We start from the raw sequence: 287,640 nt of genomic DNA on the forward strand, positions 1-287,640 counted from the left end.
GACGTTATTGAGCCTTGTTAGGTTTTCATCAGAGGAAGAAAGCCAGTGATGAGAGTTCTCAGGAAGAAGGCTTAGTGGCGAAGGGTAACCAAGAGCGTGGAAGAAACAACATAAGGAATAGATCAAATCGCAGTAAATCTCGGTCCAAATCCAGAAAAAAGAAAGGCATAACGTGCTACAAGTGTGGAAAACAATATCACATAAAGCAGAATTGTTCTGAGAGAAAGAAGGATAAAGATGATGACAGATCTGAGGGGTCCTCTAAGTCTGCAAATATAGTAAAAGAAAACACAGATAGCAGTGATGGTGATATACTTTCAGTTTCGTCCAGTTCAGATCTTCTCGCAGATTTTTGGATTCTGGATTCAGCATGTTCCTATCACATAACGCCCTATAAAGATTGGTTTGACACCTACAGGTTAGTTAATCCTGGTTCTGTTTTGATGGGTAATGATGCATCTTGCAAATTCATTGGAATAGAAAATATCATAATTACAATGTTTAATGGTGTGGTTAGAACGTTGTGTGATGTTAGACATATTCCAGATTTGAGAAAGACTCTAATTTCATTAGGTATCTTAGACTCTAACAGATTTTGTTACAAGTCTCAAGGTGAAATAATGAAGGTTAGTAGAGGTGCTATGATAGTGATGAAGGGACAGAAAGTAGCAGAAAACATCTACAGGTTGATAGGGACTACTATTGTAGGTGGAGTTGCTGCTGCAGAGTCTGAGTCTTATAATACAGTCTTGTGGCATATACGTTTGGGTCATATGAGTGAACATAGTATGCTGGAACTCATAAAAAAAATCTTCCGAAGGGTGTTAAAACTTGCAAACTGGATTTCTACAAGTATTGTGTTCTTGAAAAACAGAATAGGGTTCAAGTCAGGACTGCCACACACAAGACAGAGGGTATTCTTGACTATGTTCATACAGATGTTTGGGGACCAGTCAGAATAGCATCATGGGGTGGACATACATATTTCGTAACTTTCATTGATAATTTTTTTAGAAAGATTTAGGTGTACTTAATGCAGCACAAGTCAAAAATGTTTGTCAAATTTAAGTTGTGGAAAGCTAAAGTAGAAAACCAGACAGGGAGAAAGATCAAATGCCTCAGATCAGATAATGGGACTGAGTATACAGACTCAAAGTTCATGAAGTTTTGTGAGCAGCATGGGATTAAGAGATACTTCACAGTACGCAAGACACCTCAGCAGAACGGTATAGCAGAAAGGATAAATAGGACTATAGCAGAAAGAGCACGGTGTCTCAGGTTAAATGCAGGGCTTGCAAAGAACTTCTGGGCAGAGACAGTAAATATGGCATGCTTCTTGATTAACAGGTCATCTAAAGCAGCACTAGATGGTAAAGTTGCAGAAGAGGTATGGACAGGTAATGAGGTAGACTACTCAGGTTTGAGAGTGTTTGGATATCCAGCCTACATACACATTCTGAGAGAGGAGAGGTCAAAGCTGGACCCGAAGTCTAGACAGTGTATCTTTCTAAGGTATCAGAAAGAGGTCAAAGGGTACAAGCTTTGGAATCCGAAGGCAAACAAGGTGGTGATCAGCAGAGATGTAGTTTTTGATGAGAAAGTCATATTGAAAAGTACTTAAGAAGAAGAGAAGCAGGTGCCAGAAAATTGCAGCAGCAATAAGCAAGTGGTGCAGGTGGAGTTAGAGAGTTCTGTCGGAGAGAATAATGTTCAGTGTACAGAGACTTCTACCTCAACCAATCAAGAGCAACATAATTTAGCCACAGACACATCCAAGTGTACTATCAAACCACCAACTAGGTATGGTTTCGAAGATTTGGTTTTCTATGCATTAATCACTAGTAGTGGAGATCCTACTACTTTTCAGGAGGCAGTTCACAGTCAGGAGAAGAGTAGATGGATGGGTGCTATGATGGAGGAGATGAAATCTTTGAATAAAAATCAGACATGAGAGTTGGTGGAGCTTCCGGAGGGAAAAAGAGCGATAGGATGTAAGTGGGTGTTCAAGAAAAAGGAAGTAGTATCAGAAAAAGAAGAAAAAAAGTTCAAGGCACGTCTGGTAGCAAAGGGATACTCACAGAGAGCTGGGATTGACTATGATAAGATTTTTTCTTCAGTGGTCAGACACACTTCCATCAGGGTAGTGTTGGCATTGGTAGCACATTACGGCATGGAGTTAAAGCAGATGGATGTAAAGATAGTTTTTCTTCATGGTGAGTTGGAGGAGCAGATTTACATGCAGCAGCCAGAAGAATTTTTTGAACCTGGACAGGAGCACTTAGTCTATAAATTGAGAAAGTCACTTTATGGGCTGAAGCAGTCTTTGGGGCAGTGATACAAGCGTTTTGACTCCTATATGATTCGGATTGGCTACAAGAGATATGAGTATGACTGTTGTGTTTATATGAAAAGCCTTGATGATGGTTTCTTTATTTTTCTGTTACTTTATGTGGATGATAAGCTGATTGCTGCAAAGAGTATGAATAAAGTCAACAAGTTGAAGACTTTGTTGAGTAGAGAGTTTGACATGAAAGATCTGGGTGCGGCCAAGAAGATTCTTGAGATGGAGATTCGCAGGGATAGAGATTCCAAAAATTTGTGGTTATCTCAGGGTACTTATATACAGAAGGTGTTGGAGATGTTCAACATGGATAATGCAAAGCCAGTGAGCACACCTTTAGCGAATCATTTCAGATTGTTTACCTCACAATATCCAAAGACAGAGAAAAAAATTGAAGACATGTTAAAGGTTCCATATGCTAGTGCAGTGGGATGTCTGATGTACGCTATGGTTTGTACTAGGCCGAATTTGGCGCATGCAGTTAGCGTAGTTAGCTAGTTTATGGCTAATCTAGGGAGACAACATTAGAATGCAGTCAAGTAAATTTTTAGATACTTGAGGGGTACTACAGACCATGGAATCATGTTTGTCAGATAGCAGGATGATCCTTCAGTCGTGGGGTATGTTGATACAGATTATGCAAGAGACTTGGATGACAGGAGGTCGACTACAAGCTATGTATTCACTCTTACAGGAGGGCCTATCAGCTGGAGGTCCATGGTTCAGTCTCTAGTTGCACTATCTACGACTGAGTCAGAGTATATGATAGTGGCTGAGGCTGCCAAGGAAGCATTGTGGTTGACGGGATTAGTCAAGAAGCTGGGTGTTCAGCAAAGTGGAGTTCAGTTGCATTGTGATAGTCAAAGTGTGATTTTTTTGGCGAAGAACCAGGTATATTATGCGAAAACCAAACACATAGATGTGAGGTATCACAAGATTAGAGAGTTGGTTTCTTCCGGTGACATATTGCTTAAGAAATTTCACACTTCTGAAAATACAGCAAACATGTTGACAAAATTCATTACTGCAGACAAGTTTAAGCATTGCTTGGACTTGGTTAACATCCCTAGGTGCTAGAGAGGAGGTGTTCCAACCTATCAGTGTCGGGTGGTGTCCCAGGTTATTTTTCTCCTAAGGGGTGAATATTCGCCAAGGTGGAGATTGTTATAATAAGTGGCTCATATTAAGTGGTATTCTTATTTTGGTGGTACACTAATATTCTAACGGAGTGGAGCGAAGCGACGGAATATGTTTATCTTTTGGATAAATATGTAGTATTTTATTCTACTAGGGATGCTGATAGGAGTTGGGACTCTGGGGCTAAGGTTTAACTATAAATATTTTGTAACCCTTGTTATTTAAGAGATAGTAAAAGTTACAGCTGTTTCGCTCTTGTGGACGTAGGCATATTGCCGAACCACGTAAATTTCTGTGTTCTCTTCCTCTTTCTCTCCCTCTCTCAATTTTGTGCATTATTATGTCCGTCGTTTGGATCATGTGTTTTGCGCAACAGCTTCAAAGGTCTAAGACTATTTAGAGAGGGTTTTTTTTTTGTTAGTGAGACTAAAGCACTACCAGCTGCTGCATCAAGACAAGTGTGAGCTAGCTAAATGTCTAAAATTTTTCTTCACAATCCACATAAACTTTGCAGAGTTAACAGGGACTAACCTAGAAATTTTTTTTTAAGGCTAACTATTTTATAGATTATAGAGAGCTTGTTCGAATGGTACCATCTTTTACTGCCATCGAGACTTTGCTTAAATAGTTTGTGACCTAAATGGACACACTTATAATAGATATAGAAGTAGTCAAATATATTTTGATTGATAATGATAAAAAAATTATGGACGCAAATTGAAAGGGCAAAAGTCTTTCTCAATAATATTAATTAAACTATAAATATTGAAGAGTCTTGATACATTGCAAAATTGACATTATATATAATTCAGGCGAGACATGAGTATTTGAGAGAGAGAGAGAGAGAGAGAGAATAAACCTGAAAGGGAATGAGGCTACTAGCATCTTATAGCATGATAAATCTTTCAAGAACTATAGGTAAAATAGCTTTCTCCGACCGTAATTTGCTGACACTAGAAGAAGCATCAGCAATTGAGTCACCGCGCCAAAATTTGCCGACGCTTTTTAGTAGCGTCGTCAGGAATTAAACTAAGACGACACTTATAAGCGTCATCGGAAGCCAAGGTTAATGAAAGTAGAAATGTCGTATCAAATGCCTAAAGGAAAGAAGGACGATAGAAAGAGATCAAATTTTTTCATCTCTCCAATTTAGCTAGAAGATCAGCCAAGATTAAGATAACACTTATAAGCATCATCGGAAACCCAAAGCCAAGATTAAGACGATGCTTATAAGAATCATTGGAAGCTAAAAGCTAAGATTAAGACAACGCTTATAAGTGTCGTCGGAATTGAAAATTAAAATAACGCATATAAACATCGTCAAAAGCCAAGATTAAGACTACGTACGCTTATAAACGCCATCGGAAGCCAATATTAAACTCACCCCATCACCCGACCCAGCATCCCTAGCATCCCGATTTCAGCCTCCATTCTTCTCCGGCAGCCGAATCGATCGACCAACCCGCCGAGCTCCGCCTTCGTCCGTCCGTGCAGGTCTCCTTCTCCTCCCCCCCTCTCCGGCGCCTCCTTCACCTTTGCCAACTTCCTTCTCCTTCTCCTCCTCCTCTTTGCCAATACTCACCGCCAATCCATGGTGTTCCTTGAAGATCCAGCCGACCACCCTCCTCTCTGATCGACTGCCTCCTTCGTTGCGGATCTCAGCTGGCCTTCCTCCATGCTAGTAAGTTTCTATGTCTAGAATATTTTTCTTTTGAGTTGTTATTTAGATTTTAGCCTAGAATTTTAGAAAACCTAGGAATCTCTTAAATTTTGTTGTGAATATTTTCCTCGTATTTATTCATACATAAAGCATATTCTTTTTATCGTAATCTTCTTCAAATGAACACTTTTATTTTGAAATTTTGTTACTATTGGTTTGACATCTTGACCAAGGATACGAGTTATGGCAGCACGATAATGGAAATGGTAGCTCCATGCGGCACCAAGTGTGTCCCATAGTAGTTTAAACATTGAATACTTATTAAAATCAAACAAGTGCAATAGACAAAAGAGCATGCAGTAGAATTCCACATGTAAAAATTATGAACATCACATGCCAGTTCAAAGAGATTTGTGATTGATATGTTTAATAGACATATGTGAAATTCATATGGTAGATAAAAATTTGTGATCCATATGGTTAATGAAAATTATATAAATCTGATATAAAGTTTTGGCAGTTATATTTCATACAAGGAAGATGTGCATGAAAATCCCAATAAGAATTTGTGTGTATTAAACTATTATTATATTTATTGCACCTCAGACTGTAATGATCTAGGAATCTATCTAAAAAGACTAACTAGATAGTATTATTTAGGTTCTTTAGCTCTGTATAAGTACGAAGATCTATTCTGTGCATAGTCAATGTGGTACTAAATACACACCTATATGGATCAATGTTTACTTCTTCTTTTTAGGACCTGACATCTTCACCAGGCTAAAGCTGCAAATCTATTTAAATCCAATCACAAGTGCCAAAAGTTCAATCACAAATTTTACGATTAGCCCTTGATCAATCTAAATAGATATTTACTGTGGTATCCTCTAATTCACATGGGTTATGCTCTGGATTCGTTTTGATACTATTTGTAACAACCAAGGACATTAACTAATAAAGCTAGCTGAAAGATATTGTTTTAGTTTCTTAACATCGTAAAAGTACCAATATCTATTTAGTATGTAGCTAATGTGGAACTCAATACACACCAATATATGCAGATCCTAAGACAACGCAACTTTTTGAGTTAACTCTTTCTGCAAAGGACAGAGAAAAGAAATGGTTTTCCATGTTTTGTTTTTTTTTTCATTTTGACCGAGAATTTATAGAGACTGGTTTAGCTCATTGATATAATAAATGCTTGCTTCTAAAATCACGGTGGTACCCATGCAGTAAATCTTAGGAAGAATAAAAGAGGATGATAATAATGAGCACTTGACATAAATGTGCTGTAAGGAATTTTTATTCGCACGGCACGTATTACAGTAAATGATTGAATCAGAGAACAATTGCGATACTGGTAATAGCATATTTAAGTATTCAGACGCTGTGGGAGTTGTGGCAAAGCATAATAAACCCCTTGAAAAAGAATACTTTCATATTGAGAGGTCATAAGAACCAATTTAGTAGCATATTTGGATACAATGTGAATTTTTTATAGAATTGGTTCTAAATAACGTTTTGTAGCCACCCAGGCTGCCGATCTTAAAATTTTAAGGACCTTCCTCATCAAATTGATCACACCCAATACGCCATTTTGATGACAACATTTGAAGGGCCCTATAAAACTTCAATGTTCTTTATATATATATATATATAAGAAGCCGTTCAGAAAAAGTAGATCTCGTATTGAAGATCCCTGCATACATTACCTAATGGTCCACCAACCAATTAGTCAGGGATGGAACCAATGTTTTCTTTGCTTGTCTTCCATTTTAAATCACAGGGTTTGCTTCACGCATAGCTTAGACGCTCCGGGGGCCAAAGCCTTTGGCATTATTATGAAAGAAGCATTGATTCTGTCATTCGTTGAGCTGAAACCAACTTTTGACATGCACAAACTACGAAGCCATGGTTCAAGCAGAGTTTATTCCAGGGTAGGCATAGCATTGACCGGCCCATTCCATTATTACAACTCATGAGCTAGCACAAAAGTAGCTTATTTGCTCTGCATATTGGGAGGTTCAACTCAGTTCCATCACCATGGAAACGGAGCAAAGATGCTCCTCTAGGGAAGTTCCACTTCTAGGAGAGTACAAAGATGTCGAGTTCCTAAACCAAGTTCAAATACTTCAGATGAAACAGCTAGCACATGGTTACAGCCTTCAACGCCTAATTACAACATGACAACTGAGGAAGGAATAGTGCAAGTGAGAATTAAACCCAAACTCACGCAGGAGAAGCATCCCAGAGAGTACTACTACTGCTGCTACTTGCAACCTCGAGTTGCATAAACCTTTATTCAGCCGAGGCCAGCTCAGTCCTCCTTCTCAGCAACAGCATATGCAGTCTCGGCGATGGCCGCTTCGGCCTCCAGCACCTCCCTCTCGGTCTTCTTCCCCTTCTTGGACTTGTAGTACACGTCCATGAAGGTGCCCAGCGCCTTGTACTTCTTGCGGCACTGGTCGTAGAGGCTTCGATCAAACATCCTCCAGAAGTTCTGTTCGGTGAGCTCAGAGACTGAGTACTGAGGCTGGAAGCCATGGTTCCGGATCAACCACTCCTCGAGTCGTCCGACAGCTTCAGCGCCATCGAATACCTCACCCCTGAGGACAGGGCCGGGGGCATAGTACACTCCGACATCGGCAAACATCTGGGCATAGCTGGTGTCACCCTGCTTCTGGTTCTGCTCAAAGCCCGGCTCAGGATACACCATGGTCTTGACAGGAAGCTTGAAGAGGCGGTGTGGGCAGAGCCAGATTGGATACACCTGAAATAAAATGAAATTAATTAAGGAGGTTCATCTCCATTTCATGGTGAAGCTTGGCTTCCTCATGGTTATGAGTCGATCATGCAGACATGGGAATTTACCTCCATTTCATGGTGCAGAAACTCCAGTGCATCAGCAACCTTATGCATAGGAAGCAGCATATCCTGGATCACATGCATGTCATGGTAGTACTTTCTAATAGCCTCCCCCTGGGTGATCTTCAGCAAAGAGATCTTGGGAGGCATCATCCACCCCATCAACCACCTGAACCACCACTGGTCCCCGAATGGCAGGATCAGCTTCATCTCCCAGAACAAAGGTCTGGTGTGCCGGTGGTAGTACTCCCTCGTTGGAATGTACTCCACAAACTCCCCCCTCTTCAGCGCAGCCTCGGCATGCTGGTAGAACCACGGCTTGAACCACCATCCTACCCTATTTATAACATTACCTCTTCTCTCTGCTTCTCCTTTGGAAGCATACCTCCCTGTCATGAACACACCCTCCGTTGGCGTAAAGATCAGCGACTCGACGAAGTCCGGGATTTTCTTGGGGTCTCCATCTCTTGGCGCAAATGAATCGGCAAAGGCCTGTGCCATTTCCCTCAAGTTCCCTCTCACCGGCTTGTACGTGAGCCTCATGTACTCCTTGATTGGTATGAGCTTAATCTCAGCTGAAACTAGAAGTCCAAGCGTTCCTTGTGACCAGGGGATTGCATAGAAGAGGTCCGAGTGCTCGTTGTCCTTGGTAGCCCTGACGACACGCCCATCAGCAAGAACAACCTCGAGAGAGACTAGAGTGTCAGAAAAGAGGCCATAGATATGGGAGCTTCCTTCGATGCCATAGCCATTGATCAGACCTCCTATCGTGAGGTCGTTGAGCTCCGAAACGACAGGGAGAGCAAGATTCATGGGGACTGTGACCCGGCTAAGATGCCCCATCGTAACGAGAGGCTCCACCTTCACCACCATTCTCTCTCTGTCGATCTCGAGAATGTTGTTGAACGCCGATAGATCGACCTCAAAGTGACGAGCTCGCTTATAGTCCACATGGCGCATGCCGACGACGATGTATGGCTTTCGAGCCGTGCACACCAGGCCATCCTTCAATGGATTCCTCTGCTTGAGGCGCTTCACCACCTTCTTGATGTTCTCCTCGTGTTCCTTCTGGCGAAGCTTGTAAGGCTTCTTCTCAGCTCTGAGCTCGCTGAGGTATATCGAGAAGTAGATGATGCAAGAGATGGGGAGGACTACAAAGACGATGATGATCCATCGGAATTGGACGAAGTAATCCACCCAAATCTTTTGCCTTTTTGGACGCACAGGCACTTGGAGATTGGACATGGTCAAGAACCGGATGCTGAGATTACAAGAAAGAAATTAAAGACTGTAAGCACAAGTAATCATTCCAATACCACGTTATTTGATCATACTGAGGATTTCACATCATTTAGAAATGGACAGAAAAACTTTAATATAACAACTTGAAACTTATGATATAAAGCCAAAAAATATTATTTGAGCTCACGACTCTGTATAAGTACTCAAATTTAATCAGTGCCGCCGGATCGATATAAAGACTAAATGCATGCCCGCATAAGATCTCACACAGGATGTTCATGCCCAAGTCAATGCATTTCTTTATTATTAACATCTAAAACTTGTCGATAAGAGCAAGCATTTCCTGCTTTCCTAGCTCATGCCATTTCTTTTGGCAAGCCATCAAATTAATAATAAAGAAACATCTAGCATTGGTACACAATGCTTACTGTGTCTTTAAATGTTTCACGCAAAAATAAGGGGGAAAAATTCCAAAAATTTGAACCTCTCCTAAATTCAATCCAGTCAGCATGTCTTAACTGTTTTCCTACAATACTATATGACTGTATGAACACATTTATCAAAATATTATTAGCTTGCGAGAAAATTATATCTTGCATCAAATGGATCATGTCAGCGGTGCATCATAGAAATAATCCATATTCTGAGAACAGATCAAAAAATAAAATAGTACAATGGGAGATCCAGCCTGCTCCCTGGCAAGTTCCAAGGTTCATAGCCGAACAGTTCTTTAGGCAAAAAACGAAACAAAAAAAATCTATCACTGTAACAAATATTGCTGGTCCCATAATAATTATCGAAAGCCGCAAAGAAGAAAGGTCTGGTTCTGGAGTGTTTTAGGTTACTTATCTTTAATCATTCTTACCTGGGGCACCATCGATCAACATTTTTTTTTTTTTTTGGTTTTCTTCAGAATAGGTAGTGCTTCACCACTTATCATACATATTTTAACCTGCCATCTTTAACTCGGAAGAGATGTGAAACAACCATCTGAATTACCACTCGTTGGCTCCGCATTGTTCAAGTTGTGGAGTCTTAAAATAGGAAAGCTGCAAGCTATCCAGCATCCACAGTTATAGAACGCCACCCAGCTACATCCCTCAGTCAGCAAATTAGACCAACACATAAATTCGAAGAAATGCTTATATATACTCTCAAGCGTGAAAAAGCTTAAACCAGCATGCAGCACTGTGATAAACAACAAGGAAAGGCTGCCAAATTAATGGCTCTTGCAAAGACAGCAAACTTCCATGAAAGCAAAAGCTACACTCTATAACCTAGAATAGTTGTAAAGAAACAAAAAGCACCACAAAACTTGGACCCGAGAACAGGAGAGTCGAAGTCTAATCAGAAAACCACTAGGACTCAAAACTGCTACGCCATCAAACTAAAAGTACGCAGGAAAAGTTGGAGCTAAGCTTATTATGACATCGAAAAGAGAAACAAAGGAACAAATGGCTCTGCAGAGATTTTTACCTCTTAACAGACTCAATGGAGTCCGAGGGAAGGAACTTGGCTCGGCCTTCTTTGCCCCGGACAGAGGGTGGAGCAGAGCTGAGAGAATTGCCTTGCCATGGGATTTAAAGCCAAACCCTCTGAAAGCCTGGGCGGTAACGTTAACCGCCCTGACCATCACGTGACGTTGCATGTTATTAACTTATTCTAATCCCTGGGGAAAACGTGACAGCTCTCGAGAGTCGTAAAGATACTGGCCTCGGAATGCGGAAAATTTTGTCTTTGCCTGGGGGTAGGTGTGGTTGCTTGCATGGTTTAAAACAATTCTCTTCATCATATTCTAATTACAATAACTATCGTAAAAATTTCAGAGGTGTCTCATAGTATTTATTAATGATAAAAGAAACTTAACTCTACGATAGAAAGATTTTTTAGGTTTATATTAATCTTGAAAGATATATAAATAATTATTATTATCTGACAAGCTATTTTGTTTGTTATGATTGTCCATTGGAAGTAAACCATCTTATTTTACAATGAGTTTTTTTAATACCATCCAAACAACTCTATTATGATATTTTTGTTTTAAAATTTATAAATATTAATCATTTTTTTTGATGTTTTGCATAATTCATTCAAAAAAGTTGTAGGTAATTCTCGCTTTTTTTAATATTTATTAGAATTATTATTGATTGATTTGTGATTGATTATGCAAAACTTAGTCGACCTCAAAAAAAATTGATTGTACCTAATTTCGTCGGTTTTACCGGATGGATTGATTGGTGATTGATTGTGCCAAATTTAGTAAGCTTTATCAAATTTTGTCAGTCTTCTAATACTATATAAAAGCTGCTACTATACATTATAAAGACAAACAGAAATATAATTCTCCTATCTTATTCTTCTTCCTTTCAACCATATTTGTACTACTCAACTACTTTTTAATTTAATTCTTGCAACAAATGATGAGGTTATGTTTATATTATTGATTATCAAGATGAATGCCAATTATTAGGATAATTATTGTTTTAATTCCTGACAATTATTGTTCAGACAATTTTATCCTTGATTTCATACTTCTAACATATAAAACTTACTGCGACATTATTGGCTCCGCTCCAATGCGACCACAAGAAACGACTTCTGGCGGGGAAAATCGTGGGGGACAGGCGGGATCCGCTGCGCGCCATCTTTCGAATCAGCGCTGTTCGATCACGGCCGTCGGATCTCGATCGCGAGTTCCGGGGCGGTGTCAGGATCCCGGCCAATTAGGAGCACCGGGATTTTCCGCTGTTTGATGATGTTTGGACGGCCGAGATATGACAGTACGAGCACGTGCCGTCGATGTTTTAAAAATGGATCCGCGGTGGACCAACTCGTGGTGCCCAAAGCTGCCGTAATTTCCCTACCAACCTCCGCCGCGGAATTTTTTTATTTATTTCCCTCAACTTGTGCAGGCTGTGTGCTGGACTTGGGCTCGGGACCAGAGCCGTTATAATTTTTTTCACAGCAGAAAAAGTTGGTGACCGAATGGCCAGTGTAATCAGATTCTTTATATTTGTTTTTGGCCGGATCTTGCTGGTAGCTGGATTTTTTTTTTTTTGCTTTTCCAACAAATTATCATTTTTTTAAAAAATATATTTATTATATTTATATTCAATAATTTTTAAAATCTACACCTAGATTCAGTTAAGATAATGAGATAAAAGAAGATAAAAATATTTTTTTATATTTTTGAATGACATTATATCACTTAAAATTATTATAATTATTTTTAAATTTTTTTCTTATATAGTATTTAAATTTTATTTAATACAATAATTAGATTAATATTTTATTAAGTTCTAGAATAAAATATTAGATAAAAATAGATTTTAAGAAGATAAGTTTAGGATTTTAAAAAGATAAGAATACTCAAAAGGCATAAAAAAAGAATTTTGCTAAAATCACTTTGCATGCTGAGTAACTTCTTGAGTGATATTTTTTGAGCTATTACAGCATTTTTATTTTTCTAATTTAATGTATGCTTCTCTTGTCTTAATTCCTGACCAATTATTGCGCTGCGGAGGAAAGTTGAGGTCTCCATCGCTTGTGAAATTTGAAGTAAGAGCCGCACATGTGATGCCTTCGCTGTACCTAAGAAGAGGCTGATTTGATGAAAAAATATGATCCCATTTGTTATGGTTTGATTGTTGGCGATCGTGTCAATGTCTGTTTATTTGAGTTAATAACTTGTCTTGATAATTTAATAGATTATCTTGAGAAATTGGGTTGGTGGACAAGCTCAAATCTATGGTAGCATAATTTTGGAGATGATATTTTAAGCTAGTCAGCTATTAATTTTCTTCAATCCGGTAAAAAAAAATTATGAAATGTATTAATGAGAAGAAAAAATGGATACAGCTATCCATAGGAGATGTGCCATGCCTCAACTTCCCCACTTATTTAAGGCATGCATGGGAGAACATCTCATTAAAGATGAGCAAGAGGGGATGAGAGAGATGGATGCAAAGTATAGAAACAAAGCAAGCAGCAAATGATTTTGATTTGGAATGAGCAGCAACAAGTTCACAATTAAGATTGGTCCAATTCGAGCCTTCCCATTAATATTGAGATAAACCTCTTGTTAACCATAATGCTCTGGTTGCCAAGCTAATAAAGTTTTTCTTTTTATCCTCCGAGCTTGCGTGGGGGTTCGACCCCAAGTGGAGGCAGGCCCGGCTCAAGACCGCCAACAAGCTCCCCAGAATTTCCGAGAAAGAGCAGAGAATCCTCGATGCTATTTACGGCCTCGAGGAAAATATTCTTTTGAATGACCTCGTGAGCGAGGATGCTTTGGTCAATGTCGGCTTGAGCTTGGCGCGCCCCCAGGGTAAGGGTGGTTGTCGTTTTTTGTCTCGTTCGTTTTATTCCTCCTCCTCTTCTCTCGTCTCCTCTTCTCCGACATCTGGGCTTTTCTTTTTTGTCTTTTCAGACGTCCCAAAGATGGTGACCAGCAACGCGACTCTCTATGCCCGATTCAGGAAGAGGGCAATCGAGGCTGGTGGGGCCCCACCCGAGCTTAGAAAGAAAGCCAGATCTTCGGCGGGCGCGGCCGCCGAAGCGGGTGCTCCCAAGGCCGGATCCTCCAGACCTACTCGGAAGGAGGTCCCGAGCACCGAACACGGGGGCTCGAGCTCTGCGGGAACTTCTGCGGCCCTTGCTTATCCAGCTTGCTGAGTTACGCCCCGTTCGATGCGACGTTCCCAGCGGAATTCAAACGGGATGTCGTTCATCGTATGAACGTGCCTCGAATCGTAAAATTGCATCCATGCAATATCCTAACTAAATATTTTTGCAACTTCATAACCTTTCAAGCTTATTTTTCAGAATAAACATCCTTCTCTGAATTAATCAAAGTATAATCTGATAATTTCAACTTCACATGCACCATGGAAAGTACCAATCCTAAAATACTTTTGTTGTTATTCATCAGTTGGTTGTCCAAATTTCATTTCATGCAACACTATGCTCCCGCAAAAGTGCGCATATTATTCATTTGTCGCGATATATTTTGTGGAGTCTTAATTCATGAGTAATATACAAATATGTTACCAAAGAGAGATTTTTCGTAGCTATCTTAGATTGTTCGTACATCTTGCCACCGGATATACCGAATCCTACTTCGCTTTTGAAGAATTCGAGGCAACCGAACAAAACAATTGGACGACCAACTATGGCGGATTCGATTAACAACTTCTCTAAATTTATTTCATATTTAATTTCTGGTGACCCAAGAGAATGCTTATATTCCAGAGTTGCATGGATGTTCTATAAAGCATTCTATGAAACTATTTTTTCGGATGAAATCTAAGTTCCGTTCCAACCGTGCTACCAACTTGGTGGCTTATATGATACTATTTGGATATGTAATCTCTCTTGGGCTTTTATCTTTATTTTTTTTATTTTTTTTATTTAAATCGTTCAGAAAAACCGACGCTGGACGCAATCTATTGCGTTAGATACGCCATGAAAGCGAAGGCCCAGGAAATTAGATACTTTTATGTTCTCCAAAATTAAAAGCCATTAAATACATCCCACACATGGATGGTACGGTAACCGAATCGACGACGTGGTCGACAGATCTGGCACTGCAATTTTTTTATGTCGTCGGCCCCGTCGTTACTTGAACGCGCCTGCCATTTGTGTCCCCCCCAAAATTCGAAGCCATTAAATGCGTCCCGCCTATAAATGGCAACAGCAGCCAAATCCATCACGGGGTCGACGGATCTGGCACTGCAATTCTTTATACGTTCTCAGCCCCGTCGTTGCTTGCATGCCCCAGCGACTTGATGGGAGGGAGCAAAGCCCTCATGCTTCACACGCCTCACGCCTCTTCCGTATCACAGTCTTTTTTTTTCAACTTACTAAAATATGCCGACATAATTTTTTAGGCTAAGTATGTTTATAGAAAAATTAATAGGATTATAGATTGGATGCTCTCTCTATTTATATAGAAAAACAAACAAATACCTTCACCGGTCAGAAATTTTTGATACTTTAAATGGGGACGCGAGCCTTCGCTCAGGCGGGCCAGGAGGTGGTGGTCACTTGATACACGTTTCGGCTCTCCAGTGCTCTCGCTAGCTAGTGGGTACAATTTCCAAGCATCCTGCATGTGTGGCTGCCCCCCTGAATTATTGGGGGCATGCTATTAACTAAAGATTGTGACGTCAATGTGAAAAATTCAAGGAACAAGCTAGAATCTCAATTTTCTTACGATTATTTTAAGTAACGGCTTGTGTTGAATGCGGCGTTAGATCTTATAAATCTTATGTCTTGTCGGCCATCTCACGCTGGCCGGCTGCATTGAATTATGAGCGAATAAAAAGATAATGATGGGGCAAAATGGGCCGTCCTGATCACGACAAGAGATCATTCCACTCCAGCCGAGCAGACCTCAATGCCGAGCAGACCAGACCTCGATCCTGCTAAGAGCCAGCCCAATCTCGGACTTTGCTAAAGGCTAAGTCGACTTCGGCCGGATCTTTCTGCTAATATAACCTGCAGCAGCCTCTTCTGATGCTTATAATGACGTCCTGGGCCCAAGTTCGGAGCATCCTGCTGTGTCGGCTGCGAGATAAAGAGCTTTTTTGACCACAGGACTATACGACGACGTGCCTCGACTAAGCTCGGAGCGCCTTTATATTCGCCGACGCACCCTAGCCGAGTTCGGGGCGCCTTTATACTCGCCGACACGCCCCAACCCGAGTTCGGGGCGCCCTTATACTCGACAACGCGTCCCGACTGAGCTCGGGGCGCCCTTGATATTCGACAACGCGCCCTAGCCAAGTTCGGGGCACCCTATCCAACAACGTGCCCCGACCCTCGAGCTCGAGGCACCCTACCGAGCAAACCTCGAAATTAGAGAGGCTAGGCCGACCTAAGCACCCACCAAGCCGACCTCGCCGAACATATGATGCGACCTCTCATCGAGCTCGACTTCGCCCATGACCACATCCACGTACGTGCCCACGCCCGCATACATAGCCGTACATTATAACTTCATCATGCCATGCTTTGCTTGCGGGCCAACAACAACCAAGGACGACGCCATGCTGCTCCAGCCATATCATGCCACACCTATCAATGCCTTACCGTTCACAAGAACGGCCTACGCTGTGCACCTCAAGCAAGCTCTAGCTGCGCGTCATCTGGCTAAAAGTCATCTCCTTCCATGATGAGGACAGGCCATACCTCCGCCACCTGGGCACCTCTACGGGGACTATAAATAACCCCATCAGGTAATGCCTAAAAGACTTTTGGACCAACTAAGATCCACTCTACCTTGAGCATCGGAGGACCCTTACTAAAATTACCGGTGAGGCTTTGTGCAGGTACGCCGCCGCACAAGAGGTGGCCTTCCTTTCCCCGCTTCGACCGGCAGCTCTCCTAATTCCCTCGGCATAGTCACCCTCGGGCCAAATTTGAATTACAACATTTGGCGCTAGAGGAAGGGCCTGAGTCGTGATTATGAGGTTAAAGAGTTACGAAGCTCCAAATGCACCGAGCAGCCGAATACCAACACCTGGCAACTCGCTTCAAAGTCCACCCCTTGCAGCACCTGCACCGGCGGACCAGATTTCTTAGGTCCAGCCAGAGCAGTTTGATCTGCTTCCTCAGCAGGTTCAAACACTAATTGCAGCCGTCCAAGGCCTGCAGCGAGGCGAAGTCCAATCTGCACCCCCTCTTCGCGGACGTGAGTCCATCGGACGCCATTGCGACGTCGTTCTCCTGCCAAGCAGTGCACGATGGATGACGAAAGGGAACCTCGCCACTATCGAAGCTCCCATCGAGCTCGATGCCCAAGCCAGGAGGGCTTGTCGCGCGGCCATTGCCCTGAAAGCCTGCGCCGAAGCCCAATGCCCCAATCATGGGAGCAACTATCAGAGGAGGGGTTCGCCCTGTGCCGAGCCGCCTGTAGCGTCGACCAAGAGCTGGAGAGGCCCTGTTGACCACAGGCAACGACACCTCCGCCTAAGCTCAACAGAAAAGTCGAGCAGTTGGAACGACAGATCCAATTGCTTCGAGACCAAGCTCCAAAGCGTGACGCCGACATCGACTTCACAACTAAGTCTCCATTTTCTCGACGGGTCGCTGATGAGCCGATCCCCCAGAGCTTCAAGATGCCGTAAATAGAGACATATGATGGCTCGTCCGATCCCCTCGATCATCTGGAGAGCTACATGGCCCTCATGATGCCCTACTTTACAGGGCCTTTTCAGCAACTCTCCGCAAGGCAGCTCGTTTCTAGTTCTCTAAGTTAAAGCCCAACTCGATCCTTTCCTTCGAGCAGCTGGGCAGGCAGCTTGCCACTCACTTTGCTGCTAGCCAGCGTTAGCGCCGGACCTCAGACTTCCTCTTTGCCATCAAGCAGAAGGAGGGAGAATCCCTGAAAGACTACATCGATCGCTTTACCTTGGCCACATAGGAGGTTCGCGATCTCGACCAGTCCATCACCATGTTGGCGTTAAAGACTGGAGCTCGATCCTACAAGTTCCTCTTCTCTATCGAGAAGAGCTTCCCCGCCGACTTTACAGAAATGTTGGCCCAAGCTCGAAAGTATGCCAAGACTGAGGAAGCCATGGCCTCTCGGGCCGAATAACCTGCTAAGATGCAGAAGAAGCGCCATGAGGAGCGCTCCCGATCCCCCCAGCGCGAGAAAAATCCTTCTCGGCCTAGGAGCCCGATTCACCCGAGGTCTCCTCTCCGAAAGCTCGGTAAATATACTCTCCTTCAGAAGTTTGGAAAGTACACTCCCGTCACATCCACCCGAGTTGAGATTCTCATGAAGATCAAGGGTCGGGGCTACCTCTGGCCCCGCCAAGGATGCGACCGTCAGTGCCGCGGAAGCGCTCGAACAAATACTGTCGCTTCCACAAAGATTACAGCCATGATACGAAGGACTGCTACCAGCTTCGTGATGAGATTGAGGCGCTCATCCGTTGGGGTCGGCTGAGTCAGTTTATCCAAGGTCAATCTGAAAGGAGGGCACCCGAGGAACAGGATCCCGAGCCACCCGAGGAGCAAAACAACAACGGACCTATTGCGGGCATTATGCATACCATTAGAGAAGGGCAACCAAAGACACCTGAGGTGTCGAGCCGGAGAGGGGGAGCTTCTTCAAAGCGTTTGCGCACTGCGGAATCATCTCTTTTTCTGATGAAAATCTGAAGGTGTTGAGACCCCCCATGATAACGCTATAGTTATTTCCCTCACCAAACTTTAATGTAAAAAGAGTTTTGGTGGATAATGAAAGTTCTGCAGACGTCTTGTTTTATGATGCTTTCCAAAGGATGAGAATGACTGTAGAGCAACTTGAAAGAATGAGTACTCTCTTGGTTGGGTTCACAGGATATTTTGTACCCGTCAAAGAGGTCATCAGCCTGCCAGTCACGGCCAGGAGCGCGCTCCGAGAAAACACTGTGAAGCTAAACTTCCTCGTGCTCAGGGTCGCCTCGGCCTACAATGCCATCGTCGGCCGGCCGGGGCTAAACGCCCTCCGAGCTGTGGTGTGTACCTATCACCTGCTCATATAGTTCCCCACAAGTCGAAGAGTCGGCGAAGTTCGAGGAGATCAGGCAGCGGCCAAGCAATGCTATACATGGTAATTTTGCTATCTGCGCATTTGATCATTTATGGTAGCTCGGCTATTTGAGCACTTGACCCAGGTGTTATTTTGAAGCATAAGATGTAGGAGCTTCGAGATGCCACCTTCATAACAACTATTGTTTGATCTTTGTAATTAATTATATTTGGTTCTCTCATTTTTAAGAATGCTGTAACATACGTAGCCAATTTTTTTATTGGCAGGATTTTTTGTTCTTTTCTAATATAAATGCTCACAAACATGTGAAATTATTTTTGATTAGATATTCTATCATTTTTCTGTTGGTCTTCTTATGCATACATGACATATAATGTTTTCCAGGTGAAAGATAATTTCAGGAATGATCCAAGATACAAAGCTGTGAAGCATTAATGAGTATCTATATGAATTGAAAGCTGCTGAAGATGAAGCCGAACTATCTGCAAGGGCTAAGAGGGATGAGCAGGTCGATCGAATTTCTACTCAAGTTTGAAATGATGCATCTTAATCTATTTTTTGTTTAGTTGATAGATGTGGTAGATAAGCTTGTATTTTAAGCATGCATGCATTAGCCCATGGGATTATCTCTCATTTATATGCTATTATGCATCTTTCCAGGAGAAATTAAAGGAGAGAGAACGGGAGATGCGAAAAAGAAAAGAAAGAGGAGCAAGAAATGGAGAGAGTTAGATTGAAAGTTCGCAGGAAAGAGGCAATAGTTTTTTATCAAGCTTTGCTTGTTGAAAGAATATAAGATTCCAAGGTGGTTAGCTATCCTTAAAAATCACTTACCACATTGTTCTTGTGTTACAGCATTGCTGCCAATTTATTGCTAATTATCGTTGCAATTACCAAAAAACTAATTCCCTAAGGATAGCATTGCAGTACTGTTACAGCACTTGCTCTAGTAAATTTTCTATATATGGCTGTAATGCAGTTGCGGTTCAATTATTACCTAATGCAGTAAACTCTCCACCTGGTCTGTCTCATGTAAACAACAATATCTGAGGATTTATTAGTTAAAGTAATCAAACCATGAAATGTTGGCTTTTATTTAATAATATCCTGGCCCTCGCTTTAATATAACTGACTTTTATTCTCAACCATATTGATCCTTTAGGTTCTGATCTTGTACTAGTACTGAGATTATGCTACCCAGTTTAACCATATCAAGATTTGTTTCAGTACATTTTTTTTAGGTTACTATTCCCCGCATTAAATCTCAAGCGTGGCCTTACTTCCAACCAAGCGGTTCCGAATTCGAAACGCATGGGCGTTGATTAAATTGTGGAGACTGGATGCTCCCTGCTCGGACACGGGGTCTAAAAAGGCGTATCGCTCTGTTGGTAGCCTCGGTAGTGCCAAGTGTGACGTACTCACACGTGGTATTCGTGTCGGAGCCCAGAGGGATAACCGAGCCGGGCCCACAGGTGGGAAGGGTATGAATAAAATTGGCCGGGGTGCCCAACACACGGTCATTTCTGTCCACATCGAACATTCTCCTGACGGGATGGAGGCTCAGTGGGGGCTGCTATGCGGGGGTGGGCTTGCCCCTTCCTCCCCCTTCTCTTTTTTCAAAGCAAAAAAAAAAATGAGGGGCAAAATGGATATATAAAATGTTAACCGACTCAGACGGTTTACAATAATAAAAAAAATTACGTTCTCTCTTGCTCTCTATCAACTGCATGAAAAAGAGTCTTAGAGAGGGGGGGGGGGGGGGGGGGGGGTGCAAAAGAGAGAATGGGAGAGAGAGTGTTAAAATCTAAAGAAGATTGTAATGGAAAAGAGGAGAAAGAGAGAAAGAGTAGAGACCAAGATATAATGTGGTTCGGCTGTAGTAAGCCTACGTCCACAGTAGAAATCCCTCACACCATTTATTTTATTCTTATCAGGGCTATAGCTCTCCTCTCTCTTATAGGCAAAAGTAGGAGAAGAGGGAGAAGGAACGGCTCCCATAAATCAAGAAAACAATTCCTATTCTGTTGCCAAAGTAAAAGGAAAAACAACCGCATTGATTACAATCACCAAAATCACTAGATACCAAATAGGTAAATCACCAAAAATAGATCCATGCGTCACGCATCCGCCCAATCAGGGATATCGTCCAATACCCCCCCCCCCCCCCCCTCTCAAGTTGGAGCAGGTTGTTGGACAGGAAAAAATATGTCAGACATGCCCAACTTGCAGATGATATTTAAGAATCTGTCGTGGCCAAGCGCTTTAGTAAATACATCCGCCAATTGACTTTTAGTAGGCAAATATGATAGTTTGATGAGACCAGCGTGGAGCTTTTCACGGACAAAATGACAGTCCAATTCGATGTGTTTCGTTCTTTCGTGGAAAACTGGGTTGGAAGCGATTTGCAATGCAGATTGATTATCACAATGAATAGTGATAGGCTCATGATGAGGAATCCGAAGATCTGTGAGGAGGGACTTAAGCCAAGTCAGCTCACAGCAAAGAAGAGCCATAGAGCGGTATTCAGCTTCACAGGAGGATCTGGCAATTGTTGTTTGTTTCTTTGTTTTCCATGAAAGTGGTGAGGAACCAAGCATGGTAATATAGCCACTAGTAGATCGCCTAGTCATTGGACAACTAGCCCAATCAGAGTCACAATAGCCAGTGATATGAAGAGAGTCAGTAGATGGAAATAAAATACCCTTGCCAGGAGATTCTTTGAGATATCGAAGAAGCCGGAGAGCAGCACTGTAGTGTGGTTGAAGTGGACGATGCATAAACTGACTGAGTATGTGAACTGAATAAGTAATGTCAGGTCGAGTAATTATCAGGTAGATGAGTCGGCCAACAAGACGACGATAAAGAGATGGATCTGATATAGGCGTGCCATCAGTGTCGGAAAGCTTCAAGTTCTGCTCCATGGAAAAGTCGATGGGACGAGTGCCAAGCATGCCGACATCATCTAATAGGTCAAGTATATATTTTCGCTGATTGAGAAATATGCTTTTGGCGGAGCGGGCAACTTCAATGCCGAGAAAATATTTTAGAGTGCCCAAGTCTTTCATGTGAAAGCGAGTGTTGAGAAATTGCTTCAGAAGAGTAATGGCTTGCGCATCGTCACCGGTGACAACAATATCGTCCACATAAACCAAAACATGGACACAACCATTCTTAGAAAATTTGCTGAAAAGAGAATAGTCAGCTTTGGAATGAAGAAAACCAAAAGCAGATAATGCAGTGCTTTAAGCCATAGAGCGATTTGTTTAACTTGCAAACCAAAGTGGGATGAATGGTGGAGAGACCAAGCAGTAGTTGCATGTAGACTTCTTCCTCTAAATCGCCATGAAGGAAGGCATTGTGCACATCCAATTGGTATAGCGGCCAGTGCTTAATGGAAGCAAGGGCTAAAAGACAGCGAATAGTGGTGAGTTTGGCAACAGGTGCGAACGTTTCATGATAGTCCAGACCCTCCAATTGAGTATAACCTTTAGCAACAAGTCGCGCTTTATAGCGTTCGACAGAACCATCTGGCTTATATTTGGTCTTGTAAACCCATTTGCATCCGATGGCATGCTTGCCAGGAGGAAGGATGGTTAAACGCCAAGTGTTATTGTCAGCCAATGCTTTAAGTTCAATATCCATGGCAGCCCACCAATGTGAGTGTTTATTGGCCTGAGTGAAGGTAGTAGGTGTGATAGAGGATGTGAGAGCAGTCACAAATGCTCGGTGAGGAGGTGAGAGTCGGGAATAAGAGAGACAATGAGAAAGTGGGCGAGCAGTAGAGGAAGAGGAGGAGTTGGGTTTCCCAACAATGGTTATTCGAAATCCTGGAGGTAAACAGGGGTTTTGGATAGGCGAGTAGACTAGCGAGTTAGGAGAGAGGGAGGTGCTGTGGTTTCATCCTGGGATGGGATGGATGTGGGTTCAGCGAGAGGGAAAGAATTGTCTTGAGTTGTAATAGGGTCTGGAATAGAATCAGTAATGGTGGGTGTTGAAGGCACTGGCGAATCAGAAACATCAGGAATGGGACGTGGCATGATAGAGGAATGCTCAGGTACAAGAGTCTGAAAAGGAAAAATGTGTTCATGAAAAACCACATCACGATTGACATATATGCTTTTTGACTCTAAGTCATGAATACAGTATCCCTTTTGCCTGAGAGGATAACCAATAAAGATGCCAGGCCGGGATCGAGTATCAAACTTATGAGAGATTTGGGAATTTCGACTATAACAGAGACACCCGAAGACACGCAAATGACTGTAGGAGGGGGGCGAGCCAAAAAGAATCTCATAGGGGCTTTTCTAGATAATAGAGGAGTAGGGATTTTGTTTATCAGATATGTGGCAGTAAGGACGCAATCGCCCCAGAAAGAAAGAGGTAGATGGGCTTGAAAACGAAGTGCCCGTGCCACCTCAAGTACGTGGCGATGCTTGCGTTCTACAACACCATTTTGGTGGCTAGTGTGAACACAAGTGCGTTGGTGGCCAAGCCCATATTCCTTAAAAAATTGTTGAAGGTCATTGGCGAGAAATTCCTGGCCATTACCAGTGCGAAGGGTTTGAACACAAGTATGAAATTGTGTTTTGACAAAGGAAAGAAAGTGGCGGAGAAGAGATTGAGTTTCAGATTTATGACGCATTAAAAATACCCATGTAGCACGAGAAAAATCATCAACAATGGTTAAAAAATAATGTGCACCTGAGAGGAAAGCGGTTTGATAACCGCCCCAAATATCACAATGAAGTAAACTAAAAACATGAGTAGTAGAAATAGAACTAGAAGGAAAAGGTAATCTAGTTTGTTTGGCTAAAGGACAAATGTCGCAAATACAATTCTTAGAAAAAGAAATATCAGAAATAGATTTAGACAAAAGCCGTAGACGTTGAAGAGAAGGGTGTCCGAGACGCCAGTGCCAATGGTCGAAGGTGCTGGGCGGTGTGGGAGAAGCAAGATGTGCAAGTGGTAAATCCAGGATATAAAGTCCTCCATGTAGTCTACCCACTCCAATCGTTCTCTTCGATTAAAGGTCCTGAATATGACAATGATCAGGATGAAAAATTGCAAGGCAAGGAAAAGTACGTGTGAGATGAGAAATAGAAAGTAAATTTAGATTAAAGGAAGGGATATAAAGAACATCATCTAGGCGAAGCCCATTAGGCAAAATAGCAGTTCATGTAAAAGAGATATTTGCAGTCTGACCATTTGGTAAAGTGACAGGAGCAATGGTAGATTGTGGTGTTAGCATGACAAAGGAGGACTTGGAGCAAGCCATGTGGTGTGTAGCCTCTGTATCAATAATCCAATATGAAGAAATTGAAGCAGAGAGAAAAGACAAGAGATATTATCAGAAACATTGGCTGATGGGTTAGATGAAGTAGTAGGAGCCATGGTAGAGAGAAGGGCCATCAACTGCTGATATTGATCTAGAGTGAAGGGCTCCCCATAAGCGTGGCCTTTAGTGGTAGTGTCCAAAGAAGTAGAAGCTTGCTGGCTGCGCTGATTGGAAGGAGACGATTTGTTCCTCCCTTGCTGTCGATGCTTATTATTTTTATTGGAAAATCCATGGAGAAGAAAACATCGATCAATCGTATGATTGGTCCTCTTGCAATGATCACAATACAAGGTACATTTTTATGAAATAGGAGGACGACTAACAGAAAGTGCAGCAGCATCAGTAGAAGAAGTAACCAAATGCAAATTGCGGTGCCGTTCCTCCTGAAGTAACAGGGAATATGCACGGCTAACAGTGGAAAGAGGATCCATCAAGAGGATCTGACTACATATGGCATTGTAGCTTTCATTTAAGCCCATAAGAAATTGCATCACCATTTCTTGTTGTTGAATAGCTGTGAGTTCCTTTGAGGAACCGCAGGTGCAAGATGGAATAGTGCTATAGGAATATAGTTCATCCCATAATGCATTTAGGCCAGTAAAATAAGTAGCGATGGGAGAAGTACCTTGTTGATGAGCAGTGATAGCCCGAGAGAGTTGGAATATACGAGGAGCATTTTGTTAGGAGAAACGGTCCTTGAGTTCACTCCATACCTCGCCGGCTTTCTCAGCATACATCACGCTATTGGCGATGTCATGATGCACCGAATTCAAGATCCAGGAGTATACCATTCGGTTGCATTGCTCCCACTGTGAGGCTTTAGCATCGGATGAATCAGGCTTCCTGATGGTTCCATCGACGAAACCAAATTTGTTTTTGGCCATGAGGGCCATGCGCATGGCCCGGCACCAGGTAGCATAGTTGTCTCCGGTGAGACTCTGAGTGACGAGAGATATACCAGGATTGTCAGAAGGATAGAGAACATGTTGCCCAGATAGACAACCCAAGAGGGGGGGTGAATTGGGTTTTAAAATAATTATTGCAATTAAAAGACTTTGTGAGTAACTAATTAAAACTTTTGCGAGTGGATTAATTAGTTGCTATATGCAGTGGATGAAGGGAAAGGAAGAGACAATGAAACAATCACAAACACAAGCAATTTTATAGTGGTTCGGAGCTAACCCTTGCTCCTACGTCCACTCCCCAAGCCTCACTTGGGAGTTCACTATAATTTCTCGGATTACAGCCGGTTGTTTTACAAGTTCACAACCCAACTTGTTGTTTTACGAGATCACAACGAACTCGGTCGGTTTTCACAGGCTCACCGACTAGAACCACCCGATTGTTTTTCCGGGATCACAATCAAACCCTTACACCGTTGGTTTTAACCTTGGCTCACCAACAAACCTTAACACTCTTGATTCAATCCCCTGATTGAATCAAGTAAGTAACAAATAGTTTGGCACAAACAAAAAGGAAGCTTCTCAAAAGCGTATTTAAACAATTTAAGCAAGGAAGAGTAAGAAGCCCTCAAACTGATTTTGGAGATGGAGGAAGGGGCTTTTCAAACTCTTTGACTCCTCTTAAATTTGATGTAGACTTGCTGTCAGGAGGAGAGCCTTGAATGTGAGGAAGACAGTTGGAGAGTCGACTTCAATGCACTTCTTCCTTCTTTTTCGTGTAATCACTCTAGAGAGCTTTTGGTTGGTGGAAATCCCTTTAACTTTGAATGGAGTCTCTCTTTCTTACTCTATTACTGTTCACTCAGGCTATTTAAGCCATTCCCAAAGAAAAATAGCCGTTAGACACAGATTCAAGGCCGTTCTGCACATTCTGCAACTCCTGACAAAATGCCCGTTGGGATCGGAGTCGACTCGCTCGATCAGAAGTCGACTCGAGTGTTGCTGGAGTCGACTCATGCTTTACTGGAGACGACTCGGCCACTGTTCAAAATTTGAAATCGAGTGCCGTCCCGTTCTGGAGTCAACTCGGCTGAACCTGGAGTCGACTCGCCAATTGTCCGGAGATGACTTTCCCTTCTGGAGACGACTCGATCTTCAGGGCTTCAAAACTCATCCTCTCGATTTTACTTCCTCGAGTCGACTCGGCTTTCCTTGGAGTCGACTCGGCTCTCAGAGCCGGAAAGACAGGTCTTCTGTCTTTGAACTTGAACTGTCTCGGAGTCGACTCGGACTTTGCGGGAGTCGACTCGGCTCTCAGACACGAAATACCGATCTTCTGTCTTTGGAGTTGAACTGCCTCGGAGTCGACTCGGATTTTGCGGGAGTCGACTCGGCTCTCAGACACCGAAGTATCGGTCTTCTGTCTTTGGAGTTGAACTGTCTTGGAGTCGACTCGGACTTTGCGGGAGTCGACTCGGCTCTCAGACATCGAAGTTGGCTCTCTGACTTTTAGCCTTGCATTTCTCTGAGAGTCGACTCTTGCTTTCCTAGGAGTCGACCTGCCAACCGTCGGAGTCGACTCGAGTTCTTCGGGAGTCGACTCGGCTCTCAGAGTCCAAAATGGCTTCTCTGTCTTTCTGTCTGTTACTCCATGGAGTCAACTCGTACTATGCTGGAGTCGACTCGGCAAGCATCGGAGTCGACTCGAATTCTTCAGGAGTCGACTCGTTGACAGGTTCTGAGATGAATCTTTCTGTCCGGCTGTCTGTTCTCAGTCGGAGTCGACTCGTAATGTGCAGGAGTCGACTCGAGCTTGTGCCAGTGCTTCTGATACACTTGGAGTCGACTCGTAATCTTCCGGAGTCGACTCGAGATTCAGACTTTGGTTTAAATTGATTTCTATACTTAGCCAAAGTGTATTGAACCAAAGCTAGAGACACTTAAACATAAATTTACAAATATTTGACTGAAACACTAGATTGAATTCATTAGTATAACATAAGATATACTCAAATGCTTTGAGCTCATCAAAATCAAATAGGGTTATAATCAATCACTCCACAATCTCCCCCTTTTTGATGATGACAAAACATTGAGTATTTGTAAAGTGAATTGCTCAACCAAAAAGGAGATTTATCGTAAAGTTTTAAAATGAATTCAAGTGTCTAGTCATTTAATTTATCCAAAACTGAAAGGTGTGAAACAGTAAATTCTGAAGTTAAAGCTCCCCCTTTCATTTGAAATTATATAAGCCTTCATGTCATGCAATCAATTATTTGGCTTATATATATTTAATGAATCTGCTTTCTTAATATTTCAGATTCTCCCCCTCAACACATGCATTCAATTTTGTTTAGATTCTCTGAATTTTCTTTTAGTGTATTAAAGCTTTTGAGCTTATATTTTTGGTTTTAGAGAGAAAATCTGCTAATTTGTTCTTGAGTATGATTCAACTAATCTCCGAATATCCCTTGAATAGATTCTGGAGATTACTCCTTTAGGAGCCCCAACAGAGAGATAATGAGCCTCGAGGTATCGAATTCACTTAGAACAAATTACCTTGTGCTTTAAAAATTTTCTTTTTATTGATTTCCTTTACATTTCAATTCAATATATTTTCTCCCCCTTTTTGTCATCATAGCAAAAAGGCAGAAAGCACAGTAAGATGCAAAAACTCAAGAATGCATAATTTTTGAAGAGAATTTCTACTCATTGTATTTATCCAAAATTGAGCACAAGTGTGATTACATATCAAGTGAGTCCTCAAGGGACTGTACATCACAAAGTAAAAAAAAAGATACTAGGGTTTCTTTGTGGTGGAGGATGTGGCTCCCTTGCTCAGTCTAGTGTGTTGGATGACCATGCTTAACCCCTCATTGATGTTCTCCAGTTGTTCGAGTATCTCCGAGGTGGTTCTAGACTGAATCCTCGATATGTTGTTCACACTTTCTTGGAGGGTGTCGAGTTTGAAGATCAGTGCATTGGCTAGTCTCTCAGCACCCTGACTCTGGTTGCCTAGTTCCTTTTTGATGCTATCTCGCATCTCCCTTGTGTCGTCCTTGACGTCACTTATGTTCCAGTATTGACCTTGAACTAGGCTTCGGATGTTGAATATTTCCTCCCTCAGATTTGCAACCATCTCTGTCACAGCTGCTAAGGAGGGTACTAGCTGGGTGGAGGGAGCACTCTGAGGACCTCGGAGCTCCCTCAGTAGGTCGTCCCGTAGCTCCCTCACGATCTCCTGCCGCAACTCCCGGAGCTGCTCAGAAGATATCCGGACCTCCAGTAGCTGAGAAGGTGGTGCAGTGGAGGGTCCGGCTGAAGTAGATGGTGCTGAAGTGGAGGGATAGGTGGGAAAATCTGAGTCATGATCAGGGCTGGGGAAGTGTCGAGTAGGAAGGTGTGGAAGTGGATGGTCTCCGTACCCAGACTCCCTCGACTCTATGGAACCCCATCCTATGGAGAGTCCCCTCACCCATTCGGTCAGTGTGACGCAGTGAGCGAGAGGGTTCTCCCTCAGGAATAGGAACCCCTAACTCCCTAAAGATGAGGGTGAATAGCATACCATACGGGAGACTCAATCTAGGCTTATCTAATGGTTCACAGATGTATCTATAGATGAGTTTTGGGAAGTTGATTGGAGTATCTTGAAGTATGTAGAACATCAGGGCTAGGTCCCTCTCAGACACAAAATCAAAACGGCCTGTCTTGGGGAAGAGGGTCCTAGATATGATACTTAAGAGGAGCCGCATTTCAGCTGATAGCTGATTTGCAGACACCTCTTATAGGGGGGACTGAGGTGGACTCTCTAGTATGGCCGTAAGGGCCTCAGTCCTATCCGCAGGGTGAGAGGGAGACACCCCTACTTGGGAAAGATGGAGAACTTGAGCAATGAAGTCCTCCGAAATAAATATAGGGACACCCGCTACAGTTCCCTGAATACCATCATTACCCCTAGCTACAGTACCGTAAAATTCCCTAACTAACCCTGGGTGAGTAGGGAGATCTAGGGAACAAAACCTTTCTAACCCTTGAGCCCTTAACCGATGCCCTAGGGTAAAGCCTTCCCGGTGCACGGACGCGAGGGAATCGGCCTCGGCGGGGAAGGAACCGGAGGTTGTGGCCTCACGGGTTCGTTCCGTGCCTTGGACCGTCGCTCGGCCCCGCTTGAGGAGATGGGTCTCTTTCGGCTTGGGACAACAGCTTTTCAAGGCATCCTAGACCTAAGGAGGGGGAAAGGACACGAGGGACGGAGGGAAACTCGACGGAAATGGCCTAACAAGGGTCGGAGACGACTCTAGGATTTTTGAACAGTGACGCCGGTGAATAGAAGTGTCGATTGAACGTTTCGATTAGGGTTAAAACATCGGATTCCCGACCTCGAGTCGACTCCAGTAAGTCGCGAGTCGACTCGACCTCGAGTCGACTCCAAAGTATGCGCAAGTCGACTCCCCCCATGATGCCATCGACCTCGAGTCGACTCCGAAATATGCGCGAGTCGACTCCCCCATGAGCCGACTCTAAAATGTATCCGAGTCGACTCGAACTCTGGCACGCACCCAAAAATCATGTTATTTTCGTGCCACTAGAGATAGTTATAGACTTATCCATGATTTAGGAGCTGAATTGATGATCATAGATAAGAAGTCCTATGTTTACCTTAGACTAATCCTCAAAATCTATGAATTAGAGGAGAGTGTCACGAGAATGGATCAATCACTCCTAACCCTCTTCTAAGTATGCAAAATCGATCCTCACATAGGGATTTTGTGAAGATATCAGCAAGTTGATCATCAGTACACACAAATTGAAGTGTCACATCACCATTCAGTACATGATCTCTTATGAAGTGATGTCTTATCTCAATATGTTTAGTTTTTGAGTGCTGAATTGGATTCTTAGTTAGATTAATGGCACTTGTATTATCACAGTTAATGGGAATTTTATCTTGTTTAATGCCATAATCTTCAAGTTGTTGTTTAATCCACAAGATTTGAGCACAACAACTCCCGGCAGCAACATATTCGGCTTCAGCTGTAGATAATGCAACCGAGTTTTGTTTCTTGCTAAACCAAGAGATTAAATTTTCTCCTAAGAATTGATATGATCCGCTGGTGCTTTTTCTATCATGTTTACAACCAGCGAAATCTGAATCAGTGTACCCAATTAAATTTATGCTTGAATCTTTAGAGTACCATAGACCTATGGTTTTTGTTCCTATTAGGTATTTAAAGATTCTCTTAACAGCTATTAAATGTGATTTCTTAGGATTAGATTGATATCTAGCACACATGCATACACTAAACATGATATCAGGTCTACTTGCAGTAAGATATAATAAAGATCCTATCATACCTCTATACATCTTTTGATCTGCTGACTTACCTGATTCATCTTTATCAAGTTTGCATGACGTACCCATGGATGTGCTGATTAGCTTGTTTCCTTCCATATCAAACTTCTTGAGCATCTCTTTGATGTATTTCGCTTGACAGATGAAGATGCCCTCCTTAGATTGTTTGATTTGTAGCCCGAGGAAATAGTTCAGCTCTTCCATCATGCTCCTTTCAAATTCACTCTGCATCAAGTCAGCAAATTCTTCGCAGAGGCGATTGTTAGTAGCACCGAAAATAATATCATCAACATAAATCTGCACTACTAACATTTCTTTATTTTTCTTCTTTAAAAACAATGTTGTATCTACATTTCCTCTAGAGAACTCATGGTCTAGTAGAAATTTGCTAAGTCTTTCATACCAAGCTCTAGGAGCTTGCTTTAGACCATAAAGTGCTTTATTTAGTTTGTAAACATGATTGGGGTATTGATGATTTTCAAAACCAGGAGGTTGTTCTACATACACCTCCTCATTAATATACCCATTCAAAAATGCACTTTTTACATCCATTTGAAATAATTTGAAGTCTTTAGAGCATGCAAATGCTAGTCACAATCTAATTGCCTCAAGTCTAGCTACGGGAGCAAAGGTTTTATCAAAGTCTATACCTTCTTCTTGATTATAGCCCTTTGCTACTAGTCTAGCCTTGTTCCTAATCACAATTTCATTTTCATCAAGTTTATTTTTATATATCCATTTGGTACCTATTATTGAATATTCAGAGGGTCGTTCAACTAGGTTCCATACCTTGTTTCTAGTAAATTGGTTTAGTTCTTCTTGCATTGCATTTATCCAATTTACATCCTTTTCAGCTTCTTCTATGTGTTTAGGTTCAAAGTGTGAAACAAATGCTAGATGATTATTTAAGTTCCTAAGAGATGCTCTAGTCCTAACAGGTTGAGATGGATCATCTAAAATTAATTCCTTAGGATGTCCATGAGCATACCTCCAAGCCTTAGTCAGCCCATGATCCACAATTGCCTCTTGGCTTGTTGATGCATTTCCAATTAGTTTTTGTTCATCTTCTTGTAATGTCATCTCATCAATCTTTTCTTCAAGAATTTCTGCATCATCATCAGGAACAATTCTCTTGCTAGAAGAGATATCACTAGTATCATCAAAAACAACATGTATAGACTCTTCAATAACAAGATTTCTTTTCTTAAATACTCTATATGCTTTACTTGATGTAGAATATCCCAAAAAGATACCTTCATCAGATTTAGAATCAAATTTACCTAAGTTATCCTTTCCATTATTATGAATGAAACACCTACATCCAAAAACATGAAAATAGTTTACTTTGGGCTTTCTATTTTTCCAAAGTTCATAAGGTGTTTTCTTTATAATAGGTCTCAATAAAACTCTATTTAATATATGACATGATGTATTAATAGCTTCTCCCCAAAAATACTTAGGGAGGTTACTTTCATATAGCATGGTTCTAGCCATTTCCTCTAGGGTTCTATTCTTCCTTTCTACAACTCCATTTTGTTGTGGTGTCCTAGGTGCAGAAAAATTATGAGTTATCCCCTTTTTACTACAAAATTCATCAAATAGATGATTTTCAAATTCCGTTCCATGGTCATTTCTAATAGCTATGACTGAAGCATCTATAGCATTAGTTACTTCCTTATGAAATTTCTTAAATACTGAAAATGCTTGATCTTTATGAGCTAAAAACATGACCCAAGTATATTTAGAAAAATCATCTACAATAACAAAACCATATTTGTTTCCACCTAGACTTGTGGTTCTAGTTGGTCCAAATAGATCCATGTGTAGTAGTTCAAGAGGTCTAGAGGTAGAGACACAATTTATGGATTTAAAGGAGTTCCTTGATTGTTTGCCATATTGACAAGCTTCACAGATTTTATTTTTCTCAAATTTTAGTTTTGGCAAACCTATTACAGAATCTCTTTTAACTAACTTAGATATTGTATCCATACTTGCATGTCCTAATTTACGGTGCCATAACCAACTTGCATCATTCTCCTTAGTATCACTAGCAACTAAGCAAGGACTGTTTTTAGCAAGATCATCTAGATCTACTACATAGACATTTCTACGTCTTATTCCTTTGAATACTAAGCTATTATCAATTGAGTTGGTTATGATGCATAAGGATTGTGTAAACAAAACATCAAAACCCTTATCATATAATTGACTTATGCTAAGTAAATTATGTTTAAGACCATCTACTAATCGTACATTATCAACAAAGGTTGAGGAGGTGATTTGTACTTTACCTATACCAACGATGTGACCTTGGTTATTGTCTCCAAATGTCACTGCACCTCCCTTCTTAGGCTCAAGGGTGAAGAATTGGTCTTTGTCACTCGTCATGTGTTTTGAGCAGCCACTATCCAAGTACCAATAGTTTTTGTCGACCTTGGCTGCAAGACACTCCTACACAAGGAAATCATATAATTTTAGGTACCCAAGTTTTCTTGGGTCCTTCGTGGTTAGTAATGTTAGTTCCTTTTGGAACCCAAACCCTTTTAATTTTTTCTTTAGCTTTTCCTTTTCTATGATCACATACATTAGCTTTATGTCCTATTGTTCCACAGCAAAAATAGGTTATTTTTTTAGTTTTGCTTTCCCCTGCTTTTACAAAGAAATTACTAAGGAGCTTTTGCTTATTTTTAGGTTTATACCCTAAACCAGCTCTATTGAACACAGCTTGTTGACTATTAAGTATCATTTCCAATTTTTCAGAACTATATGTAAACTTTTCTACAAAAGGTTTGTACTTTTCAAGTTCTAGTGCCAACTTTTGTTTTTCTGTTTTTAGTGCATTTAAGTCTTTTGTGAAATTATCTCTAATAGTTTGTTTATCCTTTTTAAGTTCAGAAATTTCCTTGGTTAGTTTTTCGTTATCTTTAATTAAGGTATTAGTTTTTTGAATTAACATTTGCTTGCTTGTTTTAAGTTCTAAATTTTCTTTAATGATAAAATCCTTATCCTTAAATAATTTATCGTATTTATGGAGGTGAGATTGATTGGTTAGTTTTAGCTCTTTATTCTTAAGATTTATTGTCTTATATTCATCCATTAATTCATTAAACGCATCATACAATTCATCAAAGGTAAAATCTAAATGCGTTTGAGATGTTACCTCATTCTCGTTTGCCATAAAACATAGGTTGGCCTTTTCTTCTTGTTCCTCATCCGATGATGATGATGATGAATCGAAGTCCGATAGGGTGGAGACGAGGACTTTCTTTTTCTTGTACTTGCTGGCCTTCTTGAGCAAAGGACAGTCCGCTCTGAAGTGTCCCGGCTTCTTACATTCGTAGCATCTGATTCCCTCATTTTCCCTTTTCTTACCTTTATCCTTGTAATAGGAACTTGAGGGACCTCTCCTTTGATGAAAGGACTTCTTTCGGTTGATGAATTTTCTGAACTTACGCACGAGAAGAGCCTCATCATCATCTCCTTCATGATCTTTTTCTTCACTGCTGCTACTGCAAGATAAATCCTTGTTAGAAGAAGTAGATTTGAGAGCTATTACCTTTTTCTTATGAGAGGATTCTTCTTCGCTGTGTTGTTTCATTGTGAGCTCGTGCGTCATTAGGGATCCAAGAAGCTCCTCAAGTGGAAGCTTGTTCAAGTCCTTGGCTTCTTGGATTGCCATCACCTTGGCCTCCCATGACCTTGGCAAACAACGAAGAATCTTCCTGACAAGGTCACTGTTAGTATAATTTTTGCCAAGGCTTTTTAGGCCATTGACAATGTCAGTAAATCTAGTAAACATGCAAGTGATAGTTTCATTGGAATCCATCTTAAATAATTCATACTTATGAACTAATATATTTATTTTAGATTCTTTTACTTGATTTGTGCCCTCGTGGGTCACTTCAAGTCTATCCCAAATCTCTTTTGCAGAATTGCAAGTAGAGACTCTATTGAATTCATTTCGGTCTAAAGCACAATAAAGCACATTCATTGCTTTGGCATTTAGTTGTGCCTTCCTTATATCATTGTCATCCCAATCCTTTTCAAGTTTGGGTATAGTAACACCCTCTACAAAAATTGATGGGATGTATGGTCCATTAAGTATGGTGGTCCACATCTCATAGTCTTGTGCTTGGATAAATATTCTCATCCTAGCCTTCCAATACGAGTAATCGGATCCATTGAAGAATGGAGGTCTATGAGTGGACTGGCCCTCAATATGAGAAGATCCAAATGGGGTTGTTTATTTTGATCTTTTACTCTTTTGGTAAAAGAGTTCCGGCTCTGATACCACTTGTTGCCTAGATAGACAACCCAAGAGGGGGGGTGAATTGGGTTTTAAAATAATTATTGCAATTAAAAGACTTTGTGAGTAACTAATTAAAACTTTTGCGAGTGGATTAATTAGTTGCTATATGCAGTGGATGAAGGGAAAGGAAGAGACAATGAAACAATCACAAACACAAGCAATTTTATAGTGGTTCGGAGCTAACCCTTGCTCCTACGTCCACTCCCCAAGCCTCACTTGGGAGTTCACTATAATCCCTCGGATTACAGCCGGTTGTTTTACAAGTTCACAACCCAACTTGTTGTTTTACGAGATCACAACGAACTCGGTCGGTTTTCACAGGCTCACCGACTAGAACCACCCGATTGTTTTTCCGGGATCACAATCAAACCCTTACACCGTTGGTTTTAACCTTGGCTCACCAACAAACCTTAACACCCTTGATTCAATCCCCTGATTGAATCAAGTAAGTAACAAATAGTTTGACACAAACAAAAAGGAAGCTTCTCAAAAGCGTATTTAAACAATTTAAGCAAGGAAGAGTAAGAAGCCCTCAAACTGATTTTGGAGATGGAGGAAGGGGCTTTTCAAACTCTTTGACTCCTCTTGAATTTGATGTAGACTTGCTGTCAGGAGGAGAGCCTTGAATGTGAGGAAGACAGTTGGAGAGTGACTTCAATGCACTTCTTCCTTCTTTTTCGTGTAATCACTCTAAAGAGCTTTTGGTTGGTGGAAATCCCTTTAGCTTTGAATGGAGTCTCTCTTTCTTACTCTATTACTGTTCACTCAAGCTATTTAAGCCATTTCCAAAGAAAAATAGCCGTTAGACACAGATTCAAGGCCGTTCTGCACATTCTGCAACTCCTGACAAAATGCCCGTTGGGATCGGAGTCGACTCGCTCGATCAGGAGTCGACTCGAGTGTTGCTGGAGTCGACTCATGCTTTACTGGAGACGACTCGGCCACTGTTCAAAATTTGAAATCGAGTGTCGTTCCGTTCTGGAGTCGACTCGGCTGAACCTGGAGTCGACTCGCCAATTGTCCGGAGATGACTTTTCCTTCTGGAGACGACTCGATCTTCAGGGCTTCAAAACTCATCCTCTCGATTTTACTTCCTCGAGTCGACTCGGCTTTCCTTGGAGTCGACTCGGCTCTCAGAGCCGGAAAGACAGGTCTTCTGTCTTTGAACTTGAACTGTCTCGGAGTCGACTCGGACTTTGCGGGAGTCGACTCGGCTCTCAGACACGAAATATCGATCTTCTGTCTTTGGAGTTAAACTGCCTCGGAGTTGACTCGGACTTTGCGGGAGTCGACTCGGCTCTCAGACACCGAAGTATCGGTCTTCTATCTTTGGAGTTGAACTGCCTTGGAGTCGACTCGGACTTTGCGGAAGTCGACTCGGCTCTCAGACATCGAAGTTGGCTCTCTGACTTTTAGCCTTGCATTTCTCTGGGAGTCGACTCTTGCTTCCCTAGGAGTCGACCTGCCAACCGTCGGAGTCGACTCGAGTTCTTCGGGAGTCGACTCGGCTCTCAGAGTCCAAAATGGCTTCTCTGTCTTTCTGTCTGTTACTCTATGGAGTCGACTCGCTCTATGCTGTAGTCGACTCGGCAAGCATCGGAGTCGACTCGAATTCTTCAGGAGTCGACTCGTTGACAGGTTCTGAGATGAATCTTTCTGTCCGGCTGTCTGTTCTCAGTCGAAGTCGACTCGTAATGTGCAGGAGTCGACTGGAGCTTGTGCCAGTGCTTCTGATACGCTTGGAGTCGACTCGTAATCTTCCGTAGTCGACTCGAGATTCAGACTTTGGTTCAAATTGATTTCTATACTTAGCCAAAGTGTATTGAACCAAAGCTAGAGACACTTAAACATAAATTCACAAATATTTGACTGAAACACTAGATTGAATTCATTAGTATAACATAAGATATACTCAAATGCTTTGAGCTCATCAAAATCAAATAGAGTTATAATCAATCACTCCACAGAACATAAGTCGAATCAGAATTCGTGGTGACACCGCTAGAAACCGAGTTGATGTTGCTGTTGAAATCCGCCATGATACTAGATGGGTGTGATATCAATGCTCTGATATCATGTTAAAATCTAAAGAAGATTGTAATGGAAAAGAGGAGGAAGAGAGAAAGAGTAGAGACCAAGATATAATGTGGTTCGGCTGTAGTAAGCCTACATCCACAGTAGAAATCCCTCACACCATTTATTTTATTCTTATCAGGGCTATAGCTCTCCTCCCTCTTATAGGCAAAAGTAGGAGAAGAGGGAGAAGGAATGGTTCCCATAAATCAAGAAAACAGTTCCTATTCTATTGTCAAAGTAAAAGGAAAAACAATCTCATTGCTTACAATCACCAAAATCACTAGACACCAAATAGATAAATCACCAAAAATAGATCCATGCGTCACGCGTCCGCCCAATCAGGGATATCGTCCAAGAGAGAGAGAGAGAGAGAGAGAGAGAGAGAGAGAGCAAGAAAGAGGGGTGTGGTAGAGGATTTTCATCCATGATCTCATGTTGTTTGATAAGTCCTTAATCCGGAATCTAGTTCGCTAAAAAAGTCTCAAATTGTCGAGAACTAACACATACTTCACTACCATTAAACCATAACCATGAGGCATAACAAGTTATCAACCAGATGGAAGGAGAAATATAAACCATTCATTTCAAAAATATGGACGGCTTAGGGAAAAAAGAATATATGCAAGCAAAAGTCTATTATACTATAGGCCAAGGTCCGTCGTACAGGTATTGGTCGGCCTGTACCGATCTTATACCGGTCCTGTTGAATAGCCGAGTTTTGGGATTCCACATACCGACCCGTACTGACCACGTACCGTCTCATACCGGTTTCGTACTGGTCCCTTACCGGTTCTCCAACAATAAGCTCTCGGTACCGGATTTCATGCTGATCCGGTACCGGTTCAGAGCAATACTAGTACATACCGGCCGGTACGGCTGACCTTGCTATAGACTAAGGTCTATCTTAGCAAATATTACTACATATGGATTTGAGATCCTCCATCCGGTAAAAACGGCATTTAATATGATATTGCTAACATTCTACTACTATTTCTTGGTATACGTTTTGAGATTTGTCAATAATTTATAATATAATTTGTTCAAATTTTGTTTTTGTATTTGACTAGTTTTTCTATTTTCATGTTTTGAATTGATCATTGTTGATGGACTTTTCTTTGTATATGGTTATATCACGTGTTTTTGCCTAATCCATACATATGAATTTTCAATCATTGAAATTTTCTTTGTTTTTAATGGTCTGACAAGTGTGCCGGTCGCTCACCAGTCCTAGTTCTCAAAAGAAAAGTTTTTGTTTGATGGCCTATTCTACTTGCCATGGGTCATCATAGTACTTTATCATGTTCATAGTGTATTTTTAAGGTCTTATGACTATAAGGTGCTTACATTTGTGAAAGGTACTGTAATTAGTATTTTCATTTTTTGCCAATGGAAACTTCTTAGTTTGAGCAAGTTGTACTCTGTCACAGTGTTGTTGGATTAGCTATTTTGGAGAATGTCAGTTCAAGATGTGCAATAAACTAATTTTCTGGTTATAATTCCAATTGCTAATATTGCTTTGCAAGCTTGAGATCATCAGATGAAGCATAGTGGCTTGTAAATAAAAGGTTGCATCTTATTTGCTGAACTATGCTTAAAAGAAATTCATATTTCAAGTTTTAATTTGTCAGTTAATACAGAAAGCCATTGGTGTTCTTGCTTATTATGTTTAAAATCTGAAGTACTTATCCATGGATCATTTGTGTGTGAATTTTTAAATGGTCTACTTCTCGGACGACATAGGTTCTTTTGAATTTCTTGTTTGTAGTAGTATGGAGAAACAGCTCTCACACTGCCCTGTATCATGTCCAGCGTTGCGCACGACTTCAGGTCGCTGCTATCTGAAGTTATAACTGTGGAAGCAGCTGCCCAAACAAAAGATGATGGAAAAACGATTCTGAACTTGTGGTCAGAAGCAAAACGTCTTCTAAAGCCTGATCCAAGGTACTCCAAAATGCCAAGTAAAGACCGAGAGTCTCTCTGGCGCCGATATGTGGAAGACATGATTCGAAAGCAGAAACCAGCATCTGATCCAAAGGAGGAGCCAGATGCAGATGATGGATACAGAAACTCCTCTGAATTTTCGAGGAGGTCACTGAGGAGGTCTCATGGATGGAGTTAGCTTTTTGCACAAATTATGTTAAACTCTTTTCCATTTTTCTTTTTTTAAAACTTTTTAAGACCTTACATTAGCTTTTTTGCAACATTCCCCCTTGCAAATTAGTTCTGACATAATCTTTGTAATGTCTTTGCAACATCAGTCATATTGCTCATTGCGCAAAGTATCATTCGCGAATAAGTTGGTTTTGAATATGAGCCTTCAATTTACTGCGAGCTGTCTTCTGTCATTAATTTTAGTTATAGCTGTGATCTGAACTCATGGTGGCCCTTGCTTCCTGATCCTTCTGATTGAAATGCTGCTTTATGCATTGCAACTGTCAAACCTAGCTGATGATCTTCTGGTCTTAGTGGCTGCAGAGTTTTGGCTACAGATCTTGGGAAGTGGTGAGAATTTAAAACAGGATGTTAACTGTCATTGCTAGCAGGGGGTGCCAATAAGGTCGTTGGGGTTTTTTGACCTAGGTTAGCGTCCGGTTTTTACCTGGATGTCGGTTAGAATTTTTCTTGCGCCTGTTCTTTAAACAAAATAAGAAAAAAAATCAGTTGTAAGTAAAAATTTAGTTGTATTTGCCATTATGGCCAGTTTTTAATATTTAAAAAGTTTAAAATTATATTTCTTTCTTTTAAATTTTTAAAATATTTGGTCTAGTTAATTGTCTTAAAAATATAGTATAAACTGGCAATACTGGCTGCAGTGTAGGTGGTGGCGACAACAATGGTGGTGGGTATCTTGGTGTTGCTGATGGTGTTTGCAAGGAAGAAGAGATAGGGCAAGACTTTGAGATGGAGCTGGCAAGACTCATCCAGGTTGACAGCATAGAATTATCAATCTTTTTCAGTGATTTAATATATCTAGGGGGCTTAGTTATAGGAGACAGCATTAGCTTTGGATTTGCTAAAACTTTGGTTCTTGCATTGCATAAATTCAGTTGTCAACTATCATCATGCCCTTTTGTGGAACCTGACCAATAAGACTACCCTGAATTGCCATTCTGAGGCAGTGTTTTACAAGTGTTACAAGTTTCCACAGTTGCTTCGTATCTCAAGCTCTATTGTTGCAATAATGATTGAATATTAGCAGTAAACTTTCTGCAACTTCAGTTGACTTCAAACAAGGCCATATTTTCCTTTTAATTTAGTCTCCATTTTAGTTAAACCGGGATGCCTTTCGTAGTAGCAGGTTTTTGGGAAAGAGCATCGAAGAGCAATAGAAATGATATACTTAATCAGGAGAAATTCTAATGTAAGTGAAAATGGACCTGGTGTTCGACTGCAATTGATTCCTGAGAAACAGATTTTCTGTGGTGATGAATGTTGTAGATAGAAATAAATCAGATGGGTGATGTTCACTACAAGATCATGCATTTAGCTAATGCCTGTCAGAACTTCAAGCACTTCATAAGCTACATGCCTTGTGCTGCATCTTTTGCCAGGCAAAATTCGAGAGTTTATATCATACTGAATAAGACTAGTATGACCTTTGCATGCCAAAAGTTGTCAGTAGTTCAAGGAATGGCAGGAAAAAATCTGGTACTTAACCACAGCCATCAACATTGCTTGCTGTGTGATTGCCTGATTCAGTACTCCAAACCTACAGATTAGTTGCATACAGAGAGTTCGTACAGCCCAAGGATCAAGCCTAGCGCGTTTACACTTGATTTAAGCTCGATCGAGCTTAGAATCAAGACAACAGAAGCCACTCGAGAATGACTTGATTTAATTGCCAGTCCCGGAATGGAGCCTAGAATTTGATTAGTTGATAGCAGGCTAGTTCCAAAACCTAGCTGGTCTTTCTTGAGCAAAATAATAAGGCTCCACATCAATCAAGAGATGCAATGGAGTAGCACTTGCATCCGCTACACTTTCTGAAGTATTAGTATACTCATAAAGCTTTCCTTCTCAAATTTTCAATGTATAATTATATTGTGATGAACTCGCTTAATCTCTATCTTTGGCTAAGGTTCGTTTCAACAACTTGAAAGCAAATCCTGCTCACGTTACAACAAGGATGATTGGTAGGGACAATGCAATTGCGAGACATGGAATCCATGGATTATATTGGTTGTTCAAAATCGGCATACACGAAGTACTTGGCTTGTTCAAGGTGATGACACAATAGTTCTCACTCAGCCTAGGAGCTAGAGCGCTTTTCTGGGAATTATGTACAATTAGATCCGTATGGAAGGACCTTGAGGCTCTTAGAATGAATTGATCATCTTGTTTGCTAGTAGAATTTGATAATTAATACCAAGTGTTCAAGCCATGAAATATCAAGAACTCTTACTACCCTCTTTGTGTTTGTCTCATGTCCAACGGATAGATCCAAGACTCTACATGGCATGATCTAACCCAACCAAATCCAATATGGGGCAGGGCAAAATGGTTTGTATCACGTCTTAACTCTAATTATAAATTTTTGTCCATAGACGACAGATGGGTACATAGAATGAGATCCAATATACTTTAAGACTAGTTTGATTCGAAAAAAAATATGAGCAATAAAAAAAAAATTATATTTAGTAAGAGATTTTTAAAGAATAAAGATGGTTGTGAACCACCATTGTATCAAAAAATAAAAAATAGAGATAGAAAGTAGTTTGTTTTTGGAACTCAGATTTTTATAGTTCATAAAAAAGAAAAATCTATATACAACATAGAAAAGTCTGATTTTCATCTTGGGATAATTTTTAAATATACCCTTAAGATTTTTAAATAAAATATTAATATATATTTTACATATCTTTTTAATAAAATAAATAATCAACCAAATATAAGTTATTTTAAAATATGTCTTTTTTTTTTCAATTAAATATGTAAAAACTATTTTTCAGACTTCATGTAAGCAGTTTTGTTAAAAAAATATTTCATGAAAAAAATCATTAACGAACCAGACAAGTCCTCTGTATCAGTGATTTTTCTCCGTCCAGGAATTTTTCTAAGAACTATACTGACCATCCATTGTAAAATGGAAGGCCAGGATGGCTCGATAGATGACCAAGCAATCACTGCTGTCCATGAAATAGCTCGCAGGACAAGTACCGTGGTTTTCTGATCGTTTGCTTCCATCCACCGCCGGGGGGAGAGGGAGAGAGAGAGGGAGAGGGAGTAGTGGGTGGATTGTTCCAATGGCGGAAGCTCCGTCCGGCCTCCGGATCCTTCTCCACCAGCACGTCAAAGAGCGCGCCCCTGTTCACGTCTCCAGCCACGCCGACCGAGACCGAGTTCTGGTAAGTATTTCAGTCTCCCTTTCTCCCTCTTCGTTCTTCCTCTCTCGTTCCGTTTGAACGGTTCTCCCTTTCGGTGCTATCACAGGAGAAGGTAAATCGTAGCTTTTGGTTCTTCCAGCCCTAGCAATAGTCTTGGCCGGATCCTAGGTTTCGAGATAAGAGTAGGGGTCCCTGTGGGCTCGTGAAGAAAAAGGAGAGGTTTTGATGATAGGATAATGAGTAAAACAGAGACAAAGTGGTAAAAAAAGGAGTGCTCTTAAAAAAAGTTGGAGCCCCAATCGTTTGTAATTTCAGGGGTTTGTAAGATGGAAAGGAGATTTCTTGCATGAGGTACCGATAGGCGAACGATTTCTGAGGAGAAAAGTTGATAAAATTAGGCCCTGGCTACCTTAAGTACCACCGTGGGAAGATTTGGACTTACAGGTGGTAAAATTAACTTAAAGTAGCCTATGATGCGCTTCTGGGGACCTAATTTCTTGTTTAGGTGATTTGGAAGGCAAGGTGAACTCGAAGTACATTGGATTTTCTTGACTTTATTAGGGAAAGTTAGTTTCATTGTTCTATCCATTAACAAAATACATGTTGTTTTACTTTAAGACCACATCCCAATGACGAAGACTGTGATGATCTTTTTGTAGATTAAGTGTGATGCTCACTTCCTTAGGGCCATCAGCAAGAATTTCATGGTGTTCTTCTTTTATGCGCCGGGGGAGAATTGACCCAAAACATTTTGGTTGAACCATGTGGTATGAGCAACCTGATCTGGAAGCAGGACCAGGTAATGGTGGAAACATAACGTTTTGTGGGGGATTTTCCGATAACTATAATGAGAAAGACTAAATTATCTTGAAACAATGATAATTTTTTGAAAGAGTAAGAATTTAGTGGGAAGGGTATGAAATGAGAACATGAAGCTGACCAGCAGACTTATCAATGTGAGAAGGAATTGGAGGAACAAATTAGATAGTGGTTCAATTATGAAGTAAGGCCACAAACAGAATACTCTCTTTTTTTTTAAAAAAAAAGGAAAAAAGAAAGACCTCATACTTACCCTTCCTATACAACAAAAAATTCTATTTTCTCAATCAAGCAAACTGGGATTTCCACCACATCACTTGTTTGCCCAATTTGCATCACCATTTGGTCTCCCAAGGGCATCTTTAAGATAAAATTTTTCCTCAATGTAATGGAAATTTGGAGTTGAACTTGTAGCGGAGGCTTAAGGCTCACTCCAGGGAACTTATGAAGAGTCTAAGATTATTATCGTTGATTGGCTAGGTGTTTGGAGGGCATGGCATCCTAAATTCCTAGCACCTACATGAACTCTATATGGAATGGTCAAGGGAGTGCTTTAAATTTAAATGTGAGAAAAAAAACCTAGCTTGTCCCACCATTCCAAAAAACTTGCAAAAAGCTTAAATGGGTGAAAAGTTTAAAGGGGGGCCAATAGCTCAGAGAAGTATATCTAATGAGTGATCATATTTTGGAGAACAGTGTGTCATCACTATAACGAGCTAGAGACAAGAGAGAGCATTATCTTGAACATAAATAAGGTGGAGTTTATATGGAGGTAAGATTCTACAACTATAGGGTCAGGGAGAGGTTAGTGATTCCAAGTTTTATCTTGTAGTAGTGAATGGAAGAGAAAAAATTATTTGAAAAAAATTTAAGGTGGATAGAAGGGAGTTTTGGACTAGGATGTTACAAGAAAGAAAATTGACTTCTAAGGATCGATATGCTGTGAATCATGGGAAGCCTAAGTTTAGAAAGTCTTGGATTGTTGAGGACGTAGAGATGAGATTGAAAAAATGTTCACTGATTAAGAAGTGAGACTGCTGGTAGTACAAATCAAAAAATTGAGGGCATTGATCTGAATAGTTTTCATTTTTCACCTGTTAGGATTTTGACAAATTTTAATTAACAAACACAATGAAAATTTATTTAGTACTTTTAATTTTTAAGATAACGTAATTATTATGCCATATTTTAGCTTTTTGAGTAAAATAAACTTACATAATGAAGGTTTGTAGTGATTGATCCCTTTTTGCTAGTGGCTGATTAAGAAGTGAGACTGCTGGTAAAATTGAGGGCATTGGTCTGAATGGTTTTCGTTTTTCACTTGCTAGGATTTCTAACAAATTATCATTTAACTAACACAATGGAAATTTATTTATTACTTTTAATTTTTAAGATAAGGTAATTATGATGTGATATTTTAGCTTTTTGAGTAAAAGAGACTTATGTGATGAGGATTTCTAGTGATTGATCCTTTTTTGGTAGTGACTAGCTTGGATGATGCGTCATTGTCATTCCATGTTGAAGAAAGAGTAAGTGTAGAAATGGAGGATTGTCAATGATGTCAAGTGGATTATTGGTTGAAAGGATGAAGTTAGGATAGGTGTTCTTCTGTTATGGAATCAAAATGTCTGCATAGAGAAGAAGATGAACTTACAATAGTTCTAATGGCTTGTAATGCATACAGCCATGCACAATGGCTACAGAAAGATGACTTGGTATGCAAAATTAATTTCAAAAATGCTACAACAATGTCAACACAAATATTTAATGATATTTAATTTGAAGAATCTGAATTTGAGAAAGGTGATTCGATTGGGCCAGAATTTGAGTTTATGAATGGCATGCAGTGTGCAAGCAGCAGCACACACAAGTCTATGCATAAGTAACTATTTAAAGTTAGTCAGCAAATGGAAATAAGTTGCTTCCACTTCCATGATGATGCATATGGTTACTTGTATATTATGATCTAGGGCAAGATACTAACTTTGAAGTTATGCATCTTATGCAAAATGATGCGCTTCATCATTTAATTCAATTGATGCTTATGTAGATCTTCTATGAAGTTTGAATTATTGAACCTGATGCCATTGGAACCTTGATCTTTATTTACTAATCCAGAAAAAAATTTCTTAAACTTAACCTAATTTTTTTTATTCCAGGAAGTATTTAGAAATGTTATATTGAAGACCGAGCCCCCAGAAAATTTTGCTCTCCAGGCTGTGCAAGAAGCTATAAAACCTCAGGTAGCTATTACTTGATAACAAGATTTTTACTTACAAAATCAGGCTGAGTACTTTAAAATATCTTTCATATTTTTGTATGCTTGTAAGCATGAACTCATGCATGCATGTATGCATACACTTCTAGATTATCTTTAAATCTCAGATGTAATTTTTTTTTTTTTTTGTTGACACCCATAGGTAACCCATTTGGTATTTGCTTTGCTAAAATGCTTTATATATATATTTACTTCTAAGCTGCACCATCAGCTGTAAACACCAGGACAGGAAAATCTTATTATCACTGAATTAAACTAAAAATGAGGCTTAGAAGTAAAAATTTAGATAAGAAGGTTCCTAAAAGATATCATCATTAGAATTCATATTGCTTAGCTATATTCTGCAGCATATCTTGTGATGATTGGTACCCCTTTTTGATAATATAATAAAATCCAATATGCAAATGTTTTTAATAAGAATTTATCAGATATTATCGAAATCTTAAATAAAAATTGAATTCAAATATATTGAAATGTACTTATTAAATGATGTAATCTGCTAAGTTCTTATAGATATGTCTACATTGGTTTTGTTTTATTTCTTATTCCATTTGCAACCAATTCAACTTGGATTCATACAACTTGAGACTATTTGTTTCATGGTTTTAAATACAAGTGGGATGGTGGAGTGTCTCGCCATCCTAAATGTCGGGATGGGACGAGTCAGGAAATAGACCAATACGGGATGAGGCATCCACCGTCCTAAGCATTGGAATGCTGGGCATCCTGTTTCATGAAAAAATCAAGACGATTCCATTCCTCGATATTTAAAACCTGGATTTGTCTATTAACCTTTAATCATAAGTAAAGTTGTGGTTTTCCTAAAAAAATTATTATGTATGGCTGCAATATAAATATTATATTGTATTGCTTATTATTATTTTCCATATCATAATATGTGAAAAATGATAATAAAAGCCATTAATAATTCAATGTTCTTTAGAAGAAATATTAAGTAGTATTGTAATAAGTTGTGAAAAATTGCATTTGAGTTTTGGAGAAAAATTAGATAATCTACACAAAGAAGCATATAATACAAAGTATAATAAGTTTCTGTTGATTTTTTGTTAATGAACTTGTTTCTTTCTTATATATTTTTCTATTCTCCATGTTTTCTTTTTAATATTGTTCTAAAATACGCAGGTTGTGGTCAAAATAACACAACACATTTAATGTAGATTTACAGATGGTTACATAGTTGTGGTCAAAGTTTTCTTTTGGTTTTTTAAGAAAAAGCCCTTAGAACCTATTTTTCTGTTGACGCACCTAGGTGACATGAGCAAGTTGTTCAAGGAGAATAGAGGGAAAAACATAAAAAGGTCCGGCCACATGATAACCTCTTAGCTCCCTTTTGTTGTTACATTTGCTTTGCAAATGGATTTGTCTGCAATGCGTAAGTAATTTGATGAGGGAAAAGGGGAAGAGGGTGGGAGGGGGAGAAAGACTCATGAACTTGTTAGAAAAAATGCTTATTATTTTATTGTTATTTTTCTTTTTATTTTTATTATTTCGAATCTACTTTATTTTGAACTGTTGAACTAGTCCAGGAAGACAACTTTGTGGACCTTTTCTCTCCTGTAAGTGAAAATAGTGGCTCTCATTATTGGGAAAATTCCATTTATTTTGTTATAGGTTCCCATAAAACTTAGTTACATCAAGGATGGCATGTAGATAAATAATCACTTTGTCTATTTCATTTCTAAGACTTCATCATTTTCAACTTGTCCTTTCCTACTTTCGGTATTTGACACCTTGTCCAGTTTCGAGCAAGGTCCACAACACCGATACCGGGAAGTGTATCAGTATATTACTTGTTTGATACAGTATTGAATGTATTCTATACTGAGACAAGCTTTCGATACTTTTTTCTCACTCCTTGTCATCATGCTGCCCAAAATCGGGTGTTACGCTTTGTTACTGGGCAGTTTGGGGTGGTTCTACTTAGTTCAGACCGGTATGGACTGGTTCAAGTTATATCGAGCCGAATCTTGGTAACATACCGATACATTATCGGGGATAATTGGTACAATAGACCTTGGTTTCGAGTGTTGTTGAAGTAGGTCAATCTTATTTTTTCCATTATGTTCCACTTGGTAATTAGAAGAGATTGATTCATTTGCTTGCCATGCAATACTAGCAGCATGAGCAAACATGGTTTTTAAAATTTGACTGGACCTATTGGTTAAACCAATTGGATTGTCAATTGGCTAGGCTTTTGGTTTGAATAGACTGCTTAGATGATTGTTTGAAAATTTGGATGATTTTTTTTTAACAATTTGAATTGCCATTTAAGTTGGCAATTTGTCTGTATTGTTTCAAGTTTGAATGATCCCACCGTTTCTCGGTCTTCCTCCGCAATTCCACTATTCCTCTCCAACTCCGTGGTATCTGTCAGTGATTCTGACTGTGAACAACAAACGTCAAAAGATGCCTCCTAAACCAAATCTCTCTCTCTCTCTCTCTCTCTCTCTCTCTCTCTCTCTCTCTCTCGCTTCCCTCCTTCACCATTCTTACTCCAAGTTCCATCATTGACCTAGAGCTCTGGTAGAGAAAGGTGAGATCACTTCTCTCTTCCCCTTTCTACCTCCACTTCCATCGCAATCCGCTTTCAACGAAGAATTAGCATTTTTTACTTACTGGTCAATTGGAATCACCTCCTATTTTTCCATGACAGTGTTTGACAGACTTTAGAGTAGTCTGATAGAGAAGTTAGCACTAGGCTCACTTGGTTCCTTTGATCCTTCTATTGATAGTGGATCCTAGGACATTAGAGCAGAGCAATCCATATGCTATGCATCAACATTCTATCCCCACTATTAAAATTAGCTTTTTTTTTTTTGAATACTATTTGCTTACTATATACGCTTCATCCGAAGTTAATGATTCTAATTATTTTGTTTTTTGTTTTTTAACTATTCTTTGAAAGTGATTGAAGAAGTTGGTGAAGTTTTCAAAGTTCTAAATATTAGATATTATATATTAAATTTATAATTCTAATTTAATTTATAGATATTTATAGCATCATGATGATGTCATGGTTTGATTCCCATTGACCCAATGGTTGAATTGCTGGTGCATAAGCTGATTATTTTTCCAGTTCGATCGATAATCCAGATTTTACAACATTGTTTGCAAGGAGGGATTGGTGTATCTTTGAAGATATTTTGCAATGCTATGCTCCTAAGGGGACAAGTTCTCCTAGGATGCTGTCCGATGGGTTTAGACCCGGCCTCCTCAAAATGCTTCTTTCTTTTTCTTTATTTTTTTGAAATTGATTTCCTTTTAAATTTCTCAATTTGTTGTTGCAGCATAGAAATTTGCCTTCACTTTGTAACGGCTCTTTCTGTTTTCTTCCATTCACAATGAAAAATCTTGGGCATAGGAACATATGCGATCATGATTGCAGCAAATTGTCAGCCTTCAACTGCAAGGCCATAGAGGAGGAGGGGGGGATGTCAGACACTATTTAGAAAATAAAATCCCATCTTGCAAAATTGAGAGATTATAGGGGAAAGAGAAACAATAATGTGTCCTTTTGTTTCACAATATATGGGAGGATAAACTCTAATGCTGTTTTCTCATTTATAAACTCTAATTGAAAAATAATGACAAAAGATAGAAGGAAATTTTTTAATATCCAAGCTTTATGTTATAAATGTGCATCTATATATGTATTGCAACCTGTAAATACGTGAGTACATAGCATGTACAGGTTACAGACCAATTATATACATGGACATATGTATCTTTGTTTATATATTTGTATGTGTCCATCCATTATGTTGCATAATTTATTCAATGTTCTTGTGCCATATAATTTTTCTCTGGTTGCAGTTCCCATGTTACAACATTTGAATCCTTTATTGACTGATCATTTGGTAATTTATTAACTAACTTTTTCTATTTAACATCCTCAACAGAGACAAACTGTATTGGTCCAAGATGAGAATCAATCTCTGGAAAATGCTCTTCGAGCATTACTTCAAGAACTAGTGGTGAGCTGCTATATAATGTGCTCGGTTATTATTTTTATGCTTTATCCATCAGTCACTGCTTCATTATATTGGAAGAGGATGCAATTATGTTTTTGTTACTGTTCATGTTTCTTTGTAAAATATGGGACTTTTCTTAGAAAAAGTACCTGTCTTTGCTCCTAGCAAGTTGTTCACTATGATCAGAAAATTTTTTCACTGTATTCTTAATTTACATTTTGCAGTTAATGGTAGATAATATGCTCTTGGCGACTCAATTTTAGATGCTAATATTGCATTACATTTTGTATGCTTAGTCAGCTGCAGTTCAATCAGGTGAGAGGACGATGCAATATGGACAATCAATTGATGACGGAGAAAATATTCGTGGGCAAATACCACGCCTTCTTGGTGTGTAGATGTCAATTCAGTTGCTAAAATTTTGTTTCTTCTTGGAAAACTCTTCTTGGTCCATGTTACGGGGCTTTAAATATGCACACACACATTGGATGCTTTAAACATGCACATGAACATTTCCATGTGATCTTTCCTTTTTGTTGGTTGGTTAGACATTGTGCTGTATCTTTGTGAAAGAGGGCATGTTGAAGGTGGTATGATATTCCAACTATTAGAAGATTTAACAGAAATGTCAACCATGAAAGACTGCAAAGAAGTTTTTGCATATATTGAGAGCAAGCAAGATATCTTGGGGAAGGTGTGTAGAAGTTGAATGTTGGAGAGCTACTGTAGTTTTTTGTGGCTTGGTTATCCTTTTGTGATAAATAATTTTGTACAGTTCTTTCGGTTCATGGCTATTGTACTATTGAATATTCTGGTTGGATTGCTTGCAGCAAGAGCTCTTTGGGCGAGGAAAGCTTGTCATGCTGAGGACATGCAATCAGCTTCTTCGAAGACTTTCAAAGGTTTAGTACACAGTAACTGATTTCGTTTTTATAGAGCTAAATATATAATTTAGGATTTCATGTAGTTAGTATCTAATCAGCAACTGTAGTAGATGAAAGGGTTGAAAATTATTCAGATAATCCTAGTCTAACCTGAATTATTTGTTGCATTCTTTGTATGCAATGAAAAAAAATGATATCTTCTATATCTAAGTTTTTTTCCCAGCTCGTTGAGCCCTAAATGTTTGAAGAGTATTTACTATTAATTGAATAAATAGAGAATAAAACGTAAAGTTGTGTGTCCTTTATAATTTCCTTTTACCAATGGTTTCATTTAAAGTTTTTTTGTATGTGTTGGAAATAAACAATATGTTTTTGGGCCAAGAGAGATTATGTGGAGAGGTGTGTTGCAATGAGGCGAGGTTAAACAGAGGAGCATGCTTACTAAATGCTAATTGCATTGAGTTTACATGTTAATGCCACAGAAGTTAATTTAGCATTAAAAAAATGTCGGTTCGTCCTTGATTTCATGGATGAATATAAAACGACACACGCTCATATATATTTATTTATTGCACCGTTGTTTTTACTAAGGCAATTGTCCCTGAAGATAGGACCCAAGTTGCCATCCCTCCAATCTTTGTTATAAAAACTTTATCTCTGGTAAATTTGGTTATTTTAAGACCTCCATCCAACTTTGGACTTCATTATGGCATCTCCCATACTATCATCTCCTACCTTGTCCATTACAACATTGCCACCGTAAAATCACAGTGTGCTTGCATTTCGTTTTCCCCTTCACTCCTTTAAAAACTTATCCCACTTCAACAATCTCCATATGAGGTGCTCCATATCTTTGTAAGCTTGGAGAACAAGACTCTGACAAGGAGTCACTTGGTCTAGAAACTAGATTTAGGTGCCTAACAAGCCCCTAGTTTACCTTGACATGTGAGGATATCCTCAAGCTAGGGAGGCATGGCCTGCTAAATGCCATAAATCTAGACTACAAATTAACAGAAAGTCCTATCTTTTGATGCTTGGATATTGAGGAAAAAAGCTATTAAACAAGTTGCAGCTAGCTCTACATAAACTTTGCCATCAAGAAATCTTTATCAACCTAATACCAGGGAAGTGAGAGCAAATCCTTCCTTTTGTGGGAAAAATAAAGTATTTCTAGTCAACATTCTTTTAAGATTCTATGTGGGTTGTTAAGGTAGTATAATTCATCATGGACCATTTTTCAGCACCAAAAGATCATAGCGTGTGTAATAGGTTATGCCTTTACCAACCTTTCTTGTTACCACTGCAATTGGGTTAAGCAGTGGCTTAGTCACTTATAGAAAATGCTCAAACTTTGATGAATATCAAATTAGGATTTATTTCATGGTTTGGACTTATTCTTTACTGTCAAAATTTCTACTCATTATTAACTCTTAAGTTTGTCATTTGGGCTTGGTAGCCAAAATCTTCTACCCAGGCTGATGGAAAGTTTAGGAGCTCTTTAGAATCCCATTCTTTCATTCACTTCCTAGGAACTTCTTAACCCCAATTCTTTTCAGAGATTTGCTTCCTTGATCTATTATCTTGTGTCATTTAGCTAACTAAGGTCTTCGCTTGAACTGGCCATGGACAGCATGTAACCAGTTACGGTCATCTATCATGTAATAACTTAAAAACAAAATAAAGTTGTAATTGTTTGACAAATTATGAATCTGGAAGTTAAGAGTCCGAACTAGGGTGCTAATCTCATTTGAAGGAACTCTCGATATTATTAGGAACTCCAGTGGGTCTATGTGTGTGCCTATGTAAGTAAATAAGTCAATACATAAATAGACTTGCATAAAAGATTTAACTAATTGTTAGCGGCAAATATAATAGATAGGTTCTCTTATATATGTTAAACAGCAGGCTTCTACATATGCATGATAGTTCACACTTTTACACTGCTTAATTTCAAAATTAGGGAAACGAAAATTTTATAAAGGCACAATTTAAGTAATGATATAGGACAATTTAGAAAAAGAGATTGTGAGAAAGGGAGAACCCATCCATCATGAGAAACTACAGGCGTATACTTGTGGGATATAGAAGTTCAAAAGTAAAAGAGAAAAACTGTCAAGACATCAGACTAAAGGTGGCCACACTTTGTCTTCCTCCAATACCCCTTCGTGAACAATGAACAGAAGATGACCATATAGGGTAGGGATCCCTTTAAACCAACATCCTCTTGTTCTCTTTCTTTGTCCACTTCAGCTTTTTTGGAGGGCCAAAAGCTCTTTTGGATGATTTTAAGATGTTTGGTAAAATTTTTGAAACAGTTTTCTAGCTCCTCTAAAAGCTAAAAAAAGGTATACTAAGGAAAAGCTCCAATTTAGAACTTTTGGACAAAAGTTTTGCTTGAGACATGTTGAGGAGTTATTTTTTTACTCACCTGATAGACCTCAATTTGGGTCTCGATAATAATTTTTTTTAAAAAATGATTTAAAATATTTTTTATTGCCATAATCATGCAATTAAGGATTTTGAGTTTAATGTTATAATGATGAAAAGGATCTTCTTTGTTTTGGGTTTAGCCTTACATTGGTTTCTTTTTATTGCTGCTCTGATATTCTTTGTTACTTGGTAATCACCTATGACCAAGGAATGTGGAACCGTCCCGAACCGGATGGTTCGGCCCATTCCGAACCGTACCGGTGGCCTACTGGTATGGTTCCGGCTTTGAAACCGGTTTGCTACCGGAGCCGGAGAAGACGAAGAGAAAGAGAGAGCGAGCGGGGGAGGGAGGGGGAAGAAGCGGCTGCGGACGCCTGAGGGTTTCTCTTCGTCTTCTTCGGCTCCGGCTGGTTTCTCTCGGTACGGGCCCGGTATCGGTTCGGCAATCCTTGCCTATAACAAATAATTATATTAGTTATTATATTATTTAGATTAAAATTTAGAACTAATTTATAAATTAACAATACTTTATAACAATAATTTTTGATAGTATAATATAATACTACTATATTATAGTAATATTATACTAAAATGCTATTGTAATATTATATTGACATAATATAAATACATTATTACATTATAATGATATTAATGTTATACTATAATAGTAATATAAAATATTATTATATGCTATAGTAAATATAAAATTTATATTTATTATATTATTTAGATTAAAATATCAATATAAATAGTTTATATATTAAGAGTAAATAGTTAGACAATTAAAAGCACTGCAATGTCCTTTATTGTTATTTCTTGATACTAAAGGTACTTTCAAAATAGATGTTAAAGTTCCACAGCACTTGAGAAATCTAGTTATCAAACAACAAAGAGCTTTTTATTGAAAGCTCTATTAGCAAAAGCTCTATCATCGAAAGCTCTACCACCTACAACAATGCCAAGCAGGGCCTAAATCCGTCTTCCTTTAAAAAGTGATCTTAAAAGAGGGAGGGGGTCATGGAATAGGCCTTGTATTCGGTCATGCTATATGTAAAGGGGTTAGGATTTATGATGGAGATGCTTCAGTGATGTTATTTACCTATCAAGTTTATGTACCTAACATTTTTGACTTTTTACAAAGCATATCTTGAATAACAATGGTGAAAGGATTTGTGGATATTTGATTGTTTCAAAGTCTCTAAGATCGTAGGCAAACCAATATGTTGGACTGGCCCAGTCGGCCCAATGACTTGGCCTAAGAAGAACTGGTTTTGGGCTGAGAATTTCAACCTTGATGCTTGATCCCAGCCTAATTTTGGAAGAGCTTAAATTATTCCAGGCCAGGCCTAGCCTGAGGTATTGCATTGAAACAAATGGTAGCCAAGGTTGTGAAGGCAGTTAAGTAGTTTTTCGTTGATAGGGATCTTAATTGCCTAGGCAGACTGCCTAGGGATTTAAGCAATCCTTTAAATGGGCAAAGAGATAGCATAACAATTCTAAAGATAAGATAACTAATCTCTTGTTTTCCCCAAATGATACATATAAATAACCAAATACACCATTATAGCATGAGGGGACTTAAGATAAATCCAAACCGTGGCATGATTTCATCAGATTTGATCCAGCCAAGTCAAATATAAGAGTCATAAGTTACAAGAAAAGCAAATTGTTAAAGTTAACTTTGAAAAGCACAAAAACCAAAAGTTCATAACTCATAATTGAAATCCCATATTTGGATTCTAAAAAATAGAGATTGCAAGAGGGGGAGGGGGGAGAATAGTGAATGAAAAGAAAAAACAGAGGAAAAGAACTGATGGTAGACAAAACATTTGGAGGAGGAGGAGGAGAAGAGAAGAGGAAGAAGAGAAGCAAAAGGAAGGATCTTTCAAATGAGAAGGGGAAGAAGAAGATGAATAACATCAGAAGAGAAAAGGAAGAAAAAAAGAAAAAAGAGTATGAAAAACAAAAGCAGAAATTTGGGGCCCTTTGGCAGTTGGCAACCTTCTGGAGGGCTGTTGGCAGTAGAGTGACTGTTGGAGACCTCCATGAGGGCATCTAGCTGGTGGTGCATAGGTGGATGGGCTGATGGTGGAGGGCAAATCACTTGCCCTAGCTTCGAGTGATGAGGGAGGCTCCGGGTCGGGAGAGATGGTGTAAGGAATGAGATAAGTGAAAACATCTTTTTAAGTTATGCTATTTGAGTATTTTCGCTTCTTACTTAAAAAGTACAATGAGTTTACTTCAGTCATAGTAGTAGAAGTAAAATAAAGTGAGAAATACTCAATAAGAAAAGAACTATATATGTCTTTTAGTATAAGAGTGCCTAGTCAGGCAGTCTAGGCCTAAATGCCAGGCAGTATGCCTAGGCACCTAGGCAGCATTTTTGACAATGTTGTAGGGGCCTGGTGTGGGCATAGCCTAGCCTGAAATAATAACCAAAGATGGACCAGGCTTAGGCCTGGGAAATTTTGGCTTAGTTCAGGTTGTGTAGGTTCGGTCCTAAGCTTTCAAGTCTAAGTTTTCCTTGGGTTAGGGTAAAGCTAACTGGCGTTACAAGCTAAGATTGGATCCTTTTTAAGTTCCTTATAAAGCTTGTGCACAGTTGACAAGCACAAATTTTAGTTTAGAGTAATTGTTTTGGATCTTGCAGTCTCTTGATAAGAATGATTCCTGATGGAAGACCTACTATGATAGTACGGCACCTATCTCCAACTATTGCTGTCCTAGAATTGGATACATGTGATGCACATGATAGAGAGCATAAATGGCATCGCTTAATCTGGGACAGAGTGCATATTATAGATTGTGATGACTAAACAAATTTGGTTAGAAAGTTAAAAATGAAATTCTCAAAAATTCCATAGTTCACAGTTATGATCTTGTATAGAAATAAGTTTAATCAGATCTGTGGTTTAACACCCCCCCCCCCTTCCTTCCTTTTTTTCTTTACTTTGGATATTACCATTGTTCCTAATTATAGTTACCATGATAACAGGACTTCTAATGGCTGTGGTATTCGTGGATGGGTAGCAGTAGTTGATCAAAACAGGAGAGTGTGGAATGATTTTGGGGGAAAGTCTAACCGTAATGGTAGAGAAATTTAAGACAGAATTTAGGGGAAAAAGCTGTGCGGCCCAAGTGAAATATGAGAAAATAGATACATGAGAACTGATGGAGTCCTATCATACCATATTAAAAAAAAAAAATCTAGTCTGGCTCCAGGAGGGAGACCACTTGCTGATAAAAGTTTGGCTGCTAGAGAGCTTGTGCTATACATAGTAGTGATAGCAAATATAACAAAATAAAAAATATAAGCAAGAAAGTAGAGAGGTATCTTATATGCAATGCATGAGAGAGAACAGAATGAGGCTTCAGAAAATCTTTTTAAAGAAATTTGCTGTTGCATGGAGTCTTTTAGAAGCACTTGGATTGTTTTTTTCCTTATATATATTTTTCAGTGATTTGGTGGGGCCAGGATACTTACAGGCAGGAGGTATGGTGGGAAAATTATTGTTCTGGGACCCTGAAGCTGTGCATCTTCTTGCCTTGGCTGGTCCCTTGAATCCAGCCTGTAGGTTTTCCCACTATATATAGTAAGAAGTAAGATAAGTAGTTCAGAGGCATGGAGGAAGATATTTCCCACCTCCTAATGCTGTCTCTTGTTTTCTCATGACTGTGTTGGTTGAGCTTAAGGAAATCTGAAGTTGGGTTTTTGTTATTCTTTTGCTATTAGGTCAAAAGATATACAAGACTAGGGGGGACAAAGAGGAAGAGGGGGAAAGCGACCAAACTTCTTTCACTCTTTGTACTAAAGGATCAGTAGATAATTTGGATGTGGCATTCTTAGAATTTCAAAAGCTTAAAATTGAGCACAGGCTATGTTTATAATTGTTAACTGGTCATTACAGCAGGTGACCCTTAGCTGTCTACTGCACTACCTTTTTGATAGTTATAAATAAAAGCATCTAAATAACCTGATGGTAACACAATTGGCTTGTTAGGATTACCTGTATCTCATTTGTAAATGAATGTTTGAGGTCAGTAATTGATTGCTATTATTGCAAGAATATGTTTTGAATTACATATATTTGCAAGTGTCTTCAAACTACATTATCAAAAGATATATGATAAAGATGTAGTATACATTGATGAATAGGATATGTGATATTTTTCTATTGGATATAATGTTGTCTTCTTTCTGAGCAACTCTGCTCCATCTTTACTTTTTGTAGCTGTGATTTGTCATTGAATGCTTTAGATTGTTATATTCAGATAGGCTTCCTATGAGGCCAATTTATCTTCTATTCTTAATGAAATAGTTACAAATGACACACACACACACACACTCTTTTTGTTTAATTAAAACTTCCAATTTTATGATAATCATACTCTATATAGGACTCATCACTACTGCTCCATTGTAACATTGTCAACTTTCCAGGCAAATGATGTGGTATTTTGTGGACGTATTCTTATGTTTCTTGCCCATTTTTTCCCATTATCAGAGCGCTCAGGTATCTATGTATCTCCTCTTCCTTTGTCTCTCCTGTTGATGATTATCTTTTGTCAGTCACACCATTTCTTTTATAATCTTCTTTTACAGCTGTTAATATTAAGGGAGTCTTCAACACATCAAATGAAACGAAGTATGAAAAAGATGCTCCTGTCGGTATGTAAAATCAAGCAATTTGTGGTTTTTGGAGTTTGTTTTGCTGCATCTTGTTTTCTTACTTAAAGTAATTATTTTCTTTTTGGAATTTCTATTTCAATATGATGTTGTTTTAAATGCCCCAGGGGTTGCAGTTGATTTTAACTTCTACAAGACCTTTTGGAGTTTACAGGTTAGATTATCCTACATTAGTCTGTCAAGGATCATAGCTTCTGCTACTTTCCAGGAGTTATTAGCATGTTGCCTTTCGTAATGATTTTCTTGCTGGACATTCAGAGTTAGTACCAGTTCTCTGAACTAGATAATTGGAGAATGCAAACATAAGATCACATATGAATGATCACAACATTACCTGATCAAAATAAATTTTCTGGATATTATAGAGAAAATCATTTTGGGAAAAGATGTTGTATCATTGTAAATGCTACATAATTTTTGTTATGAAAGATTGAGAAAGTTATACATATTTTGGATCTCAGATCTGATCTGCTGTCAGAGATAATGATGACTCTTCTAGGGTGGATTTTGGTCCTTACATGATATGATCGACTTGCTAGAAGGACCTTGTGCCATCCTGCCTGTTGTGCCTATTAAAATTGATGAAACCTCGTATGAAAATTATAGGATATAATCATGTAAATAAAGTTTTTAGACTGTTGAACTGGATAAATGGTGTCAAATCCTTGAATTTTTACTATGGAATAACCAATATTTTTATGATCCTTACAAATTCAAAGATATAATGACAAGTTACAACTGCATGGAATACTGAAATTTGTCACCATACAATTGCGTAGTGCAGCTTGGACTACCTCTGATGACATGCCCCGATGGTAGACAGCTTATAATTTCTGCAGAGGGTGGACAGGTTCTCTGCAGTGTGCTTCATAGATAATGAATCTGGCAGAGATTGGCAAAGAAGGAAACATGGTATAGACCAGAACATATATTTTATATCAGAGGAACCACCTAATATATTTAACTAAAAAGTGGATAACAGTATATACAATAATTAATGTGTCACTCATTTATCAATTTATGCACTTCATGTCCCTACTCTACTACCCATTTTAGTGGAGGGGCGCGCTAGATACTATCATTATTGCCGGGACAATTAGACATCCAACCCATAATCGTGACGATCCAATTGCAAGAGCGGAGCTCTACCAACAGAGCCATATCCCCCTAAGCCAAGTTGGTTTCGGCTTTTGGACTTTTGCCATCTGGACTACTTCACTTGTTCTCCCGCTACCTTGTTGTCAAGTTTAGGCTGCTCCCATTTCGCTCTCCACTGCTATGGAAATTGCTTTCGCTTTCTTTTCCTCTGGCTACTAAGATGTTTCAGTTCACCATAATGTGTCTTGTCTGCTCATGGATTCAGCTGCAATTCGAAAGGTTAACCTATTCAAAAATGTGGGAAATCCTTTCAAAATCCTGTGGAAAATCTCATACATTCAGAAACTATAGCAAATAACTTTAATGTTATTTTTTTGTTCACTCTGTTTACACATACTAGTTGAACATATGGCAAGTTACATTAAATTCAAGTATTAAACTCATCTCAGGTCTGTGCTTATAAGAACTTTTGTGATTTTTGTGAATTTATTTATTTTTTCTTTTGGTCAGGAGCATTTTAGTAATCCAGCTTCCACAACACTTGCCCCATCCAAATGGCAAAAGTTTGCATCTAACTTAAGGGTATATATTTTTTTTGTGTTTTACTAAATTATATTAGATGTCCTTTGAGTTATCTCATGCCATTCTGCAATGGAGCTTCTTTTTCTGAATCACTTTAAACTTCTTACAATTCATTGTTTACTGAGTTCATATTTGTTTAGGTTGTATTAGATACATTTGAAGCTCAGCCTTTGGGTGATGACAATGGAAATGTGAATAATCTTGAACAAGAGGAAGCTACATTCAGCATTAAGTACTTGACAAGCAGTAAATTAATGGGGTTAGAGGTAAATATGGTTAAAAGAGTATGTTTATTGATCTTATGAATTACATTTGTTATTTAGATGTCTTAAGATAATTCCATTTGATATATTTACTTGTACAGTTGAAAGATCCTAGCTTTCGCCGCCATATCCTTCTTCAATGCCTTATATTGTTTGACTATCTAAAGGTATGCTACTTGTTTGCGTATATCTTACAAATATTTATATATGTGAGCATTTTTTCATATGGGCATTACATTCATTTGGAAACTATTTAAAATCTATGTTACCCAGACCCTTAGCTAAAGTACCAGCATTTGTTGCTTAGAAATGGGTATAAATATGGTACTTGTCTATGAATTTGCAATAAGAAATTTTTAAAGATTAGAAGGATTCAGTGCTTCGATGTACACCCTTATGTGACGCTCGTATTGAAGTCTCAACATAGTTGAAATGTGTAATTGGGTTAGAACAATTGGGTTTCGCATCCAACTTTATATTTTGTTTCAAACCTAATTTATCCTAAATAGTTCTGTCATTAAAGAACAAGCCCACCATTAGTCTCACATGATTCTTATAGTGTGAGGTCGTGCATGGGTGTCTTAGTTCCACATCAGGTGTGCTTTGGGGATGTCTTAGGTATTTAAGCAAGGCCAAGAACCTCAATTGATAATCTTTTGGCAAGCCCTTTTTAAGTGAGATTCTAGATTCTTACAAATAGCATTAGAGCTGACCTAGCTCATGGCCACGGGTTCTCTTGGGGTTGACCATGAGCTGATCGTGGTGTTTGTAATTGGACTCTTTCCCTGACAAGGATGCTAGGGCTTAAAAAGAAGTGTGTTTGAGGACTACACAATGTGTATTTAGTTCCATATTTGGTGTGTATTGGAAAGGTCTTGGATACTTCAGCAGGGTAAAGGACCTTAGTCTTGACGTTCTGGCTAGCCCTTTTTGGGTGAGGTTCTAGATTATTACATGAAGCATGGTTTTTTTTGGGTACATCACGAAGCATGGTTTTTAATGAACTGAATACAAAGTTCACAGATAAAGCATGCCTAAAATTTCATCCATGAGAAACCTTTACATTCTTAAAGTACTCCTTTCCTACTCTTAAACTCATCCTCTTTGCCTAAAATAACTAGGATCAAGATTTGCCGAACTGGTACGGTGACCCACACTAGATGGCTACCGGTATGATACGGTATGAGTTTGTATCATGCCGTGCCAGAACGTATTGAAACAGGGAGAGGGAGTTGGAGGGGGAGAACGAGAGGAGAGGTGGGAGAGGAAGAAGAAGATGAAGGGAGGAAAGGGAGAGGAAGGGAGAGAGTGGAAAGGGGGAGGCAAAGCCACCATGGCACAGTCGCCGTCAGCGGAGGCACATGGGGGTCAATGAGAGAGGGAGGGAAAGAGGAAGAGGAAGAGAGGGAGCGAGAGGGGCCCATCCCAGCCATCGACCCTATGGCTTGGTATAGGAGTGGGGGAGGGGGCGAGAGAGAGAGGGAGGAGGAAGAGAGGTGGAAGGTAAGTCGACAACCAGTAAGTCGGAAAGGTTCGGCCACTGCTTAACCTCTACAAGCAAAGAGAGCAGTAGGGTCCAGCAAGGGAACCAAGATCTCAATGGTGGTAGAGAGATGAGAGATGAGTGTCGAAGAGGGAGATAGAAAGAGAGGGAGAGGGGAAGGAAGTCTTACTGTGACCCTCGCAACCGAAGAGAGTGGGTGAGAGAAGAGGCGTCTCGAACCTTCTGGGATCGATTGAGTCTTTTATAGCCCAAACATACCCGCACAGCCGAACTGGCCTGAGTCAGCGTTGGTTCGGTTTGATATGGATTAACCACTTGGTTCAAGTCTATTTGGCATTCCTTGGCCACGATTAGGGTCCGAAGGGTAAGAATAACCAGAATTAGGATACAATAGTGAGCTTCTCTATGGGTCTACAAATTAACAGAATAACATTTTAACACTATGTCCTAGAAATGCCACCTTTGACTGTCTCTTTTTCTTCTATAAAATATAGTCAGTTCATTGAAAACAAATTTATTGGATAAACATGCATATAGTATAATGAGGTAGTGTCTGATGAATAGCCTAAACTTGTACTCCAGCTGATTGGTAGTGAGGTTAGAGTTATGGTTGGATCTTGTCTCCTTGTTGAATTTGTTTTATTGTTTCTTGTTTGGTTCAAATGTTAGTATTACATGGACCTAAAGCCCAGCCATTTAAACTGTGTCTATGTATTGCAAATTCATCTGAAAATCACTTTTTGGTATCTTAATTATCTCCAGTAACCAGCTCTACTGTTGTCATATTGTATCTAATGTTCCTCATTTTATGACACATCCTCGTTGATGTAACAATCTTAGCTAGGCATATCTTTTTCTTATAAAATCTGGTCACTGCCTCTTTTATTTGCATGTGTGTATGTATTAGGCCACAATTTTCTTGAAGTTCCTTCTTTACTTTGAGCTATTAATTCAAAGGGTACTTGCTCCTTAGGCTACAAAGTAATGCTCAGAGATCTTATATTCTTCTTTCTAGATGCTATACACCTTTGAGCTGTTTTTAACCAACAATATACTGTTTTATCTGAAGTTGATATGCAAGAGTCAACTATCCAATATCCTAAAGGAATTATATATTTATATAAAGCATGGTTGTCACATCATGATGCTGTAATTTTATCTATCTTTAACTTGATTGCTCTTTAGGATATAACCAGCATTAATGAGATGGTATAAGTTTTGTTAAATATTCTTTTAGTTTATGTTTGAGTTCAGATATTATTGTCTTAATCAGTGCAATGATGTGTTGACAGTTTTTGTTTCCTGTAGGCACCTGGGAAGAATGACAAAGATGGGCCCCTAGAAAGCATGGTAAGTACCTGCATAACTTGAAGTGTTTGGATTTTCATTTTATTTTGTAAATAAGATATCATAAATTTGAATCTCCATGTTTTCTTACCTTCAGAAGGCTTCACATCTTTCCTATCAACGTATCTCCCTTCTTTTGTATTTGTCCATTTGTGTCGTCTTGTCTGTTCCATTTCTAAAATGTATATACCTATGCGTCCCGTTTAGAGTATCTTACTGAAACATGGATGCGCATTCCAAATGGGTGCTTGAATGTGATATTGTATGCATTGTTGTTTCACTCATAAGATTAACATGTTTGATTGTTCAACCCATGTACTACAGACAATGTGTAATGTACTTTTTGTGATCATACACATTTTACACTATACTTTGTGGCTTAGTAAATTTTATAGTAATCCTTGTACTGGACTTTGCATCATGGAGTTCCTTGTAATTTGACTTTTACACATTTACCTGCGTATCTAAGTACATATAAAGCAAAATATATGCTTCAAGATCATATTTCAGATAAAACTTGATCCGCCTCTTCTTGTGTTATCCTTTAACTGTATTTTATTACAAATGTTAGCTTATTTCTTACTGATCCAGAAAGAAGAAATTAAAACTTGTGAAGAGCGTGTCAAGAAACTTCTAGAGATTATTCCACCAAAAGGGAAGGAGTTTCTTGAAAGCATAGAACATATATTGGAGCGGGAGAAGAATTGGGTGAGCATTATGTCTTTAACTTATTTTATTTTCCATCTGTTATAAAATGATTGCTTTCTTTTGAGAGGTGAGTTGTTCTTGACTTGGATCTTTTTATTGAAGGTTTGGTGGAAACGAGATGGTTGTCCAGCATTTGAAAAACAAGCAATTGAGAAAAAGATAGGTCAAGATGGAACGAAAAAACGGTACATATGTTTTTAGTTATTATGATTTTCTATCATGCACAAGAAAAGTTTCTAGGTTTATCCATGAATGTAAATGATGCTTTATATTTGGTTGTTTTGTTTGTCACTTTAAAGATCATCTCATCTAATTTTCTGTATTTCTTTTTCTTGTAATTATCTTTGGGATAATATTGCTCAGCTTAACTACAATAGAATTCTAGAGCTACATAGTGGATTCCAAAGGAGTATTAGATACTATCTCAAAGATTTTCCTTGAAAGATCTAATTTTTCCCCCAGTTAAATATCATTTGCAATTTTTTCCTTATTTATTTTTTTTCGAATTTTATCTATCTATTGATCATTGTCATCATCATATTATTATATCATTATTGGTACATGATTATTATTTGAATTTAAATATGCAAAATCCTGTCAGCATGATCTTCAAAAAATTTCCCATGAGATCCCACATTGCTTCCATCAAGCCAGTTAGTCATATAGTCTGCCTTCTTCTATGAAGGGTTTTTTTTGCGTAATCCTTATTATCTTCCATATTTGTGTATTAATTCCTGTGAAAGCAATCATAGAGAGGTCTCCTGGGTTTACTTAACTAGATCGAACGGTATATTCCATGCTTATTCCTCTGCTGGTGTTGTTTTTCTAACTACACCTGGTTTTTGGATGAGTTTGCCCTTAGCCCTTAACCAATTAATGCCTTCACCCCTCCACCCTAGCTGCCTCCCTCTAATCCTGCTGGTGACCTGTCCAAGCAATGGCCCTCCTTCTCTCAAGGTAGTACTCTGACAGCCCTTCCCCCCTGTCTCCACCTTCCCTTTTCTCCTCTTTCCCTCTCCTTCCCTTCTCCAAACCTCTCATTCCCTCCTTTCCCATCGCTGGAGCCTGTTCCCATCAAGCCTAAAGCCTTCTCCTCTACCATCAGCAAAGATGGTGGCGCCGGCGAAGACAACTAGGAGACGAGGAAAATCGTGGCAAAGGCGGCGGCAAAGACCTTGTGGGGTAGTCGCAAGGAGCAACAAGAAACCCTCTCCTCTACCCTCAGCAGAGAATGAGTAGAGACAGTGGTGGAGTAAATGGCAGGGGTGGTGAAGACCTAGGGTTAGAGTTTAGTGTGGGAGAGAGTGGAGAACAACACACTTTAAAAACCCTTGGCACTTAGGAACAGTCAGGTGCCTCTACCCTCTTCACTTCAGCCCTCTCCAAGGGCTTTTTCACCATTTTCCCAACCCTAGTGACCCTTAACCAACATTTCGTTAACACAAGTAGAAGGATTGGTATGCATAAATGGAGCAGTTTATAGGGATTAATTTGTAAATGCAGAGTTCATTGGGATTAATATGCAAATGTGGAAGATTGCAGGGATGTATATGTAGAAAGCCCTCTTTGCTTAACACTTGAGTGTTAATGATACTTCTCCCCAACAAAGCAATGCAGGTGTGTCCGTTTATATCATCTTTGTTGGACAAACACAGGATGTCCAAGAGTCCAAAATATATCATCTATGTTTGACAAACACAAGATGTCGGCTTTTCTTTCAATCCATTTTATTGATACTTTAAATGTTAGATGGATCCCCAAACTGGAGAACAGCTTCATAGAGAACGGAGAAGTGCAATTATTTCATTCATCTACGGTAGGAAAGGATCGTAACCCAAGGTTGTGTAGGATCCTTATAACTTGATCAATGGTGCTTAAAACTGCTAGTCTACTGCTGTCACTATGCTCTACAAATGTTTGAGTTGAATTCTATCACTATCTGATGTTATTCATATGGATGTGTATTTTAATTTTCAGGCTTGCTATTATACAAGTGATTTTATTTGCTCCATTTTTTATGATTGAAGGTCTCTGTGAAAACTAAATATTCGCAAAAGATCAATTATTTAATAGCATACATATGGTCATCCCTGACATACTCTCACCCTGGACTGGACCCTCCTCGCTTACCTACATGGTATTGTACATGCTTATATCTCAGCCATCCATGATGTCTTTTGACCCAATATTAATATTTTTTAATCTCTTGTGCACCATTGGTATCCTCAAGCATCCTTGCTTTGGTAGGAGGACTCTCATGTACCTCTTTGTTGTACCACATTTGATCTTCCATGAAGCAGCGTATTTCCATCAAACATCTGATTGATGCATAGATGGTATTTGATTGACCTTTGGACAAAATTCTTTATATATATATGTGATCTGAAATAATGACTCTCATCCTTGAAAATTTTGGTTTTAGTAAATACATCCATATGGGTTTGCTAATTTCTCCTGACACATCATATTTGCATTTTTGTAGCAAAATAAGCACCAAAAAATACTTAAGAGAAGTTCACACAGGGGCAAAGACACCTTACAACTCTTTTTCATTGATAAACTATTATAAATTGCAGTATTGCTAGTAGTATGAAATGTTAATGAACCCAAAATGCAGGTCAAAAGTCAGAATAACTACTCGTAAGGTTATTTAAAGTTGTTCTGCTGCTATATGTCTTTCGAATACAGAAGTTGTTACATCTCAGACTGATTCATATCATCTATTTTCATATGTAGTAAGCCAAGGTGGAGACTAGGAAACAAGGAATTATCTCAATTATGGAAATGGGCAGATCAAAATCCTGTATGTAATACTTTTCATGTGATATTTGATTTAGCAATATCACCTTACCAACAGCAGTTTAGTTTATAAAAGATATTTGAGCAATATGTTGTTTTTCTAACTCTTTTCTAATTCTTATGATAGATAACGGAACCCGGTTGCTGGAATGCACAATTAGCAATTTCTGTATATTTGCATGTGAAGTGGACTTGTTCATTTTACATAGATAATCATCACTGGAAAAATCTATATGGATTCGATTAATTTTCTTTAAGTAGAATTATTTTACTTTTGTTTCTAGTTCTGCAAAATGCAATATTGCCATGCATGAGCCTAAAAGGATTGATGTCATGTTGAGAACAGGTTGGAAGTTAGGTTAATGTAAGCTGTGTTTATTTAATTTTTGCTACTGCTATGATGATGACTAGGAGGTTCATAAAGGCAACATGTGGGGACCTGCGCATATGTTTAGTCCTATTAGTTGTGTGTTAGGGAGGTCTCAGGTATTTAAACAGGCCCACGGAACCAAAATAATAACTTCTAGCTAGCATTTTCAGGAAAGTATTTGTGTCACTACATATAGTATTGGAGTGGGCTCTGCCCACGGCCTATGTAGACTAGGAGACACTACAGTGCGGGCCTTGTTAGGGATGACCATGATCTATCATGGTGTTTCTATTTTTGATTGGACCCTTCCCTAGTGGGAATGCTTGGGCTTATTAAATAGAGGGCAAGTGTGAGGACTCATGTGGGCGTGTTTAATCTCACATCATTGTGTGTTGGGGAGGTTTTAGGTACCTAAACAACACCAAGGAACCCAAATAATAACTTTTGGTTATCTTTTTTTGGCGAGGTTTTGGATCGTTACACAACAAGGTTACGACTGTCAATTAGGGATGGGAAACTACCAAAGCTAGTTAAATCATTCAATATTAAATGTCGTTGCTATGACCATTAAGCCTTGTCCCATGTATACAAGATTGGCGTTTAAGGACCAATGGAGAACATTCTATGACTCTTTGATCTAATATCAACCCTTTTAAATGGTGCTGATTCATTTCAAAGAAAATGCTGGATGAGAAGCGCTACTGAAGCTTAGAAGGCCTTTAAAGGTGACGGAGTTATTTATTTCACAATTTAGAAGCTTCTTGTTTATGTCCTATAATGCTCTGATAGTTAAGAAAGAATCTATATGTTGGGATATTTGTTAAGGGGTCGGATATTCAAAATATTAGAGTACAATGAGCTTCAAATCTAATTATCTTGAAGTATTAAATTGTGTGATCCTAAAGAAGAAAACTCAGGCATGGTTAGAACTACTCTATGGCAGAGAATTTTTGTTTTCCAGTTTTCCCTCCTAGTCTTCAACTTAGATTTCTCTAGTGAATAAAATATATTACTCGGCAATAAATATGTGGTGCTTCCATTAGAAAGTAGTTCATCTTATATTTGAAAGCATATATGATAGGTTGCTAGCTAGTCAATGCACGTAAACCATCTTGGTAGATACGTTCAGTAGGGAAAGATTAGGATATGTATGGGGATTGTTGAATATGATGTGGAGTAAGTATTAAAGTCCTGGTCCCATTTTGGTCCTAGGTTAATATGGCATCAGGATGGGTAGGGATGAACTGAAAGAGCATTAACAATGAGAAGAACCTGAACCGAGAAAATGAAAGAATGTCTCAAAACAAGGCTGTCCCAAGATTTGGGACACGACCATCCTGGTTGATACCGACCAGGAGGTCGAGATGTCCTGAGTACTGTTCTCTTGTTGAAATAGTATGCTTATGTCAAGACGCACTGGGACGTGAATCCTTACCGTGAGAGTAGATATATGGACATTTGAATGTATACAAGGAAAGTTGATTTCTAAGTTATAGTATTAGATGTGGGATTATGAAGAAATTGGAAAAAGTACTTCTAAACCAACTTGACACTTATGATAACTGAATCTATAAGGCAACCTAGGGAAAGAATGAATTATGATTTCAAGTGCTGACACATGTTGGTCCATGTCTGCTTTTCGATCCTTTTCAATATATTTTTGGTTTTGGCATGGACAACATGATGAAGTTAGGGTTCTGGTTCTTGTAGCATAATTTATATCATGACAATTCAAGCTCTTATCCAATTACTTGGTGCTCCAATGGAGCATAGTGGAATACCAACTATCAGATGATCCAACTTTGTTTGTTTATTGTGTTTGTATTTGTTTAATATTCGATTACTCATGGTCCTTAGGTTACTTTGCCCTTGAGTAACTTGGATTATTTGGCTGTAAAGCCTCAAGTTAGTTGGGTCCCATGTTACTTGATTTTCTAATGTATTTAGTTACCTGCTCCTTAAGTTGGGGTTGGCTATATTTACATTGGGAAAGATAGACTTGAGTTGTATTGTGATTTGAACTTAGTATTGACTATTGAGTAAAAGTTGGTTATCTTCCTCATCTCCTCTCCTGCCTTCATTTGCTCTCTCCCATCTCTATTTTTTGTGTCTCTTCTTCCCTTTCTTCATCTAATCCTCTCTTTTGGTCCGCTGAAATCTGAACTATATCCTGAAATTATATTGTAGGTCAATAACAACCCTTATACTCTAATCCTAAAACCCTTATAAAGCTGGGGAACCTAAACATCTTCCCTCTTTCCATCAATACACAAAATTGTTCATTTATGACCTGTGTTCTCCGATAGGACAGCAAGCACGAAAAGGGAGAAAAACTCTTTCACTTCCTAATTTGTTAGGTCCATCAGCGCACGAGCAAGCCATCCCCAACTGATATTGCATCATCACACGTGATTCAGCACAAGGAACAACACATGTTGTCATATGCATTGGCTGGCGTACCGTTCCAGTGGGACTTATTGTCTTTTCAACAAATATTCAAACAGATGTAGAGTAATTGCTGCTTATGAAAGGGTATGCCAGCCATTCATGTCGAAAAGATAGAGCAGGACATTCTTCATGTCTTTTGTTAGTCTCATGTAAGAGAGAGAGATCTTATGAAAGGGTTTGGACCTTGTAGAAGAGGTTATTGACTAATGAAAGAGACTAATGAGGGAAACTTTCACGGTAGGGGAACATTCATACTAATTGCAGGATGTCACTTTCCATGTAATTTGGACAGATATTTTGACTGAAGAAAAAACAACTGTTCCCTAGTTTATTTGAAAGTTCTGCTTAACGAATTGAGAACCAGTTAATGAGAGGTCATTTGCCGGATGACTTCTGTTGGCTTAAGAGGGAAAGGCATTCAATGAAGCAGTGAGGATCACCTGAAGCAGTGCCTGACTTTTTGGAAGGTTGAAGCCTTGAAGGTATTGATCATTTGTCATTAAATTGACATCAGGGAAAGTCACTCGATAGGTGAAAATAGGGAGGCCCTGTTTGGTTGTGGGGAAAAAAATGAGGGGTCCTATTCTTGGGTACCCCTCCAAGATTCCTTTATTCACTGAGTAACTCAAGATTATGTTTGGTTACTGCAGGTGCTGTTCCTTGTGTAATGATAGCCAGAATAGTCCAAAATGTTGTTTGGTTGCAGGACTGGAATAAAGGAAATAAGAGAATAAAGTAGAAGAGGCAGAATAGAAAACGGCTGATTGGTAGAGCAATAAGTAAAGAGGAGGGGATAAAGTGAATTGTCTCCTGGTGAAAGAATTGTTTACTGAAAAAGGTTATCCATTGATGTTCATTTTGATTTTAATAAGGCAAACTTCTCTTTCATTTTCCAGTAAACTTGCATGAAATATTGCATTTTGTAAATAAGAAATAATTATATTTATGGACCATTGGATGCTAGTCTCACCTTGGCTTGAGTAAGATCCTGGCTCAGCCACTGATTTTCTGTAATTTAGTTGTTGTACTTTCATCTATTTTTGTCTGTTGTTCATGTAGTACATTGCTTCTCTTGATAGGGCTTGCTAATCACTAAGGTGTGACCTTACAAGTATGTGATCCTTTTACAGTACTCTTATCTAATTTTCATGGCAAACGCAGAATGCTCTGACAGATCCTCAGCGTGTTCATATGCCTTCAGTCGCCAAGTACTGGAAACCCCTTGCAGATGACGTAAGTACCTCAGCAACGTCTTTTTGGAAGATACTGATATGATTAGTGTTTATGGATTAGTTCATTTACTTTCGCTTCCTTGTAAACAATTATTCATGAACTAAATTAAGAGGCACATAAATGTCTCTTGTTTTGAGTTGTTCTTTCTTTAGTTGTCTTTGCATAATTTAATCAAGTTTTACCCTGCTTCAATACTGCAGATGGATGATTCTGCTGGAATTGAAGCCGAATTTCATCATAAAAATAATCGTGTAAGTTTTGCTTGGGAGCTTGCTTAGGGACCACTAGCAGAATTGACACGGGGATATTACTATGTGATGCTTATTTATCCTTCTACATTTTAATGGTGGATTAATAATGGATTAATTCTAATGAATCAATTCATTAGTTAGATTGAACAGTATTTATTTTAATTCCTCAAAGGAAAATCTTAGTATGCTTTTGGATGTGGTATCCATGACTTGCAAAGGAAGACCTTCAATAAATCATCATTTTTTTTTGTTGCTTTTAATGTGCAGGTTTACTGCTGGAAAGGCCTTCGTTTTTCAGCTAGACAAGATCTGGAAGGATTTTCTAGAGTATGTCTCTCTCTTTTTTGTGGTGGGCTCCAGATTCCTAGTAGGGGGCAACATTAGTTTATTTGTTGCTATCAACTCAAATTGCAAATGCATGTCATTAATGCAGTTCACTGATCATGGAATTGAAGGAGTTGTGCCTCCAGAACTTCTACCTCCAGATGTTCGTTCCAAGTTTCATGCTAAACCTAGTGAGAAGACAAAACGAGCTAAAAAGGAGGAAGTAAAAGTTGCTGCAGCACAGTCTGAAGACAACCAGGTAGTTCAGGGCAAATATCATCCTCTGATTATTCTCTTGATGCTGATATCTTAAATATTTTTCTTCCTATATAGAACAATATGTGCTAAAATTGATTCTGTACTTCAGCAGTTTGCATGATTAAGGTACTGAAGTGGTTTCCTTTCATCTTTATGTAAATTTGGAATGACTCAACTCAGCCTCTGATTTTGTTTAAATTTCCTAGCTTCCTGAGAATTGTACACTTGTGTCTATTTTCATACCTGAAATGCCAAAGCTTCTGGAATAAATAAATTCAGCCTCTGATTTGTTCTTGTATTTTGAGCATGCTACTCATTTATCCACTTTATACTTGGAGATGCTGAAGGAAATGTATATTGTTTTATCACTTCAGTGATATTGTTTTGTTGGAGGAAATTGTAGTATTATTTACGTTTCTTGTTTTCTTGTTGTGTCTGGCAAGGTTGCAATGCCAGTAGCGGAGACTGATGGTGGCGGTAATGGGACTGAGCTAGAAGATGGGGTGGCTCCTATGGATTCTGACGCTGCAGCTGTAGAAGAAAGTCAGAAGCAGAGTCCTGAGATGGACTCTGGCCATGAGGCTGGGCAGTCTGAAGCTGAAACAGAAGCTGAAGCTGAAAACAGAAGTGATATCAAAGTGGAGGCTGTAACTGGGGCGGTGAGAGAAGTAGATCCAGATACAGATCCCAATCCACTGAGCAAAGATTCACATGGTGGGGATAGAGAAAACCCGTAACTCACTGCTTTCAATGCAAAACCAAAATCATCATTGGCATCTTTAGGAAAATGGGCGGTGAAGTTGAAAACAAGGCTGCTATGTAGCTCCATTCTGCTGGGAGTCTCTGTCCGAGATATATTATGTTGTGATTTTGGTGCAAAAAGCACTAATATCTCATAGCCAGTGCACTCACTCAAAGCACAAATGGGAAGAACATAAGGTTATGTTTTTTACTAGTAAGTTGAAAGCTAAAGAAAGCAGAGGTTAGTAGGCGTGTTCTTCTTCTCCATTGCTCATTATCAAAACTCGCCTGTAGACCACCACACTTAAAACTGCAACAATACCACCACTCTGAAGACTAACAACAATGTCCGGATTCTCAGAACTGAGGACTATACTGATAAGCCATTTGATGTCAAATCCGACTTGTATAATTTCCTTTTCACCTTTTTCTTCTGTATTTTGGATGCAAGTTGCTTGAATAATCTTCCCCCTCAGCCTATGTGTCGTGTAGACCTTTGTTTGACATTAATGCTTTAGATGAATGCGAAGAAACTGAAGTATTTTTCGATGGTTGCTAAGCAACACAGTTTATCGATCAGGGCACAAGTGCTTGATGTACCAACTTATTTTGGCTAAAAGGCCTGCGCCAGCTTTGTGGAAGCTGTATTGGCTATGATACTGTAGATTATCTTTCATGGTCTAGATGTCTGTGCGAGGTAACTACGCAGACAGCAAGTAACTAGAAGACACCTATATTTGTTGGTGAAGATTACATGGTTTTAGATATTGTTGAAGGATTATTACGAACTGGCTGTTCGACCCTCTTTACAAACTATAGTTGCTACAACAGAGAGTAGTTGCAAGAAATAATAAACATGGTTGGGGAAAAAAAAAGAAAAATTCTCATAGCTGATAAGAAGAAAGAGCATGCGTAAACTTTCTTAAGATGCACAGAAATTATAGTTGCTACGAGAGAGAGAGAGAGAGAGAGAGAGAGAGAGAGAGAGAGAGAGCAGGCACGAAGCATCAATGGGAACTGGGAAGCAAAAATTCTTGTTATTGGGGGATCAAGCAACCGAAGCTTGAGTTTTTGTAGTCGAACTGAACTTAGCCAGTTTGTTTAATTTTTTACCCATAGTTGAGCTGCTCAGAAACAGCTTGTTCAATTGATCTAGCAAGAACTCTCTTTCAAGGGTTCCATTTATTCACTAAGATAATTATTTCAGCTGTTTCTTAATTGAATAGTTAAAATATATTTTATTATATATAAATCACTTTAAGTTATAATAACTAAAGATAAAAATATTTTACATTTAAAATAATTAAAGTAATATATTAATATATATAAATTATGTATCTTGGACTGTTTGCTAATCGGCCAAGCAGAACTTTGAGCTAAATTTCAAGTTGAATGAGCTAGCTCATGAACAGCTTGCTTGACGGTACTAGATGGTTCAAGTTGGAGACTGCTTCAGCTTACTTGGAAGTTTGTTGCACGAAAATGCAGTGAATAAATTTCAGTGATTCTGATGGATGAGAGTGAAAACTATGAATTCGATGAATGTACCTCCATGATCTGTTAGGTGACACCAAGCAACATTCAATGACTTCTAATAGCAACGACTTGGATCACTTCAGATTGATCGCAAATTCGTAACTACCAATAGCTGGGAGTAAGATTGTGCTTACCTAATCAGTCCATATGAACCATTAGAAGACCAGGACAAGTCCATCCAAACAGTAACTGTAGTTAGTTTTAACACCAAGTCCAAATGAACAAAAAGTAAAATCTTTTAATTGGTTTTTTGCAGTGTGACACAATCATAAGTTTCACGTGCATGATCACATTCCTGTTATTTCAAAAAAAAAAAAATAGCACTATGGAAGTTCCAGGCCTGAACGTTAAGCTGCAGGAGAGATGAAGAAAATAAACCGAGCCATGAGGTTCCTCGGTTCATTACATACCTGAAGGAGGCTCCATTGCTCATGCAGTAACAGCTGCATCGTGATCTGAGCTACGAACTCAGATGTGCCTGTACAGAGTTACACTTTTGTTATTAGAAGGATTGGCATGTGTTTCAGTGCAAGCAGTCATTCAACTATGTTAGACAGAAGCTTAAATATAATAACTAGAATTAAACTCCTTGATGATAATATATGGCAGTCAGATATATCAATTGTCATTGCTAAAAAAAACTGATGTGCTATGCTTGTTGGAAAAATTATATCATCGAGTGAGCGAGCCTTTATAGTAACATTAATGACAACTGCAAAACAATGCTGCCTGGATTTATAAGAGTTTTTGCAACTCGATTGCTGTTTGGCATGTCCTCCTCCATTGCAGAAGAGAAGATGTAACCATTATGATTTTTCAAGACACAACATAAACTGTTGAGGCAAAATGGGCAAGAAACACAGTCTACTGAAAGAAAAGCATATTGTTGGATAAGAATCTTAAGCATGTGAGAGTTCTGTCTCATTACCTAATTTTTTGAATATGACGAGGATCATCAATCAGCAAAACTTTAGAGCTGTTATGTCCGTGCCTAATAACCCTACGAGACCACCATCCCACATTTCCTCCTGTAAAAACATTTCCTTCTCTCAAGTCCCAGGAATGTGACATGAGCATGGGCAACCCTCATAGCAACTAATTCACCTTGGATTTGTAGATCCCACTTCACACAAAAAGTCATACAGAAAAGGGAATCATAACACATTATGGTTTAGTGGCCTGATAACTAATGAATGAAAAGTAAAAATTAAATATCATTATGAGAAATTAGTTATAATGGTAAAGATAATTACATAATAGAAAAAGGATTGCATAAGTTACTTTCTGAATACTAAATCACAAAATTAAGTTTTATAAAGATAAAAAAGCATAGGTGCGACAGCTAAGTGCCAGTGAAAAAGAGAAGTTCATAAGGAACTCCATAAGCACATGATAATCAACTTTTTCTAAATCATCTTACAAGAAAGAATGTATACAAAATCACCTTCTTTTCATACATGTAAAATTCAATCAAGCATTGCGACCTTCTCATGCAGATATAGACAGGTTCTAGGAGCCAATTGGCAATATATCTCATCTGATGATGACAAAAAATTGGTAGCATGCATCTGAGAGTCGATTTTCAAATGATCAAAGAGATGTAGAGTTTGTTTCTAGACAGAAAATGTGGAGTCATGTTTATCTAAGACAGAAATAAAGGTACAAATGCTTACTGATGATAGAACAGAACAAATACATAAAAGAGAAAATCTTTGAAGTCACCTTAACTGCAACTCCATTAGAAGCATCATAACTCCATCGGAAGCATCATAACAATCAGAGGTAAGCTTTATTGTATTTTCTAATCCAAATTCCAGAAACTACTAATGGATGTTATAAACTGCACCATTCAAATTATTTGTCTCAGTTAGGCATGAAGTTGGAAGTGACAGAAAACTTGCATCCTGACTTTATTTTTTTAATGTTAAATTGCATTCTTAAAGTTTATTAAGAAAGGTAAAAGTGTGTCAAGAGTAGCCACTGTTCATATCAATTGAAAGCTCACAACTCAGGATATGAATTAGAAGACAATGAGATTGTTCCTTTAGTTTGTTTATTTATTCCTTGGTAGATTCAACAAACCTGCATTATTCAGGAGACAACATCATCTTTTGGCTAATTGTATCTAAATATGACCAATGGGAGTAGTCTGACCAATGGAAACCTATCCTCTCATAGAGGGGAGGAAGCTTTCTTATGGTCGATGAAGCTTGTAGGAAGAATTCAGATATCACTCATAGGATGCTCAACTCCCCTATTCTGATAAAGGCAAGATCCAATCCTAGGCATGTACTACGACTACTAGCAGACTTTACCAACAATCTAGTTAGCATATTTGGATACAACAAACTAGCAATACCCAGCTCAACAAAAGAAGAATTAAAATATTGAAAAGTAAACCTAACAAGAACAAAAAAATGCGAATACCTCTGCTCTTTATTCTTCCAACAATGAGGTTACTACTGGTAGCATGTTAAAGAGGTTACACCAATATTGAGCTTTGTCTCAGCAATAGATATTCATAATAGACCAATATTCACCAGGGCCAAAGGTTCAAAGTCACCAATAGAAATGGAAGTAGAACAACCAAAGAGGTATTCTAAAATACATTGCTTTTTCATTTTTCATTTTTTTAGAAAAAATAACCTCAAACTCAATGCATTAGATTCAAAAACCTATTAACGAATCTTGTTGAATTAATTCCATTAAGTCTTTTAGAAAACCTTAATTCCACATCATAACCTTTCTTTATGCTAAGATTTCGTACCCTAACTTCAAGAAAGCCCCTATCTCCATACAAAACCACCTTGTTTTCATACATATAAATCCAATGGGCATAATTACAAAAACGTTTTTTGTTGATTTTGTATATATTCTTTGTTGTGTTGACAAGATCATTCCTCTATTTAGATTATTTATTCCATGGTGGATGCAACATCTTTGGGCTGATTGTATCAAACAATGTATAATAGGAGTAGTTCGATCAATGGAAAACTTTTCTCCTATTGAAGGAGGTTTTCTTCTTCTTCTTTTTTTTGCTAAGGTGGGTGGATCATACCTGACGAGTATGGATACACCCAATAAAATCGAAAAACAAAATACCTCGGAAGTTTTCTTTTGGTTGATGAAGCTTGTAGGCATATTTGGGATACAAATTGGGGATAACCCTCCTTGTAGGATGCCCCTAAATTCCTTACTCTGATGAAGGCAAGATTCAATCCTAGGCCTATACTACAACTATCAGTGGACTTCACCGACAATCTAGTTACAATCTTTGGATAGAACAAACTAGCAATGTCCAGCTCAATCAAAGAAGAATTAAAAAAATAAAAAGTAAAGCTAATAAGAACAAGAAACTGCTACTTCTCAGTTCTTTACCGAGCCAATGATGAGATTACAACTAATATGATTTAAAGTTGTACCAATATTGGTTTTCATCACACTAAACCAATATCTACCAATGGGTCAAAGGTTCGAAGTCAACAACAGAAATGGAAGTAGAACAACTGAAGCGATATTCTAAAACCTCACTTTTTATTTTCTATTTTTGAAAAATAATAATCTCGAACTCATTACGGTGGAATCAAAACCTATTAAGGAGTCTTTTTGAATTAATTACATCAAGTTTTATGGAAACCTTAATTCCATACCACAAACTTTTTTATGGTAAACTTCCATATCACAACTTCAAGTGGGGCGCTATCCTGAACCCTCCTCCACCTTCCTCCCCCTTCCCCGAAAAACCCAAGAAAAAAAAGCCCCTCCATGCTTTGAAAGCCATTTTATTGACTAGTTGGCTTCCTGATACTTATGACTGACTTATGAACAAAAATCTCTTGTAATATTCTTTTAGAATTCATGGTAGAAGCTTGCATCTCCAATTATAAGACCAAAGCACTAGATATTCATGATATTGCACTAGTGAAAGCCAATTCCAACCAAAGTTCAATTGTATGGTTGATCGAAACTCAAAGGATGAGGTTTTCTGAAATCCTTAGTTTTGTTATTTTTATTTTGGTAGATATAACTTTGGGCTCATTGCCTCTTGGAATCAAAACCTATTAAGGAATATTGATGAATTAATCCTACTAGGTATTTAGAAAACCTTAGTTCCATACAATAACTTCAGAAAAACCCCCATCCTATACAAATCACCTTGTTTTCATGCATGTATAATTCAATCAAACATAATTACAAGTCATCTTTTGTTGATTTTCTAAATATTCTTTTGCTGCGTTGCAAAACTACAAGATTGTTTCTTTATTTTAATTACTTATTCCATAGTGGATGCAACAAACTCACGTTATTCAATGGACAATATCATCTTTTGGCCAGTTGTATTTATAATTGTTTAATGGGTGTAATTGGATCAATGGAAAGCTATTCTCCTATACAGGGATGGGAGCTTTCTTGTTGGTTGATGAAGCTTGTAGGCAAATTTGGGAAACGAATTAAGGATAGCCCTCCATGTAGGGATGTTCGTAAGTTCCCTTTTCTGATAAAGGCAAGATTCAATCCTATGCTTGTACTACAAATACAACAGACTTTACCAACAATCAAGTTAGCATCTTTGGATAAAAGAAACTAGTGACACCCAGCTCAACCAAAGAAGAATCAAAAATTGAAAAGTAAAGCTAATAAGGACAAGAAATTGCTACTTCTCAGTTCTATTGTGCCAACAATGAGATTAGTGTAAGTAGCATGTTTTAAGGAAGTTATGTTGATTTCGGGCTTTGTCTTAGCAGGTCGGTATTCATGATAAACCAATGTCTACAGATGGGTGAAGGATTTGAAGCACCAACAGAAGCAGAAATAGAACTAAAAGGGTATTCTAAAATACCTCTTTTTTTATTTTTTGGTAAACAAAGCCTCAGTCTCACTGCATCGAAATGAAGACTTGTAAAGGAATTTTGTTGAATTAATTCAACTAAGTCTTTTAGGAAACCCTACTTCCACACTGTAACCTTCTTTTGTAAGATTGCTTACTATAACTTCATGAAAGCCCCTATTCCCAACCCTCCTCCATCCCCACCCTTCCAAAACCTGAAAGAAATGCCCCTACAAAGCTTTGAAAACTAGTTTAGTAGCTAGCTGACTTCTTGATAGATGTGATTGACTTATGAACAAAAACTCCCTTGTAGTATTCTTTTACAATTAATGGTGGAAGCTTGCATCTCCAAAAGTAAAAATTTAAGTAACATCATGAGAAATTAGTTATAAGGTTAAAGAAAGTTATCTAGTGAAACGAAGGATTCCATGCCATGCCATAAGTAAGTTTTATAAAGATGAAAGAGCATGGGTGAGATAGCTAATTGCCAGTGAAAAGAAGAGTTCACAAGGAACTCCATTTTTTCCACATTCATCTTGCAAGAAAGAATATATACAAAATCATCTTGTTTTTTATCAGGCATTATGACATTCCCATGCAAATTTAGTGAGGCTCAAAGAGCCAATGTGCAATAACTCACTTGTATGATGACATGAAAATTGGTAGGATGAATCTGGGAGTAATTTTTTAAATGATCAAAGAGATATCAACTTTTCTGGACAGAAATGTGGAGTCATGTTAGCTGTATACCAACTCATTGTAAGCTTACAGCCCACTTCATGAAATTTTAACATCATGTTTATTCAGACAGACATAAAGGAACAAAGGTTCACAAATGATAGAATAGAACAAATACAAAAACGAGAAAATATTTACCATGACTGTAATTCCGTTAGAAGCATCATAACTCCATCAGAAGCATCATAACAATCAGAATTTGCTTTATTCTAGTTTCTAACCCAAATTCCAGAAACTACTGATGATGCCATAAATTGGCGTTCACCATTTAAATTATTTGAATCAGTTAAGCATCAAGACATAAAGGAACAAAGGTTCACAAATGATAGAATAGAACAAATACAAAAACGAGAAAATATTTACCTTGACTGTAATTCCATTAGAAGCATCATAACAATCAGAAATTTGCTTTATTCTAGTTTCTAACCCAAATTCCAGAAACTACTGATGATGCCGTAAATTGGCGTTCACCATTTAAATTATTTGTATCAGTTAAGCATCAAGCTGAAAATGACAGATAAAATGCATTGAATTCTACTAATGTTTGCAGTCTTAGAGTTTATTAAGGACAACAAAAAATGCATCAAGGTTTGTTATGGTCATATTAATTGAAAGCTAACAACTCAGCATATATTATTTCCAAATCCTATTTTGAGCACAAAAGTCAATCAATTGGTGGTGAGTCATATATATGCACAGCTCATAGTTAATTTGAACAAAGGACAATAAAGATTGTATGAAGAAAAGAAGAGGGTTGTCTAAAAAGCTATGGTTACTCTAACACAACATTCATAATTCACTTAGTGAAAAGTCATATTCATGTCTCATGTTAGAAAGACAAAAGAAAGTTCCTTTTATGTTCTGTTAGTCACTGAATTTCAAAGATATCTACATAAGTGAACATAATAGAAACCACAGGCTACACCATCAGTGACAGCTCATTCTTATTATTGTTCAAATAATATCATAATTGAATTATCAATAGCTTTTGAACCATTTTCAAATCTTTCGCTGCTTTCCTAGTTAAGTTTCAGTTTTGTAAAAATGGCTGAAGTTTCAAAGTGATAAACTTCATGAATGATTTACCTTAACTTAAAAATCATGGAGTGTCAGCTTTTCTAAGTTCTATTCTATTCCACCCTTTCTTCAAACTGTGTATGTTATATATTACTTTGGTGTCTTTTTGATTTAAATGTCAGTTTCCAGAATTTTTCGAAGTTACAAAATTGTCTTTGCCATTTTAATCCCACATATTAATGAGTTGATTATCTCCAAAAGAATTTGCACTGCTTCATGCCATCACCAATGGAACTTGGTGCTGCTGGTTGCTCATTACCTGATAGCTTCAGCTTTTGGGATCAAGTTTTTAGTTAACACAATCAACATCAAGAACACCACTCCTCACATCTAATTGACTAACACTTTTATTCTTGGTTACTATCATTATTACGTAAATCTAATTGTTTTTTATATCTATTACTTATGGGGAAAAGGTATGCAATTAGATAATTCTTATAATTTTCTTCTTTTTTTGTAGAAGATGTTAGCAAGTCTACTAGTGATGGTTCTTTGTTCGCCTCGCGGTTATACTAAAGACCTGGGATTTAACCCCACCTTCTTTAGGATTGTCTGGGAATAATATTGAGAGAGGGCTACCCATCATGTAGCCATTTAAAATATAGAGAAAAAAATAGCTTAGGTGTGGGTTATGGTATGTAACATGGGTACTTTCTTTCTTTATATTCTTTTTCGAAATTCTGATGCCTTTAAAATTTCTCGGTAAGAAGAGAAGGAACCAATGCCCAACATCTTCTCCCAACCCCTATTTAGGAACTTCAATAGGGGAGGTAGCGCACAGAGATTTTCTTTTTGTTTGGTATGGTTGAGCAGTGATACAGATTTTTTTATTTTTCCTGCTTTTCCTTTCCTTGAGAATACCATCATTTCAAAGAGGGGAGATGGGGAAAGAGAGAGCGAGATGGAGGGAGGAAGAGGCCGGAGAGGAGAGGAGGAGAGGCAGGGAGGGGGGGGGGAGAGGGAGAGAGAGAGAGAGAGGGAGGGCAGAGGGAGGGAGGGAGGGAGGGAGGGAGAGCCTTCCTATCTTCAGTATATTCCTTCATAAATTCTATAGGAACTTACTAAACACTTGGCTAAGAGCTTTTCCTTTTTCTAAGAATCATATAGCCTCAGAAATGTGCAATATATCAGATAAAATCTGCTGTCACTTAATCGACTTTATTTCATGTTTATGATCAGAAGATGTGGTCCAAACAGATTAGGTACAATTTAGATATCAAAGATGGTGGACAAGGCTACAATTCTGCCAAAAACAGAACAAACTAACATCATAAGCAGACTAAATAGGCTAAAACTACACATGAAACATTAATAAAAGTCAGAGCATGTAAAGAAAAATTCCAAGAGAGGCAATGGAATTATTCTATTTAACAGAAGCTTGGAATCAAACAAGAAATTTTAGGCCTTCTAAATGGGTGCATACCATGATGTATTGCTATTGTTAGCTGGATGTACAGAACAGAGGCTATATCTATTAGCCAATCATCCTCCACTAGAGGCTACATGTTTCATACATTCAGATAAGAGCCAGAAATTCAATCAATTTCCATGATCTTCACACCATGTTTTCCCTTTCGTATTGCAGATAATCTACTCCTGCGCACACGGAAGCTAGCAAACTTGATGCTCCCTTCTTTTCTCTTCTTCAGCTGATTAGGACTTCTGCACCCTGGAAAAGATTGACATTGGTTGACTTCAACATTTTTGGCTTTCTCACATCTGAAGTTTCTGCAAGGTTTATGAAAGAGATGACCAACTCCACAGAGATAGCCAAAGTAGTGACGAGGATCAATGTAATAGAAGGATGAAGAAACAATCCCAGTAACAACTGATGGCTGGATGATCTTCAGAAACTCCTCTATCTCAGTGAAGCATGAATGTTCAGAATATGGAACAGAATAGGCATATTGATGAAGCTTTCTTGGAGGTTGTATCTGATTTGTCTCAATCTGTATCCTACTGGTAGCACTCCCTTTGCCTTCATAGCAATTTTCAAGTGATGTTCCAAAAGTATCATCTACTTTGGGGGGTTTCAACCCCCATGGAAGACCAGAGGGCATAATTCCAATGGTGGGATGTATTGTGTTCAATGCCTCAAGCGTCTCAAAGGTGAGACTGTATCGAGGAACAGCACGCACCCTTGTAAGACGGGTCTTTGTTGTAAAAATGTTATCAAACCCGAGAAGGTGCATGATTTGCAAACGCTCAGGCCAGACCCAAATCTTGAGGAGGGGAAATCGTATAAAATGAAGGTATCAGTTGCTCGCAAGTATAAATGAAAAGTAATGCAAGTCATATGGAATGCAAACTAATAAGCATGGACTGGAAGCAGGTATTTCAATTTCTAATATTCATGTTATTGTTACGAGAAGAAAATGAAAAGGCAGTCATTGTCTTATGAATTTTATGTTATACAGATTGACGAAATTTCGGGTAAAGTAAGAATATCTAACTAGAGGAACTTTGTCAAACCTTCTTGATTACAATGAAGGGAAGCACCAAATTTCATGTAAACAAATGAAACACGCAAGAACATAAAAGGAAGCAGCAAACCTTTGTACTTAGAGCTTGTGATATATGCAGCAACAGGGCTTCCTTCCCAAGTGTGTCAATGCCAATGACAATTTCATGGTTAGGATGCTGAGTAATGATATCGACTACCTGCCAATTTGACATCCCAAACAAACTCTAAATTTTTTATAACTCAAGTTTATTATAAAACAAACCATGATTACTCAAGAAATGAAAAACAAGGTTAAGCATGAAGGGCAAGTGAGCATCACGCAACAATTAACAAAGAAAACAGAAAGAACATGAAGAACTGAACAAAAAGAAGGAGCTTGATGTGATTGGAAAGCCTCTTGTGCCAATGATATTTTCATCCAACTTTTCATCTGTACAAAAACACATCCCTCTTTGCCTCAAGATGCTCTTCCACCACAAGAATCAAATGTACGTGATATTGAGCTTCTCCTACAAGCATCAATGGGCCAAGTAGGGCCCAGGCCTGGATTCAGCCCAGGGTTAAAATGTAAGGCCCAAACCTGGCCTGGCCCCAACATGCCCTGAGGATGCAAGGCCCAAGCTTAACCAAGTCCCTGTAAATCTTTAGGCAGGGATGGGCTCTAGTCAGGCTCTATACATTGTTTACTTGATATGTTAGCCTGTGCCTGATTTTGCTGATCAGGACATCAGCTGCTAACACTCGCCCAGTCCATTAACAGCCCTAGCCTCACTCAGATTGTGTGCATTCATACTGTTTTTTAGTATCGATCGCTAAGGTCAGCATAAAACATATTCTTTCATTTCCAGGTTACTACAGATCGAATGTCAACCATCTCCTATTTAAGAGAAAAGCCAGAGCAGAAGGATAGGGGGAAAAAAGAGTTTCTTCTGACTTAAAAAAAAAAAAAAAAAAAAGAAGAAGATTGCAATTGAGTGCCCATTGAACTCATTTGGTCGGCAATAAGAGAGGCGTATGAAATGAATAAAAATAGTATTAGAATACAATCCATTTATGGTGACAATAGGGACTCCTCCATTTTAATTAACCATTAATAAGGCTTACCTTACGTCTCTACTTTCTGCACTTGTTACAGAAGCATTAAATGTTAATAAGAAGAACCTCCTTTATGGATGTTACTTGCAAAAAGTATAACACTAGATGATGTCTGTATGAAAGAGGATATGTTAAACTGGAAATAGAGAATCTCAAGAAAATGAAGGTTTAATAGTACATGGAGCGCAGCTTTAGTACGAACATAGTTGGAATTGAGGTTTCAATAAGCCTAAAGAAAGAAAAAAGATTACCCAAACATAGCATTTACACTATCATGATTGCATGATTCAGGTGCGCAAAATGACGAAGAGATAAATAAGTTGTCATTTATCAAATATGTAGGAGTAGGTTAAGGTAGATGATGAAGAGATGTGCCTCTGTGGTAGCTCTTTAGGTGCTGCATACCACTGAAAGAATAGAAAGTCTGAAAGAAATTTATATATGAATAATAATATTCATGGAGAGAAGAGGACTCATGAGCATAAGATGAATGCTATAGTGATCGAATGTTGAGCCGGATCATAGTATCTGGAATCTTCTGCCCAGGGTTCCATACTCGCTTTGGTATATTCTAGAACAATCAAAAAAAAATTATGGAGCTACAAGTGATAGCATGCAACAAGGTTATGAGGAGACATAATAGTGGATAATGCGAGAGATCACAATTGAGATAATATAACAATGTAAAACATAGGCTAGAGATAACGACATTGAGGACAGAGTATTAGTTGAAGAGCGTAAAAAGATGATAGAAAAGCCAAAGAAACTCGAAGGTGATTTTCTTCTTTTAAGGACTCAAACTTGATATAGGAAGAAATGGTAAATTAGAATTCTTAAAATTCATACTTAATTGCTACGATACAGGGCTCGTTTTCAGTTTGTCTTCTTCTAAAAAGAAAATTGTAATTAATGAAATGAAATCGCATTATCAAATAATTCGAGCAGTAAAGGAAGCAAAACAGCTTAGCAGCTTTTTACGTACTAAATATTGATTCATAACAAAATAGACTATGCTGAATCAAGAGAGAATTGATTTTATTACCAATATCACTTAGTTCATACTCTGAGAACCGAGTACAGCACGATGAACATTAAGAAAAAAATAAAGCAAATGCGAACCTGCTGGGTTGCAACTTCACGCGGAGGAAATGAGAATGAAGGATGGCAATAGGTATTGTCCAAGTAAAGATTGCCCACTTTATCTCCTCGGAGAGCATCAAGGAGTGTTTTCTTCGCCAGCTTAGCCCTTTCTGATTTCAGTTCCCACCGAAAGTCTCCCGTGTACAAAACGCATCCAAACTCCCCACGGAACAAATACATCACAGCACCTGCCCAAAACCCAATATTCCAGGGTAATCAACTTTTAGGTGGGGAACCATTTTTACTCCCAAGAAGATTATGAATCGATACGACATGAGGGGGAACCATTTTTACTCCCAAGAAGCTGCTTTACACTCAAAAAAAAAAAAAAAAAATCCGTTCTGCGGTAAATTGTAATCAACACGGATTATGAAGCATTCCTTCAAAAAATCTCAAATTGTTATAAGATCAATAAAGAAACACTGAAAATAAGGAACAGAGAGCCATCGAACAGTGTACCAGGACAGTGGTGAGCATCGATTGGTGTGACGAGGATCTGGACCTCAGATCCATGGGTCGCGGAGGCGAGAGAGAGGGGATGGGTGCGTCCCACCTCCAGAACCCTCAGCAAGGAGAGATCGAAGCCAGGAAATTTGGAGGGAAAGAGCCGGGCGGATATGGGGGAGCAGAAGAGGGGACCGCGAGACCACCGGGGGGAGAGGCCCACGGTGTGGTCGGCATGGAGGTGGGTGAGGAAGTAGGCCTGGTTCTTCTCGCTCCACCGATCGATCGAGATCAAACCCTTCTCCATTTCTCTTTCTCTCTCTCTCTCTCTCTGTCTCTATCTTCTCTTCTTGCCCTAGACTGGAGCTGCGACGTCGGCGGGAACGGCGGGGAAGAGAGGGATTTTCAAATTGAATTAACCCCGACTTTGGAGCCGCTGGAGGGTTGACTGCCGAAGGGGGCGGGTCAGCGGGAATCTAAATCCGTGGGGTTTTTTTCTTTTTTTTGGCCTTTTATTGTTTTTTCTTCTTGGTCGGACCTATTCAAGCCATTGGAGTCTAATCCAATCTGGTTCAATTTTCTGAACCTTCAGCAATAAAGGGTCCCGAGAATCTCTGGACCCTTCTACGGCTAATTGAAGGAAGAACATCATTAAGTGGCTTTTGACTCCCAAGTATCCGAAAGTGCTTAAATTTTATCAAATATATCAAGTTGCAGTGTAGGAATTCTAGGGGAGTCATGAACCCAGCATCATAAATACCCTACTTGGATACTGAAATCTGAATCAATGGAAGTATTATATCTTTGACTACTTGTTTGTGCGTTCTTTTTTTGCGTGGTGGATGTCACTTACACTTAGGTGGTTTCGAAAGGACCTTAATGAATGTTAAGGAATATTAATTGTGATTTGATGAATTTTGGTGGGTTATCGGAGTGGATCTTTCAGAGGCTTGCACGGGATCTTTAGGAGTTATCGGAGATGCAACTAGATCTACTTACATATTTGTTAATTCCTTTCTACTTATTATCTTCTAATTAGTCTTCATACTTGTATATCTCGAGTCCAACCCTAGCCCAACCCAAAAATATGAGGCTTGGGCAGGTTTAGAAACGGCCCATGTTAGGGTTAGGATGGAAATCATAAGTCAACTCAAATTTGTATTGAATTCGGGCTAATATTGGGCAACCCAACCCAAGTTGAACTCGAAGCCATATAAACATAATATACATATATTAGATGCACATTTATTTTATAAAAGCTCACTAGTATTTGTTTAACCATCCAAAAGTAGGATTCATATTATATCCACATGTTGTCACTGCTAGTTTATTTTGTTTTATTTTTAGATATGATTTATATAGCATGCGAGCATTTATAAGTGACTCTATTAAATTAATCCAACTAGCTCAACTCAACTCAACTTGATCCAACTCGAACCAACTCAATTTTGAACTCAAGGCCAAAAACTTGAGCTAGAGTTGGGTTTGGCTTAAGGAGCTTTGGTTAGGTTAGGTTCCAAGCATCCGTCTCAAGGTCTCAGGTTGGACCTCCAACTCAGCCCAACTTGTCTAATTTCATCCCCTAATTTTGAAGCCTCTAGTACTTCTTTAATTAGCATCTAGTTTAATTTAAAATTAATTTTTGATTTCTACTTCCGCTCCCTCCCTGCTTAATGGTATTAGAGCAAGTTTCCTTCATGCTTAGGTTAGGATTCTTAATATTGCACAGTTTGTTTCCCAATAATTTTAGAATATCCGTTCTTGATTGGTTTCAGAGGAAGAGATTCTCCATAATTTCATATTGATTTCAGAAAATAATTTCTTTTAACATTTTATTTATTTTTGAAATCCAACCTGCTCTAGATTTCTTAATAGTTACAAGATTTTGTTTGCTTCTTTTTCTTTTGCATTTTTTTTTTTTGGCTTGATGAGTTGTGAGTGCATTAGGATTCCCCTTGCATTCTCGGGGTGGATAAAGAGAGCCTTTATCATAATGATCTGCACTTTAGCCTGTCCTTTTCTTACAGGCATCCCACAACCCATAATAGTAACTAACCTTGTTACCCAAGATCATAGTATGCTTTGTCCTGGGATATCTGGAGTTTGGCAGGAGGATGTGTCGCTTTTGGGGCAAAGCATATCTACCGGAAGATGAATGGAGCAGCAGATTAGATGGCTTCTTTTGTGGTCGATCACTTCGATGGATTTCTTTAGACTGGTGAGGCGCAGAAGTCATAGACATTTTGAGGTTTGTTGTTTTTTGATTTTCTTAAATGTATCACATCAGATTAGTGTAAAATGCCTTTTTTAGCCAAAAAAAAAAAATCGTTAATGTCATGTTCCATTGCAATGTGATCCTTCTATCCATCTCCGTTGAGTGGTTGTTTAGGATATTGCATCATTTGATCATCAAGTGATTGCCTCCATCACCTCTATTACATCTTGAGGTAGAATTACACACTCTATTAGCTATAATTAGGATCATAAACAATCACAAAAGAGTAGCGTACTTGGATCCATTGAATAATCTGATCAATCAAACTTGTTTCTCCCTCTTGACCCCTGCGTTAATAACACCTATGATGGAGATGGGTTTCTGTGTTTTTTTTAAATAGGCAGAGGGAGAGACCATAAGTTTTTCCTTTCATGGAGAATAAGAGAGTTATAACTTTTCTGAAAGTGGTTACTATAACTATCTAGTAACCACCCACGATTGGCCACGTGGGTCAAAATCCAACAACTCCTCCCCTCCTCCGTCTCCATCTCCTCTTTGATGTCAAATCCAAACATTGTTGCTGTCGGCCTAGACGATATTCCATCACCTAGCCATCTTACTACCACCCTAAACGAAGCCCCTCTTCCTTCTCCAACTGCCTCTAGTTACCCTATGTCGATTAGGGGTTTACCTTCTTCAAACTTTGCCTTCCTTTCTGACCAGATGAAAGCTGATGATGTCCTTGCTAATGTTCCAGTGGAGATCTTTTCTGTTTCCAGCTACCTACAAGCCAAAACATCAACGAATTAAGTCTGTCAGAGTGAATGATGGGAAAAAGCTCAGGACCACAACCCAATGGTGAGTAAATTTAGCATTGAGAGGCCCAAAAGTTCGGAAAATTTGTGGCTTTCTCCTGGAGCTTGAAGGCCTGAAATAGGAGATTCTTCAAAATGTAAAGCCATATCCAACACCAGATGCAAAGGCTATCTCCATCAACTTCCCTGCTGCTGTGAATCTGGAGGTTGCCACTTGGAATCTCCCTTGCCAATGTTCTGCTATCATTCAGTGTTTGGCTGGTATCTGTTGTCTGAATCTAAACTTTAATGGCTCGTATTAAGTTGTCTCATACTCTTTTACTACTGTTTTTGGACATATATTGATTTGCTTCATTTGGTTGGCTTAGATGATGGTGGCATGTCATAAGGTGTTTGAACGTGTGTTTCTTTTAAAATGCTAATCCTATCTCAAAACATCAAAGCACTTGGTTAGCAAGCTAAGGGCTCTGAAGGATCTTATCAAATCTTCTAAAAATGATGTTGTAGCTAATTAGGAGCAAAGTTTATTGTCTCGGTACTAGATCCTGTACCGATACTATGTTAGCACAGTGTCGGTACAGTACGATTCGGAGTTTTTTTGCATACCGAATGTCGGTACGCCATCTGTACCAGATACCGGTACCGAACTTGTACGGTATGATACTCTACATATCTTCTGGTTTGGACCAGTATGGCGTACCTTGATCAGAACTCCTATATAGATGGGATGTTGTAGCTATTGGCTAAAAAATAATTTTATCAAAAGCTATCATGCCGAAATCCTGCCCAACCATATTCTAATGATTTGGAAGCGTGGAGGGCTCAGATCAACTCGCTCGGTCCATGGTGGTGGAAGACGTAACACCAATTGCCATAGAGAGTTGCAGATTTGCACACAAAGAGAAGAGAAAGACCCGTTGGGGTAGGTTTGGCTAGGCCTCATCCGATGCTTAAGTCAGGCAGTGCTTTAGAGTAACAGCACAAAATAGTAAGAGAATAAAAAGTATCAGAGCAGAGTGATCTTTCTGGACCGTTAGGCCTTGAGTGTCTGACCTAGAGTTCTCGGCATTGGAGCTTGGCCTGGAGTGCTCGGCATTGAAGCGCGGCGCGAGAGCTCGGCATGGCTCCAGTCAGCGAATACACTTCCTGGTCTCAAGGATGTACGGACTGGGAACTCAGTCTGAGAGCTTGGCATGGCTCTGGTCGGCATTCGCGTGTCCTAGTCTTCGAGGATTTACATCTTGGTCTCTGAGGATGCACGGATTGGGAGCTAGGCATGGTCCTAGTCAGTGAACATGTGTCCTAGTTTCCAAGGATGCACGAATTACAAGCGCGAACTGGGAGCTCGGCATGGCTCTAGTCGGAAGTCGTGCATTCTGATCTCCAAGGATGCACGAACTAGGAGTGGAGACTAGAAGATCGGCATGGCTCTAGTCGGCGGTCGCATGTCCCGATCTGAGACTTACTGACAATTTACTATAGCTTGACTTCATTTCGTCTAGAGCTCGAGACTCTTGATCTCCGATGATGCGTGGACTGGGAGCTTGTCCTGAGAGCTCAGCATGGCTCTGGTCAAAGGTCATGCGTCCCGATCTTCAAGGACTCGCATTCTGATGTCCAAGGATGCACAGACTGGGAGCTCAGCCCAGGAGCTCAACATTGCTCTATTTTGCAGTCGTGTCTTCCAATCTCCTGCAACTCGCATCCTGATCTCCAACGATGCGCAGATCAAGAGCGCGGACTGAGAGCTCATCCTGGGAGCTTGGCATGGTTCTAGTCGGAGGTCGTGCATCCTCATCTCAAGGAACTTGCGTCCTGTCTTCAAGGATGTGTGGCCTAGGAGCTCAGACTAGGAGCTCAGCATGGCTTTGGTCAGAGATCGTGCGTCCTGATCTCCAAAGACCCGCATCCCAGTCTCCGAGGATGCGCAGACTAGGAGCTCGGCCCGGGAGCTCAACATGGCTCTACTCGGAGATTGCGCGTCCCAGTCTCCAAGGACTCACATCATGGTCTCCAAAGATACACGGACTGGAAGCACAGACTAGGAGCTCATCCCGGGAGCTCAACATGGCTCTAGTCGGAGGTCGTGCATCCTAGTCTCCAGGAACTGACATCTGGTCTCCAAGGATGCATGAACTGAGAGCATAAACTAGGAGCTCGACATGGGTTTAGTCGGCGGTCACACATCCTAATCTTATGAAACTTGCGTCCTGATCTCCGAGGATGCACGGACTGGGAGTGCAGACTAGGAGCTCAGCATGGTTCTAGTCGGTGGTTGCACGTCTCGATCTCGTGGGACTCGCATCCTGATATCCGAGGATGCGCTGACTGGGAGCTCAGCATGGCTCTAGTTGGAGGTCGCATGTTCCGGTCTCTAGGGACTCACGTCCTGATCTCTAAGGTTGTGCGAAATGAAAAAATAGACTAGGAGCTCGGCATGGCTCTGGTTAGCGGTTGCACATCCCGGTCTCCAGGGACTCGCATCCTAGTCTTCAAGCAGGTCTTGTACGCATGGCTCTTAAATTTCGGTTGGCATGGAAGGGCAGCCTCCAAGAACTCGCATCTTGATCTCTGAGGATGCGGGCCCTGTACGCCCGATGCTCGAATCTCGGCTGGCACAGAAGGGTAGCCTCCAAGGACTCACATCTTGGTCTCCAAAGATGCGAGTCTTGAATACACGATGCTCGAATCTCAGCTAGCACGAAAACTGGCCTCCATGGACTCGCATCTTGGTCTCCAAAGATGTGGGTCCTGTATGTATAGCACACGAATCTCGGCTGGCATAAAATGGTGGCCTCCATGTTCTCGCATCTTGGTCTCCAAAGATGTGGGTCCTGTATGCATGGCGCTCGAATCTCGGCTGGCACGAAAGGATAGCCTCTATGGACTCACATCCCAGTCTCTGAAGATGTAGATCCTATATGCATGGTGCTCAGATCTCAGCTGGCACGGAAGGGTTGCCTCCATGGACTCGCATTCTAGTATCTAAGGATGCGGGTCCTGTATACATGTTGCTTGGATCTTGACTGGCTTGAAAAAGTGGCCTCTAGGGATGCACATCTCAGTCTACAGGGACGCGCATCCCATCTGGAAAGGAGATAGTGTGGATAAATGGTTATGGAAGAGGAGTTGGGCACAAAAATTACAAGAGCTTCTTGCCGTGAGAGCTTAAGAGCATCTCCTTAGAAACTTCTCGCAGTTTGTGCTTGGAAGCCTCTGGCTGCTCCATTTGGAATCTTTTGGCCTTCTTTATAAAGAGGAATAAGTATGGATCCATTATGATTTGGAGGCAAAATCTGTTATAACTTTTTTCCTTGTTTGGATTTAAATCTTTTATAATCTCCTTCCTAATTTGGACTCCATCAACAATTCAAATTTTTGAAATTCAAATATTTTTTAAATGCCCACCACGAGTCGACCCGTGATGGACGGGCTAGATTTCGGCCTCACCAGCTATGTTTTGAGGTCAAAAGCTATTTCAGAGCAAAGCAATTTTTTACTGTATGAGTGTTTGACCATTCTGGCCCTAAAGCTGTTTCGATGTTGTAGAAGAGATTCGCATTGTGTTTCGTTGTCAAGATTTTTTTACTTAATCGTGTTTAAAGATTTGAAACTTAGAAAGGAATGGCACTTTTACTGCTACGAAGGGTCCTACCTAAAGAGCCCTCAAAAAAGCATTTAAGCATGAAATTATTGTAGCTGGAAATTTGGTGCTGGATCCCTGACTTATAGGAGAACATCTTAATGCAACCTGTAGTTTATCTTCCAATCGATGAGATTAGGATGCCTTCTCAGATTCCATCCTCTCTCTCCTTTACTGAACTACTCTTAAAAGGGTCGATCCTTAACTTGGAGCAACAAACAACTCGATCCTCCTTTGCTAAACTAGAGTACTTTTCTTTCTTTTTTTATTTTTTTTTTATATATGTTAGTGTTGAGAGTTATATCATTCTACAGTAAATACATACTGACCTATCTTACTGCACAAAGAAAACTCTGTGAACAAGTGATGATTCCGAAACCACCTGTCCCCATGACGGGCGACAAAAGAAGCAATGCCATTAGTGAGCTGATCGATCAATCTTAACATGATCTTTAATACTCTGAAAACGATTTAGTATGTTATGAAACATTGAAAATAGTGTAAAATTCTAGGACTCGTCAGGAACTGAAGACTGAGCATAACATAGTAAAACCCCACGATCAGCATATTTGATCTCCTCATGACAAAAGAGCAAGATTAGATAATAAAAGCTTACTTCGCAAATACAGTGACTGAATTGTATAAGTCAAGTACTTTTAACATGTAAATCTGCACCTAAAGTGAGACCGAACTCTTAAATCATGCATCATTTACAGAAAAATAAATTGCTAGGCAATGGAATACCCTGTTGCTCCCTGATTATAACAATAGCTTTAGCTGAATCAGGCGAATCAAAAAAGAAGCAAGGGGATTATTTGGTCCCTTGATCAGAGGTAACATATAGCAAAATTTCCTTGTTGCATGCAATGTTACATACAGCAAAAGCACCTTCCAGAAAAATAATTACCTAAGTTAACATATATTAGAATTCAATCAATTTCCTTCCTAGTGAAAGAGAATTTTCCGTTAAATTAATCTGTGATGCGCTTGTGTTTTGCTTCAATCAAAATCAACAAATGAAAAGGCAATGCCAAAACATCGACACCTCCAGACCCATAAAATGCTTCAGACACTTTGTCAGCAGACACTGTATCATGCATGATCCCTGCAAAAGTTAGACAAATTTGAAAAAAAAAAAAGTTTAGAAGTTGAGGAGCTAGAAGAAAAGAAGAGGAGAAACAATGGGTAACAGGAAGGCCACACGTAGCCGACATGAGCATTTGCTGATAAAAGATACAAAAAGTTATATTGAACTTTAGCAGTACATGATTCTTAACTCTAATCTGAATGATCAGAAATTCTTCCAACTACATACTAACTGCAGCGTAATTTAATGATAGCTAAGAAGTATATTATAGGTCACTTAAACGTAGGAATCCAGTTGCTGGTTCTATTGGTTTAATTATTTATTTTGCATAGCCTTCTAATGCACGTAAAATTGTAACATGGTTCTCTTTAAGGAACTTGTATTAGACCTCATACTCATTCCATTTAATTTAGGCAATCATATGAAGCATTAACAGTTTATAACACTTTTACATGTTTGAACATTAATACAAGGAAACTTTTATATGACTCATCCATCCAGGTCTGTCTGACTGAAGTTTGTAATATCTAAGACTTCCTCACTTCACGGTGATTCCTGGTTATTAGCCATAAAAATTTAAGAAAGTAATGTCATGCCTAAGAGAGTCTCCTCTTATCTCCTTTTTCTCATCTTCCAATCCCGGCGAATTTCCAAATCAATAAACACTTGCATCCTAAGCTTCTTTTTTTTTTTTTTGCTACACAAAAAAAGTATCGAAACCATAACTTGTTTCTGTCAACCTGCAAAAAGCATTAATAACACAAAGAGAAGGACAATTCCTGATAAAAGTTGATGAATGGAAAATGTCAATAAACTTTTTATAAGAAAGTAACCACAGATCCTAGAGCTCTCCGACCTTAACTTTCAACTAAGTTACTTAAGATGATATCATTTTAGACTTGTCATCAATAACAAGTTAAGCCTAATGTGACATGTCACTAGCAGATTTTAATTGCTGACATGTTACTTCACCCATAATTCTGAAATCCATCTTTGTTGGACATTGTGAGACAGAAGAGAATATGGTTTTTTATAGCATTAAGAACAGCCACCCTCAATAGATTGTATCCTAATACTTCTACCTAGGATAACATATCTGCTTTGATAACCTAGCGGAAACTTAATCTCACACTTGCTTCCTAAGCACTTCCTCATTTTGAGTATCTGCTTCCCCCAACCCGCTGCTGCATCATACCAAGTTGCTTAGAAGGCCTTGATTTTGGCAACTAAATATGCGGTATAGCAATAAGGCACTTTTGTGGAAGCCTTGGTGTCAGCAAATTGGGCCAAGCCAACTCAAAACAAGGTCCCAAAACACTGATTCTATACTTCAACCCAAGGTTTTTAAGTATTGAATCGTACAGACTGCTATTGAGCGTATGATATGAACCTAGAATAGTACCAATACAATGCAGGGGCTCAATCCAGTTCCATGATGGCACATGGTACAGGTGTTATGCCAACTCCAACACTATACCGCATGTCAACTAGGGGCATACCATACAGTACCTGTATGGCCCTATAGGTACCACTATAGAGGATGATACCAAGATTCGGGGCCTTGCTTCAGCATAGGTCTGAGCTCAGGTAATTGTTCAAATCTAACGTCAAGGCCAAAAAAGCTCTTTCTACTTTCTACTTTTATCCACTTGAAACCCAAGTCCAACCTTACCTCCCCCCACCCTCCCCCCTCCAAACACAGAAAAACAAAAAAAAGGGGCTGACCCCAACTCCCCTCCCTACACTTGATTGCCATATCCATCCCTCTTTTCTCGTCATCCGTAACCCTAGTGTGTAATCATTCGTGCCCTAAACCCAAGAATCCAAACCCTAGGATCACCATAATCCTAACCTTGTCCTAACTGTTTGTGATTTACTTTATCCTCATTTACCAAGCATTCCGATTTAGCACCACATGTGATTTTAGAAGCCACTAGTTAGCTAATAAAGAACCATGAGGTTAGAGGCTTGGAGCTCTAGTTTAAAAAGGCAAAAGAATGTGGGAGTGGGAAGAGATTCAGGTGACTTGTTCCTTCATCTATATCCCATGTCATCAAAGATCATGAATTCCAGCTCCAAGATGATTTACCTTATCATAGAAAGAATAAAATCCTTGCTCCTATCATGACTTTTCAATAGAGACTCGCTGACGAAGCCTTCTTACACAAACAAGGTCTTCAAGCATAAAAGCCTTTTTAAACTTTTTCATATCCATTATCACAACTTTCATTAGTGTCACCTTCATCTTCCCCCTACTCTTACTACACTCTCCAGCAGAGACTGTAAGTATCCTCTATTACTAGATCCTCCAAATCTTCAATAAAAATGTTGATACCATATTAATCAATTTTCCATCAATTTTTGCTAAATTGATACAACTCCTATGGCTCCTCTATTATAATCATTTCTCACTCTTCTAATTTTACCACACAACCATTGCAACATTCTCATTCTACTATTTTCGACATGTTTTCTTGGATCCTCTTTATGGCCTGACATTCTGAACCCTACAACTTTATAACTTAATACCATTATATAAATTTCTCCCTTAAGTTGCCAAGGTATGCATCTATCAGATAATACCACAAAAGCAACTCTCCACTTGATCCAACCAGTCTTTCATTTTATTATATATGTCCTCATCTATTTCACCACTAATTTGTATAATAGATTCTAGATAACAAAAATGATCACTCTAAAGTACCTCCTATCCATCAATCTGTTATAGAGCCTCAATGTTCAATTGAATTCCTATTTTTACTTAAACTGCACTCCACCAACATTTGTCCTTTTGATTTTTAAGCCCTTACCTACAAAGACTTCCTTCCATGAATCCAATTTATGTTTAATCTTTTTCATTAATCGACTATATCATCAATAAATCATAATGCATCTTCCTGAGTATTAGAAGCAACTACATGTATGATTGATTAAAAAATATAAATTTATTGTTCCATAGCCTAAGACCAAGGACTGAAAACACAACACTACTACTACACTCGTAGCTGCTCAAGCATACATGTTCTTATAAACTCAATGTACCATTTATGAATACTTTTCCTTCTTAAAGCCTATCAATTTGTTTTTATTGGTACCCTTACCATAAGCTTTCCCAAAGTCAATAAAGAACACATGCAGTATCATAAAGTGATATAGTAATATTATAGATGCAATATCGTAAGTTTGGATATGAGAAATTAAGGAAAATGACAATGAAAATAGGGACAGCGATTTGTTTATTGAGCACATTCCACACTAGCTGAGCTAGGGAGAGGCTGCGGCACAGTAGCACCCCTAAAATATAGGATTTGAATGGAATATGTACAACATTACAAACAAATATGCTATATTTTTGTCTAGTCTGCTGTTATAAAAGTTTTAGCTATCCTTTAATATTCTTCAACGCCGCCTATACTTGTAGCCTCCCAAACCTGCTATTTGCAAACCTGCTATTTTACACAAAATATACTTTGATCTGATAGGCTCTAACCCAGCTACCTCTAATCCTCTAGACTTCTGCAATACATTTCAATACTTGTCTTTAAAAATCTATGCCTGCACCATTTATCCAAGTCCAACTTTAAGGGCCATGCTTGCCTATCCCTCCAAAATAAAAACTCAATTTTTAAAGTTAATATCGGAATAGAAGATGAAAAGTATAATCATGTTAAGAAATAGTTAAACCAAAAATGTTGCATAATCATAGTTTCAAAGAAAAAATACTAGGCTGAATCTCTTCTGACTTCAATTTGGAATATCATTTTCAACTTTGATTTAGCTATTAAAGCAATCACATAAAGCTACCACCAAGTTGATACAAATGATACCAACAACCATATGCAGGTTGTGGTATTGAATATTCTGAAATACAAAAAGCATAGTTTCCCGACTGTTGTGAAGGTCAGATGTCAATGAAAACATGTACCAATCTGCAGGTAAAAGAAGCAAACTTAACCCATGATATTATAATTCTAGACAAGCATGTGTTTGAATAATTTCATTGTTAAGTATAGTAAGATTCCAACAGGCTATTGAAAATATTTGATTACTATCTCTTAATTTACAACAAAGCAATTATCCAATGATCAGTCAATTTAATATATAATATTCTGAAGCTCATTGTCCAATCAAATAAATTAAATGGGAGATTATCATTAAAATGATCTCATGTTCCAATCAATGGATTGGTCATGTAAGGCAACTAGTGTGCTTGCTGTAAAAGATGCAGCCAGGTAGTGGAACAAGATTATATTACATGCTAAAAGAATTAAAGTAGAAGGCACATTTTGCTTGGATGATATAAGTGCACAAGAAATTGCTGGATTTTCTATCTGAGGGGGAACATGAATTTGATCTCATGAGCGAAGGGTTCAGCCTTGAAGCTGACATTTCCTACTGTAACAAAATGAATACTAGTTATAGACACAAACTTGATATGAATACAAAACCAAATCTAACTTAAAACATATAACTCACATCATAGCATTGAATTGCAAAGAAACCTAGTAAAAGGACGGAATATGTACCATCACTGAACACCACTCCACCGAGCCCAATCCACAAATTGCATGCCACCATAAATGTTGTTGGCAAAACGCACACCAACTGTGAAAGCCATTGCTACAGGTGGAATGCGTTTGGCTACAGGTGATGCCTCAACCACACATTCCAAGCCATTAACGATCTGGTAACGAGTGTTGGAAGAAACCGCGAGAAACACACCTGAATTTCAGATGTTTACTAGTTAGACTAAAAAAGTTTGTTGCGAGAAACAGTAATTCATAGTAGGTACAAAGTTTACAAGTATATTTATCATAGATACTGCACTGCTATTGGATATGTTTAAACAGAATGGCATGAATGAACAAAATTCAGCAACAGTTGCACATGTGCATGATCCTGTAACATACGTCACCACAAATGCGACATATCAGTAAACACATTTAGTTGAACAACAACACTGATTATCATTTCTGATGGCATTATCATTGGGGAAAAAATTTAATCAAAAGACCATCAATAAATGTGTATTGTCACTTGATTAAACCTAAATGAACTTCCTCTGATGTAATAACAATCACTCCGAGCTTTGGCATTATTAAGTCATGCATGATGATCTGTTATCTGGGTGGCACACTTTTTTTCTTTTTTTACTCTCTTTTTTATTGTAAGTGCTTGATTAGTGGACAAGTATAAGATCAGATCAATTGGAAAGACAGGTCAGCGAAATACTGTCACAATAAAATAACAAACTAAACCCCATCAAAAACACTCCTAGCTAGGTCATTAGCCAAATAACTAACCCCAATGAGCATGTTTAATAACAATATAAAAGTATAAGGAGCAAATGCTGGTAAAACAAATTATGCAAGATGCCAGACTTCACTGCCAGCTCTAGCCCTTGAGAATTGAGAGAAAACTATGGCATAACCACTAGTAACCCTAATTTAGTACTTTTTTACCCTCCGAGACTATCAAAATTCTAGTTCATTAATCATAAGCAAGCTGGATTCCTAATTTTTTCTTTAATCCCTTGCTTTTATCCCCTTTTACCCACTTTTTACAGATATATCATGCCGCAAACAACTGAGCATGTGTCGACTGGCCATCCTTTAATCTCCTATACTGCTTCCTGTTCCTATTGCTCTGTTTTCAATAGCCTACTCCAGGATTTACATTGAAGTGATTTAGGAGCCAGCTGGTACCTAAAGAACAAATGGGTGGAGAAGCCAAGGTTTATGGAAAGAGAGGACTGGAGGATCATGGCAATGCTAAAGAGAGGAGGAGGGCCTCCTGAGCAAGGTACAGTAAATTGATATGGGAAGGAAGAGAGACAGCAAGAGAGAAGACCCAATGGCAAACTGTGGATCAAACAGATGGGTCCCATACAAAAGAAAGAGATCAAATGAAACTGGTACTGCATTGTTTTTTCACAAAGTGACTATAATAACAAAATTCCTTTAAAATCCTAACATTGGCTACCAAGATTTATTCCATCTAATATCAAATTAAACTACAGATCAAAGTATGAACTAATGAAGTTAGGGAATGTTTTGAATGTTTTATGATTAACTTAATCGGATATTAACATGATATATTCATGTTGAATTCCTACTTATAATTTATTTTAAAAAAAATTACAACAGGTTAACAGAAACCTGCCAAAACAAGATGATTCAAACAGAAATGGCAAATATATGAGGCAACTCCAAAAATTATAGTCGAATAAAGATAACAAAAATTTAAAAGAAAAAAAAAAGTTGAGTAAACATTCCGAATAGTTCTAGGCATACCCCAAAGAGCTGCACTTTTCACAAGTGGTGGAACAGGTATATCTTCTTCTGATTTTTTTACGCTCCTGGACATAATACAAAAGTTCAGTGATGAATATAAATAGATCAAAATGAATGGTGAAATGGCTGAAAAGACAGTAATGAGATAAATGCGGAACATTCAAATACTGTATATATAAAATGCAAACAATAGACAAAATAAATGTCTTACAATTAATGGTACCATTCTTATTATATGCAGTCATATCGCATATTTGTTGAAAAGGCAGTCCACTTAGCATCATACGGCCACATATGCAGCCTGCTTAGCACTGTTCAATGCATATGTGGCCTGCTTAGCATTATGGGCCACATATGCTGCTCACTCTTACATAGGCCTGTGCGGATGGAGCAGGCTCAAGCTCATGGTTAGGTTGGATGTGGGTTTTGGGGTGTACAGATATGGGTATTAGTAATATTAATATATTAGCTACAGTATAACTATCACTATTACATCTTAAATGCTAAGCTCTAAATGCTAGCTGTTATTGTTATTTATATTACATTATTCATTTAAAAATTATTACTAGCACTTTTGCTTATATTGTACTTAATAAATTATTTTATGTTTAAATAGTTTAAAAACATCAACTGCATATGCACCTACATACGGGATCAGCCCACATACAACAAATGTGCTATGCGGTCCCTTGATTGCCCACATACAGCTTCCACCTTTTAAAACAATAAGTACATAACATCCACAGCATTCAATGACCTAGGGAAAAAGAAATAAGCAAAAAGCTCCTATAGGACTTTGTTTCAAGAATCAATCTCCATAAATGCAGGCTAAAGAAAATTTATCAAGGATAGAAACTACGTTAAATATACAACAAATCTAGCAGTTGTTTACTTGCAAAAGCAAATTATTTATTATTCAATGCTCCATTCAGCATCATGAGACACAAAAATCTCAGAAATTAATATGATAAATTACCAAGTCCAAAATGTGAATGAAAGATTTGTCTTTATGCTAAGAGTAAAACAGAATCCTTGAGAAGGTGGAGGTCAAGTAACAAGTCGTAGTAGACATGCTGGTCAAGACTTTCCTAGAGGATATGGAAATAAAAAGTAACTCATAGTGATTTACTTAATCACAGATTAAAATATGATGAGATCTCTATGGGAGGTCAACTTAGGCTCCATCTTATAAAGGTTAACAACAAGCACTATGAGCTCTGGTTTAAGCTTCTAATGCTCATTTTCCCAAAAGATAGATCATAGAAGTGACCTTTCACTCAATATTTGAAAAACATCCAATTCTCCATCAACATCAAATGCTCTTCTCATTTAGGTAATTGATGCTTCATCTCCCATAGGTCAATCCATTAGATTATTCACTCAAATGCATCATCATATAAGAAGTGAACATCACTCCCTTCCTCATTTAAGTAATTCCCATTCAGGTGCATCAGTGACTTTAGCAACTGGATCCTCTAACATGGTTGGTAGTAGTGGGAACATTCTTCTTTGATATTTATTTGTCTACTAAGATATGCATGCACAAACTACTCACATTCACCAAGGATTAGTTGAGAAGATTAGGAAGGACGGTTTTATCATGACTAGGAGGGACATGTTTTGTTGATTATTCATCAAGAACTGCACATAAATGTCTTTTTCCTTTAATACATCCTTGTCTTCTAGTGCAAACAAGGATGGTTAATAACTATACGGTTTAAGGTCTTAAAAAGTGGCTCGGTATGCTGATGATTAGGCTACCACGAAGTGCATATGTAGTATGCATATGAATACATGAGCATGTATGCAGTTGGTATAAAGTAAAGTAAGGTTCATGAAAAATATATAAAAACATAGAAAATTCAAAATAAATGAGTATATATCAAAAATAATAAAAAATCAAAGTATACACTTTCATGCTTATTCAAGAACCTCTTAGTATATAGTTGATTGTATAGAAAAGAGAGGTGACTTTAGGGCAAGGTTCGCCGAACCGGTACCGGGGCTCATACCCACCGGCAGCTAGTTACAATACGGATCCATAACATACCATACCAGAGTGTACCGAAATAAGAAGAGGGCGAGGGAGAGAGAAAAAGAGAGGAAGGAAAAGAAAGAGAGAGAGATAAGCCAAGAAGCTTCAACTGTGGATGGGGAGCTTCAAGAACTCTAAATCTGATGATGGATCGCGCACGAGAGAGAGAGAGAGGAGGAAAGAGGGAGAGGGAACAAGAGAGAGGACAAGAAGCTTCGATCGTCCACAGAGAGCTTCAAGAGCCCCAGATCCAGTGATGGACTGAGAAAGAAAGAGCTAGAAGAGAGGGAGAGGGAGAGAGACTCACATGTCATCATCGTCGTTGGCAGATGGCTTTGAACGAGATTAGGAAATGAATCATGCTGGTAGTTGATCGGCTCGGTTTGGTTCGATACGCCCTAAACCGATCGGTTCGGCAGGATTCGACCATCTTTGCTCTAGGTCTACGGTATTATGCAAGGTTAGCAGTACCAGAACCGGCACTCATGCTGGTAGACTAGCAGTATGGTATGGTACCGTGTCATCCCATCCTAGTGCGTATCGACAAAGAAAAACCAAAGGGGGAGAGGAAGAAGAGAGGAAAATAGAGAGGAAAAGATGAAGGGAGAGAGAGAAAGGGAGGAGGGAGAGAGAGAAATGTCGGGAGAGGGGGAGGGAGGGGGCTTGGAAGCCCTCATCTCCTCCTCCAGTCGCCCACACATCGGTTGAGCCTTGTTTCGTTCAAAGCAGGGCTTGGCCCTTTTTTATTTTTGTTCACTTCTTTAAGTGAAGTCGGCACATTGAATGACCGGAGGAGGAAAGGAGAGCTTCCAAGCCCCCTCTCTCTCCCTCTCCCTCTCCCTCCCTCTCTCTCCCTCTCTTTTCCTCTCTTTCCTTCTCCCTCAACCCCCTCCATCGTCGGTACTTGTTTTGCTTGTTGGAACCATCTCGGTCCGCCACTAGTATAACTCAGCATGCCCCGAACCATATCGGGATGGTTCCACCATCCATGGTATTATGTGATTGAAGAAAACCTTGACAACTTAAGGAAACTTTGTAGAACCATAATATTGTAATGTTTGTAAAGCTTAGAATGTTGGACAATAAAAAGGGTTAAGGAGAAAAGTTGTATCAAAAATGAAAATGTTAAGATAGATGTGTTGAATTTGTGACTCCATAACCTTAACCCTCTATTATTATTAGTTGATTGAAACTTCCTAAAGTTTTTAATCTCCCCTATCCATTAAACGAATTTAGATTCTAGTAGTCAACCCATGACTGCCAAATTCATCATTTCATTTACTTTATTCTTATTTCTAGAAGATTGTAACAAAACTTGAAGGATTAGAAGTGCTAATAGAGTTGGGAATCTACATGCCTCCATTAGCAATTTCTTTTTCCCTTTATTCAGCTTTATATCATCGGCCTCTCTGAAATTTACAAGGCATTAACTTATTGGCCATGTCTTTGCCCTTCAACCTCATAATTTTGTTTCTTTATAGCGTCATAAGTAGGGTTGGAATTGGATCAAACCGGGCCATGCCCCTACCCGAGCCTGGCCCTAATTTTTTTGAGGCTTCGAGCTAGGCTTAGATCCGAATTTTTTTTTTCAAAACACAAGCCCGAGCCTGACGCGAGCCTAGGTCTGAGCCCAGTCCGAAACCCAACTAGGGCGACCCTCATAGGTGGCTCTAGGGGATCGGATTCCCAGCTCGAAGGGGCATGCGGAGGAGAACCCTCCTTTGCGGTTTGTTGTGGCTCTCTTCCTGAGAGTCGCCATTTATTTTCATCTCTGGGCCATCAATGACGAGTCTTCTGCCGACAATTGGAAAGTCCTAAGGTTTCTTCTTGTCCTATGTTCTCCATCTCTCTTTCTCTCCCGCTCACTTTTTCTTATCCTCTCTTCTCCATCTCTCTTCTTGCTTCATCGACCATGATGCTGCCTACCGCACCATTGGCTCCCTTGTTGATGCCAATATTTTTGAGGCTTCGAGTTGGGCTTAGATCCGAATTTGTTTTTCAAAATACAAGCTCGAGCCTAACCCGATCCCAGGCCTGAGCCCGGCCCAAAACCCAACTAGGGCTACCATCATAGGTGGCTCTAGGGGATCAGATTCTCAGCTCGAAGGGGCATGTGGAGGAGAACCCTCCTCTGGGATTTGTTGTGGCTCTCTTCTTGGGAGTCGCCATTTATTTCCATCTCTAGGCCATCGATGATGAGTCCTCTACCAACAACTAGAAAGTCCCAAGGTTTCTTCTTTATCCTCTCTTCTCCATCTCTCTTTCTTTCTCTCTCTCCCATCTTTCTCGTCCTCTCTTCTCCATCTCTCTTCTTGCTTCATCGACCATGCTACTGCCTACCGCACCATTGGCTGCCTTGCTGACACCATCGCCGATTGTAACCACTCCCTTGTCTTCGACCCCACATCCATCTGGTCGTCCGTCTCGCGCTAACCTCCTCAAGGCCATCTGGGCTCTCCCAGATTGCCTCTGGGACCTCGACTAGCTCCTATACAACTCCATTGTCCAACACCACATGCTCCTAGGCCCCCGTGGAGGCCCCACAATGATGTCCACTATTATGCTGCTTGGAAGAAGCAGTGAGCAAAGGAGGCGGTGGTTGATCAAGGCTCTTCGAGAATCCTTGCTAATTGGATTAGAGATCGGGCAATCAGGACTCTTTGAGAGAAGTAGAGCCTAGCAAACCTAGCAAGCACGACCTTAGTTAAACCATTGCTCATTTGGACTGAAGCCAGTGAACCAAATTGAGAAATTGACCTTGAGCTAGATACCGGGCTGAATCCATGACTGACACCAGGATTTGCTTTAGGCCTGGTCTGCGCTCGGGCTCGGGCCAGGTCCAGGCTGGGCCAAATGTCTACCTGAGCCCGACCCAAAATATCTACGGATTTTAATTTGAAGCCCAAACTGAACCAAGTTGACTTGAACCTAGCCCATAGCCTATCCTGATAAGCCTTGGGCAGGCCAAAGTCCACTTAGCCCTAGTCATAAGTGATGCACCTAACCATCCCTTCTCCTTTAGTAGCACATAATCCTCAACCTCTTTTAACCTTGTTCATTTAGAAATTTGAGGTGTTCACCCTTGCCTTCTATCGCAAAACAATTTTATTATCTCTGTAGTATGCAGTATTAATCACTCTCTCACTTAGCTTCAGTAATTCTATAAAGTGTGTCACTAACTTCATGCCCTAGAGGATTTCACAATTATGGTTCATTTCCCTATTTAGAAGATTAAATGGAACTATATTTTCATAGGATATACATGATATTTTCATTTCATGGAAACTTTATCTTAGCTACATTCTCACATGATTGCCTAAAATATTATTGCTAAAAGAAGGTCGCACATTACAATACCAATGCACTCACAATCTCTGCTTCTATGTATCACTATCTCAAAGTTGAAGCAACTTTTCACTCAAACGCTTCCTAAGGAGTAAACTTCCATTCGTCCCTATTTCTAGAAAAAGTATTTCATGTTTTTCATTCCCATTCCCAAAAGAATGAATACTATGATTCACATCTCAAGCAGTAATCAACTACACTCTCTTGTTTTAGCATGGGTGTACATCCCATATGAGGCTCTACTTTCTAAGTCTCTCATTTAGATAGTTTGGCACTTTCTCATGCCTATCCTTTATTCTTCTTCCTAGAGAATAACCTAAACTTTTTCTCAATCAGATATGCTGTGTATTTTCAAATATAAATTGCAGCAGAAGGTTTAGTTTCATTTTAGCCCTTGATCTAAAAATAAAATTTAGCAATATCTGAAAACGATTTAACCCTCCCTTAGGAGGACTATTTTCATTTTTTCATTGCTTGAGATTTTTTTATTTCATATATGTTCATTAGCCTTTTAGCCTTGAGCTCAACTTCCTTTTTTACCCTCAAAGACTTAGACCTTTCTTCTTCTTCATTCACCCTCTTGAAAAAACAACTACTTTCCTAGCTCTACGGTGCCCTTGCCCATTATGCCCTCTAAGCAACATTATTTTCATCATCTCCAAGCATGCCCTAAGTTCCCAAATACTTCTGCTGCAAAAAGCAACAAATATAATGAGCACCTTCTTTTACATGTATTATTTGTGGACTGTCCTGCTATTAGAGGGTGAAGAATGGCTTTCCTAACAATAATCACTTTAAGAAAGTGCATGGGCAACCAGCTCCCACATATTACATGATGTATGCACCTATATAGTCCACCTATAAGCACATATAGCCACTCATGCGTGATCTTGAATTGGAAAGTTTTGCCAAGAATTTTCAAGACTGCCCGCTCAACTAACTATCACAAATCCGCTGTCCTTATTTGACACTCATCAGGCAGCAAGGGCACCCTCCTAATGACTGGATTTTTTTCATTATTATGTAAATAAATATATTTCCTCTTCCATCTCATGTAGTTCACTCCTTTATATCTCTTATAGAAAGAGAGAGTTGAACCATTAAAAAGAAAGGCAGAATGTGAAGAAGCAGGTGAAAACATGATGCCTGAAAGAGAGTGCCAAGGAATTTGCACTATAATAACTGTTCTTTTTTTCAGATATGTATCCATGAAATGGGTGGAGATAGGACAGAAAAAGGGGGAAGACATGCAGAGAGCAGACCCCTCTCCAACCAATTTGTGTTATTATAGTAAGCATGTAACATTTTAAGCAACATCTTAAGAAAATTTTAAAGTAAAACCTCATATGATATGTAAAAGTTGAATCAGAAGTAGATGGAATTAGATAAGAAGCTCAATAGCACATAACAAGAACAATTTAAAATAATACAAACCAAAGTATCTGCAGCATTCCCCAATCAGACTATGAATGCATAGATTCAAGAAAGAATTGTGATGAAGTGAAAATTCATAATTCCCATGATTGCGGCCAATCAAACAGTGCAATGTACATGAACGCAGGCAGTCTTATTAAAGAAAGTCAACCTAGATGCTTCATGCTAGATGAAATTAAGGATGAAAACCAATTATAAGTTTTATTGTGTTGAGCATTAAATGTTCCAAATATTGACAATTTGGTTTCATTCAAATTCTATGATGCCAATTCCTATAAAATCTATTTCACCAAAAGACCCCCAATAATGATCACATATAGAAATAGTTGTATGATCATGTATTTGTTTTGAGAAGTATATCTACATAAAATATCAAATGTCAAGTATTCTGGATGAGCAGAAATATTTGGCATCCAACAGAGTGTTGCATAACATCTCAGACATTTATCACATGGCATTATATTTTCCTTTGCCATCAGCAATTTAGCTACTGAAGCATGAACTAGAGAGGAGAATATAATTTCATGTTTACATGCATGCACTTATATGGAAGTTTCTTGTGAAATCACCATAATAGATCAAGGCAAGTCCAACAATAGCATGATAGTAGACACTCAACATACAAGGACATAGGCCAAGAATGCATATAAACTTGTTCAAAATGGAGATGGACCACAAATTCTCAATATCCATTGGATCACAATATCATAACTCACTGAAGCAACACAAAAGTGCAAATACGAAAAGCAAGAACATCCAATGCTCCCACATTGAGAATGATGTGAAAAGCACCACTAGCATATCTCCTCTAAAAGGTACCTTGTTCAAATGCATCATAAAATCATGACATATATATATATATATATACTAAGATTGAAGATTATACCTTTTGGCAGTCATTATCAAATTAGCAATGCCTTGGCCCACGATGCCACATATAAATCCAACCGAACCATATAATACTCCCTGCATCCGTAACATGCATAAATGGTGTCAGTGTAATATGAACATAGCATCAGAAACTCTTAGAGGATTATTGGAAGGCCAAAAACTAAATTATGTTCATGAGATAAATCATAAGTAAAAGACATCAGCAGATTATCAACAGGTGTGAAAAGATAAAATTTCACGGATGATGACAATGTGCTCTAAGATACCTTATAGAAGTATGCTCCAATCCTTTGTTGAATTGTAAATTTGCAGCCTGGCCTTTCAGCTTCAAAAACGCTGCATCAAGAATTCCAAGAAACTTTAGAAAAAAAAATGTCATCTCAAAGATTAGCTAAGAAGAAATAGGAAAGAACAGCCCCAACATAGTGTGAGATGCATGATTGTATGCCTACTAATTAAGTAATTGTCCATGTATATAAGCCATATAGGGCAATGATTCAAATCATAATCCCTGGGTTTGATCCTATGCACAAAATTGACTGAGAAGATTTTTTCAAGAAATGATCCCATCATTGCCCAACAAAGGAATAACATAACCAACTGAACTGAATACAATAATTCCTGGGTGCAATCGTATGCCAAAAGTGATTGACAAGTATATTTGAAAATGTGAGGTCAAGAGAAATGGATAATCAACTGAACTGAATAAAGAAAACAATTCATAACAAAGACAAGTCCTCGTGGAACTTAAACATACTCACAAGTCAACAGTTCACATAACAGCAAGTTATTATTAATACAATAATCACCATTACAGCTCGAAATTCACATGGAAATTACTTTTAAAAGATGGTTCACGATGATGAAGCTGATGTTATCTTTCTTTTACAAAATAGGTCCACTACATGCATTCAGCAAACACAAATCCTGATAGATGATTAAATGTTAGTTGTTGAAGTGTCAATCAATGCAGAAAGACCTCTCATTAGGAATGGTGGGAAAATTCTCATGTTAACTGGGGAATACATAGCTAAGAGTGCTTTTTTCATTAATCATTATCTATTAATAATATTATGCATAATGCTCTTTGCGAAACTTTTAAGGGCGTTACCATGACTGGTCCTCAGATCATTGAATTAATCATTAAGAAATGATTTATGTCAGATTACAAAAAAAAAAAAAAAATCGATACTGCAAGTTTCACAAACCAGAATGCACTAAACCATGCAACTAACACTACTAAAAATCTAAAGAATGCACTAAACCAGATCAGAAAAAACCTCGAACCTCTATTTTGTCAAAGAGAACAATTGAAGATACTGCTCATTTTTTTTCATATGGATCCTATTTAACATCTTTTAAGCTGCTCACCTGCTAGGCAGAGCTCCACAAGCACGTGTCAAGCTTCCAAAGATACCAGTCGGCGCCGATGGCTGCCTGATACGTGCATATGGTGCTAACAAACCCACTAAAGCAATGTCCACAACTACCCCAACCAAAAGGTCTGCAGCATATAACTCAAATTCTGCCCAAAAGTCTTTCCCCCTCTTTTTAATTTCAGCAAATGTTGCACAACAAGAATCGATAACAATCTGCATTAAACCATAAGTCAATTAAAACAAAAAAAAAAATCCAAAATCTGATCCCAAGAATATTCAAAGCAACCAAAATCACCAGACCTCTGTTCCAACTTTAAAAAGAAATGACGGGTCAGCGAGCATTCGATCCCGAAATATCGAGCAACACCTCATCAAAGCACCCAGTGGCCAAGGCGCCGCCTTTTTAAAGTAAAAAACACAAAAGGCGTGAACATTTTGGAAAATTTAAGATTTTGCGCACAATTCGAAAGTGATACCTGTAGGTCTAAGTATCTGAAGAGAAAATCTCTTCGGATCCCCATGGTTTTCGCCGCCTCCAACATGTCAGAAGGCAGGTTCGCTCCACGGGCCTCCAACTCTTGGATCACCTCCTCAAACTTCAACAACGGCCCGAACTCAGCCTCCTCTCTATCATCTTCGCCATCATCTCCTTCGCGGTCACCATTACCACCACTACCGCCTCCGCCTCCGCAGCCGCCGCCGCCGCCGCCGCCGCCGACTCCACTCCCATGATCGAGCTCTGCATGGCAACTCCATTTGCCATTCCTGGCGAAGAGTCTGCTGTTGTTCACGAGACAAGAGACTGGGAAAAGGGTTCCTTTGGAGGACGAAGCGAATCCGAATTTGTGATTGGAACGCGATCCGAAACCCCTGATTTCGAAGAAGAGAGCGTTTCGGGCGAGACCGGCGGAGTCGATCGAGGAGAGGCCGGCGGGGTTTTGGGGGAGGAAGAACGGATCGCAGGCTCTGAAGGTGGCGCAGGAGAAGGCCATTGTCGGGCTGAGACGAAAGTTATTTTACCATAGAAAACGATCCGTATGAGTTGGCGGTTTCACTGGTGCATCCGAACAAAACCCTAGTTTTTTTTTTTTTTTGATAATTCAAGTAAAATGATAAGTAGGAATTTTCTGACAGGCCCTCTCATAGATGATAAGTCCTCGGACTTATCAAAAACTTATGATAATAGAATCTACTTCAATTTTGAGATGCGTAAATCATGAACCATTAAATAGATTCTTAATTTATAAAGTCCATCATGTATTTTGCTATACTAGACTAATAGATATTGTTCACTTGTATAACTTGCACAACGATTTGATGCCGCAGACTACCAAATATAAATTTTAGTTTTTAGGCTTTTTTTTTAATATAAATCATGTTTAATAGTTTGGACGGTGTATCATTTTGTTTGCTCAACCACTCGTATAAAATCATTATATAATTTATTTCATAAAAGTGTTAGGTAAATGCCACACTAGTGATATGTATGGATGGCAAAAATAATCTTAGCACTTCTTATTTCTTTGATTTGTAATAAAATATTTCATAATATTTTCAAATTAGTGTTTTTTTTTAATAACCAAGAAGTGTTTATCCGTTAAATTAAATATATTTGAAGAGACAATCTATATAATATGATTGCAAATAATCCCAAGGTGGATAATGAGAAGTATTGCCTTAATATCTATGAGAAAGGGAAAAACTATACTTTTAATAAATGATTATTATTAATTGACAATAAAATTAGGATTGCCTAAAGGCCTATTTGGCATTGCTCTTGTTTTTGTTTTTGTTTCAAAAAATAGGAAGAAAATGAACTAGAACAAAAACATTTATGATGATACACTTTTGTTTAGAAATTCTTTATGAAATATTTATCGCTTTTGGTCGCAAAGATTTATTGCTTTTAAAAATGAATGAAATGAAAAAAAAAAATAGTAGTAAGTTTTGTGCAAATATTATCTCTGATATCAATCTTCATGTAGTATTTTACTAATTTATAAAAAAATAAAAATATAAAAACAACAACAATACCAAACAGTCCTTAAGTTAACTCTTAACGAAAATATAGATCGACTATATCTCTTCAAGTCTGAACCAGTAAAAGCAAGCAACCAAACAAATAATAGTTAGCCAAAATTGTTTTGGCTTTAGTAGTTTCAAAAAGACAAGGGACATGACTTGATTCCTTGAAGTTTGTCCTCATCCAATACTTCAAAAATATACATGTACAAGCATGTGTCTCCCAAGTCAAGTTGGGTATTTGTCATATCAGATTTCCCTTGATATAGAATCAAGTTGTGCAAGTGCAATGTACAATAATTTTTTGCATAAGATATCCAGCATAATGTCCAATATAACAAACTTAAAAGGCCAATACTCAAAGCCTTGCAAATAAAATCAATTTGGGCATATGTCATGTTTGAGATTCGACCATACCTTTAACTTACCTTGTAAACATATAATGGCTCCTTTTGAAAGATTATACCTTTAGTCATGCTACTTTATTTTTCTGATAGTCCACTTCTTTTAGATTTTTCAAAGCAAATTGTTTACTAAACTTTATTATCAGGCACATATGATGCATGTGGGAGAGGACAAGGATTATTGTGATCCCTCATAATTGGCTGCAATTCAATATTTGGAGAGCATGGATAAAAATTTTAATCCCCTCCCTTTTTCTAGTTAAGTATATTGAACTTTCCACTTTTCTCTCTCACACAAGCCTTTACAAAAAACACATTAATAAATTTTATAAAATAAAAATAAGTTAAATGCATATGACCCATAACATTATGATAGTAGATAAATGTGCCAACTACCTTGAAGACTAGCTGCTACCAATTGACGAAGTGACTATATATTTACCATTGGCAAGACAAATTCATAGAGTATTCGACATAAGAAGCAATGTAATTTCAGAGGATTTTATGGGGAGGATCATTTTTATTGCTAGTTCAATAATCCACAAAGCTATCATATGAAAATATAATTCTTAAATTTCAACGGATGCAAATCATGCACAATATATAATGCATGAGAAATTCACATTGGCAAAGTCACCTTCATTTGTGTAATTTATGGTTATAAATAGGTCTTGAGCCAACTCTCACTACAAGAATCAGCAAAAGCTCCAAAGATGTGGGCAGCCTGATGGGCAATGCAAGGCCCGGTGTAGTTATTTTGCCAAATCAAACAACAATCGATTGTGGTGGCATTAAATTAAACTGCATTCATCCATTTTCGAATGCAGGGGGAGTCTTGTTTGAGTTTTTTTTTAAAATTTTCTAATCCTTTTGGTATGAGTTACTGCTTATTGACATTTAATATTGAGTTAACCAAAGAGAAATGTAGGACCAAAACTTTATAATGACATTACAATCAAAACTCAAGATACCGTCCTCAATTTTTATTTTTCTTCTGTATTTAACATGAATAGTACTTGTAGCAATTTACTTCATGTACCTCCCCTTTTGGAGGCATTTAAGTATATAATTTGATTTTGAAAAACAAAAACAAAAAAAAAATTAAGGAGTCAACTTCTCCACTCTACTCTTGTATGGACACTTCTCTCAGCCCATAATAACATGTCTATACAATGTCCAAAATAAGGTCCTCCAGCTAAAGGTTGGTATTAGTCAAAAAAAAAAATTACAATAACCCATACGAGCTCTTATATGACAAAAATATATTGGTTGTAATCTGCTAGTCCTATGTAACTCTTAAGGCAGATAATATGCAACATGCTAGATCATTTTAATCGCCCTAAAATTCACAAAATATGAGACAAAGTAGCTACACTCCTAGAGCATAGGCTTGACTTTTAGAAGACAATAGAAAGTTAGTTGCATCACTAAAATGCTAGCTTCATGATAAGAGAATAAGATAAATTTAGTTTTGATAATTCCAACTTAACATTACAAGAAAGAAATGTATGGTCATATTGATTCCTATAGTATGCGTGAATCCTCCTTGGATTGCCTGTTGGTCACTTTCAGATTTGTGCAGATGGATGAAAGATGGAGTTCGGATTGCTTTGTGATATGTGCAGCAGGCGATTCAATGGTCGATTCATATGAAGGAAGGTGTATCTTTCTTTCTCAAATGATTATACACTAACTTTGGATTTTAAAGAAAAGTTTTGATATTTGCACATATGGTTCAATCATGAAGGAAATCCAATTCTCGTTGCCTTAAAATATAAATAAGATGCCAAATTATCATGAAAAATAAGCGAATGATCGTACTTTGATGACACATTTTCTTCAAACACAATCACACGCTACAAATTAACAACATATATATAACTATGGTTCGTCATCTTGGTATCAGACTTATATTAATACCATCTTGATACAGTATTGGTACATCCAGTATAAAATCAGTTCAACATATTAAAGTATGGTTAGATACCTGTTCCGGCCAGTATAGTATGTATCCTACATACGAAACCAATTCTAATTATATCATCCATTTGCACCTAGCAACAAGGCCATGACCAAGCCCGAACTAAGTAGAAGCATATGGAACACAGGCAACTCCATGAGGCAGAGTGGCCTAACAAAATTAACACAGAAGGCTAGACTAGATTTGGTCAGAACTGGAACATATGGCACCAAAACATCAATCGACAACAGATAAAATTCAATTTACAAAAAAAAATGACAAAAAAAATTCTTACACAGATTGACATCTATGCCCCTGTTGTTTCTCGAGACTTCCCGATAAGCACCTGAGGATCTGGTTCGGCACGTTCTCCGAGGACACGATAACGACAGGGATCTCCTTCAGCTGGGACGATTTCTGTCAGGCAAACTTGTAATTATCGGCAATACTAAGCCCAACAGTTTATTTTTTAAAATTAATTATTGAATTATTTATTTACCTTGACTTTTTTCAGGAGCTCGCACCCTGTGATCTCCGGCATCCAGTAATCCGTGTATTATCATATTCACGTCCGGCTCCTGCGCCAAAATTTCCACCCAAAAAGCTTTTTTATTCCTAAAAAAACCCTAGTCTTATTCACGCTTACCTGACAAGAATAAAAACTTTAATCCAATTTAAATTTAATATAAATGGGCATACCAAGCCCAAGCTCTCTTCCCGCTATCCACAGTCGTCACTGCCAATTAAAAATAAATAAATAAATAAAAACCCGCTCATATTTTTCATGTTCAAAAGAAATTAAGAGGGAGAAAAGGAAGAAAAACAAAAACCTCTGTATTTAGAACTCCGGAGGACATTGGTGATGACGGCGCAATCGATGGTTCTATCATCGACGGCGAGCACGTGCTGCTCCGGCAGCCGCTGCGCTCCTTTCTTTTCTTTTTTTTCTAGCTAAGACGGGTGGATCATATCACATGAGTACGGATGCACCCAATAAAATCAAAAAACAAAATACTTTGGAGTGCCAGGAGTAACTTCACATCTCCAGCTCACAGAATACTATCCGAGTGACTGGCTATATAAGCAGCCACCCAGTTCGCGGCCCCATTAGCTTCACGGAAGACATGCTTGGCTTGAAAAACTCCTCCATCCCTCACTATTGCCCAAATATCTCGGAGCAAAGGGTGGACGCAATCGTTGCCCCTTGGACCCCCTCGAATCTAGTTAATAACCGTGGCCGAGTCCCCCTCCATGACGATGGAACTGGACCGTAAAATACTCCAGGCGTGACAAAGGCCTGCCCAAGCGGCCCTCAGCAATGCATCCGAAACCGATATGTCGAAGAATTAACTGCCCCCTGCAGCTACGACTCTGGTAGACGGTTCCCAAATAATAAAATTCGCACCGCCCCTCGTACCTCCGACTAAGATAGACCCATCGAAGTTGATCTTGAGAAAACTCGGGGGTGGGGGCTTACAAGTGAAAAACATCGTACGAGATGCTGCCGAAGCAGAATGAAAATCCCAGATATCCTGAGCTGTCAAGGGCCCTTCGACGGGTAAGATATGACTGATCTCCGCGGGTGCGCTACTTTGTCGGTGCCCTTACCCCCTCTCTTCAACGCCATTAAAACCACTTCCCCTCTTATTCTCTCATAAACACATGCACTCCTTCTCTACCCAGGAGTGGCACAATAAATTTGGAGGCCTAAGACAAACTCACTAATAATAATAATAATAAATATATTTAAAAATTATTTAGGGGCCCCCATGCATTTATAGTTAAGAGTTTTGTAAGGATCTTAATGCATTTATAGCTAAGAGTTTTTAGGCTTGGGAGCTTCAATGCATTTCTAGCTAAAATCTTTTGGAGGTCTCAATACATTTATAGCTAAGAGTATTTAGAAGGGGCCTTAGGCGGCCTCCTAAGTCGCCTAAGGGTTGAGCTGTCTCGACCACCACCGCACCAGAAGGAGGGGAGACACGGTGACGGGATCTTCGAATCCTAGCGCGTCTTCGGAAGATTTGGAGGGGGAGTGCTGACAAAATCCGGTCGTCGATTGGGATCCGGATCACGATCGGGTGCCGGTGGTGGATACGCTTCCGATATTGTTCGGGGTCGCGCCCGAATCAGTACCGCCGCCGGATTTCTCCCCACGGTTTTCCCTCCATGGATATCTCAAAAGTGCGGCGGATCTCCCGAGCCACGGGATCCGGCCGGTAACGATTAACGAATATACCCTCCTCTCCTTCCCTCTCCCTCGTTTGAAGGGAAGGAGAGAGTCGACGACGTCTACGTTGCGAGCGGACGTCCGACATTGCGTCATGTTTATATTCTTTGGGAGAATCTACGTAGCAGATAGTAGAAGGGGTTGTTTTTATTTGGTGCCCAGAAAATCGGGATCCGGATGGCGACGGAGAATATATTTGGTGCTCTTAATTTCCAACCCTCCCATGCTTTCCCCCTGTCGAAGCTACCAGATTCTTTCTCGACATGTCACCCATCCTAAATCAGGATAATAAGGTAAGTGCACCAAGAGTACACAAATCTCAGCCCTAAATAAACTTTTGGTGGAGATAGCGAAAGGACTGAAGGAGTGCAAAACTAACTACTTCCACTAAGCAAATGTTTTGTTGCATCCTATCTTAAAAGTGGAAATTGAATAGCCAAAGCAGAACGATACTCTTTCTACTACCGTCCTATGACTCAACAAAAATAAAAATAAAAAAATACATGGAGTGTTATCATTGTACTTCTCTTCTCTTTCTTGTCAAATCGTACTTCCTCTTTGCCCGTTCGTGAGCACTTCCTCCTCCTCCTCCTTAAGTCTCTTCCTCCTCTAAATTCTCATGAAATGCATGGTCATATTGGTTGCTATAGTATGTGTGAAGCCTCCTTGGATCGTCCGTTGGTCACCTTCAGATCTATGTAGATGAATGAATGATGGAGTTCGAATTTGTATGAGGGAACATGTATCTTTCTTTCTCAAACGATTATACACTAACTTTGGATTTTAAAGAAAAGTTTTGATCCATTCTATATATTTGCACACATAGTTCAATCATGAAGGAAATCCAATTCTTGTTGCTTTAAAATATAAATAAGATACCAAATTATCATAAAAAATAAGTGAATGGTCGTACTTTGATAATACATTTTCTTCAAACACAATCGCACGCCATAAATTAACAACATATATAGCTAAAGTTCGTCATTTCGGTATCAGACTCATATTAGTACCATCTTGATAAAGTATTAATACATCCAGTATAAGACCAGTTCAACATATCAAAGTACAGTTAGATACTAGTTCCGGCCAGTACAGTATGTATCCTACATACGAAACCAATTCTAATTATATCATCCATTTACACCTAGCAACAAGGCCATAACCAAGCCTGAACTAAGTAGATGCACATGGACCACCTGCAACTCCATCAGGCAGAGTGGCCTAACAAAATTAACACAGAAGGCTAGACTAGTTTTGGTCAGAGCTGGAACATATGGCACCAAAACATCAATCGACAACAGATGAAATTCAATTTACAAAAAAAAATGACAAAAAAAATTCATACACAGATTAACATCTATGCCCCTGTTATATTTCCATTTCACTGGAGCAACGTTTCATGCGACTGTATTTCTTCTACTAATTTGGGGTATCCTTACTATAATTGAGTCAATCCGGTTTAACATTTATCTTCAGCAAATAACATATAACAAAGATATAACCAGTTAAATCAAATGTCAACCAAAAAAGGTCCATCTAGGACTAGGTTAGAGGGATAATGGCTTCCTGCTGACCCTCTTCGTGTTGGCTCTTTGTGACTGAAAATTCACATGAATTTATTGGCGATACAAGCTTTCTGATAGGCAAAGTCCACGTCAAAAATTCCCTTCTCTTTTCTTTTCCTCTGATCTTCTAGTGTTCTAGAGAGAGAGTGCTTAGAGTAATCCATATGCATGAATAAAGAACTTAGGATATTATTCTGCAGTCATGCTTTGAACCGAAAGTGTTTGTCAAAGTAGGTGTTCTGACCTGAAAACTGAGCAAGTCGTCAAAAGAATCCTTCTGTTGGGCCATGTCACTCCTAACCAACCCTTTCTTTTTTACAGCAAACTGTCTTACAACTGGAGTTTGTTTCAAAAATCTAGTAAAAATCAGAATGTTTGTTTATCAGAGGAGCTTGAATTTCTTAAGCCATTACCTCAACAAGACCTGTAGCTTTTGCAAGCATAAAAATTTACTTTAATAAATAACCAAGGTGAAATCCTATAAACTCCACCATTATCACCTCCTAGGTGATGGTCTGCTTCAAACTAGGCAAATATGATTCATCTTTGCCATGATGAGTAAATTCACTAACACGATTAATTTATAATAGATAAAATGAGAGTGAATCCTCTAGTCTATTTTTCATTACAAGTGTAAAACTAATTCATTAGTACTTTCTCCTCTAAGAGTGCAGATCAATGGTGTTGAGCTTAACTCAGTTGGGCCAAGGTCTATAGTGCAGAGTCAAATAACTTTGTAAACACTGACCAAGCTCAATGTAGACAAATTATGACCAATGCCGCCTCAATGAGCGCCAAATATCCCCAGCTACTGGACATGCAACTATAAAAAATCCTGACATGGGGACACAACAAACAGAAAGAGAATGAGGACATATATAATTAACACTATGTTGTTCACACTACGCCCACATTCTCAGCATGCTTTCAGCAATTAACATGGCCATCTACAATCAAGGAAAGCAAAATTACTTAGGCGTTTGACAAACACAAAAATAATTATGAAAACTGGCACCTTATATTTGCTAAATGGCAAGAGCAAAACCCCAAATCCAGACATTTACTAAGTTGCGTTGAAGTATCCACCAGTGCATATATTTTAAATCGATACTTATAGTCAAACAGACAATAATTTTACCATGTTCACTAAATATACCTTACCTCTTCTTCTTCTCTGTCTCCTATGGTGAACTGTTTTCTACGGCGGAGCCGTACCGGTAAGTCACCGGTACAGCTCGGAACGGGCGGAGCCATCCGGTTCGGGACAATTCCGCATTCCTTGGTTTGAATAGGCTTAACATGATTAAAATCAATGACGCAAAGACTCTGGTACGGGACTGTCCTGGTTTTACCATGGAGCAGGACATGTTGTGTCCTGATACTCGTGATGGTGGATATCCCACTCCCCCTCCCTACACTCAGGATAGCGGGACGCCCCGCCATCCCACCAAGATTTACATCCTTGCTACAAGCAAGACCACTTAAATATACTAATTAAATTTATAAAGTAGATACAAATTTTATATACATAAAAGCATTATATTTAGTGCAGATTCGGTTTTGCGGATCACAAAAGGCTGTTGGCCTTGATTGATAGCAAGCCGAGAAACTTCAGCCTGGGTCCAGCCTAACACAATGGATATCCTAACCTTGTAACCTAGGAAACATATAGTGCAGATTGGGAAGGGCACTGTAGACGGACCTCAGCCTAAGCTATAATCTTAGTCCCCTGACTCCCAAATTTTGGCCCTGTTTCAATGCGAACTTATAACATATGCTGGGTATTAGATTGGGATAACAAGTTCCAAATAAAAAATTCCAATCTTAGTCACTTTTTCAAAAGCTCTCAGAAATCCTCCATTTAGAGAAAAGAAAGAATGAAAAATGAAGGCATGATATAATGCCATTCCCTAAAATAACAACCATGCCCTACAAAATGAAGCCAGAATTTTGTGGGACGCCAAATTAAAATGTTACTGTGTTATAAGAGCCATTATAACAGTTATAATGGCATGCAACTTATAACACTGATTATAGTAGCACTGTTAATATTTTCTATCTAAATATATTTCGTACATATTTATATTTATGAATATAAAAACTATATCAGAATTTTGAAACAATAGCAGCGTCAAGAAAACGATACTCATTAATGTTGCATGATGTTGTCAAGAATTTATCGCAGCTACACTTTATCTTCTATCATGCACGAGCAACAAAGTTGAGGTCCCACCAGACAGTCATACAATCCATTGCAATAAAAGCATGAATTTAGGTGGCAAGGTAAAAACTAAAACATGGGCAAATCCCATCCACCAAAATTATCTAAACTATGAAAATAAGAAAGTACATACTATAACTGCACACTTCCTCAATCTAGCTCTCCCAATCTTCAACAATACTTTACTATAAGTTTATAGTCAGCATAGCAAGACCAAAAGCCTACGAAGTTTGGTTAACAATAACAATGATGTCTATGGAGTTCTAAGTTCCATTACACATGCCCAAGGGACCTTCAACTTTTTCCTCCTGACATGGTGTACCCATGAAAACCTAAAAAGTTTGAAGAAAAATTAATTAAGAATTCCATTAACAAAACCATGCATAGCAAATATGAAGTATTTTTCTTGAAAATGCACCAGTAAAAGCTTGTCGACCTCATAGGCTTCTCACCAGAGGTGATGTTAGCCTTTAATTCATTTAGTATGCAGAAAAACTGCTTACAAGTCAATCAAATGAACTTCCATTCAATACCAAAGAAACAATAGATAATCAAAAACCTTGGCAAAGACTTGCACAAAAAAGGTTCTCATGTTAGTACAGTGCTTCATTTTCTTAAATTCACAACAAATGTATTGCTTGGAGCACCATTGGTCATTAGCATCATTAAGACTATTCATAAATGAAATACGAGTCTATGCATATGCCAGATGTTTTCATAACCCCAACAACCATATTCAGAATTTTTTCCTCTAATTCAACAGGATTCTGCAATCATCTTCTGCTGCTAATGGATGAAAAATCAAAACCCATAACAAAGTCCTTCGGGGTTCAAATTTTGTACATAAAAAAGACGAGAAATAAGAAAGGGGTATGGAATTACCATAAGAAAATATTTTTTTTGCATCCAGTACAGAGTTAGCGGTCTTCATATTATTAAGGCACATCTCCCCTCAGCCTTTAAAAAAATGGCATTTAATTGGCTTTATGACACAACCCTAACAAGCCAAAGACTTTATCAATCCAACATGATGCCTAAGACACTTTCAACATAAATATAATACAAATAGACATCCCAGTCTGAGTAACATTGACTTTTCTAATCAAGATATTCAAAGCTATCTCCTAACCAAGTAATGATTCAACCATCTAATTTAAGAAGTTTTGAACAAGCTAAGCTTGTAAATAACCTTCAAAAGTTTTCCAATATTGTCTAATATCATGCTAATGAACAAGTTTATGTCCATTGTTGAATATCCATGATCATATAGTAGAAACCGACATCAATCCCTTAGGCAGTCAAACCATTAGGTCTTGGCATCCTTTGACCATAATGATTAATGTTGACATTGGATGAAGCAACAAACAAACCTGTAAGTATCACTGGAACTGAAGTTTCTTATGAGACCTTTAACCCATCAGATTGAATTCACCAGAAGTTTCTTCTACCAGGCTAGATGATTACCTTTTTCACAGTCACAAACAACAAAATCCTCTAAACAACAAAGTCCATATCTTCTTTTATGAAGATCAAACTTGGTACCTTGTTCTTTATGCCTCTCTGCAACAATTTCAAGACGAGCCTCCATGGTGTCGATCCACTTTCTTTGATGCAATTTCAGGAGAAACAATTATAATAATTGAATCTCATGTTTATTTTCCATTTAGAGAAAGGAGTAAGCAAGGATGAGGAGAGATAGAGAGATGTGCAATCAATCATCCGAAAACTTTTGGTTCAAAATTTATCCTCAAGTCATAACATTGTGAACTTACCACAGCCCTGTACAAAAGGGGCACCTAAAAAAGCTAGCTACTAAAATCCTAACATACATTTAGTAGATAAATTTCCAATTAAACAAAATGTTGATTTTCCTAGCAAACCAAATACCTAATTCTAAAGGAAGATACTTCAAGAATCTTCATATTCCCAGCTTTAATATGAACATAAAAATACATAACAAACTAGAACATTTTATCATCACCCAAGCCTTTTCCCATCAAATATGGGCTGGCCATAAAACATGACTTACAGTTGAGAGTCTTGAGACGGCTCAGTAGAGTGAACAGATTTTAAAACTAGCGATCAACCTGTTATGATCCCTCTACAAATTGGTGCCAAAAATTTCTGGTCAAGGCAAATCTAGGCAAGAAAGGATAACCATGAGATATATATGGCCCTTGGTAGCAAAAAAGTTCTACCAATGATGACATAACCACTTCAGAAGCCTGCATCCAAATAACTTGAGCAACTGCTCCTGCTTCCAGCAACTAAGCAGTGGCCAGTTGGGGCTTGGTAGGTAGGAAGATCCACCTTATTGGTCACAATTTTAAGGAACAAATAAGCCAAAGGACCAGTCAATATCAACACTTACATGCCCTGTTTCTAGAACTCTGCATGTAGCATATGCTCTATTTACAAATGAAAGACCAATTAACTCATTGTCCCAAGCATGATTTCAACTACATTGAGAAGCCCCTAACAGAACTCGAGAGAGTAACATCAGATCAACAACCAAATCAACAAAATCAACTGCTAAGGACATTGTTATTAATGTCTTCTCTCTAGTTTACTAAAAGATATACCTATGCTTTGGGGGATAGGGATACATATGTCCTTGAGTACATCCCCCAACCATGGTTCGCCGTATCGGCCTGAACTGAGATTCGGTTAGGGTACACGGTATGGGTAGCATAAAAAAAAACTCTGTACCATACCGACATAGTATTAGTGTGGCATCAGTATAGGATCCGGTAATGAGACGGCGCAACAAAGACCCTGTGAACTCATTATAGACTGGAAAAATCTGCCCTCTTTTAGTCCATATTGATAATAATCATTTATAAACATGTATCATATTACTATTGTAATACAATCATCAAAAGGAGAGAATGCCTAAACATTAACCAAGTAAAAGCCAAAAATCAAAGTCAAGAATCTCAAGAACAAAGCCAACCAAATTCCACAATCCTAAACCTATCAATATCCAAGGAATAAAAGTGTCCCGCAAATCACAATCACAACGAATTAAACACTAAGCTCCATGTCATACGCATTAAGAATGCAACATTTCAAGTCAAACCTCAAAGAGGAGAGCCACTTGACATCACATAAGTTAACACAAACCACGAGACTATGCAAATTTATGTATCATATATATAAGCACCCCCGTCACTATTCATGGAAACCCTAATCTTAATTTCCCTCATACCCTTCTTTAGCCGGGGCCTGCTCGGTGGCAGGGATCTTGACATACCCGCCCTTCTTGGGGCCCTCATCGACCTCGTCCTCCTCCTCGGAGTACACATCGGCGCCGCAGATCTCGTAGCGGTTGGTGACGAGGGACCAGATGAGGTACATGGTGGCAGCGGTGAGGGCGCCGCAACCGACCCCGAAGAGGAGGCCGACGACGACCACAAGGATGTCCTTGGCGCGCTCCTGGAGAGAGCTGAAACCGAAGGCGGTGGCGACGGGCTCCGCGGGGACGACGGCGGCCCGGCGGGGGAGCCCGGGGCGGCGGATCTGGGCAGGGCGGATGTAGAGATCGCCGAAGGAGGAGGTGGTGTGGAGGGGACGGAAGGGGGTGATGATGCGGTAGACGGCGAAGAAGCCGGTGGGGTGGGTCTTGGCGGGATCGCCGACGAGGGAGTCGCCGGAGGAGGACGCAGAGGACGAGGAAAAGGAGTAAGAGATAAGGAGGGTGTTGCAGGGGTGGAAGTGGACGCCGGGCCTCGCAGTGGCGGCGGCGGAGAGGAGGGAGAGGACGGCGAGGAGGAGGGCAGCAGCGGAGGCGGCCATGGCTAGACGGGGGAGCGCTGGAAGGGAAGGGATGATGATATCTAAGGTAAATGGAGACCACCGGTGGTGACGGTGTTTAAATAGCGGGGACGAGTTTGTCTCGCGTTTTCCACGATTAGTCCAGCGTTCCGCTCGACGTGTTTTATCGGGCTGGGCGTGCGAAAGTGGGATTCACCTTCCGACGGAGTTCGGATCGCTTTGAGAGCCGTGCGGTGGGTAATCGAACGTGGATTAGCGTAGGACTCGATCCTTGTTTCTACGCGTACTTTTCTAATTTAGGCCGGCAAATTGGTCCGTCAATCCGTGGATTAACCCGGTCTTGACCAAATTTAACTCGGATCCTCTCAAGTTTTTAGACGCATGCGAATCTAGGCCTGAAATATTATCTGTTTGAAAACATGGGTTTGACATCTCAGTTTTCAGTGCTGAGTTGCGAGCTGCTTGAGCTGGTCTTGGTTATACATGACGAGAGTTACGGACTAGCTCGATTATATTGGAAGATAACTCGGCCACAGTGATTCGTTGGATCCAAGGAGGTCCCAGCGGTGGTGGAGCGGTCACCCCCTGCCTCGAGACATCTGGGCGATGGTAAGGGATGGAATGGCTTCTAAGGCCAAACATGTATTCAAAAAGACCAACGGGCCGCGGACTGGGCAGCTACTTATGTGGCTAGTCACTCTAATGGCACCCTATGGACTGTGGAGGGAGAGTTGCTTTGGGCCCTCCGTGATATGTTATTTTCTGATTTTGTTGGGTGTATCCGTACTCGTATTGTATGACATACCCGCTTTAGCAAAAAAAAAAAAAAAAAAAAGCACATGGGTTGGGCCTAGATGATAATTTTTCCCTCAGCCAATGTAGCCTTATCTGGCTCCAAAATGGGTCAAACATTGGATAACAACTCGGTAAAAAACCCATAGCTTTGAAATCTCTAATCCCTCTTTTAGTCCATCACCTCCATTAGTATCATAAGTTGGATATCAAAGTTTTTTGTTATTTTATTTTTATAGGTTGAAGCTCAAGTATGGTTGAAGCACATATGTTGTGACAATACAAGTGGTACATTCCATGTTGGGACTCTTTTTAGGGTTGGGATGCATGTTAACATTAGTTTCCCTTGGAGGTCACTAAAAGTTGAATACTAGTGGCTTGGTCCCAGCTGGGCCTTTATTCTAATAAAAGTAGGAAGAAAGAAAGAAAGGTTTTCTTCAAGAGATAGAATAGTGTACTTTTGTTTTTGAACTACACTTAAACCTAGATCCCTGAGCAGACTTGAATACCATAGGGTTGGATATTGGGTCTTGTTTGATATAGCCTGGCTCAAATGATTCAATAGCTATATTTTTTTTCCCTCCATGGATCCAAGTTTAAATTGTCCGTTGAAAGCAAATGCTTGACGTGGTCTAAATTTTTTTCATTGCTCGGCGTTTCCAAAAATTCATCTGGACGATTGTAGCCTTGTACTCTTTACTTTCTTTTGATTTGGCAGGTTGTACTCACGTTAGAGCTACATAAATAAATAAATAAATATGTACGCAACCACGTGGCAGTGCTGGAATAAAGTATGAATAAAATAGGTCCTCTTGCTAAATAGGGGTCATGAACCAAGTATGTGAACAGGGTACTCACAGGAGCCTTGACACCCTCTTGATTTTTTTTGGGAAAACAGTCCAAGCAGCCAAGGATCTGCTGTTTACACCATATCTCGATCATGCACCATGTAGCGCACAAAGAACCGTTGGTGGATAGTGGTAGCGAAAACTAGCTGATGAATAATATTTGTAAGGGAGGACGGTAAGTTCTGGATGCCAAAAGAAACTAAGGAAAGAATAACACCAAAGTCGAAAGGGATTCAGAAAAGGTATCAGTCGAAAAAAAAGTTTTTCTAGAAAGTGAACTGAACATGGTTATTGCTAGTAAAGCTAAAGTTCCATGAAATTAATTAGATGCTTGAGCTTCAGGATCGGTTGCACTTCATTGGGTCATGAGCGGATGCGGATAGGTAATGAAGAATTGAAGGGACATTTTCAAATTTAAACTTAAAATTGGTATATGCCATGATGAGTGGAATAGAGACCATAAGCGATCAGGGCGTGCACCGGATAGGATTTTAGGCACTTCCATGCAGTTATTGCTAAAAGGAATGAAGAGTATAAAGAGAGAAATTTTAAAGAAAGAACTAACTTTTTGGCTGGACATGAATATGGATGAATCTTTTTTTAGTACTCTCTTCTTCATTATTTTTTATATTATTAGTAGTTTATCAATACTTTAGGTAGCATTCTAGTAATTAAAAGTCTTTGAAGGTTCAAGATATTTGAGCCTAGCACCTTCTCTCAATTTTGGCGATAAAGCTAGTGGCATACCCGTGCAACTACCAAACCCTGTCGTAGGCTTGTTATCCTCTTTCCATCCTGTCTCAGCAAAAAAGAACGAAACAACAGCCCAACGTGAACACGACGCCTCATAAGCCAATTGAGGAGGGCATTGGCTGGGATAGGCTGAAAAGCCATCTAAGGTAAATCGACCATTTCAAGTTTGGGATTGATCATATGACTTATGGAATTTCTTTATCGACCTAGCAAAAAAATCATGATATGGGATGAGACTTAACATTTATCAAAATGCACATAGTGGAGGACAATTAGCACTAGTTACTGGAGCTGTTTGTTTGGGATGTTAGTTTGTCAACCTTCTCAGTTAGATTTGCTAACGAGCAGTGAATGGGCGAGAGGTCAGTTAGCCTTACTTGAAGATCAGAGACCTAGTTTATCTAAAGGTAGGCTGAGTGTTGTAAGTCGCAATTGTATTCGATTTTCTGGGCATCTTTCTAGAAGAGATGAGTTTGTCCACTAGGATCTCGACAATACTTTATACTACTCTATTGGCCTTGTGCATCTTGGCCGAAACTTGGAGAGAAGATATGGAGCCAAGAGAAGTAATTTTGGCCAAGCAAGCTCATAATATGGCCTTGCTATTGGCCAAATATTGAAAGATTGAATGACCATCGATACTCTATAGAAAGAGATCAAGTCGAAATGATAAGACCAGGTACAGGAAAAAATAATAATTAATACCTCATTACTGGCAGCCAAGGAGTTGGAGGGTGATGCTTTAGAAGATAAGTCGGGTTTGGATTGACAAGAGACCCAAATTCTATTTGAGTTTGGAGTAACCCGATTACTGTATCAGTGGTAAGAACAAGGGTTTGCTCCAATGGTTGAGGAAAACTCCTAGGGAGTTTTGGAATGAAGTCGGCAAGGAGATGATTGAGATGGTCTAATAAAGGGTGAGTGAGCTCAGTTTGTTGAGTTTAATCTTCTAAGGATTTGTCCTGTGGCGAGTCAGCAACACTAGTAATGCCTTTATTTTGGAGCTCACTTCATCCTACTTCTCGGTCATATTAAGGAAAAGAATGTGGACTTGAATTTTTAGGCCATTGCTTTCTCCTCTTCAGACTGGGGATTTCGATTTTTATTGGTGTTGACTGAATCAAGAAAGTCTTCAATGAAGTTGTCTGAAGTAGAGCTGTCTGAAGTAGAGCTGTTACAAAAAGCTGTTTGCCGTTTGGTAACTACATTTTTAAAGTGTTGTGGTACTTTAACATGTGTTTGGTAAACAAACTGAGAAAGTACTTTTGTATGACAAATTTACCATAAAGGACATTGCATAGTATTATACAACAAAGCATAATAAAACATAACATATATTAATACATAATATACGATATAATATAATATTACTATAATGTAAAATAATATTATTATAATATAGTAATATGACATTGCATAGCATAGCATAATAGTAATATAATTATTAGAGTAAATTAATTTTTCATAATATAACATAATATTAAATTATTTAACATAACATATTAATGTATTATGGTATAATGTAATATATATTATATTTATAGTATAATACAATAATAAAGGTATAAAATATTATGATTACTAGTATAAATTAATTTTTCATAATATGACATAATATTAAATTATTTAACATAACATATTAATGTATTATAATATAATGTAATATAATATTATATTTATAGTATAATATAACAATAAATATATAAAATATTATAATTATTAGTATAAATAAATTTTTTACCCTTTTAATGACCATTTATCTCTTTAACAAATTATCTCTTTACTTAACTATTTGTAATGATGACAAATTCACGGTACCTATCAATATCATAAAAATCAGATTATTTGCCACTCACTCATTATTTTATTTATTTATTTATTTATACATTCATTCATATATATATATATATATTTATGTATTTATTTATTTTATTTATTATTTTATTCATTGAAATATATTTATTTATTATCTCATTTATTTATTCATTCGTCATTCATTTATATAAATACTTTATTTATTTATTCATTCTTTTTTTTCTTTTTTTTCTTTTTTTTCTTTTTTTTCTTCCCAAACTTTCCTTTTCTTCTCCTCTTCTTCTCTTCTCCCGACTTCTTCTCCCTTTCCCCTCTTCTCCTGCGAGGCAAGGAGGCAATCGGTGCTCGGAAGGGGGCCGGCCCGAGGCCAGCAGCGCCTGCGGCGGTCGGCCCTCTCCTTCCTGCGGAGGAGACACATGCCGGGAGAAGCCGGCCGAGGCCGGCCGCGTCGCGGGACGTCCGCAGCCGAGCCTGCGGCCGCTCCCCTCCTCCCATCCCAGCCCCTTTGCCAGGCCACCGCTGGCGACGACCCCAAGTCCGACCGCAATCCCCTTCGTCCCCTCCTCCTCCATCTATCCGTCTACCCGGGAGGCATCCTCCACCTACAGATCGACAAGGACCACTTCGCCCCCCGCCGTCGATTCTAGATCCCTGATGTTCTCCTCCCCGACCTCGACAACCACCGCCTCTGGCTCCCCCGTCTCTCCTCTCCCGCAGCCGAATCCACCTCCTCCTTCTACCGGGCCGACGGCTTCGGGGGCAGCGGCGGGGGAGAGGGAGAAGAGGGGGAGGGCGTCGAGGGCGGCGGCGGGGGAGAGGGAGAGGAGGGATTACTTTGGCATTGAAGAGGGGGAGGGAGGGGGATGGGTGGAAGAGGATGAGGCTTGGGGATGGAGTTATTTGAGAGGAAAAAAAAAATTAGTTGGGGATATTTTGGTCAAAAAAACTGCTTTCCGACAAAGCTGAAAACAACATTTTCGGAAAGCTCCAAATTGGAGCTTTCTCCAAAAAGCTGTTTTCAGCTTTCTGGAAAAGCTGAAACAGTTTTTCGGAAATTTTACCAAACACAATTTTTTATCTAAAAGTACTTTTGGAGGGCCAGAAAGTGCTTTTTGGCCCTCCAAGAGCTCCCCCAAACAGGATCTTAGGACCAGAAGAGAGATCTCCACCCATTGAGTTATGAGCCAACATTAATCCGAGCTAAGATAGTGCTTGCTTTTCGAAGTGACTTTTGATGATATAAGCATTCCACCAATCCATAAATTCTCTGGTCATGATAGATTAAAGTTATATTCCAAGCATAGTTGCTCGTAGAGGAAGTCAACCAAAGAAACCAGATACAGTTCGGAAACGGGGAGTCGATCAAAGAACGAGGTATTTAAAGAATAAAAAGCTTATGGTATTCTGAGAGCCCCCATCCCCTGGTTTCCTCAAAATGAACTTTAACGACAGTATTTCAGAGGACGGAAGTAGATATGGTGTGGGTTTTGTGATCAGAGACTAGGAGCTCAGGTTGATTGCGGCAGGAGGACGGCGCATGTTTGATGAGTTCATCCTAACGGCGTAGCTGCGCGCGGCGGGGAGGATCTCGTATATGCTAGAGTATATTTGGGGGCTCAGCAGATATTTTTGGAGGGTGATTCTGCCACAGTGATTGAGTAGATCAAGAGCGAACGTGCCATGCCAGATCTACACCCACTAGTCGGGAATGTTTGCCATCTTCAGGACAATCTTGATTTTTTTTGAGTCGCACATTTATTTCAGGAGGTGAACAGTGTGACTAACTGAGTCGCCTTCTCAGTAGCTTATCATTCCGGGGCTTTTCTATGGGATGGCACTGGCCCTATCTCTCAGGGCCTCAATCGTGTTTTGTATTCTGATTTATCATGGTGTATTTATATCTATATGTAGTGAGACGCTGGTTTACCAAAATAAAAAATAAAAAGGCAGACATGGAATGTTTTTGACAAGACTAAGCTGGTGAGCAAAGAAGTTAGGGGAATTTTGCTCAACTGAACACTTATTGCTGATTGACTTCTCTATAACCGATCCCACATGAAGATCCCTAGGGACTAAGAAGTCCCTCCAGAGGATCCCTATGGCCTTGGCCTCTTTTAGGGCTCGTTTGGTTCGCGGGAAGCATTTTCCTTCCTAGGAATATGATTCCTGGGAAACAAATTCCTAGGAAGAGGATGCCTAGGAAAGTACTTTTGGCATGTTTGGTTGACCATGGGAAAGTGACAAATTTCCAAGATGCTTATGTTTGGTTGGCCATCCACTTTCCTAGGAAAGTTATATATAATTCCTATTATGCCCTTAATAAAAATTAGGTTTTTAATGCCTCTTTAATGCTTCTTTAATGCTGAAGTTACTTTTTGGGAAAAAGTAAAAATGGAGTGATTCCCGCCTCATGGGAAAGTAACTTTCCCATGTTTCTCATGGGAAAGACTTTCCCATGAAATATGGGAATCACATTCCCATGGGAATACAACTTTCCCTTCTCTCTCCTTTGAAAACTCCAACCAAACAAGAGGCATCTCATTACTTTTCCGTTGACCACACTTTCCCCCCTTCTTTTCCCGCGAACCAAACGAGCCCTTAGGGACATGTCAGCCACTAGGAAAATTAAAAAGCAGGCTTTGGCAAACGGAGAAAAGAAAACTAGAGAGTTATGACCCTACGGCTGAGCTTTGATAAAACTTTCTTAAAATAATTTACAGAAGCGAGGAAAGACCGATAGCCATAACCTTAGTATATTAGTCAGAGATGGTTGGATCTCTAGAAAATAAGCATAAAGCCACAACTAGAGAATCCACAGAGCATCCGCATCTCCAACTTCTTGAAGTGATCTCCCTGAGACTTTAATAAAGATAAGCTGGTATCAGAGGATCTAGAGCTATCGGTCAATCCTCAATCAAGGCTACAACCAACCTAAGATGGTCGAGCACAGAATTTATTTGTAGACCTAGATCTAATATGGCATGCTAGTTTCTTGGTTTAACGATGCAGAATACTTGAAATTGTGATCTAGTAAGTACCACAATCTTAGGACAAAGAGAGCTCAATAATTTGACATTTTAAATCAAGTGAAACAATAGGGTAAATGCAAGGTCACCCTATGGTTAGGGTTGCTTTTAAGATGTTAAAATCAAAAGAGTTTTTTGCGTGCATGTCCTTCTAAATATTGAAATTCGCATGAATATACTTCCAAATTGATATTTACATGTATACCCTTATAAAATACTTGTTTTGCGTGTATACCCTCCATTTTTCTTTTATATGCCCATCCTATTTAACGCCATTAAGAAATTAGCAGTTTAAAATTAAAAATAACTTAAATATCCTTAATAGTAGATATACGAAAAGAAATATTTACAGGGCATTCATGCAAATTTTAATATTTAGAAGGGCATTTATGCAAAAATATAAGAATTTTTTTGCACGTATACCCTCCTAAATATATGAAATTGCATGAATACCCTTCAAAATTGCTATTTTCATATATGCCTTTATAAACGTTTTTTTTTTTGCATGTTTACCCATTAATAGTATTTTCGTCATTTTAATTTTAAATTGCGAACTTCTTAACAACGTTAGATAGCATGGGTATGCATACAAAATAAGTATTTGATGAGGATATATATATAAATATAATTTTAGAATGGTATTCACGTAATTTTAATATTTAGGAGGATATGTACGTAAAAAATCCAAATTAAAAATTTTGGCGACATATTTGAATATAAAGAAACCAAATAGCACAAATCACAATCCTCCACCCGGTCCGCCCGGACTAAATTCTTTTCACCCGGTCCACGATCCACCGAACCGTGGCGCTTGAACCCAGGCTCCCTGGCGCCATTGACCCATCGGGCGAGAACACTCCATCAACCTAATTAGACGGACATGATTGCTTCAAGAATCCTATAAGTTTTTCCCGGCGGCCCTCCAATTTCTACGCGTCGGTTGTTAGGGTTTTCGGGGTGGGTCGGGGAGAGACGGTGGGAGGCGCTCGAAAGAAGCTCCACGAAAACGGTCGGTCTCCTTTCTCCTCGAATCTGTACTTTGAAATTTATGGTTCTTAATGTTTGATTACATCTTCTTGGATTCCTAGGGATTAAATTCCTGTGATAGGTTTATTGGCTATGTTCCTGTTCAGAGGAATCATTTCAAGGACTGAGTAGCTTACTTGTTGTGACTCGTTTGTGATTTGGTTACCTTGGAATGTGATCATTGTCAAACCTATCAGCTTTCTACTTCGATAAAATCTCTTTTGGACAGATTTGTCTCTATATTATACTCATTGGGATAAGGGATAAGTTAGTAGCTGCTCTTTTTTTTTTTGTGCTTGGCCTTGTAGATTTCCCCCCCTTTTTTGGAGTACATTTTGATTATTTGTAATGTTTATTAGGGAATCGAAATGCAGATTGTGTGATATCAACTTTAGAAAAACTAACGTATGAATTTTTGCATCAAGAGATGCTGGAAGACAAGTTTATGAAATCATTAGAGGTATAATCTTTATTAAGAAGAAAAAAGCAGCGTAAAAGAAAAATTTTCTTTGACAGTGCTAATTTCAATGGCGGCTCTAACTTTAATTGCGGGTTTTATAAATTTCCTATTATAGCATTCAACGGGAAAGTATGCAATGTTATGCGTCCACTTGAACAGGAAAACTGTGTCTTGAAAGATCAGTTATAGGGGTGCAGGTCGGCCTCTTTTATATATTTTCTTAGGCTATGGGCTTTATATGCTTTATCAGTCAAGTTAAACTAATAATTTGTTACTCAAGTTGTGTGAGATCCTTTTTTTCCGGAATTGCCTTTTGGTGGAAGAAAGGTATATTAAAGTTATTTGCTGTTAAGTATTTTGTCCTTACAAGCACCATATATTTCCTTTTTTCCCTTATTACTAGCATGCAAATTCATGGTTTGATGAGTCTGGTGGGATACAGTAACTAAGATAAATCTTTCCTTTGTAGTGTTTCTGTGGTCTTTATAAACAACAGATCTTGCATGTATATTGGTGCTGCATGGAATTTAAATTCTAGTAAGAAATGATGGATGAGGAAAGAGGAAATGAATTGAAAAGCTCTTGGCCTTTCTTTTAGAAAGCCATGAAAGATTGAGGTAGCCTGTGAAGGGGAACGTTTTGTGCAAGGGAAGAGAAGTAGGCAATGGGAACTGAAATTTACAAGTTTTATAAAAAGGGTCATATTTATGTGTATGAATTCATGACAGCAATGCTAATGTTTTATGCATCATCAGGAGTAGCATCAGGCTGGTTTTAATGTGCGCACCCCCATCTCCTCCATCAATCAACTTGTAAGAATTGTGTACTTTCTGTCCATCAATCAAGTTGGGTCCAAGTCTAGATGGTGAGAACCACTAGGTCTGTGGTTTGTGTACGTATCAGCTTTAGGTTTGGTTATCATTCTCAAGCAAGGTTCGCTGTACCGGTACCGGTAGGCATACTAGTCGCCTACCAGACCGGTACGGTTCCGGTTCGTACCGGAACCGGCCGATACGAATAGGCCAGCTCTTTCCTGCCGGAGCCGGAGAAAAAGAAGAGAACGAGAGAGAGCGCGGGGAAGAGGAGGGAGGAGACCTGTGGCTGCCATCGGAGAGCTGTGAAGGGGTGGCGGAGGCCCCGGGGGGGACCTGTGGGGGCGCGGCCGCGGCTTTTTAAATTTGGGGATTTTAAGTGAAGTCGGCAATCGGGTGCCGACTTCACTTAAAAATCTCCGAATTAAAAAATTTGAGAATTTTTAAGTGAAGTCGACAACAGATTTGCCGACTTCACTTAAAATCTTCAAATTTAAAAAGCCGCAGCCGCGGCCTCGGCCTCGGCCCCCGCGGGTTTCCCCGCCCCTCTTGCGGGCTCCGCCCCTGCGGCCTTCGTTGCCTCTCTACGGCTCTCCGATGGCGGCCACAGATCTTCTCCCTCTCTTCCCCGCGCTCTCTCTCCTTCTATTCGTCTTCTTCGTCTCCGGCACAGAACCAGTCCGTACCAGTTTTTATTGCTCCGGCGTACCGGTTACAGGCCGGACTGGTCCGAACCGGCCGGTTCGTCAGACCCTGGTCCCAAGCTGGTCCACCTGCGAAAAACTAAATGGAAATAATATGAAAATAGCGACATTGGCCAAATGATCAAGAGATTAGGGATTTGGTGAGGCCTTTAATCTGTGTAACATTTAGAAAACAAAACATTAGACAGATCTTATAATCATGGTTCATATCAGGTTCAGGGTTGGCTATTGGTCCCCAGCAGGTCCACTTGTGAAAAACTAATGTGAAAATGGGAATGAAATAGTAATATCATACGACAATCAAGGGATCTGAGATTTTGCAATGACTAACTTATCTAACTATTTAGAAAAACAATTCATAAGAGTTAATTTATAATAATTAACAATTACACTTTTAAGAAAATTAACTGTGTAAGAATCTTTTGGGTCATGTATATCTTTACTAGGCCCAGACCAAGATCTAATATCTTTGGTTTGTCTATATCCATCCCCATTCCTCACCCAAAAGTCTATGGATTTGGAATTTGTCCATGAAAGGCCATGGTAGGGTCTACTTTGAGTCTGCCATCTAAGTGACAATCATGTGCATCATGTTTTGGACTTATGAAGGGGAATTAAGGCACATGAGAATTTTATTGGAAGATGATAGTCTAGTAATGAAATAGTAAGATTGGTTGTTTTCATTTGATGCACAGTTAACTTGCATCTAGTGTTGACTTTACCTAACTAGTATCGTTTATAAGCAAACTTTCAAACACATATTTGCGTTTGTAAGATAATTAGTAGTTTATATTTTTGGTTTAGGAAAATTAGATGGATTACCACAGTGTGTTTCTTGTTTGCAGCATTTAGTGGAGCTGTTTTGGGATTCATCTGAGGCAGCCATATCCTTGCTAATCTTACTAATGGAATTTAGCTGTGATTGGTTTGAATGAAGATTCATAGTTAGCTCCATGATTCTTGATTTTGATGCCTTGACCACTCTCTGAACTAAATTTTACCATTTCAGCTTATGCCTATGTAGATTATTTTGGAGTTATCCAGATAATAGTAGCATTTGCTTTATCGAGAACCTTATCAAGTAATTTGATTGGAAATTTTGTCTTTTTTCTTAGTTAATCCTAATGAAGATTAATTCAAGGGAGAAGAATGTGATACATCTATCGAATAGGAAAATCTTCACATAAATTGTTGGTCTAAATCAAGGTTCGCTACCTTGGTAGCAGACCCGTAGTAGTACCATCCTATTACGGTGTTAGTATGTGGTACAATATGAGATAGAGAGACGTACCGAGTGTCGGTACGGTAAAAGACTGTGTACCAGTATGGTATGGTATGTTCGGTACGGTATGGTACGTTCGGTACGGTATGGTATCGATCAGTACAGCAAATGTTAGTCTAGATGATGTTCTTCATGATCCATGGACCATTGTGAACATTTCAACAACAAGATAACTGAAGGGACTATTAAAGGATTCAGTTAAAGCATGCTTAGACAACATGGGTCATCCAACATTGTTCTAAAAGTAATAGAATGGTCTAGATGATGGAACGGGAATTAGGAATAAAGCATTAGTGGTTGCACAATCAAGAAAAAAAATTGCAATTAGATGAATGGAAAAGTTATAATCATTTCTTTGTCCCAATACATGAGATATTTTCTTAAGCAGGTTTAATTTTTGGTCCCTCTTTAACCTATACAAGAAAAGGGACATGCTCAATTACATTGTGTTATTGTCTGATATAGCCATGGATGCGATCTATTATTGATCTTAGGTTTTCAATCATTTATATTTTGATTAAGAACATAAATTGGATTATAGGTAATTTTTGATTCTACGCGAATTGAAGGAATATAGAACTCATTGATATTAGCAATGGAGAAATAAAACAAACAAACGGTTACCTGTAATCCTTTGATTGGTGAAATAGGTGCCTATGAGTTTGATAGGTCTATTCTGTATTTTGGGCAAATTAAAAAAAAAGGTATTTAACTTGACACAATTTTGCATCAGAATATTGGATGTCATGGTAGCAAATGAGATTAAGTCTTGAGTTTTTTTTTTTTGGTTTTTTATCTTTCATAATTAAGATCACTGAAACATGGGTCATCTTGTAAATAGAACTGACTTCCCCCTTTGATGTCTTAGACATGAACAAGGCTGCCTTATGGGAACTGCTACATGTAGTGCAGTACTGGTAGAGTTTGAAAAATCAGATCCTGCTTCCATTTTGATCTAGACTGAGATTAAAACATTTTCATAGTTTTAGTGGGTCTGTCTGAAAATGATAAAGATACAAAAAATAATAATATATTAAGTAAGGATGCTAGAAAAATATAAACTTGAGATATATAGACATTGTCAATACTTATGAGCATAGTAATTTGTTTGGTGGATACATACGATATCACTTGATTTGGTTTAACATTTTATCAAATTTAAAAGAGGAAGAGATTAAATAAGCGAATAATAGTACATTTTTTGAAAAATTGAAGTATAGAGCATTTTATAGTGTAATTTAATTGTCTGATTATCATTTAGACATGCAAAAGTGTGATCATCTTGGATATCCGAGTAACAAAGCTAAGGTGTATTGAAAGCTGACCAACCTAGTTGGTAAGTACGAACTAGAAAGATAACAAAACCAATATTGTCAATAGCAGGTAAAATATTTATTACCAAACATTTATTTTTAAAAAAAATATTATAATGGTAATATTATATGAGCAATGCTTTGTATTAAGAGTTTACCAACCTAGTTGGTAATAGTGGGACCAGGGTTTGCTGTGCCGGTACCGAGCACCATCGGTTGCTCGACGGCATGAGTCAGTAGGGACCTGTGCCATGCTGGGCCGGGTCTGTACTGACACAGGAGACCGTTGGAGAGAGAAAAAGAGAGAGCGAGTATGGAAGGGAGGCCGACGGAGGGTGGCGGAGGCCGGCGCTGGTGCAGGTCGTAGAGGGTGGCGGAAGCCGCTGCTGGTGCATGTGGCAGAGGCCGCGGTAGGGGAACAGAATAGGGGTTTGGTTGTGGCCTCCGCCACCTGCACTAGCGCCGGCCTCCGCACCTACACCAGCGTCGGCTTCTGCCGGCCTCCTCCCTCTCCCGCTTGCTCTCTCTTTTCTTCTCTTTCTTTCTTCTCGTCTGGAGATGGCGTCTCGGTTTCTTTGCCGAAACCGTTCCGGTCCGCTACCGGTACGGCTCGGGACGCCTCGAACTAGGCAGTTTCGGACAGTTCTGCCGACCTTGAGCAGGACATTTTTTTTCTTTTTTTAAATATATGCTTTTAAAAAATCATGGTAATATTATATGAGTAGTGCTTTGTAATGAGAGTTGACCAAACTAGTTGGTAATAATGGAGTAGCTATTCGTGCATACATGCTTGTATGTGCTGACTGATTGGCACTTACCTCATAATGGGACATAAGGGGTCACTGCAGTGGGAGATACATGCTAGGTGCATGGTAGATTTTGCATAAGCACACATTTCCACTTTTTTTATTGACTTGATTTCAACATTTTGTTAACTTACCCTCTATCTTGTTTTGTGGGATAACTTAGATTAGTTTTGGTTGTTTCATGTGTAGGGTTATCCCCACATATGGATTTAATATATAATATTAACAATTTACTTCCCTTTTTCTGGTGCTTTCCATGAATTCGTGAAAGCTTTCCTGAATCTTCTCTCTGTACCTTCTTTACTTTTGTTTCATCTGGCTTTTGTGCATTAAAGAAACGAGAAAGGAAAAGAGAATCACATTGCTTGGAGGACGAAGAATGGTTGGTCGGTTGTCTGTTTGTACATTGTTAATGCTTGGAGAAGAATTTTGTATACTGATATGGTTCTTATGATGTTGAAGTGCATATAATTTGTTGCACGAAAACTTGTGGAACAAGTCCTCCGGGCTCCGGCAGAAGGTTTTGAGTTGTATGCTTGCTTTTTTTTTTGCATTAAATTTATTGAAGCAATTGGTGAATCAAATGGAACCTTCACCTTTAAGATGACAATATCCTTAATTGAAATGAATAGAAAAGGAAATACAAAGGCAACCTGCAAATTGCTGAGTTTGTGCTGTTGGTTATTTTTAAGGTTTACTTGTTTTTTTTTTCCTTATATATTCTGTAATGGCGCTGGAAGGCTCTTCTTCAGAATGAATGTTTTAGTTATCCGGTTCCTGCATGAACCATATAAATCAGGGAAATTATTGTACTCGCCATTAACCTAAAGTTGTATGGGTGCATGACTGCACAGTTTAACTTGTTACCTATTGTTCTGGTAGGTTTCTGAATACTAGCTCTCATATCTCCTAGTTGTGTGTGTTATGTTTCTGACATGTTAATGATTGAATGCAGTTGAGATTCTGAAGCTTATCTGCACATTACAAGATGGCCCCACCTGCTAAAGGTATGCTATATATGTCATATTTTTAGTTGTATAATGGTTGATACTGTAATGAATCGATACAGCAATTTTTTTTTTTTTTTTTTGGTACAAGAGAGCAAATTTAAGTTTAGTATCACATTATCTTGATTCAATAAATGCAGTGTGTGAGTGAACATATTTGCAACATATTAATTAGCAATTGCAGGTCATCTTGTTGTTTAAATAATTATTCTTTATTGGTATTAGTGGACATGTTTAGCACAGTCAAGTCTTTTACTTCTTTATTTAGTTGGTTAGGCAAAATGGCAAGCAAGGTCCACCGTACCGGATCCGGTAGGCGTACCGGTTGCCTACCGGACCGGTACGGGCCGGTTCGTACCGTGCTCCGGGCGGTATGAACCGGGAAGCTCTTCCCCGCCGGAACCGGGGAAGAAGAAGAGCACCAGAGAGAGCGCGGGGAAGAGAGGGAGAAAGCCCACCTCCGGCCGCCATCGGAGAGCCGCGGAGGGGCGTCGGAGGCCGGTGGGGGGCGGCGGAGGCCGGCGGGGGGCGGCGGAGGCCGGCGGGGGGCGGCGAAGCCCGCGGGGGCGCTGCGGAGGCCGCGGCCGCAGCCGCGTCCACTGTTTCGAAAGAAACAGGGGACGCGGCCGCGTTTTTAATTTGGGGATTTTAAGTGAAGTCGGCACATCGGTTGCCGACTTCACTTAAAAATCCCCAAATTAAAAAATTTGGGGATTTTTAAGTGAAGTCGGCAACCGATTTGCCGACTTCACTTAAAATCCCTAAATTAAAAAACGCGGCCGCGTCCCTGTTTCTTTCGAAACAGTGACGCGGCCGCGGCCGCGGCCTCCGCAGCGCCCCCGCGGGCTCCCCCGTCCCCCGCCCGGCTCCGCCGCCCCCCACCGGCCTCCGACGCCCCTCCGCGGCTCTCCGATGGCGGCCGAAGGTGGACTCCCTCCCTCTCTTCGCCGCGCTCCCTCTTTTTCTCCTCGTCTTCTTCGTCTCCGGCGAGGAACCGGTTCGTACCGGTTTCCACGGCTCCGCCGTACCGGTAGCTGGCCGGACCGGTTTGTACCGGCCCGTACCTGCCAGTACGAGCCGGTTCGGCATACGCTGATGGCAAGTCTTAATAAATGAAAAATCAAGGTTTGTCGTCTTGATACTTGACCCCATACCAGTGCCATGCTAGCACAGTATTGGTGCGGTACGGTACGGAATTTTTTGGCATACCGAGTATCGGTACGCCATCCATACTAGGTACCAGTACTGAACCGGTACGGCATACTATGTGAGAAATTTTGGTGGGAAATTAAAAACATTCTACTCTTTATATACAACGGGAAAGCCACGAAGTTCAATGCATGTGCTATACTCCGAAGCCTCCCTCTGAGCACCTTTTAAGAGAAGGCTGCGAGTCCAGCACATGCTGGACTTCAAAAGCTCCAATGTCCCAAAAGAAAAACAAAAATTGGTGTTAGGGTGCAGACGTGCATGGGCATCGCACATGCTGGGGCTCTGATATGTGTATACGAGTCCAGTAACTGCAGTTAGGGGGTAAAGGGAGGACTTTGCACTTGATACAAATTTCACTGGTCCTCATTGCTAAATGATGTTCTAGAAACCGCCGCCTATGAACGAGTCCTTCCAAATGTATGGTCCTAGTGTTACAATACAATGGGATGATTTGGGACAACTTGATACAGTGGCTAAATTGACTTTTCATATCATTCTATTCTTATTGAAAACCACCACTAGATTGAATTGGGTTGAATCAACTGATGTAAGCATGTTTATTGAGTTGGCATGTCATAATCATTCGCTAATTATTCAGCCATGCTGCATGTTTTACATTAGCAAACATGGGGAAAAGCATGTGACGTATTGTGAATATTTCTTTTTCCTAGATGTCCACCAAAAGGTTGTATTTTTTTTTTATACTCCATCCTTTTTAAAAGCAACATGTTTCTTGATTTTCAATTCTGTGTAATCATATACAAGCAGCCACCTCCAAGAAGCCTGATGGCAAAGCTCAGGCGTTGAAGGTTGCCAAGGCTGTGAAGTCAGGAGCGTCATCCCTGAAAAAGAAGACCAGGAAGATCCGCACATCTGTAACTTTTCACCGGCCCAAGACCCTCAAGAAAGAGAGAAATCCCAAATATCCTAGGATCAGTGCTCCACCAAGAAACAAGCTCGACCACTACCAAATTCTCAAATATCCCTTGACTACCGAATCTGCCATGAAGAAGATTGAAGATAACAACACACTCGTATTCATAGTTGATATTCGAGCCGACAAGAAGAAGATCAAAGCAGCTGTGAAGAAGATGTACGACATTCAGGCAAAGAAAGTGAATACTCTGATCAGGTTGGTATCCATTTGGTATTCCTAATGCAACTTCTATAATATGCTATCCAGGTTCCGTTTGTACTTGAGCCCTGATGTGTTTCTGAATCTTGTTTTTTCTGATGTTTTTACAGGCCTGACGGCACCAAAAAGGCATATGTGAGATTGACCCCAGATTATGATGCTCTTGATGTTGCAAACAAAATCGGTATAATTTAGACTTGTAGTAGTCAGCAATCCGATCCTCTGCTTGCTGGAATCTTGTTTGTGTTGGTGCTTCAGGTCCTAGACCCTCGTATGATTTTCTTGGCTTAGTATTCTGTTGGCATGAAAGCTAGAACAAAAACAAACTCCACGGGAGAGGCTATTAGAAATTATGTTTCATGCTTGCTTTCTTAACTGTACTTTTCAGACTCATTTGTGGATTATGGTGGTAGGGGAGGCTCCACATTAGGTAAATGTACTGCAGGTATCCTGACTTCGGGGTTGCTGCAACATATTAAACAACAAAGCATGCATTTTTTTGTTTTACGAAATGGTGCCTTTTCTCATTCTATGTCATCTTTCTCGTTGGCTTTTGCCACCGACCCAATCTCTTAAAGAATCTAGCTGGATGGGTTTTGACATTCTTTTGACCATTGGATGGGATTTGAACTTCAAGGGGAGCTTTTTAAAGAGTAAAGCAGATCCTGGTTCTTTAAGATGACGACTCACTCCTTTTCATTTGCTAGGAAGCAGCTGAACATTTTCTTGTTGGGAAACTGGTGAATGTTTTGCAAAGCATATTAATCGGAGATTATTGCAGAATCTATGAGTGCACCACATCATGCTTCTCTCAAGGCACAACATGTAGCGTCCTATGTTCCTGCAGTCAATGCTTTGGTTTTATGCTGGTCATCTGGTAATCTGGATCAGCTTGATGGTGCCACAGACTTTTTGAGTAGGCATCAGCAATGGAGTGGGTGATGAAGTGGAACATTAAGGCTTTCGTTTGTGTGAGGGCATCAGTCTATTTCAGATGTCAACGGCCGGTGCTTTTTGCCTAAATTTTATTTTTTGTTATTCTTTGCTTTCAGAACTTGAACAACAGCTGGACTGTCGAGCTGAGTTAATGGTGCGTAACATCATCAGGCTGGGAGGTCAATTTGCTTTAGAAACTAATGCGTGGCTGATAGCTTCAGACTGTTATGAATTGCTTTCCGAAAGAGCTTGATTTGGATGTGGTTGCCTGTGGTTGCCTGGGCTTTTTGGTTTCCTGAGTCCATGCCTGAATGTGACAGGTCTAAAGAGGTCCACCATGAATTTCCCTTCACCAGTTCTGGGCAGTTCTTTATTTAGCCCAGTCAATTCAGGTTGGTAGTAGAATGATGATATCATGACTACAACTTTGTGGAAAGCAACCCTGAAACTATTGTGATGTTTCTTTCTGAAGGAGAAATGTTTGATGGTTCTCTTCCACAAAGTTTGTTAATGCAGGGAGGCTCTCGGGAATATATATCTCGGTCTGTCTCATGAGCACTGTGTTATGTGTTGGGCATATATTTGGAGTTTGGCCGTTAGGTGGATCCAAAACTACCTAGAGAGTATTTGGTGTGTGGGGTGATAACTCCAAAATCAAGACTAATATGAGTGAAAGTGACGATATCATTATGTTTGGTTGCACTATAGTGATCTTATATGGCGCTGGCGATCGGAAATCTGCCCGAGGTCGAGTATCCAAGCATCTCAGATAAAAATGCTCCCCACTCAAGTGAAGAAAATTGATATATCAATATGTCACTAATATATTATATCAAAATTATATATGTTTTACTATATTGATATTTATATATATATTATATTATAATAGTTTATTAAATCATATTAGTATCCTATTATGATTCAATTATTTTTTATTATAATAAAAATATATTATGATACTTTTTATTTATATTACAAAATTGTTTAATATACTTTTCTATATGCTTTTTTTTTCTTACTCAAAATAAATGTTTATTAAAATAATAATATATTATAAGTATAAATTATAGAATTAATGCTACAATAACAATTAATATATTTTTTAAAATTAATAAATATGTTTTTATTGATAACAATATTAATAATTTATTATAATATATTTTTATGGAATATATTAGGGTTGTTTTTGTATTGTATGGTTAGTAATTTTAGATTCCTATGAAATACCAAACGAGTTATTTGTAGATAGCTGGAAAACTTTAATTACTGAAACATAATATACCAAATATGGTAATCTTAGATCATCGGAATCAAATTTTTTTTGAGATAAGAATCACCATTAATTTAAGATTATCTTAGTGACCCTGTTTGCGTCACCAAACGTCACCTTAATGGTATAAAGTGGTAGGCCTGGTGGCTCTAAGTGGCCATTGTTACGTATTCAATTGGTGGTGATTCTACTTTTAGAGATGCAAGTGAACAAAACCATGGTGGGTAGGGCCGTGTGATGGGGAGTACGTTTATTCTCTCTACTCCTCTCTCTTAAAAAAAGTTTTCCACTCATCATCCTGGGAAATCCAACATAGGGTATGCTTAAAGGTAGCGAAAGGGAAAAAAGGTGGCTGAAAAATGAGAGTCAGAGGATTGCTACATCAGCCAGCATTATGAAAAAACCATATCAACTATTGTTCTAGACATTGTTTTTGTATCTATACTATATTATAAAATAAAGAAGTTTGTCAAATAGATTTTATCATGCAGATTTACTAACCAAAATATTCTCTATTTTTAAAAAAATATTATTTGTTATCGGTGACATTTTTAGTAAATATTTAAAATTTGTATTTTATATTTTATTTTTCTATATGCTAGCTACAAAAATTACTCTCTGATCCAATCAATCGTAAACTAATTTCAAATTTAAACATTTAGAAGTTCTCTCTCTTCAGTCCGTCGAGTCTTTCTTCCTAATTTTGATTTTATGCATTTGATTGATTAACATTTTCTTTTCTTTATTTTATATTTAATGCAATTTAATTTTTAGTATCATACTTATTCTATTTTATTTGAGCTTAAATCACAACCTCTAGTTAGGAGTGCAACTGCTAGGACAAACCCCATGAGTTTGATAGATAAGCATGTTTGCTTACGATTCTTATAAATCTGATAATTTATAAACCTAAAAAATATCTTTAAAAAAACACAATCATATTTTTCATAAAATCTATTATATATGGAATCAAGTTTTATACTTGTCTATTATAGTATAATTTGGGCTAAAAAAAATCACTAATATATTACTATTATATATATTAACCTCGTGACAATAAAGATTTTACTAATATGCATTTATACATGCTAGCTTGTCCATATCGATGCAGACCATCGACTTGGTTGAGATCATGAAAGTTCTGATCATTATCTTCGTTTCTTCAAAGTCAATTACTTTTGCAATGATGATTTGTTATCGTGCGGTACCGATGTTAATCCCGCTTCAAATTGAAAGGCATGGAGAAATTATATTGTACGCCATATACATCATATTAGTGGTACATCACACCAATCAAAATTTTTATTTTTGTGGGCTCCATTCATCATGCAGCTCGTCTGCTTATCTTGTTTCGGAGTGTTTCTGTATTACGTGGTGTAGGATATAATTTTTTTTCGGAAGGAGGAAGATATGCTCTAATCTTTTCTAGTGCAAGTGGGGATTCCTTCTTTGAGATGGACTCCTTCCGCTTCCAAGGTCATAAATACGGGAATAACCCCCATCCCCACCTAAAAGGAGCTTTCCTTCGATGGGCTTCCATCAAACCCTTCCCTCGCCACGTCCATGGCATGTTGCAATTAAAAAATTGCTACCTTTTACGGTGCAATATGAACGTGGTAAAGCGTCAAAAGAAAAAGTCATTCCAAGGCACAAAGAAGGCTAGCTAGAGGGAGAAAGAACTGCATCCATATAAAAGACGTGCAGGAAATGCATGATTTCAGCTTTGAATGGTGATGCCCAGGGGAGTGGGGTCCATACATAAGGTTGTGGTGGTGTGTTGGTGGGCTAAATTATATTGTGACTTTTTTTATTTTTTTATTTATTTGTGGGTTAATCTTCGAAACTTTTATCGTGACGGGGATAGATTATTGGACTTTTAATGACCAGTATACATGCACCCCATTCCTAGACCAATCACAGCAGAGATGGTGAGCAAGTGAAAGACTCATGCCTCCATCATATAGCACCAACCTTGCACAAAACAACCAATTACACAGCACCATCAATAGCACCCATTCAGATTCCAAACATCCAAGTTGAAATATTATATGAGCAATGAAATTAGCATACCACTGTCGCTCGACTAATTAAAACCTCCTTAATTAATGTAGATCGTTTTTGAATGGTCACAAAATCACCTTTTATTTCTTTGGGTAATTAGATGTCCAATTAGCTTATTATAAGTCAAAAGGCTCATCAAGTCTCCGACCCAACTCGATTCTAATAGGGTAGGATTTACCCAACCCACAACGGATATGAAGCAGGTATAAGTAATGGCAAAAATCTACCCCGAACCTAACTCGGATATACATGACTTTTCACGAATCCCTTTTCCACCTTTCGTCCTACTTGCAAGAAAGGTTGAACATATAAAAGATTATACTAATATTTATTTATTTTGTATGAAAAAAAATTGATTTTTGCAGTTTTATGTGATTTGATCTATCCAACCTGTCTCATATAACTCTACCAATGCAGTCCTGCCCTGAGGCAAATACGGAATAGGTATGGATAATGGTCTATCGAACCTATATCCAACTTGTTGCCATACCTTAGCACTGCACCCTTCATCAATTCAGCTAGCTGCAACAACTTGGGAAATGAGATTAGTCCATGATCTCTAGCTACTAAGAAGAGGATAGGTGCAAATAGCTTGTTGCCATAGCATTATTGGTTAGTACGGAATCATTACATGATGATTGTAACAGCAGCCCTAGTGATGGCAACAGGGAATCTCTCACATTCTGGAATCTCTTTTGATACCAATGGCCCAGCCACTTCCAAAGGAGATGGGGAGCCTCAACAAGTCCCACCAAGCCTTGATAGCTATGATCATAACTCATGTAGTTGCCATAGTGGCCTTGGTGTTAATGGATGGCGATTCTTTTCCCCCCTCTTTTTCTCCTCGGCAGGACCATCTTGTTGAATGGTGGCCATGACCATTGTGCCAAGTTGAGGGAAGGCCTCCACAAGAGGTTAATTTCTAAAACAATTTTTTTTTTTGCATAGATATGCTTCTTAAAATTCAAATTTGCATAAATATCCTCTTCAAATTTATATTTATTTCTATATCCTCATAAAATACTATTTTTGCCCAAATGCCCTTAATATAATGGTTCTTCTAACATGATTAATAAAAATCATATTTATTTTAATTAAAAATAAAATAAAAGTTTAAAATTATTTTTTTATTTTTCATCTATATCGTCTTATAAATGTTGCTTTTTGCACATCTACCCATTAAGAATATTTTAGTCATTTTAATTTAAAACTGTTAATTTTTTAACGGCATTAGATGATATAGATATATATGCAAGAATAAGAATAAAAAAATAAAATAGCAAAACAAGTGTTTTACGAAGGGACGTGTGTGTGTATATATGTATGAAAGAGTATTCATACATAAGAAAAACTGACAGGGCTACGGATTCAGTGGCTATTTACATGACCAGCTATGCCGGAAGTACCATATGAGCTGGGAAGGAAGAGTTGCCTCAGGCACTTCGGGATCTTATTTTTTTTTAATTTTATTAAATGTATTCGTGCACGTAATGTATAAAATATTTGCTTTAGTAAATATATATATATATTATATAAAATTTGATATTTAGAAAAATATTTATAAAATAAAAAATAGGGTCAATGTTTGGGAAAGTTGAAAGAGAGAGAGAGAGGGAGGACACATCATTCCAAACTCTCATGGGTCCCTCTCCACACTGTTTGGGTATTTACGGTACAGTGCGGTGGGGGCACAATTGTTCTCAATTCCACGACGGCATTCGGTGCTTTTGCTTTGGGGGGCGCACCACCCACGTGTCCGCTTTTGTAACCTACTTCTTCCTTGGCCGCCTTTCACATCCAATGGCATTTCGCGAGCCCCCACCGGCTGCCAAACTCCATGCACGCCGGTAGATTTCCGAAAGAAACCGTATTCTTGATGACGTGGACCGCTCCTCGCTCGAAACGTAACCCACTTGCAGATAAGCACGTACGGGTGTCCCCTACTTAGTGCACGGATTGCGTCACATCACCTCCTCTTACACCGCTCGGGTTTGCTACAACTATGGTTGTATGAATCCTCGTACCGCCCGCTTCAACGGATTGCCGACTTACGTTATTCAATTTTCCTCTTCTGGCGCTTCCTAGTCGTCAGACCGGAGAAATATGGCTCTCAGAAACCATGGAAAGATGGACAGACATACAGGGAGGGTTTGCTTTGCCAAAATAAGAATACAGCAAGTTATGTTAATTTTTGTCTTGCTCAACTTTTAAATAAAAAAAATATTTTTTAAAAAAACTTTAAATGTGATTTTCTTTTACTCACTAACAATAAAAAAAAAAGTTATGGAAGATATCTTCACATCGAGAAATAATTTAGGACAACACTTTCTTTAAATAGCTTTTTCAAGTATTGTTTGACCAACATAATGCTTATTCCAAAGCTTATACCTATTTTATATCTAAATCAAACATAGTCGTGCTTTTTTATAATTTTTTTAAGGGTAAAAAAAATACACACTTGCACTATAATTATCCAAATTTAAATTTTCGAAAATGTATCATTCAAGAATCAAACTTAAAACCGCTATTTGCCGAGCAAAAGGTTGTGTCTACTGCGAAATGAAATTTGTTTGCTAGAATGGACTGTCTTATCCAATTCAAAGATCTAAATCAAGCTCATACCGAAATAGACTGTTTGGGTTTTAAACTCCTACGAGTCAACAGTCAACAAATAGATAGAATGCAAGAAATCTTGAACTTCGAGATATTCAGCACTAAGCTGAAATTATATTTATTTCTCAAATTATTATTATTATTATTATTAATTAAAAGTAAAAATAGAATGGATCAAATATTCATTAGCTAGCCAAAAAATTTAGATGCCTCCAAATATATTATATAAATAATATGCAAGTAGCTCAAGCTTACTATGACTTTGGCTGTGACATGAATATACCCAAGCTCGCTAGAAGACATATCTAAACCTGCTACTTTCGTTGGCGGTTGTACATCAGGGGTTGTTAGAAAATTTTGCCACCCCAAATTGGAGGGGATCTGATGCAGCAAGAGAACCTTCCTCTTTTGAAAAATGGCAGAATATTTGACCAACCCACAATTAGTTTATGATGCTTGGGAATCAGCCCACCTCTCAAAGCGCTGGAGGAGAGCAAAGGCATCTCATTTTGAAACAAAAATCATATCAGCAGGAACCAAAGTTACTGTATTTTTCTTAGCATCCATCTTAAAAAGAAATTTAAAAATTAGAAACTTCTTCTACTAATAGAGTCGTCAATTTTATAATCTAAAAAAAAATTGTGCACGGCATCCTTTTTATTCTTTGTGAAGCCTTCTCATCTATCTTATTCCTCGTCAAGCCGTCTCTTCCATCCATGAGGTCCTCCTTTTTTTTTTCGAATTTCTTTCTTCCTCTCTAAATCTCTCTCTTTTTTTTTCTTTTTAGAATCTTTGCACCTAAGAGTATACAGTTTAAAAAATAATATGTATATAATTTTTTTATGTTAGACAACAAACCATGCACTGCATACTGATACTAATGAATATCATATTCTGAAAACTATATATCGATTTCTCTAAAAACATGTATTGGCTTGTTTGATAATTAATTTGTTTTATGGATATCATCTGTCTATATATTGTATACCGATAAAAGGTATATTTTAGAAATTATGCACCTATTTATCATGAGATTGGTTCATTTCTGACAGATTTCTGACTTTTTAATACTTGGTTTATCTTGTGAGTTTTTTTTAATAGTTGATTGGAAATTAAAGAATCGGACAATAGGCCCATTTTTTACACATCCGTGAATAGATGGACCACATGCTAGATTACTGAATTTTTTACCATTATTTTGCGGAATGGCATTCTGGTAAATTTCCCGAAAGAAAGCGGCAACACCGGGGAGAGTCCTAAAGAAACTAAGAAAGCGAAGCGGAAGCGGAACGGGGCTCGTTGCAGAAAGAAAGTGGACAAGAAACAAAAAGAAAAGTAGAGAAATTAAAACACTTTTTTTTTTTAATTATAGAAATTAAAACCTCAATTTTTTTTTTTTTTTGGAAAAGGTGGAGGGGAAGGATCCAACAATTATTGGCATCGAATGCGGGAATCCGGACTTTCGCTATTCCGCTGAATTCCAACTGATCTCTCTCTTTCTTTCTCTTATATTTCTTTATAGATTGTTTGTTTTTACCATTATTTTTGGTGGGCTATAAATTGGGGAGAGGCGGCTTCCCTTCTCTTTCCCCGCCTTCCCACTGGAGGGTCGACGCCGCACCCCTTCCTCTTATCATTAGGGCCTCAATTTCTCTCTCTACCACAGAAGAAGAGAGTTCGCGAAGGTTTGTCTCTCTCTCTCTCTCTCCCTCCCTCTGTTTGTTCTTCCTTCGGTTTCGGGTTTTATGCTGGGTTTGAGTCGGTTTGAATTGAAAAGGTGGATTTTTGGACGGGATTTTGGTGGGTTCAGAGCTCCGTTTAATTGTTTCTTTCTTTCTTTCTTTTAGGAGAGTTTTCTGAAGTAAAATATTGATTTTGGTGAGATGAGCGGGCTCTTCTTGTGCTCGGATGGGATCCTTCTTGGCTTTGATTAGGGCAGGAAGGAAGAAAGCTTGTTCTTGAATCACTGGGCAGAACTGTTCAGATAAAATATTGGATTTTTACTGTCTTGGACTATTGACGCATTCATCCTTGATCTTTTCTGTTACTTCCGGTGACGGTTTGAGAGATATTCTTGCAGGTCTGGCTGTTGAGTTCTCATCGGTGCTCTTGTGAGTCTTGAGCAAGGTTCTGAGGGTGTTTAAAGGTGGAAATTTTGTTGTTGCATTTGTGACTTTGGGGGTTTGGAAGAAATCATGAGGCCACTGAATTAGAAAATTTGAATCGTCTCTTAAGCAATTGTACTTCTGAGAGCTACCTTGGTGTGAAGATGGCAGCAGATGGTAACACGAATTTTTACCATGGGGGAGTTCTCCAATCTTTCTGCGGTCAGCAAGTGGATTCTTTTCAGTCAGAGGCAGTTAACAGTGCGCCAAGGATGATCGGCACGAATAATATGAGTGGGATTAACAGCATGGCCGGGATGATTCTGACTAACAATCCTGGAACGATGATGAATAATGCCTCTTTGATGATTCCACCTAGCAATTCTCCTAGCAATATCTTCCTCGATCCGGTGCCTGGTCTCAAGCATGGTATAGGGCTGGCTGCGGACTGGTCATACGAAGAAACGGCCGAGTTGAAGAGAGGTCTTATCAAGTAGGTTGTCCATTGGTTTGCTTTATTTGCCGCACTCCATATACGCATTTTAAATTTTTTTCCCCTTTCTCTGAATGTTTATTCGTTCTCAGTATTTCTTTCTTTATGGTTACCACAATCTGCTACTTCCTTTTCTGCCAGGAAACTTGTTTATCCTGAGGTCTAGGTGTCATCAAATGAAGGAATATACTTAAAGATCGCGTGCCCACTTTTGAGTGTTATGGTTTTTGATATCTGCATATCACTTTCTATTTGTTCCAAACACTTCCCTGAGCCAAGCTCTGATTCTTCCTTGGTTCGATATGGGCCTAATTTCACAAAACCCATGCCTTCTGCTATGCTATTTTATTCATGTCAACAAATAAATGTGGGGACTTTTTAGCTAATATTTGTTCTCTTTGAGCTTCCAGACATCACTTTACCCTGGATGTCTTTCGATTAAAGCTGAATTTATCATGCTTTTTCTTGTATCGGTAGTGTTAGTTTAACTAATTCTCTCATCTAAGCATATGATGCTTGTCCATTTTATTGATCTTTTTATTGCTAGTATCATATGACACATCCCATCTTTGAACTGTAATGAGTATTGCTTCACATATTGATCTGTTCTATGTGGAAATTTTCAGATATGCAAATGAACCTACTATCTTGAAGTATATCAAGATAGCATCTAGTCTACCTGATAAGACCGTAAGGGATGTTGCAATGAGGTGTCGGTGGATGACTGTGAGTATTTGATATGTTATACGATTGATTGCATTTTTTATTTTTTTCTGCATGATACGTCATCCATATGCTATTCTAATTTCCTGTTGCACACATATTATGATTTGTTACGTCAAATACTTTTAGTTTTTTCATTCTTATGTTACACGCAAACTTGCTTCGAGTAGAACTTAAACTCTCTCATGTCTCCAAATGATTGTATTGTTGGTCTTGTGGAGGCTGATGTGCATGCCTTGTTTTTTGATTGCTTCTTCAGGCCTTGCAAAGTCACAACTAAAAGCATTTACCTCTGGACATATTGATTCATATCCAGCATTGCCATCGAAATAATTGAAACTTGTCATGGATTTTCGGAGTCAGAACCGGGTAACACTACTTCTAGCTAAAGAAGTCCACCATCAAGCTTGGCAAAAGATTAAGACCTATCTCTAGCGTTTAGGATTATGCCACAAGAAACTTGCCATCCGAATGATTTTCTCCTATACGTCCACCATTTCCATAGTCTTCCAATGCTCTTGGTGTAACTTGATGTGACAAAGTTTCTAGATTCGTGTACTTTTCTCGAAGGTTCTTGCTTATGGTTCTTCTAATTCTTACAATCCATATAGGGCCAATAGCTGGCTATCTAATCTGATCTCCAACCATAATTTTCTCATTAGCTGCCAAAGATGCAAGGTTAAGTGTAGATTAAAGGATTCCATGCCAATGCAATTATCTTTCCAGATCCTATGTTAGAACCACTCCTGGACTGAAATCTGATTTCGCTAAGGAACCACTTCTCTGTACTTACGATTCCTTTCCAAAATGGAGATGCATGAGTGATTAAATAAAGGAGGTTGCTTCATTCTTTCTTCTGCAGTAGTAGTTCTGTCAGATTCTATCTATCTAAGGATTGATGTCAAAATTATAGAATCTCTACCACCACTCATGTCATGGCACTTTATTAGAAAGCTGCATAGGGTTGACCCTTAATGTACCTTGATTTTCCTTTTGCAGACTTGGATCTACTTTACCAAGAATAAACCTCCATTAACTTTTTCAGTATCACTCCACATGAAGGCTCTTCTTAGGCTGTCCAATTTCTTGATGACCTATTTAGGAATGAACCAAACTAGCATCCATTTAGTAGGGACAAGATGATAGGACTGCTTTCGCAAATAGTCCTTCAACAAGAGATGAAAATTTTCTTTTCCAACGTGCTAACCTTTCTTCAAATTTTTCAATAAAAAAAGTTTAGTCGCCTCATTGAGTCAGGAACAATTCAGTTAGATTCCCAAATAAGTGACTGGCAAGGAGGTCTAGACGCAATTAAGGAAAGCAGGACATCTGTCTCCTTTTTGAATGGCTAATCTACTTTTATTAACATTGATTTTGAGTCCTATAATAAGCTTGACATGGCAGAGGATGATCTTTAGTTATTTCATGAAAAAAGAGCAGAGGCTTGCAGCTCTGGATTTGGACAGAATCTTGCTACCAACATCTCTCATGGGGTTCTCAAGAGCAAAGAAGTATAAATGCTTTATTACGAGTTTTCAATTTGTAAGAAGGAAAAATCGCACAAGAGGGGATAATAATTTAATGAAGAAAAGGAAAGAAATATCTGCCATTCTGCCCTATTCTTGGATGAGGTTTTAGGGCTACATCCTATTAAGCATGATACACACTGTTGATCTTTTTCCTATTACCTGAATCTTTTGGGATCAATTGTTACTTAACATGGTATCAGACCTCGGGTTTGTTGGAGCTCATGAGTTTGAATGTCCTCTACTTTAGTTATTTATTCAATTATCCCCAATAATCTGTTACCTTAATTCTAGTTTGTCCTGATTCAGTTATCCCTCCATGTGTGGTCTGTGCCACATGTGATGGGAGATGTTAAGCGTGATATACATAGTTGACCCTTTCCTTATCAGCTTAAGCTTTTCGGGTCTAGTGCATTAACACATCTCACCCCCTCCCTCTTCCTTTTTTTTTCTTTTTATTTGTTATGATAGCCCAAGAGGTTTTAAACCTAGATAGGAAAAGGATTTTGTTGCTAATAAGCAAATGACATGAAATTTAGAATGTCTTAAAGTATTAGATGACAGAAGCTACAGAAATGGATCCCCTTAGAATGTTTTTCTTTTTCTTTTTTTATAATTTCCTCTTCACATGGATCCCAGGCTCCCAGCCACCCCCCCCCCCCCCCAAAAAAAAAAAAAACACACACACCCACAAAAAAAATCCCCATCCAAGAGTTCTATACATACATACATACATACCCACCATCTGACTTTACAAGTCTCCACCCTCTACATCTCTATAGATACTTCAACCTTTACTTAATACACTACTTTTGCTTCCTTCTTGCTGTTCCTTTAAGGGAGAGGAACAGGACAAGTGCACTAGCCCATGGTGGAAATCTTTTTATCAAGTTGTGTCACCTATAGTAAAAAAATTTAATTAGATTCTTGCTTCCTTTTACATGCATCATACATTGCCCAGATCCAGTTTGATGTAATGTTTCATATTAATCAAGATACTAATAATCATGTCGTGCTACACTATATTACATCTTGCCTATAAAGGCAACAATTTATTACCAGACGACAATTTTGTATTATATAGTCCGAAGAGTTTCTTTGAATTGGCTATTAGTGGAACATTTACACCCTACTACCTCGGATCCATCTTATTTAAATAATAAAAATTCTTTAATTTTCTCTAGTTATTTCTGATGCTTTTATTACTATTAAAATGGACGTCTGCTTACCATATTCAAGTGAAATTTGTCATTTTGAGCTAATATCCTGGTATTAATTATAGAAGAAGGAAAATGGTAAACGACGGAAGCAAGAAGAATATTATGCAGGAAAGAAAATCAAAGACAGAAAGGTAACATTCTTATCAGCTCCAATGAACTCCATTTTAATTATATATGTTTTCCTGCACATGATTCTGTTTCTATCAATGACCATTTTCTAGTTATATTTTTCAAGTATGCAGCCTCAAGAGACCATGATATCAAATTCTTTTTTGTTTTTTTAACTGTCTATTTCACTTTGTAGTGGAGGGTTTCATTTTATGTTTTAACAAGTTGCATGCTTCTTTCTTGTTGATCAAGAAAAATCCATCCGAAAAATATATTCAATTATCGGTCAAAGGAAAGAATCTGCATATATGCAACTTTTTTAGACTGGAGATGTGGTTTCTTTGTTGGCACATCTAACATTTGTAGTCTGCTGTAATAATTTACGGATCCAGTATGTAAATGATGTGTGCATTTTTCAGGAAAAGATGGTGGATTGTTCCGCAAGGGCTGATATACATCCCATTCAACCAGACAATGCAGCTGTTTATTCTTCTATGATGAATCATGTGAACCACAATAATCAATTTTCGTGTGAAGGTTGGTTGTTCACATTCTTGAAATGCTTAAGCTGAGCTGATGATTTACCAAGTTAACTTTCATCGGATAATCAATATTTATCTTAAGTCTCAACTCTTTAGTTAAATATACACTATTTCTATGTTATTCGGATAAATTTATTCCTGAACTTCTTCCACTCATATGGTTTTCGTTCATAATACACTTCACTATCAGAGAAGGATATACGTATTATGTTAACTGGATGATAGTAATTCTTATCGTTTTCTTGTAATTAAGAAGATGCTTTTACTAGTGTCATATATGAACAAATAAAACCTAAACAACTTGGAACTTAGATAAACTGCATAAGGCATACAACTATTCAGAAGATGTGAATGCATACACTGCATTGAACACAAGTTTTGTTATCTTCACATTGGTTATATGGACATCACATAACATCAATGCTCTGTTTTATGTTCAAAAGGAAAGCTTTTAACTGTTTTCAAATTCCTGAATGATATATATGGCATCATGACAGCTTTTTAGTCCTTGGGATTTCTTTTATTAGACTTTAGTCCAATTTGTTCCTTCTTTTTAAATACTTTTATTGCCATCTTGTGTGTTTCTAGACTCAACTCTCTTGGCTCCGGACACCTCTTCTTTTCCTTTTTCTTTCTTTAATTTTCTCCTAACCAAAAGGACCTCCTAAAACTATGCCAGTATTTGAATAGATCCCTTTGTGACTATAAAAACTTAGCATTTCCTCATTCAACAATTTGTTGAAGTGCACATCATTCCGTGAATTCATTCTTCCACAAAGTCCTTACTACTTTATTCTTTGTGCATCTAACGCAATCCAGATCTCTCACTTTTCCTCCTTTTTTAGTAGTTGTTGCATATTATTTATTTATGTAGTTATTTAAGTTTTGCAAGGAGGGCCTCACATACTATTTTAATCAGTATAGTTATAAAATTATTTTTGAAAAAAGAAGTATAGTTTATTTCATAGTTTAATCATCTTATTATGATTGGCTGTCAATCTTAGCCCAGCCTTATATGTTTCTTCTATGGGCTAGGGTCTTAATTTGCAGTTTTGAACCATAGTGGATAAATTAAGGATAATATTATAAATCTGAAAGGGATAAACGATGTTAATGGCTATTAATTTGATTTTAGGTTAAAAGATTGTTAGTGTCATGGGTGCTTATGCATCACAAGTGTGACTGGAGAAAAAAAATTATGAATTTATATATTATATATAGAGAGAGGTAAATTAGGATATAGTTGCTTGAATTTAAAGGCATCCCTTCAGGTGAAATCAGAAGATGGGAGTCCGACAATGATGATTCGAGCTATGGAATGTGATCTACTACCTCTAGACTGCCTATAGACCAAATTGTATAATTTGGAGACCCTTGGCTTATGCATCGAGTAGTTAAAAATATGTATCGTATCATGTTATTTAAACTATCCATTTTTGACTTGATACATATTTTAGGGGTCTCTAAATTACATGATTTTTAGTCGGTAAGCAGTTTAGAGGGGTAGATCACATTCAATGGTTTGGATCATCATTCTTAAACCCACATCTTCTAATTTCGCCGGGCCAAATCTGACTTCATATCTAGTTGACCGGAGCTTAGTTCACCTCTCTCTCTGGGTGTGTGTGTGTGTGTGTGTATATATATATATATATAGATAGATAGATAGAGAGAGAGAGAGAGAGAGAGTTGGGCCACACATTTTATGTTTCTTTCATAAATGATTTAACAATTCTAAATTTAATGTTGAGGCTTCCAAATCAAAGATCCACATGGTTATGATCTACACTTATAAAAGCACCTAAGGATTAAAAATTATACTTGCTGGAGTTATCTAACCTATGCTTACATCATTACATGGGTGCAAAATGGATGGTGCCCATTGTACCATTGTGCTAAAATAAATGATAGGACATTTAAATTGAGAATCATCTTATTTATCATGATCTAAACATGTTAAAATATATATAGATTGAAAATCAGTAGATTTTGATGCTTAGATTGTGGCAAAATATGTCTCATATCATTAAAGCCACTCATTTTGTATCCATTTGATGCATAGGTTATAGATTAGCAAAACAAGTAGTTTTGATTTTCCAGGAATTTTTAGTGATATAGATCATGATCAATAGTATATTTGAAGGGCCTAGCATTGATTTAATCATTAAATATTTACTAAAGATTTAACATAAACTGTAGTCTAACTCATATATATATATTGATTTTTGAGAATGCATAAAATGTTGCATATAAATTTTGCTACAGATGGAATCACAAATTGATTTGCAAATATTACAAGATGGTACCAATTTTATTATAAGGTGATACCAGTTTCGGTCCGTGTGAACACTAAGAGAAAAGTAAGAATTACTATCATAAAATGCTCATTTACGAGGTGTTAGATTTTTTTTTTTTTTTTTTAAACGTGAACAGCATGACATCTTTTAAAAGGAAAATATTGAAGACTGAAGATGGTACTTGAGAATTAAACCCATGATAATGTGGGATCAGATGATCGGTTGTCGTAAGAAAGCAACTGAGTTCTTGAGTAGTGACTAGTAATTATTAATGTCATACTAGTAAAGAAACTTTGCGGTTGTGTGGTGAAGAACAAGAGGCAATAAGGCCAGAAAAGGTTTACTTTGAGGCATGACAGAATAATTGAGATTTTCTTTGAAAGATAATACCAAACTGAAATGCCAAAGGGGCTAGTATACATACCTAGCCACTTATGATCCATATGCTTAGTAGGTATCAAAGAGGTGAAAGAAATTCCCAAATTAGCTAGTACATTGCATTAAGAGTGAGAATGTGTGTATATGGAGAATCATTGGGAGATCTAGTATACATGAAATAGGTTACACCATGTAATCAAACCTTGGATGAACTTCTTGTTATAGTTGAATAATGTCCAGATATTGCATGCATAGTACATGTCTGACTTCCATAGATTGAGAAATAATCCATTTCATTAGAACCACAGTCAATCATATTCCCAACTTGTTATATATGAAGTTTCTGAAGTTCAAGTTATGGCTGTTTATTTGTCGGTTATTCAGTGTTCAAATAAAGTTTGGGAAAAATGTTCTTGATGTTCAGTTTTTACTAGGTTGTAGAGCTTTTATTTCCTCTCCCCAGGGTATGGTTACTACCTCTTTGCATAAAAGAATTTTGAAGTCCTTTCCTGTTTTCCCCCTTTGTCCTGTCTAACATATTTGTTATCTTTGTTTCGGATATTGATGAATATCAACAGAACTGCTTTTGACAAGTCCTGGTAGAAAATTTTAGGCAACTTCATGTTGTTATCTCAAGTATATTTTGCTACAGTCATTCCATAGCAAACACCAAACTATCTGGTCCAGTACTTGATAATTTGCTTATGTCAAAGATTTTCTTACTCGATATAGTATAGTTTGTTGTTGATTTTTGTTCATCTGCTCTAATCATAATATTTTTTTTGTTTGTTTAAGTAGCCCCTGTAATTGATGGTGCAACACAGCATCTTCTAGGTGAAAATGCTCGACTTTTTAACAAAATTGCTGCTAATATTTCAACATTCCAGGTTAGTATCTTAGATCTCCCCCCCACCCCCTTTACTGTTTGAGATGTGCTCATCATATTCATTTTGCTATTAATGTTTGGAATCAGCACATGCTACGGCACTGTCAGAACAAAGTGGCTGTATTTTACCATTTTCCCAGATTTGTTTACATTATTATAGATGAAAGGACTTGAAGGTCTCAAATTGAGAGGAAGGTCATCAGAGTTCTTAATAGCATTTTACCTTCCCTGATAGTTGTCCAATGCAGAACAATATCTCTTAGGCATAATTGAGACATCAGTTTATTTTTAAGTGCTGCGAATCTTTGTTTTCTTTTTTTCTTTTTATGGCTTGGGGAATTGGGGGTCAAAATCAGTTGCTGAAGGCTTTGGTGGTGTTTAAAGTTGATGCATGTGTATATGAATGCTCAGTATGTCAAAATGATATTTTATTTCTTAGGTATTTTGCTATTTGTTTCAAAATATCACCTAATAGTGACGGTCCGCCGTACTAACTGTACCGATGTACCGATAGGCACTGATATCGGTATGGTATTGGTTCGGTATCGGTTGGAACCGGTACCGAACCGACCAACAGAGCAGCGTCCGCGGACGCAAAAAAAAAACAATGTGCGAACGCATTAAATTCTACTCTGTGGCATTAAATGGCCCACGCGGGCTGTCTCGCGTGGGCGCGCTGCTCCGCGCACGGGCACAGGGAATCGCTTGCGTGCCGATTCCTTGCGGGAGAACCGGCCGCGGGCGCGGTTCCCTGCGCGGATGCGAGTTGGGCACATGACTCATCGCTCGCGCCTGCGCGACGCTCTTCTCTGTGCGCGGGGAACCACGCGTGAGCACGGTTCCAGCGCGCGCTTGCGCGGGCGGGAAGAAGTCACGCTTGGGCTGGTACCAACCCGGTTCGTACTGGTACACAGCGAAAATTGGCCGGTTCCGGCCCCTATAGGGCCACAACCGTTTTTCACAGCCGAACCATACCGGTTGGGGCCAGTACCAGTACGGTACGCGCTGAACCGGCCGGTTCAACAGACCTTGCCTGATACAATAAAAAACTGTAGCAATTTGCTCTTCTTATTAGACTATATGTTCAATTTTGCAAGAATCTGGCATTTCACCAATTTTTGAACCTTCTCATACCCTATGTTCATGCTTAGTGTTCTTCGAGTCTATGTAGCGTGATCATTTAATCAATGGGTTCAGATTTATTGCTTTTAAGCGCTACATTGAACAGTTTTTTCAAGAAAACCACAAATTATGAAATTTTCTGATGAGGACAATACATAACATCTATCTAAATCAATAACTTAAGTATATGCACTTACCAGACCATTTTGTGCAATATATATGCTGACTTGGCTTCAACAGCATTATATCAACTCTTCATGAGGGAGTATATATTAGAGTACTGTCGGTCTGCATCACTCTCTATTATAGCATACTGAATGATGCTCAACATAATACAATGTACCATGTTATGTTTTGATTATAAGATTTTAAATGTTAATCTGATTCTGATTTATACCTGGAGTAATGTCATGGTGTTTTATACATGGAATCATGCTATTATCACAGAAGCAATCCATATATAAGAGAACTCGTAATGCTTGATGTGTTAATAGGAATTGACAAGTAATTTTTGAGTTCCAAAATTTATGTTTTCATTGAAGGAAAATAGTCTGATATAGTTTATATCTTAAAAAAAGGTTAAGGTGGTAATATCTCTGGAAAAAGTTTATACCTACATTGTATCTATTTCAAATTTTTTGTTGGATGCCTAAAAATTCAAGGTCAATTAGCTGTTTAGTTGGTGTTTTAATTCTTTCATCGAAAAGCTACTGGTTCGTCTTGAAGTAGGCAAGTTTCGTAATATGCTTAATTCATTATTTAGCATAATTTTGTGAAAAATTTAAAATCAAAACAAAATCCTTCTGAAAAAACAATTATCAGAATTAATTTCATTCCTTCCAAAATCAAGGGCCTCTTCTTTGATGGCATCTGACAAACAGGCCTCTTCATTCACTACTGCTGCCACCCTGCTCTGCGCTTAACCCCCTGATCTACCTTATCTTCTTTCTGGCCTCTTTCGCTCTCGTTCTCTCCTACTGCTGTTTCTTAAGTCTATTCTGATTGTACTTCCCTCTATCCCTTCTTCCATCTCTTCCCTTTTGTTTTTTTCTCTTCTCTTTTATGATTATCTTGAAAATGGCTCTGGATGGCTTTGCCTCCCTTGCTTTCCCAAAAAAGAGTTCCTTTGTCTAACTGCATTTTAATTAGCAAAGACTGTATAACTAACCTTGTAGCATATTTTTTTGTCCATAGTTATTTTTTTCAGGAAGATTATAGGTGCTAGAAGGGCAGCTGTTGGTTCCGATTGGTGCCTAGAGTTTGAGGCATTTGGAAAAAAAAAATCGAAGATACAAAAATCTAAGTATTTCTTTTCAGAGTTCAAAAAGGATAATTAGAATTATAATTGTTCTTCATTTTTGGGTCAAGTAATAGCATCTGCCATGGCTGATGCCAGCCACCACAACCACACCGTCCACAGAAGCAATGACTACCACTGCTGCCTCCATTAGCTTCTGATGGTCTTTACCTGCAGTAGCTGCGGTTACTTGCACCAAGGCACTTGGAACTAGTCAGGGGGACTAGCCGATAGGCTACCCCAATACTAGGAAATATTTTCAGTGGGCCTTGGCCTATGTTGGCCACTTAGGTGGTTGCCTCTGCCTTTTTCAGAACATGGCCATACTAGAGTAAAGCATCAGAGTCTCACCGGAGACATCCAATAAAATTAGAGTTAAGCATCATAATGCGTTAAAAGATCAAATTTGGATCTTAATTAAGTGATTGCTGTAGCCAAATTAATTCAACCTGATTCATTTTGAATTCTGTATGAATTTTAACAAATAGATGGCATTACTAAACCCAAACTTAGACATAGCAATGTATTTATGCTAGGAGTTCCAGGTTCTTGCATATACTAGTCCATTCCTAGAATGAGCATACCTAATTCTTGAATTTATATTATAAGAAACATCGAGTTTGAAAGTATGAGAGAACCAATGAAGACATAATTAACTACATTCATCTCTTATTGGACATTGCATGTGGATGTTAAAGAACAAATGGGTAAAACTATAAATACCAGACAAATACAGTGATGGTAGTATTACTTTTGGTACAAGGTCTAGATCTCATTCATCGAGAATATGAGCATAGCTTACTTATAATGACCTTGTGTTGTAAGTCATATGGGCTACATGGAAGAAAGAGAGAGAGTCAATGGATTCATAAGTAATTAAGCAACAATAAGCAACATGGATGAACAACTTCTGCAGGAATTATCTTTCCACCACAAGCCTTTACAACTTGTATCATTGATAAAAGAATATATTAGGTGAAGGCCTACTCCTAGTGAATTTTGAAGATCCACATTTCTGATGAATCCATCTCCTTTGAAGGAGAGCCAACACAAAATTTTATTTGATGTGGTTTTTCTTTTATTCTTTTTCAACCACTGTTAATAACTGATAGCCAACAAGAGAATCCCAGGAAAAACAAAAGAAAGAGATCCAAGATATATCACCATTCACGATGTTATGGTAAATATTAGTTAGGTAACTTGCATTCTAGATTCATCCCTGTAGATTCCAATATATCCCTGACAACATTCTCCTTTACTGACATATTTTAAGAAGAAATTATCTGTGTAAGAACATGTACTCCCTTTCAGTGTGTATGCCCGTTCTATCTCTCCAATTGTTATGCATCTTAATGCAGAGTTTCTTGGCAACAAATATTATGTTTCTTTTAATTTCTATTGAAATATCTTCATTTTTGCAGATGCGTAATAACATTGAACTCTTTTGTCGCACAAGAAACAACATTACAGGCATTATAAATAGGTATAGTGCCATAATCATTTTATTAAACATCTGTTAGTTAATAAATGTGTTATTGGATGTTGCTGCTAGTTTGTGAACATAATTTATTTATTTAACAGCATGAGTGAGATGCCTGGTGTTATGAGTCAGATGCCTCCATTGCCCATTTCAATAAATGAGGATCTTGTCAATTCCATTCTCTCATATGCCAATCAAGTAAGTTGTCACCTGCTCCCTAACTTGTTATTTTGCAATGGTTTCTAGGTTAAATTGTGTATGCTTTGTATAGTTGCTTTGTTAAAAAACCAGTTGATGCCGAAAGCTTAAGCAATTAGGGAATGAGGCAAAACTGTATATCAGGCCTAACACTTCCCTTGTGTGTATTCGGATCATGCATGTAGAGACGGAAAGTGGGGCAAGATAACAGCCGGTTATTTAACAAAAGTTGGCTTAGATGATGTGGCCTCCAGCAAACTGGACTGTGATACCATTTTAACTAACCAGATGAAGCCAAATGCTTAAACTATTAGGAAAGGGTTCAATAATGTATATCAGGTCTAACATGCTTAAGTTTTGGTGAATACTGATTTTTTTCATGTCAATTGTAGAATTTAGAATTGTATAACAAAAATTGGGGAAGATATTTTATGGAGTCATTAGTTGTTCTTATAGCTGACTGGACCCAGGATATAATCTTTTTTTGTTGTATACAAAAAAGTGAAGAAAGATTCTTGGAGTTTTGAAAGATAATATGCAATATCTACATTCATCTCTTAATCTAAGAGAAGCAAAATCTGCATATTCTTCTATATTGAGGGTTGTCAGTGTGTTGCATAAGCTTGGATTGGAACACAGAATTTTGAAATTTGAACATCAGATGATCTAGGAAAAAGTTAAACACATATGCTGAACTTTAGCACAATTGAGTTATTTTCTTTTTTCATCTTTTTGTTAATTTTCGGATTTTATTGCTCATTTTCTATTACTTTTTTTTATTAATATCCAGGATTCGACTGTTGGCATGCCAGTCACTGGACAACATAGCACATACTTTGTTATGCTGTGTTGGCACAGGCATGTTGTGCTGAAATATAAAAAAATAACCTAATAGCTTTTTATTATTAAAAGTATTTAAAAAAGAATTAGGTTCTATGCTGATCTGTGTGGGCGTTGGCATTTGCCTGCATGATCCCTGTCTAAAAACTTGAACCTACATGGGCTGGAACTTGAAGCCTTGGTTAAGATTTTTATTGGTTATCAGGAAAGAACAAGTTAGCTATCCTTGGTCGAGCAATAGTGAAATGTTCACATGTCTGTTTTATGCATACAGGTATTCACTTTGATGCTGACCTTTGGTACTGCTTTGGACTAATTTCTTCACTAGGATTAGATGAGGTCAAATCCAGCAATGAGATCAGTTTAGTAGTTCGAGTCATACTTGAATAGATATTTATTACATACGTTTTGTATTATGTTTCATATTAGTAGAATTAAGAATCTTGGGTTGTATTTACTTGTTTAGAAAGTACAAGATATGATTTAGAAATCTACCCTGATTTACTAGACCGGCTTAGACATGCACACTACAAAGCTGGATTTAAGATATGGATATTCTTAAGTCCAGATTCAGGATAGACAAAACTGGATTTGTTTGAGTGGGTGGTTATGCCATTCAGCTTGTGCAATTCCCTTGTTAACTTATGAAAGAGGTGTTGCAGCCTTTTATTGAAGACTTTATGATTGCGTATTTGGATGATATACTGACTTATAGTATTAGCTGGGTGGAATATGTCCAACACTTTGCAAAGATCTTCAAAATGCTAAAAAAAATAAAAATTGAGGTTAATTGCAGAGCAATGTCTAACATACCTTCCACTTGTAATCAAACGATGAGAATTAAGATTGGCTCAGAGAAACTAAGTGTTTTCTCAAACTAGTCTAAAACTAAGACAGCAACAAAGCTGCAAAGCTTTATAGGAGCATGTCAATATGTTCACAAATTCATCAAGCACTTTTCAATGATTTACAGCACCCTTTCATAATTTGATAAGGGCCAACCAGAAATTTCAATGGTTTATTAAATGAGGTTTCCTCTCAGCTTCTGGAAAAGAAGATTTGTAAAGCACTAGTATTGATGTTGTCTAATATTTAATGATCCTTTAAGATAGAATTCAATGTTTCAAGGCATGTGCTAGGAGTAGTTCTTGTGCAAGGTAGGAGACCTATAATATATCATCTGGAGATTTTTTTTTTTTTTTTGGTGAATCAATAGGAGGGGAGGGGGAGGGACCAGCCCACCCGCGTAGCAGCCCCCACTGGGCCCCCCTTCCACCAGAGAATGTTTGATACAGGTCGCAGGTTTTGCGTGCCTTTTCCGACCCGTGGGCTCACCGCCACACATGTGGGTACGTCACCCCAGCGCCACCTTGGTACAAGTGGAAGGAAATTATAACCGCCAGCAAGCCATCCGGGTGTGGGACATCCGGTCCCCTAATTTAATCGACGTCCGTGCGTTTCGAACCCGGGCAACTTGGGCGGAATTATCGCCTCCTTACCACTAGGCTACCACCTTGGTGGCCATCTGGAGATGTTTTAGAGAGTGCGACTTAATTATCCTACCCATAATAAGGAGCTGTATGCTCTTCACCAGGATGTGACCACTACCTTGATTTTTATTCGGTCATAAGACCATCATGCATATAGATCAAAAACCATTTTAATTTCTATATATGCAATATAAATCACAGGAAACTTGGCACTTGAACTGAATGTCCTATCTGCAACAATTAAGCCTAGTGATGAAATACAAGCAGAGGGCTACAAGTAAATTAGCTGTCACGTTATCTAGTCTTCCGCCATCAATTTTCTCTAGATTGATTTCTATGTAGAATGTAGATACAAACATCTTGTCATTATGGAAGATACATGATTGTATATGATAGATTCAGATTTTAAAGAGGAGATAGAGAATTTAAGAAAGGACATCTGAAAGAATGCATACTGAAGGACGGATTGTTATATAGAGCCACGCAATTGTGTCCCTCAAGCTGCTGATTGGGCGCAATGTTTAAAGTGGCTTATACTTCAAATGTTGCAGGACAATTTGGAGCGGAAATAATTACTTTGAGAATATAAATATGTTAGTCTAGGATGCCATTAAAATCTAATCTGAAGTTAGTTGTTATCTTCTTATACTTGAACAAACTCAAATGCATGCTCGTGTGCTCATGCATGGACATGTACACGGAGAAATTCTCAAGGCTCTACTAGCCATCATAAATACCAGTTATTGTTCACGGAAAGCTTGTTGAAGGGCTCTTCCTTGACCTGATAAATTTGAGTTCAAGATACCACTACAATGATTCAATTATCAATTTTAGGTCCTTCCCTCATTCACATTCTAAGTGTCGTAGAATAAACTGCTATTCACTTGGGAAAATGATCAAAATGGAAAAGTTCACAAAAAGTGAACAGGATAAGCTGCCTGAGTCACTATCTTCACCAAGTTCTCTTTATTGTCCATGGTTGCCATATTTGTTATTTCTTTAAACTTACCATGCTTCATGGCTGGTAGGTGCAATCTAGAATGTTAAAAAAAAAAGGTGATTGTTGAGGATTCTGTGGTAAAGTTAAACTTTGATTGTAAATGTGATGTTAAATTCTGCTTAAAATTGCTGTACACTGCCTATCTTGACCTTGTAGATACAACTACGTATGCTCTAAATTTAAGTAGATTATGCCTGAGCATACGTTGCAGGCATAGCTGTGTTAGCTTTACCTGACTGAAACTTGGTCATTGCCTAAAGTTCATGGGGCCGGGCTTGTTGTTTGAAAACCCTATATATAATTTTTCAAGAAGTTAGCAAGCCTATTTTTCCGAATATCTGATTTTAGTATGAAGCGGAACCGTCAAGGTACGTGTACTATTGCTCCTTGATGACACTACATCTGTTTCTAGATCTTTACATGTCTATTGCTCCTAGAGGACAACTCTCATAAAGAGGTGTCAGGGAAATCTTCAAACAATTAACACCCAAATAAATTCATTCACATTCTCGTGGTACTATAATCGTCTCGTACCGTACCGACACAGCAAACACAAACACAAACACATTCACACAATCCACTTATGAGTAAGCTGTGTTGAAGGGAAAGAAAAGCAAAAATTCTTTTGATTTTGTCTGGGATGATTTCTCTTCTAAAAAAAAGAAAAGAAATATACCGATATTGGACTTTTTTATACAGCTATTAGCTGCAGTCTAGAAAATAAAATCATATCATTCTTCAGTCTATGCCTCCCTTACCCTGTTGTGCTATCAGCCCCTAACAATTTAAACTTGATGCACTTTTGTTACTGTGTGTTTGTTATCCTAAAGGGTCTCCAAAATAGTATGTTTGATGTAAACTAAATCATATGAAATCAAATGTGATGTCTTTCTGTCCGCAACAGCTACAGATTGGTAAATGGGCCCTGTTTGCATGTTCAATTAGGTTATTCCTTGAATTTGAGAAAATTTAGCCCACAATAGAAGGGTTGTATACTATGGGAAGCAAAGAGTTTGATACGGGGACGTGAAGAGTTTTCCTAATTGGGAAAACTATAGAATAAATAGTCCCTAAAAAACAGGATACTGTAAATCACCTTTTCACCGGAAGTTAACATTTCCATTTTTTCAGGATTGTGTGCTTCCTTACTGCCATTGTTGAGCAGAATTTCCTCACTCCATGCAAGTATCACTTCCTTCACTGTTGATCTAAATTGGATTTATCCAACGAATAACTTATCTAGGCATCGAAACAGCCCCTTAATAATCTGTTATCCATGTCTGTGCGTTTTGAAACCAAATGTATTGCTTTCTTATCCAGCCTTAAAATTTTAGGTGAATCTGAAGTAAAATCTTCACTAAGCTTATTCTGGAATATAGTGTTCTTTGTATGGAAGTTTTTATGAACATGCTTATTCTAGAATGTGGAAGTCCGTAATATTATATCAATTAGTCTCTGGATTTCTATATAGCTACAATCTCGAAATAAAGACACATGGTCAAAATCCTGATTTGCTACAAATACCCAGTGATCATTTTTCTGAAGCACTGACAGTACTCTGTTTTATCCCTGCCATTGTATTCTTTGTGAAGGTTTATGCAGCAGGTAACTTGAAGGAACAACCAAACTGCGGGTAACTGACTGTGAGATGAGGTGCAATCAGTTCTATGTAATTACAAAATCTTCTTCTGTAAATGCATGGAAATGGTCAGAGCTGTCTCCACTGCAAAGACTATCAAGAGCAATCTGTAAAGTTCCTATCTTGGAATATCTGAGGAGCATCAAGCATCCGGAAGTAATCCATTTCCTGGGCTGAGTTTGACCTGACACTGCACATTTTGAGCTTCTGCTGTAGAGTCACCATGTATATGCTTCATTCAAGAGGGAACTTCTGGAACGATAACATTTCTAGGTGCTTGCATATAAGTCATTCTTTTTGCTTCATCGTCATGTCCATTCAGCATTCAAAATGGACAAAGATTTAGTGGCAGATATGAATCAATCTTCATACCGTATTAACCCAAACCTATATGTGGAAAGAAAAAGAACCAAGCTGCTCATCATCTGTGAATGAATTATTTGTCATGCAGCTAGTTATTTCTGCTTGAAATCTTGCTGCAGTTTCATAAAATAATAGGATTGTGGTTGTCATATGAGATTAACTGGATCTTGCATTATTAACTGCCATCATGCTTTTAGTTTTTCCACCATTTCTTTTTTTGACTAAACTCAAAGCATTGAAGTTGTTAGATAATCGCAAAAATCTCATCTAGAGTGGCAACAATATTGTTATAGCATTCTCGCGCTACATTCTCATCCTTGTCTCTCGCTGCATAATCCAGCTGCAAAGGTAAAAATCGAGAACATTTTACTTGAATATTTTCTCAATCTTGCACAAAGCAGAATGACAGGCAGAATGCGCCTAAACCAGCCTTTTTTATGCATGGAGGATCATGAACTCACCCTAGAAACATTGTTAAAGAGAATGGAGTAGAGCTTTCTTAGCTGCAGCCTTTGGCTTCCTGGTTTCGCTTGAATGATGGTGTAAAGGTCTTGTTTGAGAAATGAAGATCTCTCCCTGAGTGCAAGCTGTGCTTCCTTCCATGACTTTGAATCTATAAAATCTTTTATTTGCAGGAGGTCCCGTGCATGGACCTTTACCCCAGCATCAGCCTCCTCCAGTGTCTGGTCTGGAACTGTAAATCTAAATTCCAAAGATGACGCATTGTTCAAATTTGAGAAGGCTTCCTTAACTAGGAAAGCTGTTGCGAGAGCTGCTGCTGCTGTTAATCTTCTTCTGGTGAGTTGCCTCTCGAGGCTTTGGGTAATGTGGCCTGCTTTGGAGCACCTCCATTGAGGACAAGGTAAGTTTGGGGAGAAGAGCCGCAATGCCATCGGAGATGCCATCCTTATTTGCGAGATTTTTTAGTGGCTGCAGAGTTATGTTCATCCAAGTCTATTTGGATAAGATATTTCCACTGACATAGTTATGGACAACAGGGAGATGTAACGCGTGCAGTACTTGCCACGTGTCACTCAAGATATCCCTTAATGTTGCATTCTTTCAGCAAGGCCACTTGCCATGCTTTGTTTGAAACCCAGGTGAAGGGCGGATGGCTGATTTTCAGTTACCAGAGCTGCCTGAAAGAGTGATAACCAATTAAATATTTTTAAAAAATATTATAAAAAAATTAGACGTGCCGGTACGGAACCGGCACACTCTAGCCATACCGGTTTCGGCTCGGAACCAAATCATGCCGACTGCTGACCGGTATGGGTCTCAGTATTGGTTTGGCGGTCCTTGGTTATAAGTGAACTTTTTCAGAGGAGAGTGGGGAGAGAGTTGAGTACGGGAGAGAGAGCCTGGAGGGAGTGGGTTGTTTTCTCGGGCCTGTTTCCGGCCTAAGACTTCTCTAAAATCTGATCATTTTGGGGACTTGATTTAAGCAAAAGGTTGGTCAAACCTTAAATGACTCATTATTGTTACACTAAGAATGCCTGCCTTCTGATTTTAGAATTCTTTTCAGTATATTTGGTTTACGAGGCTTCTCCCTGTTCTGATTAGTATCATTTAGGGGATATTTTAGCTGTAGCAAGTTGGCTTTATTGTTACGTGACACTAAATTAAGGATCACCATCACATTAGAATTCTCAGGATATCATGTCTATGCAAGGCTGTCATGTCTAATCTCGAGGGATGCTACTTTTTATCCTCACAGCAGTCTCTACAAGTTTTTCACCTCCTCCACCTAAAAGAGTATAAGAAGCAGCCAACCAATTTATTGGCTATTCCCCATACCCTTGAGAGGAAGAAAAGATCATGACTTTACGGCAGGGAGTGGGGAAAAGAAGACTATAACTTGCAATTTAATGGGCGGCAAATTGACCATAATAAGTAGGGGTGCAAATAGGTCGCACCGTCTGGGTCATGAGTGACCTCGACCCAACCTGATATCTTATTTGGATCCTAATGTTGGACTTAGACCCAACCTAATAGAAAAACGGGTTGGGGTAGTCCACGGCTATAATTTTTGACTCAATGGATCATTTAGGTCGGGTTGGGTCCATGCATAATCCAGTTCCAACCCAAAAAATTTAGGTCTGGATCGGATTAGGTTCGGCCCACTCGTCTTTCAAAGATTTTGCAAGCTTACTTCAGCTGTATGGATTAACAACTAGCAACACCAGTAGGGAACTATCAAACTACAACTAGCAGCTGTGAGATGTAATGCATTATTACACTAACCTTTCGTTTCGTGCCTTGTCGTCTCTTTTCTCATAGTTTCCACCATGCCTTCCCATCTAACCTTGTAGCCTTCTCTTCAAATGCCTCCAGCCTCTCTTTTTTTTCCGCCTCACATCCTTTTTCCTTCTTTTTTTTTTTTTTGTTTTTTTTGTTTTGTTTTGTTTCGGTGGGTCTGTGTTTCCATCCTTCAGAAGAAGTGGTAATTGCACCTTGTGGGTTATACTACACCTAGAACCTCAAATGTCTCAATTTCCAACATTTAAATCTGGTGTAATAGCAGTTTTTGCCATCATCAAAACGCAAGGTCCATAAAAATTTGAAGATTTTTTATCAATCAAAAAGAGGTTCCAAGATTCTAGTTTTACATCACAAGGAGCACAACGGCTTATCAAGCAACGTAATACCCACACATCCTCCCTTCATGCTCCAGCATTTGCAGTACATTAGCGAATAATGGTCGAGAAAAAAAAAAGGTAAGAAGGCAGTGTATTCACCATGCTGTTCTCAGCCAAAGAAATAAGACATGTATTTTCAATCAAACCGCCACCCATGCTTTTCTGAGTTCGAGTTGGGTCGTAGGATTAAAAACTCAAAAGTTTTCAAAAATTAAACCAATCGGATTGGGTTGGGTTTGGTTCGAATATTGTAAACCCAAACTCGACCCGAAAAATGAAATTGTTCAATCTTAGAACCCAATTCAGTCCCACAGGCGGTTTAGTTCTAAGCAGGTCGGGTTGGATTGGGTCACGGGTCAACTCGACCCAAAAAATGAAGTGGGTCCAATCTTAGAACGTCCACTGCGATGTTATTTATTTATTTTTTGGGTAAAATAGTCGCTCACGTTAATCTGGCATGAGTACAACAAATTGAGTCAAGATACATAATGTGGCCTAAAGAAGAGGGTACAACATCTGCCCATATCCATGAGACCTCTCCGAAGTAATGAGCAGCAAAGGAGGCAACCCAGTCAGCTGCCCTGTTTGCCTCCCGGTATACATGGGCAGTCTGAAAGAAGTCACAATCTCGCACCATCTATTGTATATTGCTAAAGAGAGGATGAGCATCAGCCTATTGCACAACATCCTGAATCCAGTCAATCACCATGGCAAAGTCTCCTTTTCAGGATGATCTCACCAACCCCTAGAATAGACCTCGCATATGTGATACCCTCCCATGCCATCCTGAGTTCCGCTCCTATAATTGTCGTATCATGGATGCGTCGCCCTCTCGTAGTAATCAGGTAGAAATTGTGATCTCAGATCACGAACCCCATCCCACCTCTGTTTCCTCCTGCTAGCACACTACCATCGAAGTTCACCTTGAGGTGACCAGGGGATGGGGGTTCCTAAGTGACAAAAGTGACTCTGGGCGTTATGACAGCTATATGAGAATCCCAGGTATTTCTAATCCTCCCAGGTGAAGTCGTCCTGGTAGTGTCGATGATCTCGGCCGCATGATGGATAGCCCTGTCCACCACAGCTCACGGAGGAGACCTCCTCCCCTCAAAGATGTGGGTATTTCTGTTTAACCAAATATGATAAGTCATGTAAGCATAGGTGACGCCCCAATCTTGTTGGCCATAGAAATCAGGTAGCTAAATGTTTTGTTTGCAGAAAGAAACATGTAAAGGGTAAGAATTTCAAATCTTGTTTCTTCCCAAGCGGGTTGAAACATAAAAAAAAATATCCATCCTATGTAATAACATTTGATAGGATGGTGATCCTAATATTGAAGAATCTCCATATGCCTCCCATGCGAAAATTTCATACTAGCAATCATGCGACAAATTATAATCATCCCATGCAAAACCAAGAACCATTGACACACGATATATAAATATATAAATAAACACATATATACATATAGCTGATTGCTTACAGGGGTCCTTATGCGTATTGCCAGTAAAACCTAAATAAAATATTTATCGGTCCAAGTTCACCCCTAACATATTCAATTAATTAAACATTAGTACAACTCCAATTTGTACTTTATCAACCATCAAAAATATTAATTAATTAATTGCTAATTTTCTAATTTCATTTTAATGTTTGAATTTACCCTTAACCATAAATTTTTGGTCCTTATGCTACCCTAATTCAAAAATAAATAAAGGGTTACGATTTTACCCCAATTTAGGATTTAGAGTATTCTTGTTGGAATGACTGCATCCCTTTACAAATTCAAGGCTGACCATAAGAAGAGATTTGCATAGGAAGATGGACAAGATCGACTGAGTGGTGATACCCAATGGCCCGAATCAGTCAAAATGATATAACCTAATTAATTATATCAAGAAATAGGTGTCCAGTCAAAGCAAGGGGAATACACCAGGTCGTCAATGGTGCGATAGCTGGCGAAGGTCAAGGGTGGAGGCTGGCACAATGGATGGTCACAACAACGCCGGTCTCAGACCCTCTGCTATGATTAACCTAGAGTCAATAAAGAAAGTATGGGACCGTTCCGCAAGGGTCCACTAAGCCATGTAGAGAGAGAAATAGAGATAATAGAGAAAGAGAGAGAATGATGGAGAAGGGGTTTGTGACCTTTTCAAAATAGAAAAAAAAGTGCATATTTTTCGGCTATACATATGGGGTGAAATGATATAGGTTGCAATGCCCAGATCCAAATAACCCAAATTCATTGTTAGTAGCGATATTGCTTTTGATAAGTTTGCTTTGCTTCATTGGAAAAAGGAGTCTTATATTTTTTGTGATTCTAAGTAAGATGATGAGCAAAATCAAAGAGGTAGAGTGAGAGAGTTATAACTACCTGGGTTAATTTTCTGATATATAAAAACAAACACCAAAAGGTTGACCTTTCATAGAGAATAAGTTGATCTTTGTTCTAAGAAAAATCATTTTCTATATGCTATATTATAAAATTTGAAAAATATGACTAGGCAAATTATAAAAATTGTTATATATATATATATATATATATATATATATATATATATATATATATATATATATATATATATATATATATTCTTAACACACCTATAATCTGGCCACGCCAATAGAGATTATTCATTGGCCCTGTCGACTTATAATCTGAGAAACTGATTTTGATATCAAACCACCGGTGTTAGAATAGTAGTATTTGGACAGTGAACCACTAGTGGTTAAAAATAACGGTATTTGGCACTTTGTGTATTCTAATCAATGCCACTGGATTATGTGGCCATAGCCTGATATTGGATTTATAGCACCAGTTTATGAAAAAAATAGTAAACTTCAAAAAAAAAATATGTATTGTTGCTGGAAATTGGACCCGGGGGCCGCCGCGAAGCCGAGGAAGGAGGAGCTCCGCCGCGGGGAGGGCGGACGGCGGTGCGCCGGCCGGCTGCGTCCTCCTGTGCCCTCCTGGGGGGTGTGAGAGAGCGGAGAGGAGAGTGCGTCCTGTCCTGTCCCGTCCTGCAAAAAAGCCGGTGGCCGGGCTCCCCAGCGCCGGCCCTCCGATGCTTAAGTCAGAGGGGGCAAATATGTGGAGAGAGCAAGCCAGAGAGTGAAGAAGATGAAGAGGATATTGTGCTCAATTGTGTCTGTGCTGTTTACTTGCGTTCCGGTCCCCCTCTTCTTTCCTCCCAGGCTCCCTTTTATAGAGGGATTTTATGTTGCCCGGGAGGTGACAGGGAGTTTGTCCTCTTTTGTAATAATTGGGCACGATTTGGCCCATTAATGGCGTAGTGGAATATGAGGCCGAATCAGACTGGAACCAGGAAGTTGTCACGGTCGATCGGACCTGTTGGAGTGGTTGAACCGCCGGCCGTGGTAGGCCCGGGGTCCATGGATGGTAAGTGCATTTATTACCGAGTGAACCGGCGGTCAGGGAGAGCCATACGCTTTGATGGTTCAGTGATCCGGAGATCGTCTTGAGCCGTGTTCATTAAATGACTGAGTGCATCGGAGACTTGAGGGGGTCTCATGCATTAATGGCAGGTCGTGCCAAATACCTGCGGAGATCTTATGCCTTGACGGCTTGGAGATAGCGGCAGGTTGTAGTGGAGTTGTCAAGTCCCTCAGGGGGTTAGGCAGGGGTTGAACATCTGGTCAAGGCAATCGGCTCGGCAGGGGTGTCGAGCCGAGCTGGTCGCCCAATGGGGCGCCCTGTGGCGGGGTCGCTTCTAATGCTTCTGGTCGGCGCCTTTTGGTCGAGCGCCTTTATTTCGCGCTCTTTCCTCTCTGGTCAGCGCCCTCTAATCGAGCGCTTTTCTGGTCGGCTCTTTCTAGCCGAGCACCCCTCTGGTTGGTGCTTTCTGGTCGGCGTCCTCTGGTCGGCTCTTTCTAGCCGAGCACCCCTCTGGTTGGTGCTCTCTGGTCGGCACCCTTTGGCCGAGCGCCTTTCCGGCCGGCGCTTTTTGGCCGCGCGCCACCGTGGCGGTATGACTTGGGGTTTTTCCCCAAACACTACCCCCGACTTCCGAGTTCCAGTTGGCTACCAGCTGGAGCGCGGGAAGTAGCTTCAGTTGGGTCGTTACGAATTCCGAAAATTTTAATTTATTGCGCATTTTGGATTATCGGACGCTTCGAGATGCCTTTAATAGGCGGCGTCTCTTCTTTCCCGAAAAGCCTTATTATTGGGACCCCTTTTGCGAGGCGTCCTCGCGCCGTGGGCTCATGATGGGGCCGCACGATCCGATGGGGCGCTTCGGCGTTCGAAGCGTTAGCCCTAATTAAATGCGTCGTTCTGTCTTTTGGACCGACACGTGCGGTCATCTCAACGGGGTGCGGCTTTTCTTTTTGCCGATCGGGGCCGTTGGGGAGGTTTATATAAACTCTCCCCTGGCCTTCTGTCCCATTCTTATCGCCTTCTTCCAGCTTTTCTTCCTTCAGCCTTTCACGGTCCGAAGTTCTATTCTCCGGCGTCTTCCCCAGGTCGTCCTTTTTTCTTTCTTAATCCCTTTCTTCCCTTACAATGGGTTCTCTCCCCAGTGAGGTCGAGTCTACCATGAGTGTCCTGGAGGTCGAAATGACCGAAGAGTGGTTTTTCCCTCTTCACGGGTTCCGCTTGGAACCCGCCAGGTGTGGGGATCGGGTAACCGATCCTCCGGTAGGCCGGATTGGAGTGTACCTAGAGTCACTCTGGGCCGGTCTCCGATTTCCTCTTCACGGCTTCGTGAATGAGTTGCTGATGGTATGCCGGCTGGTTCCGGCGCAACTCGCTCCGAATGCCTGGAGGACAGTGATCGATTTTCTGTCACTATGCTTACTGCACGGGATTCCGACCCCTGTCAACGTTTTTCGGCGGCTTTTTATTTTTAAGTCGAATCCGGGAGACGGTGAGTGGCTGTATATCGCCCTTCGGGCGGGTCGGCCACTTTTTCATGGTGCCCCCTCATCCATTCATGGCTGGAAGGAGAAATTCTTCTTCTTTGGTTCTGCACAGTCCTGGGGGTTTGACCCCAGGTGGGGACCGGCTCAGCTCAAGTCCATCAACAAACCCCCCAGACTTTCTCCACGTGAGCAGGGGATCCTCGACGCCATCCGCAGCCTCGGGGACGGCATCTTACTGAACGGCCTCATATGTGAGGACGCTTTGGTGAACGTGGGCTTGAGCTCGGCACGTCCCCACGGTAAGGATAGTTACAATGTCTCTTTTTATTTCCTTACTGTTCTAATGTTCTAATCCTGTTCGCCTTTGCAGATATCGCAAAGATGGTGACTAAAAGCGAAGTCCTCTATGCTCGCTTCCAGAAGAGGGCCGCCGAGCTCTCGGGCGAGCCCACCGAGCCGAGAAAGAAACAGAAGGTCTCGGCGACCCCAGTGACCCCGGCGACAGCAGTGGCCGAGGCGGGTCCTTCTCGCCCTGCGCACTCCGAGGTGGGGCCTTCTCGCCCCGCGCACCCCGATGCTGGTCAGAGGGAGGGTGCGGATTCCAGGGGCTCGGGCTCCCGGGGAGCTTCGGTGGTGCTCCCATGCCCGGTGCCCTTGGCACAAATTCCTGGTCGGCAGGATGCTTCAGTTGCCGACCAGGGGAGGAGCTTGCGCGCCCCGCCTCAGTCGTGCGGCAGTCAGATCGGCCGCTTGTCCGACCCCAGCCCCCTAGATCCGAGCCGGGGAGCAGTCACGGAGCCTCGGGGTCGGCTCCGCCTAGGCCAGCCGATGCTGGCCTTCCGAGCCCATCAGGCTCGGGGGAGCGAGTGCCTCTTGCACTCACCTGGTCGGTATTCGAGGGCGATTCAGCCCTCAAAAACCCTCGAGTGGCGCGCGAAGTATTTCGGGTCGCGCTGCTCCCGGCCGACCGGGCCACGATACAGTCCATGAGCTACAATGCCTTCATGGACGCTACCCGCTGCAACGCCGTCCGGGTAAGTAAAAATTTCCATCTGTGTAATTTGTAAAAAGTTTACTCGCAGCGCCTTATGTTTTTCTTTTCGTCTCTTTTACAGCACTTGCACGAGACAGAAATGCTGATGCACATAGTCCAAGACTACCGGGAGCGGACCCGGAGGTGCCAGCGCGGTTACGAGGAGGCCCAGGCGAGGTACCTGGCCGCCGAGGCGAGGTACCAGGCCTCCGAGGCCGAACGTCAGGTGCTCCAAGAGAGAATTGGAGCATCCGAGGAAAGAATTCGAGCTCTGACCGCCGAGCTCGATGAAGAGAAGGGCGCGCACACACTAACAAGGTCCGAAGTGCGCGCCGCCGAGGCTCGTTTGGCCGCAGCCGAGCTGGCGTTGGCCTCCCGCGAGCAGGAGGTGGGGAATGCCCGCCTCCGACACTTGGAGTTCGAGCGGGAAATAAAAACCCTCGAGCGGAAGGCCGCATACCACGAGGCTCGGGAGCTCGAGGCTCGGGAGCAAGCCCAGAACGCGGTAAGGCTCTTCCGCGAGTCGGAGGAGTTTCACGACCTCCTAGCAGAGGAGGGCGTGAACGGGCTAATTCAGGGCTTCCGGGACTTCCGCAACCAACTGCGGCGGCTTCTCCCGGATTTCGATGTAAACCTGCTCCAACCGGGAGCAGGGGTCGAGAGGGCGGAGGCGGAGGCAGAAACTCCAGGGGCCGACTAGGGAGGTCCAGCCGAGGCGACCGAAGCCGCCCCCGAAGCCGCCCCTGAGGCTACTCCCATTGCTGCCGAGGCTACTGAAGCCCCGACTGCTGAGCCTACCGCTCCCGATACTGCCGAAGCCGAAGTGGTCGAGCTCGAGCCTTAGTGTAATTTTTGTTATTTTGTAAAGTCGGGATGGCCCCCCATACTTGTAAGGGCCGAACCCGAATTTTTGTACTCAGCCTACGGGCTTTTTGAAATGAATATACTTTTTTGGAAACTCGTCTATTGTAGTCCAAGTTTCTCTGCTCGGATCCATTTTAGGTTCCGAGGACATGGGCTCTAGGGCCTCAGCTTTACCCGCCACAGGGTTTGGTTTTAGGTTTGGTTAGCCGAGCTCCATTGCTCGGTCCTTCGACCAGTGGCATAGCGACGCTCATGCTTATACCAAGGGGATTTGGGCTCGGAGAATTTTTCCGAGCCTAGTCCAGAATTCGACCAAGCCCTGGGGCGGTCGCTAGGACTTGGATTTTTTAGCGTAGTGAACTTTGAATTCGAGCCTCGGGTTGCCGGAGCGGACCGGATTCTTTTCCAGCGAATGGGTCGAATGCTCGTCAGCTCGTGACGGGGATTCAACAGACTAGGTTTATACCAAGTTTGTTGGTATCGTGAGTGTTTTCACGCCGAGGCGACTAAAACATTCTGCTCGAAGTCCACTCTTTGAGGACGTCGGCAGAGAAATCCAAAATATAATGTAGAAACATTAAATGAATGGGTACCTTGTACCGTGTGCGTCCTTGCGCCGAGGCGACTGAAGATGCTTCCTCTGCTCGGGGTCCGCTCTTTAAGGGCGTCGGCAGAGATCCAAGAATAGATAAGATAATGTAAAAAACATTAAATAAATGGGTACCTTGTACCTTGTGCGTCCTTGCGCCGAGGCGACTGAAGACGCTTCCTCTGCTCGGGGTCCGCTCTTTAAGGACGTCGGCAGAGATCCAAGAATAGATAAGATAATGTAAAAACATTAAATAAATGGGTACCTTGTACCGTGTGCGTCCTTGCGCCGAGGCGACTGAAGATGCTTCCTCTGCTCGGGGTCCGCTCTTTAAGGGCGTCGGCAGAGATCCAAGAATAGATAAGATAATGTAAAAAATATTAAATAAATGGATACCTTGTACCGTGTGTGTCCTTGCGCCGAGGCGACTGAAGACGCTTCCTCTGCTCGGGATCCGCTCCTTAAGGACGTCGGCAGAGATCCAAGAATAGATAAGATAATGTAAAAACATTAAATAAATGGGTACCTTGTACCGTGTGCGTCCTTGCGCCGAGGCGACTGAAGACGCTTCCTCTGCTCGGGATCCGCTCCTTAAGGACGTCGGCAGAGAAATCCGGTGAGGGAGAACGAGCCGAGCTCGTTGGTTGAAGCCGGTGGAGAACGAGCCGAGCTCGTCTTGGTCAGTGAAGACCGCATCCCAACTTATCGGGGCATCCCGAAGAATCGGGGCATCTCGACGTCTCGAGGCATCCCGGCCTAGGTCGGGGTAGGAGAACAAGCCGAGCTCGTTGGTCGATGGAGCACGAGCCGAGCTCGTCGGTGGAAGTCGATGGAGGACGAGCCGAGCTCGTCGGTCACTTAAGACCGTATCTCGACGTCTCGAGCCATCCCGACGGATCGGGGCATCCCGACGTCTCGGGGCATCCTGACCGTGGTCAGGGTAGGAGAACGAGCCGAGCTCGTTGGCCGATGGAGCACGAGCCGAGCTCGTCGGTGGAAGTCGATGGAGGACGAGCCGAGCTCGTCGGTCACTTAAGACCGTATCTCGACGTCTCGAGCCATCCCGACGGATCGGGGCATCCCGACGTCTCGGGGCATCCTGACCGTGGTCAGGGTAGGAGAACGAGCCGAGCTCGTTGGCCGATGGAGCACGAGCCGAGCTCGTCGGTGGAAGTCGATGGAGGACGAGCCGAGCTCGTCGGTCACTTAAGACCGTATCTCAACGTCTCGAGCCATCCCGACGGATCGGGGCATCCCGACGTTCAGGGCATCCTGACCGTGGTCAGGGTAGGAGAACGAGCCGAGCTCGTTGGCCGATGGAGCACGAGCCGAGCTCGTCGGTGGAAGTCGATGGAGAACGAGCCGAGCTCGTCTGGTCAGAGAGGACCGCAACTCATATCTCGACGTCTCGAGCATCCCTATAGCCGAGGCATCCCGACGTCTCGGGGCATCCCGACGGATCGGAGAATCCCGACGTCTCGGGGCGTCCTGACCGTGGTCAGGGTAGAAGAACGAGCCGAGTTCGTTGGCTGATGGAGAACGAGCCGAGCTCGCCGGTGGAAGTCGATGGAGAACGAGCCGAGCTCGCCGGTGGAAGTCGATGGAGAACGAGCCGAGCTCGTCTAGTCACTTAAGACCGCATCTCGACGTCTCGAGCCATCCCGACGGATCGGGGCATCCCGTTGTGACAGGGCATCCCAATATATTGGGGCATCCTGACGTCTCAGGGCATCCCGATGGATCGGGGCATTCCGACGTCTCGGGGCATCCTGACCGTGGTCAGGGTAGGAGAACGAGCCGAGCTCGTTGGCCGACGGGGAGCGCATCACGAACTCACGAACCGTCTTCAGGGAGTCCACGTAGGTACTCTATCATCCCGAGATATCGGGGCATCCCAACCGTGGTCAGGGGAGGAGAAATAAACCTGGGACCATGAGATAACCAGGAAAATCAGTGAGCTTGAAATGAGTATGCAGACCATGAGTTTATTATGAAATGAAATTCATAAAATGAAATTCAATAGTTGAATAATGAGGGACCCCTTGGGGTTCTACTGGTGGTACACGCGGAGATTTTCAGAGCTCCAGCTCCGCGGAATGGGTGTCCCATCTAGAGACTCCAATTTATAAGTTCCGGGTCGGCGGATGCGCGTGACTCGGTATGGTCCTTCCCAGTTCAGGGCCAGCTTCCCTTGCTCAGTTGGTTGGGAGGCTTCAGCTCTTCTGAGGATAAGGTCCCCTGGTCTGAAAGATTTGACTTTGACCCTGGCGTTGTAGTATTGAGCTGTCCTTTGCTGGTACCTCGCCATACGAACTCGGGCGGCCTCCCTTGTTTCCTCGACTAGGTCAAGGTTGCTTCTAAGCTGCAAAGAGTTGGAGCTGGCGTCGTGATGCTCGACTCTTGGAGAAGGAATCTCAATCTCCAGTGGGATGACAGCCTCCGTCCCGTATGTCAGGTTGAAGGGAGTCTCGCCGGTGGGGACGTGGAACGTGGTCCGGTAAGCCCACAGGACATTGTATAGGTCTTCGACCCATTGTCCTTTGGATTTGTCGAGCCTGGCTTTGAGACCCTGCAAAATAGTACGGTTTGTTACCTCGGTTTCTCCGTTCGTCTGAGGGTGCGCGACCGAGGTGAAGCGGTGGTCAATGCCAAGCTCGGAGCAGAATTCTCTGAAGTGAATGTTGTCAAACTGGCGACCGTTGTCAGAGATGAGGATGCGGGGAAGCCCGAATCTGCAGATTATGGACTTCCAGACGAAATCCCGCATCTTCTGCTCGGTGATCCGGGCGAGGGGCTCAGCTTCCACCCACTTTGTGAAATAGTCGATGGAGATGACCAGGAACTTCCTTTGCCCGGTGGCCAGTGGAAGTGGCCCTAGAATGTCAATTCCCCACTGGGCAAAAGGCCAAGGGGAACTGATTGAAGTCAAGGGAGCCGAAGGTCGGCGTTGAACATTGGCGTTCCTCTGGCACCGGTCACATCTTTGGACGAAGTTCATAGCGTCTGTTGCTGGGGGTCCAAACCGAGAACGATTGGCACAGCGGTGTGAACGGGGTTCCCTTTGAGTTGCTTTGGTTGCGCTCCGCCCTCCGCCGTGAAACCTGCAAGCAAGCCTCGCACCACCACCAGGGTAGTGGGGGCCCTCCGACGATCAAGTCAGGGGAGATCGAAGGAGAAGGAGAAGAAGAGGTAGCAGGTAAGATGATACTCTGGAAAATCTTTCTTACCCTCCCCCTTCCCCCCCAGCCCCATATATATCAGGCTGGGGGGTTTTTCGGGGATTGGTCATCGTGTGGCACGATGAGGTTGCCACTGACGTGGCCGTTATAGGGCGTCGTGGGGCAGCGCTGGGTACGGCCATGGCAGGGCGTAGTGGAGCTCCGCTTTGTACGGCTGTTATAGGGGATCGTGGGGCAGCGCCGGATTCGGCCGTTGCAGGGAGTAGTGGAGCAGGGGGCCGCGGCATGCCTCAGGGGAACAGTCTGTTGTTGTCAAGAGATTGCCGACCCGAGGTCGGATTGCTGGATCAAGGGGCAACCGACTCGGGGTCGGACTGCGGAGCCGAAGATATCCGACCCGAGGTCGGATTGCTAGATCAAGGGGCAGCCGACTCGGGATCGGGCTGCGGAGCCGAAGATATCCGACCCGAGGTCGGATTGCTGGATCAAGGGGCAACCGTAGTCTTCCTGGGCGCGCGTGCCGGTCACGTGGGGCATGGTGGCTAAGTTCCCCCGTAATAGTAGCCCCCCACTTCCGAGCCTGGAACTAGGAGGGGAACGGGTGAAGGGAGTGACGCTTCGAGATTGCCGCCATCCCTCGGTATGGCGCGCGCGCCCCGAGCTCCTCGCCTTCTTTATGGCGTATGGCGGTTGTCGCTGATCTGGCAGTCTGCGGATTTCGGCGGACATCCTTCCTTAATGGCGTCGATTCGCCTTTGGGGCGCGAACGATCCTTCGGCAGCCAGGCGTCCTCTGGCGTCACCGAGGCGTCACCCGCCTTTCCGCCTATTTAACCGGGGGCCCTCCCCGTCCGCCTTTCTCTCCACAGGCATCCTCGAGTTTCTCCCTTATGCTGCTGCCGTTGCTGTCGGACTGTTCGTTCGCTCCTCTTTTTAACTCTTGGTAGCGTCTCGCCGACTCCTGACTCTTGAAGTTCCTCCGGCACTAGGCCAGGCATCCGAGGGTTAGGCCTCAGGAAATTCTTCCGGCGCTAGGCCAGGCATCCGAGGGTTAGGCCTCAGGAAATTCTTCCGGCGCTAGGCCAGGCATCCGAGGGTTACGCCTCAGGAAATTCCTCCGGCGCTAGGCCAGGCATCCGAGGGTTAGGCCTCAGGAAATTCTTCCGGCGCTAGGCCAGGCATCCGGGGGTGAGGCCTCAGGAAATTCTTCCGGCGCTAGGCCAGGCATCCGGGGGTCAGGCCTCAGGAAATTCTTCCGGCGCTAGGCCAGGCATCCGAGGGTTAGGCCTCAGGAAATTCTTCCGGCGCTAGGCCAGGCATCCGAGGGTTAGGCCTCAGGAAATTTCGCTCATTGGTCGGCCAAGGCTGGCGCAAGCCGAGGCGACCGGTCGGGGCTTCAGGCTAGTCTGCTCCCGGAATGATCATCGGATTAGCCTGGCATCCGAGGACTGAGCCTCGGGGAATTCCGCTCGTTGGTCGGCCAAGGCTGGCGCAAGCCGAGGCGACCGGTCGGGGCTTCAGGCTAGTCTGCTCCCGGGATGATCATCGGGTTAGCCTGGCATCCGAGGACTGAGCCTCGGAGAATTCCGCTCGTTGGTCGGTCAAGGCTGGCGCAAGCCGAGGCGACCGGTCGGGGCTTCAGGCTAGTCTGCTCCCGGAATGATCATCGGGTTAGCCTGGCATCCGAGGGCCGAGCCTCGGGGAATTCCGCTCGTTGGTCGGCCAAGGCTGGCGCAAGTCGAGGCGACCGGTCGGGGCTTCAGGCTAGTCTGCTCCCGGGATGATCATCGGGTTAGCCTGGCATCCGAGGGCCGAGCCTCGGGGAATTCCGCTCATTGGTCGGCCAAGGCTGGCGCAAGCCGAGGCGACCGGTCGGGGCTTCAGGCTAGTCTGTTCCCGGGATGATCATCGGGTTAGCCTGGCATCCGAGGGCCGAGCCTCGGGGAATTCCGCTCGTTGGACGGCCAAGGCTGGCGCAAGCCGAGGCGACCGGTCGGGGCTTCAGGCTAGTCTGCTCCCGGGATGATCATCGGGTTAGCCTGGCATCCGAGGGCCGAGCCTCGGGGAATTCCGCTCGTTGGTCGGCCAAGGCTGGCGCAAGCCGAGGCGACCGGTCGGGGCTTCAGGCTAGTCTGCTCCCGGGATGATCATCGGGTTAGCCTGGCATCCGAGGGCCGAGCCTCGGGAAATTCCGCTCATTGGTCGGCCAAGGCTGGCGCAAGCCGAGGCGACCGGTCGGGGCTTCAGGCTAGTCTGTTCCCGGGATGATCATCGGGTTAGCCTGGCATCCGAGGGCCGAGCCTCGGGGAATTCCGCTCGTTGGTCGGCCAAGGCTGGCGCAAGCCGAGGCGACCGGTCGGGGCTTCAGGCTAGTCTGCTCCCGGGATGATCATCGGGTTAGCCTGGCATCCGAGGGCCGAGCCTCGGAGAATTCCGCTCGTTGGTCGGCCAAGGCTGGCGCAAGCCGAGGCGACCGGTCGGGGCTTCAGGCTAGTCTGCTCCTGGGATGATCATCGGGTTAGCCTGGCATCCGAGGGCCGAGCCTCGGGGAATTCCGCTCGTTGGTCGGCCAAGGCTGGCGCAAGCCGAGGCGACCGGTCGGGGCTTAAGGCTAGTCTGCTCCCGAGATGATCATCGGGTTAGCCTGGCATTCGAGGGCCGAGCCTCGGGGAATTCCACTCGTTGGTCGCGCGCCTATCACTTGCCGCTCGACGGGGTTTCTCCGTGGCCAGCTGCGATCGTATTTCTCCTCCTCTCGAAGCGTCGCCTGGGGAACACCAGAAGGCTATTAAATGCTAATTGAGGCGTTACCTGGGAAATCGGATCGGCCAGTTGCTGCTTGCGAGGAGTACCAGTTAAGCGGCCGCGATACGCGCGTTCTTCGAGGCGGATGCGGCCTGGGCGCGTGCGGAGATATGTGGGCCGTGGGATACACGCCGCCCGGAGTGTCCTGCATGAAGAATGCAATTAAGGAGAACGACGCTTAGGAGGTCGTGGGAGGATACGCCTCGAGAGCCGGAACGGCTCCGGATTCGTTGCGCCCGCATTTATTGGAGCCACCTGCATCGGAACGACCGGGGGGCCACAGTTTGGCTATAAATATAAGTGCAGGTGCGGTGGAGCCTGCCAAGCCGGAGCTGTTCAGGTTGCCATGGATCGTGGACCTCCTCTCCGGTGCGTGGCTGGGAAACCCCTGCCGGAGGAACGGGAGGCGCGCCCCTCGCGACTTCCGCCAACTAGCCGTTTCATCTGGGATCAACAAGGAGATTCTCCCCGGCGGAACTCCGCTCTAGGCGTTTCATCCGGGATCACATCCCCCCTCTTTTCAGTCCCACCTCCCGATTGAGCTCTGCGCTAGACGCTTCATCCGGGATCGCGCCTCCTCGCGCTCTTCTCCCTTGTATTCCTTTCCTCCCCTTCTCCTGGGGAGGACCGGAATATCCCTTGGAGGTGGCGTTCCTCTAGAAGCAGTGCGAACTTCTTCTTCGTCCGCGCCGGCTCTTCGTCTTTTGCGTGAGGCGTCGATGGCGCCTCCGGGGTAAGCACCCACGCCCGGCGGGATTGCAGCTGCTTCGGATGGAGGGTTCGGGATCCCAGATCCTCAGCTTAACGGAGTCCCCACCTCTTCCTTACTTTCTTTACTCCCCAATTCCCCTCTGGGAATTCTTTGTAATCACACGAACACGCCATTGTAACCAGGAATTATTGAGATGAAAAGGACTATACATTTTTTGAACTGTCTTTCTGGCTTTGTCTTTCTACTGGTAATACACCCGTAGGTTAGCGGAATTCCAGCTCCTTGGAATTTCTCGACCATCTAGGGCCTCCAACTGGTAGGAGCCAGGTCGGTTTACCCAGCGAACCCTATACGGGCCTTCCCAATTTGGCGCCAGCTTCCCACCTTCCGCGGGTTGAGATGCTTTAGCTCGCCTTAGCACCAGATCTCCGATTCTGAAAAGTTTTGGTCGGACCTTGGAGTTATAATATCGGGCCACCCTCCGCTGATACATCGCCATCCGAACCTGCGCCATTTCCCTCGCTTCTTCCAAGAGGTCCAAGTTTCCTCGGAGTTGCTCCGAATTGGCCTCGGGTCGGTGCGTAGCCACCCGGGGCGAGGGGAGTCCGAGCTCCACGGGGACAACCGCTTCCGTGCCATAGGTTAGGCTGAAAGGCGTCTCCCCGGTAGGGGTCCAATGCGTGGTCCGATACGCCCAAAGGACGTTCTCAAGTTCTTCGATCCAAGCTTGACCCGTCCGACCGATTCGCGCCTTAATTCCTTGGAGGATTGTCCGGTTTGTTACCTCGGCCTCACCGTTGGTTTGGGGATGCGACACAGATGTGAACCGATGCTCGATCCCGAATTCCTCGCAGAAGTCGCGGAAATGCTTGTTGTCGAACTGTCGACCATTATCCGAGATGAGGACCCGGGGTACCCCAAATCGGACAATGATGTTTTTCTTCACGAACTTCCGGACTTGCGCCTCCGTGATAGTGGCCAGCGGCTCTGCCTCCACCCACTTGGTGAAGTAGTCGATTGCAACAATCAAGAATTTCCGCTGGGCGGAAGCGACGGGGAATGGTCCGAGGATATCCATTCCCCACTGTGCGAAGGGCCAGGGTGCGGTGATTGGTGCCAAGGGGACAGAAGGGGCTCTCTGGACGTTGGCGTGGCGCTGGCAGGCGTCGCATTTCCGTACGTGATCCTTTGAGTCCTCCAACAAAGTAGGCCAATAATAGCCTTGCCTCATGATCTTGTGCGCCAAGGACCTAGCCCCCGAGTGCGATCCGCAGACGCCCTCATGGACTTCGCCGAGGACGTAGGCCGCCTCCGAGGGGCGGAGGCACCTTAAGAGGGGGGCGGTAAACGAGGTCCGATACAGCCTCCCTTCATAGAGTACGTAGTGGGCGGACTTCCTGACAAGTCGCCGAGCTTGATCTTCGTCTTCAGGGAGGATCCCTTCGGCGAGGTAGGCGACGAGCGGGTCCATCCAAGACGGCTCCGGATCAATCGCCATCACCGCTCCAGCCTCGCCGATGCTCGGGGCATCCAGGGTCTCCAGGTAGATTGCCCTCGACAAGTTGTGCGCCTCTGCGCCCATCAAGCGGGACAACCTGTCGGCCCTGGCATTTTCGCTTCTGGGGACCTGCTGGATGTCGACACTGCCGAGGTCGGGAATGAGTGCTTGCACCTTCCGAACGTAGTTCTGCATGGTCGGGCTCCGGGCCTCGAACTCCCCACGGACCTGCATGACCACCAGCTGGGAGTCGGTGAAGACCTTCAAACGCCGGATGCCGAGCTCCCCGGTGAGTTTGAGTCCTGCGACTAGGGCCTCGTATTCCGCCTCGTTGTTGGTAACTGGAAATCCAAACCTCAAGGCATACTCGGCTATCACTCCATCAGGACTGGTAAGGACCAGCCCGGCCCCTCCACCCTCGGGGTTCGACGACCCATCGATGTGAAGCGTCCAGGTCGGGAGGTCGAGGCTGGGCGTTTCCGGCGGTCTAGGTTCCGTCTCCTGCACCGTGCACTCAGCGAGAAAGTCCGCGAGCACCTGGGCCTTGATGGCGGGTCGAGGCTGGTAGCGGATGTCGAACTCACCGAGTTCTACTGCCCACTTCACCAGCCGTCCCGCATTCTCGAGGTTGCCGAGGATCTGTCGTAACGGTTGATCAGTTAAGAGGGTGACAGAATGGGCCTGGAAATAGGGGCGGAGCCTCCTGGTCGCGGTCAGCAGCGCGAAGGCGATCTTTTCAGCCTTCGTATACCGCGTCTCGGCGTCCCGTAGGACCCGGCTGATGTGGTACACAGGCTTCTGGAGCTTTGCCTCTTCCCGAACCAGCACCGCACTGACCGCGGTTGGGGAGACCGCCAGATAGAGGTAGAGCATCTCCCCTTCTTGCGGCTTGGACAGTAGGGGAGGAGACGCCAGGTATTCCTTGAGCTGGTCGAATGCTGCTTGACATTCGGCCGTCCAGAGAAAGTCTTTTGGGCGTTTTAACACCTTGAAGAATGGTTGGCAGCGTTCGGCCGATTTTGCCACAAATCGTCCGAGCGCGGTGACCCTTCCAGCGAGCTCCTGAACTTCCTTTACTTTGGTCGGAGGGGACATACCTTGGATGGCCTTGATTTTGTCCGGGTTGGCTTCGATACCCCGCTGGTTGACAATGAAACCAAGGAACCTCCCGGCCGAAGCGCCAAAGGCGCACTTCGCTGGGTTCAGCTTCATGCGAAACTTCCGTAAGGTAGTGAAAGTCTCCTCCAGATCCACGATGTGCTGGTCTGCCTGGCGGCTCTTCACCAGCATATCATCCACGTACACCTCTATGTTCCGGCCGATTTGCTCTTTGAAGATTTTGTTGACGAGGCGCTGGTAAGTGGCGCCAGCGTTCTTCAGACCGAAGGGCATTACCTTGTAGCAGTACAGCCCCCGGTCCGTTATGAAGGCAGTTTTCTCCTTGTCCTGTGGGGCCATCATTATCTGGTTGTAACCGGAGAAGGCGTCCATGAAAGACAGCAGCTGATATCCGGAAGTCGCGTCGACCAGTTGGTCTATCCGCGGAAGCGGGAAGCTATCCCTAGGGCACGCCTTGTTCAGGTCGGTATAGTCGACGCACATCCTCCACTTCCCGCTCGCCTTCCGGACAAGTACAACATTTGCCAGCCACTCGGGGTAACTCACCTCCCTTATGAATCCTGCCTCCAAGAGTTTGTCTACCTCCTGGTCGACCACCCGGATCCGATCCGGGGCACAGTGTCTCTTCTTCTGCTTCACTGGCCGGTGGGTCGGGTCGACGTTGAGGGCGTGAGAAATGACCTCCGGGTTGATCCCAGGTACATCGGCCGCCGACCAGGCAAATACATCGGCATTTGTTCGGAGGAATTCCACCAACCGGGCCCGAGCTCCCGGGTCGAGATTGGCGCCGACCCGGACCACCCGGTCCCGGTGGCCTTCCTCGAGGGGAACTTCGACCACACCCTCGGCCGGCTCCCCCTGCCGCAAGGCCACCTCGTCTCTGGCATCAAGGGACTCGACGCTTAGGGCTTCTGCGGGTTTCTTCCCTTTGAGGGTCGCTAGGAAACATTGCCGTGCGGTCGGTTGGTCGCCTCGGACCTCTCCGATCCCGACCGCCTTGGGGAACCGCATGAGCAAGTGGTACGTAGAGACCACCGCGCGAAGGGCGTTCAGTCCGGGTCGTCCGAGGATAGCGTTGTAGGCCGAGGGAACACGGACGACCAAGAATCCGAGTCGCACCGTGGCTTCTGCGGGTGCGACGCCCGCAGTCACAGGCAGCTCAACGACACCTTCCGCCGGGACAGCGTCACCGGTGAATCCTATGAGGGGGATGGATATTTTGTGCAACAATTGTCTGGACAAGCCCATCTTTTGGAAGGCCTCGTAGAACAAGATATCAGCTGAGCTTTCACTATCCACAAAAACACGCCTTACATCATAGTTTGCCATAGTGAGGGAAATCACCATGGCGTCATCGTGGGGAGTCTGAATCCCCTTTACATCCTCATCACAAAAGGTGATTACATTGCCGACCCTCTGCCTCTTTGCGACGGCCGCCCCCGACGCCTCCGCCAAGCCCCCTGCGCTCCTCACGGGCCGGGGGCAGCCCCCAGTGATAGTGTGGATCATGCCCGCAACGGGTCGATTCTGCTCCCGAGGCTCCGAAGGGGCCGGGTCGGCCGGACGCGAGTCTGCGGGGGGACGTCGGTCGCTCACATATCGACCGAGACGCCCCCGGCGGATGAGAGCCTCGATCTCGTCCCGAAGCTGGAAGCAGTCCTCCGTGTCGTGGCCGTGGTCTCGGTGGTACTCACAGTACGCCCGGGAGGGCCTCTTCCCAGGGATCCTCCGCATCTGTCTCGGGGCCGGGAGGTCCTCCCGCCCCTTGATCTCCATAAGGATCTGGGCCCGGGGAGTCAGGAGAGGGGTGTACCGGTGAAAACGTCGGGGCGGAGAACGAGGGCGTGGGGCGCCGTGGTTCTTCGCCGGCGACGGGCTTCTGCGCCGACGCTGAGGCGTCGGGCTGCTCCTCTGGCGTGCCTCTTTCCACCTTTTCTTCCCAAGCTTTTGAGGGATCTCGGCGGCCTCCTTGCTCCGGTGGGCGGCCGCCTCCTCGGCGTCCGCATACTGGTTCGCCCGGGACAACAGCTCTGGGAAGCTCCGCGGCAGGCGTTTGTCCAGGGAGAAGGTGAGTCTGCCCTTCCGGAAGCCACGCTTCAGGGCTGAAAGAGCTACCTCCTGACTCAGGTTCCGGACCTCCAGCGTAGCCCTGTTGAAGCGGGTAAGATAATCCCGCAGGCTTTCTCCCTCGTTTTGCCGGACATCAAAGAGGGAGTCGGAGACCAGTCGCCGCCGGCTACTGACGGCGAAATGAGTGATGAAGAGGCGAGTGAACTGGTCGAAGGACCGGATTGAGTCAGCCTCCAGCCCGGCGAACCACGCTCTCGCCGGGCCACGGAGGGTTGCCGGGAAAGCCTTGCAGAGAAGGGGATCTGATGCTCCGTGGAGGAGCATAAGGGTCCTGAAACTCTCGACGTGATCCCGCGGGTCCGCCGCCCCGTCATAGGGCTCGATCGCTGGCATTTTGAACCCCGGCGGATTCGGGGTCCGCAGGATCCTCGAGGCGAGCACCGGCTGGGAGGAGATCTCTAAGTCGGCGAAGGGATCTTTGGAATGGCCCTTCAGGACCTGGAGTTGTCGGTGGAGATCATCCACCCGCCGGTCCAGGGAGCGCGACCGGTGGGTGGGAGACAAGGAGCGGCGAGAGGGGGACCGACTGGAGCGCGGGTTCCTCGAGGACTGGGAGTTCTGGGAACGCGCCCGGGCCCGCCTCTCGTACCCCGCGCAGCTCCGGTGGGAAGGTCCCGGCAGAATGGAGCGTGCTCGAGAATCCTCCTCGCACCGGCGCTCCTCCCCATGAGAGAGGAAGGAGCGCGGGTTGAGGAGGACGGGCGAACGCTCAGGCAGCAGCGGCTCCTGAGCCCGCTGCGGCGCCCGGGACATCGCACCCTGCAGATTCTGCACCGCCTCCGCGAGGGTGCGAACCTGCTGGGCTAGCTGGTCGAACTAGGCGGCTTCGACCGTCTGAATGGGCGGTGGGGCGGTGGAGTGTTGCTGAGAGTGTGTTGGAGATGCAGCGGCCTTCCGGCCAGAGGCGCGAGAGGCCCCGCGATCGGAAGCATTGGAAGCTCCACGACCACCTCGCCGTGCCATTACGATCGCTCTGAGATCCGGCCCTTCCTCTAGCGCCAACTGTTGCTGGGGGTCCAAACCGAGAACGATTGGCACAGCGGTGTGAACGGGGTTCCCTTTGAGTTGCTTTGGTTGCGCTCCGCCCTCCGCCGTGAAGCCTGCAAGCAAGCCTCGCACCACCACCAGGGTAGTGGGGGCCCTCCGACGATCAAGTCAGGGGAGATCGAAGGAGAAGGAGAAGGAGAGGTAGCAGGTAAGATGATACTCTGGAAAATCTTTCTTACCCTCCCCCTTCCCCCCCCAGCCCCATATATATCAGGCTGGGGGTTTTTTCTGGGGATTGGTCATCGTGTGGCACGATGGGGTTGCCACTGACGTGGCCGTTACAGGGCGTCGTGGGGCAGCGCTGGGTACGGCCATGGCAGGGCGTAGTGGAGCTCCGCTTTGTACGGCTGTTATAGGGGATCGTGGGGCAGCGCCGGATTCGGCCGTTGCAGGGAGTAGTGGAGCAGGGGGCCGCGGCGTACCTCAGGGGAACAGTTTGTTGTTGTCAAGAGATTGCCGACCCGAGGTCGGATTGCTGGATCAAGGGGCAACCGACTCGGGGTCGGACTGCGGAGCCGAAGATATCCGACCCGAGGTCGGATTGCTAGATCAAGGGGCAGCCGACTCGGGGTCGGGCTGCGGAGCCGAAGATATCCGACCCGAGGTCGGATTGCTGGATCAAGGGGCAGCCGTAGTCTTCCTGGGCGCGCGTGCCGGTCACGTGGGGCATGGTGGCTAAGTTCCCCCGTAACAGCGTCCTTCTGGAGTGTCGGCCAATAATATCCTTGGCGTAAAATTTTGTGGGCCAATGCTCGCCCTCCCAGATGATTTCCACAAATTCCTTCATGGACTTCGCGCATGGCGTAATCAGCCTCCGTTGGGCGGAGGCATCTGAGGAGGGGAGATGTGAAAGATCTCCGATAGAGCCTTCCCTCATATAATATGTATCGGGTGGCGGAGCGCTTGAATCGGCGAGCCTCTCGTTCATCGGTGGGGAGGACTTCGTCTTGCAGGTAGCTGGTGAGTTCATCCATCCAGCTTGGCTCGAACTCAGTGCAGAGGGTCTGCTCAGGCTCGTCTGTACTGGGCTTTTGGAGATACTCCGGTACTACCATTTTGGGAAGCTCGCTCATGCGAGAGGACGCCAGTTTTGATAGCTGGTCGGCCCTGAGATTCTCCGACCTGGTAACATGTTGAATGTGAAAAGAATCCAGGATCGAGGTGAGATCCCGTACCTTCTGAAGATACTTCTGCATGGTCGGGTCTCTGGCTTCAAAGTCGCCCATAATTTGGTTGACGACGAGCTGAGAATCACTGAAGGCCTTTAAGTCCTTCACTCCTAGCTCTTTGGTTAGCTTGAGCCCGGCGACAAGCGCTTCGTACTCCGCCATATTATTGGAAGCGAAAAACTCGAGGCGCAAGGCTTGCTCGGCGACCACCCCCTCCGGGCTGGTGAGGATAAGTCCCGCTCCACTACCCCCCGAGTTTGAAGAGCCATCGACATGCAGAGTCCATGTCAAACTCGGGGTCGGCTCCGTTGGTGGCTCAGGCTCGGGCTCGGCCTCGTCCGGTATGATGCACTCGACTATAAAGTCTGCGAGCGCTTGTGCTTTGATCGCCGGTCTGGATCGGTACTCGAGGTCGAATTCCCCGAGCTCGATGGCCCATTTGGTGATTCGGCCTGCACGGTCTGATCTCTGCAAGATCTGCTTGACCGGCTGATCGGTCAGTACGGCCACTGTGTGGGCTTGGAAGTAGGGTCGGAGCCTTCGAGCTGAGATGACCAGAGCATAGACAGTCTTCTCCAGCTTGGAGTATCGGGTCTCGGCGTCCCTCAAGACCCGGCTGGTGTAATATACTGGCTTTTGGAGTTTACTCTCCTCTCGGACCAAGACCGAGCTTACTGCTACAGGGGAGACAGCTAGATATAGATAAAGAAGCTCTCCCTGTTGAGGCTTTGTGAGCAGGAGAGGGGAAGCCAGTAGATGCTTGAGCTCCTCAAAAGATTGCTGGCACTCGTCCGACCACAAAAAGTTCTTCGGCTTCTTGAGGGCTGCAAAGAATGAAAGGCAGCGTCGGCCGAGCGGGAGATGAATCTCCCGAGGGCTGCGACTCGGCCTGTGAGCCGTTGTACCTCCTTGACCGTCCTGGGAGGCGCCATCTCTTGGAGGGCTTGGATCTTCTCTGGATTGGCCTCAATTCCTCATTGTGTAATGATGAAGCCGAGGAATTTGCCGGAGGTGACCCCGAATGCACATTTAGCTGGATTGAGCTTCATCTGGTACTTTCGGAGTGTGGAGAATGCTTCATTAAGGTCGGCTATGTGGTCTTGCGCCACCTTGCTTTTCACCAGCATGTCATCCACGTAGACCTCCATGTTTCGGCCTATTTGGTCTTTGAAGATTCGGCTGACCAGCCTTTGATAAGTTGCCCCGGCATTTTTCAAGCCGAATGGCATTACCTTGCAGCAGTAGGTTCCCCCGTCGGTGATGAAGGTTGTCTTTTCCTCATCTTCTGGTGCCATGCGGATCTGGTTGTATCCGGAAAAGGCGTCCATGAATGCCAGTAGCTCGTGACCCAAGGTGGAGTCCACGAGCTGGTCGATGCTGGGGAGTGGAAAGCTGTCCTTTGGGCAGGCTTTATTCAGGTCGGTGTAGTCCACGCACATACGCCACTTCCCGCTGGCTTTCTTGACGAGGACCACGTTGGCGAGCCATTCCGGGTAGGATATCTCCCGGATGAAGCCGGCTTCAAGGAGCTTGCCGACCTCCTCGGCTGCTGTTCGTTGTCGTTCAGGGGCGGCGCCTCGCTTCTTTTGTCGCACGGGCTTGTAGGTCGGCTTCACCTGAAGCCGGTGGACCGTGACCTCCGGATCTATCCCCGGCATGTCTGCAGGCGACCATGCGAAGACATCCATATTGTCCCGTAGGAAGTTGACGAGGCGACTCCTCTCGTGTTCGCCAAGGCCAGAGCCGACCTGCACGGTTAGCTCGGGAAAGTTCTCTCGTAAGGAAACTTGAATTAACAACTCACCAGGCTCTACCCGCTCTTTCTGGGGGTTGACCCGTGCCTCCATAACTTCAGTTGAGGGCTGGTCAGTTGTTGGGGCAGGTACCTCGGCTGGTCGTCTTGCCTCGTGGGTCGCTAGGTAGCATCGCCTTGCCACCATTTGGTCCCCTCGAACTTCACCGATTCCCTGGCTGGTGGGGAATCGCATCAGCAGGTGGTGAGTCGAGACCACTGCTCGGAGGGCGTTGAGTCCTGGCCTTCCGAGGATGGCATTGTAAACCGAGGGCAGGCGTATTACAAGGAAGCTCATACCCACGGTATTTTCACGAGGGGCGAGCCCGGCTGTGACCAGAAGGTCGATCTCGCCCTCTACTGGGACTGAATCCCCAGTGAATCCAACCAACGGAGCATTCATCCTCCGTAGTTGCTCTTTTGTCATCCCCATTTTACAATAAGCACCAAAATACAAAACATTCGCCGAGCTTCCATTATCAACCAGGATGCGTTTTACATCGAATTTATTTATGATCATGGAGATGACCACGGCATCATCATGGGGAGTTTCGACTCCCTCTAGATCATCATCTGAGAAGGAGACGGCTTCAGAGGTGCGCGGGCGCTTCGAGGAGGCTTCTTCCCCTGAGGCCTCCCCAGCCGAGGTCCCGCCTCAGATAGTGTTGATGACGCCGGCGATGGGCCTGTTGGCATTTGAACCTTCAGGCTGTGCTGCTCCTTCGGCGGGCTTCTTCCCTTCACGCCGGCCTTGCACAAACCGATCGAGCACCCCTCGGCGGATGAGTGCTTCGATCTCATTTCGGAGCTGGTAACACTCCTCGGTATCATGGCCGTGATCCCGGTAGAAACGGCAATACTTCCGGAGATCACGCCGGATTCTGGTGTCTGGCTTCGGAGGTGGGAGCCGGATGCAATCCCGACTCTCAATCTCCATGAGAATTTCAGCCCGAGGAGCGTTAAGGGGTGTGTATTTTTCATACCTCTCCTCGGGTGCACGGGCCCGTAGTGGGAACCTTGGGCGGAGTGGTGACCTCTGCTGTGGCGGTCCCCTCAGTCGGGGTGGACTCTTCGGGCGGGGCGGATTCTTAGCTTGTCGCGGAGACGGGCTTCTGGGCTGGCCGCACTCCTCGCGGCGTCTCTTCTTGGGGTTCTGCTTGGTCCCGCCCCGCCTAACTGCCACGGCCTCTTCCGCCTTGGCGTACTTCCGCGCCCGAGCGAACATTTCGGTGAGGTCCGAGGGAAAACTCTTCTCGATTGAGAAGAGGAACCTGTAAGACCGGGATCCAGTCTTTAGCGCTGACATGGCGATTGACTGGTCAAGCTCCCGGACCTCCCATGTTGCGGCGGTAAACCGGTCCAAATACTCCCTGAAGGACTCTCCCTCCTTTTGCTTAATGTCTAGGAGGGAGTCGGACGTCCGTCGCTGGGGCTGGCTGGCGGCAAAGTTGCCGGCAAATTGTCTGCCGAGCTGCTCAAAGGAGGAGACAGTACTCGGCTTCAGCCCGGTAAACCACAGCCGGGCTGGCCCTCGGAGTGTCGCCGGAAAAGCCTTGCACATCATGGCCTCCGAGGCTCCTTGTAGGGCCATCAAGACCCGATAGCTTTCCAGGTGGTCAAGGGGATCAGCCTTGCCGTTGTAGGGCTCCACCTGGGGCATCTTGAACCGTAGCGGAACCGGTTCATCTTCGATCTCCGGGGAGAAGGGTGACTTCGTAGTGAACTCGAAGTCGCCGTCACGTCCTGATTTTCTCCCGTGGAGTGCCTGGATTTGGCGCTCCAGCTTCTCGACCTTCTTGTCGAGTTCGTCATTCTGGAAGATCGCTGCAGCGGTTCGTTCGAGCGCAGGTTGCCCTGGAACCGACTCAGCTTCTGAAGGCTGTGGCCAGCCTCCGTAGCCCCTGGCTGGGTGCTCTCTCCAGAGGGAGGCCTGGACTTGGGAGTCCTGACCTCGAAGGGGAAGTCCGCTTGTAGGGGGCTCCGGTTGAACTGGAGCCGGAGGAGGCGGTGCCGTTGGGATGCCCCTGGGCTGCAGGCTTTGGACAGCGGTAGCCAGGGCCTGCACCTGTTGCACCAGGGCATTAAACTGCTCCGGCCGAACTTGATGAACTGACTCAGCCGGAGGTGGTGAGTTTCGGACGGAATGCTCAGGGCTGGGTGGAGGACGTCGAGAGGCGTTGGAAGCCCCTTTGCTTCTTAGCTTCATGGCAGCGAACTCGGGCCCTTCCTCTAGCGCCAACTGTTGCTGGAAATTGGACCCGGGGGCCGCCGCGAAGCCGGAGAAGGAGGAGCTCCGCCGCGGGGAGGGCGGACGGCGGTGCGCCGGCCGGCTGCGTCCTCCTGTGCCCTCCTGGGGGGTGTGAGAGAGCGGAGAGGAGAGTGCGTCCTGTCCTGTCCCGTCCTACAAAAAAGCCGGTGGCCGGGCTCCCCAGCGCCGGCCCTCCGATGCTTAAGTCAGAGGGGGCAAATATGTGGAGAGAGCAAGCCAGAGAGTGAAGAAGATGAAGAGGATATTGTGCTCAATTGTGTCTGTGCTGTTTACTTGTGTTTCGGTCCCCCCCCTTCTTTCCTCCCAGGCTCCCTTTTATAGAGGGATTTTATGTTGCCCGGGAGGTGACAGGGAGTTTGTCCTCTTTTGTAATAATTGGGCACGATTTGGCCCATTAATGGCGTAGTGGAATATGAGGCCGAATCAGACCGGAACCAGGAAGTTGTCACGGTCGATCGGACCTGTTGGAGTGGTTGAACCGCCGGCCGTGGTAGGCCCGGGGTCCATGGATGGTAAGTGCATTTATTACCGAGTGAACCGGCGGTCAGGGAGAGCCATACGCTTTGATGGTTCAGTGATCCGGAGATCGTCTTGAGCCGTGTTCATTAAATGACTGAGTGCATCGGAGACTTGAGGGGGTCTCATGCATTAATGGCAGGTCGTGCCAAATACCTGCGGAGATCTTATGCCTTGACGGCTTGGAGATAGCGGCAGGTTGTAGTGGAGTTGTCAAGTCCCTCAGGGGGTTAGGCAGGGGTTGAACATCTGGTCAAGGCAATCGGCTCGGCAGGGGTGCCGAGCCGAGCTGGTCGCCCAATGGGGCGCCCTGTGGCGGGGTCGCTTCTAATGCTTCTGGTCGGCGCCCTTTGGTCGAGCGCCTTTATTTCGCGCTCTTTCCTCTCTGGTCAGCGCCCTCTAATCGAGCGCTTTTCTGGTTGGCGTCCTCTGGTCGGCTCTTTCTAGCCGAGCACCCCTCTGGTTGGTGCTCTCTGGTCGGCACCCTTTGGCCGAGCGCCTTTTCGGCCGGCGCTTTTTGGCCGCGCGCCTCCGTGGCGGTATGACTTGGGGTTTTTCCCCCAACATGTATCATTCAAAAAATTGAGTTATTTCCGATGAATATCTTGCTCTTTAACTATATATTTATTTAACTTACTTAGATCCTACTTTGGAGTATTATGTTGCTTACTAGATAGCGTAACTCATTATCTTTTTTTAACTATTTTTCAAATCTAGATTCACGAATGCTCGAAAATTGGGGAGTGCCCTAGATCTTTTGAAGATATTTTCAATTTCTTTCTTTGAAATTCTAATTAGACTATTTAGACTAGCTAAAATATTTTATTTGATTTAAATAAATAACTAAATATGTATTGAATTATGTTGATTTAGAATAATTGTTTGTAAGAATTATTTGTATAAAATTTTGATTAAATTAATTTTTAAGAATTACTATTTTTATATGATATGTAGTCTTGCTACTTGTATGGTCTTCCATCGAGTCAGTAGTATGTACCAAGGGTCGGAGATCTACGCACTGCATGACTACTAGAGGGGGAAGGAAGAGAAAAATTGGGAGTAAACATCTACCGGGATCCACCAACTCAAAGGAACAAATGGCAGAGAGAGAGAGAGAGAGAGAGAGAGAGAGAGAGAGTCAAAAATTGGATTTTTTTTTTTTAATGGGAAGAACACATGCAAAGGATTTGAAGGAGTTTCCTATGTTGATTTGCGCCTCAACTCGATCACAGATGATGAGGTGCTTGCCCAATCACATAGCCATTGAGGTGGGAATCATCCGGCGTAGAAAAGGACCAAAAACCAAGGGACAATCATGGAACAGGAGAAGTGGAGTTGAGGTAGATCCCAACGACTCTCGAGGAAATCCGGCCGCAGCGACCTCATATAGAAGGTATAGACCTAATGACGGTGTAGGTTTAGAGCTTTTGGAAGTTGGGCTTTTTAAAGTAGAGCTTTTATAAAGAGCTGTTTGTTGTTTGGTAACTACATTTTTAAGGTACTATATCATTTTAATATGTGTTTGATAAACAAACTAACAAAGTACTTTTGGTACCACAAAATGATCATAAAGAAAATTGCATAGTATTATATAACAAAGCATAATAAAATATAATATATATTAATACATAAATATATAATATAATATAATATAATATTATTTAATATAATATATCAATGTATTATGATATAATGTAATATAATATTATATTTATAGTATAATATAATAATAAAGATATAAAATATTATAATTATTAGTATAAATTAGTTTTTCATAATATAACAAATTTTCTAGCTATGTGATAAAATTGGTTAAATAATTATTAAATAAATATTTTGTGTAATTGTTATATTTTATCACGGATGTTTTGGTAAAAAAAAAGCTTTTTGATCGAGCTTAAAAGTGCTTTTTCGGAAAGCTCCAAAATAAAGCTTCTTCCAAAAAGCTGTTTTTAGCTTTCTTATAAAGCTAAAACAGCTTTTCGAAATTTTTACTAAACATTCCTATTTCATCTAAATGTATTTTGGGAGAGCCAGAAAGTGTTTCTTGGCTCTCTAAGAGCTCCCCCAAGTGGAGTCTTAGTGAGGAAGAGGCCCACTTTACCTCATCGTCGACGAGGGTGGGCCGCGGCAACAACGAGAACCATAATAAGAAACGGAAAGAGAGAGAAGAGACGATGAAGACTGAATGAGCACTTGTGGTTGGCGTCGTAGGGTTCCGAGGTGGATTAAATGGAAGATAGGGTCAACCACTTTTCATTTTTCTTATAAGACTTTTTTTTATTATTATGCAACCATGTATTACATACCATCTCTCATTTTTCTCATAAGATTTTTTTATTATGCAGTGAGTCTGTGTTTATTAAATCATTCTGAGAAGATAAAAGGGAATTGAGCATTAAATTAATGATAGCATTTGAAGCAATCTCGATCCATACCTTATCCATCTCAAATCCAAACCTGATCCAACTTGGATCCAATCTACCTCACTTTATCCTTCTTGCTTGAGCTGATCTGACTCTTCCATGGTTACACATTGTATCATAATGTCAACCCAAGCCCCCATATAGGTTTGGGATTAGTTTAGGCCAAACATAGATCTAATCCAACTCATAGCCATCTACTAAGGAATTAGGTTTTTAGTATATTGTTTTGATTTTTTTTCTTCGATATCTTTTACTTTGTGTGCGCAATGTTGGATGATGTTGCATGGGTATAGTCCAAGATCTTCAAGGATGGTCCGGAGGGAGCAAATCTCCTCCTCCTCCTTCTTCTTCTTCTTCTTTTTTTTTTTTCTGCAACGGTGTTTCACTACATGCGGCCGTGAGTACGCTCGAAAAAAATCACATTACAGAATGCGCTCTAATGCCAATGGCACGTGCTTCATGCCCCTCATGTGACAGATCCAGAGTGGTGTACTGAAAAGAAGACGATTCAGTCAGCTGTATTATTTATTTTTCTAAATATATGTAAAATATGGAAAAAATCAAATGTGTGCAGATATGTCCTATGCTGCATATCTGTCCCGGCAAATCTCCTAGCCAATATCTAGTAATGCCCGCCTCCCTTACGTATTGAAGTGTCCGTCGGGTTTCTGATGGTGCTTGAACCCTAAAGACCCACTACTTATAATGTGACTCCTCGTTTTGTGATAACTCACTCTATTTGACCGGCAGTAGCCTGTCACGAACAACTTTTTGTTTCTCTTCTTGCACAGGTACCTACAATTGTAGGTCTGGATCCTCTAAAAGAGGGTAAGAATATCAATATTTCACTAGAAATACTAAATGAATATATATTTCCCAGCTTCACAGTTGGTTTCCGCTTCCGGTTCTCCCTTATTGTTTTTCTCTCTAGGGTTTCTCTACTCTCTTCGCGCCGCGGCCGCCAATCCGCGCCTTTTATCGTCAATCGGCTCTCAGAAATCTCTCCGGCGATCGGGGCGTCGAAGAATCTCTGTAAGTTATCTCAAGGACAGCCTTTTTTTTTCCCCATTCGATTTGAGCCCGATTTGAGGAATTTAGCCGCCTTCTCCCCGCGCAAGCAGCTAGGGTTTTATTGGTGGATCAGGGTTCTTGATCCACGGTTTTAATTCGTATAGGTGGCCTTTCGCTGATTCGATTTCAGTATTTTTTTTCTTGTTCCGGTCTCTTGTTTATTGTGATTCAAATGGTTTGGAATTAGGGATTTATTTGGTGCTGTTGGTATTCGGATTTGCGCACTAATTCTTTTACTTATCATGGTTCGATGGGTCATAAATCATGGCCTATTTTCAAGTAATCTGTTCTTTTTTTCTTGTGGGTCTGCGTGGGTCCTCAACAAAGCCTTATGGACGTGCTTGCGATGATTGCTTTATCGATGTAGGTGATACGCATCAGGTCGTGATTATTATAAGCTTGATATGCATCAGTTTATGCTTGTCGTTTTCGTTTCCAGTGTCAAAATCAAATATCAAATGTAATTAGCAGAAAATTTGCACGCTGGAAAGATTGCATCACGGAGGAAGCAATATCATCATCTTGAAAGTTTCAGTCCTTTTCTTGGCGGAATATTTCTTAGGTGGAATGTCTTATTTATGTGTATAAGGGCTAATCAGCCTTGGGAACATATTGACCCGGCTTTCAGTCCTTTTCGAGTATTTAGTTTATGTTTGTATTGGTTGGTACATTCTTCTCCAATAACTGTCAGTCCTTTTTTATACTGCAATTTCATATATTGGGTAACTTCTTTCACATACTATAATATCAGATTTGCTACTTACTTTTTAAGATGTTAATATTAATATTTTATGTTAATATGATTGTTGGATACCTTTCACATACTGAAATAGCAGAAATTTACCAGATTTGCTACTTTTTTTTTAGTCACTCGTCGGTCGTGATGCTAATGTAACTTGCCTATATGAAATCAGTCTAAAGTTATTCATGGGTATGAAATTGTTGACAATAGTCTTCATGGTTTGCATCCGATGAGAGGTCTATATTGATATAGGCTGGGGAACGCCGTCAAAGTAGCAGCATACCATAACATCAACATCTTAAAAGTTTGCATCACGATTTTGTTGTTTGACCCAATTCTGGAATTAGTTTCTACTTTGATTTGGTTGAAGCATCACTTTTCTCAAATTTAACCTGTTTCATCTCTGTTTTCTCCAAACATGAAGTAGGCTTCATTTTTTCTCTGATGTTGGAGCAATTTCTTGTCAGGCATTATGATCAGTTATGCTATTTGAGAGAGATGCTGGAAAATTTATTCAGATTGAGTGGTTGCGAAGTGGATAATTGAGAGGGTAGTGCTTGACCCCCAAAAAATGGGAGGACAGTAGTAGTAGATTTTTACCATGTATTAAAACCATAGAAAAGATGCGTTTGTGGTTTAAACATCTGGGTGAAATGATTGCTTATATGCAAAACAGATTATTTGGCTGATTAAAGAAGGTTTATGCTGATGGGGCTGTCAATAAGTGAGCTGTTTGTGAGCAGTTCAAGTTTTAAGCTTCTGTTAGACTGTTTCTGCAGTTTTCATGGCTTTTTATTTAATGTGACATTGGTATTCTGTATTATTTGACTGAGGCTTCACATTTTAAGTTTTAGTTCCAGTTCTGTATTAAGCGATGCTATAGATGGCATTATTCTGTATTATGTGATTTTATATATGGCATTATTCAATGTAGTAAGTATGGAATATGTTTGACATAAAAGTCTTTTCAGATACAGTTGAGCCTGGTTTCAAGGCCCATTCAAGATAAAATGGGCTGATTGATGAATTGGAATGTTCAATCTGACATCCATTCTAGTAGAATCCTGCTGCAACTCTAAAATGGACAACTTAGCTCATTCGAACTAAAATGAACGTAAGCCCATTTAGCTCATCCATTTAGCTATGCATTTGACAGAAGCCCAATAGCCCACAACAAATAAACTGATTTTTTCAGGTCAGTTTGAACCAGTTTTAGCATAAGATCGGTTTGGTTTTGGTTTTGGAAAAATTGATTTAAGTCGGTTCGGTTTCTGTAATACCCCGAAATCGATCCGAACCGAACCGGGCATACCCCTAGGTTTGACCCAACGCTAGTGACGTTGGGTGAAATCAACATTGAGAGAGAGACTGGCATCGGGTCAAACCAGTATTGAGATAGAGAGAGAGAGAGATGGGCAACTAAAAGGGGGCTTATGAGCATCCTTCTCTGCTTCTGCTAGGACAACCATCTCTCCATCCGCTTCTGCTTTTGCTTTCCACCTCGACCATCTGCAGTTGACGGTGGCCAGCGAGGTTGCTTCGCGGCCATCGGATCTCCACTTGCTCTTCTCTTAGCGGTAGGGCTCCCTCTCCCTCCACTCTTGGTGGTAAGGTAATCTGGCTTCTCTGGCCCCGGACTCCACCTACCACTATTCCTCTGCTGCCTCTTCTCCTCCACTTCTCTCTCTCTCTCTCTCTATTTTTTCTTTGCTCCAAAGTGGCTGCATATATGAGCTTTTCCTCTATTTTTTTCTTTTCATGTTTTGTTTTGCTCAAGAATGGCCGCATAACAGAGCTTCTATTTATCTTTTTTTTTTATTTTTTATGTTGTGTTTTTCTTACTTTTAGGATAATGAGACCTTAGTTGTTTCATTTCCTACAGTGGCTTCATAGCAACTTTTTTTTTGGTGGTGTGATATGCTGTCTCGATTTTGGTGGTTATGCACTTGATGATGTTGACACATTTAACTTTTGAACTCTATATTGGTGATTAGAATTCATGGATATTTTATTGAATGATTATCTAGTTTGATGGTGAATTTTAATTTTGTGCTTTGGTTTTTAAATGGTGATCATTTATTTTATGTAATTATGTTGGATAGCAACAAAAAAGAATAATTGTTTCTGTTGCTTCTTTTGTCATTGTTCTTTTTACATAATGTAAGATTTTTGTTGAATACTAGCTTACTTGATGGTGAAATTTTATGGTTTATTTGTAAGCATATACTTTTATGTTGTTTAAATTGATTATATGTGCATATCTTGTTTGTATTGATTGATTGTTGGTCTTGTATGGTTGTTTATGCAGTTTGAACCAACATCCACATCCATTAGAGAATGTGTGCTCTACCTTTTGAGCTAGGACAATATTGGTGTAATACGCTTTTATATTATAGATTTAGATCAAACAATAAATTATGATAGATTTGAATGTATTATGCTCTAAATAAAATAAATTAATTTATTCTGGTATATATCCGAATCATGTGATATGGATAGTTTATTAAGAACGATGCAATTTTTAGTCAATAATTGATGTGTGAAGTTATAAATTATTTTTCACATTTCTTAGAAATTCTGACACCTCGGTAGTTGCCTAATCACTTGGGCTATTGTCTAGGCTATAGGAGGGTCTATTGCCTCCAGTCACCTTAGCTCATATATGAGAGCCCTATGGGCCTGACCTAGACCCGATTGAACTTGCCATCAGGTTAGAAATGCCCGACCTAAATCTGATTTGCAGCCAACTATTGACCCACAGCCAATACGCCCAACTATTTTTGGCCTTGGTGGCAGTGGCAGTGGCCTATTGGTACAGGGGTAGAAGAGGTGGTGGCAGTAGTCGGTGGAAGAGGGGAATGGCTAGATGGGGTATAGATAGGGGGTTGCTGTGGTGGTGGCTGGATGATGAAAAAGTGGAAGAGGGGGTTGCAATGGTCAGTGGAGGAGGGGAGGCCAAAGCTTGAGGAGAGAGGAGATGGATGCGGCCCATGGCTGGTCAGAAGATCGGTGGAAGAGGGGATGGCAATGGTCGGTGGAAGAGGGGGCAGCAGTGATTGGTGGAATAGGGGGATGACTTGATGGTGTAGATATAGGAAGTGGATGCCGTAGTACTTGTTGCCAGTCGGTGGTTGGTAGAGGAGGGGGGTGGTTGGTGGAAGAGGGGGATGGCTGATGGGGCAAATAGAGTAGGTGGTTATGGCAATGGCCAGTTGGAACTAGGAAGAGGAGAGTTAGAGGATGGAAGGCATCGCGCTCATTGGCATGACATGGGAGGAGCGACTATTGCTGGGCCCTGGAGGAGCCATCGATAAGAGTCTCCAAGATGCACCTAGTGGAGAGAAATAGGAGAAGAGTCAAGAGATGGAGTGAGAATATGTTGGAGAAGACTAAGTAAAGATGTGGCTAAGATTTAGTTATTTAGATCTATTGGATAAAATATCTGATGGCTCATATGCATCCATGCTTAAGTTAGCATAAATATAATTTAAAAAATCATCCAATATAATAGCCTTAATGACTTGACAGATTGAAGGGCCTTGACTTGAAGCCAACCCAACTCATTGGCAGGTTGGGTTTGGTTGACCCATACGCGACGTGAACCTAATAGGTCAGGTTAGGTTGGTTGGGTCTGGGTTGGGTTAGGTTAATGGCCTGGCCCAAAATTGCCACTCTACTCTTAGGGTGTGTTTTGTATGAGAGTGAGTGGGGTACACCTCCCAAGTGGGGGATATCTGCCCAAACATCCCCAAAAGGTCATCAGAATAAGCTATTTTAGTCAAAGGGTTGAGTGGCTGTCAGACGGTATAAAATTATTCGATCATTTGGCTGAATGGTTTTATTCGGCAGAATAAGCGAGACTTATCCTACCTAATGACATTGTTGCTCTTGTCCTCTCTTTACATGCTGAAAAAGTGGAAGGATCGAGTTAATTAAAAAAAAAAGAAAAACTATGCCATGAACATATCCCTCCAACCAAACACATAAAAATCCCTATCCTGCAAAATAATTCCTAACCCTCCCACAATAGCTGCCAAGTTCCACTCATCCCTTCCTTTTTTTTGGTTGTCCAAACATGGCCTTAATTATTGAACAATCCGAGTATTGGTCAATAATTATAGCAATTGAGAATGATCGCTACCATTCTATGATTGCTATACATGGTTGGTAGTTACATGAATGAGTCACTTGTTCTCATTGTTAGTTGTGATCGGTTTATGGAATTAAGGCCTAGACCCTTGCTTTTTCTTGCCTACTCTTAAGTATTTGACCAACTTGCTATAATCTTTTGGATCTATCCCTTCTTATTCATCAAATGCAACATTATTATAAATCCAAGTTCATTTTTAAAAGGGAGAAATGCCATCTTAGTGTTGCCTCGAAGTCTTTCATATATCAAACTATTTTCTTTTGGAGCTTGCTATTAATAGTCTTACCAAAAGATAGTTTCCTCTTTTAATATCTGTAGATATTTTTATTTACTATATTCTTGCTTGCATTAGTGAATGATGTCTTATTTTGATGACCTTTCTTTATCTTGCAGAAAGTTGGACCAATTACTGAATTGGTGAATCGAAGCATATCTGCAACAACTAAGTTTTACAAGTGAAGGATGGCAGATTGGGGTAAGTTTTCTTTTTCATAAATTGTTCATTAACTCATAAATTGTTAAATGTCTATTAACCTTATTGTTCTTTATTAGACAACCTTTTTTTTTCATTTAGAAGTTGCTAGATATGTGCTATCAGATTAGTTGTACAAATGTGATAGAGTGTCATTTTAGAATTTGTCATGAGAAATATTGTCTTGTGCTATATTCCAAGTATCCATGCTTATATTTGTGCTCTCTTGAGTACTAGGTCAATGTCGGTTCTTTTAAGCTTGAAAATCAAAATAACTGCTAGTATTATGAGATCAGTTGGAATAATTGCACATGTAAATAGTCCACAAGAGTAGTTCACATGCATATATGTTCTACAAGTTTAGTTGCTGGAAACCAAGAGTATACATGCATCCTCTAAATAAATGAGATTCCACAATGTTGATTACCATAGATATGCTCTTTTTCATGGAAGATATTATTGTCTTTTGGTGCATTTACCATGTGTGTTGATTTATTCAATCCTTTTGATGAATGCTAACGTTTAGGTTAAATGCCAAAAGCTATGCCTAAACTTGTAAAGGTGTAAATAATGTGGTGCACTAAAAGGTGAATGTGTGAATTTGTCTAATTCTTGTTTATTGTGGTTTTCAATAGCCTTTTAACCTCTATTGCTATAACTATATCATTGGCAACAACATTAGCGATTGATAGATCACTAGGGATGATGTACCCCTATTTCTTCCTTGGGACAACAACAATCAGCCTCCCACTGCATTACAAAAAAGTTATTTTTGGGTATTTGATGCACAACCATTTCTATATGCAAATTCAGGCTAACATAGATTTGGTGTTATCAACTGAATCATTGTAAAGTTTGACTCCTTTTTCTCAATTTTGACCTACAGCGAGAGAACAGGTTTTTGAAGTTAAGGTGCATGAGTTTAGCATGACGCCTGATTGGCAATGTTTTCTTGAAAGCATGAAGAGAAATTTGATAAGCATAGGGAGTTTTTTTTTACGAGCATTGATTGGGGGGATACATGATGTTCACTATAACAAATGTCAAGCCAGTATTAGTTAGGTCCCAACATAAAGCAGTATATGATGCCTATTGCCTAAGTTATGGCATGCATTTTTATGGGTAGCTACATAGCACTGTTCAAGTATATGCAGAAGATACATATATATACATGAGTTACAAAAGGATATCTCTAGAACTCCATTTAGATTCAATGTACATACCTAGGTTGCTTTTAATGGTGAATGATTATGTTTGAACATTGGAACCACATATTGACTTGAACTTCTTGATTTTGAGAAGCATAACCCGAACATGTTTGGTGCATATATCAACACAATTATTAAACCTAATCATGCTAGCAGAAACATTTTTGTGATACCTATGAATGATTGCATAGGCAACAAGAAAATTTACCGATAAGTTAAAAGAGAAATAGGAGAAAAATTATAAATCCCATATATGGAGATATGTAGTCTTCCATGTTATGTAGATCTTGTAATGATGGTTCAGTAGAGACTGCATTCTCATCAATCATGAAAACTTAGAAACTTTGAGAGATTTTCGCACTTAAAAGGCTGTTAGCTGGCATTAAGGTCTTGTACTTGTGATTGTCAAAGCTATCTCATTGTATTACCAGGTTTTATTGGTTAAGGACCTAGTAACATTGAACTCATGCCCACCTATATTTCTCAAGCTCTTCTTGTCCTCTTAAGCCTCTCAAATGTCTTTTTTCATATATACTATCTTTTGTAGGAGCTCATTATATGGCTTCAAATGCTGCAAGAAATTATTACCAGAGGTGTGTAAGATAATTTGGTTTCTGCTACTGGACATCAATCTCAACCTTTGAGGAGACAGTCAAATGCAATCTAATTATCCTTCTTTCCTCCCACTTCTTCCTCCCACAATTGACCCATCCTCATCCACTCAAATCCTAAAGAAACCACTTAACTTGTATTTCTTTTGTCACAAAATATCAACTTGTCGGGGTGGGTTGCCTATCTTTGATACCCTGGGTTTAGAGTACTGTTCCACATTGTGTGGTATCTAGGTGGATATTGTCTTGATAGGTTTCTAACATGACAATACGGGGTGCTGGTCCAGCATCGGGGTTTGTGTGCTTGTTTCTTTCTTGTTGTAGTAGTATTACTATGAACTAATTGATTTTTGTGCAATGTCACTTTGTTAAAGGTTTTATATTCCAATATGCGGTGGTATGGGCCTACATGATGTTCACCCCCTTTTTAGAACCCATACCCACCAGCCCAAGCAACCTTGTCTTTCTTTGTAACAATTTGGAGGTTTTCCCTTTGATTCTTTTTTTTCCCCTTTTTTGTTTTGAAAATTTGAATACCTAAGTGACAAATCAAATGGAATAATAATATGGAATTTGTTCTTTTATGTTGGATCAAATGTGACTTTTACTGCCCCTTAGGAATCATTTTAAGACCATGTAGTCAATGGAAATGACATAGGTGATGATGATGAGCGGCTGCAATTTGAATTTTGCTATTTCTCTGATGGAGTTTTTTGTTGTATTTGATTGGTCGACATTGTTTGAAGTAGATAAATATGACAATGCATTGTGTATTAGGATTATGTAATCATAGTATCTACATTTATAATTTACAAGAAGTTGAAAGTGCACAAGAAAGGGAAACCCTTAACAACTAATGAACTAAACACAAGTGTTCCGATCACACTCATATTTTCAAAGGGAAAGGTGGCAATGCTTATTTCCATTCAGGAGTAGATAGAGGGACAAGTAAGATAAATACAAAGGTGTTGCACTGATCCCTTCTCTCTTTTTAGATCCCTATCATATCGCAACAATATTCACATGAAGCTTTCATCATTTTGTTGCACCTTTGAAAACTTGGAGCTGTACCAAGGCAGGAGTGAACTCAAATGGAAGCAAAGGACTCTTTAAAATCCTTCATGAGCAATGTACTAAAAAGTGGATTGCAGGAACATAGTAGCCAGGGGGTTTCATGGCGAAGAGCAGATGGCAGGTGCTATAGTGGGCACCATGTACTCAAAATGGGTTGTTGAAACATATCAATATATTTTTATGAAGTATCAAAAATCATTATTTTATATCAACTTCATGCAACAAATAAGGAAAAAAGATCAAGGCCAAAGCAATGAAAATATCATCCATCTAACAACATAATGTCATGTTAATATCTATATAATGTCTACAATCACATAATATCAACCACAGAAGAAAGATGTCCCCAGGGAAATTGTTCCAGCATGTTATGGCATAAAGTTCCTGCTTTGAGTACCATACTGGCTTCTATAGAGGGTTTTCGTCCAACATATTTGGTGGTATATACCTAAGTGCTATATGGTGCTACAATGAAGCCTAGCATATGGTTTTGGGCCATAGCTGCTACGGTGGCCACTATAACTGCTGTAGTGGCTGTTTTTAAAACAATGTTCATAAGAATTCCGCATGTAATCTTTTTATTTTTTTGTTTATTTGCACTTTGTATACCGGACATTAGTGAAACAAAGTATAAAGCTTGCTGGTTGATATTAGAATTATGGAAGAATTTGAAAGGCTAACTGCATTGATACTTTATTATCATCAATTTCTTTTGGGAACAGAAAAATTGTTGAATCTGTGGGGTTTGGCATTTAGAATATACCTAAGGGCTCAGTAATTTGATTGTAAAAGCATTGCTTCTATTCACAGTCCTTTCTCGCTGGCTATTTAGATCCAATTATTAGGAGGATCTTGAATGAGCTTTCTTCTTGTAAGTGGCTTTCTCTCTTCTTACTAGGGGAAAAGGGGGAAGTGGCTATCATAAATCAAATTCCCCACTTGTTTTTCCAAGCCTTCTTAACATCCTTTTTCTTGATGCTCCTAGGGGTTTTTGAGAAGTTAGAAGAAACTATGACATACCTTCTGTAGAAGGAAGTGGAGGATGATAGGAAGTCCACCTTGTACCTTGAGAAAGCTTGTGCAAACTGTCATAGGAGGATTAGGAATTGGGACTCGAAGGAAATGCAAATTGATGCTCTTGGCAAAATGGATATGTAAAGAATTTGAGATGTATGCTTTCCTTGCATATAAAGCTGTTTGTATGGTGAAAGAATTGAGTTGAAGTTGCTTTATTATAGGGTATAGTGATTTAATCTTTTCTGGCATGATTAGCTTAGGTTCCCCTAGGAAGAGACTGTCATTTCCTCTGGAAGGCAGGTCAATGGTGTTGTACATCTAGCGGAGAATCCAGAATTATGAAAAAAATGACAAACAAAGGAAGAAAGTTACTTTTTGGATGCTTACATAAAAGTTTGTATGAGGGCTTTGGATCTATCACGAGAATTACCTGTTCAGCTGGAGATCAGAACAATGACGTGCATATACACAATGAATTACACTATTAGAAGTATAATGGGTAGCATTTTCTTTGGATGAATGATAATATGTGTGTCATATTGAGGTGCTATGTATGCATCAGTGACTTGCAAGTTAGTATATATCTTTATGTTTAACTGACTCCTTTTCTAGTTGGTGCCAAATTTTTGGGCTAAGTTGACCTTAGGCAAGAGGAATGTTCACTCTAAGAACTGAAAGGCAATTTGATGAGTGGGTTGGAAAGTTACCTGCTTTATTTATCTTATCATTAAATCTTTTGCATGTGGAGACCAACCCTTCTGAAATTTAGATGAAGAAAGAAAGTTCATACAATAATTTATCCTTTAAAATCACAATCCACTTTATAGGTCCACTTGCTTTATGAAGAACTGTATTTTTCTTGTTGTTTCTTTATAAACTTCTGTTTTCATAGTAAGATGATAGTTTAGTATGTGTGCTCCTTTTTTTCTTTTTTTACAGGTTGTAAGGTGCATTTGTATGACATAATTACTCTATGCAGTGAAATATTGTTGGCCACCTTCAGTTTAAGGATGCGATCTATCCCCTTCGATCCATGTTTTCTATTGTATTCATGCTTAACTCTTTCTTCTTTTTGTCTTTTCAGAAGAAGAAGATTTTGAACCAGTTCCACCTGGTCTCAAAACCAATCAGCCAAAGGGTCAGTGGGATGATGAAGATATAGAAGAAAAGGAAGATGTTAAAGAATCCTGGGAAGATGAAGAAGATACCACACCGGTAAAGCTAATTTATTTTTTATAAAAAGTAAATTCCATTTTTAATATTCTCTTTTATAGGTAACGGATCAGTTATGTAAGTTTCATGCTTCATGATTCCAAGGGTAACTTAGGCTGATCTAGGTTGAGGGCAGACTTAAGTCAGGTTTCCCTTCTTTGAAACAGTATGGTATTGCTCCTACATCACAGCATGGCAGTGCAAAGAAACATGTGTTGACAGCTTGCAGCGGTGGCGAATTATTGTTTGATCTGTACCTTTGGTTTCTTCTCTTAATAGGGATTTTCTTGGAGAAGTGACCAGGGGTCAAATAACTATTGATTTATTTATTTTGGACAAGTGAGTAGCTGCTAAATATGCCTTTTGCAATACACCACTTCACATTATATAACCAAGGGGCTGTAGAAGTATCAAAAATAAGATATAATATCATGCTTACTCTGATTCTTTACACTTATCTAGACAACTATAGATCATCAATTTTTATACCTGCATATAAGCCTGTAAGCTTGTTCTTTTTTTCTTTAAAAGGTAAGCTTGGTATGTTGAGGAAATTGTGCAAGTAGAGATCATAGTTTGGATGGTGTGCAACTTGTAAGTTTGTCCAGTTTGGCGCCTAGAAAATAATAGTTTTGGAATTTTAATTAGTGAGGTTTAATTGTATTCATGCGGATTTCATAGGTATCCTATTCCAAAAAATATAAAGTTCAGAATAATCGGGATTTTCCAGATATTCATTGCAGTTGGAAAATAGATTAACAATTCAACTGATTTGTCCCATTGTCATGGGGTGCATGGAAATGCAACAAAATATGCTGGCTGTTTTGGCTATTTTTATGGCCATGAATATGGGAATGTTACAACTTGATCACATTACTGTGAAATTGTGTTTGGGAGCTGGTTCATTAAATTGGGTTGTCGTGAGCAGGATTGATGTGGATTTATAATTAATATTACGGTGGTCTTGGCGAGACAATTACCTTGGTCTAAGTAAACCATGTCAATCATGGGAGAACATAGGTTTCAGGTAATTACCTTGGTCTAAGTAAACCATGTCAATCGTGGGAGAACATAGGTTTCAGGCAGTAATGTCACTATTTTTGGTGAGGTTTATCAGAGTGCTGCAAAGGAGAATAAAGATGTTCCTTGTGATAGACAGCTATTGTAGTGGTTTTGTGCTCTTTAGTATTTTGAGAACCTTGTTTCGTGATGTATGTTCTAAATGGCTTGTGGCATATGCTCTGAGAATGGATTTCTTGCTTACTAGCCGAGAGGTTAATGCTCTATTTCTTATCTCCTAGGGATTTTTATGAAGTTACTTGCACTAAACTGGGGCATTTGTATTATCACAGACAATCTTAATCCTTCTCTTTATAGTATCTGAATTAGCAGAGTGAATTGGCAGGGGTCTTCTTAGCAATCTTCCAATGTTGCCGCAATTGATCTCCTGTGGTCATGGTGGTTGGAGCATAAGGAAAAGCACTTGACCCCAGTGGTTTGAGTATAAGGAAAACTAGGCTGGCAATTTGTGTTGGATTATTTTGACAAACATGGGGATCATGTGGGCCCCAAGTGAGAGCATGTTGTGTTCTATGATGAACCATGTAAACTGAAACATGTTCCATTAATTTATGAAAACAAGTAAAACTTGTTTCAAAGTAGGTTTTTGTATACTTTTATTACATAAAGCATTGTAGCAAATAGCCCCTTAGTAGTTGAGCATGTTTTAGGCTGTCTCTATGGCTTATAATTGTGCCCCAAATTGAAAGCAATTCCATATATCAAATGTCAACATCTTCCATTTTCATATGGACTATTTTCAAGTCTAGGGGAACATCAAAAGGTTGCTTCTTGGTATTTAAGTAAACTATAAACAGAGGGAAAAGGTCTCTTTGTCTATCAACTCGGTTCTTGGGTTAATGGAGGGCTCAACTCTTGCTCAGAATTCCCTCGAGCTAGAAATTTGGTACCATTTTTTAATGATCGTCATTAGGTTGCAGGTTATTGTGCAGATTTGCTTGATCATTAAATTGAGTATTTTTAATTAGAGATGTGCTCTGTTGCAAAGCTCATTTGGATGGGAAGGGTTTTGATGATGATAAGGGGGTTGAAGCTGCATTCGCTTGCTGATGCTTCTTACATCCATTATGCAAGCTTGGGCGCCAGTGTCTGGTGATATCATTCAGCACACTAAATTCCAGGTTATACAAGGGCATATTACAGGCCATATGGACTTGCATTCTCTAGCATGTTTGTGCCATCTTATGTAAAGCTTCACATCTTCATCTTTTCTTCCAGATTGATTTTTGAATTAGGAGCATGCTCTTATCTTTCTGTATTATAATAAGAATTCCTGATGTACTGGATGCCTGGCCGTTGCTCAATCTTTGAGGGGCAAGAAGTTAATTTTATCTGCTGGCCTGTTTGGAGCCATTTGTCAAGTAATCAGTCAAGTGCACTGCACTTTTCACTAATATGTGATATTAATTCATTTACTAAACTTTAGTGATTGATTGTGTTTTCGTATCTGTGGTGGAGACGGGATCTAGCTACTTACTGAATTGCTGGGACTTGAAAATTATGCAATGATGCATCCCAGGAAATTTCCTTTTGTTATTTAAGAACAGATGATCATCGAGTGCTTTTGTTTACAAAAAATATTGGTAAAACTATAGCTGATCATGCGCTAGGTGGCTTGCCCAGCCCAAAATTTAGCGGGTTTGGGCACTAAAAATAGGCTCATGGGACAGGCTTGGAAAAAAAAAGGGGTCCAATCAAAAAATCAGGCTGGGCCTGGGAAATTTAAGAAACAGCCCAACCCGGCCTGAGATATTATATATATACAAATATTATAGGGGGTGACAGGTTAACCAGGGATGCAAATCAGCTGGCTTGCTTTGTGAGTCTAAATTTACTACATTGTTTTAGCTGGCTTATTGGGCTCATCTTATGAGAAGAATTGGATATCTTGTGTTTGAATTTTGAACTTAAAATGGCTGGGGCCTTTGCTGGTTCTACTTCCAAGAAAATAAAAAATCAGGCCTGGTGGGCGGGCCTGGGACTGGCTCTGCAAAATTGGGTCGGGTTTGGGCAAAAATTTAAGCCCGATGGTCGGGCTGGGGTGGGACTAGGAATAGCCATCAGGCCCAACTTCCACTACAGAATCCGGCCTGAGCCCGGCCCAGCCTGGGGTTTGATCGACTGTAAAACTTGAGTAAGGCTTGGAGCTTTCCAATATGACATTTATGAACAGACTGTCTTTAGATACAATAACCATGTATTTGCTAAAACTTGAAAGGAAATTGATCTGGTTGTGATAGAGAATGCAGGAACAGATTTTCATAAATACATATAAATCTTGTATACGGAGATGGTCAGTGGGTTTAAGGTAGAAGATCCTCTACTTCAGGTATAGGTTTTTCAGGGACTACCTTTGGCTCTTGGATATTCCTGGTATTGGTAAATGATTTGTTTGAAGTTTGGTAGGGCTTTTTTTTGTGAAGTACTATGCAATGATTTTTTTGTGAAGTTCATAGGGCTATGATTTTTTTTTCCTTCTCTTGTGAAGTACCATGGCAATCGCTAAACGTTAACTGCAAGGTATATCATTACATGTAATCTTGATTTTTAACTGCTCGAAAATGCAATGTCTTAGCTTTCTAGGGCTCTCGGTAGCACAGCTGAATTGTATGTCTTGTGCAAATACTTTTTTCCTCATGGTATTTTGTTTTCTTGTTTCTGTTCCTGCATGCAATCACGCCCTTATTCCATAACTGCATGATATCAATAGCTCTATCTTCCCAGGTTTTCATGGATGTGTGGCATGAGGATTTTCATGCTTCTCCAAGAATTATTTTTACATAAACTATTCTATGCCTAGTTGCTTGTAAATTTTCTGTTTCCTTATGCATCAATAGAGTCCAAATGAATTGTCACTTTCAACATGGGAGAGTGTTAAACTTTGATTGGAGTAACATGTAGGACTGCTGAGTTTTGTAGGTATTGTTAAATTATAGGTGAGATGTGGATTTGTTGATGCAGGCACCCCAACCAGAACCTCCACTAGAGAGGACCGAACCAAAACCTGGTAGCAAAGATGCTGGAAAGAAGGGCAAAGTACTGGAAGAGAAAAAGACTGAGGTAGCTAATGAAGTTCTTGCAGATCCTGTTGCTGAGAAACTTCGTCAACAAAGGTGAAAATTTTGCATTTAATTACTTTTTTTATTAGAACAATTTAGAGGGGCTTGTCTGTGGAAAGAGCTGCTGTTAAGTAGCACCGTAAAGCCAACCTCAAATAGATCTTTTAGATTTGCCACTTCCATGCGAACTGCTGATTTCTTCATAGTTGAACAATCCCAGTGATTTGGTTGACATAGACCCATTACTTCTGGCAGACTTGTAGAAGAAGCTGATTACAAGTCAACAAAGGAATTATTTGCCAAGAGAGGTGATGAAAAATCTCTGGATACTTTTATTCCCAAGTCAGAGAGTGATTTTATGGAGTATGCAGAGCTTGTTTCTGAGAAAATTCGTGCTCATGAGGTTTGCAGATATTATGAAGTTTGACTGTAGATCCTGTTAGGACCTTTGCTTTCTGGGTGCTGACTTGCTTTTTTGATTCTACCTGTTTTGTTCATCAGAAAAGCTTTCATTACATAGGCCTTCTTAAAGGTATTATGAGGCTTTCCATGACTTCATTGAAAGCAGCAGATGCCAAGGAAATAGCTTCTTCGGTTACAGCAATTGCCAATGAAAAACTCAAGGCTGAGAAGGAAGCCAATGCCGGCAAGAAGAAGCAAGGTAAGGATATGTACATGGAAAAACTTTTGTTCAAGCATATGGTCCTTGTGCCATCCGAATCACTTCACACTGATTACAAATCCGATGCTTGTGTTTGAATTTGACAGGGGCCAAGAAAAAGCAGCTCCATGTTGATAGGCCAGACGATGACTTGGCTGCAGGTGGTTACGATGATTTGGATGATTATGACTTCATGTGAGTACTAGAGAGAATTTCTTCTCCCGACTTCTTTATCCTGAGAGACTGTAAGAGTCTGAGGTGTAAAATGAGGGTCTTGACAGTAGTGCTTCTTGGGAGTCTCGATTTCATGTCTATGGAATAAGAAGAGGATGTTGGGACTTGATGACTCCTGGGGCTCATTGTGTGTGAGATTTTGCATTTAATTGTTTCTCTCGTTGCTTCTGCTCCATAGGCTGGTTTGATGTGTTGTAATCAACGATTGGTATTTCCTATTCAAGTTATACAAGAGGCAGCTGGATCTTATGTGAGTACAGTTTCAAATTACATGCTTGTTTTAAACCCTTGGTTAACAAATTTAGTGTGCTGAAGGTTCGCCGAGCTAGTCACCTTTGGCTTTGGATACGGGTCTGAGTGCTTTTCCAGAATGTCGATCGTTTTTCCTATTAATAAATTTCAGGGAAAATAAGCTTAGGTTTGAATTATGGATGCACTGAAGTTGAACGTCCGTGGGTTCAAATCAAGGTTTACCAAAGATGTTATCCTCTTATAATGGTATTGATAGGGATGGTTATTAGTCTTGTTCTCCCACAAGATATAATTTTTAGCGTTTGCTCGGTTTAGCAGCATCTATCAAGGTTATGTTGCCTGGAATCTATTTTCTTGTGGGAAGTAAAATGGTGGGAAGTATAATAAACTTGGCTGGCTCTCTAATGGAAGATAATCCACAGTAATAAAAGCAAATCAATATGCGTGCATGTGCACAAATCAGTGGTATTATTTGACAGGTCAGGTCACAGATTATATTAGGAAAAATATCTTTAAATCGATTCAAATATTTCTACAGGACAATGTTACCACAAATACAATATTTGTCACTGTAGGTTTTTGCTCTGCTCATAATCTCTTATTATATTAAATAAGAGCTTTGGCTATGATCATCGCTGGTCCATTTGTTTTTTTATTCAACTAGCATGAAAGAAGAAATAGGGTCTAAGAGTAAGTTTATACTCTTGTTTACACCCATATCAAGGTTTTACTACCACCTGCATGGATGAGCGGACTGCCCAACCCAACCTGACCAGTATGGAGCAATATTTGCAAATTATTAGGCCCCTTTTGGATTGGAATTGTCTCCATCGTAGGTAATCAACCATTGATCTGCTTTTGGAAGGATATTTTGCTTGGCCACCACCCTCTTTGTATTATTTTTCACAACTTTTTGACTACTCTAATGGCAAGGAGAAAAAGTTTTATTTCTCATAGAAAGCCACTGCTTGAACCCAGATTTGCTCTCTCTTAGCTCCTAAACTCCCTATTAAAACCATTATAGAACTCAGAGATCTTGCTTGGCAGCTTTGACAGATTTGTCCCAATGTCCTTAAAGATTATTAACCTACTTGGTCCTCCAACAAAGTCTTCTGCGTCAAATCTTTCACAAGTTCTTAAACCGCGATGGGGTAATTTGTCGTCTTGCATTAGCCTTATGGTGCAGTATTGGGCTGGAGTAAACCTAGATATTTATGTGGCTGGCTTGAGAAACAAACTTCACAAAGGAGATGTCTCAAGCGGAAAAAAAAAGGCTAGACTGTTTCCTTCAATTCATGCACACGCTTATATATGAGCAAGATATTATACATACAATATCCATCAAAGTCAGAAAAATGGGAAAAAAATTAATAAACAAAGATTTAATGTAAAATGACAATCCATCTAGGGGCTAGGCAAATAACCTCAAATAATGAGTCCTGATCCCAACTTTATAATTGATTGGGGTTGCCAGCAACTTGAGCTTGGCACGAGCCATGCTTAAATTAAGCTTGATTCTAATATATTTGAGTAAAGCTTGACCCTAATTTCAAGCTAGGCTCTAAAACAATTTGGTTTGAGTAGATACGGTTCAATGTGACATAATATTGATAAGATATATTATAATATGGGTTAGGATATGGTATAACTCATGTAGAGTTGCACCTTTTTCTTAATTGGATGATGAGAGTCCTAAATTGATGATCAAAGCTGTTGGATTTAATTTACTATTTCTAAATTGTTTATCCGCCAAAATCATGTGATTTGGAGACTTCTGGCCTATATATATATATCAAGGGATCAAAAAGTATATATTGTTTAGTGTTGTTTAAACTATCTCATTTTTATCATTCAATGCATAGGCCAGAGTTCTCCAAATCATATTATTTTGAATATGCAACTATGCAAGTAGTTTAGAGGGATCTTTAAATCTCATCCAACGGCTTAGATCATTGATGTAGGATCTTCGTTATCCAATTAAAAAAAGATATAACTCTATAAAAGTTATACTAAATGTAACTTAATCTAGTTTAGTAATTGATTTTATTCAATTAGCATATAATCAATTATTGAAGTAAGCTTAAACAAGGATAAATTCAAGCTCAAGACAAGCTTAAATTAATTTCAACTAGATTAAATGTCATCAAACCACTTGGCTTGGATTAAAATTAGGCTCTATCAACTAATAAACAAGCTATTGCTTGATCTCAATTTTCAAATCAAAATTGATTTCAAGCCAAGCTCTATGAGCTAGGTCACCTCCATTACACTTAGGTTAAATCACTGAAAAAATATTCAAGTCACGTGCATAGCACGTTCTAAAGCTAGGGCTAAAATAAGCTTTCGTCGCCGTGGATCACTCGATCGAATCGCAGGCGAAAGAGGGAAGAGGGAGCGCAGCACCCAAAGGGAAAGGATGGCGGCTAGGAAACAGATGGTCTCGACGACTTCGCTGCTGCTATGGCTGGTGCTCTTCGTGAGCGCCCTCGCACTGATCCAGGTTCTTATCTATGTACATACAACAACAGACACATCCATCGCTTCTCAGTTTATTTGTTTTGATTTAGTTGTCCTGATGGACTGATGATCGAGTCAGATAGATTCATGAATTCTCTTCAAGATTTTTCTTTTATTAATTTCGGTTGCATTGCTTTTTTCCTTTTTCATGAATTCTCTTTTTCTCTTTCATTGGCATGTGCATACATCAATCTCTGCCTTTTTCCTCAGATCCAATAATTTCAGTTAAGTTTTCCATCCTATCACGTTTTAATCGCTGTCAGTCACTGACTTCCTCTTGAGATCGATCGATTGATCGATCGATCAGCCTTGCATATTCCATGCTGCATGTTGGATCCATGATCCAATAATCATTGCCTGTGAAATGGTTTGTCAACGATGAATATCTCGTCTTGCTCTCAGTTATTCCAGTATCCATCGGTATTGTCAAGCCAGACAACTAAGTGAATGGAAAAAAATAAGCTACCTTTTTTCAGTTGCATATCATCGTTCTTTTTAATTTCTATTATATTTGTAGATGGTTAAAATCCTCATGCACGTATGTATGGTAGAGGTAAATTGAGTGTTTTTTACAATAGGGAAAAATGTAGTTAGCATCATTATAAAGGCTTAAAGGTGCTGCATATTTGTCTTAGGCTAAAGCATCCAAGGAGAATCTGAAGGAAGTAACGCACAAGGTTTACTTTGACATTGAGATTGGAGGGAAACCTGCAGGTATGCTTGTTATCATTCATTCCTTCAGAAATCTAGCGGTATTTTCATTATTAAAACAGAAGTTTTGTTTCCTTCTAACTTCCTTTCTTTCAGGACACATTTGAGTATATAGTTAAATCATAATATGTTGTGATTTTTTCCCAAATTGTTCTATAAGGAAATTTGTATTGGAATGCATATTAGATGGTTTGATTGTGTGATTGAATCATGAGGTTTATTTAGCTTTGTACTTGTATGTTTCTATGATGCACAAATGTGCATAATATAATTAGTGGTCTAATAGGAAAGCATACTTCCGGCTTCCACATCTGATGTTTTGTAAATGCATCTAGGATATTTATTTACAAGATCCTTTCAATAGCAATTGCAAAGAAGTGTATTTGCTTAACTTCTGCTTCATTGATATGTCAATTTAAAGATTTTGGCAGTCGAAAGTGGGAATTTGTTGCTGAGTGTACTAATTTTGAGTGAGTGTATGGTTGCAAACAGGTCGAATTGTGATGGGCCTATTTGGGAAGACTGTGCCTAAGACAGCAGGTATACGCACATCAACTTATTCATAGTGTTTGCAATATTTGTTCCACTTGTCTCCCTTCGGTTGTGGTTTCTACAATTTCACCTTTGCCATAGCATCAATAATTCTGCTCTTGAAATTAAGTGGTTTCCATCTAAACTTTTTTTCTAAATTTTATTTTTGTTGTTTCTACAGAGAATTTTCGAGCCCTTTGCACAGGTATGCTTATGTTGTTCATGTGACCAACTTGTTTCAGGTATGCTTACTGCTAGATTGAATTCTATGTAGTTCCATATTCTGATGTTATGTTAGTTATAACGATTTTCCTTTTCATCCCCTGCCTTGCATCTGTTGCTAAAAGAATTGTAAGCTTATGTCATCCAAGGTTTTGGTGGAAATATGGAAAATTGTAGCCAGCATGTTTTGAAAACAAGTACTGGTGAAAGGATCAGAAAAAGTTCTTTCAATTCATCAATTTAATATCATTTGCATGTAATGGGTAATGAAAAATTATTTCACTTATGATTTTATAGGATGAATGAATTTTGATAACTTGTTTCCAGAAAATAATTACTTGGAATTGTTGCCTTAAGACCTTAATATGTTCTACATTTTCTACATGATGATGCATGAGTTTCATCAGATCAAGCAAATAATGTTGAGATCCATCTTAACAGTTGGTGAAGTGATATATCTGTTTCATACTAGTTTTAATTAGGATTTTGCTTGAGAATATTGTAAATTCAAGCGCTCCTCAATTGGTCAAAAAAATGTTGGGACTCAAAAGGTGATGACATTTGCTTCATAGTGCTTTCTGATTCATCTATATGGTGGTAGTGACATAGGAGTAGGATGTGAGGGTTTGCAGGGCTTTTACCATTAACAAGTTTCAACTTGGGCCCCAATTTATGAGTAAAATTTATTGTCTTTTCAACATAGATTCATATAGAAAATCTTGCCATGATAAAACCCAAATTGAGATGACTATCAAGTTGCCACCATAGTAATAGTAGTGTGGAAAACTTTTTCTTAGTTCTAAAAATATGCTTGCCAGCAATAACCTTTTTTTATTAGGTTCAGTCCCAGAACTTAAGTAGGAACTAAGTAACTTTTCAGAGTACCCCAACTTATAATCAAGATAAAGTTTTTTTTGTCCTGTCAACCAAATATGATGTAATAGAAATTCTACTGAGACTTCATCAACTAGTTATGGATAAAAAATGATATAGTTATTAAAGCTAGTTCGACTGGAAACTCGATGAATCAAATTCCCCCCCTCTATATGGTTTTCTTGAAAGACGAGGGATGTAGAAAACTCAAGTAAAAATTCCTGACTTGGCTAGGGTTTGGGCAAAATCAGTGAATCGACCAGTTCGTTATTCTTGACCAAAACCTAAAAAATACGCTCACTTTCGGATGTTCTGGTTTAAAAATAGAGGGTTTTGGGAAAAATCAATGAATCGACCAGTTCGTTATTCTTGATCAAAACCTAAAAAATACGCTCACTTTCAGATGTTCTGGTTTAAAAAATAGAGGGCATTTTATTCTCTTAACATAATAAAAAAAAATTAAGCCCCATAAAGGCTACCCTTCTCTCCTATAGTGGTCCAATCCCTATCTTCACTAAGCGGCATTTGACGACAATGCTAGTAGCAAGTGACAATGCTAGGCCAAGGTGATCTGATGACGACCTCTTTGAAGAATGGATGAGGTCATTTTCTTTAATCTTTCCTCCCCCTTCTCTTTCCTTTGTCTATCTTCCCCTCTAATGGTTTGGTAAGGTTGCAAGCTCCTCTCCTTTTCTCGTCCTCTCTCTTTCTCCCTCTCTCTCCTCTCTCCCTCTCACCCCTCTCCATGCCATCTTGCCTCCATCCCCCCTCTCTCCCTCTTAACCTCTTTTGTGATTGCAGTTGGCCATAGTGCCTAGCAGGCACTTCCTTGTAAATTAAAAGGCTCTCTATCTCTCTCTCCTTACCATATTCCCTTGTGGCTATGGCTAGTCATAGTGTTCGGTGGCCCCCCCTTTAGAGAGGGGAACTCTCTCGCCCCTCCTGATCTCCCCTGTGGCTGCAACCAACCACAATGCTTAGCAGCCACTCCACTTGTGGGGAAAAAGGGCGCTCTGTCACTTTTTCTTTGCTTTGGTTCTATTGACCTTCCTCTTATTCCCATCTTCCCTCTCTCTCCTCATGGAAATGACTACCCTTTTGGTTACATTGTGATGTTAGGTCTTAGCAAAACATCGAGCCTCTAGGAAAAGAGCAATTAATTGATTGAAACAATTGCCATAATGTGGTAACAACCTAGGACCTCACAAAAAAAACTAGCCGAAAGATAACATTTTGGTTCCTTGGCCTTGTATAAGTACCCAAGATCTACTCAGTGTATAACCAATGTGGGACTAAATACACGGCCGCACGGATCATCACGTACTTTCTCTGTTTAAGCCTTGACGTCTTCGCCAGGCTAAGAGTCCAAAATCATTCCAATCTAATTATAAATACCATATATCCAATCACAAACACTATGATCAGCTTGTGGTCAGTGCCAATGGGCTGCAGTATCCCCTAGTCTATACGGACCATGAGTTGGGTCCGTTATGATAAACCCAAGATCTCATCCAAAAAGGCTAGCTGGAAGATATTATTTGGGTTCATTGGTGTTGTATGAATACCTAAGATCTACTTAGTGTATAATCGAAAGCCCACATCGATCCTCATGTAGTGAGCGTTTTAAAAAAGGTTGATATTGCAGTTTTGGCACGAAACTATTATGTTAAGCTTCATTTTGGCGCCATATAGCACATAGATATACGGCACATGATATGTTGAGGAAAACCTGCTATTGTGACTGCCATGCTACAAGCGAAGACCCACCAGAGTGTCTACTTATGACCTTGTTGTATACTCTATGGAGTTTGGGTATAAAACTCAGACACCTCTACTTCTAATGCTTAAGGAGCAGACCTCTTGGAATTGGCAGATGTCAATTGATCAATGAGATTGTCCATCATCAGTTTGCATCTGACTTTTTTCTCTAGACTGAAGGTGTGCATTTGTTTGGTAGTATTTTTTTCTATGTTGATGCTATGTGAATATGGATATCTCTATTTTATGGTTGATGTTATATGATAGTATATCATTAGATCATGGACCTTCATATTATATGGATATTGACATGTTGTTATAGCGGCAGATGGATGATGTTGGGTTGCTTTTCCCTTGATATTTTTTAATTATATTTTGCATGAAGTTGATGTAAAATATTGATTTTATGATCCTCATAAAAAAAAAAATATTGATATGTTTTCGCAGTCCGCTTGCATGCATGGCACCATCTATCTGCCTTGAAACCCCCCTGGCTTATGTTCCCGTCATCTGCTTTTTAATACATTAGTTAGAACAAGAAGCTGAGTAGATAAGTACTAAATACATCTTCATTTATTTAGAGGCTTCATAATCTTTTTATAAAGTTTAATTTTTTTGGAAAGGTAGAATATGGAATGTAATTAGAGAGTAACGTAGAATGTAATGAGTCATGAATAACTATTTTATATTTATGATGTAATTAAAGAGTAATGTAGCTTGCAGTAAATTATTCATTAATAGTTGTGCATATTTTTCTTACATTGTATCTATATTTTTATATTTTAAGTTTTTAATGTTTTTAATATAAACCCAATTCTCCTGGTTAACTTGGTGGTCGGACTAGTGACCTTAGATCATCTAGATGCGTAGGTCTACCCAAAAAGATGTCCAAGTGATTTTTTGAAGCAAAGCAGGATCAAATACTATACGATCAGTAGTAGCAGCCTCAAGTTTTTCAAACAGAGCACCAGAACTTAAGCTTGGGATTTGAGAAACTGTAGACCCACCTTTGACCACATGAGCCTAGGGAGCATTCTCTGCAGGTTTAACAGCATGACTAAAGGATTGGCTCCATCATTCCTCTCTGAAGGATTAACCTTGGTAGGTGATGAAATAACTTCCTTACCCTTAGGCTAACAGCCTAACTTCCAAAGTCGAACCATGGGATTTTTGCAAGGAAATACCCGAATCACCCTTCTCCATGTGTTGTGTACTCAGCTTGGATGACAATGCATGGTTGCTGGAAGCATCCTCATTGCCCTTGGAACTCTAGAGCCCTCGGACTTCGCAAAGCTCTGATTTCTCTATCCATTAGGAAGCAGAAAGGTATACGGTGCGCATATGGCACATGGAAGCATTTTATACCATTAAAGAGTCTTTAAAAAAAATTTGTGGGTCGCACGTATAGTGTCCTATTTCATACGATGCCAAAAAAAATCAACAAAGACTAAGAACTTGTTTCTCTAGGGGCTTCTTGTCTTTCTTTCTTCAGTTTCTTTTTCTTTTAATGCATGCCTTCTTTTACACATTCAGAAATTTCGTCAGCATTGTCAATCAGAAGTGAGTACAAACTCACTTTACTTGCTTGAATTTGAATATCCTAATTCCTTATTGTTTGATATTTTTTGACTAGGTTGGGATATAATAATTTAAGTTTTTCTATAGACTTGGGAATGATACAACATGAAAGTATATAAATTTAATATGTATGTCTATCATTTTTCATATCTAAATTATGTTTAAATTTTTAGTTTTTTACTATTATTTTTAATTTTCCAAACTCTTTCCGAATTTTTCTGAATTTTCTGATTTTTTTCGAATTTCAAAAATTTCAACCTAACTGAATTATTGCTGAATGCAAAACTTGCGACTTCGCGATCGGTGGGGAGGAGGGTGACCATGGATTTGAGGAGGCCATGCTAGTGGGAGTTGTCACCGAACTTTGAGAATAGCTGGACAATGCCAGAGGCAGGGAGGAGGTTTGACAGGGATTTTTCTTGGCATAGGCTAACACCTTGGCAGCTAGAGTTCTCGGATGACCGAGGGTGCTTAGGGGAATGGTAGAGAGAACATTCTAGAGATGGAACAAACCGAGGGCCTTCTGTAAGGCTTTTTCTTCTCTTTTTTTTTCCTTTTTAAGTTTTCGGGAGGAAAGTATGGCATGAAACACCTATTTAGGAATGGGCATCCCTTTGTTGAAAAGATTAATAACTTTTCCAGAAAAAGATAAATAACACTTTCATAAAAGGACCAGCTATTTTTGTTATGTTATTTAACTAATAGATTTCAAGAATTTAAATAATAATTAATTTTTAGGATGATTAATGGTCTTGAAAGTGGTCTATTATTCAGAAATATTGGAGCGCGATCTTGTTGTTCCCTTTTCTCTGAATATAAAAACCCTCTCTTTCTTAAAAGATCAGAAATAAAATAAAATAGCATTTCATTTAAATTTACAATTTTTTAATTGCATGTTTCCGAACGAAATGGTTGCAGTTGCAATAACTGAAATAGCATCCATCCAAACAATGTAATTTTAGCCAGATGTAACTCTAATTGCAGCATGTCGAGTTACATGTTATTTTTTTACAATACATTTCTAGTTGTGAAGAGCCAAACGGCCCCTAAGATTCAACGATTTCCATCTAAAGTTGTCTTCTATCTCCTATTGAGTTCTTTGACCGTAATACATGAGGTTGGACTTTTGTGATAAATGCTGTGTATCCGGAGAACATATAGAACATGTAATAGGCATAGGAGCCTAACAACCTATTTAATCCAAATTCAACCTGACTTCTTGAGCATTGATCCGGCAATAAGATTACAATAGATAAAGAGGGTGAAAGTCAGATCTAGAAAATATCCTTGCCTTGTGTACATCTTCTCCTTATGAAACTCGAGGTTTCTCTTTCATTGTGAACACTTCCCTGCATTGACCCACTCCACCTTAAATCATGGCCATGGATGAAGGTAAAACATGATAAATTGGGGTGGAAGACTTATTTTTTCAGAAATTCAACATTTGTGAAGTCCTGCCTGGTAACATCCTGGTTTCCTCATTAGAATTGGCGGTGAAGGAATTGAGATGATTGCCCTTATGTTGGTGAATATGTGCCTATGTAGCCTCATATGTGTTAGATTGGCAGGAATTAATTTTATCCAATTTCTTTTTCTGGCTTTGGATAGGTCTATATTTTTTCAAAAGAACCCACAACAATTTGGTAATCTATGAGTGTTACTTCTATATGCAGAATCAAGTGTCGGATATGACCAAAACTAAATATTTACAGTATTAGAGAAAAGAAAGGTGCTTATACAATTAACTTTAGGTTACCACAACTAATATGCTAAAAGATGGCTGCCTTGGTGACTTTAGGAACATTTTACAGATTAGTTGATTTAGGGCCCAATACGATTCCATAGGCAGGTTGTGGTGTTTTAGGCGTCATCTCAACTTCATTTCTCTCTTCAATATGCAGAATTTGTTTTGAGATGTGACTCAACCAAAATCTCTGCAGATTTTTCTGAAAAATGATTTATATAATTAACTCTAGGCTAGGACCAGCAATATGATAAAATGTGGCTTTCTTTTCTGTCCTGGTGGCTGTCTTAATGTTTGAGTATGGATGTTCATTCTAATTGACATAGTAATATTGGATGTTGCCAAGTTATTGCTTCCTGTTTACTTGCTACAACTTATTTGATATGTTAATTTTTTTGTTATAACCATTTTTCTAGATTTCATCTTGTATTTATTGGGTTTTAAATGTGTGATTGTTTGGACTGCGTTGACCTCTGGCTATCTAAGTAGCATTTGGGTGCTAGACAGCCCCAAGCTGCCTTCTACTGCCCAGAGTCTCCTAAACATTCACTATTATGAAACCATCTAAGACTTTTGGCCTGGATTTTGGTGTATTAGATGGAAGCCTAGATTGCCTTAAGCACACAATTGTGTCAAACTTTGTAAAAAAAAAGGACCCAAGCAATTCCTTTATACAGAATCAAGAGAGCAAATATAGGGCATCCCAATGCACAATGCTCTAACCAATGTGGGGTCTGAGGAGAGTCAAATGTACGCAGCTTTACCTTCGCATGCAGAGAGGCCGTTTCCATATTACGGACCCATGACACCGAGGTCATATTAGAGCAAATTTACCATTGAGCTAAGGCCTGCTCTCAATCAAGGGAGCAAGTATTTGTTAAAATTAATGCCTGATGACAGAAGATAGAAGGAAGGAAGAGAGACAAGTTGATAAGCAATAAGCCAATTTTTATAACCAGCCAAATACCATATTTTGTTTGTTCAGGGTATCCACCTCTAGTTCTTGAGTGACTAAAATGCTCCTGTTAGCCATGGCTGACAGGAGGGAGGTTATATGATTTAGTTTTCGGAAAGTGTGATGCATCTGAGAGAAGCATGGATGGTTGTGATCGTATCTGGGTGTTTTTTCCATTGTCCAATTACATGTAGTTAAGATGCATTTACTCCTGACACATTCTATAGCAGTCCATATCGGCACGTCATTTATCGACTTGGCTAAACCTTGGATAAATCAGCAAATCTCTGATAATACAAATTGTTTGCCATATTCTTTTATTCAACTGTGCATTTTGGCACGAAGGCATCATCCAGAGATTTTATCAGGCGGCTAAATGCAGGGCCTCCAAATTAATCTAAACTGTTATTATCTGCACTAACTGAGACATTATAGCACATTTCAACTGGTTAATACTCCAAACTTTGAAGTAGAATATCCATTTTTTTTAGTTATTATAAAGTATCAATTTTGCGACCGCTTGATGACAAAGCAATATGCCTCCAAATCAAGGATCGTCAAATCGGTACCGGAACCTGTAATGGTTGGTGACCGGCACTGTAGCATGCCGGTTGGGAACGGGCACACCAAAAAAAATTTTCGATGTTTTTTGAGGTTTGATTTATTGGAAATCAATTTTTTCCAACTTTTTCAATGATTTTAAGTATAATTTGATGTTTCTTGATATTGGATCCTCCTTGAATCATCGCATTTTTGGCTTTGGGGGGCTGGGTTGGCTGAAGAACACTTCAACCGAAGAGTTAGGAAGGTTCTCATACCTTCCTAACTCAACACATAAAAAAGAAGAGACTGAGTTGGCCCGAACCCGAACTAGTCCTAACTGGTGCGAACTAGCCGGTTCACACCGGTTCCGAACAGTTCCGGCCTGGTTTGGACCGGTTTGGTTCATAACGATACTCATCCTCTAAACTTTTGATGTGCTTTTGTTCGTAGGCGAGAAAGGTAGTGGTAAAAGTGGGAAACCTCTTCACTACAAGGGGAGCACATTCCACAGAATTATACCCAGCTTTATGATCCAGGGAGGCGACTTTACACTTGGTGATGGAAGGGGTGGGGAATCTATCTATGGTACAAAATTTGCTGATGAAAACTTCAAACTCAAGCACACAGGACCAGGTAAGCATATCTGATCAACCACTTCATTACTTTAATTAGTAACTGATTGTATCCTTGGGCTCTGTCAAGGAATGGTTGAACATAAACCTTGATGCTTGCTTATTGGTGTAGGACTTATGTCAATGGCAAATGCTGGCCCTGATACTAATGGATCACAATTTTTTATCACAACCGTAACAACAAGCTGGTAATTGTTGGTTGTACTCCATTTGTTTTATAATAATTTTTCTGGCTAATGGGTGTTAAAGTTTCCCTTCTGTGCAGGTTGGATGGCAAACATGTTGTTTTCGGTAAGGTGCTTTCAGGAATGGATGTGGTGTACAAAGTTGAAGCGGAAGGGCGGCAGAATGGAACACCCAAAAGCAAAGTTGTAATTGCAGACAGTGGGGAACTGCCATTATGATTACATTTCACTCCTTAATATGCAAGTTTGGTGGGTGGTAGAGGGGTGATGACATTTGTATTGCAATATCTTCTAGCTGCCTTGTTATCTTAAATCTTAAGATATAATATGGTAATACATTTTGGGTATTCCCAACTGGTTATATCGTATTTGTGACATCATCTTTGCTGAAATGAATTTCAGATTTTGGAATTTTTCTTTCTTCTGCTTTATCTTGTTTAAATTACTTGTTTATTGTTGTTCAAACAACTGGCTGGTGACCACACTGTTTCAACAGGTTAATCAGGATTTGTTTGATCTAATCATTAATAAGTCTCTCTTTTGACATTCCATTAATTTGACCAGTGATGCAAGTTGACATATCGCATGTTACATATGAAGTAGAGAACTAGCCTTGGCATAATAGGGAGGTTACTCTATCATGACCTCGCATTCTAAAGCAAGGTTTTTTAAACGACATAATGGCGGGAGTCTCTTGCATTGGGATGCTTTGTTTTTTTTTTTTTTAAACATGTTGCATATGAAGTACTCTGGACAAATAGTGGTAAGCTTGGGGTTTGGATGTAATGAAGTAATTAGCTGTAATTTAGAGTAGTCCTCATGTCAACATTTCTTTTTTATTTTTTTGGATAGGAGTCAACATTTTCAATTGAGCAGGTGTATTAGCTTCGATGCTAGAGTTTGCAGAACTTTGAGCTGTTGATGATTTCCTTGTCAATCAGGATCTTGGAGCATTTCCAGCTTTCCACAAATGTTACATGCTCTTTTGGTCTTGCCTTTGAAACTTCTAAATGTACAGCTGCACTAGCCAAAGTGCTGCTTAAATGTCTCTCAGGCCTACTTCATTGCAGTATAATCTAATTCTTGCAGCATAGCGGCATGCATATGCTGTGCATAAACTAACAAAATTCAGTGAAATAGTTTCTTCTGAACCATTGATATGCATTGCACTTAGAAAGTAACATTTTAGTGGTTTATGAGATGAAACGATTGATCCAATAGTTATCTCCTTAATGCTAATGTCTGCATTACACCTGTCCCGTAACACTCCATGTGGATGATGGGATTAAAATGTTCATTTATTTCTTCCTTCTAAGTCTTGTTTTGGCAGTGCACAGACAAATTAACATTTCATTGGTCAAGGAAGTTATTGCCATATTGTACCAAAAATTTATCAAAGATGGGAATTATTGTCATCTACAGTCCAACCCCTTCTTGGAACAAAAAGAACAAAAAAGAAATTGGAAAATTTTACGTTAACCCTCTGATGCAATCATCCATCTCTTATCATTTTTCTTGTTGATTTTTTTTTTTTAAGTCAGTCATTTTTTTTTGGCAATCAGCATCTAATCCATTCATGTCAATGGGAGGGTTAAGAGTGCAACTCATCATCATTGTCATCAATGAAGGGGGTTTAAGGTTATGAATTCGACTCAAATCAAAATAGACAAAGATAAACCCTTTGATTCAAGAATGATTTCCTAATCTCTTGCGTATTTACGCCCCTATCGAAAAATCATGCATGATCGGCTGACAATTCGGATAGGACTTGTTCTCGCTTGTCAGGAGAAGTCATTATGCTGTGTGTGAGCGGCTTTAGCTGAGCCTGACATGCTACCACATAACATTAGGGAAGTCGGACTAGAAGGAGGCCTAGGACAGAGTTGGAGACCATTAGCTTTGGGGGCTTGCTTAGTGTATCCAACCATTAGGGACAGAGTTGGACAACATATGCATGCTTTTGTAGGTCAAGCAGAATCGTTGTTGCTTGATAGGAACTTCCCCCATATTGCTATCAATGTCTTCATGTCGCACCTTTAAGTTAGCCCAGGTTTAAATCGAGCTACGGAAAGATCTCGTTTCAGTCCATTCTGAATCTCTAGCTTTTGAGACAGTTCTAAAATCGGAGTTAAGCGTGTTCATCATCATCATCATCAAAAGAAGCCAATCACCCAATGTGCATCTTGGCTGCCAGCTGAGGCCGAGGCCACGGTCTTCGGGTTGACCGATATCTTCTCCCCATACTTGCCGGCCATCATCTGTTTCTGATCCCTTTGCTAAGAAAAAATCGCAGTCCCTGGAGACTGCTTTGAGAGGCAAGGAGCTAGCTTGCTTTACGAACACTGGAGATGGAAGAGTTGGATCTTGATTAAGCGCACAACAGGACAAACTGGTAAGTATAACACTTTGGAATATCTTAGGGCTCATTTGGTTTGCGGGAAGCATTTTTCCTCCTAGAAATATAATTTTTGAGAAACAGATTTCTAGGAAGAAGATGCCTAGGAAATTACTTTTGGCATGTTTGGTTGATAATGGAAAAGTGACAAATTTCCAAAGTGCTTATGTTTGGTTGACCATCCACTTTCCTGAGAAAGTTATGTATAATTCATATTATGTCCTTAATAAAAATTAGGTCTTAATACCTCTTTAATGCTTTTTAATGCTGAAGGATCTTTTTGAAAAAAAAAATAAAAATAGAGTGATTTCCGTCTCATGGAAAAGTAACTTTTTCATGTTTCTCATGTGAAAAACTTTCTCATGAAATGTGAAAATCATATTTCCATAGAAATATCACTTTTCCGTCTCTCTCCTTTGAAAACTCCAACTAAATAAAAGGCATCTCATTACTTTTCTGTTGACCACACTTTCCCTTTTTTTTTTTTTTTTTTCTCGCGAACCAAACGAGCCCTGACCAAATTTTCCTCAACAAAGGCTGGTAGGGGAAGTAGCGCTGGGCTCCATCTACTCCCACTTCATGGAGCGGCCGATTCTCTGCATCACCAAAGCCCTGTGGAGTTCCACTCTTGGGGAATATATGCTGTCCCGCCCGTCAGCTAAATCTGCAGTCTGCTTCCCCGGTCTCTTCCTGCTTTTCTGTATACCCTTTTTTTTCTACCATACAAACTCTATTTTAATGAATGGGTGGCAACCCTCTCGCCGTTCATGAAAACAAATATATTATAGCTGTAATATAAATATTGTAATTATACTTATTTAAAGCTATAGTGTAGCAATAGAATAACCAAAACCATATTACATCTACAGCACATCTATAACACAACAACCTGTTATGGGGGTGCAGCGCTGCTTTCAGATGAATGTCATTTTGACTGTTTCAATTCAAATCTAAAGCTCTGACATTTTGACTGCTGTACAAAATGCTTAGGGATAATTTTTCAAATTGTTCAGCTTTACAAATGAAGCTGTATTGCTGAATTAAAAACTGCATTACCAGAGAACACAGAAACTTCAAAGAGTTTGGCATCGGGGTAATTGCTGTCTCATGCTAAAACGCACAGGACTGTTATGCTTACAACAACACTGATCGTGATCCAAACACTTCCTAAAAGCTGCTCTTTTGACAGGGTATTCCGAGGATTTCTGAAGATCCAGGTATCACAGCTAATGATGTGAAAAGGACTTCTACATCATTCATACATAGCATATTAAGGCCAAATTGATGACTTCTGTTTTGCACTTGACAAGGTTCCCATATAAACCACTTCGACAAAATACTATCAAGATAACGTTGAAAGATCATAAAAGATCCCAATCCTCCTTTGACATGTCAAGAACTTCAATCTGCTCATCCTCTGTAATGATCTGCCGAAGAGAAAAAGATAAGTCAGTCTATCCTAGTACTTCAAAATATTTCAGATATGTCTTGATAGTTATATATGAATTTATGTTCCAATACAGAAAAGTGACTTTTACCGTGTGTTTTTTGGAGCAACAGTTGAATTCAAGTATAACTCCCCCATAGTACCTGCAACATTTGATGCTTGAGCTTCATATATTGAGCAAAGATGATCACATCTTTAGCAGCGAGCAAGCATAAGCACATTAACGTACTGCTCAATAAGCGATAGAACATAACCATGTATAGATACTGAACAATGAGTACAAGATTTGTTAAAGCTCTATTGATACCATGACCAATACCATAGATGTATAATGTTTAGGTGATATCCATGAAGGCCTGGTGTCGGAGGTATACCAACTATCAAATGATCATCACCCAGACTAAGTCTCTGTCAAAAGGGATCATTGGGCAAGCCTTTGACATTACTCATCAATTTTGACCACACCCAGACAATGCTGTGGCTCAAGCAAAAGCCATATACTCGACACTGATGCATTTGATACCTCCTTGATGAATCAGTCTAACAGTAGAAGCAATCCAAAGGGATGGTGATTGAAAATACCATAAATATTTGGGTGACAACAGAAGCAAGGCAACGGCCTTAGATGTGCAAGTGGTGCTCACCATGATTCTGGATGACAAACATATATCCCACCACACCTGTCAGAAAAGGTGGATATTTGTAGCTAACTATCCCAATGTTTGGCAACGAACAGGAAATCCGAAAAGAAAATTTTTAATAGAAAATTTTTGTGAAATTAGGTTGCTTTCTGGACTGACTGTCATTTTACATTTAGTCCTTGTTAACCAAAAACTTTATGGTCAGTCCTTGATGTCAACAGCTATTTAATGTTTGACCTCTGGTTCGTGTGCAAGTGTGTAAAAGCAGGCCTAAGTGGGAACAGGACTAAAAGTAGAATGCTAACTGTGTAAAGGACTAAACATAAAGTTGCAGTCAAACAAAGTTAAATTTCCTAGTGTTCTCTACCTGCTGCAAAATTTTCCCTGACCAAAAGGAAGAGACTTCGGGAAAGAAAACCGAAAGCTTGTTTCTTTTGGATAAGATACCAAATAAACTAGCCCAAGCAAAACCACCCCCTGCCCAACCAAACAATAAAATTATCTCTACAACATTTTCCTTAAAATCAAATAAAATCCACATGGGTCTTTCTTCTTTTTTTTTCTCCCAGTGATTATTTGCCCCCTTCACTTCCTCTGCAAGCAAACAAAGCCTTCAAAATAGTGCCAAAATTCACACGAAGTTTCTTTATGTGACTAGGATAAATGACAAAAGAAAGCATACGTAAAAGGATGAAAATTTAAGAAGGAATAAATACTAAAGGGAAACAAGAGAAAATGAAGGAAAAGAGTGAGGGAGAAATAACGAGTTTGAGAAGCAATTCTAGCAATACCAATGCAAAGGTGGACCTTCAGCTAGTCCCTTATTTCTTTAACTTTTTATGACCCCCCCCCCCAACCAAAAAAAAAAAAGAAAAAAAAGAAAAAAAAGAAGAAGAAGAAATTCCTGGATCTACCACTGCTTATTGCTATGGTCTTTTTTGGTAGTTGAAAAGAGTTAGAGAAAAAGAAAGAAACTTGTACATGATATTTATCAGCATGCAAAGTGCATGACAAAACAAAGCATATTAAAAATGGTGGCCATAATGAACAGGTGCATTGTACGGCACGATTAGAATATCAAAGAAAGGTATAAGGAAGCAATATCAAGTCCGAGAGGCAATTGCAGAAAGGTTGCTGACAGTGGGTGGACACCAAATTTTGAAACCTAAGCTCATGTCTCTTTAAATTTGTCATAATGAACTGGCTGTCAATCATATAGCAATATAATGCTGCATTTTTTTGTCAATAATATAATCTGGATTGACAAAACAAGATCAAATGCTACATTGGGATTAAAGAGGACAGATATTGTTGACATATCCAGAACTTTGTAGAACTGAATAGAGTACATAGACCAGCATTTTATTACCAAAAAATGAAAATAAAGAAAAAATGAACAATAATGGAAAAGAGGACCAAGAATTAGTATGCATCCGACCTATTACATCATAATGGAGAAATAAATGAAGACATCAAGGTTGGAAAAATGAGGATGAGAGTGAGTACTCATGACACGTTGGCCATTCTTGAAGAGATAATAGTTAGGCTAATAAATCTAATGGGTACAGTCCTGTATAAATTAAATCAATGTTTCAAAGATGATAGAACAATGGAGGATAGACTTGAGAATGGCACATAATCGGAAGCATTAGGCGTAGCATCAATAAAAGAAAAAAAAGTAATGCAAAACCACATTAAATGGCATGTTTAACACTGTAGAAGAGGACTTGGCAAAAAAGGCCTTAGATTTCTGCTGAAAGTTCGAAAAAAAGGGGTGAAAGATCTAAAAAACACTAGATGAAAAGGAGGGGAACAACTACGAAACTGGATTGTCATAGGGTAAGATGCAGGAATAGTTCCATTGACAAAGTATGTAGGCCTCGATGCAAACAAACAGTAAGAGACTCAAAAGCTAACCCAAGATTGTTAGAGAGGATGAAATGGAAAGCCACATTGTTAAAGAGGGAAGAAATGCAAAGCACTTCATTACTGAATAATATTGTCATTTTTAAAAAAATAAAATGTAAGCATGTAAGCGTGATTTTCCTTTTTTTAGAAAAAAAACAGCATGCTTGACTTATGACATGGGTGCAACTCAAGTAGATACTATACAATAACTGTAATAGTCAAGGCGTTAGAAAGTGCCCTAAGTTCATGTGTGAAATGTCAACCCACTAATTGACAACTTGACATGATTGTGAACCAACTTATTCGAGTTACTTCAGCATGGCGAAAAATGTCAATGTCATGGCATGTTATACACATAGTTGAACATTAGAGTATTAATTGTCAATTTTATGAAGGTGCTCAACATCCATTAGCTGGGAAAAGAGTTGATATCTAATGATAATTCCTGCGCAGACACCTGCATGCTCATGCGTACAAGTACCATTCATGCAGAAAAGGCATGTAGCTCCAATTCAGCTATGCATTGAAAACACAAGTAAACTAATTAATGACTCTTTTTTACCTACTAAGCATATAGCAAACAAGTTCCAGGAAGTGACCTTCAGCACCTAACATCCATAGATTGATTTTCATGTTTGCAACAAGAAAGAATATATAATACTGTGCTGAAAAATTTTGATGTCACGCTTCAAGTGAAAGGCAGTATCAATCAAAGTGTGTTAACTATCATCTGTGCACTTGATGCAATTTGAAGTTGCTTAAACAAACAAACGCTAAACACAGACTTGTTCTATAATTTAAGTAAATTCATCCATAAATGATGCTCAGAATTATTTATGATGATATTTCTCTGAACAATAATATGTAATGAATATGACTAGGTAAAATGTAGCTAAAATTTCCACCTTCTAAAACAGCAAGTAGTAATGTCTGAAATATATGAAGAGAGTAAAGAAAGAGATTCTCCACTACCTTTTATACAGAGGGGACCATATTCGCACAAGTTCCCCGATACAATTTTGGAAGCTGCTCTTTTTTTTGTAAGGAACAGAAAGATATGAACTTCCTGCTTGACAAAAACAGTGATTTTCTATAAATAATAAATCATGGGAAAATCAACAATCATTGACACAACCTTTTCAATCTCAAAACCATGAGCCTTTAGATAAGAAACCACATTCATCTAAATAGCATGGTGGTTATAATCTTGAATGGTGCGTATCTTACCTATATCAGATCTTCCATTTGGTAAACCCTACCAAAAGAACAGTTCAAAAATTAGTAAAGTTTTTCATCAGATTTAAGAGGAAACTACTAAAATCAAATTATCTTCAAGACTGAAAGTACACTTCGGGCGACAAACTACAGGACAGGAGTATGCATACTCATATCATTGCATAGCCCCATAGCAGTCCATATTGGCCAGTGCTGGGGCATGCCAACCCAGATTGATACACTAGCATGAACCCATTTTAATTTTCACAAGCCCTTGCATGTGGTTGGACATATGACTGACATAGCTTCGCAAGTGCTAAACAGCAACCAGCATGAGCATTGTATGCATGCTTTTGTTCATTGGTTAGAACGGAGATTTGCCCGGGGATAGAGAGAGGTTTGTTGTTTCCTAAGCTACAAAATTTCTACTATGCATTGATGGCTTGATGCCCTGCTGCAAAAGCTTGGATGCACAAGCAATAATATAGTAATCTTCCTAGCTTCTCTCTTGAGTACACACTGCATTGCAGATCAACCTTAGGTTTAAAGCAATTTGTCGATTTTTAAGCTTTGATGACTTCTATGTTGGATCCTCAATCCAACCAACATAGATCAGATAAGAGAGTACGGCCTAGACATTGTGATGGTCGACGATAGCCTAAACTCTGGTAATTATGTGATTCAATTTTCAATTATTTACAGAAGGCATACTTAATTGTGTAATATCACATTAAAGGGTCTCATCCGAGTTCGTACAAAATTCACTTTAGTTAAGGCTAAAGGCAACCTAAAAGCAACGAAAACTGATACAATGATCCTCATGCATCTCTTAGTATGAGGAACATTATAGCAACATTTCTACCATGCTCCAACTTCAAGTGATGTCCTGTTGCAAAAGCTTCAATTGCACAAGCAATAATATAGCCATCATTCCAGGTGATTGGCATTCCAGGTTTCATGGGTGGCTTCTCGCTTGAGTATACAGCATTAGGTTGAGAGCAAGTTGCCCATTCTTGAGCTTTGATGACCCATATGTTGACCCATCCAACCAATATAAATCAGGTAAGGCAATAAGGTCTAGTCATTGTGGTGGTCAAGGTTATGGTCTATGTTTTGATAATTATTTTAATTTGAGTTTAAATCATTCTCAGAAACCGTCCTTAGTTATGTAATATCATATCAAAGGGTCTCAAGTCAACTAAGTTCACACAAAATTCACTATTAGATAAGGCCAAATGCAACAAGCAAGGAAAAAGCGATACACTGATCCTCATGCATCTCTTAGAATGAACACATTATAACTTACATCTTTTCCATAAAGAAGAGCCTTCACAGTGGGAGATGAGGCTGCCATCTCACAAAGAACTAATTGTAAAGCAGTATCTGAAGAAGATAACTTAAGCTTGCTAGGCTTGCTGCCCAGTTTCTGCCTACAACCTATAGCACCACAATAGCAATCTTGATCTGCTCCAAATTGCACAAATCTGCAGATCATGTTGGACAAATTAGATTATTGGGAAACATGAGAGGGATGAACAAGCATGTAGTAAACAAAAAAAATTCTTCAAGAAACCCTGGCAAGGTGCACATACTGATAATCATAAGTCAGTTCCTCTCCCTTACTTATGTCACGCGTGGCAAATATACCAATTCGAGTTTCACCGTCAATTGTCCTGTAAAATAGATCATATAAGACATAATTATCACTAAGAATGAGTACATGTGCTAAAGAGGATAGGGGATAACCATTTCTGCATCTCGGTATTGGGCTGACAGCTATGATTTATAAATCTAGACTTGTTTCCTTTGTATGTGGCATCAATAACCATGTCTCGATTAATCTCGCATAGATAAAAATTGGTCTCGCCACAGTGTTTCATTTTCCACAGCCGTTCCTCACAGGTTTTGTCATCAATAACTGATTTTTTTAAGAAAAAAGAGAGTACAATATATAATTTAAAATCATATGTAAGGTATTACATGATTTGCATGCTAAACAATTTCAGGAAAAATACTGGTTTAAAATAGTCACCTTCACCCACGTATTCAATCACAAAATCTCCTTGTCTTATATCTTCATCTGTAACTAGCCCCGCTCCACATTTCTCTGTCTATAAAAAATGGATTGTATTAACATAAACAAAAAGTACGCTTGCAATCTGTTAATGCTATACTAAGATTAAGAAAATGATTGCAAGCCATTTTTTATATCTTCCTATCAAACGATAAAAATATTATTTTCTCATATTAAGAAAGAGGAGATTTCTTTCAGTTGGGTATTCTGTCAAAAACAAGCAACCAAGAAAGCGCATAGCAGCATTTACGACTGCAACAACAAGCATGTGGCCTTACAATAGGAATAAGAGTTTATCACTGGCACTAAATTCTCAAAAAAATTAAATTATATGAACTGCTTACCATCCAGCTTGCCATCAAGAATAATTTTCCAAACATACTACATTTCTTCTACTACCACATGCTTTCCATTGCAGAAGACTTGGCATAGAGAGTGAAACTTGAGAAGCATGTGGAATTCATGCAATACTTGTAAGAGAACTAACCAAAACATTTACAGTTTTATAGGACTCACGCTCTCACGCCCTCTAAGTAGAGCTTTCCAAACTATGTGGAGCATATACAGAAACAGTGCACCAGTTCAATAATACCAAAATTACGTACAGGCTAAAATAAAATGAAAATTAAAACAAAAAATAGGGCAGCACATTGGACATTCGTGTAACCTACTTCACGTTCTTACACTCTCTAACCAGTAACCACCATCATTCTTTTTTAAAACAAGTTTGATCATATCAAGGTTCAAAAGTATCATGTACTAATGCTGAAAAATAATCACCTTCACCTACTGATTCAATCACAAAACTTCTCCTCTTATATGTCCATCTGCTACTATGCTTCATCCACATTCCTATCTACAAGATATAGCTTGCATTGAGAGAAAAATAACGGGTACAGATATAAAACTTGGCCTTAGAAGGAAGAAAAGAAATATACATATCAATATGGGAATAGAACAGGCAAGCTTTTTTGAGATAGATGGGAAATCCCATCCGGTTCTTCTCAGAAAAGTCATTTTTTGAGATAGATGGGAAACCCCATCTGATTCTTCTTCAAAGACAACTGAACAGGCAAGTCGCATGCACCGGAACTCAACAAAGAAATGCCAGTTTTTGCACAAATCTATCAAAAAATAAAGGCCAAATTATCATTAGGTTTACCTAACAAGGTCTGGTACAACAACTAAAAATAAAAATAAGATTCATATTTTTTAACTACATGCTTGTTATATATCACCATGTGATTTATTGCAACATTCTGATAATGTGCTGACAGTACTCATGCTAGCAATGATTTATTAAGTCATGATAACAACAATAACAATCATGAAGTTTTATATATCAGGAAAAAGGATGATTACTCGTTTGAGTAACAAGACGACACTTTTAAGAGCAAATTTTCACTGATAATAAACGAGGAAAGGATACAAAAAAGTTCACCCGGCTTCCACCACGAGCATAAGCAGGATTTGAAAAGGAAAAAAAATGAAGATAAAAGGTTGAGAGGAATGTTATTTGCTCAAGTTCATACCTTAATTAATTTCATTTTCTTTACAGGTCGATATTGAAATGGTTTGTTAACACACAAGTCTCCACAGTTACAGCTTTGGGAGCAGCAAGACAAAAGCATTCTGCAAAAAGAAAGCCTCAATTTCAAAAAGTCAAGAAAAAGCAATGAATGTAGGTTGGATATTGAGGCTCCAAGACATAGACACAGTCCCTTGAGCACCCAAAAATACAAGATTCTTCATCATATGATGCTCCAGAAATACCAATAATCACCAATCCTTAAAAGAAATCTCGGCATGACCAAGAAAGGCAGCACCCATGATCAAGCAATGGAAAACAAGCGTTCAACCATGCAACTTCAAATAAGGCACTTGCATTGCATCTATGTTAATTTACGATCTACCAAGAAGCCACGTACCCACATAGGCAATCTTTGTCGCAGACAGCCGATGCTCCGGAAGAAGGACTGCAGGAGCAGAAGATGCCATCATCCTCAGCCCTCCTTTTTATCTTTTTGGTGAGATACACATCTTTGCAGAGTCAAGAGAAGCAACAAATACATATTCCAGTTCACCAAGAAATAATGACTACTGTAAGTGTGCAACACCACAAAGGCGCCCACATCAAGAAAGTAGATAATTGATGCTAGGCTGACAAACAAGTCGTAAAAGTACTTTTCAAACTACAAAATGGGTCAAAATTCAAGTTTGGCGAACTGGAACCATGAAGCCAGCCCCAAATAGCTGGGGCAATGCTCGATTGTTATTGTCATGGTTTTGCAGATGCAAGTTTGTGCGTGTGGTGCATGTCAGTGTGTGGCGCAGAAGCTGGATGAATCAGCTAAGCACACATGCCCTGCAGGCACATGGAAGTACAGAAAATAATGGGATTCGGAATCTGAAACCAACAAAACGAACAACAGCAGTTTTTTTAGGGTAAGAAGGAACAAAGAACCAGGGCAAGGCAAAAAAAAAAAGAAGCAAATATTTATATGTAGGGAAGGATGCTGCGCCTTATGAAGGTGTAGGGCATGGATTTCTGCTTCTTTAACCAGTTCGGGAGCTGGAATTCGAGAGGGTTGGGGTCATCGCCCAGCTGCTGCAGAAGCTCATGGAATGCGTGTCCGGCGATGCCGCTCTGCGCCGCCCGAAAAAAACAAAGTGGAGATTCAGTGAGAGAGAGAGAGAGAGAGAGGGAGATTCGTATGAGGGGAGATCACCAATTGATCGGAGCCCCCAAATCTTTGTTTGAAAGTACTACAGCCAAATTAACAGGAAACTAGTTTCACGGCGGTTAAGATTATTTATAGAGGTAGTACTTCTAGAACAAGAGAAGATCTTGAAATTAAAAAAATAAAAACTGAAAAAGAACAAGCAACAATCTTACTCTCTTTTTCATGGCTGGGATGAAGAAAGGCCCGAATTGGAGACCAAGAATAGTGCGGTCGCTGAGCAAGAAATGGATTTGAAGCGGATGGGATAAGCAGGGAGGGAGGGAGAGGGGGAGGCCCTCCGCTTCCTCCTCGTCAACAAGATGACCGCAACCTGGTTCTTTACCTTAAAAAAAGGGCGTCTCGGGTCCGGTCCTTGGAAGTCCCCAGATGCAAGCTTTCGCTTGTACGAGAACGCATTTGCTTGCGTTTGGGGGTTTATAATTTCAATTATCGTAATTGGATTTACAAGCTGCTAAAATAGTTAAACAGTTATTTGGTTGCCCACGACTCAATTACAATTTGTAATTTTAATTACAAAAATAAATGAAAAAAATGGGTATTGCAGAAGAAAAAAAAATTGATACGGTACCAATTGCAGCTCAAGTTACAAATCAAACGTCCAAATTGAGTTGGGCTCGATGTTTTATAACTTTGGATTAGCTTTAGACTCAGAAAGCTTGACCATGCCTTAAGTTGGGTTGGGTCGAGGTTACCTTTAACCTAAACTAAATTGACCTAGCCACGCACAAACCTAACCCGGCTCAACCTAATTTGATCCTAAAATAAAATATTTTAGTTTATGTTTTTAAATTCATATTCACACTTTATATAAATTATTTGTTAAATTATATGAAGGGCTACAAATGAGTCGAGTCCACCAGTGACCCAATCTAATTAGTCCTCCAAGGCTCGTGGATTTGTCGGGTTAAAGCTTGGGACCTAAATCTAAATTCCGAGTTAAGTTTGGTTTTTGCTTTTTTTTTGTCAATCAACCTAGGCAAAAACCTGACCGCATATTATCTGGGATAAATTTGGTCAACAAAAAAAGGGCTTCACCCAGCCCAAACCCGATTCGGCTCAACCCAAAATTCTGAATCATTCAAACCTCCTTTCTCTTTCACTCAAAATATTTTTTCCAACGCATTGAATAATCTCTCAATTAAACTAAACTCCCTTTTTATCTCAACAACTACATTTCTTCTTATCTATTTTCATTTACATTATGTTTAAACATTCATTTTTTTGGTACATCAACGACTCACGCACAACGGGTGTGGGTGTAGCCCATAAAGTTAGAAGGAAGAAAAAAATACATAAGAGACAGGACCGAGATGTGATTATCTCAAACAAAATAGTGATGAGCCGCAAAGGATGCCACCCAGTCCGTCGCACTGTTTGCCTTTCGGAAAATATGGATAGCACGATTGGAGGCGCACTCCTCCAAAAGACTACGAATGTCGTGTATCAACCGCATCCCGCCAGCCGCATGACTTGAATCTTGGATCCACTCGATCATCGTAGCTGAGTTCTTCTCTAGGACAATACGATCTGCACCCAACACTTGCCTCACATAGGAGATGCCCTCCCATAGAGCTCTGACCTTGGCACCGACCATAGTCTGATCGAAGATCCATCGGTCCCCAGCCACCATAAATTTGGCCTCATGATCTCTGGTAACAAATCCAACACCACTCCATTTTTCCTCACTGACGCTGTCGTCGAAGTTCACCTTGAAAAAACTAGAAGGTGGAGGCTCCCAGAAGATGAGCATAGTTCTGGACGCTACAAGAGCGGAATGAGAGCCCCAGTCTTAGCTAGCCCAAGGGACTAGGAGTCTTATTAGAAAAAAGTAAGAGAGAAAAAAGAGGAGGGGGGGGGGGGGGATTGATTTTATATGGGCTAAATTGATTTATAAAAAATATAATTTTAATGGCTACGAGTCTTATTAGATACAAAGGGGCACGTCGATGTTGTAGAGATCAATTTATGCCATAGAAAAATGGATGAACCCTGGATTTTGTTGATAGCTGGGTAACAAATGCAGCATTAGTTTTTTAAAAGATCTATGGCCAAGCAATAAAAAAATAAAGAAAAAGATAAGATATGCTGAGAAAAAAATACGAATCTACGAATATTAAGTTTCTACGGTGATGACCAAATAATTTCTAATTTGATTACTTTTGATGGTAATTGGAATACAAATTTAGTGGGTTTTTGATCAACCTTTGCCTCCACATTAATGTCCGAATCGGCTTGTTTGGCACAAGGCTAGGGATATTAAGTTGAGAACTAAAGATATATACTAAAATATATTCAGCCGCATTGGGTTGTGGAGGAGCGAATTGATCTCAGTAGGGTGTGGAAGTTAATAGTAGCCCCTAGAGTAAAATAATTTTGGTGGAAAGAAGGGTGGGTCGCTTGCCTTCTTCACTCAAGTTGATTGCTAGAGAATCAGGATGTTCTTGCCAAACTACTCCGGAAGATATCAACCAAACTACCAAAATTTACTTCGATACAATCAATCATGAATCTTTGTTGAGATCAGTTGGTCAGTGCCTTTGCCAAGTCTCTTCTCTGTTACACAGCTTGGGCAATTTGGAGTGCATGGAATGAGTATGTGTTTTTGAGTAAACAAGTCATATCTATCAGGACATATCACCTCATCGAATTCAATGGAAACAACCATCAACCCGCAGTCTTGGTTTCTTAGGTATCCCCTCCTCTAAATGGATTGGTGAAAATGAGACGCCTCTTGGAATGATGATTCTGCTAGTTTGGGCTTTGTAATTTGGGATCATGAAGGTAATGTTATACATGCTGATGGATTCAGATTAGTTTGGTTAGAGGTGACTCAACGGTTGTTATCAAGTGGATTTTGGTACTTCATATAAACACATCAGTGCACTCCGACTCTACGCATTTTAATCCTTCGCTTGCTGATATTAAGCAATCTTTGTCATTACTAAATTTCTTCATGGCTACTCATGCTTTCAGACAGGCAAATCAGCCCGCTGATGGGTTAGCATGTCTCGGTATTCCTTTTGAATTCACCTCGGTTGCTGCATTGCCTCAAAGAATAAGAGCTATGTTTTGGGCTGTAAGGCTGGAGTTCAATATTTTCTTCACTAGTTTTTATGTTGTTATTTGCATTACCTTGGTTGCATCATTTTTTCCATATATATATATATATATATATATATATTTTTTTTTTATCAAAAGCCATTTTGCTTTTTCTTTTTTTACTTTTTTTTTCTTCTCCATCTTTTTCATTAAAACTCTGCTCTATTTTTTCTCGTCTATACTTCATCTGCGGGGGGCATGAGAGGCATGTATCAAGCATGCTACATTATAGCATCTCTACCTAAATGAATGCAAGATGCCAATGTGACTCATAACATTTTCAGATTGTGTGTCGCCAAATTGCCTCAAGTGACCTGACTTTTAGAGTCCTGAATCTCCTGATACCACATGTTTCCACATTCTTGAATTCTTTGTTCGCGATACCAAAATTGTGTGTTCTTCAAATGGGTGGTTCATGGTCAGTCAATACAGAACATGAATCTTTTTCAAAATCTACTACTAGCCTTCAGATCCTTTCTATGCAGATAGATGAGATGATACCTATCCTTATGATTCGGCAAGCTCAATGGGTTGCTATTCTGAAAATAAGTAGTTCTATGCAACAAACTGTTACCTATGCACCCATTATACTACACACATTGGAGCACGCCAACCTGGGAAGTCTGGAATTTTCATGACGTTTTACAGCCATTAGCCATCAACATTTCCTTACAATAAGAACAGTGTTTGCACAACTTACAGCCACGACAATCTGGTGAGCTCTCATTTTATATATGAACAAGCACACTAACAAAAGATTGGCTCTCTTACCTGAAACGTGTTTCTTTTAATCCTGTCCTCCACAAGGACCGTGGGCAGACTCACAAAAAAGTAGATCTCACTTCCACTAGACCTATCTTTTTCTGTTGGGGAGGGACGAAAGCGGACACTGACCTCAGCTCTCAAAATCTTCAAAATCTCCGAAATCCAGCTTTGCTCTGCTGCGAATGTGAAGACTTGGTTCAGGCTTGGTAGCCACTTTCTATGGGCTTCACGGTTAATCTGTAAAATACTAACTTTGATGTACGGCATCCACTGACAATCGGAGGCACACCAGCTAACTCCGCCCTCCCCCTTTTCCAGGAATAACAAAAGAAAGCAATGAAGCAGAAGAAGAAAGAAAAGGAGCAAAAGAAAAACATATTGAAAGACCACAGCAGGCATTCACAATCAAATCAATATTTTGCAGGGAAGTTGCAAGGCTATCATTTTCCAACGCTCTTGGTACTCCTTTGAAAGCCTTAAAAACCTCAAACTAACCAAAGAATCCCTAGTAAAAAACAGAGAATAGATGCTTGCTACCAATCTGAACTATTACGCATTCTATCCAGTAACTGTGCTGTTAAAGAGTAATTGGCGGCTCATGAGTTATTGATCCAGGAGATGTCAAGGACCTTCGCTTCAATATCCTGCAGTTCAAACTGGAACTCTTGTATCAGCACTTCCTCCGTGGGAGGGAGTACAAAACTGTTTATGTTGCTCTCGTTCCCCAAATCCCATGCATGCACACTTTTAAGCAGGCATCTCGAACAGATGGTTTTTCCCCTGGCATAGCAGACTCCACAAGACATAAAGCTGTCTACTCACATACAGCATAGCCTAGATGTATCCTGTGAGGTAATGGCCGTGCTATCAGCCCATCAGTCACCCAGCCACTTTGTAGCCCATCATGTTTGACATGGCTAAATTCCCTCTGCACATAGTCTAAAGATATTTGCAGCCTCCCCCCAGGTTTGCACTCATCAGCAACGCTACCCAGTTCAATGCCTACATTTCTCTCCAGCCAGTATAGATAGCTGACATGGAACAGAGACTTGAGCATATCTCCCAGAGAAGATCCTTCTTTAAGCACCACCTGCAAAGACAAAAGGCCAGCTTAATTAATCTCAGCTGATTGGATTGGAAAACAGCAAACATGCAAATAAATAACCCCTTCGCACATTGCACTTACAGAGAATCTTCCACCATTCACCGTAAGCAGGTAACCTTCATTTTTGAACAGATCAAAAAGTGCAAATGCATCCTCTTTGCGGTTGATGACTTCACTGAGTTTAGACCCCAGCTGCAGCCGGCGACAAATCTCAGCTGCTGCAACTTTGGCATCCGCAGACAGTACCTGAGACTGTTCCTGCATGAAACCAAGCAAACAGGAACTAGATGTTAAAATTAAGAGGTCTGTGCAGATTAGATGTATAGAGCACATACACATGTACACGCCCAGAAACAGAGACATCTGCATGTATGTACATACTAACATATGTGTGTGTACATATGTATCAGTATATATAGAATAATTAGAGGCTTGAAAGATGCTGTTGATTTACAAAGATTTGACCTTGGATAAGAGCTATTGATCAAGTCAGAGCCATAATGCTGATACAAAATAGATGGGAGAATGCCAGTAGATTTTTATGCTAATTTTGCAAGCAACAAATCTTCAAGGTTAACTAAAGAAAAAAACATGGCTCTTCATAAGATCCTCCATTCTCTCTTGGTTATAAGTCCTTTGCAGGATATCAATTGGATTGTGTTAGTGGATTACCTACAGACCTGATTACCAAATTAGGTGGTACTGCTTGCACCACATTTCAGAAAGGAACTACAATATTAAATCCAAGCCAGATTAACACATAATAGGCTAAGCATAACACCCCAACTTTGTAGCATCTTATATATAACTAATAGTGTAAGTAAGCTACACATTATAGTTTGTAGCATTGTGTGTGCATATGATTCATTTTGAAGTGAAGTTAATTCTGTTGGGTTATTCTAGAAACATATAGGAGACATTAGGATCAAATTTCAATTACTACTAGAGTCCTAAGTATGATTTAAGAAAAGCTCAAGGACTAGGCTGCAAATATTCAACAGGGTGCTGCCACTTCATGTTTTCTCTAACGTCGTGCTTTCCCTAGTAAGCTGCTGCCACATGCTTGCTATACCGACCTCATGCTTGGCAACACACATATTTTCTCTAACCAGCTGCCACCTCATGCTTACTCACCATCTCATACTTGCTGCCTCTGATACTTGGTACACCTCATGTTCAGCCATCACATGCATATTGCCACCTCATGCTTGGTATATACCCATGACTATTAAAATAGCCACTTCATGCTTACCAATCAGCTATCCAGCTGATCCCTAGCTGGAAGGCCAACTACTATCTTATGGTCGTTGGACACCTCACTCTACAAGGTCACTATATATAGATGGTTGCTGCACCCCTACCATTCTTGCATCTAGTGAAGGGAAAAAAGAAGTGGACAATAATATCTAGCTAGAACAAAGAGAGAACAGTGTAATGTGAGGCTTTGGAACATAAATCTGTAGAGTAAGTGTCCTTCCATAGTTAGCATATTATTATGTAAGTGATTGTTTTCATGGTTTATTGATTTTGAAATAGTTTGTTCACATCTTTCCCTATGACATTATAAAAGATTGTCTTATTAGAATCAGGATTTCATTGTATTAATTACAGTAAATGCATGATTACATGGAACCTAAATACTATCCATCTTTAGGTGAAAGCAAAGTGATCATAGAGTTTCAAGATTTTGTCAACTCTTCTTATTAATACATCTACAAGAAGTTGAGATTGAAAACTTTATGTTAGTGTTTGTAGTAATTTTGTGAAATGTGAGCCTACTAGTATCATGTAAGCTATCTTAGAAGAAATTGTAGTTCATTGTATGAAATTGCTTTTGATTGTACTACATAGCATATCACCCACAATATTTGCAACCATTATGTTGTTCAAAAGTGGAGGTCTCATGAATTGAAATGAGCCCTCTGGTTAGGAAATCAGTAAACACTCAATTACCAGGTATGATAGTTGGTCTCTAGTTAACCCTAGCCAATAAGTGTAATAGTTAGCACATCAGTGAACCCTTGACCAGCAATTACAATAGTTAGTCAAAGTGAACTCTTAGCTATTGATCAATGAAACCTTGACTCACAGGTGCAATAGTTAGTTAGTGACCGTCGATATTGAATTGATTATACTGTGGTTTCAAGCATATTCCAACATACCCAAGTGTCCCCAGGTGTATTTCAGTGTTTTGAAATAGATATATTGAAAAGTATATCTATTTTGATAAATGTTATTGGTAGATATTTGATTTTCCATAAAAATGAATCCATATTACTCTTATGGTTTTACTATGCTTAATCATAATTTGTTCAGTCTGTTTGAATACTTGCTAAGTAGTGTAGCTCATCCCTTCAATTGTTAAATTTCAGAATGAGAAACCAACTGGCATTAGGATAGTAGCAAGCCCAAAACACTGTGTGTATATACTGAAGCTGCTATTGCACGAAAAAGACTTATTCATTTTTTGTTTCTTTAGTTGAGGTTTGTAACTACGGAAGTGGTTGTATTAGTAAAGAGAGAGATTTCTACAGTGCACCCATACTAAAAGATATAATGTTTGTCTCTACAATTAACTATTTTTGTATTATAAGATGATGGAATGATATGAACCTTATTTTGACTTCAAGACTATGAGCTCCAAAATTTAAATTTGGATGAGACTTAGCATTGCTTTGATGATCAGATGACCATTTATTTTATGATTACATGATGCTTAAATTGAGAAACATGTCCTTCCACATCAATTAAACTAAATGCAGGCCATTGATTCACTATAATTGTTGTCACACTCAGGACTTGATAGAACCAAGTTCTAGGTTGAGACAATGGATCATACCCAAGTAGCTAGAGTATTGTTCAACACCCACTACAGAATCTCGCATCTGGACCTGCTTCTTGATGCTTTTGCACACTTTACTATCAAGCACCTAGTAAATATTATCATACTTTTTGACAGATCTGCTTGATAAAGTTTGTCTTGGATATCCACTTTATCATTTTTGAACCTAGGTTCCATTTTATTGTTCAAAGTATAACCAACAAATAAATAGATTCATTCATTCTTTCTTTCTTTCCCTTTTTTCACATGAGACAATCCTATGTGCTTTAATTTCCTACACTTTTTTCTTGGTGATAGTCACTTCCCCGTATCTGCTTCTATGCCAACTTTCACTTCAGGCTATAAAGGATTTGACCAAAGTCTAACATGCCAAACACCATGTTTCAAAATCTAAAATGAATCTGACTTGAATCAAATCCTTACTAGTTAGCATCTAGACCTGGACAAGTTTCCAAGTGTCCGTTTATGCCAGACTAGTTTTTGGCACGGCATTTAGAACTGGATGTGGTTTCAAGTGCTACCTTCTGCTGCTGCATGACAAATCAGCACTAGGTAAAAAACATTCCATACCATGTTGACTTCTGCTAGTTGGCACCAGTGGAGATGACTCTGTACTGCTAGTATGAAGCCAAAAAGGCTTTTTTTTTTCTTTTTTTTTCAGGGTCTCAGACCTAATTCCCTAGCTAATGCAGTTAGAAATCATGCTAATCCCCCATTCTAAACCAACCGATTTGCATTCTTGGTCCTTTAGGTAGAACTTTCTTTAAGTTGATGGGTAATCATGCACTGAATATTACTTAGCCAAATAGATGTTGCATGATTATGCATCATCCTAGAATAAACAGATTAAAAAATAGGCAAATATGTATGCAAATTGCTAAATTAATAGCAGCCAATGTGCTAACAGCTATTGCTCATCTTTCCGGATAGAAAAAAGAATTGGTTACAAATATAGGATCTTTTAGATATCCAAGTCTCCTGCAACAGGGTTGGGAAATAGAAAAGACCATTATGCAATGATAATTCATCATACTCTTGCTTTGCAGTATATCTTCCCAAAGCAATTTAGGCTATCCTTGAACAAATAATAATAAAGTCCACTTACACTATGTGTTCTTCTGTTGACAATTGATAAGCCTAGGAAGAGTGGTTCCTCATCATTAACCTCTTTTACACCAGGAACTTGTCCACTCAACAGATATTCACTAAAAACCAAACCTGTTCAAGGTTAAAAAGGAGAACAACAATAAAACACTTGCAATAAATCTAAATGGTAATCAAAAAATGAAATCATCAATAAATTGATTGTAGAATGCATTTCGACAGGCTGATAAGTTTCTTTTTGTCAATGTTCCAAAAATAGGAATCCAAGATTACACATGCACATACAAAGACATATTTTTGAGAAATGAGGATAATAGAGACATAGGAGTTGCACCAATTAAGGCTAAAGAAATAGAGAATAAAAAATTAAGATGGTATAGACAGATAAACAAACATCTAATGGGGCTCCATCAAGATAGGTACTTTTATCTTTGTTGAAGATGTAGGAGGGAAAGACGTAAGATAATATTAATGGAAATTGTGAAAAAGAATATCAAAGAAGGAAACACTAGTGAAGTAGGTGCAATGAATTTTTGAAGAGATTTCGAAACATAATTATATTGTTTAGCTTTATAGCGTCCATAATTGTAATGTAACTATAGTATCAGTGAACTATTTTTTAATTGACTGATAATTGTAGCATAACTTCTGCATATATGTAAGTATACACACGTATGCCTACACATGTGTTTGATATACATACATCAATACATACTAACAACATAAGATTTAGCTATACCAGAGTTATATTATGGTAATAACGAAGCTACACAACCACATAATAATTATACTTTATTGTAGTATAGTTGTATTGTAGTTATATGGACCAAGAAAGAAATTTGACATTTAGAATAGTACATATAGTAGTTCCCTTTATGCTAGAAGGACAAAGAAATAAGTCTACATAGTGCATAAGAGGAAAAAAACAGCTACTAGTAAATAGATATAGAACGTCGCACAATAGTTTTAGCAATTGCAATGGTAAAAAATACATGTATTAGGGTTGACAAAAGGAAAAGTATAATTACTTGCACGATATGGATTAAGAGTCCTTAGTTGAATTGATTGGTATGACTTCAAATTGCAATACATGTGAAATCCTGTTACTGCACCGAAAGAAGCAAGAGCTAATGGTGTGGAAGAGCCGATGTAGTTGGCCAATGCTATACCAAGCATGATGCCTAGAAACTTGCTCACCATTCCTTGAGCTTCACCTTTTGCAATGACCTACACAATCAAACTAGATTACTAATCTACTTATTGAAACATTTTAGAGAGAGAAAGAGAGAGAGAGCTAAGATACATGCCCACATCAAACTAGATTACTAATCTACTTATTGATACATATTAGAGAGAGAGAGAGAGGGAGCAAAGATACAAGCCCACATCAAATCAGTGGAAAGTACATGAGATGAGACCAATTACGAAGAATGTCACATTATTAAACACCATTTACAACATTTTAAAATTTGAATAAATAAATAACACTAAATATAACAAAATTTATGCACTTCAAAGGTTTGTTACTACTTGTCCATCACCAAAAAATTGTTTCTTATGTCAAGATGCTGGTATAATTTGATATATGATTAAAGAGAAACCAAATACCCCAATTTTTTGGTAGATATGTGTTTCAAGATATGTGAGATCTATAGTAGATTGTAATAACTGGTCTAAAATTGAAGAATATTCCCTCTTGATTCCTGTCAAGGTTTTGGTTGAAAATGGCCAATACTTAATTATGAAATACCTTCTATAAAATGCCCTTTCTCTCAAACCTGAGAATAAATCTTTCTCGAGCCTAAAAAAGGAATCACAACCATTCTTTTTCCAACTCAAACATAAAGGACCCATAATCTTTTACCATGACTCCATTAACTAGCATCTACCAGTTTTCAGTTCAGATTCAATGCTACACTTACAGTCAGTTGTGACATCAGAAAAGGCCTTTTTATCATACTCCTGCAATGATAGATTTTGAAGCTAGAGTAATTGTATGGGGTACTCCATGCTGTATGAAACAAAGTTACCAGTGCAATTCATGGGGTCAGTGCGGTACATGGTGGAATTGTCTAATGAAGCACCAGTTGAGACATAAAGCTTTATCTCTTTTTTTTCTAAGTACCAGGGTTAGGCCTTGAGACATTTTTCTACTTGTAATTCTTACATATGTGCTAAAAGACTGATCAAGCAGGCATCTCACATGAATCAACAATCCAATCTAGGTTCACACAAGAAGGTGTGTATCCACTTTCTATCAAGCTGTATGATCACGTGGCATTTTAAATTATAGCACTGGCTGATTTCATTTAGATCAAAATCAAACCATAATAACAATAGCAGAACAGTTTAAGAAACAAAGCCTGGAATTACTAATGAAACATTAGATAATATCATATAACTACTGGCTCTTGGCATATGCTACAGCAAAGAGAACTTTCTCTCCACAAAGTTATAATTATTATTTTTTTAACAAAAATAATCCTGCACAAAGCAGATGTGGGCAGATGATGGTGGTTATAACTATTATAGTGAGAATATAAAGTTACAAAAACCTCATTACAAACTGATTATTTATTATTTTTCAGGTTTTCTATAATATTTTATTTGTAATTCACCTCAAAGTGTGTTACATTACTACTAGGTTTCATCATATAGTACAACAAATAACAGTAAATATTATTTTTTTTTGAGAAATAACCATCATTATTTTAATATTAAAAAAACCCTGGTCCAGCAGATTTGGGCAGACAGTGATTGTTAAGGTTTCTTATTGAGACATTGTTACAAATTTATTAATTTTTATTTTTTTAATTTTCTTATGTTATATTAATTTCTTTTTTATACTTTTATTATATTGCTTTAATCTTTTTTCAAACATGCATTTCAAGTGCCTGTTTTCCAGTAATTGTCACTAACAAAGATTAGTCCATCATGCACTTTAATACTTTAACTTCACTGTTGTTATCCATCTGTATCCACAAGATCAAGACTTGGAGTTGTGAAATAAAACTTTTTGGTCTTTTGACATTTTAAATGTTCTAAATTAGAAATCAAGATGAACTATGTGGATTTATAATTTTGATGGCTGGTCTTGTTGTTCATGGTGACATAATTGGATTCAAATCCTACAATTTTGATTCTAGATTAACTATTCTACACATATATGCATATGTATGTATGTCCATATGCACCTGCATACATGCATGCATACGTATATACACAGGAACATACATATACATACATGTGTTTTTGAGCAAGAGTCTACTGGAAGGTTTTGAGCTCTAACCTTGACAAAGCAAACTATGTAACAGGATATAAAAAGAAAATCCATGCTACCAATCATGATCAACAATATTAAAAATGCTTCAAACCAAAAATCAAATGTTTTGAGGCATTTCTTTCTTATAGATTGAGCAGCCATAAAAATAATAGAATCAACCAACCTACGCTAATCAAACACAGACAAGCCATATAAATTGAATCTACATTGTTAACCATTATGACACATCTTGAAATATAAAACACATGGTCAAATTTCAGAAGACTTGGACATTTTGCATCAACCCATTGCATCTTCCGATAAAAAATGTTACTGTTTTATACTAAAAATTGTTAATATTTTCCTACAGCTTTAGTTAGAAACATGCAACATTGTACCTTAGCAATGTCGTTTTTAATGTTGTAAATCATAATCAACAGTTTCCAACCATGTTACAGCATAATATTGGGACGCTTCAAAGATGGATGCAGTTCCCCACATCAGACCTTGTCATTTTTCCTATCAACTAGATTTCTCCAAATTTGAGGGATATTCAAGGGATTGATCTCCAGTGGCAAAAACTTAAATTTTGACTAACAAGCTAGGTCTACCTACCAATTAGCCTTTTATGTTTCATGGCAAGCGCTCTTTTGCCTGAAGTTTCTTGGTAGCTTTTAAATATCAATTCTAGTGGGTCGACATCAAGTTGACAGTTGACTGTACAAATCATATAAATTCATTTGTAGAGAATTCCTTGGTGTGTAGACAGCCACACTCTGATAGGAAATATTTTGCATGATGCAAACAATGATGAGGTCATGACTGATTGAGTGGATCCTTAATATGAACAGCCCATTATTAACTTTCACTAGGAGGATACGTGCTCAAGTCTTCCTAATAGGCCTCTTCACCCCCCCCCCCCCCCCCCACACCACCACCACACACCCACACATACACACCAGCCCCTTGCCCAACAGCCCATCCAAGTCAACAAATCAAGCTGGCATAAAATGTAATCCAATACTACCATATGGTACATTAATATTGTTAGTATAGGGCATTTATCATAGGAAGATAAACTAAGGAGCGCATGAGTACCTCTGCAAAATTTCTTTGCACAGCAAAACCTGCATAGAAACAGCTTCTGGTAGCAGCCTGTGACAATATAGACAAGTTGCAAATTTTAGCGAGCAGGTTGAACGCCAAAACATACCTATGCATAAATTAGATGACAACTAATAAATTCTAGAAATTGCAAACTTCTTATATGATTTGGAAAGGCCGATTGAGTAGTAAATCTTATGAGTTAGCCTTCTATTTAATCTGTGAGATGAATCAAGTTGATTTAGGAAAGACATGTCCTACCACCTCCTAAGTTCAATGAATCATGGATAGCATACTTTGGTATTAAAGGAGTAACATATTTAGTTGATTTATTGGATTATTTAATATTTCAACTAAAACTGCCAAAATTAGAGTTGAGTAAGGAGACCATTGAATCACGAAGATTGGCAAAATTAAAACTTATTCCATCTGGATTGGTATGAACCCAAAACCAATTTGTATAACAAAAAGTTGAGTATTCATTTGTATTTGTATATACACAAATATGCACACATGTATGACTATATATAGATAAATGTGAATTTGCAATCGACCAACCAAATCCACAACAGTGCCAGCTCCACTCCCATAAGAAAAGCAAGGCATCAGCTTAAAGCAAATGCTTGCAGTCCTACAGATTCATGAGAACTAAAGGATAAAAAAATATATATATAGTGTTAAGAGTTAAGTGCATTGAAGTTTCTTCAAGATCCTATCCTCACAATAGCATCCTGAAAAGAAGTGCATGACTTTGAATGCTAATCTCCATAAAGAATAAAATCAATATCAAGATGATGTCTTAAAAGTCTGTTAACTAGCCAATCACAACTTTGTAGTCATATATATGTCAGTTTCCTACTGTGATTATGGCATTTTACATGTTTTTACGAGGTATCATAGATGGGTATTAGCTCATTAAGATACGAATTATGAAGCCTTGTCACTTTATAGAAGAAACATTTAAAAATAAATGAGCATGCAAACCAGTTCTCACAGATACTCTGTGCCAAACTTGGCTAAAGGGAATAGGACAACACCTACCTCATAGCCTGTGGCAGAACTAATTAGTCTAAAAGAGATCTGTAGACATATAATGTTCAGAAGCTAGATAGCTATGCAAAACATCAAGATTATCTAGACAGATTTTTCTAGATTTGGATAGTACCTGTATCAAAGCTGATGCTGAACGACCAGCCCCAGCTGCTGCACCAATCAAAACAAAGAATTGAGGAAAAGCAGGAGTCAGAATCTCCATTCCATAGGCAGCATTTTCCAAAAGATCTGCAAATAGTCTCCATGCCTTAGGGTTAACGTCAAAATGACGACCAAATTTTGACAATAATATTTTGCTGAGATATCCAATTCCATCCTTAAGCACCCAATTGACAGCAGCTGCTGTTGGAATTGCACCTTTCCCCAATCCAACTGCATAAAGTAAAGCCTGGCAAAGAACAATGAAAATAGTATGCAAGGTTAAACGACTTGAATTGAACCAGAAAAATAACATGAAAAGGAACAGCACCATCCAGAATTTTATCGGTCAAACTAAAAGAGTGCAGAACAGAAAGAAGATGTGCTTATAGCAGAGAGATCTATCAGCACTTATTATTCTCAGGTGCAAATTTGGTTTGGCAAAATGAAAGAGAAAAAGAAACTAGAATTGCTAAGCATGCAGTTTGTGATGATTCTTAATGGAAGGCAGATTTTTGAAAGAAGACATTCAGGACATCTTGAAATTAGCGAAGATGAGGGAGAAGAGAACTTGAGAAATACATCTAACATAATAACTGCATTAGGAGTAAGATGGAAGACTAAAGCTAGAAACCAGTCAATAAAGATCCCACAGACAAGTGATTTTTGAAAAATCACAATTAGGGAGGACAAATGAGAACAACTGCCAAGGCCAGAGAACTATGGTACATGCAACTTTTGAAAAGTATGCAAAAATATAAAATTTCAGGGCCATAGCATAATACAGTTTGAGAAATGGTTGTGAAATTATTACTGATTTAACAAACTACTTTATCCAATCCGAAATGATTGGAGAAGTATCATGGCATTTAGAAACTCAATAAGGAAGGCAATTATGTGACCTCGAGACTTATGCTACATGGTTCCATCTTCAGGGTACAAAGTAAGTGTCAATAAAAAGCTGATAGAACCTTGGGTAGGTATCAGCTTAAAGATTGGAAGGTTTTGACATATATAAAATTCAGTGATATCCTCACAACCTAATGCAGTACTTTTTTTTCCTACTGGACAAGTAAGAGGTAGAATTTCCATGTTTCTCAAGATCAACAACTTGACGAACATGTTTCTGACTATAGTAAACTGCACATGCACATGATATAAACTCTAATAACAAATTTGTTTAAACACTTGAGAAACTTTCAAATTCCCATAATCAAGATGATATTTCTTGATATCTTGGCAATGGGCTTAAATAATATTAGTTACAAGGATGCAAGACCTAATAATAGACTTTTGCTATCTTGACAATATGAAAAATACATAGAGCGGCCACACAAATGAAAAGATTTTGCAAAATATGTGTATACCGATTGTAAGTTCTGTGCATCCAAGTGAAATAACTTATCTGCCTATGATTTTAGATCCAGCAACCTAAATGAGAACTCATTAGCTGAACTTAATAGCATTAGTAAAGTATGGGAGTGGAAATATAAGGTGGAGAAAGAAGTTATGCTGAAACAAACTTACCAGCATTACTGGTAGGTGTTAATTGAAGGGTGACTACAGGGCATTTTTTTGCACTACTTACTCTATTTGCTTGACCCTTATGACCAAGGTGTTTGTAGGTCAAAGATCTCTGTTCAACTCTTTTCTTGGAGAAAAATGTCTAACTCATATAAGCTTTCTTAATACCAAAAATTATGTTGTCATTAATAAATAATCCTAAAATTTAAAATGTAGTCTAGTGAGACATAAGTTTACGTTCAGAAGCCATAAGAAGAAATATGAAGAGCGGGCAACATTTTGGATATCTATAACAATGTATCCCCATACATAAAATATGAAGACGATTTTTTTTTTTTTTGAGAATACAAAGATGAAAATATCTTAACACACCCTCATACAATAATCCCTCCTTTTGTTGTGTGATTGGAAGTTGACATGGCACATGGATTTGTAAGAAAATAAGCAATCCATGCAGTCAATATTTTACATGAAAAAAAAAACAATTTTCAAGTAAAGTTAAATGACCTTAAGACAGTGATGCAAATGTTAACTTGTGCGATGTGGTGCATGTGAGAGGAACAGCAACATCAAGAGTCTAATGATGGAGCGAATGATGGACAAGGAGCAACATCAAGAGTCTAATGATGGAGCGAATGATGGACAAGGAAAAATAAAAGTTGTGACAGTCTTTTAATATTAGGGTGTATTTGAGAACAAAAATGTAAGGGCTGAATTCTGACAGTATTTGATAATGGGATGACAAAAATTAAGGATTTGATGCAAAAAAGTCGCAAGAATGATATATGAGACAATTGTTAAGAAGTATCAAAGATTGATAGTTGTTGGTTATATCTAAAATCAAGGCTTTCTACTAAGATTATCCGAAGAGATGCATTTATAAATTGAAATATAAAAACTTGATTTCTCAAAAGGAATTAGCAAAGAACACAGTGACTACAGGCTGCTCAGCTTACCAGTAGAAGTCTATGAAATCATGCAGGGTGCACTGGCAGCTGGCGCAAAGGCAACAATGAGTATCCTATATGGATTGGAACTAACTATTATTAGATCTAGATGGAGATGCCTAATTACCAGCTTGATAGAAAATGGGGAAAACCCATACCCATACCACAATCAACCCATTTGTTTTCCAACGGATTGTAACCGCCGCAAGCCAATTGGGGCTTTTCACTTGTTAATTGTGTGCTTTATAAAATGAAAATGAGACAGGGCTAGCAAGGAGGGATCTAAGGTTAGGCATCAAAATGAATTGCATCATTGTGTGTGTGTGTGAAAGAGAGATAGAGAGAGAGAGAGAGAGAGGAAATGAGAGTAAAGAAGAAAACTTGGCAAATTCTGAACGTCCATTCCATTCCTTATTTTAAACATTAATTTGCAGCAGCCTTTCCAATACACCAAATTTAGGACTTACCAGCCCATGTTCCACAATACTATTTGTTTTAAGGTTTGATCAACTGATGATGATCCATCAAGTCTGGATGCTAAATGCAAACCCACTCCATCTATAATCAGGTTGGTTCTCTAGCAAACCAAACTTGACCCATTATAATAAATCCTCACCCACACCTTTTTGTTTCTAGAAATTTCGCAAGTCAAGGTCAGAAATCGTCACCCCTATGTAAAAGCTATTAGTTGGAAAAGGCTAAGGAAATTGGATCAATTAGGTTAAATTGGCTCTAGATTTGCCATAAGCATAATAACTTGCTTGAATCTACAAAGAGAAGCCAAACTCAAGGACTTCAAGGACCACACATGTCCTCAAAAAGTATAACACAATGAATCTACATACGCTGGCAAACTATTCAGCCATTTAGTCATTGAGTCTTCATGGTGAGTAGGACATAGGAATGAGCCAGGTCCAGACTCTCAAAATAAACTTGCATGGGTTAAGCAAAAGGAGATGGAAAGTGGATGGGCTCGACAAAGATGATGATAATCTAAAGGTTGTCTGTAATGGCAACCTGAGAGGGAACCATAATCTTCTGCAATTTAAGAGCTTTAGGAGGTTCCCCCCTTTCCCCTTGTTAGACAAGAAAGTTAATCTTGCCACTGTCGCATGCCAAATTGCACACCAGATTATGGTTTGAAAAGTTAAGTCACTTCAAAAATGCATACGTGCTTTTACCTATCATGCAAATTGCAGGAAGGATAAACATTTCAGTGCGGTATTTCATTGCGTGTTTAGATTAAATTTTTCGTCTGCTATCATGAAACAAACCAAAAACGAGGGCTCCTCGTTTCTCTTTTGTTTTGGGAGGGGATCGGAAGGATGAGTACCTGAGTCGAGAGTACGCCGCTGATTTGACTGGCGATGCCCTGGACCCCTCTCCAGAGGGAATACTCGAGGTAATCGCTGCTGACGCTGTCAGGGTATCCCTCCGGGAGCATCAACCTCAGGACGAGATCCCTAAAGTGCCGCCAGCAAGATTCCAGTCCAGGATGGAGGAAGTGGGAGCGGCCATTGCCATCGTCACTGCCTTTGCAATATCTGCTGCTGCCCTTGTCGACCATGAAGGTGTCCCCAGAAGGATCGGGCACGAGCCGCCTCCTCATGCCCCCCCTCACCTCCCAGATGGAGGCACCGATACCATCGCTTCTGGCCAGGGCAGGATAAGGGAGAAGGGAAAGGAGGAAGAGGAGCACCGCAGTAGCAGCCGCCACCCCGTCCCTCTCCTGGTCCCCAAGGAAGAGGAGCGGGGAAGGAGGAGGAGGAGGAGGAGGAGGGGAGCTCCACGAGCCATCGGGGTCAAAGGGGTTCCACCGCCACCACCAACCCCACCCATTTTTGTCGTTGTTGTTGGTGTTCTTGTTATTACTCCCGTCGCCGCTGCTGCCACCGCCATCTTCTTGGAGCGGCGGGGCGGGAGGAGGTGCGAGTGGGCCTGGGGGGAGGACGGAGCATCGGGACACTGGCGACGATGGAGGCAGGGGGAGGCTGCTCGGATTGGGAGGAGGGAGGGAAGGGTGTCGATGGCGAGGGCTAGGAGGAGGAAGTCGGAGGAGGCGGAGATAGGAGAAATCGTTAGCTCGGGAAGGAGGAGGAAGGCGGAGGGGATTGTGAGAGGAAGAGTAGGAGGAGGACGGCAGCAGAAGCGGCCTCTGCCCCCACATGCACACGCAGGAGGACATCGCAACCGCACCACTGCCGCCGCCGCCACAACCGCGCTTCCTCTCTCTCTCTCTCTCTCCTTCCCTCTTCTTATGTAGGTCGTGTTTTTTAGGTTTTTTTTTTTTTTATCAGTCTCGGGACAGGATTGATCCGGTTGTTTGTCTCATTCGCGCGAGGGTGGCATCTATGTGCATCCGCGTGGTTACCACCAGAGTGCGTTTTCGGCTCCAAGGAGGAGAGCAATGGACTGGAGCCAGAGAGAGTCTTCCACATGGTGTTGCTCCCTGATGCGCACCTTGCTTTTCCAATCCACCCAACACTAGTCTGTCAATGAAGTTTAAGACGCGAAGAGAACCATACAACTTCAACAAGAAGATAACACCACTTAATTAGGTTCACTGAGTTTGGTGAGTGTGGTGAACTCACACAGGTAAACCATGAAACAAATCCCAATCAAACAGAGCGGGTTGGACCCATAGCACCCCGGTAATGCACAGGACAGATCAGCTGAAGGGCAAAATGCGGCCAATTTAGCATGGCATCAGCAAAGCCAATGCGAATAGGTCTGGGAACTTGTGAAGAAATTTAGCACTGCTAAAGCCTTTAGCAACATCTGATCCAGCCATCTTTACAGATTAAATGGTTCTTCCAAGTTTCATTAATCATCTGACGGCCATGATGCCAAATTCATGTATGATACAACTTTTGGCAATGGAGCATCCATCGATGACCAGTAGGCTGGTTGGTAAGGCAGATTGCCAAATCAAGCCCTCCGAGACCACCCTGGAGAAGAGAGGGTCCAGATCGATGGAGGTCCGGTAGCTAAATAATGAACCACAAGGGCACAAATAAACGATTCATGGATTGAAGACAATATGTTAATGCTTGAGAAAACAAAGGGACAGCTTGTGATGATCAAGAATGCCACTGTACCAGTTCTTCTAACATCCACACCAAGTCAGTGATGTGCCGCAATAAGGAATATGCAGCACGCACACATACAGTTAATAAGCTACAACGGCATCTGCAAAGCTGAAAGGAAGTATGAAAAAACTAGAACTGTTCAGACAACTAAGGAATTGCTACTGATCCAGCCTGCTCCCAAGATTCCCAGGATGATAAAAGACGGAGAAGATGCAGCTTCTCAACAAATGGTTCCAGGACCTCTGCCTCCTCCACCGGTGCAAAGGCCATGCAAATGCTAAGTTCTTGAACTGCTTCTCCATACCTCCTGTAGTTAGGACATTCTCAGCATTAAGTCTTAATTATTCCACCAATAAAGAGCACAAGATTCGAAAAGGCTAATTTAAGTACCTGTTAAAGTATAAAAGCATGCCATGGTCTCTCCTTAATCTCCAGTTGTGAGGCTGAAGAATCAACAATCTTTCCGAAGCCATAATTGCCAATCTTGAGACAGCAAATCACAGGAAGATCAGTTGCAGGGCTTTTCCTCTTTATCTTTTATCATAATCAAGTTCCAGCAGTTTAAATTGTTTAGAAGTATTTGTCAATTCTAAGCTAAATTAAACACAATAGCAAAGCATGCACAGCATGGTTAAGAGGATACATTCAAGGTAAAAGTATTTAGATACTAGATCCTCCCACATTTCCATATTACATCAATTCTAATTAGACTATGGAACTTCAGCATGATAGTGATAAAAGTTACAAGTTGTTCGCCCACTGCCACCCATATAGGTGGGTCCCACAAACCAACAGTGACTGATTGAACTGGGATGAACATGTCCCACAGAACTATCACATCATCCCATCAACAGTTCTGTCACCCACTGTTGATTAGAAAGCCCCTACTATATGCACGAGTTGGTGATGAACTTGCCATTTATTCAAGAACTGGAGAGGATCTGAAAATCATCCACTGTAAGTGGATCGATGATTTTTTTTATCACTTTTCCCAAGGAACATGAGGCGTGGCTTTCAACAGCTTCCTAAAAATACCCAATTAAAGCCTGAGAAGCCCATTAGTTGATAACTTAAGTAGTAGTTGCTAGTTATTGTTATTAATATTGCCATTATCCATTCAAAATATATCGCATAGCATTATTCTTGTTATTATTATATTTAATATCTTATATTTATTTTTAAAGTTTAAAATAATATGTGGTTGGCATATTGCATATACACTATGCGGTCCTTTTGACTGCCCGCATATCTCAGCAGCCTTTAGAAACTGGTTGAACTCGATAGGGATGAAATGCAGTAGGTAAAAGTATATTGCTAGTGAACATGTCAAATTATGCAACACCAGTATCTTCCCATAATAACACGTCCACCTAAAGAGAAAATTTTAATAGAACCTTCATAAAAAAAATTGAGCAAATAAGTATAACCACTTGTTACCCCAATGTCAAACACACAAGAAGGCAACATTTCCTGGACATACTCTAAAATTATTTGTGCCAAGGACTTGGACCGTCATGAAACTTCTCGACACTTGATGGCATCATGATTATTACATGTCAACTTTTGGTGGTGCTGCAATTTATATGAAGCTACCAAGTTATTATAACATCTAAGAAAGGTTTATCAGTCGCATAAAGCAGTTCCTACAACAGATCATTCATTACATGCTCTGCATGCACAATTATAGTTACATGGTGTTGCATTTCTTGAAGGTTCCCCTTCAAATTCTTTTGGATTCCTGGACACTTGACATTTGTGTCATGCATCCAACCAACACTCTATGAAAGAAGTGGAAAGTGGAAAAAATCAGGGCAAATCACATGAAGGCACACGCTAACCTGCCTTGTAAGGTGTTTATCCTACTCTTATGCACCACTCATACTGCATCTCTTAGTACCTTTTTTTAACTTAACCATTGTGTTGTTTATGTATATTACTCTATGCAATGGATGATATGTATTCTAGATCAACCTTGACTGCTACACTCCTAGTATCGTTTCATCACTCCACAAGATTTTCCCAGCAGAACATCTGCATTACATTAAACCCCAGTACTTGAATTCTAGTACAATAATATCATTTCTATCAAAGGTTAAAGTGCTCTTTAGAGGAAGGATATTGCTTCCCATTGATAAGTTTTGATTGGTGAGGATTCTCTATCTCTCTAGAGTCTAAAGAGTTCAAGGAAGGATCAGGCCAGGCTGCCATCCCCTAACTCCTAATTTTCCTGAAAAGGAAACCCATTTTCAACATGATTTCTTTTTTTCCAAAAAAAAAAAAGAACATAGTTGCAGGTTTGCTGGCAGGCCCAATCATGTCCCTCCCTTTTGCCTCTCTAGAGGAAAACTTCCAATAGTCACAAGTTGTCTGCAGAAAGTGCCTTCTACCAACCAAACAGGGCCTGAGTCTATTGTTAAAGAAAACCTCTTCAAATCTTCCAACACTTCAGAAGTAGGATTATACAGAATTTAAGATGTCAATATGCTCTAAGATAATTTTGATTTTAGAAATGTTTAGGATGACAAGAAAAAGAAGATCGTTTTAACAATATATAAGGTAAACATGCTATATTTTCAAAACTTGCACCTCAGAGGAACAACACAGAGGCATTTCATCATAAATGGCTCCATTTAGCAGTTGCTTTGAAAACAAAGAGTCGTGATAGGAAGCAAACATACCTTAGCTCTTGAGGCCGGAATAGTGGATTCCTCGTGCTCTCTGCCATGTTAGTCTTGTCATTCCCAGGATGAACTGGTCTAAGTGGAGAAGTTAACATCAACCCCCAGTTCGCCCTTGGTGCACGTTTCCAATGAAGTCTCTGTGAATAATGGAAATAAGGAGGAGGTTGAGACAGATAGAAGGGTAATAGAGTATTTGAGCATGAAAGATGTTTTGAAGTCAGTAGCATAGGTGGAGGGTGTCATATCTCTTATAACTTACGATCAGATTAGCCAGCGCAATCCCAATGATATCTCTGTTAGTTGCAATATCAAGTTCTAAAAGTGATTTACTGTTCAAGTCAGAAGCCTTTGATCTAGGATCCTGAACACAATTGCCATTAATCATGGCAAACAAGCTACATCCTGAAGAAGCCCTGAACAGTTCCTTTAGAAAAATTAAAAACACAAATTAGTGCATGAGGGTTGACATCATTTCAATTTGGAAATTGGACAATGCAGTGGCATCAAATTTACTCTCCATGACTCTGCACTATCATAGAAAGATACGACATATCTAGAAATGGGTAATGTTTATAAACACTAGAAAAGACCCATTATAGTAATCAGACAAAAATTGATCCAAAAAAAGGGATTTTCAACCCAGTAAATAAGGATAAAAATGGGGTTCAGAGAGCTAAAAACAGAATGGAAGCAGATATAATGGGTATAAGAGATCCAATGATGAAAAAAATTGTTATCTAAAGATTCTAAACTATAGTTATCGATTTGACTTCTAAACTATAAGAGGAAACGAAGTGGTAGCACGATGACAATGTTAATCATGTTCGCAAGAGTGCAAATCTAAAAAATCAGCTATAATCAGTAAATAAGATACCTCTGGATTCCCTGTCTGGGGCCAAATCAAAAAATCTTCCCCAACACAAGAACCAACAATGGTAATACCAAGTCTTCGACAGATTTCAATATAAATGATGCTAAGCACGATAGCTGCCAGCAAAACAGAAATTCAATATAAATGTATCAGTTGAAAACCGTATACATAAGTACGACCAAACAAGGAAATACATCTGATAGTGAACCATAAACAGCCAGAAAGAATCAAGCTTTACCACTGCCACATCCACAGCTAAGTACTATATGGAAGTACGAAAACTTTGAATCTAGAAACACAGGCAGTCTTTTGAAGCCTCTTGATTCAAAAAGAACAGCATTAACAGCCTCCAACACTTCCTCCAAATGGCACCCTATGTCTCTTGAGACCAACTCTGTTTCCACTTCCTTTGCTATCGTATCTAATTCATTTAACCACCCAGACACGCTCTTGCCAGCTAAAGAAATATCTTCTACATTACTAACTTCCGGTTCAGCCTTGAAAGGAACTGCAGCATCCTTTCTTTCATTTACAAATGAGCACATATCCATATCTCGATGAAAAGCCATAAAAGCTTCATCTTCAGCAGCAATATACAGCAAGGCCTACAATTTTTTTGCAAGATTAGTTTCAGCAACCATCATATCAACACACTCCGAATTCAGCATGTAATATAACAGAAAGGTAGTAAACCACTGAAATTTGTTTTGTTTATGTTTTTCAGGAAGAAAAACATTGTTAGTAGCCAACATCACATGTTATGCCATTTACTGACTCCATGCATGAACGTTCAGAATTTATGATAATGGGGATGGGATGGATTACCACTATGAAACAACAGTTAAAAAATAAAAACTCTATTCGTGAGTTTGGCAGGAAGCTGAGTCCCATTACAAAGAAAACTACTGATCTACAAATGCACGGCTATCAAATAAGCAATGGATAACCTCTGCAAGGTCCAATTCAACCACAAAATGCTAGCAGCATACTATAGTAGTTGATAACAGAGAATGCGGATAGCCATGGACGACACATGAATGCAGAAAAAATGCACAACCAGATAAAAAGTAATAAAGTGCACAGATGAAGCATGGGATTTCCTACTACTCTCATGCTCAGTTATCTCTTAATCTCCTCCATAGTTTGTCACCTACGTCATGCTGCAGAGAAGGAATCAAAATTCATGAGTTCACCAGTCAAACTTATGAAACAAAAATGAAGGGTTATCTGTAGTTGCCCATCATGATGGGAATTCATTTATTTTAGAGTTTCCTTCCACCTTAAATTTTAGCAAATGCCAGTGTGATCAAGTTTCACAGCTTTACATATGAAGCGAAACTAATGGCAATAGGACCAAAGCAAACTGAAAAGGCAGCTAGTTGTGGCTATTGATGCTTCTAAAGAACACGACAGCGCTAAAGATGACGCATCTTACTCGCCTAAATTTTTTCTCAAGAGCAAAATGAGCACAAGTCAAATAACGACAACCATCACAACAAAATTGCCAACGAATTCCACAGATCGGTGATTAAAGATACAAGATATGCCTACAAACAGATGCGAGCATAGAAGATACCCTGGCAAGCGAAACATCTTTATCCTCGGACTTGAAGGAGATCTCCTGGGTGAATTTTTCCCTGGCAATCTTGAGAATCTGCATCCATTGTTTTACATCCATGCCCAAAAAAAAAGGAGAAAAAAAAGAGAGAGAGAACGTGTTGATCAATAAAGACGAAGGCGCGAGTATCGAAGAGAAAAGAAAGAAAAAGAGGAGAGAAGAAACGAGATAACGGAAACGGTGGGATCCAAGATCCATCTCGTCGAGGGCAACGATCGATCCGCGAACGGCTCGGGTGCGTACAATCGTAGAGGCGGAGATGGAGAAGTGGAGGAACGGACCTTGAGATCGGAACCGGAGCGTGGATCGCTCGCTTGACTGCAGAGCGTGGGGGAAACAACGGCCGGGGGGAGGGGGCTCCCCACGCGCCTCGTCTTCTTCCCGTTCCAGTCCCATCCACGACGATGACGATCATACCTGATCGTAACAAGAAACGGTGTGGTAGCAGCACAGCCCTCTCACTAAGCCCTCTCTGACTCTCTCACCCTCTTTTTCTTCCCCCTCTCCCTCTCCCCATCTCTTCCTATCTCATCTATCTATCTATCCATCTCGGTATCTGACTTCTCTACCTAGCTCTCTTTCGAACCAAGAACCACATCAACCCCCCAGCAAGAACCCTCCCATCCCGGATGCAACAATAGGGCTAAATCACAGGGTAAGAGGGGAAGAGAGCAAGGGTATCTACCTGAGAGACCGACTCCAGCCGCCGCTCCACGTCGAGGACAGGATCGACGCCATGGTGGCCGAAAGCATCGGACCCGGGCCCCCAATTCTTCAAGGGCCAACAAGAGAAGGAGGAGGAGGAGCAGCAGGCGGAGGAGGAGGGCGATGAAGAGGGGACGGCAGGGCGGAGATCATGCGTCGACGTCTCCACCGGAGAGAGAAGACCGACGGGCACTTATTCTTGGGCAACGGAAGGAGGGGCAGCACGCGGCACCTGACGCAGTCTCGCTGGCGAAGGGCGAACAAGAGGAGGAACAGCAACGATGGATGGTGTGATCTCCCGAGCCGCCGTCCATGTTCCTCCGGCGAATACGAGGATGCACCGCTGATGATGATATCCACGCACTGCTCTCACTACTCACCACCACCATTAACCCCCCCTGCCTTCCCTTTTTATTTTCCCCCGATTTGCCTCTCTCTTACTTCGTTTATCTTACTCCCAGAAACGGAACATGAGACGGAGAGACGAGGCGAAAGGAGAGGGTATCAAGAGAGTGGAATGGCACTATTTGTCCGTTTCTGTTTCGGCTGTCATGCGATCGACTCCACCGGAAGGAAGATAAGAGGAGCAGCGGGGCCAGTGGCAGCGAAGAGGGGGAAGGAGTGAGGAAAGAGTAGGCAAGTTGGATTGCAAAATTGTGGGGGGGAATAGTACGGAGGCCGTAGGGTTGGATGCGTGAACCGGTGCGGTCCTTTCCGGTGCGCTAATGTCTATCCGATTAATTAAAAACGACCTGCTTGCTTGCGTACATATATAGCTATGATTCTAATCGTGTCGATTAGCTTTCTCGATTGCTGGCGCGATGATGGGTAATGGAAGGGGCGGATGCTGGCGGACCGACGGCGATGGGTCGTTTTCTCCTTTCTTATTCTGCTTGAAGTCAGTCATTCTTCCGTGATGGACTCGGTTGCTCGTTGTTTGGAGCTGGGGGTGAGCTTCCGAGTTGCTTCTTGGGGTGGGGGTAAGCTGACGTTAATGTGACTCGCACGCCTAGGGTGCGATGCAATGCCCTGCTTGTGCCGCAACCTCGACGGGTTCCCTCCGGTCATCGACGCACCTCGGCCTCCCTGGCCTCTTTCATCGAGACGGATTTCTCAAGAATTTGATTGCAGGATATGTTGAATTTACTTTGATACTATTTGTAACAACTTATAACCTCATATAAAAAAATTAGATGAAAACAATTATTTAGTTTTATATAAATTTTTTATATATTACCATATAAAACACACGTCTTGGATACTTATTGTTGCTGGAAATTGGACCCGGGGGTGGCTGTCGGCTGAGGAGGAGGAGCTCCGGCACGAGAATGGCGGATGGCGGTCTGTCGGCGGGCGGCGTCCTCCGGGAGACCTGCAAAATGCCGGTGGCCGGGGTTTCCGGCACCGGTCCTCCGATGCTTAAGTCAGAGAGGGGCTTCTTCCTCCCAAGGGAGGGCTTAGAACTTCTACATACAGTCCATCTCCTTCTCTAAAATTAAGCCCCCCTCTGACTTATGCATTTTGCAGGTTTCCCGAAGGACGTCGCCCGCCGACGGACCGCCACCCGCCTTTCTCGCGCCAGAGCTCCTCCTCCTCAGCCGACGGCTGCCCCCGGGTCCAATTTCCAGCAACAGTTGACGCTAGAGGAAGGGTCCGAGTTGCGGCTATGAAACTAAGGAGCAGAAGAGCCTTTAATGCCTCTCGGCATCATGCTCCAAGTTCCGAATGCTCAGTTCAGAATTCACCACCAAGATCTCCGGTAGATCAAGTTCCACAAGTCCAACCCGAGCACTTCGACGCGCTAGTGCAGCAAGTCCAAGCGCTAGCCATTGCAGTCTAAAGTCTGCAACAAGTGGAGGCCCCTCCTGTGCCGCCTCCACGGGTTCATGTTAAGCAGAGGAAGAAACTTTCTCCCGAGCTATCTCGAATCAGGCATGGCTCCCGTTGCAACGACGTATGTGGGGGCAACCAGTGAGAAGTAGTAGCCCAAGTCTTACGTCAACGAGTTGGAGGGAAAGAGAAATAAAAGCTGAGGTCTGGAGAAGGAGAGTTATGGAGCTTTAAAATGAGATTGTAAGCCTCTGTGGCAAAGGGTACAGCCCCATTAAATCCTATTATCCTTCCAAGTCTTCTGTCTTCCGGCAGCAAGTAAGAAACTAGCATGTACTCCCTCCTCACGGGCGTAAGTCCTCAAGACGGCGCCCGCGACGTTGCTCTCCTTCAGAGCGTCGCCATCACCGAAGCCCCCGCCGAGCTCATGCAGGCCGAGCCGAGCTCAGAAGACCGAGCTCATGCAGAAGGCCGAGCTTATGCAGACTGCTAAGCTCAGAAGGCTGTCGAGCTCATCCAGGCCGAGCTCATGTAGGCTGCCAGGCTCAGAAGGCTGCCGAGCTCAGAAGCCTGAGCTCAGAAGCCCGAACGCAGAACACCTCCCCCAGAAAATCGAGCCAAAGAAAGCTGGTGCTAAGTCAAGTCCTGAGGGACTTCGAAGTTCGGAAGCCATCAAAATATCTCCAAAAGGTACAGGATGCCACTTTGGCTTCAAATAATTTCAATGTTTTATCTATTTTCAGGTCGGAGAATCCAAAAAACGACCTACGGGTATCTCTATCTCCAACATCGCCGCGCTCCAAATAAGGGCGCACGATCGCCAACGGACGAAGTCCGTCTCCTGTATGTGTCTCCAATGATGCCCCGACTAAGCTCGGGATGCCAATTTGACGACATTCGACGCCCTTCGACGACATTCGACGCCACTCGACGCCATTCGACGACATTCGATGCCACTCGACGCCATTCGACGACATTCGGCGCCACTCGACGCCATTCGACGACATTCGACGCCATTCGACGACATTCGATGCCACTCGACGCCATTCGACAACATTCGACGCCACTCGACGACATTCGATGCCATGTCAACGCCGTTCGATGCCATATCAACGCCGTTCGACGCCCTGTCAACGCCGTTCGACGCCTCATACGACAACACGCCCCAATCTGAGTGGGGGCACCCTGCTGAGTCGACCACAAGCCAAAGAAGGCTGCTGAGTCGACCTAAAGCACTTAACTCCAACTGCATGAGAGGTACACCCTACTTGGCACGCATATCTCCATATATATTTGGCTATATTACAGGATGATCGATGACTGGACTACTTCCTTCGCCCGAGCCAAAAAGCAGCTCGAACTTGGAAGTCGGGGGGTAGTGTTGGGAGAAAAATGGACCACCTACAAATTAAAGCACCCAAATCAGAAGGCTGCCGAGATCATCCAGGCCGATCTCAGAAGGCCAAGACCAGAAGGCCGAGCTCAGAAGGCTGCCGAGCTCATCCAGGCCGAGCTCCGAAGGCCGAGACCAGAAGGCTGCCGAGCTCATTCAGGCCGAGCTCATGCAGGCTGCCGAGCTCAGAAGGCCGAGCACAGAAGGCCGAGTTTAAAAGGCCGAGACTAGAAGGCCGAGCACAGAAGGTTGCCTAACTCAAAAGGCCGAGCATAGAAGGCTGCCGAGCTTATTCAGGCCGAGCTTAGAAAGCTGTCGAGCTCATGCAGGCTGCCGAGCTCAGAAGGCCGAGCACAGAAGGCCGAGACCAAAAGGCCGAGACCAGAAGGCTGAGCACAGAAGACTGCCTAGCTCAGAAGGCCGAGCACAGAAGGCTGCCGAGCTCATTCAGGCCGAGCTCATGCAGGCTACCGAGCTCAGAAAGCTGCCGAGCTCAGAAGGTCGAGCACAGAAGGCCGAGACCAAAAGGTCGAGACCAGAAGGCCGACCTCGTCGTCCACATGCTGCGGCCATGCCCTGCAGCAGCCTCACCGTACCATACTTTATTTGCCGACCACGCCACGACATATCAACCAGGGACCATACCCTGCTACGACTATCAACGTCTCACCATTCCCAAGAATGTACTGCACTGCGCACCACAAGCAAGCTCTGGCTACACGCCATCTCCTCCCATGATGGAAACGGGCCATCCATGGCAACTCATTATTTCCACGCCCACGTCGAATCGTGACGGTAACCCATTAATTCGCTCAGTCACATCACAGGTAATCCTGGCACTCCCCCTATAAAAGGGGAGCTTCTCCCTCTAAAAAGGGGGCTTCGTCCTTCCAAGGGAGGGCTTGAGACTTCTACATACAGTCCATCTCCTTCTCCAAAATTAAGCCCTCCTTTGACTTAAGCATCGGAGGGCCGGTGCCGGAAACCCCGGCCACCGGTATTTTGCAGGTCTCCTGGAGGACGCCGCCCGCCGACGGACCGCCACCCGCCATTCTCGCGCCGGAGCTCCTCCTCCTCAGCCGACGGCCGCCCTCGGGTCCAATTTCCAGCAACACTTATATATGCTAAAAAATACAAATAATATATTCTGGATTAATCCATTTGACTAGAGAATACCACAATATGAGCTTAATTATTTGGGCTGACCATATATAAATTATGATGTTTATAATTAAATTATAGTACTTATGGTAGATTTGAACGTGAACATCATGATTTGAACAGGCAAGATATGTGGGAATTGATGCATGGCGGCGAAGATTGATGCACAGCCAAGTGACGTGGTGAAATTGAGCAAATAGAGTTGCCGTGAACCCAAATAGGGGGGGAAATTGAGCAAAGTGAGGGTGTGGATCGCACACGTCGAATCCCTTCTGCCAATGGGCTTGTGCATTTCGGACGCGTCCCCCGGGGCATTTGCGGCTAGGATTCGTGCGTCACCTGGGGCCAGGGGACGGAGCCGGGAAAGACAAGGGTGGGGGGCCCGGGCTCCCCGGCCGGTGCATCGTGTCTACCTGCCAAAACTGTAGATTTGGGGCCGCCACTCTTTTGCCATCGGAGCGGAAGTACGTAGGCCCCTCTCTCACCACAACTATCACGAGCACGATTCAACGGCGGAGGGAGAGAGGAAGGAAAAATTGTAACCATGAAAAAAGAAGACCAAGAGAAAAGGAAATAAGGCGATCGGAAGTCCCGCTCTCGGGGAACGGTTGCAGAAGGAGGGAGAGATAAATGAGGGGCAGGAAGGGGTAGAGAAACCGACGGGGAGAAAGAGAGAGAGGAGGACTGGGAGATGGAAGCCGCTGCTTCCTGCTGCTGCTGCTGCGGATTATCTGCGGCGGCGGCAGCAGCAGCAAAGGCGGGTTCTGGTGGCGGCATCAGCAGCATCGGCTTCCTTCCACCGGTCCGGCCCCCAAAGCGGCGGATCATCGCTTCTTTCAATGACTCCTCCACCATGCTCCCCATCCGCAGCAGCAGTTCGGAGCCACCAAAGGCATCTCCTTCTCCTCCTCGTCCGCGGCCGTCGCATTCATCATCACTATTGCGACGGTCATCATCGAAGACCCGCTTGTTGATCGGTAGCAAGAACAAGAAGAGGACGGACGTGGTAGTTGTGGTGGGGAAGAAGGAGCGAGAGAGGGAGGGGGGAGAATGCTTGCCCTCCGCGGAGGAGGCGTCCATCAGCGTCGGGACGCTCTACCAGAACGGGGACCCGCTGGGGCGACGGGAGCTGGGCAGGTGCGTGGTCCGCTGGATCAGCCAGGGCATGCGCTCCATGGCCTCCGACTTCGCCTCCGCCGAGATTCAGGGCGAGTTCTCCGAGCTCCGGCAGCGCCTCGGCGCCGCCGCCCCCAACGGCACCGGGGGCCTCGCTTTCGTCATCCAGGCGCAGCCCTACCTCTACGCCGTCCCCATGCCCAAGGGCCTCGAGTCCCTCTGCTTCAAGGCCTGTACTCACTACCCCACTCTCTTTGACCACTTCCAGCGCGAGCTCCGAGACATCCTCCACGGCCTCCAGCGCCAGGCCGTCTTCGCCGACTGGCGCTCCACCGAGTCCTGGAAGCTCCTCAAAGAATTTGCTAATTCAGGTCACAGTCTCCCCCTCCCAATCCTCCAGCTGCTCTGCTTTTCCTTGGATGGTATTTCGCAACTGATTATTGTATCCAGAGGTTCATGTTTGTAGTTCCTCGTCTTATTAAAAAAAATAAATTGGTGCCTATCAAGGATTATATGTAGAACAAAAACAAAATTTTGGGATCAGTAGTAGAATAGTTGCAGAAGCTGAAGCAATCCATTAGTAATGAACTCAGGCAAGATCATAGTAATTAATCCGGTCAAATAAATTTGATTACTTTAAAGACCTTAAGCGTTCATGAGCAGATGCAAGCAAAACAGAAAACTGCAACCATAAACTATGCAAACTGATACTACTATTGAATCCAAGATAATCTTCCATCAATATCTACTTGCCCTTCTCTTTGGTCTCTTTTATTAACGAAGTTATTCATATATATTGCAGCACAGCATCGAGCAGCAGTGCGGAAACCACCCCAGGCTAAGCCTGTGCACAGTGGTCTTGGAATGGAGCTGGAGAAAGCTAAAACTATACAGGCCAATATCGCATACTTTGTGAAGAACATGTCAGACCTCCTTCGTATAGAGCGGGATGCAGAGCTTGAATTCACCCAAGAGGAGTTGAATGCTGTTCCCACACCGGATGAAAAATCCAACTCACTGAAACCAATTGAGTACCTTGTAAGCCACGGACAGAAGCAACAAGAGCAGTGTGACACAATCTGCAATTTGAATGCGATTAGCTCTTCTACTGGTGAGCACAAACTTTTTCTTGTATGTTTTAATGTTACGAATCTCATGCGTGTCAGAAATCCAGTAGAAACAAACTGAGATTTTGGTCATTGCCGTGCCGGTTGATAAGTGTCTTCAGTTAGCTCCACTAATTTACTCATGTAGAGTTAAGATTCTTGCTTAACTTGTCTGCCAGTAGGCTGTCGGGCCATATCAAATTTGCCATTTTGTTCAAATGTATTTAACTAAAGATTCCTCCATAAATCTGCTATGCTGTGATTATCTATACATTTGTTTTTTCCATTTTGGTGTTTTAATAATCCTTCAGATTTGAGGGTGCTAATTAGTGTAGTTGATTAGGTCGTTGTTGGTTGGTACCAACATAGGTTCAAGTCTTGGCTTCACCTGATTTTTGGCCTGGGTTTCTTTAGCCCTAGCTCTCAAAAATAATCCTGTAGATTTGTCTCAGTAAAAAGGTTCTTGGTGGCCATTGTTTTTGTGTTAGCAGTTCATTTTCATTGTGTTTGCTTAGTGGGGTACTGGAGTGTTTAGCAGGCACTTGCTCCTCTTGACATACACCAGAGGTTAAACAATGTTGCTGCAGGAAGCACCAATGAGTGGAGGTGTGTCAGATAAAACATCAGTGGTGGTTCTTGTCTGGGTAGGGGAACAAATGCAGTTTATAATGCTCAAAATCATTGATTCTATTTTTCTAGTTAGATTGCAGTGAATCAGCTATTCTTTAATGACAGATTCTTTGTTCTTTTGCAGCTCTCTAAGCATTAACTCGTAAATATTTATGTCCACAGGATTGGGAGGAATGCATTTGGTCTTATTTAGAGTTGAAGGAAACCATCGACTGCCCCCTACAACTCTGTCTCCAGGGGACATGGTTTGTGTGAGGACATGCGATAGCAGGGGTGCAGGAGCAACTTCATGCATGCAAGGCTTTGTTAACAATTTAGGTGAGGATGGCTGTAGCATTACTGTGGCTCTGGAGTCCCGCCATGGAGATCCCACCTTTTCTAAGCTATTTGGGAAGAGTGTGCGCATTGACCGTATACAAGGATTGGCTGATGCACTTACTTATGAGGTATTAGAACACATGGCGGACTTAATATGCTGTGTCCAAAGAGGCAAATTTTTGCACCACCTGTTACTCCCATGGAGTGTGCTGAATATACCTTTCGCTCTAGATGTGATAGTTGTTGTGGACTTTTCTTTTTGTTATAATCAATTTCTAGTACATAATTGGATATTTGGATCTAATGCAAAGGACTACTGCATACAATTGAAAGATACATATCCCCTAGCGCGAAGAAGCAACTATAGCAGACTGCTGAAGTTACTAGCACATCACTTTTTACCTCTCTAGAGGCATATTCTTTGGTTGACCTCACTAGAATAAATGCTGGTCCATGAATTTAGATTATTCCATAGCCAATTATAATATCATTTTTTCCAATTTATCATGAATTATTATTTCGCTATATTTGATCATTTTTCTCTCTGCCCTTTGTTACAATATGATTGTGGATGATCTAAGTCAATGTTGTGTAAAGGATGAAGGAAGATGAAACATACTTTTCATGTGTTCTGAATTCCTGTTTCAAAGTTGCTGCTTTGTGCTATTATGACTGTAAGGTGACTCGATTACTTTGGTAGAGCTTTAAGGATTATGTTAGTTTGTTTATAGTAATTGAAGATAATTAATATACATATGAGATGCTGGTATTCACTTTCTTTGTTTTTTCAAAATGGCAGCGCAATTGTGAAGCACTAATGCTGCTACAGAAGAATGGTTTACAGAAGAAAAATCCCTCGATTGCTGTGGTTGCTACATTATTTGGAGACAAGGAAGATATCATGTGGCTGAAGCAGAATCATCTGGTCGAATGGAGTCAGGTAAGACTTGATCGGTTAATAGAGAAGGGGAAATTTGATGACTCCCAATTAAAAGCTATTGCCTTGGGATTGAACAAGAGGCGGCCTCTTTTAGTAGTCCAAGGACCTCCTGGTACTGGCAAGACAAGGTTGCTTAAGGAGCTGATAGCCCTTGCTGTTCAACAAGGTGAACGTGTGCTTGTGACAGCTCCAACAAATGCAGCTGTGGATAACATGGTTGAAAGACTCTCAGATATTGGACTAGACATTGTACGAGTTGGAAATCCAGCTCGAATATCTGCAAATGTGGCTTCAAAATCATTAGGAGAGATTGTCAATGATAGGCTTGCAAATTTCAAGAAAGAATTTGAGAGAAAGAAGTCAGATCTAAGGAAGGACCTTAGGCTTTGTTTAAAGGATGATTCGTTGGCAGCAGGTATACGTCAGCTCTTAAAACAGCTCGGAAAGACCTTAAAGAAGAAAGAGAGGGATACCATAAAGGAAGTGCTTTCAAGCACCCAGGTAGTACTCTCCACTAATACTGGGGCAGCTGATCCTGTCATTCGAAGATTGGACAGCTTTGATCTGGTTGTTATAGATGAAGCAGGGCAAGCAATTGAACCATCCTGCTGGATTCCTATTTTGCAAGGAAAACGCTGTATATTGGCAGGTGATCAATGTCAGCTTGCTCCAATAATTTTATCTAGAAAGGCCTTGGAAGGTGGACTAGGCATATCTCTTCTGGAAAGAGCATCAGCTTTGCACGAAGGCATGCTAGCCACAAAATTAACCACTCAATATCGAATGCACAATGCAATAGCCAGTTGGGCATCAAAAGAGATGTATGATGGACTGCTGCAATCTTCACCGACTGTCTCCTCACATCTTCTTGTTGATTCTCCATTTGTGAAGGTGTGTATTATTAAGTTCTTGTAATACCTTTGTTTTATGTCTTCACTAATGCTGGTGGCATATACATGGCATGCTGATAAAATGTTAGACTCTTCATCTGTCTTTTGCCCTTTTATTGGTTAATTTCCATAACTGTTGATTAAATATCCTAGAATGACTGGATCAAATTCCTGGTTTTAATTTAGAAAAAGTGTCAGTAATATTAAAAGCAATGTTTCTCAATACTCATTTAAGAATTCTGAAAATGGATATTTCTTACCCAATAGTCGATAAACGGATAAAGACTTTATGTTGGGATGTGTTATTCATAATTTAATCCCCTTCTTTTGTGCAAAGGCTTCTTTGAATCGTCTATTGATGTGCCTGTATTGACCACAGAAGGCGATGAAAGCTTGGAGAGTTCTTAAATACAATAGAATCTATGTGACATTCTATTACCGACTTGCAGTCAATTTCCATTGCGTAATAACTAACAATACATATAACAACCTTTTCTGTTAGTTCTTTATTTGAGCTCCAGTATGTGATTATGTCATTAATATTTAATATGACTTTGCACTCAGTTTTTACTTCTGTCTATGTCTGAAATTCTTAGATCTCTGTTTTTCCGGTAGGAAGTTACTAATATTAAAAATCCTGATAGATGTAACTCAAGTCCTAGCATCTTTTATGGTAAGTTCTTTAAAAGATTTTAGAAAAGATTTTGTGTTACAAACTACACCTTTGATCAAGGCCTGTGTTTCAAACAGGCTGCATGGATAACTCAGTGCCCAATGCTCTTACTTGATACACGAATGCCATATGGGAGCTTATATGTTGGTTGTGAGGAACATTTGGATCCGGCTGGCACGGGTTCCTTCTATAATGAAGGTGAAGCAGACATTGTCATTCAACACATCTTCCATCTAATATATTCTGGTATATATTCTTCCCTCAACACATCTTCCATCTAATATATTCTGGTATATATTCTTCCCTCTCATGATAAGAACCTGCTGACTTACCACTATGCTATTTATTCTTTAATCTTTGTGTGTGTGTGTGTGTGTGTGTGTATACCCTTTTTTGTTTCTGCTCTCTTGTCTGTTATTCTTTGTACAATTAAAATTCTTCGTGGTAATTTTCGGAAGAGCTGCTATTATGTAGAGTTTTGCTATGGTGCTTCTAAATTTTCCTCCAGGTACATAATCTTGACTATAGATTCAAAAATAAAAGGTCTAAATGGATGACTGTATAACTGGTAGTACAAGTCACCAGATTCAGTTTTTTTTAAAAAAAATTAAACCAAAATCTGTCTCTTGTGAAACTGATGCTTGATTGGATCCTCATCAAAGAGGAGCTTTAGGAGCACCATGATGAGGGGGTACATGTTAGACTGCTGCAAGATGTTCCTGCCGGCGAGCAGCTCTAATGGCATGTAACCACTTGTCCCCTTGATCTTTATCCGGCAGCTGTCCGATCTTTTTAGTTTGTGAGTTGGAGGGGACGAGGGAGAGATCTTTGCATCCGCTGCCGCCTCCTTGTCCACGTCGGCATTGGCTGTGGCGTGGCACCGGAGTGGCAAATCTTAGCACAGAAGTGCGGCTCGATGATGGGGATGTTGGAGGCCTTGATATGGTTGTGGATAGTGGTAGAATGGTGGTGGATGTAGTCGAGGCCCTAGGCGAGGTTGGTGGCTGAATGCGGATGAGAACGGGGTAAAGTTGGGGTTGTCGGGGTAGTTTGAGAGAGGGTATTGGGGGAGTGCTCGTAGGCGAGGTAGATGTTGTTGCCAATGAGGGAGGCGTTGAGGAGGCAGACAAAAGCGGCTCTTGCACATGGCGAAGGGGCAGGAAGGGTGTTGGGTTCGCTGCGGAAGGGGCGTTGGAAGATGATAGTGTCCTTGCCATGGAGGGAGCAGTGTCGGGAGGAGGAGGCAGAGGTGATGAACTTGTTGGTGGAGGTGCAAATCTCAAAGAAGGGGTAGAGGATTGGGGTCTCCTGGAGGGTGTGTTGGTCAGGAAGGCTGATGAGGAGGAGGCTGATGAGGCGGCAAAGGCAGCCATGGAGGAGGAGGAGGTGGAGGTCTTGGTCCGGCAGTAGATACATACAGGAGTCAATGATGAAGAAGCTGGAGGAGAAGCAGGAGGTGGGGTGGGGCTTGAGTGGGATGCCATGGGGAATGAGGCCTCGAAACTGGAATCAAGTTAGGGTTAGGGTTTGGAGGATGGAAGGGGAAAAGAGTAAAGTGCGGGGGGAAGGCGAGGAGAACAAAGATCTGGTGGAAGAGGAGGTTATGCCGCCACCACCGAATTCCTCTTCCACCACCGGTTGCCATTTGTTTTCTAGCATACCCTTTAACAATTGATGGCTAGGATCACTACTTAATTTGTATTAAAAATAATATGGAAGTACTGTAGCAAAACCCTTTTTGTATTATTTGAACTCAATTGATATAATTACTAAAAATCGACAATTCAAAGACAAGGAATTCCTTGTATTATTTCAGTTGCCTGTAAAAATATATAAACTTACCTTTGTGAATATTGTTGTACTCTTCTTGTTTAATTGGTATATTTGCTTTATGGAAGGCTGGATATGTTGACAATCATACATACGAAAGGCTATGTGCATTACTTTCAGGAACTCTAACAGATTCAGCAGAAATCAGTCCGAATTCATGATTTTCCTTGTATCAATAATTAAATTGGCATAAATACTCCTCACCTCCCTGAACAAGCTTAGGGCTTGAATTAGTAGTGTCTGATGAGTAACCAAAGTATTGATACTGGTATACATGCTGGCACTTCAATTGTAAGAATTAATTAAGCCATTCAATCATGTAATGATGTTTTCACTTCGAACTCTAGCAATGAATATGAACATTTTTTTTACAAGTACACCATATTTATTCTCCGGATTATTGCTGATGTACTCTGCCAATTTAGATCAACTAAGAGAATCATTTTAAATCATCCAGTTGATTGTTGATAAGTGCAATATTTGTGATTTATTTGTTGTAGCACAAATCCTAACTACATAACCAGCCATATAAAGTTGACTTGGAGTAGGGCAGGTTGCCAACACATAATTATTATTGCATCCTACGACCTTGTTATTCGTACAAATTTCACAGTTTACAATTACATTGCAAATTCAGTGTAGATTCTCTGAAAATTATATTTTGCATCTACAATATTTTGACTTTTTCTTTTCTTACACTTTAATTATTTTTATATCCTATTCCAGTTCTTATGTTATCTACCTGGATTTTGACATGCCTTCTTTCTCTGGCTCGATATAGGGGTTCTTATTCGCTCTTTCCTGTATAACTGATTTTTTATCTGCTTAACTTGCTCTCTTAACTTGCATGCTTTTATGCAGGAGTCTCTCCAACTGCCATTGCTGTTCAATCACCTTATATTGCTCAGGTACAGCTTTTGAGGGATAGGCTTGATGAATTTCCAGAAGCTTCTGGTGTTGAGGCTGCAACTATAGACAGCTTTCAGGGGAGGGAGGCTGATGCTGTAATTATATCAATGGTACGCTATTGCTTTCCAGTAGTGTCACTTTTAGAAAAAGATTTTCATAGATATATCTATCATATAGGTTTATTCTTACATAATACAGAAGCTATGTTGCATATATTTGTCTATACTTGAGCAGATCTGCAAGAATTAAGTCCACTATTCATAAGATAGAAACTTTAAATGTCCTTATAACTGCCTGGAACTATTTACATTGGAATTTTTACAGGCGTCTGACAATTCAAAGATATGGGAATTCCTTTGTGTGATTAAGACAAGGAATCCGTATCCTCAAGGACAGCATGTTTAAATATGGTTCTAGTAGATGTCTTGGGCTTCATCTAGGCTCTATCAGGAGTTCAAGGCACTTGAAACTGCCACTTTGAGTTCCCGCTAGCATTTTTAGCCTCAATGCTACATGATAATAAACATTTTTCGGATATTATACCAGTTAAACCTTGTAGTCTTTCGAGCAGTCTTTATGAGGTGGCATTAAATGCCAACTATCAGTCTTGTGTTTACCTTTCTTTACTTTCTTTCTTTGAATGTAAGGGAGTAGGTGGTTTTGTTAATAACTAGTATAGCACACAACCACATCCATAACCATGATCATCAAGTTGTTGTTCCAAATATTTTGAGTTAGCTTTATAAAACTCCATATGCAAATTATTCCTGTTTGTGACTACCTTTGAAGTTATTGCAGGATCTGCCATGTCCTTTCTCAAAACTTCCTTTCATGTTAGCTTAGATTTCATCCTCCTCTTCTTAAATCCTTCAATAGACTATGCCCCCTTGCTGCCTCTTGAGATCTTAGCTGTACTTGTCTGTACCATTTGAACTGTTTCTTAATCACTTTAATTGCTGCAACTAGTGTAACAAATATTACTGTAATATCAATAGGCCCTCAGATGTTTTACGTTTTTGTTAGTGTTTTTTATGCTTTATATTATCATATCAAGTTCAGGATTCCAAATTATAAACATTGTACTGATAGGGCTCAGTTCCAAACAGATTGACTTACAACATCGACCAATTCATGATAGACGGGCTCTCGGTCTCACGCAACACTCACTTTTAGTATGTCGCTCCCTCTCTAGGAGCCTTATGCTTGAGAATCAAAGAACATCTCATTACACGAGGCATGGGCCAGCTGTGTGCAGTGGTTGATATATTGGCTGCCACAAACTGATTTTTGGCCCCTCTTGAAGTAGTATTTCGAGATCTTGCATTGCTACTATTGATATAAATTTGCTTGATTGATGGCCTTCGTCATCTTGCATATTCATGTATTTGAGATTCGAACCTGATTTCGCAGCCTATCATAATTCCTTATTGTATAATATCTTCTGTGTATATATCTATCAGTTTGATATACAAGTTAACAACTAGTGTATCATCTGATTTGTCCAACAACTGATTATGCACTTCCACTAGCACTGGAGACCATGGAATGCCGTACCGGCCCGTACCGGCCGGTACGTACCGGTCCGGCCGTGGACCGGTACCGGAACGGATAAAAAACCGGTATTTCCCGGTTTTTTATCCGAACCGGCCGGTTCGGGCCCGTACCGGCCGGTTCGGGCCCGTACCGGCCGGTTCGGGCCCGTACCGGCCGGTTCGGGGCCCGTACCGGCCGGTTCGGGCCCGTACCGGCCGGTTCGGAGCCCGTACCGGCCGGTACGGGACCGGTACCAGCCGGTACATACCGGACCGGTACCGTACCGGTCCGGCCGGCCACCGGTACCGGTACGGCGGACCTTGCTGGAGACTAATCTGCATTTGATTTTTTATTGTGACTTTGTGCATCTGTTGTTGCATTAACCTGTATTTTATCGATTTGTGAGTATGGGCTGCGGCAAGTTTTCTTTGAGCTATCCTGGTTTGAGAATTAAGCATCTGCAAGCACAGCCTGAGACTAGATATTCCCAGTTACATAATGGTTGTTTCTCTGCCCAAAAGCCTTTACTAGTTGGTGATGATTCACATTAAGGAACAAAGAAGATGTCATGCATTTCCAAACTATACTGATGGATTAGTTCGAGTCTCTATTACAGTTAGCAGTTAAGTTTGATCTTGTTCGGCGTCTGAATAAAAGGTAAGCCAGCTTCTTTGTTATAATAATGATTACGCTCATGGATGAGTTGAAAGTAAAGGATGCACTTGAAACACACCAACATTGTATGCCAATGCTCAAAGACATCGCTAAGATGAATTGTTTTGATCATTTGCCATATCACAAGCAAACTTCTGAGCAGTGCATCAAGCTCTGCTCGAGAGCATTCGTGCATTTTATGTGCTGAATTCTTGTTCGATTACATTCAATCAATCTGTCTTCTTAATTAAATATTGTGCCATTGAGTTCTTCTACTGTTCTGGCTTTCCACAGGTCCGATCTAATATTCTTGGAGCGGTTGGATTTCTGGGTGACAGCAGGCGAATGAACGTCGCCATAACGAGGGCACGCAAGCATGTTGCACTTGTATGCGATAGCTCAACCATATGCCATAACACCTTCTTGGCCAGGCTCCTTCGTCACATCCGGCGTTTTGGGAGGGTTCAACATGCGAAGCCGGGTTCTTTTGGGGGATCTGGATTGGGCATAACTCCCATGTTGCCCTCCATCAAGTAATTGCCTTACCTATATATATATATATATATATATATATATATATATATATATATATATATATATATATATATCTCATTATTTTTATAGAAGTCCAAATTCAATGTATGTTTATACAACCAATTGAGAGAGAATCGTTGTAGATATAGTTTTAACTCTCCCATTCTTGTACATGTCGTATCCATTTTTTACACGTATGTTGAAATTTGTTATTATTTTGTTCTCTCCGCATCATTTCTCCTCGATCTTGTACAAGTTTGTGGGGTGAACATGTGCGCTCAGCAAGATCAAGGTTAACCCTCTACTACAAAATTTGTCCATCAAAGTCTTTCCATGGTTTGAGACGACGTAGCAGCAATAGTCAACAGTCTAGTGAATTCTTTGCCACTTAATGCATCCATCTTATATTATATGCGTGGGGTTTGGTAGGGTTCTTTTTGTTGCTTGTTTAGCAAGAATTTTGATGGCGAAAATACTAAGCATCTTGACCTCTTTGACTTCAGAATATCCAAGGTGAATAACTTTGGTAGAATTGAGGTATCTGAGGTATCGTTCTGCTCGTATCAATAAAGACCAAAAATTATAGCGACATCTCATTTATTGCATGGTCGGCATGGTTACTGTTGTGTTGCTTGTATGAGATTGTTATTACGTTGTAGACGTGGTGCCGACCATCTTAGAGACTCCTTTCTATTTTCTATTTTATATAAAAGGGTGGCTTGGAGATTCTCAGGTAGTCTCATCATAGAGACTCCTTTCTATAAATTTTCGCTATTTCCCACCGTTGCTCCAGTTTTCCAGGGGGTCTCTTCGGCATATGGGTTTCTTGCGAGTTAGCTTAATTCTTTCTTTATCTTGATCTCATTCGGTTTTATTCAGTTCGATTTTTGACCGACCTCAAAGCAAGCCGAGTAGCATCTCGATCTCGATCCAGAATTTAGCAGCAAACTTGGAACTCTGCAGGACAAGCGCTTTGGGGCACGTTAAGTTTGGTAGTATAGGATCCGTTGCATTAGAGAGCAAAGGCCTGTAGCGTCACTAGCGTGGGCGAAGGGCAATGGGGGAGGAGAGGAGGCTGAGGGATCTGTGGGCGGAGGCAAGAGAGCTGAGCCTCGGCACCTCCGGCTGTGTGGACCGCCTCGACGCGCCCCCATCCCCTCTCCGCTTCCTCCGGGACTACGTCTCCGCCAACAAGCCCTGCCTCATCTCCCGAGCCGCCACCCGCGGTTGGCCCGCAGTCTCTCTCTGGTCCGACGACGCCTACCTCCGCCGCGCCCTCCGCGGCCACGCCGTCTCCGTCCACCTCACCCCCCACGGCCGCGCCGACTCCCTCGTCCCCCTCCCTTCCGCCCGCGGCCGGGGGGGCGGCCTCTGCTTCGCCTCCGCCGCCGTCCGCTCCATGGACTTCTCCGAGGCCCTCGAGCTGATCACCGCCACCGGCTCGCCCTCGTCACCGACCGTGGCCTACGCCCAGCAGCAGAACGACTGCTTCCGGGCGGAGTACTCGGCGCTGGCGGGGGACGTGGAGCCGGACGTCCCGTGGGCCACCGAGGCGCTCGGCCGCCTCCCGGAGGCCGTGAACCTTTGGATCGGGAACGGGCGGTCGGAGACGTCGTTCCACAAGGACCACTACGAGAACCTCTACGCCGTCATCACGGGGGAGAAGCACTTCCTCCTGCTGCCCCCAACCGACGTCCACCGCCTCTACGTCCGCCATTACCCAGCTGCCCACTACGTGCTCGACGATGGGGGGGAGTTGCGCTTGGAACTGGAACAGCCGGAGAGGCAGGTTCCATGGTGCAGCGTGGACCCGTACCCGGAGACGGCCGAGGCCCTGGCGGAGCAGAGGGAGGCCTTCCCCCTCTACTTTGACGGCCCCAAGCCTTTCGAATGCACCGTAAAGGCTGGCGAGATCCTCTACCTGTAAGTAAATTACCTCCTCTCCGCCCCCATCATCAACATCGCCTACTCTCTCCTATAACTTGTTTATGGTGATCCAGGCCTAGCATGTGGTTTCATCATGTGAGGCAAACGCCTGACCGCCATGGGCGGACCATTGCCGTCAACTACTGTAAGTATCTAGTGTTGCTCGAAATGCATGGCATCCTCTTTGTTCCTTACCATTGAACAAAAAGAAAAAAAAATTGTTGGCTGTCACAGGGTACGACATGCAATTTGATATCAAATACGCGTACTTCAGCTTCTTGCAATCCATCGACTACACTCTTCCTCCTTGCAAGCCTTCAGCGAAGGTCTGAAATCTATGAGACTAACTAGTTGGGTATCGCACTCACAGTCAGACAGGTTCGGTGTATTCTGCCCTGTTGGAGAACAATTTAGTCGAATAGTTGGATTATGTTGGATGTTAAGGAGTCTCAATTTGCAATGTTCTTCTGTTATGCGCTGGCTTTTACTAGTTTAGAAGATCTAATTGAGAAGCAATAATTAGTTGGTTAGGCAGGATTGCCAATAATTAGTTGGTTAGATTCTATCTATATTTACAGTATAATGGTTCAACTGAATTGTAGTTTCCTCTATTAGAGCATTGTAAGAGATTATATAATCTTCCTGCATGATGAATAAATATCACAAAAGTGTTTTCCTTTGCATTATTGCAATCTAAGGAGGCCTAGCTCCCTCGAAGTAGCTACTATATTCTTCTTCTGCACTCTATTCGATCCGATATAGGTCCTCAACCGACCACGTCCAGCAAGTCTATACCAAAGTGGTATCAGAGCCTGGGCATGGATGAACAAATGGAGCGGATAGAACAGAACTTTCAGTCTCTATCTAATTGTATCACCGAGCTCTTTCAGTTGGTAGCAAATCAAGAAAGAAGCAGGGCTCGGACGGACCGGGAAGAGACATCCCAAGACCCCGAAGGGTCCAATCTGCTTGTGAAGCGCTTGACACCTGCAGAATTGAAGGAGCGGCAAGAAAAGTGCTTATGTTTTTGCTACAATGAGAAATATGGCTCTGGGCATCGTTGCAAGCGACTCTTTATGATTGAAGCATAACAAGGTGATGAAGAAGACAAAGTCGTGGAGGATGAAGAGGAAGATCATGATGAAGATGATGAAGTACCCAAAATTTAGTTGCATGCTATGAATGGATCTGATGCTCCTGACACCATGAAGATACTTGGGAGTATTGGAGGTACTGTCATCATTGCCTTAATTGATTCTAGGAGTACTCATAATTTTGTGAGTAAGGAGGTAGCACAGAGAACGGGATTACAGCCATGTTGCAAGAAGTCATTAGGCGTGATGGTGGCATCGGGAGAGAGATTGGAGAGTGAAGGCTTGCGTACTGATGTACCCTTAACAATGCAGCACTTCAATTTCCAAGTGGATCTTTTTGTTCTTCCATTGGAGGGATATGGATTGGTGCTAGGAACTTAATGACTTAAGACTCTTGGGCCAATTATTTGGGATTTCTTGGAGCTGAAGATGGAGTTCCTGTGTGACGGAAGGTGGATCAAACTCGACGGGATGCGAGAACCTAACAAAAAGAAGGGGGAGATTCCGGCCAGGTGTGGTGAAGGAGCAAAATCAGCACTTGATCGTTTGTTGGAAAAGTTCCAAGATATTTTGTAGCGGGGTTGTCCGGTGCTGGCCCTGACCCGATGGTGGAGTGTCACGACGGAGCGGCTAGAGGCTTTGGGTCCGGTGCGGGGGCAGAGGATGCAACCAGCTTGGGGGAAGCTTCAACTCACAGTGCGTGCCATATGGCACGGGGGCACAGTGGGGATCATCTCAAGGAGAGCAGTGCCTCTGGGTTGGCCTTTGAGCTGGGAATGGGGAAGAAGGCAGCGGGTGAATCAAGCTTCATCAAGAATGTTGGTGGTCTCAGGACAGAGCCAAGAGGGGGGATGACAGAGGGCCCTGCGGCAACAGATGAAGCCACTGGAGACTTAGCGTGCCATTTGGCACAACCCGGCGATGGAGGGGATCACCATCGAATATTGATCCAGATGATGGCTGCAGCAAAGGGAGTGAGTCCTGCAGGCTTGGAGAGTGGAGGGGCTATAGAAGAGGCGATGTTTCATGATTGCAACCCCGAGGTAGGGGGTTGTGATGTATCCTTAGGTGACCAATGAAGGTTATCTTATGGAACTGACGTGGCGTGGAGAAGCCCTTCTTTGCTCCGGCTTTTCGCAAGATTGTGCAGCAGCATAGTCCGGATATATGTGTGTTGTTTGAGATCCGGTTATCAGGGAGGAGCCTACAGAAGGCTAGGAGAGTGGTTTCTCGGTCGTGGGGATTTTATGCAGTGGAGTCTCAGGGGTTGTCGAGTGGCATCATTGTCACTTGGGCGCAGGGCTCCTGTAGGTTGGATGTCTTCCATGTATGTACCCAGGAGGTGGTTATAGTGATCTCGGAGGGTAGTAGAGTTTCATGGGTCCAACTTTTACTTCCTCAGGAAATCGGAGTGCTCGATACATCTTCTCTATCTCTCGGATCCAAGTCTCGGCTGCCACAGGATCCGATCCACCATCAAACTGTGGTGGGTTCAGCCTGCGGAATCTCTCATAATGAGATTCCATCGGTTGTATAGGCCTGACAGTCAACTGCATCTGTTGTTGTTGCTGAAGCAGTTGTGCAATTATCTGGCACACCCTTGCCAGGTTTGCTTGCGTTGCCACAGGGTCTGGGGTGTGTGCCTATGATTGTATGCTAGGGTCTGGGGTGTGTGCCCATGATTGTATACTAGGGTCTGGAAAAAGTGCTCTCATATCTCCTTCGTCCTCCATATTCCTTATAGCTACCTAGCAGTCAAAAGTTTAGGATGAGACTGAAATAAATTGCTTTCTTTGACTAATGTATTATGACAATCTTAATATATTATGATACTCTTAACTACCTATTACCCCAGATTTTTACGGTTATATTTTTGTTAAACCTACAACTCTGATACCACCGAATGTCACGCCCCGTATCCGGTCCGTGACACGGCCGTGCTATTGTCGACTACCACCCACAATAGCACGAAGCCTCATACATGGGTAAATAGGGTAGTCAAACCATTCGAACTTTCATATATTAAAGTAGTTCTATTACAACATACTGAGTGGTACAAAACATAAAGCTTCTATACAGTTTATGTATACAAAAGTATTTTTGCTTTACCCCAAAAGAGAGAAGCCCTGATACAAAATAGGAACGTCTCTAACTGTTATCAGTGGTGAGGATCTGAAAGAAAATACCAATAGAATGGTATGAGCTACACGGCTCAGTAAGTAATCCTGCATAATCTTACCAGATCTAGTATAGTACTAAACATGTTCATGCAGGGTTTGAGAAGCTAACATGCACCTTACCTAACAATTCATCATGATAAAATATTCATACTGAATCAATAATCATGTTATGTATATTATCAAAAATCTTCATATAAATATACACTGTAAGACCGTATACCGGCGTGCCGTGGTTTACACTCTCCGACGCTACGACGGAGTCATTATCGGCCACCGGCGGGGCGAGCTCAGTTATTGTACGGTCACTGGCGGGGTGAGCTCAGTTATTCTACGGCCACTGGCGGGGCGAGCTCAGTTGCTTTCAGCCCGTAGCATCTAAGAGTCCATACATAGTACTTCTTGCAAGTGGTACACTTAGCTAGAGGCAATTCATCATCTTATTTTATACTTATACCATAATTACTATATTAAGTGCAATTATGGTAACGAAATCCCAATCATCTTATATGCATAATATTTTAAAATCTGTATAAGCATGATGTATGCATAACCATAATTTCTATGACTAAAACATACCACTTGTATACATGATCCATGATAAGATTAAGACAAGTTACCTACAGTAATTCGCTTTCCCATGTTTGACCAGTCCAGATGACGGATCCTTAATCACCTTGCACAACATCATAGGGATCACATTATTCTCCGTTTGTTTAATACATAATTTCTCAGTTTAAATTATGAGTTTACTTGTTTGGATCCTCTCCAAGGATTTGGCCCAAGTCCAATTTACCCATGTTGGAGCCTTCTAATTTGGTCAATAGGCTTAATCCTAAGTTAAATTTTGGGTTTAGGATCAATGTGGTCCATTTGGGCCTATGCCAGGGTCAGCCTGTGGCCAATTAGGCCTCTGGTTAGTTGAATTGGGCTTGAACTGGGTCTTAGTTGGGTCTGCTGGGACTAACCCAGCCTAATTGGGTTCGGACCCAGTTCAAATTGGGCTAGATTTGGTTCAATTTTACAGTTTGGGCTCGTCCCAATCTGATTGGGCTCGGATTTAGTCAAATTTGGCTAAACTCATTTTCTTTTTCTTTTTTCCTTTTTTTTGGGCTTAATGGGTTGCGAATTCGGATTCGGATCCAACCCGCTAAGAGGGTCTTTCTCCGACCTTCCAGAGGCTTTGCCTCTTCATCTCTCGCTCCCCTCTCTCTCTTTCGGCCGCTCCTTCTCTCTCTTATTCCCTTCGTTCCCACCGGAACCTTAGTTGCTCTGGCCGATCTCTCGGTCTTCTTTCCCTCCTCCGGCCGAATCCACGACCTCTTCTTCCTTCCGGTCTCTCCCTCTCTCTCGTTCTCTCCTTCGTCTCCACCGAAGCCCTCGCCGCTCCGGCCGAAATCTCCGGCCTCCTCCTCCTCCTCCGGCCCCTTCCTCTTTCCTCGCCGCCTTCCGGCTCCTCTCTTTCCTCTCGCAGGCGACGGGGAGATGAGGCTCCCCCGATCCACCGGCCGAGGCGGAGCTTCCCCTCGGGGCAGCGGTGGATGGAAGGCCGACCCTTCCTCTTCTCCAAAGTGATGTCGAAGAAGAGGAGTTGAGCTGGGAGGTGGAGCCGGGGTCGGATCTCCTCCGGGATGTCCTCATCTGCTCCGACCACGGTGAGGTAAGGTTGCCATCCGAGGATGAAGCCTCAAGGGTTTGGTAAACTTTTTCTCTTCTTTTTTTTTTTTCTAAAACGGCGCCACCATCTCTTCGTCGGAGAAGAGGTGGGGGCTTGGCTGGGGCTGGCGGCCTCGTGGCCGCGTCTGTTGCCGGCTCGGCCAGACTTAGAGGCTCGTGGCCGCCCCTGAGCCTTAAGGTAACCGCAGCCGATGATGCGGTGCCCTGTTCACCCGCAGGTCGAGTCTGGTTGGGCTCGGCCCGGATGAATAACGGGCCTTGGTCTAGGCCCGGGCCATACTCAGATCGGCCCACAGCTTGTGAGTCCGGCCCGCGGCTTGTGGGTCTGGCCCGTGGCCCTTTTTCCGTCTCCCCCCGTGCCGGTCTTCTCACCTGTGCCGGTCTCCTCCCCCCTGCTTCATTGTTGAAACAGAGAGGAAAACACCTCACAGAGGGGTTTTTCCACCCTTTTCTTACTTAAAACCTTATTCACAGTGCCCCTTTCCTTGCTTTGGCCGATTGCAGTCGGGCAGTACCACCTTAGCAAGCTCCCTCCTTTCTGAACCTCCGGCTCCAAGGATTCTTCAACCACCGGCTTCAGGGGTCCGGCTCTCTGGTTTAGTGTTCCAGGGGGCTTAGGGGATAGTGGGTATAGTAACTGGGTTAAAGGCTGAGGGCTTAAATGATCTCGTTTAAGGGATGAGACCCCGTCTGAGAGGTCCCATCCTCTCCTTCCCCCTTACTCCGGGAGCTTCCAGCTGCCCCCCTTGTCTCAGGCCAGCCGGGATTGGTTGCCAGCAAGGGTGAGAGGTGGTGGGCTCCTGTTTTGCATGGTCAAGGGCCCCTCAGTGAGGTCCCGTCTTCTCCTCCCTCCTGGCTCCGGGAGCTTCCAGCTACCCCCCTTCCTCTGCCACTGGGCGTGGTCTTGCCACAGGGGTGCAAGGTGGCGAGCTTCCGTTTTGCATGATTGAGGGCCCCTAAGAGCTAGCCCTCCCTCAGCCGGCCAGCTAGGGCCCTGTCAACTCACCCTCAGCATGAGGTGGCAGCCCTCCCCAGCTGCCACCCATGGGTCCAGTACGGCCCACTAAAAAATCTGGCCCAACACCCCTAATTGGGCCTTAAAAGTATTGGGCCTAGTTGGTTTTGGCTCCGGAGTGTGCATCAGCATATGGTATCTTAATTCAAATATCTGGAAGCAATGGGTTGCGCCTGGGAAAAGAACCAAACCAAATGGAAAGAGAGAGAGTAGAATAAGTTGGTTGGACTTTTGCGTTCAGTCTGGTTGTTTCTCTGAAGCAGAACAGCATTTTCTGACAGAGTTTTTTTTATCTGCCTAAGATGGCACTAGACCTATTACCTCAACATTACGAGAATTAATTACTACCTTCAGACTTCTTATATTTGCATTTAAGGAAGCCATGCATCTTGAAGTGGAGGGAGAACTATAATACTCGTGCTTAAGTTTAGCTTCTGTGGCTGGTAGGTGCAGGAACTCATGGGTCGGGAGCTCAGGAGCCTTAAAGCGAAGAGATGGAACGAATTTCCCAGGAAGATTGCAACACAGGACTAGGAGCGAAAAGAGACGAGATCATGAGGTACATCTGAGATATATTTGAGATAATAAATCAAGTATCAAAGCCACAAATCAACTAACTTTAGCTGCAGAAAGAATTCACTAGCATCTTGGCCTCTCGAACCGAAATGCTAAACGGCTTAAGAAAGAATTCAACAACAGATTGTTAATACTATCACTGACCAATATCCTATCAATCTCTTAAGACTTGTTGTCGGGCTACTTTGAAACTGTGTGGATGCAGCCATTTTGGGTGAGATACAGAGTTATTACAAAAACTTAGTTGTATGCCA

The 287,640-nt window shown here is 40.7% G+C and overlaps 15 protein-coding genes and 1 pseudogene across 29 annotated transcripts; 7 read left to right on the forward strand and 9 right to left on the reverse strand.

The window, feature by feature from the left end:
• Positions 1–7,050: 7,050 nt before the first annotated feature.
• LOC103712977 (delta(24)-sterol reductase-like) lies at positions 7,051–10,854 on the reverse strand. The gene is made up of 3 exons (XM_008799701.3): positions 10,722–10,854; positions 8,010–9,264; positions 7,051–7,908 (listed from the first exon to the last, which is right to left on the reverse strand). Exons 2-3 carry the CDS (start codon positions 9,246–9,248, stop codon positions 7,456–7,458), a joined length of 1,692 nt encoding a protein of 563 aa, XP_008797923.2. The 5' UTR covers positions 9,249–9,264; positions 10,722–10,854; the 3' UTR covers positions 7,051–7,455.
• A 31,078-nt stretch (positions 10,855–41,932) lies between these two features.
• LOC103712979 (THO complex subunit 1) lies at positions 41,933–71,650 on the forward strand. The gene is made up of 21 exons (XM_008799703.4): positions 41,933–42,106; positions 45,064–45,147; positions 49,103–49,177; positions 49,471–49,564; positions 49,723–49,868; positions 50,005–50,076; positions 56,930–57,002; positions 57,092–57,157; positions 57,283–57,329; positions 58,784–58,855; positions 58,996–59,121; positions 59,220–59,285; positions 61,931–61,972; positions 62,561–62,677; positions 62,780–62,862; positions 65,414–65,480; positions 69,456–69,527; positions 69,728–69,778; positions 70,046–70,105; positions 70,212–70,361; positions 70,804–71,650. Exons 1-21 carry the CDS (start codon positions 42,005–42,007, stop codon positions 71,095–71,097), a joined length of 1,959 nt encoding a protein of 652 aa, XP_008797925.2. The 5' UTR covers positions 41,933–42,004; the 3' UTR covers positions 71,098–71,650.
• Positions 71,651–72,623: 973 nt separating this feature from the next.
• LOC103712980 (5' exonuclease Apollo) lies at positions 72,624–84,918 on the reverse strand. Of its 2 annotated transcripts, XR_005512040.1 has the most exons (6): positions 84,439–84,918; positions 83,959–84,167; positions 81,834–81,941; positions 80,704–81,502; positions 73,566–73,760; positions 72,624–73,115 (listed from the first exon to the last, which is right to left on the reverse strand). XR_005512040.1 is itself a non-coding variant. In XM_008799705.4 (4 exons), the coding sequence occupies exons 1-4, from the start codon at positions 84,728–84,730 to the stop codon at positions 80,816–80,818; spliced, it is 1,296 nt and encodes a 431-aa protein (XP_008797927.2). In that variant the 5' UTR covers positions 84,731–84,918; the 3' UTR covers positions 80,565–80,815. The 2 variants fall into 2 exon arrangements, 1 of the variants encoding a protein (XP_008797927.2); XM_008799705.4 differs by lacking the exons at positions 72,624–73,115; positions 73,566–73,760 and having other exon boundaries at positions 80,565–81,502.
• Positions 84,919–91,766: 6,848 nt separating this feature from the next.
• On the reverse strand, positions 91,767–108,608 carry LOC103713015 (protein RETICULATA-RELATED 1, chloroplastic-like). 2 transcript variants are annotated; one of them, XM_026806913.2, is made up of 8 exons: positions 108,037–108,607; positions 107,861–107,959; positions 107,553–107,773; positions 106,448–106,517; positions 106,177–106,256; positions 98,477–98,541; positions 96,710–96,905; positions 91,767–92,201 (listed from the first exon to the last, which is right to left on the reverse strand). In XM_026806913.2, the coding sequence occupies exons 1-7, from the start codon at positions 108,550–108,552 to the stop codon at positions 96,712–96,714; spliced, it is 1,245 nt and encodes a 414-aa protein (XP_026662714.2). In that variant the 5' UTR covers positions 108,553–108,607; the 3' UTR covers positions 91,767–92,201; positions 96,710–96,711. The 2 variants fall into 2 exon arrangements, with proteins under 2 accessions (XP_026662714.2, XP_038982840.1); XM_039126912.1 differs by lacking the exon at positions 91,767–92,201 and adding an exon at positions 93,939–96,578 and having other exon boundaries at positions 108,037–108,608.
• Positions 108,609–112,237: 3,629 nt separating this feature from the next.
• Positions 112,238–119,550, reverse strand: LOC120110770 (annotated as a pseudogene).
• A 1,369-nt stretch (positions 119,551–120,919) lies between these two features.
• LOC103712981 lies at positions 120,920–121,866 on the reverse strand. The gene has a single exon (XM_008799706.4). The coding sequence runs from the start codon at positions 121,755–121,757 to the stop codon at positions 121,155–121,157; it is 603 nt and encodes a 200-aa protein (XP_008797928.2). The 5' UTR covers positions 121,758–121,866; the 3' UTR covers positions 120,920–121,154.
• A 7,971-nt stretch (positions 121,867–129,837) lies between these two features.
• LOC103712982 (60S ribosomal protein L23A-like) lies at positions 129,838–139,239 on the forward strand. The gene is made up of 4 exons (XM_008799707.3): positions 129,838–129,979; positions 136,329–136,380; positions 138,361–138,724; positions 138,838–139,239. The coding sequence occupies exons 2-4, from the start codon at positions 136,362–136,364 to the stop codon at positions 138,920–138,922; spliced, it is 468 nt and encodes a 155-aa protein (XP_008797929.1). The 5' UTR covers positions 129,838–129,979; positions 136,329–136,361; the 3' UTR covers positions 138,923–139,239.
• A 7,708-nt stretch (positions 139,240–146,947) lies between these two features.
• LOC103712984 lies at positions 146,948–165,401 on the forward strand. 5 transcript variants are annotated; one of them, XM_008799710.3, is made up of 9 exons: positions 146,948–147,292; positions 147,455–148,205; positions 148,832–148,931; positions 151,737–151,805; positions 152,202–152,319; positions 155,795–155,886; positions 159,726–159,787; positions 159,886–159,982; positions 164,905–165,401. In XM_008799710.3, the coding sequence occupies exons 2-9, from the start codon at positions 147,877–147,879 to the stop codon at positions 164,947–164,949; spliced, it is 912 nt and encodes a 303-aa protein (XP_008797932.1). In that variant the 5' UTR covers positions 146,948–147,292; positions 147,455–147,876; the 3' UTR covers positions 164,950–165,401. The 5 variants fall into 5 exon arrangements, with proteins under 5 accessions (XP_008797932.1, XP_008797934.1, XP_008797935.1 ...); XM_008799712.3 differs by having other exon boundaries at positions 155,798–155,886; XM_008799713.3 differs by having other exon boundaries at positions 151,740–151,805.
• LOC103712983 (psbQ-like protein 3, chloroplastic) lies at positions 163,652–166,392 on the reverse strand. Its single transcript, XM_008799709.3, has 2 exons — positions 165,776–166,392; positions 163,652–165,654 (listed from the first exon to the last, which is right to left on the reverse strand). Exons 1-2 carry the CDS (start codon positions 166,217–166,219, stop codon positions 165,559–165,561), a joined length of 540 nt encoding a protein of 179 aa, XP_008797931.1. The 5' UTR covers positions 166,220–166,392; the 3' UTR covers positions 163,652–165,558.
• A 30,461-nt stretch (positions 166,393–196,853) lies between these two features.
• LOC103712985 (eukaryotic translation initiation factor 3 subunit J-like) lies at positions 196,854–212,842 on the forward strand. 3 transcript variants are annotated; one of them, XM_008799718.3, is made up of 8 exons: positions 196,857–197,013; positions 197,380–197,433; positions 202,338–202,419; positions 207,411–207,541; positions 211,580–211,731; positions 211,933–212,080; positions 212,179–212,338; positions 212,446–212,842. In XM_008799718.3, exons 3-8 carry the CDS (start codon positions 202,407–202,409, stop codon positions 212,535–212,537), a joined length of 696 nt encoding a protein of 231 aa, XP_008797940.2. In that variant the 5' UTR covers positions 196,857–197,013; positions 197,380–197,433; positions 202,338–202,406; the 3' UTR covers positions 212,538–212,842. The 3 variants fall into 3 exon arrangements, with proteins under 3 accessions (XP_008797937.2, XP_008797940.2, XP_008797938.2); XM_008799716.3 differs by having other exon boundaries at positions 197,380–197,415; XM_008799715.3 differs by lacking the exon at positions 197,380–197,433 and having other exon boundaries at positions 196,854–197,013.
• A 2,280-nt stretch (positions 212,843–215,122) lies between these two features.
• On the forward strand, positions 215,123–225,484 carry LOC103712987 (peptidyl-prolyl cis-trans isomerase CYP20-1). Of its 2 annotated transcripts, none has more exons than XM_008799720.4 (7): positions 215,123–215,324; positions 215,977–216,055; positions 216,545–216,592; positions 216,765–216,788; positions 224,707–224,889; positions 225,001–225,076; positions 225,154–225,484. In XM_008799720.4, the coding sequence occupies exons 1-7, from the start codon at positions 215,241–215,243 to the stop codon at positions 225,290–225,292; spliced, it is 633 nt and encodes a 210-aa protein (XP_008797942.2). In that variant the 5' UTR covers positions 215,123–215,240; the 3' UTR covers positions 225,293–225,484. The 2 variants fall into 2 exon arrangements, with proteins under 2 accessions (XP_008797942.2, XP_026662700.2); XM_026806899.2 differs by having other exon boundaries at positions 215,173–215,336.
• Positions 225,485–228,380: 2,896 nt separating this feature from the next.
• LOC103712988 (histone-lysine N-methyltransferase ASHH3) lies at positions 228,381–237,864 on the reverse strand. Its single transcript, XM_008799721.4, has 12 exons — positions 237,650–237,864; positions 237,271–237,400; positions 236,682–236,793; positions 236,286–236,385; positions 234,712–234,790; positions 234,426–234,597; positions 234,272–234,352; positions 233,986–234,163; positions 232,692–232,719; positions 232,437–232,530; positions 229,007–229,058; positions 228,381–228,895 (listed from the first exon to the last, which is right to left on the reverse strand). The coding sequence occupies exons 1-12, from the start codon at positions 237,659–237,661 to the stop codon at positions 228,830–228,832; spliced, it is 1,104 nt and encodes a 367-aa protein (XP_008797943.1). The 5' UTR covers positions 237,662–237,864; the 3' UTR covers positions 228,381–228,829.
• A 3,383-nt stretch (positions 237,865–241,247) lies between these two features.
• Positions 241,248–257,381, reverse strand: LOC103712989 (protein root UVB sensitive 1, chloroplastic). Its single transcript, XM_008799723.3, has 7 exons — positions 255,774–257,381; positions 251,944–252,219; positions 250,773–250,829; positions 247,441–247,639; positions 246,414–246,526; positions 242,548–242,724; positions 241,248–242,451 (listed from the first exon to the last, which is right to left on the reverse strand). Exons 1-7 carry the CDS (start codon positions 256,623–256,625, stop codon positions 242,176–242,178), a joined length of 1,950 nt encoding a protein of 649 aa, XP_008797945.2. The 5' UTR covers positions 256,626–257,381; the 3' UTR covers positions 241,248–242,175.
• An 84-nt stretch (positions 257,382–257,465) lies between these two features.
• Positions 257,466–264,134, reverse strand: LOC103712990. Of its 5 annotated transcripts, XM_008799725.3 has the most exons (9): positions 263,385–264,133; positions 262,981–263,116; positions 262,658–262,735; positions 261,320–261,686; positions 261,085–261,197; positions 260,470–260,634; positions 260,208–260,347; positions 257,920–258,012; positions 257,466–257,836 (listed from the first exon to the last, which is right to left on the reverse strand). In XM_008799725.3, exons 1-9 carry the CDS (start codon positions 263,450–263,452, stop codon positions 257,677–257,679), a joined length of 1,320 nt encoding a protein of 439 aa, XP_008797947.2. In that variant the 5' UTR covers positions 263,453–264,133; the 3' UTR covers positions 257,466–257,676. The 5 variants fall into 5 exon arrangements, with proteins under 5 accessions (XP_008797947.2, XP_038982841.1, XP_008797949.2 ...); XM_039126913.1 differs by having other exon boundaries at positions 262,658–263,116; positions 263,385–264,131; XM_008799727.4 differs by lacking the exon at positions 262,981–263,116 and having other exon boundaries at positions 263,385–264,129.
• A 4,130-nt stretch (positions 264,135–268,264) lies between these two features.
• On the forward strand, positions 268,265–279,136 carry LOC103712992 (DNA-binding protein SMUBP-2). 2 transcript variants are annotated; one of them, XM_008799730.4, is made up of 7 exons: positions 268,265–269,275; positions 269,707–270,015; positions 270,803–271,086; positions 271,758–272,789; positions 273,539–273,707; positions 276,153–276,310; positions 277,307–277,759. In XM_008799730.4, the coding sequence occupies exons 1-7, from the start codon at positions 268,480–268,482 to the stop codon at positions 277,460–277,462; spliced, it is 2,904 nt and encodes a 967-aa protein (XP_008797952.2). In that variant the 5' UTR covers positions 268,265–268,479; the 3' UTR covers positions 277,463–277,759. The 2 variants fall into 2 exon arrangements, with proteins under 2 accessions (XP_008797952.2, XP_008797951.2); XM_008799729.3 differs by lacking the exon at positions 277,307–277,759 and adding an exon at positions 278,682–279,136 and having other exon boundaries at positions 268,270–269,275.
• A 252-nt stretch (positions 279,137–279,388) lies between these two features.
• LOC103712993 (bifunctional peptidase and (3S)-lysyl hydroxylase Jmjd7) lies at positions 279,389–282,833 on the forward strand. The gene is made up of 3 exons (XM_008799732.4): positions 279,389–280,844; positions 280,922–280,992; positions 281,082–282,833. The coding sequence occupies exons 1-3, from the start codon at positions 279,979–279,981 to the stop codon at positions 281,177–281,179; spliced, it is 1,035 nt and encodes a 344-aa protein (XP_008797954.1). The 5' UTR covers positions 279,389–279,978; the 3' UTR covers positions 281,180–282,833.
• Positions 282,834–287,640: the final 4,807 nt, after the last annotated feature.

Source organism: Phoenix dactylifera, chromosome 5 (assembly GCF_009389715.1).
Source record: "Phoenix dactylifera cultivar Barhee BC4 chromosome 5, palm_55x_up_171113_PBpolish2nd_filt_p, whole genome shotgun sequence".
NCBI lineage: Eukaryota > Viridiplantae > Streptophyta > Magnoliopsida > Arecales > Arecaceae > Phoenix > Phoenix dactylifera.

Excerpts from the sequence above, each read along its gene's own strand:
- LOC103712977 (XM_008799701.3), bottom strand. The coding sequence starts at position 9,248 with ATGTCCAATCTCCAAGTGCCTGTGCGTCCAAAAAGGCAAAAGATTTGG. Across the intron at positions 7,909-8,009 it reads TTCTGCACCATGAAATGGAG|GTGTATCCAATCTGGCTCTG; the intron begins GTAAATTCCCAT and ends ATTTTATTTCAG.
- LOC103712979 (XM_008799703.4), top strand. The coding sequence starts at position 42,005 with ATGGCGGAAGCTCCGTCCGGCCTCCGGATCCTTCTCCACCAGCACGTC. Across the intron at positions 62,678-62,779 it reads TGGAGCGGGAGAAGAATTGG|GTTTGGTGGAAACGAGATGG; the intron begins GTGAGCATTATG and ends TTTTTATTGAAG. Across the intron at positions 62,863-65,413 it reads CAAGATGGAACGAAAAAACG|TAAGCCAAGGTGGAGACTAG; the intron begins GTACATATGTTT and ends TTTCATATGTAG.
- LOC103712980 (XM_008799705.4), bottom strand. The coding sequence starts at position 84,730 with ATGGAGAAGGGTTTGATCTCGATCGATCGGTGGAGCGAGAAGAACCAG. Across the intron at positions 84,168-84,438 it reads CGATGCTCACCACTGTCCTG|GTGCTGTGATGTATTTGTTC; the intron begins GTACACTGTTCG and ends GGTTTTGGGCAG. Across the intron at positions 81,942-83,958 it reads GTGAAGTTGCAACCCAGCAG|GTAGTCGATATCATTACTCA; the intron begins GTTCGCATTTGC and ends TCAAATTGGCAG.
- LOC103713015 (XM_026806913.2), bottom strand. The coding sequence starts at position 108,552 with ATGGCCTTCTCCTGCGCCACCTTCAGAGCCTGCGATCCGTTCTTCCTC. Across the intron at positions 107,960-108,036 it reads TCAGATACTTAGACCTACAG|GCGGCGCCTTGGCCACTGGG; the intron begins GTATCACTTTCG and ends TACTTTAAAAAG. Across the intron at positions 106,257-106,447 it reads TTGGAGCATACTTCTATAAG|GGAGTATTATATGGTTCGGT; the intron begins GTATCTTAGAGC and ends TTACGGATGCAG.
- LOC103712981 (XM_008799706.4), bottom strand. The coding sequence starts at position 121,757 with ATGGCCGCCTCCGCTGCTGCCCTCCTCCTCGCCGTCCTCTCCCTCCTC.
- LOC103712982 (XM_008799707.3), top strand. Across the intron at positions 138,725-138,837 it reads AAAGTGAATACTCTGATCAG|GCCTGACGGCACCAAAAAGG; the intron begins GTTGGTATCCAT and ends ATGTTTTTACAG.
- LOC103712984 (XM_008799710.3), top strand. The coding sequence starts at position 147,877 with ATGGCAGCAGATGGTAACACGAATTTTTACCATGGGGGAGTTCTCCAA. Across the intron at positions 148,932-151,736 it reads TGAGGTGTCGGTGGATGACT|AAGAAGGAAAATGGTAAACG; the intron begins GTGAGTATTTGA and ends TATTAATTATAG. Across the intron at positions 151,806-152,201 it reads AGAAAATCAAAGACAGAAAG|GAAAAGATGGTGGATTGTTC; the intron begins GTAACATTCTTA and ends TGCATTTTTCAG.
- LOC103712983 (XM_008799709.3), bottom strand. The coding sequence starts at position 166,219 with ATGGCATCTCCGATGGCATTGCGGCTCTTCTCCCCAAACTTACCTTGT. Across the intron at positions 165,655-165,775 it reads TCTTTAACAATGTTTCTAGG|CTGGATTATGCAGCGAGAGA; the intron begins GTGAGTTCATGA and ends TTACCTTTGCAG.
- LOC103712985 (XM_008799715.3), top strand. Across the intron at positions 207,542-211,579 it reads ATGAAGAAGATACCACACCG|GCACCCCAACCAGAACCTCC; the intron begins GTAAAGCTAATT and ends TTGTTGATGCAG. Across the intron at positions 211,732-211,932 it reads GAGAAACTTCGTCAACAAAG|ACTTGTAGAAGAAGCTGATT; the intron begins GTGAAAATTTTG and ends TACTTCTGGCAG.
- LOC103712987 (XM_026806899.2), top strand. The coding sequence starts at position 215,241 with ATGGCGGCTAGGAAACAGATGGTCTCGACGACTTCGCTGCTGCTATGG. Across the intron at positions 215,337-215,976 it reads TGATCCAGGTTCTTATCTAT|GCTAAAGCATCCAAGGAGAA; the intron begins GTACATACAACA and ends TATTTGTCTTAG. Across the intron at positions 216,593-216,764 it reads GACTGTGCCTAAGACAGCAG|AGAATTTTCGAGCCCTTTGC; the intron begins GTATACGCACAT and ends TTGTTTCTACAG.
- LOC103712988 (XM_008799721.4), bottom strand. Across the intron at positions 234,164-234,271 it reads GAACTGACTTATGATTATCA|ATTTGTGCAATTTGGAGCAG; the intron begins GTATGTGCACCT and ends CATGATCTGCAG. Across the intron at positions 228,896-229,006 it reads GTTGCTCCAAAAAACACACG|ATCATTACAGAGGATGAGCA; the intron begins GTAAAAGTCACT and ends TCTCTTCGGCAG.
- LOC103712989 (XM_008799723.3), bottom strand. The coding sequence starts at position 256,625 with ATGTCCTCCTGCGTGTGCATGTGGGGGCAGAGGCCGCTTCTGCTGCCG. Across the intron at positions 247,640-250,772 it reads TGCAAAGAAATTTTGCAGAG|GTCATTGCAAAAGGTGAAGC; the intron begins GTACTCATGCGC and ends TTGATTGTGTAG. Across the intron at positions 246,527-247,440 it reads TCTTAATCCATATCGTGCAA|GTTTGGTTTTTAGTGAATAT; the intron begins GTAATTATACTT and ends AACCTTGAACAG.
- LOC103712990 (XM_039126913.1), bottom strand. The coding sequence starts at position 263,095 with ATGGGACTGGAACGGGAAGAAGACGAGGCGCGTGGGGAGCCCCCTCCC. Across the intron at positions 260,348-260,469 it reads TTGCGCTGGCTAATCTGATC|AGACTTCATTGGAAACGTGC; the intron begins GTAAGTTATAAG and ends CATTATTCACAG. Across the intron at positions 258,013-260,207 it reads TTCCGGCCTCAAGAGCTAAG|ATTGGCAATTATGGCTTCGG; the intron begins GTATGTTTGCTT and ends TGCTGTCTCAAG.
- LOC103712992 (XM_008799729.3), top strand. The coding sequence starts at position 268,480 with ATGGAAGCCGCTGCTTCCTGCTGCTGCTGCTGCGGATTATCTGCGGCG. Across the intron at positions 269,276-269,706 it reads CAAAGAATTTGCTAATTCAG|CACAGCATCGAGCAGCAGTG; the intron begins GTCACAGTCTCC and ends TATATATTGCAG. Across the intron at positions 271,087-271,757 it reads CTGATGCACTTACTTATGAG|CGCAATTGTGAAGCACTAAT; the intron begins GTATTAGAACAC and ends TCAAAATGGCAG.
- LOC103712993 (XM_008799732.4), top strand. The coding sequence starts at position 279,979 with ATGGGGGAGGAGAGGAGGCTGAGGGATCTGTGGGCGGAGGCAAGAGAG. Across the intron at positions 280,845-280,921 it reads GCTGGCGAGATCCTCTACCT|GCCTAGCATGTGGTTTCATC; the intron begins GTAAGTAAATTA and ends ATGGTGATCCAG. Across the intron at positions 280,993-281,081 it reads GACCATTGCCGTCAACTACT|GGTACGACATGCAATTTGAT; the intron begins GTAAGTATCTAG and ends TGGCTGTCACAG.